Source organism: Zalophus californianus, chromosome 9 (genome assembly GCF_009762305.2).
Source record: "Zalophus californianus isolate mZalCal1 chromosome 9, mZalCal1.pri.v2, whole genome shotgun sequence".
Classification (NCBI taxonomy): domain Eukaryota; kingdom Metazoa; phylum Chordata; class Mammalia; order Carnivora; family Otariidae; genus Zalophus; species Zalophus californianus.
The window spans coordinates 41518586-41806943 of NC_045603.1; the positions used below are offsets into that span (position 1 = coordinate 41518586).

Consider the following 288358-nt stretch of genomic DNA (forward strand, 5'->3'; position numbering starts at 1 on the left):
GCAGATAGTTTTGCTATAACTTGCTTATCCTGAATTGCAATTCTCTGTTTTTCCCAAATAAATCCATTCTTGCCGATAAAATAACTTTTATTTTTCAGGTTAGCAACCTATATTTGGGGGTAGGAGCATTAATACTGGAAGACAGAGATCACTGGGAGTTACCTTAGGGCCTATCTGTTGCACACACATAATTTCTCAGGATTAATGATACAATCCTAAATGCAATGCTAAAACTTCATGGAAGAAAGCACACAAAAGGATTAGAAGATACAGTATCTCTCCTCTGGAAAGGCAGAACTTGCCCTGGGTACTAGATTGGATAGGCTGACAAGTGGAGCTCAATAAATTTCTGTTGTAGAGAGAGGATTTTATCAAGTATGAACCTCGCAGAGCTTGACAGCTCAGAAAGGTGACGGAAGTCTTTGAATATAAAGGAGAAAACTATTAAAGAACATTTATTACACACACAAAAAAAACACACTAGTTTCTTCAGTTATCTCTATTCCCATGGTGTCTGTCACTTCAAGTGATAACCACCACTCATTCTACTTTGGTAGAGTGACTATCATTCACTTTACTTCGGTCAAGTTATTTGTCAAATCATAAAAGGTGAAATGAGAGGACCGTCAGGTCATATGTTTGGTAGGGATGGAATTACAAAGAAAGGAAAACTATGACACTTGGGGAAGGAGTTATAGGAAGGAAAACCAATGGCATGCTTAAGAAAAGGACTTGAGTCAGAGTCATCTGGATACCATAGCTAGCACAGTGAATTACTCTCCCATAAAACTTCTAAAATGGTTACCTTAAGATTACACTGGCTACATGGTCAGGGTTCTCATTTCCTTTTCTTAAAACTGGATTGGTGCTCTTTGAAATGTCTAAATATATATAGCTACTGTTAGTTGAGTGTATTATATTACAGGCCCAGCACTGAGCTAATTGCTTTGCATACAATTTCCCAACATCTTTCTGGTGATAGATGATATTCTTATCCTTTCTCCAAAGTATAGGGAAACTGTTAACCTTAGTGTTAGGATGTTGAATAACTTGCCCAAAGTCACACAGCTAGTAAACATCATAGCCAAGACCCAAGCTCATATCTGCTGACTATAAAGTTAAAGCCTTCTTTTGTTTTAACTTTTTAAAAAAGATTTTATGTATTTATTTGACAGAGAGCGCGCGAAAGCAGGAGGAGCGGCAGGCAGAGAGAAAAGGAGAAACAGGCTCCCTGCTTAGCTGAGAGCCCGATGAGGGCTCAATCCTGGAACCCTGGGGTCATAACCTGAGCTGAAGGCAGACACTTAACTGACTGAGCCACCTGGGCACCCTCAAAATAAAGTTTTTAATATTTAAAAAGAATTTAAGTTTTTCCATACCTCATTTTAGTCTTTAAACTAGTGACCTTAAAATTTCTGTTTTTCTCTGGAAGATGCAAACTAATCTATAGTGACAGAAAGCTCATCAGTGGTTACTGGAGGATGGGAGAGGGCTGGGAGAGGCAGGAGGCATGAAGAAGGAAATATAAAGTACCACAAAAAAAACTTTTGGTAACGAGGTGCCTGGGTGGCTCTACTGAGTAGGTTAATCCTCCGGATCTTGATTTCAGCTCAGGTCATGATCTCGGGGTCGTGGTATCCAGTCCTTCATCAGGCTCCCCGCTTGGCAGGGAGTCTGCTTGGGATTCTTTCTCTCCCTCTGCCCCTCCACCTGTTTGCATGCACCCTCCCAATCTCTCTCTCTCAAAATAAGTAATTAAAAAAAAAAAACTTTTGGGAATGATAGATATGTTCACTATCTTGAGCTATCTTGAACTATGGTAGCAATAGTTCACAGTTGAATACATATGTCAAACTTATCAAATTATACTTTAAATATGGACAGTTGATTACATGTCAATTATTCTTCATATTACAGATGAGGAAATAGATATCAAGAAGTTAGAGTGCCTTGTCCAACATTAGCCAGAGAGGTGGTAGCAGAGACGGGATAAAAATAATAGTTTTTAAAATATTTGAACAAGTGCTGTTTTTCCCTCTCAATTTGATAATTTATCCCTACATGGTTTCAAAAGGGAGTTGAAGAGACATAAAGTATGAAATGCATATTATAGGAAGAAGATTGTATTTAAGAACTCTGGGTTAACTTACATATCTCATTTGAGCACTGGAAATCCATTGTGAACTCATTTGATGAAAAGGTTTAATGCATCTCAGAAGTTTGTCATCACATGCAATCTGAGAAATACCTATCTTCAGGAATTTTATAACTATGTGACCAGCAGGGGGCAACTAAATACTTCAGAAACAGCATCATGTACAGGAAAACACATTAAAATTGGAGAGACTATGAGCATTCTCAGTTGTACAGAACTAAATTCCTTCTAAAATGAAATTAACACCTAGTCAGACATTCTCACAATATTGAATTTGTGAAGATAGTTAGAACACTCTCCTAAGTAAAATCTATATACTAACTCAGTCAAATTTGAGTACCAGGTAACTTATTTATTTATTTATTTGAGAGAAAGAGAGAGAGAGAGAGGGCATGAGCAAGCAAGCACCACTCAAGTGGGGGGAGGGGCACAGGGAGAGAATCTTCAAGTACACTCCCTGCTGAGCTCCATAGCCTGACAAAGCAGGGCTCAATCTCAGGACCCATGAGATCACAACCTGAGCTAAACCCAAAAGTTGGATGCTTAGCCAATTAAGCCACCCAGGTGTCCCATGGAGTACCAGGTAACTTTTGTCTAAAATATTCTAACTCTTTAAACCTCTTGAAACAATGTCCAACACACAGTAGGCATTCAGGAATAAATGAACAAATTCCTATTTTGCTGATTCTCTGATAATTGCTATCATTTTATTCTGGGATCTTTTATTCCCTTGTTAGATTGGCAAGATTTCATTTTCCATTCCTTTTGTCATACCTAGGTTCTCATTAAACAACTACTTTTGGATAAAGTTGTCCTATCAATAATGGGGCTTAGGCAGTGACAGATGCTCATATGTCTTAACTCTTCTCTGAATTCAGAACCAATTAATAGGGAGCCAAATAGAGAAAGATGAAAAACCACCCTCTTAACTGATAAAGCTGTTTGGACAATAGGACTTCAATTTACAACCACAACCAGGTTTTTCAATACTTCTCCCCAAGTGCAAATGGGATATGGCATAATAAAAGGAAAATCTGGGTTTGTAGGACAGATAAACGGGCAGAATCACTGGTCTCCACACTCAGTGAGGTTAACAGTAGAAAACATGAGGCTTAGGACTCAGACCTGCCTCTAGAAGGCAAGCCTAGGCTCTGATCCATGTGTGTTTAGTTTATTACACAGAATGAGAAAGAGAATAGAACATAACCTGTGTGGGTAGGTACATTTGAAAAATATGGCAAGAAAGGGGCCGGGTCTTATTTTCTTCTTCTGAAATCACCAATTATGTAAAATAACTCTTTCTTCTCAGGGAAGATGGTAGAAATAAAAATGGAAGTTACTCTTCCCTAAAGTTCTGAAAGTAGCATATTCCTATTTTAAGAGCCAGGCAAAGGAGCACCTAAATATGTAAGTATATAAATTTATAAATATATAAATGTCTAATTAGAGAGTACAATAATTAGTGATTATCTATATGATTTTTTTGCTCAGGAGAGAGGCCTACGCTAGAGATACATATTAGATTAAAAAGAATGAGAACACAAAATCCATTTTCTCCTCTCTTTTCTAGGAAGAAGATGTAAAGTGAAAAGAGAAGAGGGCTGAGTTTGAAACTTTGGAGCAACACATAAATAACAGAGAAAGATAAACTTGTAGAGGAGAATGAGGAAGAGTCAGAAAGGAAGAAAACTAATATGACATGAGAACTGTAAGAAGTGAGTTTCTGTTCAAGGCCAACAGAGGCACACAAATAAGCTGCCAATTCGTGAAGACTGCTACAGTGGAAAGCCTACATGGTTCTAGTGCTGAGGCAGCCCTATGAACCATGGGTGAGATGCAAAGGCAAAGGAAAGAGAGGCTTTATTTTATTTTATTTTGAAGTGGAATGAAAGTTTATTAAATGAAAGTGAGAACAGAAAGGAAAGGAGTTCTTTAGAGAGGGGTCCTGAATGGGTTGCCCTGCAAGCAGAGAGGCTTTAAAGAAGTAATCAGCTAGGTTGGTGCCCTGGCAGTCCCTCAGGCTGGAATTTTTACAGTCTCATGTTGATGATGATTCAGAAACTATATGTAGGGCCAGTAGGAAATAGTGATTTTCTTAAAAAACAAAATTTCTGTTACTGTGAAAGTAGTACACATATGGTAGAAAGTTGGAAACCATATACAAGTAAAATAGAAAAATAAAAGAACCATACTTCCCATCTATTACCATTATTAACAGCTTATTGAATATCTTTCCATACCTTTATTTATCCCTATATATGCATATAAATGCATATATTTTTAAACAAAATGGTTTCATACCCAGTGTGCAGCTTTACAACCTATTTACTTTTTGAAAATTAACAACCTCTACCTTTCCAAGTCAATGAATTTTCATCTTATCTAAAACCCGAAATCAGATTTCCCCACTAGTCTCCAAATTATTGATATTCAGAAAATTACTAACTAAAAGTAAGGAATTTATTTTTCCTTTCCTGTATGAACCATATTTTAAGGTAACCAAATAGTTCTAGGTATAAAGGCAAGCTCTATTTTACTGAAAAAAAATGTCAGAATATAGAATGAATGATGGTATTAAAATTATTTTGCAATTTTTATTGAAATTATTGACACGTACAAGGGTTTTAAAGTGTTAAAACATGAGGTTTATGTTTGAAGAGGAACTAGGCATATGCATGGTATCAAAGTAATGCCATACAAATTACTTCCTAGTCATGAGTTTATAAAGTAGGGATGAGACTGCCATATCATTATTTCAATATCATTCTAAGTATCAATAATTGAGCATTAATCAAATAACATGAAAGATGCTATACAAAATATACTACATTACCTATAATTGTTCTAGCCCCAAATGTTTAACCTGAATCCAGCGAATCTTTACAACTAATATCTCTCAAAGATTTCAAAAGGCCATTTTTATATCTATTGACTATTATAAACAAGGTGTTCTAGATCACTAAGTGACAGTGCAAGGGCAGAAGAATAAGGAAATGTATGCATTACTGCATTGTGCTTAGAGATAAATTTTGTTTTACTATGATTCATTGTACTTAAGAAATAAGTTTGGCAAGAGAGGACTGGCTTAGAGTGTTGACTTCATATTGCAACACTCGAATGTCTGTTTGAATTCTTATTTGGGGAAAGTACAACTCTCAAATTGAGTCTATCTCCTGGTTGCTGAAGATATGGCTTTCATTCTCACATTACATGTGAGACCTGATATTTGAATTGTAGAGATTCTTAAATAAATCTGCTTCCATGGCCTGGGGTTATGCCCACCTACGTATCTTCTATAATTCTCAGAATTAGGCCAGTCGCTACAAAGTTTTGGTATCAATAGAAAGTTGGTATAGTCTGTGTGTAATTTTTTTACAACTGAGTAAGGTGAAAATACAGTTAGTAATATTGTGTATAATGTGTATAATATTGTGTATAATATTCCCCAAAGAGAGTAACCATAACAGCTTATGTTTCTTAAGTTCTTTCTTATCACAACACTGTAAAATTTAAAAAAAAAATTTAACTCCACTTTACGGATGAGGAAAGAGGTCTCACAGCTAGTAAATGACAGGGCTAGCATTATATATCTGATGTTAGAGTTGGAGCTCAACCCCACTACACTATACTACTTCAGTGAGTCAAATTTATATTGAACTTTGTAATATTGATTAAATTGATTTTTTAAAAAAGACTTATTTTATTAATTTATTTTTAAAGATTTTATTTATTTGTCAGAGAGAGAGAGAGAGAGAGAGCACAAGCAGGGGAAGCAGCAGGCAAGGGAGAATAGGATCCCCGCTGAGCAAGGAGCCTGATGTGGGACTTGATCCTGGGACCTTGGGATCATGACCTGAGCGGAAGGCAGATGCTTAACCAACAGAGCCACCCAGGCATCCCAAGACTTATTTATTTTAAAGAGAGAAAGAGTGTGTGTTTGAGAGAGGGGCAGAGGGAGAGAGAGAGAATCCTCAAGCAGACTCCCCTCTGAGCGCTGAGCCCAGGACCCTGAGATCATGACCTGAGCTGAAATCAAGAGTCAGCTGCTTAACTGACTAAGCCACTCAGGCGCCCCTTTGATTAAATTGATTTTAAGATTTTCTTTCAACTTAATAGAATACGAACTCATAACAGTTTCTGGATTATCACTGCTAACCTAATGGGAACATCTCTGCATAAAATCAAAGTACTTAGTTCTTGTCAAATATTAGCACTAAAGAAATAAAAACATTAACAGAATACTTTCAACTATTCTTTTTCCAGAAAATAGTGCTAATCAAGGCAAAGCCTAAACTTTCACTTGACTTTTTTTGCCACTTTTTATGAATTTGACAGTTGTGCATTTGGAATCTGTTCAAATTCTATTTGTAGCTGAATCATGTGAATGCCAAGGAGATCAGTACATCTGCTTCTTAGCATCTCTAGAGTAATTTGTATTTGCAGAATAATTTATATAAATTTGAACATGTTAATGTGCTTAATCAGATTTATTTACCATAGATCATATGATATTTGGCCTTTCACAGTGGTTTAATAGAGGTGTGAAGCAAATAACAGATAGCAGGAGTTGCTATTGATTTGAATACTTTTACCAAAAAATAATCATGGACATGGGGCACCTGGGTGGCTCAGCTGGTTAAGTGTTCACCTCAGGTTGTGATCTTGGGGTCCTAAGATTGAGCCCCGCACAGGGATTCCTGCTTGGTAGGGAGTTTGCTTCTCCCTCTCCCTGCTCATGATTTTTCTCTCTTTCCCTCTTAAATAAATAAGATCTTTAAAAAAAATAGACATGATAAAGAGGAAATGATTACTATCTTAAGGGTAGAAAATAACAAGTAGGGCACCTGGATGGCTCAGTTGGTTAAACGCCTGCCTTTGGCTCAGGTCATAATCCTGGAGTCCTGGGATTGAGTCCTGCATTGGGCTCCCTGCTCAGCAGGGAGTCTGCTTCTCCCTTGGACCCTCCCCCGTCTTGTGCTCTCTCTCTCTCTCTCTCAAATAAATAAAATCTTTAAAAAAAAAGAAAATAACAAGTAGTAATAGTAGAGTACATTCCCATGGATTTGACATACAGATAGAGAAAAGAAAGTGACATAATTTGAAGGTAGGTTTTTCTCCCCCTTAAGTATGGGCCAGATTATACAGTATGTGTCCTTAAGAAATGAGACATTTAAAAAAACATAATCACATATAATTATCATGCCTAAAATGATTAATAATAATTCCTTGATATCATGTAATATCCAACCAGTAGTAGTATTTCCCTGATTGTCTCATTAATGTCTTTTTATAAAAATGATTTGATACAGAATCTAAAAGAGGTCCATACATTGTATTTGGTTGCTATGTCTGATGAGTCTACTTTTTTTAGTAAACATTTGTAATTTTATTTAAAAAAATAAAACATCACAACCATGAACATTGTTACAGTTAGATGCCCTTTGGTTTTCCACAGTGATACTATGGAAAACAGTATCCCATTGTTTAGTCTTAGTTTATTTTTAATTTAATTTTATTTTTAAAGATTTTATTTATTTATTTGGGAGAGAGAGCAAGGGGAGGGGGGAGCAGAGGCAGAGGGAGAAGTGGACTCCCCGCTGAGCAGGGAGCCCAATGCAGCACTCCATCCCAGCATCCTGGGATCATGACCTGAGCTGAAGGCAGACGCTTAACCGACTGAGCCACCCAGGCGCCCCTGTTTAGTCTTAAACAACCAAAACAACCATCTTTAAAAGAAGGAAAAAAGTTCAGCACACTACCGTTTAACTTGTTTTAATGTCTCTTCACAAATGGTGAAAAATACTAAAGTACAGACAAGGAATAATCATCATGTTGTGGCCAACCTTATAAATATGGAATTATAAATTTAAAACATTTTCTGGTTTAAAAATAAATCTGGTAGTCAATGCAGCTGTACGGGGTCTCTGCGTCTAGTAGGGACAGTCTCTGCATTCCTGACAGTGCTCCCCTTTGTCCATTTTTCCAGGTCCTCCATGCCCACCTCTTTTTCCTCCCATCTGTTCCATCAAAGGTCCAAGAGGCCCACCAGGGCCACCCCATCTTCCTCCACTAAAGCAACCTCGGTCCATGCCCCATCCACCACGGAAGCCAACTCTTTCTCCACCATGACCACTTCTGAACATCCCATTGGGACTACTGCAGTCTATGAGGCTGCCTCTTCCTCCCCGCATGCCACCAGGGCCACCTCTGCCATGGTCACCACCCGGGGGTGGAAAGGGTGGTTGGAAGGAAGCCTTCAGGCTTTGAGACCTTGCACTGGTTGCATTCTATTCTCCAGGCGAAGTTCTGGTTTCTACACCCTTGATTGGGGCACTGCCAGTCTCCAGCTCAGTGCTGGACGTTTCCTCCTCCAGATGGGAACCCCTGGGCCCTCTTGGGAGAAAGCTACCTCTGTCTCCTCCATGGCCTCCCATGTGACCCATTGGGACCTCCGGGACCTCCTGGGCCCCCTGGGCCTCCACGGAGTGGCTGTGGCATCCCTCTGCCCTTACAGGGAGGCATACCACCCTGCATGCTGTACATCAGAGGCTTCTTCCTAGCAAGAGAAACCTTAAGTTTGCTCCATTGAAATTCTTTCCCATCAAACCACTCCATGGCAACCTTGGCAGTTGGTGGGTCTTCGTAGGACACTGTAGCATCACATTTGGGCTTTCTTGTTTCCTTGTCCAAGTAGATATGGATCATGGTTGTCCAGTTGTCTTGTTCATCTTAACAATCCCACACTGCTTAATGAAGTCCGCCAGATCATCTAGGATCACACTGTCATTTAAGCCTTGCACATAAATTGCACTGTTGTCAGAGTCTTCATCTGGATCTACAGGTGGGCCTAGATCAAGATCTGGTCCTTCGACCATGGGTCCACCAGGTTTATTGAAGCCACCTCGCTCTCCAACACCCATTCCACTATGTCCTCCTCCCTGCCCACCTCTGCTCATGCCTCCACGATCAAATCCCCCTCTTTCCCTGCCCCGGTTATCAGGCCCACCCATGTTCCCATTCTCTCCCGGTCTGGAAAATCCTCCAGACTCCTGCCCATAAACACCCATGCTGCTGGGGTGGTGGTCCTGTTGGAATGAACTCTGCTGCCCATAGCTGCTGCTCTGCTGGCTATACTGACTTGGAGCCTGGCTGTAGGATCCAGTTTGGGAGGGATGACTAGTGGACAGCTGCTGCCCAGAGCTGCTTTGTTGACCATAGGTACTTGCTGTCCATAGCTGCTGGGCTGCCCATAGGTGTTCTGCTGAGAGTAACTGCTCTGATCATAACTAGTTGGTGGTGCAGAAGAATAGCTGGTAGGAAGATAAAATGGTGGTGCCCTGACTGGCTGTAAGGGGTAGCTCCCACGTATCTGGAGATAACTATAGTTACTCTGTCCATATCCTAGGCTGTGCTGGTTGTAACCTCCTGTGCTAGACTGAGGTTGACTAGTCTCAGCAGATTTGTTATCATCCTGCGGTTTTGCAGGTTCAGTGGCTGCCGGCTGCTGCCCATAGGCTGGGTAAATAGGCTGAGTGCCATATGCAGACTGAGCTGCATAGGAGGCCTGTAGTGACCGTAGCAGTGGTATCATAAGCACCAGTGCCATACCCCTGAATAGGCAGACTGTATGCCTGGGGGGCAGTTGGAGTGGTGCAACCAGCGGGAGGCTGTTCCATAAGAAGTTGCCTAGGCGGCCTGCTCATAAGTTGCAGTTATCTGAGTCTGGGTATAGCTGACATCAGTGGGCTGTCCATAGGTTCCATAACTTTGCTGCCCGTATGCCTGGGTGGTCTGTGCATATCCTTGAGTGGGCTGTAGCTTGGCTGTAGGTACTATAATCCGTGGACACCATTTTAATGTTGATGAGTCTATTTTAATACGTAATAGTGCCCCATTTTTTCCCCTTGCCTTTATTTATTGCATAAAGGTCATTTTCTTCTAGAATTTTCCCTGTTCTTAGTTTAGATCATTGTATTCATATGGTGTACTGCTTTTCTAATAATTTCAGGAAGGGGGGCTGGGAGGCAAACGATGTTAGGTCCAAGACTATTGGCTGACAACAAAAGAAAGTCAAAATAATCAACACAATGTGGTACCACAAGGGGCAAAGTGTTTGGTCATCTCTGGAAAGGAGCTGATATTTAAAAAGAAAATAAAACATAGATGTATCCCAACTCTAGTCGATTCCTGGAGTATGTTATAGGGGTTAAGTGTTAAAGGAAACCAGTGGGGGAATGGGATTGGGAGTCTGGTCTCAGCTGTCTGTGTGTATAATACCAGCAAGTTAGGCTCCCATAGGAACTGACTGAAAACAACTAGGGGAAAATAGCAACAGGGCCTAGAACAGGGGGATGAACCTGACAATAATGCTTTGGACAGACATTACTGGAATATAGGGGGGTAGGTGCCTTCTTTCTTCACCCTGTCACTTCTGGGCACCAGTGTTCTGGTGAAATAAGAAAGATAATAAATACCTAGGAGATTTGACAGAAGTAATCTAGGCAGCACCTGTCCTTGTTGGGAGGGGTGGGTAGATGCTGCTATTTGATAATGTTGTCTGTATGGCACCTTCATTGCCAGTAGAGAAGAGTACAAATGGCAGTTTTGAAACACTGTTAGTTTACAGGGCGAGGCCTCTTGCTAGCTTCCCATTCATTTCAGAAAAGAGGTGGAGTAACCTACAGATACTTAATAATTTTTTTGTAAACAGGATGGGCCTTGGACCCAGTAAAAACTGATAACTTATTAAATTGAAAGAATTAATGTACAGTCTGGTTTATATGAATTGAATTACTTGTGAACTGTCAGAAAGTTTATAGGCGTATAAATACAGGTTGGACAAAGCTAACTGGAATAATCTATACTAATAATATGTAATCTCTTACATGTTAAAAAATATAAAGTAATGAAAGTCATTTAGACATTATGCAGTGAAATTATAGATTTGGTTTTCTCAGGAAAGTATTATAGAAGTAAATATGTTTTGAATAATCTCATATGGCTGAGGAAAAGAAAGGGTAAACCTTTGGTTAAAAAAAAAGTAAGGTATAATTTCTTTCCATTGTAGTTACTACAACTTCGGAAACTTAAGAAATTATGTGTTCTATGCTTTTCATGTTTACATAATTGTGTTAAATAGCTTTTTATACACTCTCTTGAAATTGAAATGAAAAACATATTTACAACTGGGAATGTGTAGTCTAGGTAGATATCAGAAAGAAATGGGTTCTTCTCCTCCCTTTATAAAAATTTATTTCGAGTTCAGGATGCCCTCTGAGCTGAATTAAAACTCAGGAGTCAATCTTTACAGCCTGAGCATAGATTTCTAACTATTTCCAGAGATGGTATTAAAAGTCATAGCATGCACCTAATTTTGAATAGGCAATGTGGGTGGAAAGAGTAGGCAGAGCTTTTCAGTAAGAGTTAATTGTTCTTAACCTGTGAATACATAATTATATAATTTGTTATGATGAACTTTCATTTTTAGACTTCCATGGTGGGACTCATTAATGCTTCATAGTTATGTGAAAAATAGTGTATAATTCTACTTTTTATTACTCTAAATCATGATTTCCTAAATATGTGTTAATTTCTTAGTCTGATTATTAATAAATCATCGTCACTTGTACATTATGCAAATTTGAAATAAAAATGTCATGAAGAAAAACATTTAAAATACTGTATCAGTAGAGTTATTTAAAAAGAGAATACCAATAAAACATTAATACAGTTTTGCCTAAATGGATCAGAAAAGAGGAAAAAAAATGGAAATATTTAGTATTTTTGCTTTTAAAGGCATATACCAGGTGGAAATAATACAAATGGATAGAATACTTAGTCTGATGAGGTCTGTTTAATAGTAGGTATAAAGTGAGAATCTGATTGGACTTATTCTGTTAGGAATATGAGTGATTGCTATTTTTTCTTTTAAAAATATTATTAAATAATTTTAACAATTCTGTTTTGCATAGTTAGTGGTTTTTAGATTCATGCAAATATTTAGCACTTTCAATGCTCTTCCTTTAGTCTTAACTTTCAGACCTTTTATTTGGGATCCTTTCATTTTTTTCTGAAGAAAGAAATTTCTTTAGACTTTCTATTAGTGAGAATCAATATTAGCAGCACACTCTGCTTTTGCTTGCCTGAAAATGCCTTCATTTTGGCTTCATTCTTAAAAGATCTCTTCAATGGGCATTGAATTCTAGGCTGATCGTCATTTTCTTTTAGGCCACTGAAGACATTATTCCACTGTCTTCTGATTCTATTGTTTGTTGCTGAGGAAAGCCAATTACCAGATATTTTGAGGATAATCTATTTTTTTTCTCTTCTACTTTTAAGGTTTTCTTTTTCTGTTTTGGTGTTTTGTAATTTTACTATAATGTATATAAGTGTAGATTTATTATTCTTTAACTTGCTGGGGATTTCCTAAGTCTGTGGGTTAGAGTCTTTCATTAGTTCTGGAAAGTTTTCAACCATTATCTTATCAAATACTGCTTCTGCCACATTTTCTCTTTCCTATTCTTTTGGAGTACTGATTTATTTTATACTTTCTCAGAATGTCTTCCTTGTCACTTAAAGCCTCTTTATATTTTTCATTTATTTTTCTTTTTTCTATTGCATTTGGGCAATTTCATCTCTATCTCCCAGTTCACTAAATTGTACTTCTGCTATGTCAAATAGACTATTAAACATGTCCACTGAGTTTTAAATTTTAATAATTTATATTTTTTATTCTTTAAATTCTATTTAAAAATATCTTTATTCTTTGTACTTTCTTGTTCTCTGTACATATTTTCAAGGTTGTCCTTTATTATATTTTATATAGTTATTTACAGTCTGTGTGTAATTTCAGTATCTGAAGTCCTTTTGAATATGTTTTTGCTATCTATATTCACTGTTTCTCACTAATGCTGTCTCATTTTCTTCTGTGCTTGTTATTTTTTAATATATGAACTGCTCGGGGCACCTGGGTGGCTCAGTTGGTTAAGCACCCAACTCTTGGTTTCAGCTCAAGTCATGATCTCAGGGTCCTGGGATCGAGCCCCACATTGATATATAAATATCTTGCAAGCAAATCTACAGATTTTATAAATAGACTACTTTTTAATAGAAATTTTTAGTTGGGTGCTTACCAAATATCTAGGTGACTATTTTGTAGGTGTCTATTATTTTATTTTACTAAATAGAAGAATATTATTGTTCTACAGTGCATTTAGCCTTTGAACCACTAATCTGTTGGTTTACATTCACTTAAGCTGATTTGTGAGATTATATTACATAATAATTTCAAAATCTCTGTGATTTAGGATAATACATATTTATGATTTACTCTTGTTTCATGTTAGTAGCTGCAGGTCAGCTGCTGCTGTATTGCTCCAGAGTAAAGGTCAGTTGCAGGTCTGCTCCATGTATTTTCTCATTCTGATAGCCTACTTGGAACATGCCTTTCTCATGGCAGGCAGCATAAGACTAAGAGATTGACCTGAATGTTGCACTCAAATTTAAAGCGGTTAGCATGTATTACATCTGTTTATAAACCACTGGTTAGAGCAAGTTACATGGCCAAGAGTAATAATATAATCTACCACAGTCTTATTGTGTTGAATACCTTATTCATGTTTAAGGTTGCTCTTAATCTTCTCTGAGAAAATGAGGATTTTAACCTAAAATCCTCATCAGCAATTTTTGGCAATATAAGTGTCTAAATGGAAAGGCTAAAGGTAAAACAAAAACAACTTCAAGCCAATCTCTCTCATTCTAGGTCAGGGTTGATACATATTCTGTGGGAAAAATTATCATGCCTGTCAGTGCTTTAACTGATTTGGAAAAAGAACTTCTCATTCTCAGAAATGCATAATTAATTAAACACTAGGCAATAAGAGATTAATTCTCATTGGAGTTAAAATTGGATAGTGATAATAAGAGTGGATAGTTTAAATAAAGTTTTGTTTAAAAATGTTATTCTTAAAATCATTTTAAGAGTAGAAAACTTGTAGGGTATCACAACATAGTAAATGGGAGTTACAGGATATTTCTCAATTACAGTGCAGGATCACATATTACAATTTGTTTATGTTGTGATTACAACACAAATGCTAGATTGAATGATAATTTCCTGGAATCATAGAATATTAGATTTGAAAGGATCTGAAGAGTATATATTTCTGAATTTGAATATGTTGATACATCATTTTGTTGCAATCAATTGTGAGGTATGTCAAAATCATCATTTATGGCAAGCAATTATTATTAGCAACAGTTAAAATACAGACAGTTGCAAAAGATATACTCACATTTGTTGTCCCATATCTTTACTTTCATGAACTTGCATTCTGATTTTTTTTGAGCGTGATTGATAGGAGTTATAACTAGTCTGACAAGAATTTGCACAATCCTGAGTGTACAATGCTTATTTATTTCAAATGTGAATATCATGACTGAAAAAAAAAGGTTGAATGACACTGGTTAAACAGCATACAGTCCAACTTCCTACTTTTATCAGAACTTGAAATGCAGGGAGTAAGTCATCTAGTCAACGTCTAATTAGCAAAGTCTATAACCTAGGCCACCTTGCTTCTAGAACAGTGCTTTCCGTTCCAATAAAAGACCATTTATTGTCAACAGCCAATGTAAGAAATTTGGGCTGAGGCAGGAGAGGATTGTCAAGGCAATTTGCCTTCTCTCTCTAATCTTTAGTTATAGTTCCCAAAGTAAAGGAAAAGCAACAGAGAAACAGAGCTCAGAGCGTATATTTTGCCTGTTATTTGTGCTCTAAGAACATTCTTTTTCAAATCTATTTGATTGCAACTCACAATAAGAAACAGTTTAAATCACAACATAGGACACACTCTCACCCTTTCCCACAAATGAAACAAAAATTTCACAAAGCAATTTCTTGTCCATGCCAGGTACTACTCTGATCTTTATATTCTATTCCATTCTAGCTTATTTCATTAAAAAAATATTTTTTGAGTCAGTATAAAAAAATACTGCTCTAGAAAATAGGTGACAGGTTTCAATCTGTTGACAAACTCCAAAGTTACTAGCTTTGCTGAAATAGTGTCATTCGCAGAATAATAAATGTCTCTCATATTTATTTGAACTACAATATCTCAGACTTCAGAACAGAACCTGTAGAATCTTTTCCTCATCGGAACACCAGCTCATTACCAATCCACAGATTCCAAGACTCATTGTTTTTCACATTTTAACATCTCTGAATTCAAGATGTGTCCTAAAAATATCAGTGGCATGGCATAGTTTAATTGGCAGTGTTTTTCTGTCTTGAGTAACATGAAATAATGGTGAGTCTTAAAATCCATGATTTCTTAGTGTGTCCATAAAATACATTGATCTTAATGATTACATAAACCAAACTCTATTGCTTATTCATTTCAAAGTATCCAGCTGATCAGAAAGCTTTCTGATGTCATATTAAGAAAATGTAATGAGAGCACAGGACTTGCTTAAGCAAAACCCTTAGTTCTGGGCTAGAAGGAAAAATGACTTACAAACTGAGAAAACGTTCTCGTGTGCTTTCATTGTTAGCAGGGTTTGATTATGATCTTTCTGCTTTTCTCCCTCCCTCATTTCTGTACTGTTGCTTTTCCTCTGGTGACCAGCATATTCTTTTCTTCTCCTCACCAGGGTTGGGGGGTGGGGGAGAGAGTTCCTCGGACCATGGTTTAAAAGGAAGGCAAAAGGTATGTCCAAAAGTTAAGGTACTTGGAAAAAAAAAAAAGGATTAGTCTTTATTTAAAAAATGGAACAAATTGCCAAAATCCTGTGTATCTGTTTAAACTGCCACCAACCTAACACATTGTAAGACTTAATCACTGTAAAACTGGCATGAAGGATGCTGAACCTGACTAGGAACAAAAATAAGTTTGCTAGGCTATTTTCATCCCAGCGTGATTGAAACGCACCATCCTTTTCTCAAAAATAAAAACCTCTAATGAGGAAAATAGTAAATTAAATTCACAATTAACGTGCTACTAGAAATCGTAACAATTCGTTACTGCTTTTTAAGCCAGACACCACGATGCCTTCTTTTTTCCTTTGTTTGGCTAAAACTTTAGCCAAAGCCAGGGCTGAGGAGGCGGGTGTCATGCTCGCGCCTCCGAGTGGGCGTGGGGTCCTGAGTCCTGACCAGTGAGCTGCATTGTGCAGTCTCCTCAGATTAGGCGGGGCCCTGTAAGACCGGTCCAGAAGGCCTCGCCTCAGCAGGTCACAGGCGTGGAGCGGGCGGCGGTGGGCTCGCATCCCGAAGCCGCCTTCGGGTGTGCGGAGGCAATTCGGCGGCGATAAGTCTCTGGCAGAACAAGGTGTTGACAGTTGCTCCCGCGCGACTCACGCCCGGCCCACAGGGGAGGTGTCTCCGCGACCGCCTCCGCGCGCGGTCATGTGACGGGAAAGGAGGGGTTGGCTGGAGCCCGCGAGTTGGGGGGGCGGGGCCTGGAGGGGGAGGGCGCTCGGATGCGAAGGAGCTTGGCGGCTCTAGGTGCTCAGAGAGGCGGCGACGCGGCCGATGACAACATTAGGCCGCGACGCGCTCCAGGCCGGGCGGTGGTGGGAGCAGTAGCTCGAGCCGCTGCAGCGTTAGTTTTGACCGCGGCAGTAGCCGCAGCCAGTATCCGGCAGGGGGGGGGAGGTGGAGCCGGCCCTGGCGGGAGGACCGCGGGCCCGGAGTTCCCGCCCCCCTCGCGTGCAGAGCCGGCAGCGCCTCCGCGGCGGCGAGCCAGCGCCCTCAGTCTGGGCTCGCGCCCTAGCTGCCGCCGGCGACAGCAGCCGAGAGAAGTTGGGGTCCACCCGGGCGCGTGCAGGGCCCCGGAGGAATAGGGCCCCTGCTCCTCGCCTCTCCGGGGGTTCCGCACCGGTGAGTGTCACGCCGGTTCCTGAGTCGGGGTGGGCGACGGGTCTGCACCCCTCCGGGGGACTGCACCCCCTTATCCCAACGTTCTGAGCTCGGGCCGGCAGCGGCTCCCCGCGCCGGAGAGTTCCTCTTTGGGTCCTTTGTCCCCTTGTGGAGTGGGGGATTCCAAAGGCTGGCGGGGGTGGAGTGTTTTGGGGCCCACAGTACGTGCGTGTGCAAACCTTACAAAGCCGCGTCAGGGGCGGGGGTGGTAAGAGAATTCTGACCGCCCTGAGTGCCTCCTCCCGAAGTTTGGGCTGACCGCGGGGGCTGACCGGAAGCCCCCGCGCGGGGGAGAGCTGGTGCCTTGTCACTTGGCGCGGTTAAGGCGAGGCTCCGGTTTTCCTATGACAGCCCCGGAGGAGGCTGTGCCGCGCACCGCAGACCGCACCCGCCCTTGCAGAACGACACCCTAGTGACATGGTGTCGTTCCTCTAAACTCAGTTCCTGTGGCCGACTTGTAACGTAGGAGGAAGACGAAGCCTTTGCTGTACTTTTGAATGTAATGTTTGTTTCTAAGTCCTTTCTCAAGAGTGAAATCAGGTTCTAAGAAGCTTCACATGAAGCACGCTTCTGGTTCATTGAGCCACCCACTCAAGACCAGCTGAGTGAAGCAACAGTATATGCAGATTTTCCATTCACAAAAGTCATTTAACCCTCGTCTTTATGAGAGACATCTGCGTTAGGGAACTTGCCTTGTTTCATTTTATCTAAATACTGCCTGAAATGATAGATAACTTGGGCTCCTCAAACAGATGGGAAAACTTATCTGATAATGGTATAAGCATATTTGCGTTAAATAATTATAATTAAGTTTTTGCCTTCCTAATGCTAGAGGACTTCAGTGACTTCTAATTAGTATGAGAATACTGTAGTAGGGTTATTAGTTTTAATTAACTTCTCCTGAAACTTAGCCTCAGATCAGTGACATTTTAAGTCTTTTCAGATAATCATTTAAAAGTTTTTGCCTCCCTTAGGATTCCAAGGAAAGCAAGGATTGTAGAGGGACCTAAGTGAATAGCTTGTTAGATTTTCTCTATTCCATCAGGTGTTGTCTAAAGTTGATCATGTTGAGAGACCATGGTCAGTTTTTATGCTTGCTAGAAACCCGTTTTACGGTGAAATTAAGGTCATGCTAGTTTTATAAAACAGGTTGGGAAAGGGAGAGTGAGGGTATGCAGTTTGTCCTTTATAAAAGTACAGCTAATTTCAAGTATTTGTTGCCCCTTTTTTGAGCAACTATGTATGGAATGACTACAATATACCTGTTCAAAGTACTGGGAAAGGGAATAGATGAAACGTAAGAACTACCTTTTAAGTCTTTAATTATGGAGATTAGGTTGTTGCGGTCAAATTCCATGTGAACCGTTTGAGCCACAATACCTTGTACACAGCTGCTTAGAATTGGTTGTTTCAAAAGGGTCATGGTTTATATCTTGTTGAATATTAATATGGTATCTGTGATCTGGAAAAGGTGCTGCTGTCCTTTTTCAGCTAGAGTATTATTACATTTTAGAGTCAATCAAATATGTTTCTTACAGCAGCACATTTATGGCACTTATAAATTGGGCAAGATCTAGTTTCTTGGTTCATTTTTTTAATTGAAAACCCTTATACTGTGGGGATAAATATACAATTCTGTGTAATGAAGTTATGTTTTACCTAAGAAGAAAATGACAAAATTATGATTTTACCAAATCTTCATTACAAAAGGATCTGTCTTGTTAAAAGACAAATTGCAGAATTTCTTTAGTGAGTACTTTTAGTACATTTAAACTTGTTTTGGTTTATAAATAATCTTTCAAGAGCAGGTTACTTAGAGCATGAGTGACAGAGTAAGGAATTGATACTTAGATGTAGTTTTCTGATTTTGTGGAAAAGTCTTATGCTAATAGCAATACCTGAAGTGTTATATTTGAATATATTTATAATATCCAAAGATGGACACATTTATAGCAATGATCTTGGAGTATCAGGAGATTCAAAAGTAGAAGGACATAGGTCCTTCCTTATTTTTACGAATATGATATACATGTAATCCATAAATACACCTTGAATTGAAAAGTCTGTGAGTACTGCATTAGTGAAGCTGCCTGGTGCAAGACTGATGGAGATGCTTGATTGGAGCAGTTGTAGCTAAGTATCATTTTCTTGTGGGTGAGACTCAGGATGGGATGTCTGCACTAATGTGTAGATGTAGATTTCACGTTCGTATGTTGGAAACCCTTGAAAGATTTTAGATCTGTCCTTCTTTCTACCTTGGTTCCTCACTTCCTCATATTTCTTTGAAGGCATGAAGTTGAAGGTCTCATCTGAAAGACATGTTAGAAAGAATTTTTCCTCCCTGAAAAATGTTATCAAGTATGCAAGGGAGAAAGTTTTCTTCAGAGACCTTGCAGGGGAGGAATCTTAGTCGTAGAACATCATACTCTTATACCCTATGTTATTTTTACCTTTTTAAAAGATGCAAACGATACAAGTCATCTATGATAGCAAGGGCCTGTCTTTTTTGTTCGCTATTGACTCTTCAAATGCGTAATAGTTACTGAATGAAAAAAAGGTAGTTCCATATATATGACAGGAGAATGAAGAGGAGTGTGTGATAATGTCCAAAATACAAGGAGTGAGATGGTAAGGATGTTGGATTGGGAGGAAGGGAGCAGGTCACAATTGGGAAGCTCTTTTAGGGGAAGTAATTCTTGAGTTAGGTTTTGCTTAAAACTGTGTATCTGAAGATAAGCAGGTGTTTTAAGAGGGTAGACACCATGAACAAAGCATTTACATTGGACTGGGTAGTCATGTGGGATTAATAAGCACAGTGAGGTTTTTTTGGTGACATTATGAATAATTTTTTTCTCCCCTTTGGTGGTGACATTATGAATAATTTTTCTTCTCCCTTTAAAACTGTTGCCTCTCCCAGATGGAAAGATTGGTACACTTTATAAGAACTGAGATTTAGAGTACTTGAATTGTGGAAGTGACAGTGATATAGTGAAAGCAAAAGCATCAACTCCCCCGGGGGGGGGGGGGGGGTCAGAAATTTGAATTGGATTTCTGATTAAATCTTATACAAGCAAGTGTAGACAAATCACTGGGTCTTAGTTTCCTCATTTGTAAAAGGAGGATAATAATCCTTATCCCATGTGGTTGTTGGGAGAGTAAAGTTACATAATGTATATGGAGGTGATCTAACACATAGGAGGACTTTATGTTAAATTGTTTAAAGATCTTTGTCAGGGGCACTGGGTGGCTCATTTGGTTGAGCGTCTGACTCTTGATTTTGGCTCAGGTCATGATCTCAGCGTTGTGAGATTGAGCCCAATAGCTCCACTGGGTGTGGAGCCTACTTGGGATTCTCTCTTTCCCTCTTCCCCTCCCCACCATGCTCACTTGCTCTCACTCTCAAAAAAAAATAGATTTTTTCTTTAGATTATTAAAAAAATATTTTGGTGTATTTATCATGAACTCTAATATCTACTTGACCTTTGAGTTGACCCTTTAAATTACCTTTAAATTTGTGAGTATCAAAATTTTAGATGCTTAGTTTTCTTGCAAGCACATTTTCTGATAGAAATGAAGCTTAACTTTTTTACTTTAATGTTACCACAAAAAATGCTAGATGCCTCAGATTTTTAAAGCTTTAAGTAAGGGATGTGTATGGCTGAAATCTGAGCCTTTAGGCATTTCTTCTCTACAGAATTTGTTTTTGAAGAAATTGCCCATGCCGATCATGCCATCTATTCATTGTTGTGAAGAAACGGGATTTTCCAGAAGTATCCTCTATATGTTTTTAGTGATTCGAGTGACTATAAACCATGAAGGATCTCTACCTGCTGTGCTTTATTTTAGAATTCAGTATTTTTTGAATGGGCTAACAGACTTCTGCATCATTTCTTATCTAAGGTTTTTGCTCTGGTAGCTGTTCTTTTGTGAATCTCAAAATTTCATTATTCTTTGTGAACTCTTTGTAGTGTTTATAATCCACGGAGCAATCTATCTTGTGTATAATATTTGGAAGGGAATTATTAAAAAACTAAAAAGAGTCTTGAGTCTTAAAATGAAAAAGAAGCCATTTAGCCACCATCTTCCATATTCACAAAAGCCTGAAAAAAAGATGAAATGGTTTTGAGCTTGACCCTTTTCAGATAAAAAGGAGAAACTTTTTTTTTTTTAAAGATTTTATTTATTTATTTGAGAGAGAGAGAATGAGAGATAGCACGAGAGAGGGTCAGAGGGAGAAGCAGACTCCCCGCCGAGCAGGGAGCCCGATGCGGGACTCGATCCCGGGACTCCAGGATCATGGCCTGAGCCGAAGGCAGTCACTTAACCAACTGAGCCACCCAGGCACCCAAGGAGAAACTTTTTGATTTAGGGTTATTAACATGATTGATTCAGAAGGAAATTGTTATAGCTCCTGAAGGTGTCTTAGTAGGCATTGTTGGTAATAATAATAATAATAGCTACTATGTGTTGATTACTATGTACCAGTTACTACTTTAGAAGTACTTGCTATGTTATCACATTTAATCTTCACAATGAACACCTCCCCCTCTGCATCAGATTATTTTTTTTCCTTTATTAAACCTCAGGCACTGAGAGATTAAGTGGTAGGTAGTGGAGCCCGATTTGGACTAAACCTAAGTCACTGGGAAGCTAAGTAGCAGGTGGTTGAGCCTACCAAAAGGATTTGAATTAGAAGTTTAACCTGAGCTTTGATTTAAGAGCCTGTCCTTTTAACCACCACATTATACTGCCTTGTATAGTTTATTTGCAGTTGCCCCTTGTGACAAATCTTGACCTTCACGATCTGAGTCTATTTCAACTGTATGATTTGATGAAAATACACTTTGTAATAAGATGCCGTATAGCCTCGATTTTTTTTTAATTTCACATGTATTTGACATTTTTTAAACCTTGAAAATATAGTAAAGCAAAAAATTCTTTATTGTTCGTTCAGTTGCCAATTTCTCACCGGGAAATTCCAAACTAAACCGGAAATATAACAACATAGTAAATATGATATTTTAAGGTGACTTAAAATGTTTAGAATTCATACTTTCTAAGAGTAAGACTGATGCATAGACATGGTGTGGATAGGCTTTATATAGTGATATTCGAGGGTCACAAATCTATGTAATTGAAATCTGTTGAAATTTCCACCATTAAAGTAACTTGTTTTTTGGCTGCCAGATGCCACATATTAGCAGGACTAGTTTATCAGATTACATAGTTTCTTACAAAGAATTCTTGGCTCCGGGCCCTGTGGAAATTATGCAGTCTGGGTATATAAGTTTTGATGGGGTGGGAGTGTGGTAGATCTGGGGAGAGAGCAGTCCACTCTAAGTAACATTATTACTGAGTAGGAGTAAGGAGGTGGAATGCCTTGGACATGAGGGCGCAGATAACATTTTTTTTTTTTAAGATTTTATTTGACAGAGAGACACAGCGAGAGAGGGAACACAAGCAGGGGGAGGGGGAAAGGGAGAAGCAGGCTTTGTGTTAAGCAGGGAGCCTGATGTGAGGCTGGATCCCAGGACCCTGGGATCATGACCTGAGCTGGAGGCAGACGCTTAACGACTGAGTCACCCAGGCGCCCCTGCACGGGTACATTTTTATTTTTATTTTTATTTTTTTATTTATTTTTATTTTTTTTCAAGATTTTATTTATTTATTCATGAGAGAGAGAGAGAGAGAGAGAAGCAGAGGGAGAAGCAGGCTCCCAAGGAGCAGGGAGCCCGATGCGGGACTCGATCCCAGGACCCTGGGATCATGACCTGAGCCGAAGGCAGACGCTTAACCATCTGAGCCACTCAGGCGCCCTGCACGGGTACATTTTTAAAGTACACAGTGGGGTGGGGGATTCTAGAGAGCAGCTTTGCTTACTGTATAATTTTGCCTGTTGTTTTGACTATAATATTTAAAATCAGCAATCCAGAAGTAAAGAAAAATAGTTCTGTGCATCATAGTGAGGAATTTGCAATAGTTCCTAGACTGTTTTGCAAGATGTGGATGCTTTATAAGTGATCCTGGAAGGACTCTCTTACTACCTCTTATTTTAGAAATCTAAAGAGGCAGAATAACACAGGCTCTGGAGCCAGACTGCTTAAGTTCACAACCTGTACAGCCACTTAATTAGCTTATTGCCCAGTACCTGGTCTGATGCAGACATATGTCAGTAGTGGAAGAAGATGGTGTATTGAGGCAGAGTAAGGCCCAGAGATGCACCTTGTGAGTTTCCCGTGGTGGTTAGGTGGTATGAAAAAGATCTAGAGGTTCTCACAAAATCCTAGTGAAAGAAATAGAAATTAACAGAGTGGGAGCCAACAAGCTTGTTATTAGGTTACTATTGTGAAGGGAGAGACGAAGCAGTAATGGTTGTGCGGGGAGGGCAGCTGCAGATTCATCTCAGTGCCCACCAAAATTTGTGTTTCCTCTTGCTGTAGTGCAGTTAAGACTGGGAAGTAGTTCCTTAGCCAGGCATGCATTTCTGTCATTCTCTCCTCTATCCTTGTCATCCCTCTCTGCATCTAGGTGGAGCCATGTATGTGACTGATTTTTACTAGTGGAATGTGAATGGAAATGATGTGTTTTCACTTGTGGGTAGGGGTGACAGAAAAGCAGGTGTTCTTTAACTTCTTTTTTCCAATCCAAGGAACTTGGGGCACTTAGAGGGTGAAAGGCTCTAGAGACTTTAAATTACCATGTAGAAGAAAATTGTGCACCAAAGAGGAGTACCCACAACAGATTGTAATTTTAATGAGAAATTTTAATTGTGTAAAATTACTATAAGCATGGGCTGCATAGAATGGGTAGTTGAGCTCCCAAGACTATCCATACCAACAGGAGCTGAGGTGGGGCCAAGTTAATAGATCCACTGGATGTTGTTCTAATATATTCATCAGAATGTGCCATTATGACTCTCCTAAATCTCTGAAGCCCATGAGGACACAGAGGGCAGTCCATGGATCTACACTCAGATCAATCATAAACACTTCCTGTACCCATGAAAACTTTCCTACTATGCCCAGATACCATTATAAGCTGTGAGAAACTATAAACATTTTTCTATAAAAGTCTGAAAAGTTCCTTTAAAGCGGGGTTTCTCCAACTTGGCATTATTGACATTTTGGGTTGGATAATTCTTTGCTGTGAGTGGCTGTCCTGTGCATTCTGGTATGTATAGCAGCATCCTGATCCTCTATCCATTAGGTATCAGTAGTATTTCCCCTTATTTATACAAACAAAAATGTCTCCAGACATTGTTAAATGTCCTTTGGGGGGCAGAATCGCCCCTGGTAGAGAACCACTGCCTTAAAAATTGAGTTAACCTGAAATAAATTATTTTAAGCTGAAAGACACTTATCTTCATTTAAAAAACTTTTTCTCCTCTTAGGAGATGGGTGGAGTTCATGGGGGAGGTTTGTTTGCAAATATGCAACAAAGGAAGCTCTGTTGTTTTTATAAAACACACTATTGAATGTTGATCTGCACCTCTTAATTTATCAATTTAAACATTATCTGAATTTTCAATTTTTTCTTTTCCTTCCAAACTTACTGCCTAAACACATTACACCCTTTACCCCCACCCCCATCTGTAACCCCAGTTGTCATGTCCACAGATTGTCTTTAAAGGATGAAAACCAATAAATAGTTTCAGTATTATGACTATGTAAATATTAATTAATGCTGGGCTGGGTAGTATGCCCAGATTATGATTTCTACAGATTATATTAAGCAGCCCTTGGGCCACCTGAAGAAACATGTCCATAATAACATCAAGGTCTAGTGGATTTTATTTTACTTATTTTATCAACTGCTCAAAATCTAGCCATTGAATTAAAAAAAAAATTGGATGTGACTTCCTGTTTTCTTGGTCTTTCTAACCACCCTTGTATGCCTTTATCATAGTTTCCCCTCCCCCTCAACTCTTCAGCATATTGCGTTTTATATTGTGTTCCCTATTTTTCTGGAGTTGCCTCTACTTCTGCCTCAGTTTGGACTTTTAAGTCTCTTCTGGGAACCTCCTTTTGCTGTACTCTTAAATTGAATCCATTTTATTTTAGATCTTTTTTTCCTAAATTTATTTGGTCTTTTTTCCTGGAGTTTTTGAGTAACTTCCTGAAAAAGTGTGTTTGAGTGGCAAACTTTCTGAATTATTCTATGTACAAGTTGTCGTCATTCTATTCTAATATTTGATAGCTTGGCTGGGCACAGTACTGTACATTGCGAGTAATTTTCCTTTAGAACTCAGAAAGCATTGCTTGGTTGTCTTCTAGCATCAAGGGATGCTGATTAGAAGCCATATGTCATCTAATTCACTGTGGGTTTTTTTTTTTTAAGATCTGTTTTTTTTTTTAAGATATTTATTTATTGAGGAGATAATGATAGAGCATGAGAGGGGGGAGAGTCAGATGGAGAAGCAGACTCCCTGCTGAGTAGGGAGCCAGCCCAATGTGGGACTTGATCCCGGGACTCCAGGATCATGACCTGAGCCGAAGGCAGTCGCTTAAACAGCTGAGCCACCCAGGCGCCCTAAGGTGATCTGTACTTTATTCTGTCTGAATAAAGTTTTTTTATTTTGTTTTGGTTATTTGTTCTAGGCACTCAGTTGTCCTTATTGTCTAAATGAGATTCTTCCAACTCGAGGAACTTCTCATCTATTATGTCTTTGATACCTTTCTTCCTTCACTTTGCCTATTTGCTCTTCAGTAAGTAGATATTCTCTCTTGGATTGATCCTTTTTGTCTCATTTTTACTTTCATATCTTGTGATTCTCTTTGCTCTGTGTTCAGGGGAATTTTTCCCCCCCTAGTTTTTTTTTGGCTGATTTTTTGGGGGCAGGTAATCTATGAATATTCTTGTTCTCTTTTTCTTTTCTTCCTATCATTCTCTTCTGTTTTAGTTGTAATACTGTCTTTAGTCTTAGAATATGTGAAATAGATTTTTGAAAGATACCTTGTGGGGATGCCTGAGTGGCTCAGTCGTTAAGCGTCTGCCTTCGGCTCAGGTCATGATCCCAGGGTCCTGGGATTGAGTCTCGCATCAGGCTCCCTGCTCAGCAGGAAGCCTGTTTCTCCCTCTGCCTGCTGCTCCCCCTGCTTGTGTGTGTGTGTATGTGTGCACGCACACGTGCTCGCTCTCTCTCTCTGACAGATAAATTCTTTAAAAAAAAAAAGGTATCTTGTGTTTCCTCAACTATTTTTCCACTCTGGTCACTTTCTGTGTTTGTTTTTGTAATTCTTACTTTTCATGATTAGTTTTCCTTATATGCCTCATGTTTCCTGGTTGTCCATTCATGTTTCAGAAAGAAGGACTAGGTCTCTGGTCTAGGTCTCCCCTCTCCCACCCTGTTCCTTGGACTGTTTTCCCTATTAGTTTTTCATTTGAATAGGAATTCTAGCCACAGCACTTAAGAGGCTAGACAGTAGGGCCTCTCTATTGGCAAACATTGTTTTAGGGTAAGAGCTAGCTTCCAGCTTGTGCGCCTTCTAAATGCCAGATGAAAAGGGTTTATTACTTTGCCAGCATCCCCACTTTAGTCTTCTAGTCTTTCATTTATCTTAGAAGCAGAGTATCTTTTTGGCTGGGGTTAAATGTCAGTTGTTTACAGGCTGCTTGGAGATGGAGATGGGGGATGGGCAATGTAGTTGTTCCTTACACAGTCAAGTAATATTTAATTCTATTTTTGGCCCTACTATTTTCACCCTTTGCTGTATCATTTAGTTTGCAATCATGCCTCTCAGGGGTCCTGCCAGACATATGGGTTCCCACCTTTTTGCATCTCTTATAGGGTATAACAAGGGTGGCGTTTTCTCTGCTTGTTATATCTATCTATCTATCTACACACATACACATACACACATTCTACCCCTATCTCCAGTTTTAAATTTATTTGCTCTTATGGTTTTTTTTTTTCCTGTATGAATTGTTTTTATTTCAGTGGGATAGTTGGAGTAACTGGAGGGAAATTTTATATTTAGTCCACCATTTTTTATTAGAGTCCTTTTCTAGCAGAAGGTATATAGAACTATTGAACTATTTTTTTTAATTTTTAATTTTTTTGAGCTTTTTTTTAAAGGTAGGTGTATTCAGAGGAATTATCATGATACTGTTAAAATACAGTGGTGTTCCTTAACTATTGATTTATATAGGTGTTTATATCTTTATGTCAGGTGGTCCTAAAACTTGTACTCTTTTTGAATTCTTGTTTGCCTCTCAGTTTTTCTGATTCCTTTTCTGTTGTCATCTACCCCAGTTTGCACATGTCATTATGAGTCTCTTGCCATTTCTGCTTTGCTACTTGGAAACTGAAAAGGACCATTTAGAATTGTGCACGAAATAGTGACTTTGCTGCAGAGAATGGTCTGTTAGCTTTATCACATGGCTGTTGTGATATTTTGATTATTGAGATAGCTTTACTTATTTTTGGTTTCTTGACCGTGTCCAGATGAGTGAGGTGTTATTCTTTATGTACTTCTCTGCCTTAATTGTTATAGCTACTTTGGTTCAGTAGTTATTGATATTTTTCTCTATTTTCCTTTTATTCTACCTTATAATCTCTGATACTTTGTGTTGAATTTAAATTGCCTAGCTAGTTCATCGAAGGCCTTAGTTTTCATCTCCTCCTTTCATTTTATATTCATAAAAATTTCCCAGCATTCTTACAAAATTTCTTTAACCTGTTCTCTTTTTTATTTCCCATTCTCCTTTTCTGAATCTTTAGGTACCACATTGATTGTAAATTATCCTGGGCAAATAAATTTAAATTCATCTGTTTCTTTCCCCTCTCCTCTGTGGTAATTGCTGCATTTCCCCATTAATCTTTTTAAGTCTTCTCTCATGAGACTTCGTAATTCTTTCTTCTATAGCTCTGGTTTCTACTGCTGGGACATGTGTCTATGATTAGAGTCATAACTGTACTGCAATCAGAAGTTTTTACAATCCAGATTTAAGAAATGCTGATTACTTTGCAGTTGAAATCCTGTCAGAAGGGTTGTGATTCGGAAGGCTTGTTAAACCCCCAGAGTTGGCCTGATTATATAAGATATTATAGGACTTTCATAGTAAATACTGAATTGAAATTCAAAGTAGCTTAGAAAAATAAATCAGCTCTTGTGTAGTTTCTTTATTTGCCTAATATAGAGGAATTCAGTGTTGCAAGTATTCCCTAATGAGGTGGGTATCTATTTACTGATTATTTTGTGAACTTCTTTTATATTCTGTGAAACTCTTTATTTTTAGAATTCAGAGATTAGATTAGGTAGCAGTTGCTTTACCTTAGGTCTCTTGCTTTACCTTTTTCACATATCCCTAACATTATTCCTTTCAGATATCTGTTGTCATGATTAATTTCCTTTTTTTTTTTAAGATTTTATTTATTTATTTGAGAGAGAGAGAAAGAGAGAGAGAGAGAGAGAGCACATGAGAGGGGGAAGAGTCAGAGGGAGAAGCAGAGTCCCCGCTGAGCAGGGAGCCTGATGCGGGACTCGATCCTGGGACTCCAGGATCATGACCTGAGCCGAAGGCGGTCTCTTAACCAACTGAGCCACCCAGGCGCCCTAATTAATTTCCTTCTTGATTGGCTCATTACAGTATCCTTTATAATTTTGATTATGTTTATAGTTTTGATATTTTTTCTTGCTCTTCCTGAAATTTTAAAGTATGATCTTTAGCATTATATAGATAATATTTGACTATTTTCAAAGGTTTGGTTGTTTGCGAAATTATGGTTTTTATATCTTCATTTTCCCAAGAATTTATTATTACGATGTAGGAATTAAAAAAAAATACTTTGTCGTTAGTGACAAAAAATTCCTCAGGAAAAATACTCATTTAAAAGGTTGATGACTTGGGCGCCTGGATGGCTCAGTTGGTTAAGCAACTGCCTTCGGCTCAGGTCATGGTCCTGGAGTCCCGGGATCGAGTCCCGCATCGGGCTCCCTGCTCAGCGGGGAGTCTCCTTCTCCCTCTGACTCTCTTCCCTCTCGTGCTCTCTATCTCTCATTCTCTTTCTCTCAAATAAATAATAAAATAAAATATTTTAAAAAATAAAATAAAAGGTTGATGACTTAACATATTTAGTATTTTAACGAGTAAGGTTTCATTTCTTTCGTTATCTTAATTCATGATAGTAGTAATTAGCCTCTTCAAACTCAAAAGTTGAAATTAGTGATACATTTTGTGGCTCTGAGGCAAATTATGATTTCAATTAAATTCAGAATACATGTTTTTTTTAGAATTCTCAACTTTTTCATTGTCATATTAATCAGTTTTTTTTTTGGAACAGGATTTCAATATGAGAGTTATCTCCATAGTTTTGCATTTTTGGTAGTCATTCTTAAAGTATTAAAAATTGTGTTGGTTCTCTTAGATCCTTTTTGAATTGGCATGCAGAAGTGTAATTATGTGTCTTGTTTACTTACATGATAAATTAAAGATGATGAGTACTTTGGTTGTGGTAATTTATACTTAGAATTAAAAACCCAGAAGCATCTAGGCCAGAGTTAGGCACTCAGATACTCATTTTTCTTTCATGTCCAAGATAGAAAGCCATTATTAGTCTGTATCAAAATATGAAGAAACTGTTTTTGAGATTGAATAAGAAAGTCAATAATAACATTTTTTGAGATTGTCTTGAATTAATTTTAGATCTTGCATTTTAAGCTTTGATCCTTGATAAAGAACTCTTAGCTTAAGTATGGGCATTAATTTTACTTTTAGGAAACTAGATAACTCTTTGGTTTATTATAAGCGGTTACCATACTTAAAAAATGAGAAACACATTTATTTTTTCCTGGTATCTTGATTTAAGACAAGGTTCATACTTTCCTTAGAAAAGAACCTTTCAAGAAAACTGACAATTTTTGCATATTCAGGTAGTTTTAGCTGTAATTTAAAATACCTAACTTTAAGAAAAAAGACTTAAAATCCAAGAGAGACATTTAATATATAGGACTAAATTATTAATATTTGATTGTCAGTATCGTATTTGTAAGCACTGCCCTTAAGTGGTCTTGATTTATTACTGTCTCAGAAACCATCTTTGAGACCCTCTGTCACAGGCTTGGGCAACATAACATTACAAACACCAACTGATGTAGTAAACAGATGCACTGGGAGAATAAGAAACCTGCCAAAAGTATTGTCTTTCCTACTAAGTAACTGTATGACCTTGGCAAACCACTTAGTCTTGTAGGTCTTCGTAAAATGGAGGGCTTGGAGCAGATAGCCTTTTAGGTTCTTATGAGGATTCTTTGAAGATGTCAGGGGATAGAATTCTAATCAGACAATATACTATGTAATATCCTTATAATAGCTCTGAAATAGATGGTATTATTACCATTTTACTGATGGTATTATTCATGTACAGACTCCATGTTCAAATAGCATGCTCAGTCACATAGCTACTAAGCGGCCAAGTAAGAAGTTGAACCTTGGCCTGTCTCATTTTATATTCATATTCTGTTTAGTATGCCATATTACCTCTGCAAGCCATGTTATAGTAGACCACCAGATTTTATTCCTAAAACTTGTTTCATTTCTTAATCTTTTAGTTTATAGTAAATGTGCTTATGCTTTACTGCATCTGTTTTTTAGGAAAGCCAGAAGTCATGGATCAGGCCTATCCATGAATTGTGCCCAAAGCGGAAATGGGACCAATTTTTAAGTAAATATAGTAGAACTTACTTGTCTAAGAGATGATCGGTGTGTTCAAAGTTATCTTGAATTTATTTCAACAATGTCACTGTTGTTCAAAAACACTTTTGGAACTATTCTTTCTGTATTTCCTTAGTTTCCTCAGCGTCATTCTTTTTTTTTTTTGAGAGGCCGGGCGGGGGGGAGGGAGAATCTGAAGCAGGCTCCATTCCCAGCGCAGAGCCCAGTATGGGGCTTGATCTCACAACCCTGAGATCATGACCGTAGTGGAAATCAAAGAGTTGGATGCTTAACTGACCAAGCCACCCAGGTGCTCCCTTATTCTTTTAACCTACATTCTGTGGTGGCAAATGACATCTTTTGAGAATGGATTTGATCTGTGGAAAAAATGGGAAGTTACTCTGAACCAAATCTCAAACATAAAATTAGGGTTCAAAATGAGGAATGCCATTTTTAGTTAAAAATAAGCAGACCAAAGGGGTGAAACCTATTATCCTAATGTCACTTGTAAGGTAGTTAAGGAAGTGATTAGAAAAGAGCAGTCCCAAAATTGTTTTATGTGGTGACAACTTGAAATACCCTATAAAAATGATTACTCTGAATGGAGTTTAACCTTTATTTCGTTATAAATTCTACCGTATTAAAGTTACATCTTAAGATGTATCTGTTCTGTTTGCCACTTAGGTTAGTGCTATGCTGACTTAGCATGCACTTTAGAGAAGAGGAGTTGATGAATGAATTACAGACAGCAGATACTCTTTCCATTTTAAAGGAGATGAGAATCTATAGAACATTTATTTGCACAGTAATTTAATTCTTGGTTATATTAGTATTATGTAATTTGTGGTTATCCACATACGGGATTAATTCTAGACAGATACCCCATCCCACTTCCTGGCATGAACTAACACTACTTCTTTTGCTAAGCCTGAATGTACTCTGATGCAAATTTACATGTAAATTAATTTTTATGCAAAAATTATCTTAGGCTGCCTTGTATACTTATATATTAGTGAATAGCTTTTAGATTTTAGTACTTTATTAGTGCAGTTAATAAACAGTAATCTATGTATCTGGCTGCACAGGAACTTGTGATAGGAAGATTTAATTTTACCTTTTGAAGGTATTATTTTTCTTGATTTTAAACTTCCAGATAGTGGAGTTTAATGAAGCTTTCTCATTTGTAGGTATTAGAGGATAGTAAAAAAAAAAATCTTCTAATCCCTTTTAAATAATACTTTTCCTTTTGGGGTTTCAAAATAATTTGATGTTATAAGACCATTAATTCAACAGATATTTGAGTGCAGGTCACTATGCAAGGGGCTAAAAATTCAGTGGGAACTAGATAGACCTGTGACCTCTTTGAGCATGTATGTGTGGGAAGGTGTGGAGGTATGTGTGGGAAGGTGTGGAATAGATAATAAACCACTAATTGCACAATTCACTGTGTAATTACCTTATGGAGGGTGCTAAGAGCAAGAAATAAGAATTTGCTGACCTAGTGGGGGAGGGGAGCCAAGGAAGGTGACTTGAGCTGAAGCAAAAAAGAATATTTCTGGCAGAACATCTTGTTTAAATATCCTGGAACAGCAAGGAACTTGGCTTTTGCTAGGAACTGAAAGAGTTCACTGTGGCTGGAGTGTTAAAAAAAAAAAATAGGAATGATAATAGTGTGGTGCAGTAGGCAGAGGTTGGGTCATGTAGGGTTTGATAGATCATATTAAGGATTTTGATTTTTGTCTCAAGATCCCTTGGAAACTATTAGAATATTTTATTTTATTTTTTTTATTTTTTTTTTAAAGATTTTATTTATTTATTTGAGAGAGAGAGAATGAGAGATAGAGAGCACGAGAGGGAAGAGGGTCAGAGGGAGAAGCAGACTCCCTGCTGAGCAGGGAGCCCGATGTGGGACTCGATCCCGGGACTCCAGGATCATGGCCTGAGCCGAAGGCAGTCGCCCAACCAACTGAGCCACCCAGGCGCCCTAGAATATTTTAAACAAAGATCATGAAATGATCAGGATTAGAATATCACTCTGGATGTGTGTAAAGAATGGTTTGGAGGCAGCCAGGGTAGATGCTGGGAGACCCATTAGGTTGTGTTGAAATTAAGGTATCTGTAATTTATCTGAGGGAGAATCATGTAGACCAGTGGTTCTCAAAGTGTGTCACCTGGGAACTAATTAGAAATGCAGATTCTTAGGTTTCTGCTCAGACTCACTGAATCAAAAATTTTGGAGGTGGGGCTCAGAAATCTGTTTTTTTGAGCAAGCCCTCTAGATGGTTCTGATGCATCCTAAAAGTGTTTGAACTTCTGCAGGTCATTAGATACGTGGCTTTGAATGTAGGAGAAAGTTTTAGGCTGGTAATACGGATAGGGAGCAACTGCATGGAAGTGGTAGTTGAAGGTGAGGGAGAAAGAAGAGGCTCCAGTAGAATGAAACCCTGAGACACTAGTCCCGGACAGAGTGAAGGGAGCTGGTGAAAACCAAAAAAGGATTGGTGAAGGGGACTAGAGGGTGAGGAGAGTCTTTGAATAAGGGTGTGGCAAATTAAGCATTAAATTTGTTAATAAATGATCTTTGTGTAATTGTAGTGGAATTACAAGGGTGGGCACCAGTGTCAACAGGTTGAAAAAGAAATGGGGCGCCTGGGTGGCTCCATGGTTAGGCATCTGCCTTCGGCTCAGGTCATGACCTCGGGGTCCTGGGATCGAGCCCCTCATCGGGCTCCCTGCTCCGCGGGGAGCCTGCTTCTCCCTCTCCCACTCCCCCTGCTTGTGTTCCCTCTCTCCCTGTGCCTCTCTGTCTGTCAAATAAATAAATTAAAAATCTTAAAAAAAAAACGGGGAGAGGAGTGAAGGAAATATAATTTACTCATTTAAGACATCCCTTACTCTTTGTTTTTTTTTTTTTTTTTTTTAAAGATTTTATTTATTTATTGGACAGAGAGAGAGGGAACAGAAGCAGCGGGAGGAGATGGAGAAGCAGGCTTCCCGCTGAGCAGGGAGCCCGATGTGGGGCTCGATCCCAGGACCCTGGGATCATGACCTGAGCCGAAGGCAGACACTTAACGACTGAGCCACCCAGGTGTCCCAACATCCCTTACTCTTTGGACAGATATTTAATATTCCATAATTATGGGAAATATAAATAACTTTGAGGGACACCATAAATAACCTTGAGGGACAGCATAAGAGTCTGTGGATAACTCTATAATAAAATATCATTGTTTGGACTTCCTGATTCTGAAACTCATAATTTACGTAGAGGAATGAGCTCAAGCTTATCATTGTGCTTACCATCTTGTGAGGAATACCATAGTAAAATAATAAACTATGTGGGGGGTGTGGGGGTAGGGGGGAGGATGTTTAGCCTATCAAGAATAATGTTTTTTAACATTAAAAACACTTTAGCAATATGCATTTATATAAAAATTTTTAAATTACAAATACTCTTACTCATTACAAATACATTTTTTATTACTACTGTGTATCTAAAGGAAAATGTCTTTACATGAATTTTATACTTCAGTCTTTTACTTAAATTACCTTAACTTGTTAGAATTATTCTAACATATTAATGTTATGCTATTCTTAAGGGAAGACCCCATTTATTTATTTACTTTTTAAAGATTTTATTTATTTGACAGAGAGAACACAAGCAGAGGGAGAGTGAGGGAGAAGCAGGCTCCCTGCTGAGCAAGGAGCCTGATGTGGGACTTGATCCCAGGACCCTGGGATCATGACCCGGGCCAAAGGCAGCCGCTTAACTGACTGAGCCACCCAGGCGTCCCTATTTTTTTTTGAAGATTTTATTTATTTGACAGAGACACAGCGAGAGAGGGAACACAAGCAGGGGGAAGTGGGAGAGGGAGAAGCAGACTTCCAGCGGAGCAGGGAGCCCGACGCAGGGCTTGATTCCAGGACCCTGGGATCATGACCTGAGCCAAAGGCAGACGCTTAATGACTGAGCCACCCAGGCGCCCCAAGGGAAGACCACATTTAATATGAAGACAAATTAAGATAATTTGAAGGTGAACCCCAATTGCATGGTAATATATGCACACACACTAACACACAGGAGTGGGGTGGAGGAGAGACAGGGAGAGAGGGAGATATTGAGACTTAAAGCATTTCAAGATGCATTTTCTTTTCAGGGTAAATTATGTATTTCTAAATTTTTTATTTTTAAAATTTTAGGTAGGCTCCATGCCCAACCCAACTCAAAATCCCAAGATCAGGAGTCGCATGCTCAACCAACTGAGCCCGCCAGGTGCTCTGAATTTTTTTTAAGTAAAAATTAGGTTATTGTGTCAACATGTGTTGACTGTAAAATTCAGCAGCTACAGAAACTCATAAAGTTAGTTTCTGCTGCTACTAGACCACACTTTATGTTCAAAATAGCCCATTTATTAGCAGTTTGGTATTATTCTTCTAGATAGTCTTCTTACTCCCTACTCCCTGTGCCCTGTCTGTATGGATACTTGTATGTTTAATTCTTCAAAAAAGAAAAAAGAACTAGTATTATACTGTTTTGCAGGTTTTTTTGTTTTGTTTTACCAATCAGTACATCTTTAAGAGGCTAAATCCTAATAATTCCTTCCATTGACTTTATATTTTGTTCTTAGAACATTAATCTGGGACTTACTAGCCCTTCTGTTTTTTAGTTTCTTCATCTGTAAAATTTAGAGATGGCGAGTGGTTGACTTGAAGGTTTCTAATAGCTCTAAAATTTGTTTAGGAATGCTAGGATTTCAAAGGGCAGACATTTCCTTCAATTTTATATGAAAAGTGATTATCTTAACCCACTTGGGAACACCTCATGGGAGAAGTTCTTGCCAAGTTAAAAATACAGTAGTTTGGGGAGGAAGCACATTAGAAACAAGATTCAAAAAAATAATGTCCCATCATTTACTAGTGTACTCACTTAGTAGGCATACCTAATGCTTTTAGGGTAGTGCTGACCAAAACAAAACAGAAACAAAAAGACTTTCTCAGAACTCATTAAGTTTTTGCACTAAAAATTTATATCACTTTTTTGGGGGTGTGGGATATAGGTGGGTCGGGGTTTGGTTGTACCTACTGAGTGCTAATGGCAGATGAGCCCATTGGGCCTGCTCAATGCTTTTTTCTCCACATCAGATGGGTGATGTGCCGAGGTGGTAACAAGGTTTGAGGGAGGCACATGTCACACAACGGAGTGAACACCCAATCATCATGCTTACTGCACAGCATTTTTTAAGGAATCGTGTCACCTTCTCACGTAAGTATCTTATAAAAGCCAGGGTACTAGGAGTAGGAGTCATTGGTATGAGGCTAGGAGCTGTATTAAGTTTTTAGGAAACCACTTGAGAAGGCAAAGAAGTCTTAGTTTAAAGAATTTTTTTTTTTTTTTTAAGATTTTCTTTGTCAGAGCACGCACAAGCAGGGGGAGCTGCAGGCAGAGGGAGAAGCAGGCTCGCTGCTGAGCAAAGAGCCCAATGTGGGACTTGATCCCAGGACCATGACCTGAGCCGAAGGCAGACGCTTAACTGACTGAGCCACCTAGGTGCCCCCCCCCCGCTTTTTTTTTTTAAGATTTATTTATTTTAAAGGGGGTGTGGAGGGGCAGAGGGAGAGAATCTCCTGCATACTCTCCGCTGAGCGCGGAGCTTGACATAGGGCTCCATTCCATGCCCTGAACCAAAACCAAGAGTTGGATGCTCAACCACCTGAGCCACCCAGGTGCCCCTTGGTTTAAAGAATTTTTGAGTGAAGATGTTCAGCTCTTCAATTAGCATTGTTACGTTCTTTTTATTAATATTATGTTGATTAAAGGATAGTTTTTGTTTTTCTGCTCTCAGTGTCTTAAGTTGCTGATTTTATTTCCTTTTAATTTTTACCTGTTTTTAGCTGTTTTCATCTTTTTTGTCCATAGTGTGTTTGTCCACTAACATTTTATGTACTCTTATTTCTAATCTTTAGTTTTTATTTTTCTAATATTTTCTGTTCACTTTTATGTATTTTAAATATCTCCGCCCTTTTCATTTGATTTTTTGCTTAAATTCTTTTTTAAAATTTAGGGTTTGTTTTTTTTTTTCTCAAATAGGATTTTAGTAAGTCAAAGCCACAAAAAGGTATGAAGAAGAATCATTGAGAAAACTAGTGACTCCAACAATAGCTTGTCCGGGGAGAGCTTTAATTTAAATTTACTTTTTATTGTGTGTATTCTTTTTTCTTTTTCTTTTTTTTTTTTTTTAAGATTTTATTTATTTGAGAGAGAGAGAATGAGAGACAGAGAGCACAAGAGGGAAGAGGGTCAGAGGGAGAAGCACACTCCCCGCTGAGCAGGGAGCGGATATGGGACTCGATCCCGGGACTCCAGGATCATGACCTGAGCCAAAGGCAGTCGCTTAACCAACTGAGCCACCCAGGCGCCCTGTGTGTATTCTTTTTTCTATGTAGCTGGCTGTTGGGTGGCATGTTTCTAAGCTGAATAACCAAAAAGATACTTACACCCTCAGCAAGAGAATCAGGCTACTTTTATTCCCCTTCCAATTACTTAATAGGAGCTCTTAGGGCTTTTTATAAGAGACTTTATTTTTTTAAATTTTGAACCTCTTCCTCAAATCTTTAATCTGAGTAATGCAGATGCACCATGGGCAAATTTCCCATCTCTACATAAAATGTTTATTTACAGTGATTTAGCCTTTGAAGTACACTTAAAGGGACTGTTCTCATGTTGATTGTTATCCCTTTAGTCATTTTGAAGGAGGTTGATTTAAAAAGTTTCACAATCCTCATTTTAAAAAATTTTTAGCAGTATCAGCCTCCTAAAATCTTTCAACAAAAAACAAAAACAGAAAAACAATGGCAGGTCTTTTTTTTTTTAATATTTTTATTTATTAGAGAGAATGAAAGAGAGAGCATGACAGCAGGGTGAGGGGCAGAGGGAGAAGCAGGCTTAACCAACTAAACTACCCAGGCATCCCAAACAGTGGCAGGTCTTAACTAATATTTTATTGCTAATCTTGCTGTTAAAAACTTTTTTTAAAATTTATGTTTCTTAAAATAGTAACTTCCTTTTTTTAGTGTATATAGACAGGAAATACTTTAAAAGGTATTTTACAGTATAAAAATACAATCATCAAAGGAGATTTTAAAGGGAAAATCATGATTCTGGATGGTATAGCACATTAATAATTTTTTATGCATTCATAATTATTTCAGGTATTACATTGATGTATATATCATGTGGGCCCAAGAAAGCAAAAGTAGGTAAGGTCATTCTTTAGTCTCTACATGTTCTACTTTGAGCCAAGGCCTCTAACTGGATATTGGTTTGTGTAAATGGTGCAGATGAAACCTTGTGTTAGCTGTCTGTCACTGGATTACGTCCTTTCTCAACAAGAGACTTGAGTTAATTTAGTCTTGTAGCTTTGTTGTCCTCACCATAACTATATTGCTGCTGCTCTATTTAAAGGTCAGTATTATTGCCCTTTAATATTTCCTTTTTCATTGTGCATCTCGTTCTGTCTACATGTCTGTACATTTCTCTCATTCTGGGAACTAAGTTAGCCTAAGTTCTTACTAGTGTTCTTAGCTGTCTCCTCCCAGAATTAAAACACTGAAATGACATTAACTGTTTTATGTATAAATTATAGAAAGGAGTTACTCTGCTGAATATGTAAAATCTTAGTAAGGATTTAAGTTAGTTTGAATGCTAACCCTGCATTCTTTTTATTAAACACGTTTAAATGCATACATGTAATAACATTTTGAAATTATATAAGTGCTCAAGAATCCTGATCTTGGTCACTTCAGGTCTCTTGGAATAGAACTCTAGCATTCTGACGTTGAGTAGCATGCCATGAGATAATTTTTGTTGTAGCTGGTTAGTTCTTTTGAGGAGATTTTTTATATCTTGTTTTTCAGAGTGATCACTTAAAGATTTTAGATTCTGGAAAGTGTAGCTTTCATAATTTTAGGAGTGCAATGACAGCTGCCCAGCAAGGCCATATGTTGCTTCGCTGTAATTATATTTTAATAATTATTTTTTCTTTAGGGAAAGAACTATGGCTAACTTCCAAGATACTGAAGCTGATGATTGTACCCATTCATATTTTTTCAACAGAAAGACAGAACTTTTTCTTTTTTCTTGCTTTAAATAGTTAAATTTATTTTTCTTGTGAAGTTGAGATTATGTTGTGTCATAGCATCAACTGGATGAAGTTACTATTCTGGATCCTACTGTAAAATTTAAATGAATATTTATGTCAGATGGGAAGACTGCCCTGCTGTTTTCGTTATTCCCGTATATGGACTCACTGCCACAGGCATGCTGATTTTTCCAGCTCCTGCATGCCACTTGCTCCTTGCCACCTCCCGTTTTTCTGCATATTACCGTTCCCTCCACCGGCAATGCCCTCCTTCCTTTTCATCCATTTCCTTTTCTCCTTTTAAAATTGGCATCTAAACTTATTTCCTCTAAAGGTTCTTTCATGATTTACTCCATGTAACTGTTACTTATTTTCTTGGTTTTGCTTTAACACTTAACATGGATAAATACAAAGTCAACCAATCTGAGCTGTGTTTCTGTGATGTACCAGGTACAGTGTTAACTATCTCATTTAATTTTCATAGCTATCCTGTGAGTTATGCTCACTTTACATTGAAATTAAATAAATTCTGTTACATTCCTCGTTTTAGCTGTGCTAGAATTTGAGCTTCTCCTATCATTTAAAAAATTGCTTTTTACAGTATCATTCTGCCTTATCTATTTGTGTAGTCTTTCCTTTCTTGCTCTCTATCACTTAACGTACCAACAGCACTTAAAAGAAAAAACCCAAACCAAACACTATTTTGATATAATTTGCACAGAATAAAATGCACCCATTTTATGTATATAATGTGATGCATTTTGACAAATGCATACGCCCATGTAACTGTCACTACCATCAAGATACAGAATGTTTTCATCAGTCCCCAAAATCCCTTGTGCCCTTTTCCCACTTAATAGTTCCCCTTCTCCACTCTCCCCACTTTCCCAGCTCTTCTTCAGGCAGCAACTGATTTGAGTTCTATCCACTACACATTGTTTTTTGTCTGTTCTAGAATTTCATGTAAATGAAATCATAGAATATGTACTTTTGTGAGGCTTCTTTTGCTTAGCATGTTTTTGAGATTGTTCCTTTTTATTGCTGGATAGTATTCCATTGTGTGAATGTACTACAGTTTGTTCATTCACCTATTGGTAGATATTTGACTTGGCTATTACAAATAAAAATGCTATGAGGGACACCTGGGTGGCTCAGTTGGTTAAGCGTCTGCCTTCAGCTCAGGTCATGATCCCAGAGTCCTGGGATTGAGTCCTGCATCAGGATTCCTGCTCAGTGGGGAGCCTGCTTCTCCTTAACCACCCTCCCCCCCACAGCCACCCCTCCGTTCCCCGGTTGTGCACTTGCTTGCTCTCTCACTGTCCCTCTCTATCTCTCTCAAATAAAATCTTTAAAAAAAAACTGCTATGAAAAATCCATGTGCAAGTCTTTGAGCAGACATATTTCCATTTCTCTTGGGTAAATACCTAGGAATGGTTCTACTGTTTTCCATTTCCACCAACAGTATATGAGAGTTCCAGTTGTTCCTCCTCCTTGTCAACAGTTTAAAACATTTTGGTGTTTCTAGTGGTTGTGTAGTAGTATCTCACTGTGGTTTTTCATTTTCATTTTACTGATGACCAGTAGGGTATTGAGCATCTTTTCACGGGTTTGTTGGTCATTTGTATTATTATTTATTGTTTAAATTTTTTTGTCTATTTAAAAACTTCTGCTTTTTCTTATTGACTTTTAAGAGTTCTTCATATGGTCTGGGTTCTAGTTCTTTGTCAAATGTATGTATTGTGTATGTTTTCTCCTAGTCTGTGGCTTACCTTTTCATTTTCTTAACTCTGTTTTTGAAGAGAAGCTTTTAATTTTCATGGAGTCTAGCATACCAGTTTTTTCTTTTATGGTTTGTGTTTTTTAGTCTCCTATGACACTTTTGCCTACCCCAAATTTGTGAAGATTTTCTCTATTTTATTCTAAAAGTTTTATATTGAAATACTAAAATTTTTTTTATAAAGATTTTATTTATTTGACGGAGATACACACAGCGAGAGAGGGAACACAAGCAGAGGGAGTGGGAGAGGGAGAAGCAGGCTTCTCACGGAGCAGGGAGCCTGATGCGGGGCATGATCCCAGGACCCTGGGATCATGACTTGAGCCGAAGGCAGACGCTTAACGACTGAGCCACCCAGGCGTCCCTATATTGAAATATTTATATTTACATTTATGTTAGCTTTTATATTTAGGTCTGTGATTTATTTTGAGTTAATTTTTGTGTTTAGTGTAAGTCAGGTTTTTTTTTTTCTCTCTTTTAATGAGGTTTTTATTTAAAATATTTTCCTTTTTATTGGGTTTCCTTGGCACTTCTGTTGCAAATTAATTGACCGTGGATGTGTGGTCCATTTCTGGACATTCTGTTCTCTTCCACTGGTATATTATGGTATGCCAATATCACACTCTTGCTTTATTTTTATAAATTTTGGAGGTAGTATAAATCCCTTACCCAAAATCATTTTGAAAATAGAAAAAAAGTCCTTGCATAATTTACTCTCTTGCCATCACTGCTTGTGTTTGTGTATATGGTGATTTTTGTTTTCATTTACTTGTTTTTGTTTATGTTTTCACAATGTTGCCACCAACAGGGTTTTGTGCTTGATATTTTCCAGGGCAGATATTGTTTGTATTAAGGAAGATGCTAAGTACTTTCAGCTGGTGAGAAGGAATTAGACAGCAGTTGATGTTCTTTCCCTCAAAATCATTGGTAGTAAGCAACACTAGGTTTCAATGGTATATCTATATGATTTTGGAAAAGATCAGTAAATAGGGTCTGCAGAAGCAGAAGTATGTGCCAGAAGCCAAGTGTTTAATTACCAAATCTGAAATTGGTTGGGAAATGAAATTGCAACACTTTTCAGTTACTTTAAAATCATGTTTCTTTTTTTCCCCTCTCCTGTCTCTCTTTAGAAGAAACATCTTAGCTTTGCTTAAAGCAGTCTTTCCCTGTGAATATTTGAGAAACACTAATGGCAATTGCCAAAACTAAAGGGTGTCTAAGTGGGAACATGTTGAAGAAAAATGTTAGATACAGATTGCATATAATTTAGTTTAACTACGTGTAAATGGAAGTAAAAAAATGAATACTATTTGTGGTTTCAAAATAGTGCCCAGATGCTTTCATTTTTCTTCTTAAACTGCCTTACTTTAGAATAAAAGTAATAGAAATGAGAAATGTAACATACTCAGTTTTGTATTGATTTTTATTTATTAGTGTTGTTTCCTTTCTCTCTCTCTTTTTTTTTTTTTTTGGTTCTTCCAGAGTTTTTTTTGCCCTCCTCCCTTTTTTTGTCCTTGGGGATTTTATCTTCTGTTTATTCTGTATCCTTTTTCTTTACTTCTCACATATTGGAAATGTTGATAAGTCTTGATTATGCATTTTAATTAACTTGTTCTTGTGAGTAATAACTCCTAGGCTATAGTAGAAATATGTGTGTATTTTTTTCTTCCTATGGAAATCACATTTATCATTTGAAAGATGTTTCTAAGCTTTGCACTTGACACAAACTTAGAATTTTAGAAACCAGGTAGGTGATGAGATAGAGGTGGAGTTATAGCTTCCCCCTTTTTTTAGTTGTTGGGATGGGTTGATTATGGTCTAGGGCCTTAGAAAGATTGGTCATACACTTTGTTCCTGTTATTTACTTAAGAAAGACTGCATAGATTATAAGATCAGTCAGACAAATGGAACTGTCAGCTGCTCAAATAGATATTTTTAGATATGTTTCTCCTCTTAATACTAATCATGCAGTTGACCACAAATCCTGCGTTCGATAGGGGATGATAAAATAAGATGTAAGAGCTCCACAGGAGGCATTTTGGATAGTAAGACCAAACTAAAATTGAGATAGAGGTCACATTTCTGATTAAACACAGTTTTTTTCTCCTTATCATTCTGGTCTTGATGATGTTTATATGATAGATTTTACTAATGGAATTAAAACACCTAGCTAGAAACAAATAAGTGAATATTATGCTATTGTTGCTTTTTTTTCCTTATAGCATATATGGTGTTTTATGTTTCAGGTCTCACATTTCACTTTTGTGGGTTCGTTTGAAGTTAACCTTGACTTTGTTATTCAAGGCTTGCTTATTTTAGTTGCACATGTCTGAAATATTTTCATTTAGGGTTCTTTGGTTCAAGCAGTAGGAAACTCTTGCTAACTTAATATACCAGAATGATAAGCTCATTTTCTTGAAGTAAAAGTTGAAAAACCAAGTTTTGGAAAGAACAGACAGGAGCTCCAGGGATCTAGAAAGCAGGAAGGATCTAGAGAGGGAAGCAGTGGATGGTCTTTGTGGAGCCTCCGTTAAGCTAGGTAGTTCTCTAATTGTTTTTCCATTCATGTGATCACTCTGCTCATGAGTCAGATGTCTCAGAGAGTGAGTCAGATAGGGACTGATTGATTTCGTTTGGGTTTATTGCTCACTCTTTGCTAGGAGAGAGCAGGGTACCAAGCAAGACTGCATATATTGGAGGAGGGTTGCTTTCTTTAAGAGAAGATCAAGGTACATGTTACTACAGGAAGGGAAAGTGAATGTGTACAGGTTAAAAAAATCCATTATTGCTATAGTTTCTAGGGTGACATAATATTTCTTTAATCTTACAATGCCGTATTAACATTTCTTGGCTGAACCCAAACCTTTCAGCCTTTATAGATTTGCCATGATCATTTATTAAATGCCCATGAAGACTGCTCTGCATTATACTTCAGTTGTTTTTTCTCTCTTTTGTTCATACCCTTAAGTGACTGAATGATTTAAACCATGTAGTCTTAATTACTTGTGAAGAAAGTTTTTCTTTGTTTCCATTACTCAATTAATGAATTTTTTTTTCGGTGCTTGCTATGTGCCAGGTACAAGAAGCTGAGGTTTCAAAAATAAATAAGAGCGGGCGCCTGGGTGGCTCAGTTGGTTAAGCGACTGCCTTCGGCTCGGGTCATGATCCTGGAGTCCCGGGATCGAGTCCTACATCGGGCTTCCTGCTCAGCGGGGAGTCTGCTTCTCCCTCTGACCCTCTTCCCTCTCGTGCTTTCTATCTCTCATTCTCTCTCTCTCTCTCAAATAATAAAATCTTTAAAAAAAAAATAAGAGCAAACATATCTTTTCCCCCCAGCCTTGAGATATAATTGACATACTACATTGTGTAAGTTTAAGGTATACAATATGATGATCTGATACCTGTATATGCTGCGGGATCTTTAACACAATTATGTGTTAAACACATCCCTAATCTCACGTAATTACCATTTTGTTGTGTTGTTGTAAGAACATTAAAGCTGTGCTGTCATAACGGCTTTCAAATATACAATACAGTATTGTCAATTTTAGTCACCATGCTGTACATTATATCCTTGGAATTTTTCATCTTATACCTGGAAGTTTGACACTTCAACCAACTTCTCATTTCCCCTACCCCTGAGGCCCCTGGCAACCACCGTTCTGCACTGTTTCTATGAGTTCAATGTTTTTAGTTTCCACATATAATTGAGGTCATATAGTTATTTGTCTTTCTCTGTCTGATTTAATTTCACTTAGCATAATGTCCTCAAGGTCCATCCATGTTGTTGCAAATGGCAGGATTTCCTTTTCTTAATGGCTGAATAATTTTATAAATAAAATTTCCATGTTTTGACTGTTGTGAATAATGCTGCATGAACATGGGAGCAATGCTGCAGTGAACATGGGATGTCTCTTCAAGATAATGATTTTGTTTCCTTCAGATAAATACTGAGTAATGGCATTGCTGCATCGTATGGTCGTCCTATTTTTAACTTTCTGAGGAATCTCCATACTGTTTTCCACAGTGGCTGTACCAATTTAAATTCCTGGCAACAGTGCACTGGGGTTCCCTTTTGTCCATATCCTCCCATCTCTTGTTATCTCTTGTTTTTTTGATAATAGTCATTCTGACAGGTGCAAGATGATACATCATTGTGGTTTTGATTTGCATTTCCTCTATGATTAGTGATGTTGAGCACCTTTACATGTAGTTGTTGGTCATTTGTATGTCTTTAGAAAAATGTCTATTCAAGTCCTCTGCCCATATTTAAATCAGATTTTTTTTTTTTTGCTATCAAGTTGTATGAGTTCCTTATGTATTTTGGATATTAATCCTTTATCAAACATATGGTTCACAAATACTTTCTCACATTTCGTAGACTGCCTTTTCATATTCATTGTTTCTTTTGCTGTGCAGGAGCTTTTTAGTTTCATATAGTCCAGCCTTATACCTATAAAAATCAGGTATACCAGGGATGCCTGGGTGGCTCAGTTGGTTAAGTGTCTGCCTTCAGCTCAGGTCATGATCCCAGGGTCCTGGGATCAAGTCCCGCATGGGGCTCCTTGCTCAGCAAGAAGCCTGCTGCTTCCCTGCCTGCTGTTCCCCCTGCTTGTGCATGCTCTCTCTCTCTGTCAAATAAATAAATAAAATCTTTAAAAAAAAAATAAGGTATACCAGTGTATACCTTACTTTTGCTTTTGTTGCTTGTGTATTTGATACATAGCCAAAAAAAATCAATGCCAAGACTGATGTCAAGGAACTTTCTCCCTTTGTTTTTTTCTAGGAGTTATTTGGTTTCAGGTCTTATGTTTAAGTCCTTAATCCATTTTGAGTTGATTTCTGTGTATGGTGTAAGATAGGGATCCAGTTTCATTCTTTTGCATGTGACTTTCCAGTTTTCCCAACATTATTTACTGAAGGGACTATTCTTTCCCCACTATTTTTGGCTCCCTTGTCAAATATTAGTTGACCATATATGTGTGAGTTTATTACTGAGTTCTCTATTCTGTTCCATTGGTCTGTGTCTATTTTTATGCCAGGACCATATTGTTTTGATTATTATAGCTTTGTAATATAATTTGAAAAGAGGAATTGTGATGCCTCCAATTTTGTTCTTACTTCTGAAGATTGCTTTGTCTATTGGGCTCTTATAGTTTGATATGAATTTTAGGATTGTTTTTCTATTTTTGTGAAATGTGCCTTTGAAATAATGGTAGGGATTGCACTGAATCAGTGATGACTTTGGATAGTATGGCCATAAGACAATACTCTTCTGATTCATGAACATGGGATGTCTACATTTTTTGTGTCTTGTTTGATTTCTTTCCTTGGTGTCTTAAAGTGTTCAGTATTTAGATCTTTCACTTCCTTGGTTAAATTTATTCCTAAGTGGGGTGCCTGGCTGGCTCAGTCAGTAGAGCATGTGGCTCTTGATTTTGGGGTCATGGTAGGTAGGTTGTAAGCACCACTTTGGGAGCTTACTTGAAAAAAATTAAAATAAAGCCTGGGCACCTGGGTGGTTCAGTTGTTAAGCATCCACATTGGGCTCCCTGCTCAGGGGGAAGCCTGCTTCTCCCTCTCCCACTCCCCCTGCTTGTCTTCCCTCTCTCACTGTGTCTCTCTCTGTCAAATAAATGAAGTCTTGAAAAAAATAAAACCAATTCTTTAAAAAAAAATTATTCCTGAGTATTTTATTCTTTTTGATGCTATTGTAAATGGGATTGACTTGTTTCTTTTTCAGATAGTTTATTGTACTATAGAAATGCAACTGATTTTTGTGTATTGATTTTTGTATTTTGCAATTTTACTCAATTTGTTTATTAGATCTATCAGTTTTTTTAACTAGAGTGTTTAGGGTTTTCTGTATACAAGAGTATATTATCAGCAAAGACACTTTTTTTTTTAAAGATTTTATTTATTTATTTGCAAGAGAGAGTGAGAAGAGAGCATGAGAGGGTTGAGGGGCAGAGGGAGAAGCAGACTCCCTACTGAGCAGGGAGCCTGACGTGGGGCTCGATCCCAGGACCTGGAGGTCATGGCCTGAGTCGAAGGCAGACGCTTAACTATCTGAGCCACCCAGGCGCCCTGAGACACTTTTGCTTTTTCCTTTCCAGTTTGGATGCCTTTTATTTCTTTTCCTTGCCTAATTACTCTGGCTGGGACTGGAAGTACTATGGCAAATAGAAGTCATGAGATTGGGCACCCTTGTATTGTTCCTGATCTTGAAAGGAAAGCTTTCAGCCTTTCACCACTGAATATGTTAGCTGTGGGTTTTTCATATATGATCTTTATGTTTAGATATGTTACCTTCTATATCCAGTTTGTTGAGCTTTTATTTTTTTTTCAGTTAATCATGAAAGGATGTTGAATTTTGTCAGATGCTTTTTCTGCAGCCATTGAGATGACCATATGATTTTTGTCCTTCATTTTAGTAATATAGCATATCACATTTATTGATTTGCATATGTTGAACTATCCTTGCATCCTAGGGATAAATCCTATTTGATCATTGTGTATGATCTGCTTAATGTGCTATTGAATTCTGTTTATAGTATTTTGTTGAGGATTTTTGTGTTTATAGTCATCAGTATATTGGCCTGTTTTCTTGTAGTATCTTTATCTTTGGTATCAGGATAATGCTGACCTCATTAAATGAGTTTGGGAGTGTTGCCTTCTCTTTAGTTTTTTTGGAAGGGTGTGAGAAGAATTGGTGTTAATTCTTTAAAATTTTGGTAGAATTTACTCATATAGGCATCTGGTCCTAGGCTTTTCTTTATTGAGGGGTTTTTGATTATTGCTTCAATCTCCTTGTTACTTGGTCTGCTCAGAATTTTTATTTCTTTATGATTTGGACTTGGTAGGTTGTATGCTTCTAGGAACTGATCCATTTCTTGTAGGTTGTTCAATTTGTTGGTGTATAATTGTTCATCGTAGTCTCTTATGGGCCTTTGTATTTCTGTGCTGTCTGTTGTAATGTCTCTTTTCATTTTTAATTTGTTTTTTCTTTATTTTTTCAAAAAAACAATTCTTAGTTTCATTGGTCTTTGTATTGTTTTTCTCTTCTCTGTTTCATTTATTTTACCTCTGATCTTTAGCTTCTTTCTTCCTTCTGCTAACTTTGGGCTTAGTTCTTGTTTTTTTCATTCTTTGAAGTGTAAAGTTAGGTTGCTTGAGAGCATTCCTTTTTCTTAATTTAGGCATTTGTCAGTATAAACTTCTCTTTTGCTGTATTCCATAAATTTTGCTATGTTGTATTTACATTTTCATTTATTTCAAGATATTTCTTTATTTCCCTGTTAATCTCCTCTTTGACTCATTGGTTGTTCAGGAGTGGATTATTTAAATTCCACATTATTTGTGAATTTTCCTCTTTTCTTCTTGTTACTGATTTCTAGTTTCAAACCTTTGTGGTTAGAAGAGATTCTAGCATGATTTCAGTGTTTTAAAATTTGTTAAGACTTCTTTTGTAACCTAACATATGATTTATCCTGGAGAATGTTGCATGTGCACTTGAGAAAAATGTGTATTCTGCTACTGTTGGGTGGAATGTTCTGGATATCTGTTAGGTACATTTGGTCTAAAGTATAGTTCAAGTCCAGTGTTTCCTTATTGATTTTCTGTCTGGATGATTTATCCATTTTTGAAAGTGGAGTATTGAAGTTCCCTCCTATTATTGTATTGCTATCTGTAACTTTCTTCAAATCTGTTAGTATTTGCTTAATATATTTAGTTGCTTCAATGTTGGGTAAATACATAGGCATGTATATTTACAATTGTTATATCCTCATGATGAATTGACCCCTTATTCATTACATAATGACCTTCTTTGTCTTGTTACAATTTTTGACTTCAAGTCTGTTTCCTCTGATATAATTAAAGTTACCCCTGCTCTTTTGGTTTCCACTTGCATGAAATGTTTTTCCATCCCTTCTCTTTGAGCCTATGTGTGTCCTTGAAGCTGAAGTGAGTCTCTTGTAGGCAGCAAATAGTTGGGTCATTTTTTTTTTTTTTAATCAATTCAACCACTCCATGCCTTCTCATTGGAGTGTTTAATCTATTTACATTTAAAGTAATTATTGCTAAGTAAGGACTTATTATTGCCATTTACTAATTGTTTCCTGGCTGTTTTATAGTTTCTTTGTTCCTTCCTCTCTTGTTCTCCTTTTTTGTAAATTGGTGATTTTCTGTAGTGGTACACTTTGATTACTGTCTCTTTGTGTGTGTACCGTCTTTAAGTTTTTGTTTTTGGTTACCCTGAGGCTTACTTGAAACATCTTATGGATATAACAGTCTATTTTAAGCTGATATCAACTTAACTTTGGTCTCATAAAAAAAACCCAACCAACCAACAAACAAAAAAACTGCTCTTTCAGTCCCCTCCCTCACATTTTGTGTTTCTGATGTCACACTTTACATCTTTTTATATTGTGTATTAATTTACAAGTTATTATAGCTGTAGCTATTTTTGTCTTTCAACCTTCATACTAGAATTAACACACCACCATATTACAGTATTAGAGTATTGTGAATTAGACTACTTACTTGCCTTTACCAATGGGCTACTTATTTTCCTAAGTTTCCATGTTCTGGCTAGTGTCCTTTAGCTTCAGCTTGAAGAACTCCTTTCAGTATTTCTTATAAGGCAGGTCTAGTGGTGAAGAACTCCCTCAGCTTTTGATTGTTTGGGAAGGTCTTTATCTTGCTTTCATTTCTGAAGGACAACCTTGCTGGGTAAAACATTCTTGCTTGGCAGTTTCTTTCTTTCCATGCTTTGAATATATTGCCCTGTTCTCTCCTGGCCTGCAGGGTCTCTGCTGAGAAATCCACTGATAGACATAGGGGTTCCCTTATATGCAAGAATTTTTTTTCTCTTGCTGCTTTTAAAGTTCTCTTTGATTTTGGGCCATTTTATTATAATGTGTTTGGAGAAGATTGTTTGGATTGAAAATATGGGTGACTTATTAGCTTCATGAACTGGGATTCCAGATAATCTCCCAAGTTTGAGAAGTTCTCAGCCTATATTTCTTTAAGTGAACTTTCTACTCTGTTTTCTCTTGTTTCTCTCTTGAGGACTCCCATAACATGTACCTTGATTCTTTTACTAATGTCTTACAAGACCCATAGATTTCTGCATACCTTTTCATGTTTTTTCTTTTTGCTTTTCTGACAGGATAATTTCAAAAGGTCCGTCTTCAAGCTCACTGATTATTTCTTTCGCTTGCTCCAGTCTGCTCTTGAACCTCTCTGTTGAATTCTTCAGTTTAGTTACCGTATTCTTCAGTTCCAAAATTTCTGTTTGTTCTTTTTTGTTTTGTATCTTTGCTGAACTTTTCATCTTCTTGTATTGTTTTCCTGATACTGTTAAATTGTTTTTCTGTGTTCTTTTGTAGGTCTCTGAGCATCCTCAGAATGCTCAGAATTATTTTGAATTCTTTGTTAGGCAATTCCTGGATCTCCATTTCTTTAGGGCAAGTTTGTTACTGGAGGTTTACTATATTACTCTGGTTGAGCTATGTTTTCTTGATATTTTGTAAGCTTTGTAGCTTTGTGTCTGTATATTTGAAGAATCAGTCACTTCTTCTTGACTTTATAGACTGATTTCAGTAAGGGAAGACTTTTATCGGCAGGTTGGGCATGCTAGAGCATGCTGTGTCCCTGAGTCTTGTGGTATAGGGTACCAAGTGCAGGGGCATGTTGCAGCACAGGGTTCTCAGTGGCCATTGTGGCTCATTGGCTAAAGCTATTGGGGTCCATAGCATCAACAAATTAGTGTGGTTTTTAGCTAGCACTGTGGGGGATCTGCAGAGTCATTGAGGACTGTTGAGGTCCTCAGTATCACCTCCAGGTTCAGCAGCTAGGGTCCAGGGCAAGCAGTGGTAGTGGCTGGAACTTGTGGTATTCACACACTCAGCTGCAAGGACTAGAGAGGGGTGCAGCTAGTGGCAGGTATGGTTGCAAACACACATGTAATGATAGGGCTCAGGGCAGGTAGATAGCTGCAGGGGCCTTGGCTGTAGGTGTGCACCATCATGCTTTCTGTGTCTTGCTATAGGTGCATGGCAGTGGAGGACAGTGATGGGTTTGGGCCAGGGTGTGCAGGTGCACAGCTCAAGGGGCTGACTGTAAGTGATTCAGTGGTACTGGCCAGTGACAGAAGATAGGGCCTGATCTGGACCCACAAGAAGCTATGATGGCCCTGGCTGTTGGTGTACTTTTTTTGGTTACAATCTCCAAAATGTGCATGTATATGCATGTGATAGTGGAAGCTGGTACCAGATGTCAGGCCAGTGGTGTGCAAGTACACAACTGGAGGGGCTAATCTCAGCACATGCATATCAGTAGAGGTCAGCTGTGGAAATCTAGGCTGGTGTCTTGAACTTAGCAGCCACAGATGCCTGGGCTGGCTGCTGGTATAATTCCCAGGCTCTAGAGGGGGCAGGTGAGAGGAAGGAGTGTGTGTGTATGTGGGGGACTCAGGCAGCTAGTGTCTGTGAACTCAAATACCTGTGGGGCAAAAGCTAGTGAAATCTATGTCTGTGCTGGCTATTGGTCTGGTCTTGTCTGGTTTGGTCTTTTTTCTTTTGTTTTTTTAAGTAGGCCTCATACCTAGTGTGGAGCCCAACGAGAGGCTTGAACTCATGACCCTGAGATAAAGACCTGAGCTGGGATCAAGATTTCAGACACTTAACTGACTGAGCCACCCAGGTGCCCTGGCTGTTGGTTTCTTCAGTGGAGAAAGTTTCTGGGGTCCTCTGCAGAGCAGGTCACCGCCAACTGTGGTTGATCACACCGTATGGCTGCTATTGGTAGCCCCTGTTTTTCTTCCTTGTTCCTAGCCATGCCTGTATGTTTCAGCTTTGCCAGTCCCTACTTGGGGTAAAATGGAAGCAGGTCCTTTGTGCAGTGCCCAGAAGGACTGGGGAAGCTGATAGTTCATTTTGCTCTCCCTTTCCTGGCAAGAGGAACTGTTTCTAACTAGGGAGTTCCCTCTTGGTACTGGGCAATGCTGAGCTAGTGGAATGGATGATGCAGGCAAAATGAAACTCTTTTCCATCCCTTTTTGTGCAGTTATTCTCCATTTTTCAGTTGTGCTGCTGAAATTTTTAAAATGAATCTTTCCTAAAGCTGTTTTTTGTTCATGGATAGCTAGATAGTACAAGGTGAAATGTTAACAGGGTATTGTATTGGATAGTAGTGAAGTAGACAGGGATGAACAAGTTTTAGAAGACAATTCTCTATTGATGTCTTGTATTTCTGCATATCTTGCAAGTAAAGCACTAACTGCACTGTGTTCTGGACTATCTTTTCAAGGATGTTTTTGTAGTGAATAGTCTTGGAAGACAGAGATAGTGTCTTCCTTCCAAGGAAAGGGCAGGCATACTTACTCCCATTATAAAAAATACGGATTTCCTAAGCTCAGAGTTGTGCATTGTAACTGACTGTTTCTATAGGCACCTATTGGACCTATGCATATGGCTTCCTTGGTACTTGGTATGGCTAAGGTAACTAGATAACTAGAAAAGATGAGAAAGGTAATCGCAAACATTTAGGAGGATTCTCTAAATTGATGGCTATACAAGTACTTTTAAGTTTTCCTTCACTTATAGAACAGTAGAGATCTCAGCTGATGTACCATAGCTGTGGTTTAAGCAAGAATGATGCTCAATTCTAATATGCAGATCTATACTCAATGAAAATGAATATAAAGACTAGAGGGGTGTGTGTGTATTTCAGTTGTAATAAGATATTTAAGATGTATAAATATTGCTTTGATTACCTACTTGAACTGATTTTTATTTTAATGTAGGGTAAAAAGGTTTTCACTGAATTTGAAAACAAACTTAGAAAACTGTAGTATGTTTCATTGATTTGTTGTGGTTATGGTAAGTTGCCTTGCATTCTTTTTTCATATATATGTGTTCACACACACACACACACACACACACTTATTTATTTATATATTCATATATATTACTCTGAAGACACTCCTAGTATGGACCTTAAAGTTGAGATGGTACCTTAGAACTGATATTCTTTACACTGCATTGCAGTGATTATGTCAGCAATGTTTAGACAAGGGTAAAACCACTGGCTGTCATGTTATATAATATTAGAGTTGTAAGGAATCTCAGTAATGGCCATTTTAGCTTCACAATCTTACAAGGGAATGGAGGTCCAGAGATAGATGTAAAATAGTTTGTCCAAAGATCCATAGCTAGTTCTCAAAGAAATGTGGACTTTACTAATATTCTTTCTGTCTCATCATGCTACATCAGGATAGGGAAAGTGAATGCCCTGAGAATGGACAAATAGATAAAACATTCTGTGGTAAGGTCTTATGATTTTTGGTATGATGATGTGAGAGGACTTTAGTACATTGATGAGCTTTTAAACTTTTAGAGTTATATATTATGTGTATTAGAAAAAATGGAACTTGTGACTCAAATCAGTAAATTTATGGATTTTATTAGATAAGGCTAATTAAATTTAAAATTAAAGATGAGTAAAAAACAGGTAACTGTATGTTGATAGTACTGACAAAAATTATGAACTTGCTGCACCAATGACTATTGAGAAACACTGATAGAAAGATAAGTTCATATCTGGCAGCATAATTATGTGACTGATGGAGAAATAAACGTAAAAAAAACTCAGTTAATACTTTTGTGTTATATATTAGGGAATCCAATGATTTAGTTATTTGCCTATTAATGGTAATTTTCTTTTTAATATAGATATCTGTTTTCTCCTGGGTTATTTAAAACTTCTGTCATCACAGTGAGACATATAGTACCCTTTGGCTATGCCAGAAATTTGTTGCAAGGTTCTTTGAATTAAAATTGAAGTAGTATGTATAAGAACAGCTAGCAATAATAGAGGGCAACACGAATGAACTTTCACAAAAAAATTGATATACAGCTTACACTAAAGTGCACAAATTGTATGTGTACAGCTCAGTGAACGTTTATATATGTGTAAACCCAGGTCACCACTACACAGGTTGAAGTATAGAACATTTCCAGCCCCCCAGTAGGTTTTCTTATGCCCCCTATGATCAGTAACTCCCCCTCCAAGAATAAACTTACTCTAATTCTTAAGTTTCCAGAACAGTGGTACATAGTAATTGCTCAAAAATATTAAATAAATGAATGAGGTCTTAAGATTTTATATGCTTGAAGGGATTTTTTTTTGTACATTATGATTTTTGAACTTATAATTTTTCTTTTTTTCCTTTATAATTTCTATAATTTTGTTTTAATGTTTAGGGTGTTACTATATCTGGCCATTTTCCTGTGCCTTTTTTTTTTCCCCTGTGCTTTTTACCTACCCCTTAAAGATAACCTATTTCTTCATTCTTCATGCATTAGGGAAATATTCATTCCATTTTCTTTCTTTCTTTTTTTTTTTTTTAAGATTTTATTTATTTATTTGACAGAGAGAGACACTGAGAGGGAACACAAGCAGGGGGAGTGGGAGAGGGAGAAGCAGGCTTCCCACAGAGCAGGGAGCCCGATGCGGGGCTCGATCCCAGCACCCTGGGATCATGACCTGAGCCGAAGGCAGATGCTTAACGACTGAGCCACCCAGGTGCCCTATTATTCCATTTTCAATCCCCTTCTCATAATTTGATCTAAAATATTCGTCTTACTTGATCTGCAATTAATTTTGTTATTTAAAAGTAGACATTTTAAAGTTAAATCAAATGTCACCTTAGGACCTTGTCCATGTACCTTAACCATATCATGTTTCTTTTCAGGTGTTATAGTTGTATTTTATTTAGGCAATTTTTTTCTCTTTTAAAACCCTGGAGTTTTAGGACTACTTAATTTATAGGCAGTCCTAAAAAGTGGCAAAGTTACAGTTCAGTTGACTTGAAAGATTTAAACTTTAACCTATTAATAAGAAGGGCAAGGTCATTTGCTCACAAATGAGACAAGAGATCATTAAGTTTAAATGATTCAGTGTGAATAACTGGTTTATCATGGAAAGGGATCACAGTGCCACCACAATTGATTTATTTCTAAACAGAACCAGACAAATCTGTCATCTTTGAGGAAAGTTGGTATGTCTTGAATCTGATCTCTAATTATGGTATTTCTGAACAGCTTCTAAATGGTTTTCTGTTGGTTTTATTTGGGTAGGTTTCCTTCTATTCATAGTTAGGTAAGAGTTTTTTTTGTCACGAATAGGTATAAATTGTCCCAATTCTTTTTCAGCATTACAACGAACATGTGATTTTTCTCATTTTATTATAATGTAGTGTGTCGTATAGATTGATTTTTTTTTTTTAAAGATTTTATTTTTGCGAGAGAGAGAGAGTATGTGAGTGCACACGTGTATTCTCATGCACAAGTCCGGGGGAAGGGCAGAGGGAGAAGCAGACTCCCCATTGAGTAGGGAGCCCGATTCGCGACTTGATCTCAGGACCCTGGGGTCATAACCCAAGCTGAAGGCAGATTTTTAACTGACCCAGGCTCCCTGATGGTTTTTTTTGTTTTTGTTTTTTAACAGATAAACCTAACTTGATTATAGTGGTGGTCCTTTTTATATATTACTAGATTTGGCTTTCAGTTACTTTTTTATAGGATTTTGACATCCATATTTTGAGTCATAATTTTCCTACCTTTAAATGTACTTGTCAAGTTTTATATGCTTTATAAAACTACTTGGGTAATGTTCTTTCGTTTTTGTGTTTCTGGAAAAATTTGTGTAAGATTACCGTCTCCTTCCATCATCCTGACTCCCCATTGTTGGGTAAAATTCACAAGTGAGGTAACTAATAATGAGAATTTTCTTTGTTGGAAAGTTATTTATTATGGATTCCGTAGGACTATTCTGATTTTGTTTCTTTTTGTGGAAGTTTCAGTAAGTTGGATTTTTCTAGGAATTTCTTTTTCTTACAAATTTTCAAATTTATTGGTATAGAGTTATTTATAATTTTCTTTCAGGATATCTTTAATATTTGGAGGATTTGTTATGATGTCTCCTTTATCAATCATAATATTGGTTATTTTTGTGGTCTCTTTTTTTTTTCCCTTGTTTTACTTAGCCTTCATCAATTTGAATCTTTTTAAAGAACTAACTTTGACTTTGTAGATTATCTCTTTGTATTTTAGTTTTCTGTGTCATATTTTTGCTCTTTGTTATTTCCTTCCTTTAACGTTTTTAGGTTTAATTTGCTCCTATTTCAAATTTTTTGAAATGATTAGCTCTTTGATTTTCAAACTGCATTTTATAGATATAATTTTCTCTATAAAGTGGTCCCATCTTTGGCTGTTGGGAGCCCTTTTGAGTTGGCTCTTGAGTCTTCATTATATAACTCCAGAAGTCTTTTATAGCATTTTTGTTTGGATATGCAAGATACTGGAATGTAAGATACTCTAGGTATACCTTGTACATTTGTTGTCTTAGACCTAGAATGTGCCATTTCTCCAAGAAGCCCTGGTGTCTTTCAGTGAGAAATGATAGAGATCACAGATTGGGTGCTGGGTCTGGTTGCTACTGGGTTGGTTATTGTCTCTATATCCTGTTTTTCTATTTCCCTTTAAACCCATAGAACTATATATTTCACTTTGGAATGATTTTTGTTTTGAAGTTTTAAAAGGGAAGTATGAAAGTATAGTAAGAGGGATCTTACACAGTTCTCTGCAGATTGGCTTGATACTTTTAAGGAAATGTATTACCTTGAGTTATATTCTATCATTCATACTTTCTTCTCTGTTTCCAACTCTGCAAAATGTCCAGTGAGATAGATACATATATGTGTGTTTGTGTGTGTGTGTATAAAATAGAATCTTGCTGTGAGTAAAATTTGTTTATTTTTAAACTAGGAAGTTACCTTTCTAATCTATTCCTTTTCCACATGTTTTTAGAAAAATTATAAACTATATAGTAATTCATTTGAGATTACTTCAGTTCCTTATTTTATTTTTTGTGGAATTAGGTATTTTTTGGGAGATAAGGTAAACTGGTTTTGTTACTAAGTCTAAAACCAAATAGATGAATCTCAAAAAAATGTAAAGCAAAGTTCAAAATAGACTGCATAAATTAAGCCATTAGATTATAAAGATTTTTTTTAAAGATTTTATTTATTTGACAGAGAGAGAGAGAGCACAAGCAGGGGGAGCGGCAGGCAGAGGGAGAGGGAGAAGCAGGCTCCCCACTGAGCAGGGAGCCCGATGTGGGGCTCGATTCCAGGACCCTGGGATCATGACCTGAGCCGAAGGCAGATGCTTAACCGACTGAGCCACCCAGGCGCCCCTAGATTATAAAGATTTATAAAAGATTCTGCATTAATTAATCCTATTTAGATTTATTTATTTATTCTGCTTCTGGTAGTTAATTTGTTTTATTTAATATAAAAAGGCTTTGCAAAGTTTTGTTTTTTGTGTTCTTACTCTACTACCTCCAGAAGGCTGAGTTTAGTATCCTTATGTGTTACTGGAGGTAATATCATGCATGTAGCTTTGTCATAAGGCTCATTACATTGTAGTATACTAGTCAGTTTATTTTGCCTTCTTTTGGCTAGGACAAGGAATGATGTTTATTGTTCCATATGTGTCCAGAATCTACAACAGTGTCTCCTACATGACAAGAAGCAAATAAATATTTGATGAATGTGTTTTGAGCCCATACAAAGGATATATAATTGATGGTGAAGCAACATAGGTATAAAGGCTTATTTTAAGCCTTAAAAGTTGTGAATTATGTATATTAATGGTTGGTCTAAAGAATGTGGGAAATGGAATTTGTTTTATACCTTACCAGAAATTTAGTAGTGATTTTCTGTTTTCCTTGAACTCAGTCTAACACTATTGGTTTTCCTCTGGACAAATTGCTAATGATATTGTTTGGGCTGAACTCTACATATTGTGTATTTTATCATCATCGTTGTTGTTGTTATTTTTAGAATGGAAGGAATTTTAACATAATTCATAGGTGCCAAAATATTATACTCTAAGGAACATATGTACTGCACTATTTTGCAATAATTGAGATGAAAGCCATTTGGATAGATGACTGTTTTAATCCAGCAATCCATTTACATATATATATATATATTTTTTTTTTTTTTTTGTCAAAGTGCTTATGAATAGGCTGTTGGTGCTGGCTTGCTTTTTGGGAACTGTTATATTTCATGTGATGGATTTCTCATACTAGGCTTTCATTTCCTTAAGATTTGATTTAGTGTAAATACTGTAGATTAGGTCAGACTAGCTAAAAGAAATTGTTTTTATTTGCAATTTATTTTTTGGGGGGTTCAGATTGGCAGTGAGTGAGATTAAGATTATTGAATCTAGTACTCCTTTCCAATATGTTATTCTTTAGAAGTATGATATGTTCACTGATAAGCATTCTTGCTTTTGAGAATTTTTGTTTTTGTTACATATTCATTTAACAAAACAGAACAAAAACTTCTGGGGCATCCTGTGAGAGAGGAGGAAATACTAATCATATACAACTTGTTGATGCCTTCAGAGGCAGCCATCATTCATTATAGCATCATAAAGTTGTTGAGATTAAAGAGGGGCACTTGGGTGGCTCAGCTGGTTAAGTGTCTGCCTTTGTCTAAGGTCATGATCCCAGGGTCCTGGGATGGAGCTCCTTGAGGCAGGGCTCCCTCCTCAGCGGGGAGTCTGCTTGTCCTTCTCCCTCTGCCCCTCCCCCTGCTTGTGCTCTCTCTGTCCATCTCAAATAAATAATTAAAAAAAAAAGATTAAATGACGTGTTAAAGATGTTAGCCTTGCTTAGTAGTTGCTCTTCCTTTTCTCTGTGACTGAAATAGCAATTTAAGCCCACAATAAAGAAGAATTATTATAAAAATTACTTTTTCTAGGAACTTTTTAAGTTTAAGTGTAGACAGTGAGGCACCAATTCCCTGAACAATGGCTAGAGTACTAATAACAAAAGGAACAAAAGAGGGAACAAAGTCTTCTTTAAACTTTGCATTTGACTAGTAATTATGTTTAAATTTGGATGCAGGCCTAGCTTTAGCTCTGCAATTTGGAGAAAGGAGTCTTTAGGATTATGACACATTGTACTCGTTTACAAAAATTTTATTACACTTTCTTTTTGATTGTATATGTAACATACACTGTTTAAAAATTTTTTTATTTTTTTTATTTTTTATTTTTTAAAGATTTTATTTATTTATTTATTCGAGAGAGAGAGAATGATAGAGAGAGAGAGAGAGAGAGCACATGAGAGGGGGAAGGGTCAGAGGGAGAAGCAGACTCCCTGCTCAGCAGGGAGCCCGATGTGGGACTCGATCCCGGGACTCCAGGATCATGACCTGAGCCGAAGGCAGTCGCTTAACCAACTGAGCCACCCAGGCGCCCTAAAAATTTTTTTAAATGGCAGGAAAGATTGCTTTTCTTCTCAAGTCTACTCCCTAGTGCCTACTGCCATTAAGATTGTGTTTAATTACCATTTTGACTTTAAGAAATAAACTTTTTAATTCTTAGATTATCATTTTGATGAGGGAGCAAAAGGCAAGCTGAGGACAAAGCACAAGCTGACATCCCCCCCAACCCCCCCACCCCCGGCTTCCTGGGTGGGATATGTGTGACATTCTTCCAGGAAACTTCCCAGCTATCTTAATGATAATGCTTTGTTAGAGGGAAAAACAACCTTAGTTTGACAATAGCCAGGCCTCCAGTATCCTGAGTCTTTTTAAGCATACCAGAGTCCTCTTGGACACTTCCCTTTTTTCCTTACCTCCCCCAACTCGCAAGTATATAATCATCCATTCCTCACAACCCTAGTGCCGCCGCAGCTCTTTGTGCCCACGGGTCCTATCTGCAAGCTTTAATAAAATCACCTTTTGCACCAAAGACTTCCGAAGAATTCCTGGCCATCTTCTCTGAACCTTACTGACATTCCAGAACTACATCAGTTTAAACATCTTTTGTCTTTAACCTCTGAAAGATGGGGAAATTGTGCTTATACTTTAAGCCTCTAATCAATCACCTTCTCTCTCTAGGATTTTTTGTTTTATGTGTTGCAGTCTTTGGCTTCAAAGAAAATACTAAAAACTTGTTTCTTGACATATTAACAGTGTCTCTTATCTCAACTTCCTATTATGAAAGGTAAGGAATTTAGGGCACTTATCCTTAATTTTATTTCTTTTCTGCTTACTGCTTCTTCTAAATCAGTCATGTTATGATTGGACTTTTGTGTGTGTATCTTCTTTGCCTTTTGTATTAGTTAATTCAGTCTTTACATAATGTAATTGATGTGACATGGGGTTTGAGAGCGAAGGGTCAAAAAAGAATTCTTCAGATGTCTTGGGTGCAAAAAAGGGTGATTTTATTAAAGCCCGGGGATAGGACCTGAGGGCAGAAAGAGCAGCACTGGGGTTGTGAGGAGTGGCTGATTCTATACTTTCAAGTTGGGAGGGGCTTAGGGATAGTGTAAGTCTCTAAGAAATTTGGAAGCAAGGTTTCCAGGACCTTGAGGGGCTAGCTGTTTGTTAGGAAAACGTCATTTAAACTGATAAGAACAGATACTACACTTGATCTTAGCCAAACTACTGACTAGTAAAACCTTCGTCATGAGATCCCTTCAGATGTATATCGGTGGGCCATATGTTTGGGGGATGATTGCTAACATATATTTGGGAGGGGGGGTTGGGTAGAGATAAAGGAAGTTTCCAAAGGGCTTTTTTTTTTTACAGAATCCTGGAGGTTTGACTAATGTCTAGCTAAGGTTGCCTTTTGCCTCGGGCAAAGTGTTAACTTTGAGGCAGCTAAGCTGCTTGAGAAAGGTCACTCTGCCTGGAAATGTCTATGGGCTGTCTACATGGAGTAATTTTGCAAATTGAAAAGCAAAAAATTGGTTCTATATAAAATTCATTCTATAAATATTGGTCCACTAATATCGAAGTACCCTAGGGATCTGAACTTGGTCCTTTTTTCTGGCTGCACAGGTAACCCAGGAGCTCTCATCCAGTCTCATGGTTTTACATTTTTTAAATGTGGGAGGGTAGGGCGGGGGTAAAAATGATAAGCTTTACCATGGGATCAAACTTAAGTTGTTATCAACTTAAAATACACTGCTATAGTTAGAAGTTGTTATATGTAAGCCTCATGACAACCACAAAATAAAAACCTATAGTGAATACACAAAAGATGAAGAGAAGGGAATGTAAGCATACCATTAAAGAAAGTCACCAAACCACAAAGGAAGAGAGTCAGAGAAGAAGAGAGGAACAGAGAGGAATTATGAAAATAGCCAGAAAGCAGTTAACAAAATGGCAATAAGCACATACTTATCAATAATTATTTTTAAAAAACAAATTATTTTATATCTGATTGGACTAAATTCTCCAATCAAGGATTGGACAGTGACTGAATAGATAAAACAACAATAACAACAACAACAAAAAAAAAACAAGACCCATTTGTATGCTGCCAGAAGAGCCTCACTTAGATGTTAGGACACACAAAAGTCTGAAAGGGGAGGGATGGAAAAAAGATACTCCATGGAAATGGAAACAGGAAGCTGGAGTAGCTGTGCTTATATCAAACAAAATACACTTTAAAACAAAAACTGTAATAAGACAAAGATGGGCATCATATAATGATAAAGGGATCAATCCAACAGGCTGATGTAACATTTGTAAATATTTATACACCAACATCAGAGCATTTACATATATAAAGCAAGTACTAACAAGACCTAAAGAGAAGTAGACAGCAACACAATAATAAGAGACGTTAATACCCCAATATCAGTGGATAGATGATCCAGATAGAAAAGCGATAGGAAAACACTGCCCTTAAATAACATGTTAGACCAGATGGAATTAATAAACATTAGAACATTCTGTCCAAAAGCAACAGAATGCATTCTTCTCAAGTATACATCGAACATTCTCCAGAGTAGATCATATGTTAAGCTACAAGTCTTTTTTTTAATTAAATTTAATTAAAAAATTTTTTTATTTTCAGTTAGCCAGCATATAGTACATCATTAGCAAAACAAGTCTTAATCTATTAAAGAGTATTGAAATCATATCAAGCATCATTTTTACCACAGTGGTTAAAAACTAGAAATTAATTACATGAAGAAAACTGGAAAATTTACAAATAATGTGGAGATTAATCAACATGCTACTGAACAACCATATCAGTCAAGAAGAAATCAAAAGAAAAAAATACCTCAAGACAAACAAAAATAGAGATATACCAAAATTTGTGGGATACATCAGAAGCCATCCTAAGAGAGAAGTTCACAGTGATAAATGCTGTAGCTCAAGAAACAAGAAAAGTCTTATAAACAACCTAACTTTACATCTTGAGGAGATACAAAAAGAACAAACTAGGAAGGAAATAACAAAGAGCAGAAATAATGAAATGGAGACTAAAAAGACAGTAGAAAAGATCAATGAAACCAAGAGCTGATTCTTTGAAAAGATAAACAAAATTGGCAAGCCTTTAGCTAAAACTCACTAAGGGAAAAAGAGGACTCAAATAAATAAAATCAGAAATGAAAGAGGAGATACTACAACTGATACCACAGAAATACAAAGGATCACAAGAACTAGTATGAACAATTATATGCCAACAAATTGGACAATCTAGAAGAAATGGACAAATTCCTAGAAATATACAAGCTATCCAGACTAAATTATGATGCAATAGAAACTGAACAGATCAGTTACTAGTAAGGAGATTGAATCAGCAATATAAAAACTTCCTACAAGGGAGAGTCCAAGGTCATGTGGCTTCACTTGTATATTCTACCAAACATTCAAAGAAGAATTAATATCAATCCTTCTCAAACTCTTCCTAGGTATAAAAGAGGAGAAAACTCTTCCTAATTCATTTTACAAGGCCAGCATTTCCCTGATACCAAATCAGACAAGGATGCCACAAAAAAAGAAAATTATAGGTCAATATCCCTGAGGAACATAGATGCAAAAATCCAGAAAAAAATATTAGCAAACTGAATTAAACAATACATCAAAAGGATCATACGCCATGATCAAGTGAGTTTATTCCAGGGCTGCAAGGATGGTTCAACATCCACAAATTAGTCAATGTGGTATACCATATTAATAAAGTACAGTATAAAAATCATCTGATCATTTCCATAGATGCAGAAAAAGCATTTGACAAAGTTCAACATCCATTTCATCTCACCAATGCAGAATATATCTCAGTATAATAAAAGCCATATATGACAAGCCCACAGGTAACATCATATTCAGTGGTGAAAAGCTGAAAACTTTACCCCTGAGATCAGGAACAAGACAAGGATTCCCACTCTTGCCCTTTTATTCCATATAGCATGGGAATGTTCAGTTAAGTGAAAATTATATTGGGAGGAAATCTACATTTCCAGACAATGATGGTTAAGGAAGGCATAGCATTTAATTTAATCATAAATTGGGATAAAGTCAGGAAAATATTAATAAGTCACCAAAAGCTACACATACAACAGACATACACATACATACACATCTGTGCTTCATATTAACCCAGGTATAGAACCAACATGATCTATGTAGGCATGAAAGCAGGGGGAAGAAATAGGAGAAATGAATGTGTGAACATTTATGAAATTTTCCAGTGGAGGTAAAAGAGACATAGGGTAGCTTTCAGGAAAGTAGAACTGAGAAAGGACTTTTTAACAATTGGGGAGGTTTGAGCATTATAGACAAATGGAAGGACTGACAGGACAAATTCTTATAGTAGAACCCTATGCTATCATTAGGTGCTAGAAGAGAGTAGGTCAAAAACATGGGTAGAAAGCTTAATCACAGAAAAATTGTGGCTGATAGAGAAGAAATCCAAAGTGGGAGCTTTTAAAATTGCTCTTCTTCAAAAGAAGTTGTTTATGTTACTGAATTTCTTTGTTTTAGAAAAGATTCTGTACAGGTAACTTTAAATCAGACAGAATGTAAGGATTTACAGAACCTAGGCAGTTGGCAAAAACGAGCAAAGCAGTGAAAGTACAGATAAAGATATGGTGTGAGAGGTGGGTGCAGTGAGAATGGTTCCCCTTGTAAAGACGATGGCTGCTGCTCAGAGTTCTAGGACGAGTCTTAAATCTACATTGTTATATGTATAAGTTTCCACTCTTAAAATACTGGTTGAAAAGAAGAACCAAAATCACAACCAGTTGCCTTACACTTTGTGACCTTTTTTACATAGTGAATTCCTTGTCATGTATGGTTTCATTACTATTTTGTTTACATAAAGCTTTCAAGAGCTGCTTATTGCTAAAGTATAAATATAAGCATAATGGAACCAAATCTCCTCTTATAAAATTACTGCAAAACCAAATACTGGTTGGCTAACAAATATTTATCACATGCCTGCTAAGAATACATTCATGTCTTTAAAAATTAAATGTGTTCAAACATTTTCCTTCTCATTTTGCTGTCTTAGACTTCACTGTGGTATATTATACCCAACTGCTTGCTCAGCATGCCCACTTGAATATCAAATAGACATCTCAAACTTAACATACCCCAAACTAAATGTGTTTACCACCCCCAAAGAAAAAAAAACCTTACCTGCCCCATCAGTCTTCCCCGTCTCATCTGATGGCCATCTTTTCAGTCATTCAGGCCAAAAATCTTTGTGAATTCCTTTCTCTTTCCCACTTCATAGTCAATCCTTCAGGAAATCCTGTTGCTTCTACTTTGTAAATATATATAGAATTCTACTACTTCTGAGTATCTTTATGGCTGTCATTAATCCTAGCATCATTGTTTCTCTCCTGGATTACTGCAATAGCCTCTTAACTGAATTCCTAATTTCTACCCTTCCCCCCCACTACAGTTATTGTCAACACAGAAACTTTAAAAATGTAAGTCCAATCATGTTGTTCTTTACTCTGAACCCTCCAGTGATTTCTCATATTACTTAGAATTAAAGGCCAAGATCTACAGTGGCCCACTGGACCTACTGGATCTACTGGATCTCCTTCTACTTTTGTTCCCTTACTTCTGTGATCATATATCTCCTACTACTCTTTCATCCCTTTGCTCACGTTGTTCTTGCCACTTTGCTTTTTTGCTATTCCTCAAGCTTACAAGTTAGGCACTTATGACTTTTGCACTGGCTATTCCCTCTGACCTGAAAACGCTTTTTCAGATATCTACATGGCTAATTTCCTCCCTACTTCAAATGTTTGATTAGATGTCATCTTTTCAGTGAGACCTATCATGAACATCCTATATAAAATTGTAATCCTTTCCTCCCTGGTTTTTCTTAGCCTGCCTTATTTTTTTCTCACAGCATCACCTTCTAACATATAACCTTTAAAAAAAATTTTTACTTAGTTAAAATATAATGCAATATTGGTTTCTAACATATGACTTTTAATTTATTGTATTTATTGTTTTTCTCTTTCTAGAATACAAGCTCCATGAAATTAGGGCTTTTTGTTTATTGATGTATTTTATTATTTTAAAGATCCAGTTGGTTTTATTAAATGATTCATGAATCAGGCAGCATCCCATCTAGCAAGTAGAGGGGAACTCCTTCACTGATGTATTTAGTGCCTAATGTTGAGGAATAAATAAACCCTTGAAATGGAATGGATAGGAGGAAAAAAATTGGTAAAATACTTTTGAAGTTGAAGCTTCCCATGGGTGTTTTATTATTTTGTTTTTAGTATTGCCAATTTCTAGAATAATGCCTATCAATATTCAAATATGAATTTTAGTGTGCATCTAAGACTTTAAAAATAACTATAAAAGTGGTAGATATTGATTGTAAAAATGGGAAAACACAGAAACACAGAGTATTTTATATATAATGTTCTATAATTCGCCTTTTCCACCTAATGTGGCCTTCTTTCTAGTTTATATAGTAAATATATAAAGAGTATGTAAAGACCTACCTAATTTTTAGAAGTTGCTGCATGATATTCCATTGTATATCTGTAGTATAATTTAAGCAAACTCCTAATGATTGACATTAAGGTTTTCCAGTTTTCTCATCATATTCTTACTCTTGGATGTGTTTATATATCTTTGTGCATTTGTATAAACAAGTAAGTGTGGCATAATTATTAGACTCAAAATTACTGGATTAAAGTCAATATATTTTAAATTGCCCTTCCAAAAATTCTTCTCACAAAAGTATATGAGAATACTTTTTCCTGCATTTTTCCTACATTCTTGCCAGTGTTGGCAATATTAGCACACTTTTTTAGTTTTTGCCAGTGTAATCATGAAAAAAAAACATTTATTTCCTTAATTGTAAGTAGATTTAAACATCTTTTTAAACTCTGAACAATCTCCTATCTGTAACCTTGCTCTTGCTATTCTTCACTTGGTATATTTTCTTTTTTTCCATTTATTTCTCTGAACCTTTACCATTCTTTTTTTTTTTTCTAAGATTTTATTTATTTTTGACAGAGAGTGTACAAGCAGGGGAAGCAGCAGGCGGAGGGAGAGGGAGAAGCAAGGCTCCCTGCTCAGCAGGGAGCCCGATGTGGGGCTTGATCCCAGGACCCTGTGATCATAACCTGAGCCAAAGGCAGACGCTTAACCATCTGAGCCACCCAGGTGCCCCAAACCTTTACCATTCTTTAAGGCCCATGTCAAAATCTGTTTTCTCCATGATTGGATTTCCCAATAACCTCATCCTGTAATGATTTCTCCCTCCTAATATACTTTCTGCTTTATTTTCCATTTATCACAGTTTTATACTAGTCCTAATACATACGATTTTTTTTTTTCTTCTAGGATTTTCAGATTTACAGGATGGCTAAACATTAACAGAAAGAGAAGCATAAACTTACCTTCTTTCACTATGGATGCAGGTTTAGCAGATGGAGAACCTGATCAAACTTTGGTGAGTAGTTCAAATATAGTGTAATAAAGTACTGTCCTCTATAGCTGTGAAGTGTTTGATGTAAGCCATCATTTTATTTTAAAAAATGTATTTAAAACAAACAATTTTAAAATAATTCTTTAACTCCTGCTGATATGAAGATGACAGATATTTTAAAGCTTGTTAAAGCAGAACCCAGTCAGTTTTCTGATATTTCTGTCCTATCTCCTCCTCTGCTTACTTGTATTAACTTGGTCCCAACCCTTAGGATGGTAAATTCTTTGGGATAATGCAGAGGCCAACTTTTCTATGTTTCATGTTGCTATGGAATTATATTGAGATGTTTGTATATTTTAATGTAGTGAAAGTCCTTTGTTCAGACTCAAATGTAGGAACAGTCTAATGATTGAAAGCAAAATGCAGTTTTGTTTACTTGGGTTAACTTGTTCCCAGCTTTTTTTGAATTTCTGGTTCAAACTTGTTTTAGTTTCTTAAAAGGTCAAAAAAAGTTAAACTTTAAAATAACTTGTTAATAGAAAATAAAATTGGCATGGAAGTAATTTGGTTTACGAAGCTTATTGTCACAGCGATTATAAAAGGAAAACTGATGGTAGGTTATTTTATTTTCACTATGATTTCAGCAAAAAGTTAAGATTAAAGCCTTGTCTTAGAACATGTATACTTTGCCATAAAGATCCTATTTAAAGTTAATGGACGTTCTTAACTCTTTTAGCTGAAATATTTTTAATCTCTTATTGATAATAAAAATGCCAGTAATAAAAACAATTGCTATTCTCTAAGTGTATACTTTGTCAGACTGCCCTCACAACAGCATTTTAAAGGTAGGTATTTGTTTATTCTTTTATAGATGGAGAAAAGGGCTCCGAGCCGGAGGTTAATTATCTTCTCTAAGAGCTCACAGCTTAAGGGGTGTTTCAGTACTTTGCCACTAATTTGTTGGCTCTGTGCCTGTCTTTCTGAATAGAATTGCTTAAAATTTACTGTTACCTTCTAAACTAATATCTAAACAGATAGTATTAAATTCTATAACAGAATACCTGTGCTATATTAATAAAATTTTATTCATTTTTTTATTCTAAATCCTGTTGATGCAAGATATTTAAAAAGCAATGAGAACAATTTTCTTTTTCTTGTTCATTAAGTTTCTTTTGTGAAATATTGTAGCTTATTTTAGAATAATACCAATAATTTCAGTTGCACTGCTGAGATACTCTGTATTTGAAACTAATCTTGAGATCTACTTTTGAGTTACCTATTTATAAAATATCACCTTTGAACTGCACTGCCTAAGCTGGTTACTGTTTAGATCTAGGAGAAGTGGATAAGAAAGTGGGCTTTGTAGCCATTTAGCTACATGTTAAAATCTAAGCTTTGTTGCTTAGTTGTATGACCTGGATAATGAATTAAATTCTCTAAGTTTTCAGTTTTCTCATCTATTATATAAAGATAATAGTAATATCCATCCACCTTCCAGAATTGTTTTGGGTTTTGTTTTTAAAGGCTTTATTTATTTATTTGTCAGAGAGAGGGAGAAGCAGGCTCCCCACTGAGCAGGGAGCCCGATGCGGGGCTCGATCCCAGGACCCTGGGATCATGACCTGAGCTGAAGGAAGATGCTTAACCACTGAGCCACCCAGGCATCCCTGTTTTGAGTTTTGATTAGATAATATATCTGTAAAGTGCCTATTACAAAGCCAGAGACATTCTAAACATCCAGTAAATAAAAGCTACTACTATTATTGTTGATATAATTAGCTGTATCAAGCCTTCACTCCAAAAAGATAAATAATTAGAAGGCAGGAGAGGCAGTAAAACACATTGAAAAAAACCCTAGGCTGTTCAATAATTTTGGCTTTATACTTTCTCAGAATCTCAGTTTTTCTTCCTAAAATATTGAGGCACATATTCTACTTCAGTAAAAAATGTGGGCAAGAATGCTCATTCTGAGTACTTGATAGAGACAGTATGATCTAGAGAAACCAGAAAGTTCTTTGAAAATATGAAGTAGTGTGTCAGTATGAGTTGGTAGTGTTTTAAAAAATGATTGCATGGGCGCCTGGGTGGCTCAGTTGGTTGGGCGACTGCCTTCGGCTCAGGTCATGATCCTGGAGTCCTGGGATCGAGTCCCATGTTGGGCTTCCTGCTGAGCAGGGAGTCTGCTTCTCCCTCTGAACCTCTTCCCTCTCATGCTCTCTATCTCTCATTCTCTCTCTCTCAAGTAAATAATTAAAATCTTTAAAAAAATAAAAAATAAATAAAAAATGATTGCATGCACTAGATTTTAAAATATTAGTAAACTTTTTTTAATTGCAGCCTTTGTACAAAGTACTATGCCTGGTGAAGGGGATGCCAAGAGATATACATTATAGTTTATCTGAGTTTTATTTTGGGAAGACTAGAGAGATGGATAGATAAGGCAATAACAGATTTACTCAGTATTAAATGATGGACATAAACAAGGCATAGTTTACAAGCTGTGAGGATTGGGTGGTGGTTATACACTGGGGTAGTTAGAAGAGTTTTCTTAAGAGAACATACACCAATTAGCACAGGTAAATAGTGAACGTAGGATTGAAAATGAGCAAGGAGAACATTCTAGGAAGGGAGGATAACAAGAGGCAGAGCTAAATGGGGGAAATTATTTGCTTATTGGGTTATTTTTTAGGGAGAAATGAATTAGAAAAATTAAGGTAGATTGGAAGGTAGTGTTACTTACATGAGGCAGATAGAGACCAAAATTGTAGAAGGTTTTGAGTGCCAGACCTGGGATTTTGAACTTGAATCTGAAAGCCATAGTATGTCATTGTATGTTTTTATGTAGGTAGATGAATGTAGAAGCAGGATATAAAACAATTAGGAAGAGTAAAAGATATTAAGAGACTATTATAGTAGTCTTGGTGTGAGGTTGCAAAAGCTTGGACTCAATATTACTGTTGGTGTCCATTAATTTAATATTCTTCTTCCATAGGAGATTACTTTTTCTCTCTCTCTCTCTTTTTTTTTTAAGTAGGCTCCACACCCAGCATGGAGCCCAACGTAGGGCTTCAACTCACAATCCTGAGGTTAAGACCTAAACTGAAATCAAGAGTCGGACACTTGGGGCGCCTGGGTGGCTCAGTCAGTTGGGCGACTGCCTTTGGCTCAGGTCATGATCCTGGAGTCCCGCGATCAAATCCCACATTGAGCTCCCTACTCACTGGGGAGTCTGCTTCTCCCTTTCACCCCTCCCTGTCTCATTCTCTCCCTCTCTCTGTCACTCTCTCTCTCTCAAGTAAGTAAATAAAATCTTAAAAAAAAAAAAAAAAGTCTGACACTTAACTGATTGAGCCACCAAGGTGACCCTACTTTCTTTTTTCTTAAAAAAATTATTTTGCCCACTCATTATTCCACTTGTGTATAGTTCAGTTTTTGTGGTAGTGTTGTCTTAAGTAGTAAATATTGAAAAATATGGATTGAATCTCTGTATATGGAACTACTATATTTCAGGACACAAGTATACATTTAATATATGTCTTATGATATTTTGTAAAAATCCAGAACTTAGATCACTTTAGCAATTAACCACTAAGAAATGCTTAAAGTGTAGGAGTTAAATTTTTATTACTAGGTTGAGGTAGACTATGTGAAACATTTTTTTTTCATTAAAAAAACTGAATATGTTTTTCACCTTAAGGACAGTCATTATATCTTTTGAATATTTTATATATTATTTCTGTTGCCAGAAGAAACCTTTCTTTAGAAGGTCTGTTAGAGGTAAAAAATCTTTTGTTGTATTGTAAATGGATTATATAAATGACTTTCAGAAGAGAATACAGTTTTTAAAATACATATGAATCTTTTGTATTATAAGGTGCTTTCAACTGAAGTAATCTTTCTTAAAATTCTAATGTAAATTGGGTAATTTGAATCAAAGGATGTCTGAAATGTAAGGAAATGCAAAGATTATTTAGTTCAGTAATTCTTAGAATGTAGTAAATGAGTGTCTTTGTAATGGGCCTACAGAGGATCCAACTTCCTGAAACTTTTATTTTTACGTACTTCCTAGGTGAGTTTTTCATGATTACTGTGATTTGGTGTTCATAAAGTAAAATTGGTATGTTACTAGACTTTACTGAGAGCTTTAAATCATATTCTAAGAAGTATGGCTACTGTATATAATATTTGGCAATATTATATAGCTTGTATATTTGGCCACGCCAGTTAATGGAATCGCCCCAGTGTTTGGTAACATCAAGTATTATTTTGAGTGGTCCTAAATTATATAAATTCTTAGGTTGCAGAGATCTTCTTATGTAAAATAATAAAACAACTAGAAATTTTAGTCACCAATTTGTTACCTACATACTCATTCTCATATTAAGAGTTCTCTCTTTCTAATAGTTGCTTGCTAACTGTAAGAATTTATATGTTAATCACATTTAAGAATGGTGCTATCTTTCTTGAACTTTTTATTATGGAAAATTTCATATATTTTTAAAAAGATGGACTAATGTAGTGAATCATCATGTACCTGTCACTTGTCTTCAGCAATTACCAATTCAGGTCAGTTTTATATCAGCTGTAGTCCCACCTTCCCATCCCATGTTTTTTTGGAGCAAATTCTGGATAAATCATTTTGTTTGTAAATATTTCAGTAAATATTTCTAAAATATAAAGATTTTTCTTTAACCATAAATACCATTAGTATCCTAAAAATGACTTATTCTTTAATCAAGTAACTAGTCAATGCTTAAATTTCCCTGATTGTCTCATAAATATTATTTTTTATAATCCTTATGTTGGCCTTGGTTGATAAGTTATTGAGGTCTTTTTTAATCTTTTAAGTCTATCTTGTATCTGTTTTTAATTTTTCCTTTTCAGTGTATTGAAATAAATAAGGTAGTTTGGTAGAATTTCCTGCAATCTGGATTTTCCCCCATGGTGATTATTTAATGTGTTCTTCAGTCACTTATATTTCTTGCAAGTTGGTCATTAGAGTTAGACTTGCTCAAACTCTTTTTTGACAAGTATACTTTATTGAGGGTGTTGTGTATTACCATCAGGAGGGATATAATGTCTGTCTCTCTTCTTGTGATAATAGCAGCCATTGGTGATCATTGTGTAGGTATGTTAGTTCACTAAGGGTATAAATTAATATCCTAACTGGCTTACAAAAATGGGGGCTGGAGAGAATAACTGTGACTAGTCCCTACCTTTCACACAAACCAACCCATCTATATTTTGTCCTCTAGACTATTAATCTTTTTGCCATTTTACAACTTTATTGAACCTTCTCCTAAAGGGAGACATTTTTTAAAAGGATAAAACAGTTTGACAAAATACTTTATGATTTATTATCTTCTTTAACTTATGAACATTACAGGTTAGTAGTAGCTAAATATTTGTAATGTTTGAACTTCCCAAGTGGGAAAATAATACTCAGTTATTTCTTATTATATGGATACTTCGATTCTATCTTACTATAACTTCATTTTTTTGGCTTGTTAAATGTTCTTATTAGAAGCTTGAATAATATGTAAAAAATTTGCAGATATATAATGGGACTCTAATAAACTCTAATGGGAATTGAAAAAAGCTTTTTTTTAAATTAAGATTTCATTTATTTATTAGCATAAGCTGGGGGAGGGGTGGAGGGAGAGGGAAAAGCAGCAGGGAGCCCAGTGCGGGACTCAATCCTAGGACCCTGATTTCACGACCTGAACCAAAGGCAGATGCTTAACCTACTGAGCCACCCAGGCGCCCAAGAGTTAGCTTTGAAAAAGAAAAATAGCCAGTGATCCATACAGTACATCAGCAGAATCCTAAGCCAGAAATCTTTTGTATTTCCATTATGCTTGGAGAGCTTCTCCATTTAATGGTATTTGGTGTTATTTGCCCCATTTGTCATTCTCTGAGTGTACAGTGCACTATTCCAGAGACTACATGAGGTGATGATGTCATCAATCTCCTGGCTAATTATAGCATTCCTATATACTTTGTACTCAATTTCCCCTATTATTAACACATTTATGGTACATTTGATATAATTAATGAATCAAGGTTGATACATTATTAACTAAAGTCCATACTTGATTCAGATTTCCTTAAGTTTTTGCCTGTTGTCCTTTTCTGTCCCAGGATCTCATCTGGAATAGCACATTACATTTAGCAGTCATATTTCCTTAGGGTCCTCTTGACTGTGATTTCCTTGTTTTTGATGACCTTGACAATTTTGAGGAGTACTGGTTAGATATTTTGCACAATGTCCTTCAATTGAGATTTGTCTGTTTTTCTCTGATTAGACTGGTCCTTACGGGTTTTGGGGAAGAGACCACAAAGGTAAAATGCCATTTTATCACATCGTTGCCAAGGGTATATACTGTCAACCTGACTTGTCATTTCTGATGTTGACTTCGATTACGTGGCTGAAATAGTTTCTCATTTTTAATTTATAATAGGGCAAATATCAGTAGGTATAATCCACATTAAACAGCAGCTCTTTGGAGGCTTCAGTAGTTTCTGGGATAGTGAAGGAATCTGGAGACCCAAAAGTTTGAAAATTCCTGAAGCCTTTAGCAATTAACACTTTAAGGAAGAATAATTTATAGCTACCTGATATGAAAAGAGGGATCCAGAAGGTGATGGGGGGGTGGGGACAGAGTAGAAAGAAGAATTGATAGGGCCTTCGGCAGTGAGGGAGTGATGATCAAGATAAAATTTGACTATTATAAAATTGTACCTGGCATTATGATCTATATTTTTCAAGGAGTTTTTGTTTTTGTTTTGTTTCTGTTTTCATTTTGACATTTACAGGTATTGGTTGAATGCTTACCTATTTTGTCTTTATGAGTTTTAATGTTTTGTCTGATTCGTATCATCTGCAAATAATAGTTTATTTCTTTCCAATCCTTATACAGTTAGGACTATGGTTTTGTGTATGTATGCCTGCAGGTGAAAGTTGGTGGAGTGTTTATAGTCTTTTATAGTTTTCCAGAAATGAATCTGTTGTGTGTAATTTTCAAAATCATTTAAGATTTACTATTTTGTTACTTTTTAGAATACATCATGTCCTCTTTAGGGGGTCTCCTGTTTGGGGAATGTGGCACTTTCACTTCTATCTTTTATCTCTCATGTTTTCCTTCTTTTCTTTGTGTTATGCCTTCTTGATGAATTCCTTCATCACTCTTCCTGCTCACTAATTTATTATTGTATTTTATTTGTTTTGCTGTTCAAACCTGCTGTATACTTTGTTTCATCATAATGTTTTTATACCCAGTATTACTAGCTGTTTTCTCTTTGAATGTTTGGTCATACTTCATTTTTACAATATCCTCTCAGATCTTTTTGAGCATATTTATTATGGTAAGTTTTTGATGAGTTTGGTTCACTAATTTTATCTCCAGCTGAGATTCTTCAGTTTGTTTTCTTTATAGCATTTGGACCCCTTAGGATATTAATTATTTGTTTATGAGGTTATACTTCCTTGGAAATAATATTCTCTTGGGAATATTAATTGCTTTGTCTGATTGATAACTGTCCTAGATAGAATAGAAAGAGCCTAGGGACTCTTTTGGTTGATCTAGGGAATGTATGTCATAGAGTAGAGAATCTCTTAAAATCATTGCTTCATCATTTCTCATTTGCCCTCCCACCAAAATATTGTTTCTTAGGGAACTTTTTTGTATATCTGCTCTGAGCATAGCTCATAGCCACAAGCTGCCTCCCTAGTTGTAATCACTTAGCTCATTTGGGGAAAAGGGCAGTGAGAGATAGTGGTCATCCTCTTTGCCTGTGATACTGCAGCTGGACATACACACTGTTCTATTCTATTCTATTCTATTCTATTCTATTCTATTCTATTCTATTCTATTCTATTCTATTCTTTCTGTTTATTTTTAAGTACTGGAGCCCAGTGTGGGACTTGAACTCACGACCCTGAGATCAAGGCCTGAACTGAGATGAAGAGTCGGATGCTTAACCGCCTGAGCCATCTACAGTTTAAAAACAAAGTGTTTAGAACCATGTTTAATGTTTCTAGTTGGTATTAAATCATGTTCTACCCTGGTAGTGAAGACAGGGTGGGCAATGATTGTCCAGTATCACTGAGAAAAAAAGGGCACAGAATGATGACTTCCAACCCTCCCTCCTACCCTCAGCCCTTTCCTCCATCTGTGGTACTGTACTCTCTTTCTGGTCTGAGGTTGCTTGCCGTCCACCCATCTTTAAAAATAGGTTCAGGGAGAGTATTAGTTATTTCACTAGTAAATAACTCAGTTCCCATTTTTAAAAGAAATTGGTTACTTTCTTTTTGGCTTTGTGTTCTCTCTCTGTAGAATGGCTGAGGTGGTGGCTGAAAGGGGACCAAAAAATCAAAAGAACAGCAGCACTGTTTAACAGTTCATTCCTATTAAAATCTTTGGCAGCTTGACATGCCCAATAGTATAAACATCAAAAGTAGAACTATTAAGGCCATTAACTCCCAAGTAAATAGTTTATGTCATTTATCCAATAGAAAGCTATTTGTTTTGCTAAACTAGACTTTGAAGCCAAAAACTGGCTTCAAAATTTTATTATTTCTTTTAATATCCATAAATACTGCAATCATTCGAGTTTTAAAAGTATGGATTGAAGATTTTTCATGAATGTTTTTACTTGCTGTTTCTCCTAAGTTTTAAGACATTCTTTTATAAGCAGAATATCATTAAAGCCACTGCTCTACATTTAACTTTATTTTTTAAGATTTTATTTATTTATTTGAGAGAGCATGTGTGAGTGCATGAGCAGTGGGAAGGGCAGAGGGAGGAGAAGCAGACTCCCCACTCAGCAGGGAGCCCCACGTGGGGCTCCATCCCAGGACCCCAGGATCATGACCTGAGCAGAAGGCAGTCTCTTAACAGACTAAGCCAACCCGGATGCCCCTCTACATTTAACTCTTAATTAAAATTATGTGCATTAAGAATCTTAAATTTCTTTGTTTTTTTAGAAAATAAAATGAGTCCTATCAAATCTCAGATTAGAATGTGAAGGATTAGAACTTTAGCATGTTAGAGATACATGAAGATAAAATTTGATTAAAAGTTCAAGAAAATCTCTACCTGTTCAGCTATTTTAGAGAATAGAGCAATTAAGAGATTTTTATCCAGACCTCAGATCACCTTAGTAGGTTTTCATTAACTTAAGTCTACTTCAGAAGTCACCTTAAGTTTAATATGGTGAAAACAACAGCAATGGTACGCAAAAAAAAAAAAAAAAAAATGGGAGGGGAAATGAATTTATGTGTATTGTGTACACATAAAATTTATTTTTTTTAAAGATTTTATTTATTTATTTATTTGACAGAGAGACGGTGAGAGAGGGAACACAAGCAGGGGGAGTGGGAGAGGAAGAAGCAGGCCTCCTGCTGAGCAGGGAGCCCGATGTGGGACTCGATCCCAGGACCCTCGGATCATGACCTGAGCCGAAGGCAGACGCTTAACGACTGAGCCACCCAGGCGCCCCCATAAAATTTAATTTTACTTTTGGTCAAACATTTATCGAGTTTAGAAAACTAACCTATCTTCATAGAGCTCATTTATGCGCATGGTACCTTAACTTGATTTTAGGTCTCACAGACAATATTGTTTGCTGCTTGTTTGGTAGAAAATAAAACGATAAGATGGGGCGCCTGGGTGGCTCAGTCAGTTAAGCATCTGCCTTCGGCTTAGGTCATGATCCCCGGGTCCTGGGATCAAGCCCCACATTGGGCTCCCTGCTCGGTGGGAAGCCTGCTTCTCCCTCTGCCTCTTCCCTCTGCTTGTGCTCCCTCTCTCAAATAAATAAATAAAAGGTCTTTTTTTTTTTTCAAGAAAATAAAACTATAAGAAATGAATAGCAACTAACATTTGTTAAATTTCTGTCATGTGCCAGAAGCTATTCTAAGTGCTTTTGAGGGAAACTCATGTAATTGTCTAATAATCTTATGAGATAGTAGTATTACCCTCATTTAATAGAACACAGAAATGATAAGTTGCTCAGGGTCATACAACTAGTAAGTGGCAGAACTGGGATACATTTTGGCTCCGTAGGCCAAGCTTTAATTATTTTCCTATACTACGTCTCAACCAAGTTAGAATCAGAATATACAGATCCTGGAATACTATTTTTACAGTTTGAAATTTTTGTTTTTAAGGTAATGTCAAACCATTGAATTTTTTGTTCTTGTTTTTTTTTTGGAGCCAAGAAACAACCTATTGAGAGTTGTGACTTGGGAAAATGATTTTGGCAGAATTATGGAATATTGTGGGGACAACCAGATGAACATTATAGAACTATCTCTGAGGTGTCTTGAAAAATCCCAGTGCCCAGGTTGCACCCCTATTCAATTGAATTAGAGTCTCAGAGGGTGAGATGCAGACATCATTAGTTTTTAAAAGTGTCCCAGGTGATTTTAATGCGTGGCCAAAGTTGAGAACTATAGAAATAGAGGCAATTAGCCCAGGGAACAAGTTAGCATGCGGTTGTGTAATCTAGGTAGAAGGCAGTTAAAACCTATAGGGTAGTAATAGCTGAATAGAAAATATGTCCCTTTTGGATTTTTTTTTCCCTAGATTTTTAGAATTTGCATTTTTCATATTTGGGTTAATTTATTAGTATGGAGAGAAAAAAACAAAAAAACTTGCACATTTACTATATGTCGTGATCTTGGCTCTGTGTCTCACATACTTTCCATTTAATCTCCATAATACTGTGGGGGTAGGTATTACTCTGTTTTTAGAGATGAAGAAACCAAGACTCTCAGAGAGTTAGTAATTTTTCTAAGATCACATAGCTAATCAGTGGGCCATGTTAGGATTTAAATATACGTACTCTAATTTTGTTATTCTTGTCATTGAATGTAAAGGCTAATGTTTTTATATTATAAATTGATCTATGTCATACCCAGCCTTTTAAAATTTTTATGTGCATTACCTAGTGTAATGTATACTTTGAAAAGTATGTGATACATGATCTATTTTATTTAACTCAAAGCTTTGTTCTCCTATAACTAATTTAGATTTTTCTATCTGGGGTGAATATTTTGGCGTTTAGGCAGTATGTAGTTGAACAGTTGTTAACTGCATTTTTATGTGTGGTAGATATTATGAGTCATGGAAGTTGATGTTTCCATAATATTAGCAGTCTTTCCTGTGGCTTGATACTGAACAACATGATATGCTAATCAGTGATTTGTTAATAAGAGAACTCTAGAAGGAAAGAAGGTATTTGTTATACAGTCCTTATGTCTTAATTTAGATCCTGGTCAGGATTCAGTATAGAATGTGGGCTTATGTATCTGTGTAAGGAATTGGCCAAAATCAAATTCCAAGTAACATAACTCTTATTTCAGACTGAATATCAGAGTTATTTAAGTAGATCATAAGATTAAGCATCATACACTGAAATATTTTTGTATATGAGCAGTCTCCTAGAATCAGTTGTCATATCTAACCTGGCATGATTGTGATGTGTTTACATGGTTTCTGTTGTGCTTATCAGGTGAGTAAAGATGGTTAGGTCAGATGTAGAGGAGAATGTTAATGAGGTCAAAGGCCAAGGTTTAATTCTTTTAATGGACAGGTCACTTTTTTCTTGTTTCATAACTACAGACTTCACCAGCAGTCTCACCAGATGCATGACATTAGTTACAACTGACAATTGATTTTGAACTTCCCTTGTATATGAAGTCCTTGATGAAGGAAGTTGCTTTCATCATGGCAAGAGACCACCATTACCAGAAGAAATATAACTTAGGCTCCCTTACCAAAACAGGTGGTGAATCTAACAGTGTTATTTATGAAGGACAGAATTATTTAAGAAAAATGATTGGGGAATTCCTAACAAAGGAATTTGGGCGTATGATAGCCAGAGACTAATAGTGGAAGAAAATATGAATATGCTTTACATTACAACTAAAGATGTTCTCAGGTATTGAGGTAATTTTCTATGTTGAATTGTTGTTATAACAGAATTTTAGGACTGTAACAGATCTTATGAGTAAATAAAAAAGCTAAATTCAGGATATTTATTCAGGTTTACCCAGGGAATACTGAGAGAGCTAGGCTTAGAACTCAGATTTCAGAATTCAAGTCCATATTAGTTCTTTGTGTATCTATGTTAAGCATTGCAGAATGTTAAGGTTTGGAAAATACAAAGATGGGTAAGACTTTTTTTTTTGCTGTTAGAGAATTTAAACCAATTCATTTCATAAACAGAGAAACTCAGCGAATTACACATAGGAAATTCTTTTCTAGGTATTAGAGTTATAATAATGACTAAACCTTTTTTTCATTCATGCATTTGTCATTCAGTATTTGTTGATTGCCTACTATGTGCCAGGCTCTGTTCTAGTCTTAAGGGATACAACAGTGACCAAAACAAACTAAGTTCCTACTTCAGTGGAGAACATTACAGTGGAGGAAGACAAAAAAAGTACATAAATATATACGTTAAGTGGTGATTGTTGTGATGAAAAATAAAGCAGGGTAAGATGTATAGAGAATCCGGAATAGGGGATGGATGTTGCTATTTCCTGGGAATACTATGGAAGTCTTCTGATGAAGTTACCTTTTTTTTTTTTAGAGTGGGGGGTGGGGCAGATGGAGAGAAAGAATTTTTTTTTTTTTAAAGATTTTATTTGTTAGTACACAAACAGGAATGTAGAGGGAGAAGGAGAAGCAGACTCCCTACTGCGTCGGGCTCAATCCCAGGACCCTGAGATCATGACCTGAGCCCAAGGCAGACACTGAAGCCAACTGAGCCACCCAGGCGCCCCAAGAGAGAGAATCTTAAGCAGTCTCCATGCCCAGCATAGAGCCCCATGTGGGGCTCCATCTCATCACCCTGAGATCATAACCTGAGCTGAAATCAAGAGTCCGATGCTTAACTGAGCTACACAGGCGCCCCTGATGAAATTACTTTTGAACAGAGTCTAAAGGATAAGAGCCAGTGTGGAGCTTGCAGGTCTATTAGGCAGACTGTGGTGGTTAGGCTGTAAGTGTTGAGGTTTGTGGGAAAGGTGAGTTAGGGGTCTTTCACCTCCTCAGTCAGGAAAACGGTGTGGTGCAGGGGCAATGTCCCTAGGAGTGCATTGAACTCTGTAGGCTCTCCCCTCAGTTCTGCCTGATAGAAGGATGCAGTGACAGCACAGATGTAGTATCCCTTTGTTTTACCTGGTGTGAGAGGTCAGGAAATCCCTCATCGAAGATGTGATATTTTATCTGAGATAAGAAGAATGAGTGCAGCAGGAGGGTGATTGGGAAACCTTTAGGGAGCTGGAGCTCAGGAGAGATTAAGGTGGGAAACTAATTTGGGGAGTTGTTAGTGAATAGAGCCCATTTAAAAATTAAGTCAATGGAATCATCTGGGGAAATCATGTTGAATGGGGACAAAAGAGATTCTAGGATTCAACCTGGGGTGCAGGGGCAGAAGGGGAAGGGAGCCAAGCAATGCGAGGGAAGGAGAGAAAATAACTTGTTAACTGGGGAAGGAGAGAGAGTTTTGAGAAAAGGAGTGATTAGTGGTGGCCAGTCCTAAAGAGTGGTCAGTGAGGTTTAGCTGGGAAAACTAAGGTTGGCTAGACTTGAAATATTTAATAGTATAGCCGCTTATGACTAATTTACATTTAAATAAATTAGCTTCTCAGTTTAGCCACATTTCAAGAATTTAACAGCTACATGTAGTTAGTAGCTACTCTATTGGATAGTGTAGATATAAACTATTTCTAGCATTGAAGAAGTTCTATTTGATAGCAGTGTACTAGATCATTATAATATTAGGGAAAAGTTAAATAAAGATTCATTTTTTATTTGTGATAGCAATAGAGAAAATACTTTGAGACAACTGATTATGTATTACCAAAGAACTGATGTTAGGAAGTCAGAGTTTTATCTTGAACTGTGGTAGCAGAATTGGCGATTTGAGTTGAGCCTTCAAGGTCAGGGAACTTTCAAGGTATTGAAGGGAAGCAAAAAGAAAGGGAGAAAATTGCAGATCACTCTGAGCGCAATCAATTTTACTAGACAGAGAATTTAGGTAAGTTTCAGAGCTATCTCATGGGGGATCAGAACACCTCTGTGGCATGAATAATTGGTCCATGCTGTAGACAATTTAAATATCAGGGTTTGAGGCTTATTTTCTAAAGAATGGGTACTATCAAATGTTTTTAAGTGGAGGAGTAACATGGCCAATGTGATAGTTTATGGAATTAATTTGGTAAATTAAGTTCTTGGTTTTTTTCTTCGTCTTTGTCATTTGTTGCATTCCTAAGTAATCCTGCCTTATGTCTACATACTGCTTTTAAAAAAAAAAATCTATAAAGTACACTCATGTAAACTGTACCATTCATGTAAACTATTATTTAAAAATTTTTTTTAAAGATTTTATTTATTTGAGAGAGAGAATGAGATAGAGCATGAGAGGGGGGAGGGTCAGAGGGAGAAGCAGACTCCCCGCTGAGCAGGGAGCCCGATGTGGGACTCGATCTCGGGACTCCAGGATCATGACCTGAGCCGAAGGCAGTCGCTTAACCAACTGATCCACCCAGGGGCCCCATGTAAACTATTATTAAGCCTCACAATGATTCTGGAAAGTTGTAACATTTATAATTACATATTCACAGAGAAGAAAATCTCAGAGTTCAATAACTTGCTAATGACGACACTAGCTTGAAGAATGACTAATACTGGGTAGACGAGATAACTTACCTCAATGTCACATAAATTACAGTACCTACAGTCTTTAATATATGGTCATTTTTTTTAAAGATTTTATTTATTTGACAGAGACACAGCGAGAGAGGGAACACAAGCAGGGGCAGTGGGAGAGGGAGAAGCAGGCTTCCCGCTGAGTAGGGAGCCTGATGGGCTCAATCCAGAACCCTGGGATCATGACTTGAGCCAAAGGCAAACGCTTAATGACTGAGCCACCCAGGCGCCCCTAATATATGGTCATCTTGTTGGCAGTAGGGACCGGGTCTTTATTGTGTTTTTGAATTCCAGTACCTAGCAGAGTGAATGAATGAGTGAGGTGAGACTTAATGCAGGGACATCTATTGAAAGGTAGATGAGAAATGAGGTGATGTGGGTCTGGCCTAGGTAATAGTATTAATGAGAATTGAAAGAAAGGACCAGATGTGAGGTAGACATTGTCTATGTAAAAATCATCAGAACTTAAGGACTTCATGAGATGTTGGGGGGAAAGAGTCTGAGATGACTCAAGGGTTTAGGTCTGAGTGAAAGAAAGAAGCTACCATTGAAAGACTTGGGCAAATTGCCATGGAACCTGATTTCTGAGAGAAGCTACTGAGTGCTGTTTTTGACTTAAAGATGCTTTCTAAAGCCAGCTTAGAGCCCTTCCTTTGTTTAGAGAATTTTAGAACCAGAAGTTAATTTGCAATAATGTCTGAACATACAGGTACCGATGTTTTGGAGTGAAGTTTTGGAGATAGGGTAGGACTTGGAAGTCGTCTGAATGAAGGTAATAAGTATGCCTTGAGCATGAATGCAATCTGCAGGAAAGGAGCAGATAGAGGAAAAAAACAAACAGCTGAGGACTGAGCGCTGGTTATGGCCACTCACTTAATGAGAAGACAGAGTGGAGCCAGGAAAACAGGAAGAAGGGAAGGCAGAGGAGTAGAGTACTTCAGAAACCAAGAGAGGAGAAAGTTTACATGGGGAAAAGGCTGATAGAATTAAATAAATGCAGGGAGGATAAGAACTGTGAAAAAGCCCCAGAGCATGCCAGAGAGGATGTCACAGATTGGCAGATTGACTGGAATTTCCCGAAGCCTCAGAGATTTTTGTTTTTTGTTTTTTTTTTTGGAAAGGATTTAGTTTCCAGTGTAAATGTATTATTGTACTTTTTTTTTTTTTTTTTGCTGCTGCTTAAAAGATTAATGCACCACTTAATTCATTTATACACTGGGTGCTCTCTAAATTCAGATTCAAGTATTTGACATTAAATCACTCCTGAGAAAATTTGTTTTTTTTTTAGATCTTGCCATATTCAGAAGTTGCTGAAGTTCAAGAGACAGTGAGTAATATATGGTGCTATGTTTGGAATGTTAACATTTTTGTATTTTTTGAGGATTTCGAGTTGGATTCTTAAAATATATTTTTCACTGTATTTTATCATAGATGATTATGCCATTATACTAAGTAACTCATGTAGATTGAAAAGATCACTTTAAAAATGTTTTCATTTTTTTCTAAAATGTGAATGTATTTTTTTTTTTACTGTAAAAATAATGCATACCAATGGCATATTTAAACAATACAGAGAATATAATAAATAAAATTCTACCTTCTAGGGGCAACCACTTTTAATATTCTGGTGGCCTCTTTACTAAGTTTCTTCATATGTATATGTCTTACATATGGAATTTTATAAAAATGGAGTCCATACAAACTTTTTATAGCCTATTTTTAAAAGTCAGTGTATAATGAATGATGTTCAGTCAGTGGGAAAAAAAACACTTCAATGGCTACATAGTATTTCATTGTATGAATGTATTTAATAATTACTGTTTTAGATTACTGTAAGTGATGTGATAAATATCTATGGACACATCTTTTTAAATATTTTGGATGATCACTTTAGTGTACATTCCTAGAAGTGCATTTGCTGAAACAAAAGTCTGATTAGGTTATTTTAAAATAACTGCCTGGCAGGCCAGTTAATATTCTCTAACAGTGATAAACTCTAGTTCCTAGAAAAATATTTCCATAAAATATCTCCTGTAAAACTGAGGGATAAAATGTACACAGTGTGTGTTTTGCATTTGATTGCAAAAATACGAAAAGTTCAGTTGAATGTAGAAAGAGGACTCCTATAGGAAGAACAAACAAATCTCAGATGTGTTTTAGATCTCTCACTGAAGACTCTTACTCTAAGGGCCAAAGATAACACTAAACAGAGCACTCTTGGGATGTTTTATATAATCCTCCTTCCAGATTGTGGCTTCTGAGAGCCAGCTGCAGAAGGATTGCTTCTATGAATACAACTTGATCAACTATGATGGGGGAAGAGGTGCAACTTGCTTGAAACTTTATTTTCAAGTTGTATCAAAGCTGTTTGTGCTTTGGCTTAAGCTCAAAAGATGGCTTAAGTCAAATTGATATGTATGTTAAGAGTGAGGTGCTGTGCTTAAGGCAATGGAATCAAGCTATAGCTCTTATGGGATTGTTTCTGTGTTACAAGGTGGTCATCTGTCCTGAATTGCTTATGACTAAGGGGTTTCCCAGGATGAAGGGTGGGATTATGAACTTCTACCTATTCCTTTACACTTCTGAAAGTTGGCGAGTTTTATGCTAATTATGGATGGCGTGACAAATATTTAGAAGTACATTAAATAAAATCCCATTTTTGCATAATGCTCTTTTCCTGAGATTTGTAGACTAAATTCAGTAAAGATTTAGGTAATGGCTATATTTCATACTTTTAGTTAAAATTGTTAATAGTATGCTAATAATAAATAGAAAAACTCTAGGCGTGTTGCTATTATTTTATCACTTGTTGAAATGACTGTGTGGACATTTTTGAAGGGATAATGATAAATATGTTGTTATTCAGTTAGGGAAAATGTTTCCATCATATCTTTAATGGTCTTTTTTTGAACAAGCTGAGGTAAAGTTCCTGGATTCTTTGAGTTTCTAAGAAAGTAGTATTTTGGTTCTCTAACAAAGGCCAAGAAGAGTTGGTTAGCTTTTTATTTTTTAAACTATCTTACAAGGTACTTGTGTAGACTGTTTCCACATCAATAATTTCACGTTGTCTTTATTTATGTGTTATACAACATAGAACTGTGCAGATTAGGCCCAGGTCCTAAAAAGCAGTAAAAGTAAGAAGTGTAGTATGCAATTTAGCCATGTACACAAGTGATATAAGTTACTTGGTAAAATTAATATATAATCTTCAATTACTTATATCCCATTTCCCATTGGCATTACTTACAGGCAACTCTGGGATGATAATTTCACTTGTATACCTGTTAAGTGCCTTTAATCCACAACGTTCTGGGGAAGGTGTCTGAAGTCTTGCTTCTTTTTTTTTTTTTTTATTGTATTTCCACTTTTATTTAGAGTGTTTCAGCTTAATTCTTAGTTCTGTTGTTCCATTATAATGTATGGTTTCTGGTCCCTGTTCTTTTTTCTGTTGCATTTTTTAGTCTCCTGTGATTAGCCACTCAGATCATATATCTTAACTGTCACATACCATAATTTATACTGTTTCTTACAAACCTGAACCTTTCTCTGTACAGTTTGCCTGTACAATTGCCTACTTGACGTTTTGACGTGGATGTCGAACAGACATTTCAGACCTAACCTATCTCAAATTTAGCACTTCTGTTTCTTTCTGTAAACTAAACCCTCTCATTGTCCTTTCCATCTCAGACAATGCAGTTTCATCCTTCCAGGTGCTCAGATCCCAACACTTATCATTTTGATTCCTCTTTTAAAAAAAAAAAACAAAACTTCATACTTGGTCTGTTTGGAAACCCTCTTGGCTCTACTTTTAAAATATATTCAGAACTCAGCTACTTCCTCTCAGCCTCACTGCCACCACCCGTGTCCAAGTCTTCCTCCCCCTAGATTACTGCAGTAACTCCCTAACAGAGTGCACCCCTGTCCCTCGAGTCCACTCTCCGTATAGCGGCCAGAACAGTCCTGTTAAAACATCATCGGATTATGTCACTCCTTTTCTCAGAAATCCAGTGGCTCTCCATCTCATTCAGAATAAAGCCAAAGTCCTGACGAGGTCCTACATAACCTGGCACCCATTTACTTCTTTGACTTCATTTCCTACTACTCTCCTAGTTGTATTGTATTCCAGCCTCTCTGGACTTTTTACTGTCCTCCAAGCCCTCCACACTTGCTCCCATCCCAGTCCTCCACCCCACACTTGTTCCTCCCTCCGCCTAGAGTACTCTTCCCCTTCATGTCCTTAGGGTAAACTTCCTCATTTTATTCAGTCAATTCTGTAGAGAAGTCTTCTTAGGCCACCCTGTCTTAAATTATAACTCCCTCTTCCTTAACCTTTTTTTTTTAAGATTTTATTTATTTATTTTGACAGAGAGAGACACAGCGAGAGAGGGAACACAAGCAGGGGGAGTGGGAGAGGCAGAAGCAGACTCCCTGCTGAGCAGGGAGCCCGACGCGGGGCTCGATCCCAGGACCCCGGGACCATGACCTGAGCCGAAGGCAGACGCTTAACGACTGAGCCACCCAGACGCCCCTTTCTTCCTTAACCTTTTATGTGTCCTCGTTCTTGGCTTATTTTTTCCTCAGTATTTATACTATATAATATGCAGCAAGTTTTTACTTGTTCAGTATGTTATTGTTCATCTCTCCCATTGAACATGACTGCCACAAAGGGCAAAATTTTTGTCTTTTTTGTTCTTTGTTCACTGCTATATCCCTTGGGTGCCTGAAATGATACCTGTCTATATAGTAGGTACTCATAAATATTTGGATGGATCAATCAGTGATATGAATAGTGTTTATTTTGATTCTTCAGTGTCTCAATATGAAAAAAATTAGATTAATAGGAACAGATTTATATGACAAACATGCTTGAAGTTATGTTGGAAGCATAATTTGAAACAAATATCAGAAGTTGCTGTATATGCTAGGGATTATTTTCTGGGAGCAAACACGCAAGGAGTACAGCTGCAAAGAAGTTGATATAATGCTGTTAATTAACAAAATTTGAGAATATGTATGATGAAAGTGAACTTAATCGTTTATCCTAAATAGAAGACCAACTAAAAAAACCTTCAAAAATGACTGGCCTCTGTGAAATTAAATAGTCCCAACTGTGCATATATGGTTAGAACTGTTGTTCTCCTTCAAGAAATTCAGATTTACTGGTAAATCTAGGGAAATGAGTAATTATTCATACCATTATAAAAAGATATTTTTAGAGAATGTCTATGAAATATTTGTCAAGTTTACCATGGTTGACTCTGTCATTTTCCTTCTTTCCATTTTCCAGTATCATATTAGTTATTTATTGGTACATAACAAATTATCCAAAAATTAAGTGGTATAAAACAAGAAGTATTTGTTATTTTATTATTTCTATGGATCAGGAATCCAAGAGCAGTTTATGAGATGTCTCTGGCTCAAAATCTCTCAAATGGTTGCAGTCAAGCTACTGGGGAGGGTGTGTGCTGCAATCTCATCTGAAAGCTTGACTGGGTGGATGGGAGGGCAAGGAGGATGAAGGCAGGAGATTTATTTACAAACTCAAGTAGTAGTTGTTGACACATCATTCCTTCAGCTCATGGGCCTACCTACAAGGCTGCCTCATGACTCTGCAGTTGGCTTTCCCTAGGGAAAGCAAGAGACTATAAATAAGATGGAGATCATAGTCTTTTTACTGTGTAATCTTGGAAGTGATATCCGTTCATTTCTGCCATATTCTATTTATTAGAAGTGATTCAGTGAGTCCAGAATACTCTCAAAGAGAGGGGATTCTACACAAAGACATGGGGATCACTGGAGCCTTTGTAGAGATCTCCTGCCACAAATACTTCAATCTTTTCCCACATGTTTGCTAGTTGTGGTAACATGGCCATCAGTAATAAGGATTTGAGCACAATTAGTTCATTGTCATTACAGCTGTATTTTTTTAGTTTGTGAAGCTGATAGCAGTTTATAGAATGGGCAACTACAGAAAAATGACTAGAGCAAATACCTTTAAAGGAATTAAAACACAATTTTGAGCATTAGGGAAGCAACAGGGCCAAGATTTTTCTGAAGGAGGCAAAACAAACAACTACCCTTCTTTTTGGTCACAGGTAATTAAGATTCCTTCATTCCCTTTAAATAAAAAGCAAGCAATAATGTAATCAGTGGGAATTTTTTATTTTTGTTGTAACTTTAGTTTTGATGTTACTATACTTGGTATTTGGAATGAAAGAAAGCTAAGGACTCTGTTTCTACCAAGGGAGACCAAAACACTTGTCTGTAGGCAACATTTAGCATAATATAAGTAGGCAACATTTAGCATAATGTTGTATGTTAAAATAGTTACCAGACAAAAGGTCAGTAGTCTTTTACCATTTCTTTTAGTTGATTGCAAGTTACTCATTTCAGAATTGGGTCTTTGTACTTCCAAATGACCAGTAGCTCCACGTGCTAACACTTCATATTTAGTGGGTCTTAAGAAAATTTGTCTGACAATAAAACTGATCAGTTTATCATTCTAATCAATATTAATCAATATTCCTCTTTTCTTTTTTGCCATTTGAGAAAAAATTTGTTCTACTTTGTTGATGTCTTTGTAAAAGCTCTGCGCACAATGCTTGGCATATAATAAGCACTCATTAAATGTTCTTTCTTTTTATAGAAGAAACAGACTGAATTTCTATGTAGTGTTAAGTGCTTTCATGGCATGCAGAACTAATATTTAATAGTGCATGGGTGTTATAGATTTTTAAACCATTTAAATTTAAAGAATGAACAACTTTGGGCTGTCCCTTACATTTCTAAATAATTTTACCACTCCTAACCCATACCTTGAGTTAAAATTGAAAGTAATTTTTGATTTGAATAATTTTCAAAACAAAATACTTAGTTGATTTCATTTTTGTCTTTCCACCTTTCTTTTCCAAAATTTAAACAAATATTTGATAATGCTTAAACCAAAATCTTTTTATGTGTGGCAAAGGAAATTCCTTGTGAATTATGATTATTAGGATTGATGTGCATGTGCTTTCTACTTATAAACTAATGCTTATTTTCCTTGTCCTTTTGTTTCACTGCTGCTTCAATCCTGATGCATTTTGCTTCTTCCTGGTTTGGATTGTATTTGTTTGCTGCTCAATTACCCTGCATTTAAAGCTTCTTGGTGATAGCAAAGATGTCCTTGGGCCATCAAGTAAGTAGCCAAAGTTTGAATGGCATATTTGGAGACAATATTTTGCTGTATACTTATAAAAGGCATACGGTATTTCTCTTTTGATTATTAAATCATCTACTTTTATTTCTAGGCACTGAAATTCTAAGCAAAGAATATAAATGGTCATTCAGTGCCCATCTGCTCTCAGTGCCCATCTGAGATTGATAGTGTTTGTATATTTACTTCTTGATTGTCTAAAGATGGATTATTTACTTAGCTAGTTATCTAATTCATAATTCAGGACCTCTTCTTCATAGTTTTCCTTTCTATGATCTTCATAAAGCATAGATCAGACTTCTTCGAGACTGGACATGGTACAAGAAATTCACTACCATTTGAAAATGAGAAACATTGTTTTGTTTTTTCATAATCTTTACATAATAGATAATTTGGTTATGAAACACATTTATTTGTACTTTGGGGATTTCATAAGTGAAACATGTTTCATCTTAGGGATTTAGAAGATGTACCCATTAAATTTATGTGTGAAAAAAAGTTTTTTTGACCAGACACTGTGCTGGCTTTGGGGCGGATATGATGAGTAAAACATGTGCCCTGCCCTTAAGGATCATGATAGTCTAGTAGGGGAGTTTTACCCATTAATAGATAATTTCAGAGCATTGTAACAGAGGCAACTTTTGTATTGAAAAATCAGAATTACTGAGGTGAAAGGAACCTCAGATATCATCTAATAAAGCATTAACTTTGTAGATAAAGAGCCTGAAGCTAAGGACTTAAAGGATCGAGTTAGAATTAGTTACTAGCCCAGTGTATTCTTTCCTGGTTTTAAGACATCATAAACCATCAGTTTGCTGAATTCAAATCTAACCAAATAATTTAAATATTACTGTGTCATAAATCAGATAAAGATTTAAACTTTATTGAAGGGAAATGTAGAAATTTTATTGATTTAGAAAGTTTTAGTGTTTATTCCTAAACAGTTATCTGACCACTGCAAGTCAGTTTACTGCTCTGGGGCTCATTTTTTTTTTTTTTTTCATTGGCTAAAGAAGGGGCTGAGCAAGATAATGTGAAGCATTTTTCTAGTTGTAAAATTCTTTGGTATGGATTGGTTGCTATTTGTCTCTAATACTGATTATAGTATGTATGTAATTTTTTTCTAAAAAGAGACAATTTAAAGTAATATGCTAAAATTCCTTTTTAGGGGTGCCTAGGTGGCTCAGTCGTTAAGCGTCTGCCTTCGGCTCCCAGGGTCCTGGGATGGAGCCCCACATCAGGTTCCCTGCTCAGTGGGAAGCCTGCTTCTCCCTTTCCCACTCCCCTTGCTTATGTTCCCTCTCTCACTGTGTCTCTGTCAAATAAATAAAATCTTTAAAAAATAAAATAAAATTCCTTTTTAAAGGGGCTAGGCATAGCTGGCTCAGTCCATAGAGCATGTAACTCTTGATTTTTGGGTTATAAGTTCGAGCCCCATGTTGGGTGTAGAGATTACTTTTTTTAAAAAATTTATTATTTTTTAAGATTTTATTTATTTCAAAGAGAGCATAAGCAGGGGTAAGTGGCAGGCAGAGAGCGAAGCAGGCTTCTCACTGAGCAAGGAGCCCGATGTGGGACTCAGTCCCAGCACCCTGGGATCATGACCTGAGCCGAAGGGTGCTTAACTGACTGAGCCACCGCAGCATCCCGAGTATAGATATTACTTAAAAGTAAAAATAAAATCTTTAAAAAAAAAATCCTTTTTAAAATTCTTAGTTGCAATAATTCATAGTATTTTAAATATATTATTATATACCCAGCATTATTAGAATAGTAGAAATTTTAAAAGTTGAAAAAGTATACAGATATCAAAACATTTTTATGTTTTCTTGGCAGGCTTACTTGTGATACCTGGCAGATATTTTCAATGGATTTTCCAATTACTTTAGTTACTTCATTTTTTAGATGTTGGCTCAGGTGAACTGATCAGCAGTGCTGAACTGAAAAATAGAATTGAATTTTTAATACAAGTTACAACGGTTCTATTTTAGGAATTAGATTTTATAAATGGAGGTCTTTAATTTCTACTTCTAATAGAAGAGATTTATTGTGGTTACATATTTTCTGCATACGCAAATAAGAATATACAGTATATATTAGAGATGAGTTTCTATTCTACTCTGTCAACTATTAAAAGGCTGAAGCTATATAATTATTTACTGGAGATCACATATCTTTGAGTGAAAAGTAATTTCATTAATATTAGGATCAATACTGAATGAAAAAACTAGAATGATATATACAAACATACTTCGATTCTTTAAGTATTTGAGAAAAGGTACACCATCTGTAAGGGGAGTCTTATGATTTACATAGAGATTATTTATGACTTTAATTACTTAACTTTATCTTAGCTTCCTTAGATTAAGGGCAAACTCCAGACTATGAAGTTTGGAAAATTCTTCAGATTTTATATTGAGGAGTTGACTTAATGAAGTAAAGATGGTAGTTATAGAATCATATTCTCCTTAGAAGTTACAGCTGGTATGTTAATTATGTTACTATTAATTATTTCAGTGTGGTTAGTTTCTACTATACTTAAGGTAATAATGCAATATGAATAGCAAAGTAGGTTACTTTATTTCCACTATAAAGTAGAACCGTAAGAGGGCACTGTTATGCTATCTTTAGTAGGTGAGGCAGTTGTGGCAGAAAGTATTCTGGAATCATGCAGTGATTCATTTGTCAAATATCATTTGCATTTAGCAAGTATTTATTGTCAGTTTTAGGCTAAGGGGTACAGATAAAAAAGTGAATGCCCTTCTGGAGCTTTCATTCAAATAGTCTTAAGATTATACAAATGATGTAGGACATCAAAATGATTTTTATATTTTGCAAATCCTATTGTCTGTATAGTTGTTAATGTTTGCAAATGGGGTAAGAAGAATAAGAGAAAAAAAATCCTAAATTTTTTCTAAATATACAGTATACTCTGTATATTGCTATTTCTATAATCAACATCATAAATAGTAATACCTCTACTAGTAAGAAGGAGATGGATACAACAAATTTGCACTTCTTAGACTATTTCCTTCTTTATATAGTGAAGTTATTCAAGATATACATACTTGTATCTTATGGAATACTGAAGCATAGTTTAATTCTGTTAGTTGTTCTTCTCATAATGTATTTTAAATTAGCCTAAAATGTACTGATGTCTGATACCACAGAAGAATATATGTAGCATATATAAATTATGTATGATACTACAAAAGAAGATACATAGTATATATAAATTATAAAGCGTAATCATCCAGTGAATATGTGTTGAACATATGAACCTACCACAAGACCTTGAATCTTTAAAATCCCTCATGTTCAACTATGTGCTTCTTCTCTCCTCTATCCCTGTTTGCCTGCCCCCAAGAAATGATGACTAGTTTTTATTTTTTATCATTTGCTTTTTTAAAAAATGTATTTTTTGATATTTTTAAATTCCATATGTGTCACTGAGTTTTGCTTGGTTAATTTTATGAGTGGTATCATGCTTTATGTCATATTCTAGAACTTGTTTTTTGTGTTAATATTTTCAAGATACAACCATGTTTGGGGGTATAGATACAGAGCATTCTTTTTCACTGCTGGATGCTATTCCATTATATGCATATAGTGCAGTCTATTAATCCATTTTATTTTCAGTTGATGACTAAGTTGTTTTGACTTTTGCTCTTATGAAAATTCTTGTTGTCTCTTGGTAAATGCATATAAGAATACTATTTCTAGGTATAAAGCTAAAAGTAGAACTGTTGGACCCATAGAGTATGCTGAAATTCAGTTTTATAAGGTAGTTCTATATTGTTTTCCAAAGTGCTTATATCAGTTTATTCTCCAGCATCAGTACTTAAAATGTCTCATTGATTCTCATCCCTCTCAGCATTTCGTGTTATCAGGCTTACTAATTTTTGTCAGTTTTACTAAGTTTAAAATATTTATTTCATTGTGATCTTAGTTTGTCTTTTTCTGGTTACTAAAGAGGATGAACATCTTTTTGTATATTTATTGGCCGTTTAATTTCTTCTTTCATGAACTCACTGTTCAAGTCCACCCCTCCCTCATTTTTCTTTTTCTTTAATTAAATTTTTTTTTTTGTATGGAGATACAATTGACAAATTTATATTAGTTTCAGGTGTACAGTGATGATTCAGTATTTGTATATTTTGCAAATGGTCACCACAGTAAGTCTAGTTAACATCCATCACCATACATAGTTACAGATTTTTTTTTCTTATGAGAACTTTTAAGATTTTTTTTTTTAAAGATTTTATTTATTTGACAGAGAGAGAGAGCTAATGAGAGCATGAACACAAGCAGGGGGAGTGGGAGAGGGAGAAGCAGGCTTTCTGCCAAGCAGGGAGCCCGATGCGGGGCTTGATCCCAGGACCCTGGGATCATGACCTGAGCCAAAGGCAGACGCGTAACTCACTGAGCCACCCAGGTGCCTGAGAACTTTTAAGATTTATTCTCTTAGCAACGTTCAAATATGCAGTATTAGTATTAACTATAATCATCATCCTGTACATTTCATTCACATGACTTATTTATTCTATAACTGAAAGTTTATACCCTTTGATTCCCTTCACCCATTTTGCCCACTCGTTACCCCCCTGCCTGTGTCTTTTCTCTGTATCTATGAACTTGGTTTTTGAACTTGGATCATACCATATTTGTCTTTCTCTGTCAGACTTATTTTACTTAGCATAGTTCCCTCAAGGTCCATCCATGTTATAAATGGCAAAATTTCATTCTTCTTTATGGCTGAGTAGTAGTCCATTCATTTGTCAATGGGCACTTAGATTATTTCCATGTCTTGATTATGGTAAATAATACCATGCTATGGTGAACATAGGGGTGCATATATCTTTTTGAATTTGTGTTTTCATTTTCTTCAGAAAAATATACATAAGTTGAATTGCTAGATTATATGGTAGTTTTTGTAACTAACTTCTTGAGGACCTTTCATGCTGTTTTCCATAGTGGCTATAACAATTTACATTCCCACCAGTTGTGCATAGGCAGTCAGGTCTCTCCATATCCTTGCCAACGCTTGTTATTTACTTTTTTTTGAGAAAAGCCATTCTGATAGTTGTGAGAGGATAGCTCATTGAAGTTTTGATTTGCATTTCCCTAATGATTAGTGATGTTTAGCATCTATTCATGTACCTGTTGGCCATTATTTCCTTTGGAAGAGTGTTCAGACATTCTGCCCATTTTTAAGTCAAATTTTTTGTCTTTTGCTGATGAGTTGTATAAGTTCTTGATGCATTTTGGACATTAACCCCTTACCAGATATATGACTTGCGAGTACTTTCTCCCATTCAGTAGCTTGTCTTTTCATTTTGTTGATGGCTTCCTTTGTGCTGCAGAAGCTTTTTTGAGGGAGTCCTATTGTTTATTTTTGCTTTTGTTGCCTCTGCTTTTGGTGTCAGATCCAAAAAAACATCACCAGTTCTGATGTCAAGGAGCTTACTGCCTGTGTTTTCTTTTAGGGAGTTTTAGGGTTTCAGGTCTTATATTCAAGTCTTTGATCCATTTTGAGTTAATTTTTGAATATGATGTATGATAGTGGTCCAGTTTCATTCTTCTGCATGTGGCTGTCCAGTTTCCCCAGTATGACTTATTGAAGAGACTTCCCTTTCTCCATTATGTATTCTTGGCTCCTTTCATGAATTAATTTGACCATATATGCATAGGTATATTTTTGGGCTATTCTATTCTATTCTGTCTTTTTTTATGCCAGTATCATACTGTTTTGATTATTTTGATTATTGTTTTGCTTAGTTCTGTTTTATAGTTTGAAACCAGAGAGCATGATGCCTTCAGCTTTGTTCTTCTGTTTCAAGATTATTTTGATTATTCAGGGTCTTTTGTGGCTCCATACAAATTTTAGGATTTTTTGTTCTATTTCTGTGAAAAACGCCATTGGAATTAAAAACATTTTTTTAAAGATTTTATTTATTTATTTTAGAGAGGGCATGCACAAGCTAGGGGAGCAGGAGAGGGACAGGGAGTGGGGAAAGAATCCCAAGCTCAGCGTCCCGATGTGGGGCTCAATCTCATGACCTGAACTGAAACCAAGAATTGGACACTTAACTGACTGAGCCACCCAGGCACCCTGCCATTGGAATTTTGATAGGGGTTGCATTGAATCTGTAGGTTGCTTTAGGTAGTATGGACATTTTAACAATATTAATTATTCCAATCCATGAGCATGGAATGTCTTTCCATTTGTGTCGTCTTCAGTTTCTTTTATCACTGTCTTACAGTTTTCAGTGTACAGGTTTTTAATCTCCTTGGTTAAATGTATTCCTAGGCATTTAATCTTTTTGATATGTCCCTAAATTTTCCTATTGAATTGTTGGTCTTTTTCCACTTGATTTATAGGGTTATTATTAATTTTTTAACATATTCTGGATACCAACCCTTTGTTAATTGTATAGGTTGCATGTATCCTGTTTTTCTTTTTAACTTTTAATGGTACCTTTTGATTAAAATCTTAATACAGCAGAATTTATTTATACCTTCTCTATGCCAGAACCATACCAGGACTTGAGGATTAATGGAAATATAAGGCAGACAAAACTCCTTTCTCTTGTGGAACTTATGGTCTAGCGGGAGAAGGCAGACAATAAACAAATGATTTCAGACAGTGATAAGTGATAATTTCAGACAGTGATAAGAGCTACAATGAAAATCATGTTTGATAAAGTGATAGATTATAATTGTGGCAGGGTGCACAGTAACCAAAAAAAATTTATAAATTGTATTAAAATTAAGAACTTATCACAGGTACCATGAAGAGCTTTTCTGAAGAGATGACATTTGAACGCACACAACAAATGATGAGGGGGTCAATAGTGTGACTGTCTGGGGTAGGAGTTTTCCAGGTAGAGGGAACCAGAGATTTAAAGGCCCAGAGACTGGGGCAAAATGGCATGTTTTGAGGAATACCAAGAAGGCTATTATAGCTAGAGCCAAGTGACTACAGAGGAGAGTAGTAGAGAATGAGGTTGGAAAGGTAAGGGGTGGGGGGGGCAGCCACTTTTGAGTTCTTATGCCATGGAGTTTATTGCAAGTATAATGGAAAGCCATTGAGGATATTTCTGCATGGTGCAAATCTGATTCATGATTTACAAAGATTGTTCAGGCTTCTATGTAGAGAATGAATTCTACAAAAGCAAGGAGCGAGACAGTAAGTCTGGAGACTAGGTAAAAATCTGTTGCTATGATCCAGTGGAAAAGCAGTGGTTGGCTTAGAACAGGGTGGTAGTTGTGGAAGTGGGGAGAAGTAAAAGGATTCTTGATGAATTTTGAACATAGACTATAAAGATCTCACAGATGAATTGGATGTGAAGCATGAAAGAAAGGAAGAATAGAAGAATATATCTAAGGTTTTTGGCTTGAGAAAGTGGGGGAGGAGAGTAGTAATTCCACTGAGATGCAGGAGAAGCAGGTTTGCAGAATAAGCAGAATCAAGAATTATGCTCTGGATAAATTTGAGATGCTTATTAAGTAATAGAGGTTATTATAAGGCAGGTAATTGGACATGTGAGTTCAAGGAGGGATATAAATTCAGGAGTCTATAGATTCTTTTTTTATGGACTTGATGGGAACATAAATTTTTATATCTTGGGTGTTAAGTGAAAGTTTTTTGAATTTTTACATTGAAATTTATAGAGCTAAAATAGAATTCTTAAACTTTAGCACAATGGGAAACAATTTGAACTTAAAGCAATCGATTTAAAAGATGTGATAAAAATATGAATGTGAAATTCTGGTTAAGTTAAAAATTAAATCTGTGGTGAGGACAGAATCATTCTCCCTCAAGATAAAGCTAAAGTTTTTGTAGGCAGAAAGCACAGAAACATAAATTGAAAGGACCTGGAGACCCTGGGGCACTGTGGATTTGGTCACAGTTTGCCCTATTTCTTCATTGAGTGTGTTTCTCTTTTCTGTCCTCTCTGCAACTGGACATTGCTCATCTTTATTAGTAGCTTGGTCAAATAGGTGAATAACAACTTTAAACACTATTTAAATTGATTATTGGGACAGCAAGCTTTTAAGAGATTAGACTTTGGAACCAAATGCTCCTAAGTTAGACCTCTTACCTCTATTAGTCTTAGGCATGACAGTCTCTGAATGAACCTCAAGTTTTCCTGTCTCTAAAATCATCTCTAGAAATCATACCTACTTTTCATGCAAATTAGAAATTAAAGTATAAATTCTAGTGAATGCAAATATTTTATGCTGCTACTAATTTGTATTTTTTCTGATCACTAATGAAGGTTGACTATCTTCATATGTTTATTGACCATTTGTATTTCATTTATGAAATGAATTTGTCTCGTTTATTGCTTTATTGGCAAATATAAAGAGTTAATAGAACAGTGAAAAATCCATAGTAACCTTGGAGTACCTTTCATTATCAGTTGACTATGTGTTTTCATTTTTATAATGTCTGTATTTTGTGTAATTTGACTCATGCATATACCTATCAGTTTCTCTTGGATTGATGGAAAACTACAATTAAAAGAAAACAAAGCAATTATGCAAATTAAAGTATGGAGTTGGTAAAATGAACATAACCATTGAGACTATTTCAGTCTTAGTTCTATTCCATGTTGTTAACCATGCCATTTTGTAAATCTGTAACATAAGTACTAATTCTTTTTGCCTTCTTTCCTTGAGCTGTGGTAGCAAACAGTGACGAATCTCAACTTCTGACACCAGGAAAGATGAGTCAGCGCCAAGGGAAAGAAGCTTATCCAACGCCAACCAAAGATTTGTACCAGCCATCTTTTAGTCCAGCAAGTCCTCATAGTCAGGGTAAGAAATTGTGCTTTTAATTTTGTTGTGGTTTTAAGGGGAGAATGACATTTTAGGTCTACCATAACTTTTTTCTTTGTAACTATTTGGTTTTATAGTGTTTTTTTATTTGTTTTGGTCATTCATTATACTCTTGAAATGAGTTTATTTTCCCTTAGAGTCCTTTTAATTTCTCTTATATTCTCTAGTGTACTTGATTACTTATACTTTTCTTCTAATTGAGTGATTCTCAAACTTTGTGGTCTCAAGATTCCTTTACTATGTTAAAAATTGTTGAGGACCTCAAAGAACTCTTACATAGGTTAACCTATTGATATTTATTATAAATTAGAATGAAGACATTTTAAAAATGTTTATAATTCATTTAAAATTATAATAAACCCATTACAGTTAATATGAATAACATTTTTATTAAAAAACAACTATGTTCCTCCTTCCCTTTTCCTCAAAAAAAAAAAAATTGAAAAGAGTGGTATTCTTTTCCCTCATAGTCGCTCAGATTTGGCTCTTTTGACATTTTGGGCTGGATAATTCTTTGTTGTGGGGGGCCATCATGTGCATTGTGGGATATTTAGCAGCATCTTTGGCCTCTACCCACTGGATGATAATAGCACTTTCTCGAGTTGTATACAACGAGCAATAGCTCTAGACTTTGGCAAATGTCCCAAATTGTCTTTGGTTGAGAACTACTGTCATACAATTTTTGGAAATCTCTGTGATATCTAGCTTAAGAAAAGACACCTGCATGTTCATATCTGCTTCTGCAGTTCATCTGTTAGGATGTGATGATTTGATTGAAGTATATGAATAAAATCTGGCCTCAGACATATATGTAGTCAGAAAACAGAGGATTACATTAATAGCTTTATACATAATTACAGATAGTCTTCTTTGATACTACACCAAAATTTGACAAGTGGTAGTTTCTTAAATATTGGTTGCAAAATGGAATCTGAAACATATCAATAATCTTTTCATACTCTCTTAAGTTAAAGTCCATTGCTCTATCTTGAACTTTGAATGGCTCTTTACTCATGCATGATTTTTTAACATCATGCATTAATCATTTGGGAAGTAGTTGCTTACTGAATTATGCAGATCTATTAAGTGTTGACACATTTTAAAATACAATACAAAGATGTGCTTTATGCATACTTCTCTTGTCATACAGAATATTAAAAACATGTGTACTCAAGGTTTAAGATTAATAATTTTTACTGTTTCATCAAGAACATCTATAAGTGAAACTGGCCTTTTACTTTAAGTGCATGGCAATGAAGAAATCAGTGACTACTAGTTTGTTGCCTGTGCCTTGATTTGTGCTAAGGTGTCAGCGGTTTTACCCAACATTGCTTTTGTACCATCAGTGCAAATGTCAGCACAATGAAAATGTATTATGGAACTAGTTTTGACCTTGCAGACTCTCTAAAAGAGTCTTGGGGACTCCCGGGGATTATGGATCTCACTTCCTAATTCATAATTGATAAATTTTGTGTATTGAATTCTGCTTCTTAGTAAAGTTTATTTAATCAGATGCTTTGAAGTCTTGTGGTACTACAATGGCTATGGTGGAAAGACTTCTGCTTTTAAAACTGAGCACTTAAATTTGGTGTTTGAAAGCTAGTATGTACTTTTTTTATGGCAATACCATACTGTTTTGATTATCATAGCTCTGTGTTATAGTTTGAAACCAAGGAGCATGATGCCTTCAGCTTTGTTCTTTTTTTCAGGAAATTTTGATTATTCAGGGTCTTTTGTGGTTCCATTCAAATTTTAGAATTTTTTTGTTCTATTTCTGTGAAAAATGCCATTGGAATTTTTTTAAAAAGATTTTATTTAAGCAAATGTGCACGATTGGTGGGGAGGAGTAGAAGGTGAGGGAGAGAGGGGGCAAAGAGAGTGCCAAGCAGGCTGCACTCAGCAAAGTTATCAAATACTTTAAAAAATTTAATTTGGAGTCTTAACTATCACAATATCTCTGTATAATTAGTCAGGTTTTGGTGTTGTGATTTTATAATATTATTTTTTTAAAGATTTTATTTATTAGAGAGAGAGAGAGAGCTCACACACAAGCTGGGGGAGAGGCATAGGGAGAGGGAGAAGCAGACTCCCCCTGAGCAGGGAGCCTGATGCGGGGCTCGATCCCAGGACCCTGGGTTCATGACCTGAGCTGAAGGCAGCTGCTTAACTGACTGAGCCACCCAGGTGCCCCAGTAATGTTGTGACTTTATGAATTATTCTTTGAAAGGAGGATTTAGTTACTTTTTAGATGAATATTAATTGGTAAATAGTAAGTTACATGATCATTTTCTACTTTATTTCAGTGGAAAATTTTTTCTAGTCAGGTGTTTGTTGGAAAATTTTTATTTACCATTGTTGGAACTGGAAGAACTTTATATAAAAACAAAAATAATTACCATGTTAACATTTACTGTATAGTTGTTGAATATATTTTGGAAAGTTAACATTTTTGTTGCCAAAATGCTTTTTTTTTATTTTTTATTTATTTATTCATGAGAGACAGAGGGAGAGAGAGAGGGAGAAGCAGGCTCCCAAGGAGCAGGGAGCCCGATGCGGGACTTGATCCCAGGATCCTGGGATCATGACCTGAGCCAAAGGCAGATGCTTAACCATCTGAGCCACCCTACACACTGGTATAAATAACCTTCATTAAGATAAAATTCTGGATGGATGTAGTTTATGTGGTTTTTCCATTCTGTGCACCCCAATTTTGACTGTAATAGATTCATCTAATTCACATATCCGTGTACTAGAATATTTAGAGAAATTCTTTAACTTGGGACTTAATGAAGAAAAAGGTTAGTTACTAATAATTAAAACTACCCTCATTTATATTTATCATGAACATTTTCAGACAAACGGAATTTGAGAGAATAGTACAGTGAACACTAATATACCCATTAGGTAGATTTAAGAAATTAATAACTTTTTCTCATTTGTTTCATTTATTTGAGGGTGAGGCTGGAATATTTAGAATAAGTTACAGACCTCATGATATTGTATCTCAAAATACTTAATGCAATTAAAAACATTTTCTTACATAACCATTAAGGCCTCTAACAGAATTAGTGATAATTACTTAACACAGGCTAATACCTAGTCCATTTTCAAATTTCCCCAATTGTTCCCACATCTCTTTACAGTAGGCTTATTACCGTAGGCTGATCCAAGAAAGGTTCTTAGATTGTATTTTGTTGTTATGTCATTATATTTGCTTCAATCCCAAAGAGTCTTCTTGTTTACTTCTATTTTCTCTTGTTGCTTTTGGCTTTTTTTTATAAAACTGGATCAGTGTTCCTATGGAATATTTGACCTTTTACATTGGATCACCTTCTTGCAGGATTATTTAATTTGTTTTTCTATCTTCTGTATATTGTGTAAACTGGAAGTTAAATGCAACATTGCATTCAGGTTGAACATTTATGGCGAGATTATTTTGTACCAGATGTGTACTGTGAAGGGGGAAATGTATCTGCAACACATGAGAATTCACTTAATGTTTGATTGTCCCACTGTTAGTGACTTAAGATTGATCAGTAGGTTCAGGTGGTGACAGCCCTAGCCTCTTCATTGAAAGTTGCATCCTTTTTCCCCTTCTGACCTGAAAGTGAAATAGATCCAGCTGGCACCTGCTAACTAGTCTTTTCCCCCATCAACTTTTTTAAGGGTGTAAGCACCCTTTGATGACCATTTAATCAGTTAAAATATTAGGGGTTGAAAAATGGTGATTTTCTAATTCTGTCATTCTTTTTACATTTGTTACTAAAATTTTTCTGTAAAGAAGAAATCTTAATTGTCGTAGAGTTACTTGGTAAACATTAAAATATAGTTCCTATAGGAAAGGCAGGATAAATGGTTGTTTCCGCCTGAGAACCCATATTTAGATTAAAGAGATGATGTAAAGTCTGTTTCCAGTGGTTACACATAATTTTTTTTGCCTTTAAAATTTTTTTAATATGATAAAGAACTCATACATTCTAATATATTCTTTGTATTTCAATCATTGGTAAAATGAAGATGATAATAGTACCCAGCACATAAGATTTTTATAAGGCTTAAAATGTTAGTACATATAAAAAGCCTAGAACATAGCTTGGTAAATAATAACCATTCATGACAGCTGATTAATAAATAACATTTATTATTTTAAATGATTCTGTTTGGGTTAAAAGCTGATATTTCAGTTGTTGCTGTACTTAAGCATCTTACAGAGGCTCATTTAGAAATTCTTTTTAGCATGGATGGCCCATGTAAACCTCTAATTTTTGCATTTAAAGCAGCTGCAGTGTCAGTTATATCTTGATTTGCACCTAAGTGTTCCTGCATTAGTTACAGGTAAATTAATATTTGTGGAGTGAATTACATACTGAATGTTCTTATTTATTAAAGTCAACCTGTTTTCTTTGTGTAATGCAAGGTATCTCCCTCTGGTTTAACTACTGAAATTCTGTATCATAGTTTCCAGGTGTCAAATTTGCTTAAAATAAGATATATCAATTAACTTTAAAAAAAAAAAAGATTTACTTATTTTAGAGCGAGAAAGAGTGTGTGTCCATGGGTAGGGGGGAAGAGCAGAGAGAGAGGGAGAGAAGTAATCTCAAGCAGACTCCCTGCTGAGTGAGGAGCCCTATACAGGGCTCCATCTCACAACCCTGAGATCGTGACCGGAGCTGAAACCAAGAGTCAGACGGTCAGCAGGCTGAGCCACTCAGGTGCCCCTATATCCATCAACTCTTGATTATGATGAGGATAAACTGCTGGAGGAGATTAACAAATGTCCTGTGAACCTCTTTGAATTGTCTACCATGTCTCAAATACTCTTGCTTAGTATTATCAGCTTCTGAATGGAAAGAGAGTTCCAAAAACTGTTGACAGTAATAATGACTAACATTTAATGCTCTTTATTTCTCTAAGTGCTTTTTACACGCATTAGTTCCTGGAATTCTTGCAAGAACCTTATGGTGTATAAATCATTCTTCCTGTTTCACAAGTGAGGAAATTGAGCAGTTGGTAAGGCTAATTTCCTTGCCCCAATTCACAGAAATAATACATGATAGAGTGTGAATTTGAACCTAGATATGATTCCAGAACTTGGTTTTGTTTGTTTGTTTTTTAGTTTCAGTGAATTAGTCATTCAGTTTTTTGATGCTCAAATTTTCTAAACTTTCAACTTTGGCTCCTGTGTCTTTTGATAGAACTCCATTATATGTAGAATGCTTTCTGTGGAGATTTTGAGTTTTCTTTTTCATTTTTGTTTTTGTTTTTGAGTAATATATAACAGTGCAATTACAGAGTCAGGTGGTGAGTATATGTTTTACTTTATAAGAAATTGGCCAAACTAATTCCAAAGTAGTTGTACCATTTTATATTTCTGTTAGCAGCATATGAGCATTTCAGTTGCTGTGTATTCTCAACCTTTTTTATTTAGCCATTCTAGTGAGCATGTAGTGGTATCACATTGTGGTTTTAATTTGCATTCTCTTATAACTAATGATGTTTATCTTTTCACATACTCATTGGCCACAGGTATATTTGAAGTGTAAGTTCAGAGTTTTTACCCATTTAAACAACTGGTGTGTTTATCTTATTGAATTTTAAGAGTTCTTTGTGTATTTCAGTATTGTGCTTTGCTAGCTGTGTTTATTGTATTTGCTTCAAGTTTTGGCATACCTTTTCATTGTACAAATGATTTCTTTCAAAGAGTAGATGCTTTTTAATTTTGATGAAGCCCACTTTATCATTTTTTACCCTATGATTCAAGCTTTTTTCCCCCCCATCTCTACTGAAGAAATCTTTGTGTACCCTAAGGTTGCAGAGAACATTTTCTGTGATCTCTTCTAAAAGTGTTACAGCATTAAAACTCTGATCTCTGTTTTCATTCTTACTATTATATCTGAAGCCAGGTCTTTATTATTTCATACCTATGTACCACACCCTTCTAATTCTATTAGGACCTTGCCCTCCAGTATACTAGGCTCATCTTTCTTTTTCTTTTTTTAAAGATTTATTTATTTTAGAGAAGGAGTGTGCACGTGTGGGCAAGTGGGGCGAGGGGCAGAGGGAAAGAATCTTCAAGCAGACTCCCTGCTGAACGAGGACCCTGACGCAGGGCTCAATCCTATGACTCATGAGATCATGGCCTGAGCTGAAACCAAGATGTTGAACTGACTGAGCCACCCAGGCTCCCCTCAGGCTCATCTTTCTTAACAAAACAATCTTGTGTTAAGGTGAGATTATTATGAGAATGGGGCTTTTGTAGATGTATACAGGCAGAGAGTACATAGATCCTCTGAAGTAGGTCTCTGAGGGAAATAATATGAATAAAGAGAAATAGAAAATTACAAATGAAAATACAGCTTTTATTATTCAAGCTTGTAACCAAAAAGTTCACTAGATGCCTACAATTCTGTTGCTCCCATTCTCAAAAAGTTGACAGTTGATTGTTGCTTAAAGCAGTGGCTGCTGAGTCTGGCTGTGTCTGAGAATCACCTGGGAGCTTTGCTTAGATACAGATTTCTACTCCAGCCTCATGAAATCTCTAGGACTTTTTTTTTTTCTTCCTCTAGGGCGAGACCGTGTATTTATAAAGCTCTCCAAGTGTCTCTGATATAGTAACATTTGGACAAATAGTCGAGAGCAAAAATTCCAGATTCCATAATCTGGTAGTCAGGACTCTTAGTTTGTCTGATTTTACGGTACCTTTCCAATCTCATTTTGTTTCCCGTCATCATGAACCCAGCAAGATGGCTTTCTTCCCTGTTCCCCAGTTTGTCTATGCTTTTATTTACCCTGGTCCTCCATAATGGAATGTCCTCTCCCTTTCCTTTGCTTATCTGAATACTTCTACTTACTAGGATGCCATTAGTAAAAAATGGCCTCAGAGTAAGGATCAGATTAAGAGTGCTTCTGTAAGATTTTATGTTGCAACTTCAGAAGAATTTAAGGCAATGTCTCTTAGATCCTTTCAGCTGGACAAAGGGCTTCAAAGGGTCTTAAAGGTGTACCTTTTAGAATGTCTCAGCTAGCCAAAAGAGCTAAGGCTCTTAAGTCTGCTCTCGAATAGCACCGTGACATAGCCCAAAGTAGTGAATAGTCTATCTCAAAGAAATTTGTGGTTGTGGCATCTGTTTCATTGAGGTTATTCTAATAAAATTCATAAGAAACTCAAAAAGTTTTTACAAGAATGGTGCTAAAGGAAGCACCACCAGCTTAGATGGAAAAGGATAGACATAGTTCAATGAAGTAGAGCCTTTGAGGGGGAGGGGGGACTCCTAATCTTGTGTGGGCATGAAGAAAGTTGAGAAAGCTCCACTGTTGTAAACATGGACCATTTCTTAAGAAAGAGGAAGACTGACTCAGAGAATGGAGCCAGGAGCCCAGAGGGCAGAGTCAAGATCCACAAAGGACTATTTTCAAAGAACATGACTGTTCTAATCAAACTGCTGATGACGTGCCCAGCAGATTTCACAGTTGCTATGGCACTGTTGTGCCTTCTGTGTAATTCATTATCCTCTGCATCTTTTGAACTCAAGTGTCCATTGCAGTCCTGTCCCTGGCTTACTGCAGTGCGACAAATAAGTTATTTTTTGAGGTGATAGGATTTTGGTTTAAGAGGAGCTGTATCTGAGGAGTTATATGTGAGGAACTAAACCGAAGGAGTACCATTTGCACTTGAACCTGATTTAAATAACTAGATCCTGGCCTTAGAGCCAGTGCTATAATAGGATGACATTTTGGTTGGGGGGAGATGATGAGTATATTTTACATGTGGAAGGAATATGAATTAGGTGCACTCTGGTGTATTTCATTTTCAAAGATGACAGCAGTAATGTCTTCATCTTACATGACTTTTTTTTTTTTTTTACTCTGTCCTGCAACTTGCCCATCAAGAAATGGACTTTATTCTTTTTTTTTCAGATCTAATTTATTTTTTTTTTGACAGAGAGATAGCACAAGTAGGCAGAGAGGCAGACACACGGTAGCTAGAGAAAGACATGGGGCAAGAAGGAGGTGTAAGAAAGGAGATATTTGAGCATGTCCAGACATTTAAAGGATAAAGGCAGTAGAGAGAAATACAAAGCATGTGAGAAAGATGGGGGAGTTAATAGGGTAGGTCTCAGAGGAGGCAGCAGGGATGGGATCTAGTGTGCAGGTGAAGGGATTGAGAGGGCTAGGAATACAGCTGGAAAGTAGAGGAACCATGTTAGTGGGGATGCCAAGTAGCGTTCAGTCCTCAGTTGAGGTTGGTATTAATCTGCCTCAGTGTGAAATTTTCATCTGTAAGGTTAGGTTTTACTAGGTATGTGCAATAAAAGTAATCATGGCAGAGTAGGTGTAGGATGCTGGCGGGGGAGTGGAGGTTTAATGGGTGAGTTTGGTGAATGCTTTGGTGGGAGGGGGTGGATCTGTAGGAGGAAATGTCTGAATTAGGGGACAGCTTGAAGGCATTGTAAGCAGTTGTGGGGGCTAAGGCAAGGGTTCTCCAACAGATGAATACTGAAATGATAAAATAATTGAGGATTAATGTAAAAGGAAGAAAGGTGTAGAGAGTAAATGTCATTGTCATTAAACTTCTCATGACAACTTGTCCTTTTTTTTTTCCTTTTTCTTTTTTAATATTCGTCTATTCCTAGCACGCATAGTACCTGGAACACATTAGGTACTTTTAAGTTGAGTAAATGAATGAATGTCTTTACTGAGCACCTTTTATGTGCTAGTCCCTGCCCTTGTGAAGCTTTAGTCTCATTTTTTAATGAATAGATGCAAGTTTGGAGGTGATACTCATGGCCTAAAACCTGTACATGAATACGACATGAACCTCACATACAATATTGTTCCTGTATTTGCTAAAGAGAGAGGCCTACAAGAGAGTGGGGAAAAATGGCATATATATTGATCCTATATCCTGGACTAATGCTACTAGCTACCATTTATCAAGTTTAGCTAATACACTAAAAGTGGTATTGCAAAACTATATTGAACTGTTGAAATAATCCCATAAGACAAGGCACAGTTACTATATCAGTTTTATAAGTGAGAAAACTAAGGATTTAGGGATGTTAAGAAATTTGTTCAAATTCACAAAACTTGTAAATGTCTGAGGCAGTTTTCAATCTCAGGACTGTCAAAGCCCGAAGTCTTACTGCACTCTACTGGAGTGAATTACAGTGCCAGCTATTTTCTTTTTGTTTTATACATGCTATTGTGTTAGAAGTTTGTTTTGCCAGTGCTTTAGGATGGCGAAGATTCTGATTTGTTCCTGTTTTCTAGCTGAGTCTCCTTCATGTATATTGATTCATACCAATTTAATGTAGGTCATTATCCCTTAAAAAACAGTTGTTAGATTTTTTTGTTTTTGATTTTTTGCAGTGTGGTTTCCTTCCATTGTTTTAGGGTTTTCTTTTCTTTTTTTGAAGGAAGTAGGGAGACTGATTCTCCTCACTAGAGCCCACACACATCAAGGTAGTCTTTTGTCATATCTTTAGGTTATGGTAATGAATCAGATTATTCCAGAAATTATGTGTCAGATTTTTTACCTTATTCAAAGTTAAGTATACCAGTTTACTTAAAAATACTTTTTAGTATGATTACACTCTCTTAAATAGGATGGTATTTGTTTTATGCTCCTTTGACCTTTATTTTGGCTTTTTTTCAAGAAAGAAAGACATGTATATTAATTAGGCTTGTTGTCTGCCTTTCCTCCCCTCTTTTTTTAAAAATTTTTTATTGTTATGTTAATCACCATACATTACATCATTAGTTTTTGATGTAGTGTTCCATGACTCATTGTTTGTGCATAACACCCAGTGCTCCAGGCAGAATGTGCCCTCTTTAATACCCATCACCAGGCTAACCCATCCTCCTACCCCCTCCCCTCTAGAACCCTCAGTTTGTTTTTCAGAGTCCATCCTCTCTCATGGTTCGTCTCCCCCTCTGACTTACTCCCCTTCATTCTTTCCTTCCTGCTATCTTCTTTTTCTTTTTTCTTAACATATGTTGCATTATTTGTTTCAGAAGTACAGATCTGTGATTCAACAGTCTTGCACAATTCACAGCGCTCACCATGGCACATACCCTACCCACTGTCTATCACCCAGCCACCCCATCCCTCCCACCCCCGACCACTCCAGCAACCCTCAGTTTGTTTCCTGAGATTAAGAATTCCTCATATCAGTGAGGTCATATGATACATGTCTTTCTCTGATCGACTTATTTCACTCAGCATAACACTCTCCAGTTCTATCCACGTCATTGCAAATGGCAAGATCTCATTCCTTTTGATGGCTGCATAATATTCCATTGTGTATATATACATCTTCTTTATCCATTCATCTGTCGATAGACATCTTGGCTCTTTCCACAGTTTGGCTATTGTGGACATTGCTGCTATAAACATTGGGGTGCACGTACCCCTTCGGATCCCTACATTTGTATCTTTGTGGTAAATACCCAGTAGTGCAATTGCTGGATCGTATGGTAGCTCTGTTTTCAACTGTTTGAGGAACCTCCATACTGTTCTCCAGAGTGGCTGCACCAGCTTGCATTCCCACCAACACTGTAGGAGGGTTCCCCTTTCTCCACATCCCCGCCGACATTTGTCATTTCCTGACTTGTTAATTTTAGCCATTCTGACTGGTGTGAGGTGGTATCTCATTGAGGTTTTGATTTGGATTTCCCTGATGCTGAGCGATGTTGAGCACTTTTTCATGTGTCTGTTGGCTATTTGGATATCTTCTTTGGAAAAATGTCTGTTCATATCTTCTGCCCATTTTGTGATTGGATTATTTGTTCTTTGGGTGTTGAGTTTGATAAGTTCTTTATAGATTTTGGATACTAGCCCTTTATCTGATATGTCATTTGCAAATATTTTCTCCCATTCTGTCGGTTGTCTTTTGATTTTGTGGACTGTTTCTTTTGCTGTGCAAAAGCTTTTTATCTTGATGAAATCCCAATAGTTCATTTTTGCCCTTGCTTGCCTTGCCTTTGGCGATGTTTCTAGGAAGAAGTTGCTGCGGCTGAGGTCGAAGAGGTTGCTACCTGTGTTCTCCTTTAGGATTTTGATGGACTCCTGTCTCACATTGAGGTCTTTCAACCATTTGGAGTCTATTTTTGTGTGTGGTGTAAGGAAATGGTCCAGTTTCATTCTTCTGCATGTGGCTGTCCAATTTTCCCAACACCATTTGTTGAAGAGACTTTCTTTTTGCCATTGGACATTCTTTCCTACTTTGTCAAAAATTAGTTGACCATAGAGTTGAGGGTCCATTTCTGGGCTCTCTCTTCTGTTCCACTGATCGATGTGTCTGTTTCTGTGCCAGTACCATACTGTCCTGATGATGACAGCTTTGTAATAGAGCTGGAAGTCCGGAATTGTGATGCCGCCAGCTTTGCTTTTCTTTTTCAGTATTCCTCTGGCTATTCGGGGTCTCTTCTGGTTCCATGCAAATTTTAGGATTCTTTGTTCCATTTCTTTGAAAAAAGTGGATGGTATTTTGATGGGGATTGCATTGAATGTGTAGATTGCTCTAGGTAGCATTGACATCTTCACAATGTTTGTTCTTCCAATCCATGAGCATGGAACGTTTTTCCATTTCTTTATGTCTTCTTCAGTTTCTTTCATGAGTATTTTATAGTTTTCTGAGTACAGATCCTTTGCCTCTTTGGTTAAATTCATTCCTAGGAATCTTATGGTTTTGGGTGCAATTGTAAATGGGATCGACTCCTTGATTTGTCTCTCTTCTGTCTTGTTGTTGGTGTATAGGGATGCCACTGATTTCTGTGCATTGATTTTATATCCTGCTACTTTACTGAATTCCTGTATGAGTTCTAGCAGTTTTGGGGTGGAGTCTTTTGGGTTTTCCACATACAGTATCATATCATCTGCAAAGAGTGAGAGTTTGGCTTCCTCTTTGCCGATTTGGATGCCTTTGATTTCTTTTTGTTGTCTGATTGCTGTGGCTAGGACTTCTAATACGGTGTTGAATAGCAGTGGTGAGAGTGGACATCCCTGCCGTGTTCCTGACCTTAGGGGAAAAGCTCTCAGCTTTTCCCCATTGAGAGTGATATTCGCTGTAGGTTTTTCATAGATGGCTTTTATGATATTGAGGTATGTACCCTCTATCCCTATACTCTGAAGAGTTTTGATCAAGAAAGGATGCTGTACTTTGTCAAATGCTTTTTCTGCATCTATTGAGAGGATCATATGATTCTTGTTCTTTCTTTTGTTAATGTATTGTATCACGTTGTTTGATTTGCGGATGTTGAACCAACCTTGCAGTCCAGGGATAAATCCCACTTGGTCATGGTGAATAATCCTTTTAATGTACTGTCGGATCCTATTGGCTAGTATTTTGGTGAGAATTTTTGCATCCATGTTCATCAAGGATATTGGTCTGTAATTCTCCTTTTTGATGGGGTCTTTGTCTGGTTTGGGGATCAAGGTAATGGTGGCCTCATAAAATGAGTTTGTAAGTTTTCCTTCCATTTCTATTTTTTGGAACAGTTTCAGGAGAATAGGTACTAATTCTTCTTGAAATGTCTGATAGAATTCCCCTGGGAAGCCATCTGGCCCTGGGCTTTTGTTTGTTGGGAGATTTTGGATGACTGCTTCAATTTCCTTAGTGGCTATAGGTCTGTTCAGGTTTTCTATTTCTTCCTGGTTCAATTTTGGTCGTTGATACATCTCTAGGAATACACCCATTTCTTCCAGGTTATCTAATTTGCTGGCGTAGAGTTGCTCATAATATGTTCTTATAATTGTTTGTATTTCTTTGGTGTTGGTTGTGATCTCTCCTCTTTCATTCATGATTTTGTTGATTTGGGTCATTTCTCTTTTCTTTTTGATAAGTCTGGCCAGGGGTTTATCAATCTTGTTCATTCTTTAAAGAACCGGCTCCTAGTTTCGTGGATCTGTTCTGTTCTTTTGGTTTCTAGTTCATTGATTTCTGCTCTGATCTTTAATTTCTCTTCTCCTGCTGGGTTTAGGCTTTCTTTGCTGTTCTTTCTCCAGCTCCTTTAGGTGTAGGGTTAGGTTGTGTATTTGAGACCTTTCTTGTTTCTTGAGAAAGGCTTGTATTGCTATATACTTTCCTCTCAGGACTACCTTTCCTGTATCCCAAAGATTTTGAACAGTTGTGTTTTCATTTTCATTGGTTTCCATGAATTTTTTTAATTCTTCTTTAATTTCCTGATTGACCCATTCATTCTTTAGTAGGATGCTCTTTAGCCTCCATGTATTTGAGTTATTTCCAACTTTCCTCTTGTGATTGAGTTCTAGTTTCAAAGCATTGTGGTCTGAAAATATGCAGGGAATAATCCCAATCTTTTGGTACTGGTTGAGACCTGATTTGTGACCTAGGTTGTGATCAGTTCTGGAGAATGTTCCATGGGTACTAGAGAAGAATGTGTATTCCGTTGCTTTGGGATGGAATGTTCTGAATATGTCTGTGAAGTCCATTTGGTCCATTGTGTCATTTAAAGTCTTTATTTCCTTGTTGATCTTTTGCTTAGATGATCTGTCCATTTCAGTGAGGGGGGTGTTAAAGTCCTCCGCTATTATTGTATTGTTGTCAATGTGTTTCTTTGCTTTTGTTATTAATTGCCTTATAAAATTGGCTGCTCCCACGTTAGGGGCATAGATATTTACAATTGTTAGATCTTCTTGTTGGATAGACCCTTTAAGTAGGATATAGTGTCCTCCTTCATCTCTTATTACAGTCTTTGTTTTAAAATCTAACTTGTCTAATATAAGGATTGCCACCCCAGCTTTCTTTTGGTGTCCATTAACATGGTAAATTGTTTTCCACCCCCTCACTTTCAATCTGGGGGTGTCTTTGAGTCTAAAATGAGTCTCTTGCAGACAGCATATGGATGGGTCTTGTTTTTGAATCCAATCTGATAGCCTGTGTCTTTTGATTGGGGCATTTAGCCCATTTACATTCAGGGTAACTATTGAAAGGTATGAATTTAGTGCCATTGTATTGCCTGTAGGTGACTGTTACTATATATTATCTGTGTTCCTTTCTGATTTATGCTGCTTTTAGGCTCCCCTTTCAATATTTCTTGTAGGGCTGGCTTCGTGTTTGCAAATTCCTTTAGTTTTTGTTTGTCCTGGAAGCTTTTTATCTCTCCTTCTATTTTCAATGACAGCCTAGCTGGATATAGTATTCTTGCTGCATACTTTTCTCGTTTAGTGCTCTGAAGATCTCATGCCAGTCCTTTCTGGTCTACCAGGTCTCTGTGGATAGGTCTGTTGCCAATCTAATGTTTCTACCATTGTAGGTTACATATCTCTTCTCCCGAGCTGCTTTCAGGATTTTCTCTTTGTCTCTGAGACTCGTAAGTTTTACTAATAGATGTCGGGGTGTTGACCTATTTTTATTGATTTTGAGAGGGGTTCTCTGTGCCTCCTGGATTTTGATGCCTGTTTCCTTCCTCCCATTAGGGAAGTTCTCTGCTATTATTTGCTCCAATATACCTTCTGCCCCTCTCTCTTTCTTCTTCTTCTTCTGGGATCCCAGTTATTCTAATGTTGTTTTGTCTTACCATATCGCTTATCTCTCGAATTCTGCCCTCCTGATCCTGTAGTTGTTTCTTTCTCAGCCTCTTTATTTTCCATCATTTGGTCTTCTATCTTGCTGATTCTCTCTTCTGCCTCATTTATCCTAGCAGTTAGTGCCCCCATTTTTGATTGCACCTCATTAATAGTCTTTTTGATTTCGACTTGGTTAGATTTTAGTTCTTTTATTTCTCCAGAAAGGGTTTCTCTAATAACTTCCACACTTTTTTCAAGCCCAGCTAGTATCTTTAAAGTCATGATTCTGAACTCTAGATCCGACATCGTACTAATGTCCGTATTGGGTAGGTCCCTGGCTGACGGTACTACCTCTTGTTCTGTTTGCTGAGGTGATTTTTTTCGTCTTGTCATTTTGCCCAGAGGAGAATAGATGAATGAGAGGAGAAAATGCTAACAGATTAACAACGTCCCCAGCAAATATACTCTATACAAATCAGAAAAGACCTGAAACCAGGGGAAAAGAGAGGGAAAGAAAGAAAAAAGAAAGAGAAAAAAAACAAAAAACAAAAAGAAAAAAATAAAAGCAAAAACAGAACAATACAAAAAAATCAGAATATGATCAAATATGATCAGGCTAGTGCATAGATCAGTGCCACACACTAGATTTTGGGCATATTTTGGTCTGTTAGAAAAAACTGCCTCCTAAAATTTTAAAGGAAGAAAGACATATATGTACAAAATAAGGGTTGATATAATGAAGGGATGGAAGATGCCTGTAAAGATAAAAATTATAAAAGAGTTTATAAAAGGAATTGAAAAGTAAGTTGTTTGAAAAAAGAAAGATTTAAAAAAAAAAGAAAAAAAAGGGAGAGAATGTGATCAGGCAGGAGACTAGAACAAAGCCATACAGTAGTGATTTAGGGTATATTTTGATCTGTTAGAAGAAACTATCTTAAAATTTTAAAGAGAGAACAACTTATTTATATATGCCAAAAATAAGTGTAACTACTATGAAGGGATAAAATATGACTCTAAAAATGAAAAATAAAAAATATTTTTTTAAAAAAGTGATTGATAAGATGTTTGTTGAAAAAAGGAAAAAGAAAAATTAAAAACAGTTAAAAAATTAACTTTGAAAAACTAATGAATCATAGTAAAAAAAAAAGCCATGAATTCTATGTGCTGTATTCCTCTAGCGCTGGAGTTCTCCCGTTCTCCTGGATCCGTAAACTTGGTCTTGGCTTGCTGGCCGTTCGTGCTGATCTTTTCGGGGGCGGGGGCCTGTTGCCATGGTTCCCAAATGTCTTTGCTGGAGGCGGAATTTCCCCGCCCTTGTCGGTCCGGGCTAAGCAAGCTGCTCAGGTTTGCTCTCAGGAGCTTTTGTTCCCTGCAAGCTCTCGGTACAGCTTTGGAGGACCAGGGTGAAAATGGTGGCGTCCCAATCTCCACCCGGAGGAGCTGAGAACTCGGGGCCCCGCTCCTCAGTGCGGTCCCAGAGAAAAGCAGTCACTCCCGTCTCCCCGTCTCTCCGGCTGCACTCCGTGCTCACCCGGCCTGTGACCGAGCGTTTGTATCTCTGGCACCTGACCCCCTGTGGAGCCTCCAAACCCAACAGATCCCTGCGGTGCCCTCCCGCGCCACTCCTCCCAGGAGAGGAAGGGGAGTCTCCCTGGCTCTGCCGCTTGTTGGGTCCCTGCTGGAGAAGCAGTGGCCCGACTGGGCCGTGGATCACGGTTTATGGCAACCCCGAGCTGAGAGCCCGCGCCTCGGCTCCGTCTCTGTAGCCGGCTTCCCCGTTCCGATACCTGGGAGCTCTGCTGCACTCAGGCACCCCCAGTTTTTCTGTGACCCCAAGGGTCCTGAGACCACACTGTCCCGCGAGGGTTCCACCCCACGCTTAGCCACTGGAGCGACGTCCCTCAGCGGAGCCGACTTCTAAAAGTTCCGATTTTGTGCTCCGAGGCTCTTATCACTTGCCAGAAGCGGCCGACGGAGGCCCCCTCCCCCACCGTCTATCCTCCCGAATATCGCCTCGGATTCACTTCTCCACCCGTCCTACCTTCCAGTAAGTGGCCGCTTTTCTGTTCAGAGAGTTGTTGCTACTCACTTCTTCCAGCTCCTGTTGAGTTCGTAGGTGTTCAGAATGGTTTGATCCCTATTCAGCTGAATTGCTGAGACCAGACGAAATCCAGGTCTCCTACTCCTCTGCCATCTTGCTCCGCCCCCCTCCTCCCCTCTACATTTGAAAGTGCAGTGCCAAGGGATCCTAGAGAATAAATTAAAGCTCATTTCATGTATAGATACTTTGTTCTAACTACATGACATTTGAGATTGTTATCAAAGCTTGATGAGTTCCTATATCTTGTAATTCTTCGGTCATAAAAAGCTATTTTGCATGCTTTTAGCTTTACAAAACCATCTTTCAGTTGTAGTGCTTTATAAGAGAATATAAAATATTGCTTTGCCAAAACTTAAAGGAGTCTGTTGCAAACTAATTTTTAAATGTTTAAAATTTAAAAACTTTTAAAACTGAAAGTTACCTAATCAGTTACCTGCTTAACCAGTTTTATCAAAATTAATTTAGACCATGCTTGCTTTATCTAGACTTGAATTAAAATGTATATACTTAGTATTGTGTTTCTCTTATCCTTCAGCAAATTCTCTTAACCCTGCCAAGTCCCTTCACTTTGAATTCCCTGGTAGCATTAAACATGACATGATGGATCTGTATCTACAACTTAATAGAAAACTTTAAAGGGGGATTTTCTTTGCAGAGTTTGCTAGTGTGAAGATGTTGTACCAGATTCCCCAGGGTGACAGTTTTAGACCTCGCTGGTATAATCTCAGGTGGCACCTTCATTAAAATGGTTTATAGACAAAAGGAGACAAAGAAGTCAGTTTCCTCCATGAATCGAAGCAATTCTTCCTTCCTTGGTAAGATATTTCTAGGATCAATTCTTGAGCATTTATGAGACTACACACACATAACAAATATGTCTTGAATATATGTGTTCTATTTCATGAAAATTGTTTTACCTGAAAGAGTACTTGAATTTATCCGCACTACCTCTAATTTTTTTTTCTAATTGCTGTGCTTTGGTTTGTAGCCATAGTTCTTTTTCATTACAGATAGTATACGTTAAAGGTTATGTTAATTTTCTTCTGAGTTATTGAATCCTCACTGTTAGAGTTTTGAAGTTATTTCTTTTTTTTCTTTTCTTTTTTTTTTTTTTAATTGACAGAGAGAGACAGAGAGAGAGGGAACACAAGCAGGGGGAGTGGGAGAGGGAGAAGCAGGCTTCCTGCCGAGCAGGGAGCCCGATGCGGGGCTCGATCCCAGGACCCTGGGACCATGACCGGAGCTGAAGGCAGTTGCTTAACCAACTGAGCCACCCAGGCGCCCCTGAAGTTATTTCTTAAGACACAGTTGTTTTCTGTTTGAAATTCCTTGTGTTCGGATAGTTGCTTCTTAGAGAGGTATGAAAGTATTAAATAATGAAAAAATTATAATATTTGGCAAATTAAAAAAATGAGAATGAAATATTTTTCTAAATCTCTCTTGTGAAACGTTGCAATATCTGTGTTTTTCAAATGTTCTGCGCTCCTGTAGGGGAAACTGAAATACTTTGAAAACATTTATTGAAAAGTGAGAATGAATAATTTAGCGCTGTTTTAAACATCTTTACAAAGATGAGAGGGTTCTGTCTCATCCTTGCCAGGCCTTATTAATTGCTTTTTATCAAAGCAGTTAAGAGGAACATAAAGAATACTAAAAGACACTTTTCCCTCTATAAATATTCTGTGTGTGTGTATCTAAAATATATATGTGTGTGTACATATATATATTTACTTAAGATGTGTGTGTGTGCTTACTTAAGATAACATTAAAGGATTATCAAGTACTACTTGCACTAGTCTCTCAGCTCTTTTCTGTTGGGATTTCCTCCCATTTGTTTCCAAAGTCTGAGAGGTTGAGACTACCTTCTTAGCAAGAGTGGTAAAATAGTTTCACCTATAGAGTTAACTGCTACGATTTTCCTTTCCTTGAGGCATGGAAATGCAAGTTTTCTGTATTGTTAGTAAATGTGTAGCAAGATAGTAACAACTTAATTTACCAATATTTGCATAATTTCTGAGAGAAGTAGTTTCATAGAAATTTTTCTGTTTTCATTTTGGTTGTTGTAATTTTGAACATACGTAGGTTTTATTTAAGAATGAACACAGTGAAGTTTAGCAAACTCCTATTTTCCAGGTAAAGGCAGAGTTTGTGAAAGATGAACAAATTCCCCCTGGGGACTATAGGATTTTCCAAGGGTCTCTTCCATCAAGCTGGCCTTTATTCTGTTTGGTGTACAGAATTCTGTACTAGAAAGCAAGAACAAACCAAAAATTCTCATTCCCAATTTGTAATTGGGAAATTTAGGGACAGGAAGTAGGGAAACATAAGGAAACATGTAAGTGAACTTAACATGTTACAGTTCCAGTAATAGAGCAAACTAGACATTCAGAAAAAACCTTCCTAGTAAGAACATCAAAATGTTGGATATGGTGGGGGTTTTTTGTTTTATATTTTTGTTTCTGTTTTTTATACCACTTTATTTCAACTTGAGCACTTAAATGTAAAACTACACACTGGTGAACTGTTTTCCTTACTAATTCTGAATTGCTGTAAGTGTACAAGTTCTGCTAGCAGTTCAACGCTTAGATTCAATCATCTCTGACACATGGTAGATTTCATATAATGAAAATACCTAAAATAGTTAGTGCAGTATACTGAATTGATCAAAATAAAATGAACACACTGCAATACTTATTTATGTTATAAATTGATACATTGTTTATTATGATTCTAGCCATGTAGGAACAACTAGACCCCCTTCCTTTCAAAGGGATAAAAAAGGAAAAATTAGCTGTTTTAGTAACTGTACATTTTGTATACTTTTAAGCAACTCTAAAATATTACAGGAAAGTAATAAACATATATGGAGACTGCAGTGCAGTACCTTATTTATAGTACCACTGAAGATCAAATTTAAAATAACCAAGTTTGAATGTACATAATTGTTAGTGCCTTGACTATAATATGTCCAAAGAGAACAAAAGCCTGCTCCCTGCCACAAACAACAAAACATATGTAATGGCCAGCTATGATTAAATAGAAATCACAGGCACCTGATTTGTTTCATTTCTGTTGAAGAGCTCACGTGTTTGAAGGGAACACTATCCATTAAGGTGCACTTACCAGTTTTCATATATCTAAAATAAAATGAGGATACATTTGACTTTTTCTTACCCCACAAAAAATACTAAGACTAGCTATAATTTTGATGCCATTAATGTTTGTATTTTTCCCCCTGAAGATGTGGGACTATTTTCTTGTGGTTAATTTGTTAAAATGTGGAATGTTCATCTTAAGTATACATACTAAGAGAAATTACCAGTAACCTGAATACTGTAGCTAAGCATAAATATCTTTAGAATCTCCTTCTAAAAAAAGAATGTTTTTGAAAAGCTTAAATTAATAAGTTCCAGATCTTTTTCATAGAACTGGCTGGTTAACTGTGGGTTTACATCATCGTTTGTCTCTATCCCTGATGGTGAGAAATGATTCCCCCTAACCATCCAAGGAAACAAGCATACACACACAGCTCTCATTCCCCACTTCTACTTCTGAAACATTAGTCAGAAGGTCACATACATGTTATTAAAAATTAAGCTCAAAACACTTAAAATAATTCAGTATTAGAAATTGACTCTGTCACAAGTCTCTTCTTTTTAGAAGTCATATTGGGCCAGTTAAATGTTCCAGTTACACTCTCATTAATATTTATGAAGCAGAAGAATATTCCAGCAAGTTCAAACTGGAGGTTTAGGTATCACAACACTGACTCCTAGTTCACTCTTTGGGTTCAGTAGATTTACTCCTCTACCTCTGGCAGAATTTGCTCCTGGATTCAGTTGTTCCTTCTTTGGCAACGTTTTAGCTGTTGCCATGAATATTTCATTTACATTCATTGGTGTTTTAGCTGATGTCTCCTTGAGTAGTACGCTGTTGTCATCTACATAGGACTGTGCTTCCTGGAAATTGATAGCTCTTTTATTTGCAAGATCAGCCTTGTTTCCCAGTAAAGCTATTTACAGCATTAGGATTGGCTTGCTTCTTAAGTTCTTTAATCCATTTTTTGGCTTTGGCAAAGGACTCGTCATTTGTGATATCATCCACAACTATGGCTGCTTTGGTCCTCTCTAGTACATTGGGCTAGACTGTGGTATTGTTCTTGACCAGCTGCATCCCGTATTTCAAACTTTACTGTTGTGTCATCAAAATAACACAGTTTGGGGGGGCGCCTGGGTGGCTCAGTCAGTTAAGCATCTGCCTTCGGCTCAGGTCCTGATGATCCCAAGGTCCTGAGATCGAGTCCCGCATCGGGCTCCCTGCTCAGTGGGGACTCTGCTTCTCCCTCTGACCCTCTCCCATCTCGTGTTCTCTCTCTCTCTCTCTGAAATAAATAAGTAAATTTATTTTTATTTTTAAAGTGCGGTTGAGGGGTGTCTGAGTGCCTCAGTTATTTGGGCATCTGACTCTTGATTTCGGCTTAGGTTATGATCTCGGGGTCATAACATCAAGGCCCACGTCACTCTGCACTCAGTTGGTAGTCTGCTTGAGATCCTTTCCCTCTCCCCCCCCCCCCCCGCTCATTCTCACCCTCTTTCTCAAATAAATATTTTTTTAAAAAACTCTTAATAAAGTATGGTTGGTTGAACTGTCAACAAAATAAGGGAATTGGTAGGTGGGGCAGAATTACGGAGAGTGGGAATCCAGAGAGGTGATGAGTTCTGAAGGCAGCATTTGTCCTGACTAGCACTTGTTACTTTCTGAAGTTCTACAGCTTGAGTTTAATGAGAAAAAGGGAGAAAAGTCCTGTGGCCCATTCATGATGGAAATTTGGATTGGAGATCTCTCCATGTGAAATTAGGAGTCCTTCTTAGTTAAAAAAGAAAACAAACACACCTGAAAAACATAGCCATAGAGGAAGATGCTGGTGTTAATGCCTATCTTGGTTGTGACTCCAGGTAGAATGGGGAGAGAGGGACTCTTCTTTGAGAAGCAAAAACATATACTCCTGTGTAGGCTTGGGGACAGAACTCATCCTATCTCTGTGGTAAAAACAAAAACACCCCTCAGTTTAGTTTAAAATGATCTTTTCCCAAGTGTCTGGAAGAATTGACACAGATACTTGTTAGAGGAGAGGTTTAAACATATGCCTCCAAAAATTGATTTTTAGTTATGAGCTCATACATAAACAAAACAACAAGTTAGCATTATGATGTGGAAAAATCAGTAAAGACATGAAGTAACAAGCCACCATCAGAGAGAATCTGCATAAACTACCTACCATCCAGACCAACATCTGTACCAATTAGAATTATAAATGCCAGAATGTGATTTAATGGGTTAAAGGCAATATTGAAAGATAATGCTGGGAACCTTTCAGAAGGATGAAAGAGAACCTGGGTGACTCATTCACTTAAGTGTCTGACTCTGGATTTTGGCTCAGGTCATGATCTCAGGGTCATGAGATCGAGCCCCACATTGGGCTCCATGCTCAGCACAGAGTCTGCTTGGGAGTCTCTTGCTTCTTCTTCCTCTGCCCCTCCCCTTGTGTGTGCATGCTCTCTCTCTCTCTTAATAAATAAATAAAATCTTTAAAATAAAAAAAAAGGATGAAAGACAACAACTCTCTGATTAAGGAGGACTCACAGTTCCCAAGCAGGAATTCTAAACAGTAATAGTTTTATTTTTTTTAAGATTCTATTTATTTATTTGAGAGAGAGGGAGAGCGCAGAGGGAGAGTGAGAGGGAGAAGCAAACCCCACTGAGCAGAGAGCCTGATGCAGGACTTGATCCCAGGACCCTGAGATCATGACCTGAGCCGAAAGCAGATGCTTAACCAACTGAGCCACCCAGGAGCCCTAAACAGTAATAGTTTTAATGCTGATACTTGACAAGAAGGAGGGCTGAAAAGTAATGAATTAAGTAAGCATTTATTTTTTTTTAAAGATTTTATTTATTCATTTGAGAGAGAGAGAGAATGAGAGAGAGCCCATGAGAGGGGTTAGGGTCAGAGGGAGAAGCAGACCCCTTGCCGAGCAGGAAGCCCGATGCAGGACTCGATCCACGGACTCCAGGATCATGACCTGAGCCAAAGGCAGTCGCTAAACCAACTGAGCCACCCAGGCGCCCTTAAGTAAGCATTTAACTTAGTGTTAGAAAAGTAATAGAATAAACCCAAAGTAAATAGAAAGAAGGAAATAATAAAGATATGAGAATAGATATAGGTGAGAGCAAGAAAGACAAAGTTGGTTGTTTGAAAAGGCCAATAAAAATTATCAAAACTTGAGCAAGACTAAGGGAAATAAACATTAGGAATAAAAAGACAACTAAAAATATAGGCAGATGTTTGAAAGATAATATAAACTCTAGCCAATAAATTTGAAAAATTAGATGAACAAATTTTTAGAATGATCGTACTTCCCAAAATTTATTCAGTAATAGGAAATTCTAGTGATTTTTGTACTCTAATTAGTAGTATAGATTATCTTTACAGAGACATCATAGGCCAAGATAGATTTACAAACAAGTTCTGCTGAACATTTAGGGAAAAATATAACTCCAATCTCACCCTAGAACTGTATTTCATTAATTCTGAAAAAGTACCCCTGCTCCTACTTTAACATCTCTGAAATTGGGTTAGATCTTTCTTTTTTTTTTCCTGTGGGGGAGGGGAAAGTGATGGGGGGCAGAGGCAGAGGGAGAGAGAGACTCTTAAACAGACTCCATGCTGGGGCAGGGGGGCTCGGTTTCTTGGTTTTGGCTCAGGTCATGATCTCGTGGTTGTGGGATTGAGTCCCGAGGTGGGCTTTGTGCCCAGCTGAATCAGCTTCAGATTCTCTCTCCCTCTTCCTCTCTCTCTCTCTCTCTCTCTCTCTCTCTCTCAAATAAAAATCTTTTTAAAATCTATGATGTCATTTAACACACAGATTAAAGAAGAAAAACTATGTTATCCCATTAATAAAATGTATTTGAAAATGTTAACATCCGTTCATGATACAAAATTTTTTAGCAAATTAGAAATAGAAGGGAACTCTTTCTTAACCTTGTAAAGTTAGAATTAGGAACAAAGGTGTGTACCATCTACACTTCATTTCAGCATCGTACTTGAAATTTAGTGAATAAGGGTAAAAAGAAATAAAAAGTAAAGGAGCAAAAAATTTTATTTGTAGTTAGTATAGTTGTTTATACAGAAGCTCTCCCAAATACACAGATAAATTATTAAAGTTATTAAGAAATTACTGGATACGTGTTAACTATGGTTGTATGTACCAGTAACAAGTGATTAGAAAAATGCAGTTCAAAAAATACCACTTAAAGTAACAGAAAGTAAGGTACATAGCAATAAGTCTAATAAATCTAACATAGTATCTTTATGTAGAAAAGTGTAACACTAAGATGGTGTATTCTCAATAAATGGAGAGACATACCATGTTTCCAGTAGGAAAAATCAATATTATTAGTGTGTCAGTTCTCAAATTGATTTTATCTGTTGAAGGTATTTTGAATCCATATCTCAACAGGGTTTTTTCATGGTACTTCATAAGATTATCCTTAGTCTAGGGAGAACGAAGGGCAAAGAAGAGTCAAAACCCTCCTGAAGAAGCAGAGCCAGGCAAGGGTTAGGGGCTATTTAATACTTACCGTAATGCTCCAGTGAGTAAGACAGGAGGTGTTGGTGCTGAAATAGAGACAAATGAAACACCAACAACAGAGACTTAGAAATAATGTTACTCATTAGAGTTCTACATGACACTGTAGCAAAAGCAAAAGTACGGAAAAACAGTAAAAAAGGTCAGTCCTTTCCAGGGAGGCAGCAGTGACTAAGCAGAGCACAGGTTTTTATGGCAGTGAAGATGCTCTGTATGATACTCTAATGATAGCTACATGTCATTATGCATTTGTCCAAACCCATGGCATGTACAACATTAAAAAGTGAGCCCTAAGATAAACTATGGAATTTGAGTGATTATGATATGTCAACATAGGTTCACAATTAGAACAAATGTACTGGTCTGGTCAGGAGAATTGATAATAGGGGAGGCCATGCATATATGGAGGCGGGGGTATATGGGAGATCTCTGTACCTTCCTCTCAATTTTGCTGTGAACCTGAAACTGCTCTAAAAAATAAAATCTTTCTTTTTTTTAAAGATTTTGTTTATAATTTGACAGCGAGAGAGGGAACACAAGCAGGGGGAGTGGGAGAGGGAGAAGCAGGCTTCCCGCGGGGCAGGGAGCCCAATGCGGGGCTCGATCCCAGGACCCTGGGACCATGACCTGAGCCGAAGGCAGACGCTTAATGACTGAACCACCCAGGTGCCCCAGAAATAAAATCTTAAAAAAAAAAAAAAAAAAGGTAGAACATTTCAGTGTACTGGAAGTGTACTCACCTTATGCAAACATCATGGCATGGGGAAACAGAGAAGAAACTTCATCAGCATGCTGTCAAGACAAGCCAAAGTCAGAAAAAATTGGGCAGAGTTCACCCAGTTTGTCCTTGGTTTACAAAGAGATGGTACAGTGGTAGGGGACATTTTGGGTGATGGCAGCTCTTTTATATTGATTATCCTGTTTCCTGTATCCCATGCATTCTTACTGCTGCTGTCACTTTTTGGTAGAATACAATTCTAGTACAGCCATTCCCAAGTGGGGTCGTATGAGGGAAGTAAGGCCTGTAGAAAATAATTTAAGTGAGTATTTTCTCAGTTCTCCCAAGGATTATGGTGCATGGGTAGAGCCATTATAGATGTATGCGAGAAAAGGTTAATTCATTTTGAAAAGTGGATGTTTCAATGCAGTGAGCCTAATGAATCCCAGGTGAGAAGGACTGCTCTAGTAAATTATTTGAAAATACTCATGGAAAGTAAGTTTTAGACCTTACATGTCTAAAAATACCTTTATTTTACCCTAATATGTAATTGATAGTTTGGCTGGGTATGGAATTTTAAGTTGGAAGTCATTTTCCTTCTAATTTTGAAAGCACTGCTTATATTTTGGTCCTGATTCTGGAATTACTGGTGATGTCAATAGCTTATCTGATTCCTGATCTAGAGGAAATTGGTGTAATGAATTATCTGCAAAAGGATTCTTTGGTATAAATAGGGCTGGTTCTCAGTTTTTGCCATTGCTGGTTTGTGATTCAGCTTTCTGGGATAATGCAAGACAGTGACTACTTGTTAATCTCATGTTTTCCAATGTCAAATATGTGTTGTTGTTATGTCCTATCCTGGATCCATACTTGTGGAATACGTACCCATACTTTATATTTTTAAGGAATTACCCCTTTCTTATAATTTTAGTTTTAGAAGAGAACACATTAGGTTAGTGTCTTCCTTCTGCCATTTTAACCTGAAACCTTTCTAAATTTTACATATATTATCCAGTTTCATCCTAATAACAATCTGATAATATAGGTAATATTATTAGCATTTTATAGATGAGGAAACAGAAACCCACAGAAATTAACATAATTGCTAAAGTGCATCCAGCTGGGATTTGAACCCAGGCAGTTTAATTTCAAATCCTGCGTAACCATTAACACAACAATGCCTTGAGAGTCAAGCACCACTGCATGAATTATAATTATTTCTCTCTTGTTTATAATTAATGGTCATTTATATTTCATGACATGGAGAAAAGCAAAACAAACAAAACAACCCAAATCCCTGTTGTAGTTATTATCAACTGTAAACTTATTTTTACCATTATTTGATTTTTGAAATGCCTTTGCCCATAAAGAACGTTACATAAAGGAAATTAATTTGTTAAGTGTACTTTCTAGTAAAGAGAAACAGACTTAGATTATATAGGATGTTATTGTATAGGAGTGGAGAAATAGCCTTGAAATGTATGCAGAATAGTGGGAAGGAAACTGAGATCGTATAGTAAGGTTCCTATAAAAATGAACCACTGTCAGTTGAAATTTTAATGGTAGTTATAAAGAGATAGCATAGAGTATAAATTTGGCTATTGGCACTTTACTGTTAGATTTAGTAATGTGAGATCATACCAGTAACTTAGTTTTAACCTAGTAAAGAAAGATATTCTATTTGTTATTGTGATAATAAAGCTGCATTTTTCTTTAAATAGAGTTTTAAGTGGAAAATCCTTATTGGTAGATGATATATTTTGAAAAGTTTAAATGCATTGAACAGGAACTACAGTAGCTCCTATCTGTTTCAAGATAACATGTGTTAGAGCACTCAGCATTATTGTGGTGTCTTTTCAGTCATCCTTCTGGACTGGTTTGCATTAACATTGTCTTAATGACTCATATATCTTTGCTAGAGGTAAAACTTAAATATTTATTTTCCACTTTAGCTGTTAGAATCCATAAAAATTGTACTTGAAAGAATATCTTTCCTTATGAATTCTTAAACATGGCTGAGGCACGCAGTGGAGTAGATATAGATCTAGAGGCTTCAGGAAAGATAAACAGTGTTATATTTATATCCATTTATGAGGTAAGCAAAAACTGGAAAGAATCGGAAGAGGTGGGAAGTGTGGCAGATACTACAAAAACATAACGGATGTGAGAAGGGGTTGCATTTTACTTCATCCTGAATCTCTAAGTATTGATCTTGCTTTGTTTTTACTAAAGCAGCAACTTAGTTCAGGGCATTGCTGGTTTGATAAAAAGGTAAAACATTAGTAGAATTGCCTTTCTTATTTATCAGTTCATTAAAAAAAAAAAAACCCAACAACCCACTAGCAAGGCTTAATGCCTTTTCTGTTTATTGCTGATGTGACAGTCTCTGGTCCTTCTCCTTTGCTGTTAAATGTGTGTGTCCTTTGTTTGTGCTGGTGGGTTTCACTACATTTGGACGTGAGAGAAAAGCCTCTCATTGCCATACTGATCTAATTAGCCTTCTGGGCGAACATATACGTTAAATAGACCTTCTAAGCCATGAAAGAAGAGAGCTCACAACAACGTAGATTTTCTTCCTGTACTGTGGTTTCGCCTGTTTTATTTCCTCCACGAATTGATGGCCGAAAGCTTGTCCGGAATGCTTCATTTGGAGGATACAATGAACTTTCTCCTTCGTTGCCAGGTTTGTTTGTTTAATCTTGCATTCTTTTCTTAATTTCTTGCAGGCTTTTCATTAAACTAGATATTCCAACATCTTAAAACTGCTTTCATTTAAATGAAACAGATTCTGTAGTGAAAGGTCCAGTTTTAGTGACTACTGCTATATGGCTTGGCTTTTCCATGTTTTCTCTTAAATTCTCTTAAGCCCAAACTTGAGAACTAGTGATTCAGTGAATTACAAATCTTGCATTGCTGATAGCATGAATTTTTGCTTTAATTATAGAAATAAATATTATAACCCTTGGATAAAATTAAAACCTTTTCTGGACTTGAGATAAATGTAAAATTCTGTAAATAAGCAGATTAATCTGAGGTTTTTGCAGATGAAACCCAGATATTTAATATTGATAGTAACTATGTTAAAATTGCTGTTTAGTTTAAGCTTTAATAGTTCAAGTCCTGACTAAAGTGAAGTTTTCTGTCCAAGTATAATTTTTGAAATAGCCTTCTTGTTGTTAGATGTGTCTTCGTATAATTAGTTTGTGCTAGGAAATTGTTATTTTTAAGGTAACAATTTTAAAATGAAATTAGGCATTTGACAGCTATGATTCAGACATTAAATAATCAGTTAATGAAATAGGTCTTTAATTGTATGAAAAAGATTTATTATAGCAAATATTTGGATATATATTTTAAAATATTTTAAAATCTCTATTTTCCATTCAAAATTTAAATTGCAACATAATTTTGTCTAGTTTTGAGGCTATATTTTTCTTTTAAAATGAAAATATTCTTTCAATACTCATGGCAAAGAAATCACTGAAACTGGTGCTTGCTTTAACCATCTCTAGATTTTTCTGACACTTATGTTTTGTTAAATTTGAATTATGTTTTCTGCTTTCACACTAACATTTATTCTTGGCTTTTAATGAATATTCATGCTGATAGGTGGTATATGCACTATTTTGAGATAGTGAAACACCGAATAGATGGTGCTACCTGGAAAATTAAATAAATTGTTATAAATATATTGATTTCATTTTCTTTTCTGACAATGTTTTCACAGAAGAATTGGGAACCATAGTCCTGAACTGTTGCCTAAGTAGCATAAGCTATAAACAGCATTCATAATCTGTATTTCATCTTCTCAGTATAGCATGGTTACTATCATGCTTCTTATGTTCTCAAAATGGTGTACATTTTAGTATTTGTCTTTGTTCAGAAGTGTCTTTGAAAATACAACATGCTGAAAAATTTTAAAGTTGTTAAATACTCTATTTGCTTTTACAATGTGACTTAGTTCCATTTCTGTGTGTGTTTCTGTATTTTATTTTTTAAGTTAGCAAGCTTGTAGCAGATGTTTGCTGACATTCATGCAGTGATTCTACTTAATATTAAAGAATAATCATGTGACTCTACTAAACAACAGAAAACTTCACTTTTATTAAAAGTTTGCTATTTACTTAATTAGGTAACTAAAGGCAGAATTGTCAGTTTCTCTTGTCAAAGAATATATTGAAGGTCACCCTGGATTGATTTATTTGAATGGAAAAGTAAATGGTTGGCTTTGTTTTCTAATTCTTGAAATAAAATCATATTCATAGGGATGCTTCCATATCCCCGTTTTTACAACCAACAGTTGTACTGCAACCAGCCATGATAGAAAGCTCTTTATGTTGCATTTTATAAGCTAAGAAATAGAATGGAATTAGGTACTTCAGAGAAGTGGCTTTTATGTTGTTGTTTTTCCAGTTAAAAAATAAAACATATTTCTTCTGGGACCTTTCATTGTACTGAAAAAAATTTTAGATGCATTTGTTTTTACCTGACATTATTAGAGGAGATGTTCTACGTTAGTGATATTGAAAGATCATTTTGCCTTACTACTTTGAACATAACCTTCTTTTCATTTTAGTTTCCTTAGGAAAAAATTACTTTTTTGTCCTTCTACCTGAAGAAATATATTGGTTTGGCCTTTTTCTTTATGATGATCTATAATATAGAAATGGTACCACCTGCCCATGTATTTCCAATAACACCATAGTGCTTTTTTTTTTTTTTTTTTTTTTAAGTTCATGTCTGCTTATCTGTTTCTTTCCGCCATCTCCGGTATAACTTCTAGATATGCTTATTGCACCGATCTCTAGAATAGTACCAGAAAATTGGAGTAAATAAACTTTGAGCAAATGAATCACTTATGGGCAAACTGTGTGAGCTTTAGTGCACAGATAGGTTTCTTTTTTAGTATATTTTGACTCTCAGAGTTTTTTTTTTTTAGTACAATTTCTTGATTCTTGGCTATGTTCATTATAGTTAATATTAATGTAGCTATATTTGTAAATACATTTTAGCAAGACTGAAGCAGCATAAAGCTTGCTTTATTATATCTAAACATTATTGAATCAAATTTACTGCGGAAGTATATGAAAAGGTTATACCTTGTCAATTATGATAGCACTTGTATTCTGTTAACAAATTAGAACTTAGGGACACGGTGTTAATTTATTTAGGGATAATATTCCATTGGGTTAGTAGGAGGAAGTAAACTGTGTATTACTACACTACTTAAAAATATTTTTGTGACCACACATTTAGGGAACACTTTCTTAAGACCAAAAAGCACTAACCATTAAAGAATGAGATGGCTAAATTTGACTACCTTAAAATTGAGTGGTTTATAAAAAAAAAATGCAGGTAATAAAAAGACAAGAATAGGGAGTTATTTGTAACATATAGCTGGCAAAGGACCGGTATCTGGAATACATCAAGAATTCCTATATAAATCAATAAGAAAAAGATAGACTATGTGCATATATATACTATATGTATATTTTAATGCACAAAAGATTAGGGTTCCTGGGTGGCTCAGTCAGTTAAGCATCTGACTCCTGGTTTTGGCTCAGGTCATGATCTCATGGGTTGTGGGATTGAGCCCCTTGTCAGGCTCCATGCTCTGCAGGGAGCCTGCTTAAAGATTCTCTCTCTCTGCTCCTCCCCCTGGGTGTGCGAGCGCATGCATGTGTGCACTCTGTCAAATCTTTAAAAAAAAATAAATGCACAAAGGATCTGAGGAGGTGCTTCACAAAGAGAAAGTTAAAATGGCTAATTAACATGAGAAAGTGCTCAACATCATTAATAGTCAGGGACATGCAAACTAGAAGCTCATTATACCATTGATATACACATCCCAGAGATTAGCAGAAATATTAAAAGTTTGTCAATATTGATGTTACCATGATATGGAAAAAGGAGAACTCTTACTATTAGTAGAAAAATAAACAATTTGGTATCCTTAAAGTTGAAGAACACATATACTATAACCCAGGAATTCTAGAATTTAAAGAAACTCACAGGTAGGTGTGTGTATGTGTGTGTATGTGTGTATATATATATATATATATATATATATATATATATATATATATATATATATATATATATGTCTACCAGGATATACTTCCAAGAATATTTGTGGCACCATTGTTTATAAGAGGGACAAATTAGGAACAACCCAAATGTTTATCTACAATAGATGGATAAATAGTGGTATAGTTATGCAGTGGGATTCTAATCTGCAATAAAAATGAGTGAAATACCGGCTTGACATGCTGGTAAAGAATGTTTGCAAAAGTCAATATAAATTGCCCTTGAGAAGATTAGATTGTGATCAAGAATGGTGCTGAAGTGGGGAGGATCTTATGGGATTTTGACATTTTTTTTTTTTATTTGGGTGGTGGTTATGCCAGTATTCACTGTATACATTAAATTATACATATTTTATGCATTTTCTGAAGCTGTTCTATATTTTATGTATTTAATAAAATAATTACAAATAACAGTGGAGTCCAGTTTTGTTAATTTTTGGATCAAAATACCAAATTTTTATGTTTGAAAGGGTGAATAAGGATTAGACCTTTCTTTTCAGGAATTCACAGTCAAGTATGGAATATGAACATGAAAACAAATAATTGAAGTATATTGTGATAAATGGGGTAGTACAAATATGTATGAAATGCTATATATGTCAGAGAAGGGAGCTATGCCTACACAGAGCAAGGCCACCCTAGAAGAGGTGGCCTTTGGTCTTGAGAGGCACCTAGCATTCTAAAAATAGCATGAATTTTAAAGTTAGACCTAAGTTTGAATTAGCTCTGATACTTACTGACATTAGTCAAATTACTTAATTTCTGTGAACCTTGGCTTTTTCAGTTATATAAAATACAGTTAATATGTGGGGTTTTTTTGTGGTGTTTTAAAAAAACTAGTAGGTAAAGCATCTAGCATAGTGTCGTAATCACACATGTTCTTACAAATGGATATTGGTTCCTTTATTGTTTTCATTAATATGTTAATTATTATTATTGATGAATTAATAAGGATTAGGTGCAAAATAAGTTAAAGGGATATAGACTTAGTGAGGAAAGATGCCAAAGCAGGAAAGGTCTAATAAACTGGAAGAATAGAGAAGGCTATCTGAGTTTTTATTTATTTTTTTATTGAGGCATAACTTACATATAGTTAAATGCCCAACCTCTTGAATTTTAAGTTACATATAGACCCATGTAACCACTTCCCAGATCCACAGAAGAGTGCCTCTTGGCCCCTCCCAGTCAGTTCCTTTTACCAACAAAGGTAAACTGTAACAACCTCTATCCCTATAGATCAGGTTTGCCAGTTCCTGAACTGTATATAAATGGAGTCATACAGTATGTGCTTTTTTTTTTTAAATGGAAAGACATGACTTTTTTCGCTCAGTATTGTGTCTGTTGTTTTCTGTAGTAGTAATTGGTTCTTTTAATTAGTACTACATTGCTGTGTAACATTCCATTGTGCAAATATATTCATTTATTCAACCTTAATAACCATCTGAGTTGGCTTCAGACTTTGGCTATTATGAATAAAGCTGCTGTGAACATTTTTGTATCTTTGATGAATATACACAACCATTTCTGTTGGGTATATCTAGGATTAGAATTGCTTTGTGTTAGAATATCCATAAATTCCGCTTTAGTATGTACTTTCAAATAGTTTTCCAAAATGGGTTATGCCGCATTATACTCTCATCAGTGGTGAATAGAGTTCCAGTTGCTCCACATTCTAATCTGTACTTGAAAGGTAGTATCCCTTTAATTTTAGACATTTTGATGAGGATATAGGTTTCTGTATCATTGAGGCAGTTGGGAGGATAGTAGGAAGAGAATTTACTACCTAAAATCACTACCAAGCAAACTTGGTAAAAGCCCGCTCAGCGGGGAGTCTGCTTCTCCCTCTGACCCTCTTCCCTCTTGAGGTCTCTGTCTCTCATTCTCTCTCTCTCAAATAAATAAATAAAATTAAAAGTCATGATCTGAAATTGCTCTGCATTATTAATAATGGTCAATAATGTGTTATAGGCTTCAGAATTTTGTCTACAAATACCACTTTTTTAAAAAATAGAGGAGTAATTTTAAAGTAATTTTGAATCTCCACACATGGTAGAAAATAATAATTCATTAATATTAAGAATTATTATAGGGGCTGCGCCTGGGTCACTCAGTTGGTTAGGCGTCTGCCTTTGGCTCAGATCATGATCCCTGGGTCCTGGATTGAGCCCCACATCAGTCTCCCTGCTTGGTGGGGAGCCTGTTCCTCATTCTCCCTCTGCCACTCCCCCTGCTTGTGCTTGCTCTCTCTCTGTCAAATAAATAAAATCTTAAAAAAAAAAAAAATTCTCCCTTGCCCTCTGTCCCTCCCCCCCATGCTCATGTGCTCTCTAAAATAAATAAATCTTAAAAAAGAATTACTTATTATAAAATGTTACTACTGTAAATAAATATTTTAGAATTTTTAAACTGAATTAAGTAACTTTGGTTTGCTTTAAAGTCTAAAATTTTGGTAAGTTATTTAAAATTTCATGCTGCATTTATGAAATAGTTTTGTTTCCCCCTAGTAGTGGGATTGAGTGATCCTCCTTACCAGAGTTGGGGGGTGGGAAGATACCTTTTTCATATTACAGAAAACAATTCAATAAAATCTCTGGATTAGGAAATTGGAATGGATTTGTTTTTAGCTAATAAAAGTCAAATAGAGAAAAACGGTATTAATATGTTAGAAATGATTTTTAAATGCTTCAGGCACTGGTGCTACTGATGATTTTTTAAGTGCTGCTTTATGAATAATTATGTATGTATTTTTAATATAGGCTTTTATTGGACTTAGAACAAATTATTATAGGGAAGAGTTAATAATACTTGCCCTCAAAAGTAGAAGGAACATCTTTAAATGGAGTACTGCTCCTTTTTTTAAAAAAATTTTTATTGTTATGTTAATCACCATACATTACATCATTAGTTTGAGTACTGCTCCTTTTATACCTGCCACACAAATTTCAGTATTAACATTTCTCTAATTGTACTCTTTTTTTTTAAGATTTTATTTATTTATTTGACAGATAGCAAGAGCAGGAACACAAGCAGGGGTAGTCAGAGTGGGAGAAGCAGGCTTCCCACTGAGCAGGGATCCCAATGCGGGGCTTGATCCCAGGACCCTGGGATCATGACCCAAGCCGAAGGCAGATGCTCAACCAACTGAGCCACCCAGGCACTCCTCTCTAATTGTACTCTTAATAACATTAATCTGTTAATTGCTTTTGGCATAGTGTTATGTTAATGTGTTACATGACTGCAGGGATCTGTGCATGTTCATCCCAGTACATTCATGTATTTTAGATTCATTCTTTTAGAATTTGTATACAATAGTCAGTGCCGATGATCATCTTAAGAGTCAACGTGAATTGAATGTATACTATGTGGAAAATACGATGCTAAATACTTTCTAATGGATCCTCATTTAATTCTCACAAAAAGCACATTGTTAGGTTTTTCTTAAGTCTGTCCCTCAGTCTAGATTTTTCTCTAGTCCTTTATCACCAATTCTAGAATTGTTTCTGATTTGGCAAGAGATGTTAAAAATATGCTGGGTTGGTTCTTTCATTTAGGATTCTTCATTAGAAAAGAGTTCACTGGAGGGGCGCTTGGGTGGCTCAGTCAGTGGAGCAACCGACTCTTGGTTTCAGCTCAGGTCTTGATCTCAGGGTCCTGAGATCAAGCCCTGTCCACATTGGGCTCTGTACTCCGGGGGGGGGGGGGGAGTCTGCTTCTCTTTCTCTCTGTCTCTCTCTCAAAATAAATAAATAAATCTTTTTTTTTTTAAAGATTTTTTAAAAAAAATTTTATTCATTTGAGGCACAGAGAGAGCAGAGAGCATGAGCAGGGGGAGAGGCAGAGGGAGAAGGAGAAGCAGGCTCCCTGCTGAGCCAGTAGCCCAACGTGGGGCTCGATCCCAGGACCCTGGGATCATGACCTGAGCTGAAGGCAGATGCTTAACCTACTGAGCCACCCAGGTGTCCCATAAATAACTAAATCTTAAAAGAAAAAAAAAGTCACTAGAATAAAAGCTCCATGAGGCCTGAGTTCATGAAAAGTGCTCTAGGAGCACATAAGAGAGGTATTTAGCTTGATGTTGATGGGTTCAGGAAAAGACTTCATTGCCTTTGTAAGCCTTAATTTATTCTAAAGAGTTATTGTACTACATATGATCCCTTAGAAGGGTTTTAAACTATAATAGTTTAACACTGTATGTTTAGTCTAGGCTTTTGTACCAATATACATCAAATATAATGTATATTTGAAATTGGATGACTTACATGCATTTGCTTCTTAATGCCTGTATGCTATATAATAATACTAAAATAATAACAATGTTTTTTAAAGGTTTTGAAAGAGGAAAGGAAGACATTTCTCAAAATAAAGATGAATCTTCACTTTCTATGTCAAAGAGCAAGGTAAGCATGTGTTGTCCCCAAATCCATGATTATGGCATTTTTCTAATATTTAAGAAGAAGAACAATAAAATTCTATCAGATTTTTATGGGATGTTTTTATGTTGGTATATCTAAATCATGCAGTATATATGAAAAAAGGAAAGTTCCACTGGGGTTGATGTCGGTCCTGTTGGTTACTTAGAAATACAGCCTATTGGTAACCAGTGTGTTCTCTCCAGAGTTATATTGCTTCTGATATGTCTGTTACCGTAGTACTTCTCAGACTGAGAGTTCCATTCGGAGAAGTTCTCAGGATTCCTTGTGTTTTGTTTTGTTTTGTTTTTTAACTCAAGTGTTTTGAGTTTATTTGAATGACAGTCAAAATACATACATTTTGGGGCACCTGGGGGGCTCAGGCGTTAAATGTCTGCCTTCAGCTCAGGTCATGATCCCGGGGTCCTGGGATCGAGCCCCGCATCGGGCTCCCTGCTCCGCGGGAAGCCTGCTTCTCCCTCTCTCCTCCCCCTGCTTGTGTTCCCTCTCTCACTGTGTCTCTCTCTGTCAAATAAATAAATAAAATCTTAAAAAAAAATACATTTTACCAGTTAAAGGCCAAAGGTCTCTTGCAGTAATGGCCTGCAATTGAAAGACATTTTCTTAGAATGAGATACAGTTTCCTAAATTAGTAATTCTCAAACTGGGATACTTGTACATATTTTTACTGTTGAGAACTTTTTCTTTAAGAGTATATATTCAAATTTGAGAAACACTATGTAATACATTGGTTTTCCTATGGGTTTGTAATTCACTATATTTGCTATAATTTGTTAAACAATTTGACTTCTGACTGTTATTTCAGGTCAGGTTCAATAGAAGAAGCTTTTGTTTGTGGAATCAAACTTCAGTGACTATCAGAAAATCTATTTCTTAAGCTAGTAAATTCTCTGCTGTTCTCAACTACTGAGTGCTGCTACCCATTATTTTTCTGCCACAGCTCCTACTCTCTAGCTGTCCTTATGGTAGCAGTTATGGCATTCCACTGTGGGAAAGAAACTTACATGATTAAACACCTCTTCCTTAAGAAAATAGAAGTGGACATATGTATGACGAACAGAACATGAAAAAAACCTACATTTTTGTTTCCATTCATGGCAATGGTTGAGAAGAGTTGATTTTTTTAATGTATAATTTTATACACATTTTATCCACACTTTTCAAGTATTCATTACTTAAATATCTATCATATGTGTAAAAGTACTTAGGATAGAAGTTTAATAGTACCGTGTATATATATATATATATATATAAAACATTCAAGTAAGAAATCCCTTGATCATTTTATGAGATGTGTAAAGAAAAAATAATTTATTTTGAGTCTTCAATAGCTAGAAATATAATGAAATCTATAGAACTTTTTAAAACCTGTTTTCAAGCAGTTAATACCAGAATTGGTGAATATGTGGTAGAACAGTATTCCTTCTCAGAAGTCTAAATACTTAAACTCCACACTTATATATCACAGCCACCTATATATAGTCTCTAAATTGGGGAGAGGGGAAGAGGGAGGGCAGGGAGCCTGAAAAGAAAATTTACATACCTTAATGAAGCAGGGTGGATTAATGAAAAAAAAAAAAAAAGGCTTTGGAACTGTACTTTTAATAGCACCAATCATATTGGACTCTTTAAATTTAAATTAACTAAAATCAAATGAAATTAGAAGTTCCTCAGTTACACCAGCCATATCTCAAGTGTTCAGTAGCCACATATAGTATTTCTGTCATTCAGAAAGTTCTGCTGGACAGCACTGTTTTAAAGTCAAAAAAGCAAGTTTGAGTCTTGATTCATATACATTACCTGTGACTTCTTAGATACTAATTACAGTGATATTAACAGCTATTTGGTATTAAGAGCTTACTGTGTGTCACCTTAACTCTCATAGCAATACTAGAAGGTGGTAGGTATTATTGGCCCCATGTTCTAAGTGAACAAACTGAAGCTTAGAGAAATTAAATAAGGGTCAGAGTGGTAAAGCTGGGATTCAAAATGGCTTCAGTTTTCTTATCTGTACAAAGGAGATAAGATCCACATCCCAGATTGTGATACTGCAAGTGCCTGACAGAGTACCTGGTTAATAGTAGGTATTTGAGAATTCATCTTCATTTTTTGAATAAGAATTAACAATGAAGGACACCTGGCTGGCTCAAGTGGTAGAGCATGCGACTCTTGATCTTGGGGTTGTGAGTTCAGGCCCCACGTTGGACATAGAGCTTATTTAAAAAGGGAGGGGGAATTACAGTGAATGAATGGGATTCTTAACATGGTAACTAGTGTAAGTAAAATTGTTCTTAAAGTCTGATATTTTCCAGCAGTTGAAACTTATTGATTCTATCTTAACTTAGATTTAATCCTTGTTTATTCTGTTAGCTGAAGAGATGCATAATCACCAGTTTGTCCTTAAATACTCTAACACATAACCCAGTCTTGTTTTTCACAACAATCCTAAAATTTATACATTTATCATTAAACCACATTCTCATGGAATTCTGAACATTTTAACCTTACTTAAGTAACTTCAGGAAACAAAGTTTTGTTATTCCTTCTGTAATCAGTGTGCATAACTGAGACCATCATAATTTTAACTTTATATTTTTCTGAATTTGATGCAAAAAGTATTACTGCCATTTTGGTCATAGGATTTGGGATTATTTCTTAAAATACATGATTAAGACCAGTAAGCACAATGGAATACACTTTTTCCCCCCCCATTTAAAAAAAAAATACAGTTTCTATTTCTCATGCATCCTATAAATGAGTGGATTGGAAAAGTCAGTTAATCAAATCCATCTCATCTTGCTGTTAGCATTTTTAAATGAATTTTTAGTAGTCCATCTCAACAAAAGGAATTTCCAGCATGGGTACTGTGTCTAGTGGTATAAAAGTAATCCTACTACAAGGATAGTGGTTTTTGAGTCCAGATCTATTTATTGACTTGATTCTCCAGGCATACATATATCTGCTTATTTATAGGGATGCTACATGTCTATCACTTGATGTAAAAAATATATTTACCTGGACATTTAAAAAACTCTTCCAAATCAGGACATCTGATCTAGTCATATTAACATTACCATTATCCCTTATATCTGTAGTATTTTGTAGTTTTCAAAGCAAGAGGAAAGTATTCTCATATGTAAATGTTCCATTTATTTAAAGGTCAGATTTTTGATAGCACTTACACTCTAGAGGATAGTCACAAATCTGAAACACAATAAAAACCAAGTAGTATGTTAAACACATCATGCACACTACCTCATTTAACTCTCAGAGCAACCCTACAAGTTAATAAGAGTATCCTCACTCTACAAACAAGGAAGCTAAGACTGAAAGAGATTGAATAACCTCCTGAAATCACACAGCCCGTAAGAGGATAATAGTTATGGGGGGAAATGAAAAGAAGGAAGGAAAAAGAAAATGTAAAATACTGAGCATTCTAAGGCCATTTAATGAAGAAGCAAACAGTACTATACATTAAACCCTGTGGTCATCATTAAGATAGGGTTCAGTAAGGTTGTAAAAGAAGGACTAAGTTTAGTAAAATATTTCCAACAAAAATAGTTTGAGTTTTGGTATTTAAAAGGAAGCCTGTTGATACAGAAAACTTTGGTACAGTGTATGTAAAAAGCTTGTAGAATTTGGTCAGTGGATCTTTTTTCCCCCCAGAACTGGCTACACAGAATGGCAAGGATTCCTTGAAATATCTGTTCTCTAAAATTTACCAAGCTCAGGTGACCCCCTTCTGGCCTGCAGGTGCCTTATATTCTAGAATCTTTTAGGAATCACCAAGCCAGATCTTGTCATGTCAGGGAAACATATTTCCTGTTATTCATGAAGATAAATCTTAAATTTGAGTCTGGCTAAAATTCTGTGTGAGTAGTTTTAAAAGGTGAGAAATCATTACAGTGAAATGGCTAAGAGCATGAGACTGGGAATTAGGTAGACCGGGGTGCAAATCCCAGCTCATCTCCTTACTGGCTCTGTGACTTTGGGAAGTTATTTTTAATTGGTTAGTCTTGGTTTTCTTATTAGCAAAAGGGAGATACTATCTCATAGGGTTGCTTTGAGGATTAAATGAGGTAGTGCACATGAAGTGTTTAGGAAAGTACTTGGTAAAGAATAAGCAGCCATTTCTATTAGCATTTATTCTTCATTTACTAGTGTCTAAGAAGTACATTATAATATACATTTTCCTATTAAGCTGTGAGAAATAGAAATCATCCTATTTTTCTGACAGTAGCTGTGCCATCTTTAGGTTCTTGGGGGCAAGGAGAAGACAGAGACCGTTTGGCTTGAGCAACTTTGTAAAATTGTTTTGGTATCACAGTCAGTGTGCCATTGCCATGAGAGTAAGTAGTATGATGTTTCAAGTTCAGTTCTCAAAGGAGTGACTTTAACAAAAATTTAATTGGGTTAATTCCCATCTTCTGCATTGTACATAGTTTGTAGTTCCCTTCTATCTAGTGCAGCCAGTTATTGTCATCATCACCATAATAACCCATATTTCGTACCAAGTAGCAGAGGTGTTTTTTCAGAGAGGTAAAAGAAATGAGTTGCAAATGCTAGTTTAATTTTCATTTTATTCATCAGATATTTAGTGAGCCCTTTCTTTTCCCCAGGTGATAGCTGGGTATCATTGGTGAATAAGTATGGTCCCTGCCTTCATGGTTCCTCAAATTGAGTGAGGGAGTTTATACCCAAAATTTTGTTATCTGTAATCATACCTAGTGCTTTGCAGGTCTAGCCATTCAACATTTGAAAGCCACCATTTGGATCAAGCCCCATATACTTTCTTGTTACCAGGAGTCATGCTAAGTACTTTAAATACCTTCTCCTGTGTCTAACAATAGATAAAACAATAGATAAAAATGAAAATCATAGGACACAGGACACTAAATGTGCCAGCCAGGCACCCCAGATTAGTGTTTATTTTTTGCTTTAGTTTAAAAGCTAATCCATGTTAAACCCACAAAAATGGACACCTGAAAATTTATTTTTGCCTAAATCACAGCAATAAATGGGAAGAGTTCACAAACATAGCTTTAACATTAATTTTTTATATGCTGTATATGTAGAATAAGTGAAGGTTTTAATTATGATTTCTCTTTTGTTCATTTCTGTGTGATTTCAGTCTGAATCTAAACTTTATAATGGCTCAGAGAAGGATAGTTCTGCTTCAAGCAAGCTCACAAAGAAAGAATCTCTCAAGGTTAGTTTCCATTTATTTCATAAATAACATTGTGCTTTGCATGTGCTTTTGAAAGTAGGCTAACAAGATAAATATGTGTCTTCTAAAGGAAGAAAAATAATATCCAGACAGGCACACACAAAGAATGTTAATATTTGTATGGCACACTGGAGTCAACTGAAGAGGCTACTTGATGACTGTTCACCTCTGTCTCCGGCCTCACCTGGCCATTCCTTTGGCTGAGGACTGGACAGCTCTGCACACTTGGACCTAGTTGGGCACATCACTGTGTTGTAGAACCTTTTATGGGAAGCTCTGGTGCTTTTTGAAATTCAGGTTTATGAACTTGCAGGGTGGTGGGCTGAATTTGGCCCACAGGTAGATATATTTGTTTGTTGTATACAATGTTTTAAAAATTTGAGGTAACAAATACAAGTTCAGCTTTCCAACTTCTCTTTAAGAAATATGCACTTGGGCTCGCCTTCCAGAATGGCCTGCGGATCCTGGATCTTAAGAAACACATGCTTTCTAATTGACTCTTATCCCTATGTGGTCTATTTTACCCCTTTTTTTCTTATATCTGATCCTGTATGCATTTGCATTTGCAATCCCATATTAAATCTACTGTTACTCAGATATGCATATTAGTCAAGACCAAAAGTCTGAAGTTTTTTGGCTGTAGAATTATTTAAATTTTGTTAGGTGTATATAGTCTTTTTGTCATTAAGTGTAAAACAGGAAGGTTTTATAGCTAAAAGAAATGTATCACTGATAGTTTATCACCACTCTTCCATCCATTTAATAACAACAAAGTAATAATAAGATTATATTAATCCACTGCAGCCTTCCCAAATTATCTCAGAGGTAACTTATGAAGATAAAACTTTGATATTTTGAATGAATCAATACCATTTTATGATAATATCTTAGTATCAGGAAAGAGCAAAATTGCCAGTTGCAAACAAATGCAGCATTGTCTGCAATATGAAAAAACTGATAACAGAGTGGATTTCCATCAGTAAGAGAACTTAAGAAAAATTACAGAAGCAGTAATAGCATGGTGGTTAAGAGCATGTCTTTTAGAGCCAGTCTGCCTTTGATGAATCGTGCCTCCATGACTTACTAGCTGTGTGATCCTGGGCAAGTTACTCTTTGTCCTTCAGTTTTCTCATCTGTAAAATAAGGGTAATGATTGTCTTACTTTCTGGGGTTAATGTGAAGATAATGAGATAGTACTTGTAAAGTGCTTAGAACAGTAACTAGTATGCAGAATGTGTCCAGTAAACCTTAGAACAGTAACTGGTATGCAGAATGTGTCCAGTAAACCTTAGAACAGTAACTGGTATGCAGAATGTGCCCAGTAAACCTTAGAACAGTAACTGGTATGCAGAATGTGTCCAGTAAACCTCCATGTTTTATTCATACTACGAAGCTTATGTAGCAATTAAATGAATGAGGTAGGCACGGAAATGCTCCCAAAAATATTCAGTGGGAGAACCTTTTTTAAAAAAATGTTTAAAAAACAAAGCCTCAAAAGCTATGTATTTCTATAGGTTGTATACATAGAAAAAGCCTGAAAGGGAAGTGTTTTCCGAAAGTGTTAATAGTGGTCACTTCTGGGGACTGGGAATAGGATAGGGTCTAATAAAGCTTTTAGCTTTATTTGTGTTGTTTGAAATTCTTACGATGAGATTGGATACATGTAGTATTGTGTAATTAAAAAAAGGTAAAATTCTTCAAAAAGATACAGAGAACTAGTGATCAGAAAAACTAGATTCTAACCTCTAAAAATTCCTACCAGCTCTTTAAAAAAAAGTTCTTTTATCCTAAAATGCTAGAATTCTAAAAGACGTTTAGAATCTTACACTCTACATGTTATAGACCTAAAATTTTAGAAAGAAATTGCCCATTTCTAATGAATTTTTAATTTTTCTATTATTTTTGTAAAATAGGTGCAAAAGAAAAATTACCGAGAAGAAAAGAAAAGAGCCACAAAGGAGTTACTCAGTACAATCACAGATCCTTCTGTTATTGTTATGGCTGATTGGTTGAAGGTCAGTTTGTATTGAAGCTTTAATTCAGATTGCTGGATGTTTACCTACTGGAATAGGAAAGCCCAGAGTGCACCTAAAGCCTTCAAGACAAAAACAACTCCTGGGATGATTGTTTTTCACTGGGAACCTATTAATTGTATCCCAGAGGTTCTATGTTCCAGCCTTAATGGGGAGAAGGAAACTTTTAACATTGTCTGTCTTGAAATAACATCAAATATGGATAGCAGTTCTTTTTAAAAGGCTTTTTGGTTTGTGTGACATTATATAGTCTAAAGAAATATTTTGCTGTTCAAACTATCATTTAGTATTGTAGACTTGTATGCATTATTGAGAAGATATTAAGCAAAATTAATATAAAAGTTATTTGGAAAGGATTAATTTTCAGAAAAACATGCATATTGCTGTTTCCATACCTTATTTTGGCCTCTGGTTATTTTCACTATCTTTCATTTCCTTTTTTTTTTTTTTATCATCCCCCACTATCCTCTTTCTCATTCTTATCTGAAGGTTATTTAGTTGGAATCTTTCAGACTAATGCTAAGTTTAAGAATGATCTTGTTGAGACTCTTGACTCCCAGGAAATTTTAGTACCTGACATTAATCTAAAAACCACCCCAGCCCTGAAAGTTTTCCACTCCCAAAAAGTTGGTACAACCTCCAATGTAAAATCCTTAGGAGATCTTTTGTTGAAATTCTCTCACTAAAATGGGAGCCTAATGATAGTTTCCTTGTTCAGGTAGTACTAGGGTCTTCTTCAGTGTTGTGCTGGAAACACATTCGACTTACTTTGACTGTCTTTAAGCTCTGCGTCTCACTTGGGTTTTTCAGAGCTAAACTTCTTCCTCTTGTCTTCTGACATTGGATTCCTGCAGCTTATCCCCTAAAAGTCCCCAACACATCCCCTGGCTGACTTTTCTAAATCATACCTTCATTCTGATATTTGCCATCCATGTTCTATTATCATATGTCCCAGATCCAGAATGTTATCTTAGGATAACTCTTCCTTTTGCTTTTCTTGTCTTTCCATTTCTTTTACATAAACACATATTTTTCTCAAAGATTTTCTCTTCATTCCTGGCTCCAAACTCCCCCTTACTAATTTTTTCTTATTTACAGTTACTGTGGTATGCCTATTTCAGGGGTTAGGGAGTCCTATATTTATTTCATAATTCATAAAAGTGCTTTGAGAGAGCAGATGTTTTACAGTAAATAAAAGGATAATTCCTAGTTTTTATTCTAAATATATTAGCATTCTTTTCAGTATTGTGAATTCAGTGACTTGCATAGAAACATTCTTAATGGATGACAGAAATAGAAATTGATAGGAAAAAAGTTATAGACTTGTTATTACCATAACATTAAATCCTGGGATGAGGAACATTTTGAGATTAGAGAGAGAGAGAGAGTCAGGTAACTGTGTTTTAAAATTCCCCCAAGAACTTAAATGGCACACTTTATGTAATTCCTAAGAACAAAGTAATTTAGAGAAGGTAATTTTAGGGGTTGGGAGAGAGTTCTTCCCTCTTTTCTACCACTCAGTGAATATTTAGGGAATGCCTGGTGTTTGTACTAGCAGTGATTTCATCACTGTTGATGTAGTGGTAGGGGGGAAACAATCTTAAAAGGTGGAATAATCTTGGGCTGCCTGGGTGGCTCAGTTGGTTAAGTTGGCTGCCTTGGGCTCAGCGGGGAGCCTGCTTCTCCCCTTTGCCTGCAGCTCCCCCTGCTTGTGCTCTCTCTCTCTCTCTCTCTCTGTGACAAATAAATAAATAAAAATCTTTTAAAAGGGTGGAATTTTCTTATACTCCCACAAACAAAATTATGATAGTTGCTAAGAAGGGGAGAATCTTGGACTAGGAAAGTATATTTTAATGGGTCCTGAGCTGGCCTGGAGGGTTAGGAAGACCATTCTACTTGGCGCATTATTTTGAAACTGTTGACCTCATCTCTGGCCAAACTTTAAGTTTCTCGGAGGCAGGAGCCATGCTATTTTTAGCTTCGTGTGCCGTTTTTACCATCTAGTAGCTTAAAAAAAAAATCTGAATCTAAAGTGTATATTTTATGGAAATTTTAGATTAAAACATCCTATTTGCCGTTACTGAGTTTTTATATTGTGGAGCAAAAAGAGAAAAAGAGCTTTATTTCCTAAATAAACTTATCTTTCTGTAGATTCGTGGTACTCTAAAGAGCTGGACCAAGTTGTGGTGTGTTTTGAAACCCGGGGTGCTACTGATTTATAAAACCCAAAAAAATGGTCAGTGGGTAGGAACAGTCCTTCTGAATGCCTGTGAAATCATTGAACGTCCATCAAAAAAGGATGGCTTTTGTTTCAAACTTTTTCATCCTTTGGAGCAGTCTATTTGGGCAGTGAAGGTAAGTAAGCACTTGTTATGTAGGTAAAAGATAAAGATGACAATCTGTGAGTTTCAGAATGGAGATAAATCAGTTAATCTAATGATTTCTGACCTCTGCCAGGACTTCTAAATTTGCTTCTCTTTTCAAGTGCATTATTCCTGTTTTTGTTTCTACCCACATCGAACTGTGTACCAAAAGGCTTTGTTTAGCTTTAAGATCTGTCTTAAAAATTTTTGCAGAAAATGTTTCCCAAATTTTCATCATACTTTATAATGTACTCTCCGTGGCGATTAAGTTTGTACTGTTCTTTTTATTGCAATTACTAACTTTGCTTTGTAATATTGTATCATATTTATAGTGTTTTTGTTTCTATCAAAATTATAAGGTCCCCTAGAACAGAGCTGCCATTTATTTGTGTGGTCTTTCCTATAGTGATTGTAAATATGTGACTAGAAGCAGTCCTATGTACTCTTGTACTCTTGAGGTTCAGCTTTCTTTGAAGATAGAGCTCTGTTTTAAAACTAAAAAGTATTACTGTGGTCACTCCTGTGTGTAAAAGCAGAAACTTAATCAGGAAAATAGGAATTCAGGGCACCTGGGTGGCTCAGTTGGCTAAGCATCTGCCTTTGGCTCAGGTCATTATCCCAGGGTCCTGGGATGGAGCCCCACATCGGGCTCCTTGCTCAGCATGCACTACACACTAATGGAATAAATGGATTTAGTTTAAATTTTTACAAAGCAATCATTGTTTTAGTTTCTAAGAAGGTCAGTTATACATGAATAAAGGGTTTAGAGGTTCTTCTTTAAGGGAAGCCACCTAATTGAGGCTTAGGGTTAAAAGTAACTTCAGCTTTTAAATACTTTTTGGTATTGCTTAATTAGGCAATATACATATATACACCTATAAAACACCTGAACTTTTAACCTTTATTTCAGTAGCCTATAGTCATAGCAGGACTAAATTTAGGATTAGAGAGTTAGTTCCATTCTGGGATTAGGCACTTCCTATAGGGAAAGAATTTAACCCAGAGTCATGTGATTCTCAAGTGAAAAAACAAACAACTTTCAGAACCCTTTATGTATAGTATTTATTCTTTACTACTACTCTTAGGAATTGAAAGAATTATAATGAATTTTTAAATTATTAAAAAAGATTTTTAATGTCAAATTTATTGAATTCTCAATATTGTTGGGAGGGAAGGAAATTTGTCCAATTAGATGATCATCAGAACATTCTCCACAAGCAAAATATGCTTAAGACATTGTTTAAACAGCTTTAAAGTCATTATCTATGATAAGGTAGAAGTAATACTTATCAGTTCTTACTTTGTATCCGGGACTCTTGAGCACTTTATGTGGACCCCTTTTAAAAATTCTCATACCTTTAAGGAGGTTGTAATTTTCCCTATTACCCAGATAAAGAGATTGAGGCCTAAAGGGGTTACTTAAGTAATTTTTCTAGCGTGGAATCAAGCTCGAAACCCAAGCAGTCTGACTAGATGGTGGTTCTAGGAGTTGGCCCATAAGCTATTTGAAAATACCCAAGTGATACTACAGGATTTGTTAAAATTATATTGACTTTTTCTTCCTTTTCATTTTGAATCTATATCTTCTTTATGCTTCTCAAATTCATTTTATTCTCTGATCTTACAACTTAAAATTACGCTTTGTCTATTAAAATTATACTGTTAGTTCTATCCTCAGATTTTCTTTCCAGGGAAGAACTGGGTTCACCTGAAGAATTCCTCTTTCTGGAAGAATAAAATTAGCTTTTTTCATTGGTATTTTATAACTAGTATTTTATAACAATTATATCAATGGTTGTAAAATAGAGATTTTTCCCTAGACCTAGTCAAAATTCATTTTTCTTTTTCTTGTAAATTATAACTATATTTCCAGCTTTTTTTTTTAGGTCTCTAGAAATTTAATGTTATTTATCTTAGTAGTATCTGTGGGATGGAAATTTCTCTATTAAATTAAAATTTGGTCTACTATAATAAATTGCAGGTTTCTCTTTACTATGTGAACAATAAGTAGAGATAATTAACTAATGATAGCTATAAGTTCAGTTTTCTGGTAAGGGGGTATATTTGTTGGAAGAGGAAAACTTTTCTTAATACTTACCATCTGCTTTCATAAGAAGCATGAGGTTAAAGGTTGTTTGCTTTTAGACTATAACCCATGCCTAACTTAGATTTTTACGGGTAATAATGGACAATATGAAGTTGAGATTTCATGATACCTGCTGTATACCACTTATTTTATTTTATTTATTTTATTTTATTTTAAGGGTCCAAAAGGTGAAGCAGTTGGATCTATAACTCAGCCCTTACCTAGCAGTTATCTGATCATCCGAGCTACTTCAGAGTCAGATGGTAAATATAGATTGTTGATGGATTTGATTTTGGTCCTCATTTTTAAGGATTTATTTTATATGCCACTGTGTATTTATTTTCCTTTGGAGAAAATCTCTTTAGTATGGTATTTACAGCAGAGGTATTGTAATCATAAATTGCTTTTGATAGTAAAATGTCATTAACTTTGTAGACAAACAGGGAAATCTGATAGGAAGAAAGCATTGTGAAGTCAAGTGACAAATTGGCAGCCTTGTTTTCTTCTTCATCCTCCATTGACATATTAACACCTTTTGACTTGGTTAGTGTTCTTTGTGGTAACTCATTAAGTTTTATAATTTTAGAGATACATTTAATATGCTATTTGAATTTTATTATAAAAATTAATATTTATGGGGTGCCTGGGTGGCTCAGTTGGTTGAGCGTCCAACTATTTGTTTCAGCTTGACTGGGAGATCAAGCCCCATGTCAGGCTCCCCACTCAGCAGGGAGTCTTTTTCCCCTTTGCACCTCCTTCCTGCTCTTGTACACGAGCTCTGTCAAATAAATAAATCTTTAAAAAAAAAAAAATTTAGGGGCGCCTGGGTGGCTCAGTTGGTTGAGCGTCTGCCTTCGGCTCAGGTCATGATCTCAGGGTCCTGGGATTGAGCCCCACATCAGGCTCCCTGCTCGGTGGGGAGCCTGCTTCTCCCTCTCCTTCTGCCTGTCGCTCCCCGTACTTGTACTCTCTCTCTCTGTCAAATAAATATTTTTTAAATTAACATAACACATATACACTGTTTTGAGTTTTTTTTATGTAAGAGATTCAAGTACAAACTTTGTTCTATACCTAGTAACTCAATATTTAATTCTTGAAGCAATATGGAGAGAGCAAAACTTACTTTTGTGAAAGCAAAGCTAACTTTAAAACCTTAATAATTGATAATGGATTCCTTCCTCACTTTTATGTTTTATAATTTAGCTTAGCCTAACGAATCTTGTAACCTTTCAGTTTACTTTTACCTGATGATTATTTTTAAGATTAAAATACCATAGGCACAAGCTTACATTATGAAAGTGTTTTACTTGACTGATATTTCCAGCAGATATTGAAACATATATATATATTTTTAAGAGCAACTAACGGGTTTTTTTCGTTTTGTTTTGCTAATACAGTTCTAAATTTTAATTTAAAATATTAGTGTTTCTGCTAATATGGCAGTTCATGACAATATTGTACAGGCATTTCCATGACTCAGAAATTTTCATACATATAAGTAGAATGGATGGTAAACCTGGGGATAGACCTTTTATCAACAACAAAACATCATTTTGATAAGTTTGTTTATAGTAGAAACATAATGTCTTCAGTATATTTTATGTACTTTCTTTGGTAGTTGCAAATCATACTACCTGTTACTGTTCTAAGATTTTAAAAATAAAGTACATTAATTTTAGATTAGGTGTACTTTCTAATTCATCCCATATGCTGTTCATTTACCAGTGGTTTCTAGATGCTTTGTCTGTAAAAAGCACTTGCTAAACTGAAAAATTGCATTAAAATCCTTGCAAGATTTTATATTCAAATTAACTTTGCCAGTTTATGTTTCTCAAAGAAATAATAGTATGCTTAAAGGTTAACGGCGTTAAATTAAGATGGCTGCTGGTTTTTATAGTTTCTTGAACTACACTACTTACGAATCTGTGTTCTTCTAGGAAGGTGCTGGATGGATGCTTTGGAGTTGGCTTTGAAATGTTCTAGTCTTCTTAAACGTACAATGATCAGGGAAGGAAAGGAACATGACCTGAGCATTTCATCAGAGAGCACACATGTGACTTTGTATGGCTTATTACGTGCTAACAATCTCCACAGTGGTGACAACTTTCAGTGAGTAGTTATTGTCACTAATTTTTATAAGGGACTATGTTGTTGACTAGGTTAGTTGGTGGGCCTAGAATTTTTTGTAATGTATCTAAAATTGAACTTGGCTGTTTTCTTCCCATTATATGGCCTCAGGCCTGGTTTGAGATCTGTTTAGTTGCTGTTATAAGGTATAGAAAGTTATTTCCTTGGTTTCAGCTAATGTGAATTAATTGTTCTTTCCCAAATATATACCTTGTCTTTGTACATGGTATTCCCTCCATTAAAAGTGTTTCCTAGTCCTCCTTGCTCTTTTCTCCTGTTATACTGCTGTTCTTTAAGACCAATCCCAAATATTACATAAAATGCAAAGCCTTTCCTGCTTCATGACAGTAAGATGTAATCTGTTCTTCTGTTGCTGTTCTATAACACTTTTTAATTTTTTTGGTAATGGTGCTTATTCTACCTGGTATTTGTGGAATTCTCCTATTGTGTTTCAAGTTGGAACTGTATCCTGTTTGTGGTTTTATCTTCTGAGATATTCATTGTTGTTAATAGTAAAAAAATATTTCCCTAGGGAAACTAACAAATACTTTGTTTGAGGTTCACATCACTTGTTGTTTTGTAGGAAAAATATAAGATTTCCCTTATCCTCCCTTGTCCTAATACTCAACTTCTGCTCTGAAACTACTTATTCCCATCAGCATTGAGGTTACTTTCCTGAAAGTTAGGAATGAATGTTTGTTGGGGCCTCTTCCCAAGATTCTTCCCTCGAAGCTCTTCAGCTGTAAATAGTCCATTGTTTTTACCAAATCCCAGGCAATTTTTAAGTGCTATTATTTTGGAATCTTAAAACTTCATCTGCTTCACATATTTATTCATTTAAGTTTTTTGAGCCTCTTTTCTGTATAAGACATTATACATACTTTTCTGTATTATTCACTGCATTATAAGTAGGGAGATCAGATACGATCCTAAATTTGAATCCAGTACAACAGTTTACTAGCTCTGTGATCCTGAAGAGACATTTTGTCTTGTTTTGTTTGAAACCTATAAAATGCCAGGCAACTATAAATAATAGGAAGATAAGACTGACATAAACAACCAAAGGGGAGGGATGCTTTAGTTTAATACAGGACCAGGAGAATTTAGAGGATGGAAAGATAACATTCAGCTAGGGAATCATTCCTGATTTTTTTTTTACATATTTTTACGAAGGTAGAATCAACATAGCAATGTGTTCATTTGCCTATGTGACAGAACATGAGCTAAGAGCTGATGATGCAGAGATGAGGGGAACAGAGACCTACCTTTGAGATGTATAGTCTGCTTGGATGTAAGGGACAGGGAGTGGGTGAAGTTAAAGATTACAAGTTTTAAGCCTGAGTGACTGGTAAGGTGATGGTAAAATTTAAAAAAAAGGACCATGTTGGGAGATGATGATTTATTAAATATTGGACATGTTGAGGATGCATTGGTCCCAGGACAGATAGATGATATCAGCCAAGCATTTAAAAGCATGGGCCTGAAGCTTATTTATGCATGCATGGGTTTGAAAATCAAATAGAAATGATGGTGAAGGCTTGAAATTGGCAAGCTTGCCGAAGGAGAGAAAGGATAGAGAAAATAAGAAGGCCAAGGAAGATTAAAATATCTTAAGGTGGAAGGAAGTAAGAGGGATCAGAGAGCTCCAAGAGTCAAACCATAGTCACATGCAACCTGAGCACTGAGTTTCAAGGAAAATAATCATCATAATCGCAGAGAAATCACAGAAGGTGAAGAGTAGACAAGGATTTGTCAACTAAGCCATCATTAGTGACCTTTAAGGGAACAGATTCAGTGGATTCAGGGGAGTGAAAACCAGATCATAAGAGGTTAAGGAGAGAGTTGATGGTAAGAAAACAGGGACAGAATTTGAGACTACATTTTTAAAATACATGATTATAAAGGGAAAGAAAGAAAATAAGTACTATAAAAATGAATTTCTATTAGAAATTCTTTGGTTAGGAAAGCCTGGGTGGCTCAGTCGATTAATCTTGCAACTCTTGATTTCGGCTCAGGTGGTGATCTCAGGGTTGTGGGATCCAGCCCTACGTCTGGCTCTGTGCTCAGAACAGAGTCAGCTTGAGATTCTCTCTCTCTCCCTCTGCCCCTGCCCCGACTCACTCTCTCTCTGTCTAATAAATAAAACCTTAAAAAAGATCTTTGGTTAAAATCCAAACAAATATTTTGGGGACAAAATTTTTACATTTTTTTTTTATTCTGGAAGTGAGGTGTTTTTTTTTTTAATTCCTTTTTGTACAAATTATTAACCCTAATCACTGTAAGTAAGAATAGGATTGGGGTATAGCAACCTAATCCATTTTAGGCTATAGGTTTATTTCCATAAATTTCCATTAGCAATTCTTCTTGAACTTTTTTCTCAAGATTAAGCCTATTAGTCAAGTATTAGAGAGGATTACTTTTATATTTTCACTTACGTTGAGTGACTTTGGAGAGACCTTTACAGGGGAAAAGTCATAATTCATTTGAGCTCACTTGAGAATATGATCATCTTGACTTGAAGTTTTTCTTTAGACCAGAAGCAATAGCGAGGTTGATTCAAGTGATGATATTTATAAAACTAAGAAGAAAATCTAACAGGGGAAAGTCTAAAATTTTGCTTTTGGAAGCTCTTATCCCTAAGTGGTAAAGAGGCAAAGAACTCAGAGTGTCCTCTTTTAATATTTGCCAGGTTTTTATTTAATTTCTCTGTGCCTTTATTTACTAATCTGTAAAGTGAGAATAATAGTATTATTTACAGGGTTAACTGAGTAAAACTGTATAAATCACAGAACAGTGCCTGACACTTAAAGTCTCAATAAATGTTACATATGATTCCTATTTATAAATTAAATATTCTTAATCTCTTTTATTCTTCCTCCTAATCTTTCCCTCAAGGTTAAATGACAGTGAAATTGAACGACAGCATTTTAAGGACCAAGATATGTATTCTGATAAATCCGATAAAGAAAATGATCAAGAGCATGATGAGTCTGATAATGAGGTACTGGGGAAAAGTGAAGAAAGTGACACAGATACATCAGAAAGGCAAGATGACTCTTATATCGAACCTGAGCCCATTGAGCCTTTAAAGGAGACTACCTACACTGAACAGAGCCATGAAGAACTCGGAGAGGTAAAAGTGTGATTTTCAGAGATTTTGATTTTCTAATTCTTGGGAATTTCCAAGTGAAATTGAAGACATTTCTTTGACCTATTGCTTATTTTTCTGAAAGAAAATATTTGAATGATACCTGTTTTGTTTGTAAAATCACATACCTATGAAATGTATCAGAATTTATAACAAATATGTATACTCACACGAGTACTGATTCTTCAGGTTTGTTTTTGAAATAGGATAGTACTGCTTGATGTCATTGCTAGGTACAATGTAAATTGCAAGGATACATGAGTTTATAACTTTCTTGCTATTGTTAGTGCATAGAAGTAAGTTTAGTATAAAATAATAGCATGTAATGTTTTTTGTAATGAATTCTTTGTATATATCCTTCACTTTGATGTCTATTAACTCCTCTTTTTACCTAAGTTTTATAGCTATAGACTTACTACCTTATGAGTTATTTCCACTCATATTAAGAATGCTTGAAATAGTTCTATAGCATATTCGGATTTCAACATCAGCTGTCTTATCTACATATCTAATATGTCTGAAGTATGATATTTCAGTATTTTTTGTTAATTGCTAAAGGCAGGTGAGGCTTCTCAAACAGAAACTGTGTCTGAAGAAAACAAAAGCCTTATCTGGACACTGCTGAAACAAGTCCGTCCTGGCATGGACCTGTCCAGGGTGGTTCTGCCTACATTTATTTTGGAACCTCGTTCTTTCCTGGATAAACTTTCAGATTACTACTATCATGCAGATTTCCTATCTGAGTAAGTAGATTCTCATTTTTTAAAATGAAAGACACTTCATGGTTTTAAGAGATTTTTCAGAGGTCTAAGTACAGTGGTTATGCCTTACCAAAATCAGGCTCTAATGACATATCACTCTTCACTCTCTTCACCATTTCTACAGGTGACCGAAATAAGAATATTTAATACTTTGCTATAATGTTTCCATTTATGAAGTTGAGTGATGAGATCACAAGCTTGAGGGAGACAAGGAGTCTACCCCTTACAGCACTGCTTTCTCAGGCTCTCTGAGCTGTTCACTGACCTAACATAGGGAGAGGTGGTTGGCATTCCTTGTGTTCCTCTCCACCTCTCCCCACTTCCCCCCGCCCCCACCTCCCAACCCAGTCAACTAAGCTCTTGTTCAGGTCCCATCCTGGGGCTTGGGCTTTTGTTTATACGTACCCTCTCTGTGTGCTCTTGAGGCATGTGCAGCTTACCACAACCAGGCCAGTTGCTGGCTCATGATATAAATCCCCACTTCCATCTTTGCTTTTCTTCCTGCCAGCTGATCCTGGGTATAATTCTGAGGAAGGCAGGCATAAAGGAGGTGGGGGGAGTTGCTGCCCATCTCTTTCCCAGCAGTTTCTTGGAGAACCAGTAAAAGACATCAACTTTATGCATACCTTTCCAAGTTTTGCATGCTGCCCCCATTCCAGCTATTCAAGACAATGTGTTTTCTAGGATACTGAGTTCTGGTATAATGACCTGATTTTTAGATTCTGCATCAATATTTGTATTCAGTTTAGTAATTATTAGTCTATTAGTTGCAATAATGAACATTGCAAAAAACAAGCTGAATCAAAAGATAATTGAGAAACTGGGAGATTTTTGCAAATTAAGGCATACCCAAAGTGCTAATCTCTCTAAAATAAAAAGGGCTCTTAGAAATTTAATGAAATGATCATCAATCTAATAGAAAAAGGAGTGGTGGAAATGACCAGGGTTCAAAAATGAATAGAAACAGTCCTTAAACATCTCAAAATAAGAAAACTGCAGATTCAAATTATGAGCTATTATTTTTTTTCCATCACAGTGACCAAAATCCAAAAGCTTTTATACACCAGTTCTGCTTTACATCTTATTATAGTTCTTTTATCTGTCTAGAAATTCATTTCTTTCAGAATATGAGACAGGTTCCTATGAATCACAGTAAGATCTTCTTGAGAGATGCCCATTTTCCCAAATTGTTCTGGCTACACGCACTGTTGCCAAGGTTTTGTGGGGCAACAGGCGCTTGTACGATATTGCTGGAAGATACAAACGAGCACAGTGCTTTTGAAGGGAATCTGGCAATATTTACCAGAATTAGATGCATTCACTCCTTTGATCCAGTAATCCTACTTCTGGTAATAACTCCTACAGATATACCTCTGCATATTCAAAATGACATATATGCAAGATTGTTGCAGCAAGGCTTATAATAGTAAAAGATTAGATAACTCAGGTATTCAGCCATAGTTGACTGGTGGTTAAATAATATATGATACATTTACACATAAGGAAGAAGTCTATAACCTGATTTGGAGGGATCTTTAGGATTATGTGTGTGTGGAAAAAGCAAGGTCCAAAAAAATGTGTGTGGTTTGCTACCTTTTCTTTCTTATAAAGTGTTCTGGCTGCATAACTTTATTTGCTTCTTTTTGCTTAAAGAAAACTGTTTATTAAATAAAACAACTAAAAAAAAATTGCCTATATGGAGAGATGGGACAATAACAAGACGTGTACTTCTTCATATTGCTTTGAGTTTTGAACTACATATATGTAAAATATAAAATAAAATTGCATATTAAGAGAATTTAAACCAAGATAGGAGGAGTGGAATCAGACAGTTGTTACTCCCAATAAGGGCAAGTTTTCGACTCAGCACAATGGTCAGTAAGCCTAAGCCTGGTCTCTTCCATTTTACACTTTTTCAAAAATCACTAGGGGTGCCTGGGTAGCTCAGTTGGTTAAGCATCTGACAGGTCATGATGTCAGGATTATGAGATTGAGCCCCACAAGATGGAGCCCGAGTAGGGCTGGGCCTGGAGCCTGCTTAAGATTCTTTCTCTTCCTCTCCCCCCGACCCCCCGCATGCATGCACGCACTCTCTCAGAAAAAAATCACTACACTGAGCTTTCAGACATGCTTGAGGGAAGTAATAGTTAAATTATAATTATTGTTCATGTATATTATGTTATATATGTATGAAAACTCAGTAGAATTCACTTCTGGCATACACAGTGTTTTGCAGTGTTTACAGCAACAGCACAAGGGCAAGGAGGTAGCTGAGTCATGGCTTCTAAAAATTTGTTCTTTAAAATGAAGATTGTTCTTTGATTATCTGCTACATTGATAGATTTTATTCACTGGAAAATCACTTGGTAGCACATAGGATTAAAGGCTAAGAATAGGTTAAATCCTTTTTGATTGACTTAAATTATCTCAAAACTTCCATATTTGTGATTTGAAATACCTGTATTTTGTACTAGGAACTAAAAAAAGTATACAATCCTATTCTTAATGGAGCATTTTTCATAGGAGAGGTTAATATTAGCCTATTGTCCTCCCCTCATGTAGGATGGCCCTCACCAGTTATTGTTGATCTCCTCTAATTAACATCAGTGCCTGAGAATAGAGTAAATCAAGTGGACATGATCCTTCTCTGATAAAAGGATCTGAAGACCTCTAATGAAATTGTTACTGAGGCTGCTTGGCCCCATCATTGCAAATGCTAGGCATCATGCAATCCTTGAATCTCAAAATATGTTTATTTTTATTTTTTTCAATCATAATTTCTCACAGAACTCCTAGCAACATCTAGGGCCCTAAGAACCCCACTTGAAAAACCTTGGTTTGGAGAGTTTCCAAAAACTACTTGAGCAAAGATCTGGGCGGTATATCAAACAATAGGAAAAATGGAGAGAAAAGCAACCAGATTATGAAAAGTTATTCTTACAAATTTACATGGTTGTTTTTGCCATCTATTTTAAATATAACTTAGGTTTTGCAGTCATATCTCATACTCAGTTGTTTAGTTGATAAATACAAGGGAGAATTTGTGATATATTTTGTGAAAGTTTTGTGTATACCATTTTGTTTTTTTAGGGCTGCTCTTGAAGAAAATCCTTATTTCCGTTTGAAGAAAGTAGTGAAATGGTATTTGTCAGGATTCTATAAAAAGCCAAAGGTAATGTTTATATTTTACTTTCTTTAACCTTATATGAGTTATTTTTTATGTTATCTTTAGTTTATTTATTGATAAGCACTACAAGGCCTCTTTGAGTTAGCAAAATTGCAAACTACTTAATCATTTAGACCTATATTGTGGATTGAAGGGTTTCATTTTATTTCATTTACTGTGAAATTTTATAAGGATAGCTCCCAGATGACACAGCTAAATCCATTTTGACTGGTTTAAACTATTTTGAATCTTCCAGATTTGTATTTTGAAACTTGTAATTTTTTTTTACCAGGGACTGAAGAAACCTTACAATCCTATACTTGGTGAGACTTTCCGTTGTTTGTGGATTCATCCCAGAACAAACAGCAAAACTTTTTATATTGCTGAACAGGTATTAGAAGTGCATGTTACAGAAACAAAACTGGTTCGGAAGTTATTGGAATATTTTAATAAAAAATATTAACTCAGTAAATTCACTGTTGATTAACCTTTCTTATTAGTGAGCATTTGGTAAGCATTTAACCTTTTAGTACTGAATACTACTAAATATCATATTTATAAGTATTACAATTACCTGGTATTGCACTCTTTTGCCTCTTATTTTATAATTTAATTCTCCCATTCCAATATTTCTTCTCAGCTATTCTCCATCTAAACCAACCCTGACCTCCTATTTCATGATCCAAGTGACTGCATCTTCCAGTGATTTCTCCCTTCTCAAACTTCTGTATTATTTTTTGTGATTATCCATTAAACTGTTATTTTAACACACACTGTTTAACTTTTTACAGAATATTTATTTCCTAATTGAATTGTCAGCTTCTTGAAAGAATGCCCTCCCTATAAACCTCTCTTTTTGTTGTACAGATAATAGGCAGTCAAAAATATTTCTTAGTTTTACTCTTTCATTAATTTAGACTTATATACATTTATATTCGTGATTCTCAATATTTTCCCCTCATCCTCCCCTTTCCCCCTGGTCCTGAGGAATAGGACATTTTTTTCTCAATAACAATGACTCCTTACTATAATAATTCTCACCTAGAGTGTAAGAAGGATGAGGAGACTGTGTCATTTGAAAAACCTTCCTCTTCCCTAGAGATTTTGTATACCTCTCAAATGGAGATGACTTATCCATGTATTAATTTTTTAAAAATTATTGATTATACCACCTTGCATTTTAGTTCACTATAATTCCTCACTAAATTGAGAAGCTTGAGAAGAGTTTGATTTTTAGCTTTGATTCATTTCAGAAAACATAAGGTGTGTGTGTGTATATATATATATATATATATATATATATATAGAAAGTGTTAGATTACTAAAGTAACATATTTGTCAAAGGTTTTGTTTCCTATTGCCTATTTAGTAATCCATATGAAGAATAGCTACTGTATTAGTTATCTATTGCTATATAATCAATGACTGCCAGAACTTAATGGCATAAAACAACAAACATTTATTAGCTCCTACAATGAAGTTTAGGGATCTGAGAGCTGCTTAGCTGGATGGTTCTGGCTCAGGGTCTCTCATGAGAGTGCAGTTAAGATGTCAGCCAGCTTTGCAATCATCTGAAGACTTGGCTGAAAGATTTCACTTCTAAGCTCATCACATGGCTTTTAAGCAGAGCACTCATTTCCTTTCCACATGGGTTTCTCCATAGGGTTGTTCACAACATGGAAGCTGGCTTCTCAGAGCTGATGATCTGTGAGAGAGAGAGAGAGAGAGAGAGAGAGAGACCAAAATGGATAGTGCATTATAACTTAATTTCAGAAGTGACATATACGTCACTTCTACACAGAGTAACTTTGGTACAATGTAAGAGGAGCCCACCTAATGGTGTGAATACCAGGAGGTGGTTTCCTTGGGATATATCTTGGAGGCTGGTTACTATAGCCACCAATGTTTAATTTTACCACTTACCAGACATTGCTTCTTATTATTAGAGTATACATTTGAGACTTGACCTTTTGATAATAGCACAATAATATGCTTATGTTATTATATTTTACATTTTTTCCTGTGTTCAATAGGTGTCTCATCATCCACCAATATCTGCCTTTTATGTTAGTAACCGAAAGGATGGATTTTGCCTTAGTGGTAGTATCCTGGCTAAGTCCAAGTTCTATGGTGAGTTTCTCCTTGTCTCAGTCTGCACCCTTTTCTGAAAGGTAGTATTTAAAAAAAACAACAACAAACAACATATACTCCAATTTCAGATGTCTTGAGTTCTTCTAAATAGTTAAAGAAGAAATAATACCAAAAAAAACACCAAAAAACAAAACCACCGAACCAATTCGGTACAACATTTTACAGTAAGGAGAAGAGGAGGAAACATTTCTCAACTCATTTTATGAGGCCTACATTACCCTAATCCCAAGACAAGACAGTACAAGGAAAGTATAGATCATTATCTCTAATGAATATACACGCCAAAATCCTTACCAAATTAGTAACAAATCAGAATATAAAAGAGTAATACACACACACATAGGAGGATATATTAAAAGCATATATATCATGATCAATTTATCAAGGGGAGTTTATTTTGGAGATACAAGGTTGGTATATCATTGAAAATCAATGTAGTTCATATTAATTGAAGGAAAACCATATTTTAATAAATGCAGAAAAAGCATTTGACAGTTTTCAACACCCATTTATGATAAAAGCTCTTAACAAACTGGGACTAGATTAAAGGTATCTGTGAAAAATATATGGCCAATTTCATACTCCTAAGGTGAAAATTATTTTTACTTAAAATCAGGAACAAGGCAAAAATGTTCACTCTCACTACTTCTGTACAAAACTGTTATTAGAAGTCATAGCCAATGCAGCAGGCAAGTTAAAGAAAAAGCATACAATTCGAAAGGAGGTAGTTAAAAAACGTATACATACCTGATCTACAGAGAAAATTCTCAAGAATATACAAAAAACTACTAGAACTGATAAATGAATTTAGTAAGGTTGCTGGATACAAGGTCAAAATACAAAAGCCAGTTGTATTTCTATATACTAAAAATGAACACTTGCAGAATGAAATTTAAAAAACATCTCCAATTATAGTATGTGAAAAATAAAATATTTAGGAATAAAATAAAAGATGTGTAAATCTTGTAAACACTGAAAAACTACAAAGCATTGCTGAGGAAAATTGAAGATTTAAGTAAATAGATATACTATGTTCATATATTAGATTTTAAAAATTGTTACAATGGCATGAAATGATAACAATGGCATGGATGAATGTGAAAAACATTTTGCTAAGTAAAAGAAGTAAAACAATAAACTGCATATTCTATGATGCCATCTGTACAAATTCTAGAATAGGTAAAACTACAGTGACAAAAACCAGACTAGTGGTTTTCTGGGGTTGGTGGAAAGGATTGACTGTCAAGCAAAGGGGGAGCTTTTTGGGGTGATGCAAAGTTTTATATCTTAATTGTGTGATGATGGTTACATGATTGTATACAATTGCCAAGACTGTCGGAATACATTTAACGTGGGTCACATATTGTATGTAAATTATGCCTCAATAAAACTGGTGATGGAGGGGGCGGGGGAGAAAAATACACATGGGAGAAAAGCTAGAAGAAAATACCATGGAATTTTATCAACTATTGCGTTTTGATGGGTTATGCTTATGTTTTCTTTTTTCAAAATATCTATAGTAGTATTATGTCAATTTTAAGTACTAAAAGCTTGGTACTTAACTATGTAACTTACAGATAAGAAATGTTTTTATTCAAACACAGATATGTTATTAAGCCATATCGTAAAACAGTGTTTTATTGCATTTTTAAGAGCCTCATATAAAATAACATAACAAGCATATAACTGTGCCTTTTAAAAGTACTCATTTTGTAAGACTAGGAATGTGGATCATATGTTTTGGATATAAGATATATATACATTTGGGCACGTTGAGATTGAGACATTTTTAAGACATTCCACTGTAGATGTATGAGAGGTGTCCTGAGTATATTTTGTTTATTTTGAATTGGTTGCATTAGTTTTGTGAAATTTAATAAATGATATTTATTCTAGGAAACTCATTATCTGCAATATTAGAAGGAGAAGCACGATTAACTTTCTTGAATAGAGGTGAAGATTATGTCATGACAATGCCATATGCTCATTGTAAAGGTAAGTATTTTCCATACTTGAGTTAGATATTCCATAAAACCTTTTTAAGTATATGTATATGGCTGTAATTTGTTGTGTTTTGTGATTGATGGAGTCAGCCTTTTGTTTGAAAGTGTCCTTGGTTTATAGATATTTAAGATTATTGCTGTCATCTACTGAATATTTCTATGGTTAATTAATTCACCTACAACAGACTTATGACACTTCAGTTGGAAAAGGCTGATTTATAATAATGGAATTTCGTTTACCTAATGTACAGGTTTTAAAATTGATGGTACTGCCCATTATTTCAAAATCTTTTTAAAAATGATTTTCATTTTCGTGCACCTCCACCCTTTTTTAAAATGTTAATTTGCTGCTTTTCGGTATACTAAGTCCTTTAAAAATTTTTCTTATTCTCATTTGGCAATTTCTTAAAAACTAATGTATTATACTTTTCCCCATTATTTAAGATACAGATAAGGATACTGTATTTACAGCAGACCAGGGACCCAGCCATTCTGTGCACCTTACATTTATAAACTCATTTAATCACTTCAGCAGCCCTGTAATATTGGTAATATTGTCTGTTTTATTGATGTGGAAAATGAGGCACACAGAGGTTAATTTGCCTGAGATCACACAGCTAGGATGTTGCAGAGTCAAGATCTCTGTGACCTGTACTATTAAGCTATATGGCGTCAGCTTCAACACTGTTTGGTCATTATCTGTATAATCCTTTGCAACCCATTTTTTAAAAATAAATTTTTTGGGTAATTATCCTCTTTTAGGAACTGATTCATGAAAACATGGAAATTATTTAATGTGGCTTCATTTCACAGATGTAGAAACTGAGAGGGTTAAGAATCTTATCTGAGGCCAAACCAGTGAGAACATGGAGACTAAACTCTAGGCTTGTTGACTCCAATCCACTGTAACATGGACCTACCTTGTTTGAAGTACAAGAGTGGCCACCTTGTGGCTTCAGGCTAGATAATTCTTAGAGCTTCATGTGTGGTTCTTGAAATAGGCATGAAGTGAAATATCTGAAATTATGAACTAAATTTTTTTTTTAAAGATTTTATTTATTTATTTGAGAGAGAGAGAATGAGAGAGAGAGAGCACATCAGAGGGGATAGGGTCAGAGGGAGAAGCAGACTCCCTGCCGAGCAGGGAGCCCGATGCGGGACTCGATCCTGGGACTCCAGGATCATGACCTGAGCCGAAGGCAGTCGCTTAACCAACTGAGCCACCCAGGCGCCCCTATGAACTAAATTTGATAAGAAATATATTTTTTAAAATCTTATATCATTTAGAATAAAGAAAATGATATTTTATGTAGATACCCAGGGCCAATGTCTTTTTGCATGGAAAAAACAAGAGATTATAATAACCCCTTGTGAATGAACATCGGAAATAATGATTGTTTTTTACCCTTGTGTATTTTCTATGATGTATTCCTCAAATCGTTAATCTCACAAATTGTTTTACAAAGTGAGTTCCATAGCCAAATAAGTATGAGACACATTGCGTAGTCTCTTCCCACTGGAAATTAACATTGTGCATTTGCATATTAAAAGCTCCCTTAACAGTTTAGTCCAAGAACAGATCATGCACACATGCACACTTAAACTTTAACAAATTTAAAAGAATTTTCTCCACTTTTAGTCACAGAACCTATCTTGAGGGATTTTTTTTTTTTACATGTTTGTCTTACTTATACAGTTGATTCTTGTGATTAGCAGTAGTTATGTTCCATAAAGTCACCACAAACACATTTTAATGAATAGTAAACCATTGCTTCTAGGGGAAACACAAGATTAGGTTAATGAGTCACCTTTTCATCAACCAATTAATACATAACCTTGTTTGTATTTAAAGACACCTTACTGTATATTATTGATTCAATAACATTGAACTAACAGCCAACAGCACTATAACTCATGACTGAACCAAGCTTTAATACACCTTTTATAATACCTTATAATAATACCTTTTCTCCATAAGGTACATTATAGCCTTCTTTGCTTAGGAATGCTAGACAGCACTTTAGCACTACATTTGGAGGTCATTTTGAACCATAAAATTACCAACAAAAATCACCAAACTGTGAAAAATGTGGCTCTTAAAAATACTGCAGAAAAAGCACTTGTTTACCAAATGAGGGATGAAACCAGAAGGCAATGTTAACCTTGTTCAACCTCAGCTGGCAATTTGCACATGGGACAACTCAAATTTTTCACCACTCTGTGCGTGAAGGACTGCAAAAGTGCTGTGGGTATTTATTTTGGGATTGCTAACATGTTTTAGTGAGAATGTGAATTCGCAAATAATTGGATCTACAAATGGAATGGAATCTGCAAATAATTGTATCCTCTGTTATCTATTTAAGTCCTACAGAAACAACTCTGTGTATGTTATAGATTGTTATTGGGTGGGACTGAAAACCCTTGAATTATTGGTTTCTCCTAGAGGGAGAGTAGATTGTAAAGTTCTGCTTGTTATTATTAGCCAGCATTTCTCTTCAACCTTTTGTCAAAGTTGTTTTTTTTTTCTTTAGGAATTCTTTATGGCACAATGACACTGGAGCTTGGTGGCATAGTCAATATTACATGTCAAAAAACTGGATACAGTGCAATACTTGAATTCAAGCTAAAGGTTAGTACAGATAAAAGGTGTCACCTAATTAAAGAGAATCTGTGCTATAAATATTGAGCAAAGAGCACAGCTTAGCTCCTTATTAAAAAATAAATTTAAGAACACAGAATTCATCAGAGGGCAGCCTTGGCAGATCCAAATCAACAGAAAGCCTTCATTTTTTGTTTGTTGATTTTAATCAATAAAACTGTTGGTATTTTATGGGAGATGAGATATATGAAGTGAATGGATAGAAATTTCTCAGTAAATTAAAGCATTTCTTTACAAAATACCACAAAGTATGTATTAACTTGAGCTAAGTTGTGTACCCTAAGAGTTGTATTGGTTACTATTTCTGCCTAACAATTTACTCAAACTCACAGCCTTACAAACAACCTTGCTCTGATCTATAGGGCTTCTATCAGTCGGGAACTTGACCAGAGCATATTGGGGATGGCTTATATCTGCCACATAATGTTTGGGGCCTCAGGAAGACTTGCAGGTTGTGAGTGACTCAGCAGTTGGGGCTGGAATTATCTGAAGGCTCATCACTTAACGTGTCTGGTGCATGGGTTGGGACAACTTAAAGACTAGGACTGCTGATCTGAGCGCCTGTATATATATGGCCCTTCTGTGTGGCTTGGCTTCCTCACAGCACAGTGGCTTCAAGGTAGTCCAGCTTCTTACGTGGTAGCTCATGGTTCCAAGTGCAAGTTCTTGTGAGCAAGGTGGAAGCCTCATTGCCATCCATGACCTGGTGGCAGAAGAGTCACATTACATCACTTCCACCATTTTCTGTTGAAGAGTTATAAGCCCACCCAAATTCAGGGGGAAAGGATATAGACCCCACTTCTCAATGGGAAGTTGGCTATATTTGGAAAATTTTGTCTGCCTCTCAGTGAAAGGGAAATTTAAGACCTTTTCATTGTGGCAGTTATTGGTTTAGGACAATATATATGTTCAGATAAGAATATTTCTATGAACTATTTAATATTTGTTACCAAATTTCTCCTGTGTTGATATCCAGCTGATCAGCAACTAATCAGCAACTTTGTTCTGATAAAAAGTATCTCTTCAGTATTATTTGGTGCAGTGCCCCCTTTTATTTCAATCTTAGCAAATTTTTTGCTTGTGTGGTGATAATGGTATCTGAAAATCAGACTAAAGATGTTTTAAGTAATTTCTGACACCTTTAAGGGCTAGATTGGAACATCAGAATTTTGTCACTGACTAGAGACATCAGTAAGGCAATGTAGTAACTCAAAGTATATTCTGATTTAATTTTTGGAGGATTTTTTTGGTTAAGTATTGTTTTACTGTTGTTTTGAAGGAAGGGATATTCTAAAAGATGAATTAAGTCCCTCCAGTCCACTGAATTACTATTGCTTTTAGACTACAACATTGATGGACCACAGTTGAGTCAGAAGAGAGCACAGGGCCTGAGTCATCATTTGTGATCTTTCTCAGTATGTTTATTTGGACTTCACACACACTGTTTTTACCTTTTTTCCCCACAAATTCCAATTTCTTTTCATTGAACATTTCTGACTAAAATTTCACCCTTTTTGCCTTCAGTAGCACTGTAACTATACAATTACGTCTTTCGTTCCTTTTTGTCTACTTTATATGTAAATATAAGTTAAAAGCAAAATATTTCTGTAACATTTTCTCTTTTAAAAGCCATTTCTAGGTAGTAGTGACTGTGTTAATCAAATATCAGGGAAACTTAAATTGGGAAAAGAAGTCCTAGCTACTTTGGAAGGCCATTGGGTAAGTGTTTTTGTATTTTAGCTTTACAAAGAGAATTTTATTCTATGAAAAAAATTAAAAATGACATTTTAAAAGTTCACTTATTCCATTGCTAAAAGTATCATCACTATTCAACATAAGCTTCAGCTGAACAAATATTTTGGCATTGAGCTATTATCAACAATCTTTAGTTTCATGTAGTACTTTATCTTTCCAAAACTTTTTTTTTTAGATTTATTTATTTATTTATTTGAGAGAGAGAATGAGAGAGAGTGAGCACATGAGAGGGGGGAGGGTCAGAGGGAGAAGCAGACTCTGCTGAGCGGGGAGCCCGATGTGGGACTCGATCCTGGGACTCCAGGATCATGACCTGAGCTGAAGGCAGTCGTTTAACCAACTGAGCCACCCAGGCACCCTCCAAAACTTTAATTCAATAAAAATAGCTAACTTACCACTTACAATGTATTGCACTGTTTAAAAATGTTACTCATATTAATTCATTTAATACTAAGTGACTGTATGAGGTGGGTACTGTTAACTGTTTCTGTTTTACCGAGGAGGACACTGAGGCACAGAGGGTTTAATTTGCTCAAAGTGATGGAGCAGTATTCCAGCCCATGCTCTCTGGCTCCAGGGCTGTGCTTCTACTCAGAGCAGTATACTGCCTCTCACCTCGAAGAAAGAGGCATTTCCAGTTAGAGTTACATTTCCTTTTGAGGAACATTGAAAGGATACAGTGGTATTTGAGAGCAATGGCTTTTATTTCTTTCTCTACTGACATAAATTCACATTTATATAATTTTGTTAAGAGGAGCTTAAATGAATAAGAAGGATATATCATGGTACTGTCTAGATGCACTCTCACTGTGAACACTGAGTATATGCTGTTTTCTGCATTATAATCAGAAAATAATGAGAAATGTGATGAGAAAATGACACGATCTAGAGACTCAACCAAGAGGCCACAAATGCTCTGTAATTTTAAAAATTTACCTCAATCCAAAAATCGTTTGGAAAAAAGATAAAACTATGTTTTTTTAAAAAAATGAAATTTCTAAGATTGTGCTCAAATTTTTAATGCTAAGAAAAGCTTGTTGAAGTGTTGTGTGTGTGTGTGTGTGTGTGTGTGTGTGTGTGTGTATTGAGTACATAGGTAGGTAGTCAACAGAATCTCATTGTAGTTCTAGCAAATACTGTGCTCTGCTTTGACAGTTCAGAAATGGTTGTTGAGGTTTTTGCAAGTAATTGTTTGAAATTTGTTTATTAAGTAAAACTTGTGCTCTTCATGAACTTTTTGTGTGTTCAAATTTTTTAAATGACTAGTATTACATATTTAATAGTTTTATAAAATGACAAGAGATTTGGGACTTTTAGAAAAGTGCTAGTTGTATTTGTTTTAAAAATGTGTTTAACTGTGGGATTAAGTATCAAGAAGAAAGTATTATTATATTGTTATACTAAATAATCCTCTTTAAATAATGACAATTCTCTACATTAATTTTTAATTTCTTTAAATATAGGATAGTGAAGTTTTTATTAATGACAAAAAGACTGATAATTCAGAGGTTTTCTGGAATCCAACACCAGACATTAAGCAGTGGAGATTAATAAGGCACACTGTAAAATTTGAAGAGCAGGGGGATTTTGAATCAGAGAAGTAAGTATACCATTTTTCAGCTAACGTCATGAATATCGAAGAGTGATTTTTAATCCCTCAAGAGTATGGACACTTTTCTCTGTCACTTTTCAGTCACATTTTAATTCAAAATAACATTTGTGGGATGTGACAGGATTTTTTTTTTTTCGGTATATGTGAATGTCAAATAAATATACAAATCATACTGGTTAAAAAAATCATACTGGTTTTCTGCAGTTCTAAACTAAAGCTTCCCATTTTTTCCTTTCTCTTCTTATCTGCTCCAGGGCCTATTAAAAACAAAAAACAAAACAAAAAAACCAAAAACTTCTGTTTTGTTTGTATAAAATCATGGGACTAATTACTCTTGGCTTACAAAATATACGAATTATGTCATGAGATATGCAGGCTTCTAGAGGACTTACATTAGTTGGGTAATAATTATGACTATCGTTTCTGTTCTTAAGTCATGAAATTCTTGCTGGATCTCTTACTTTTGAACCAAAAATACTATTTAAATATTGCCCAGTTCTATTCTTATTATATTTCTCTGTGTTAGAAGGTTTCTATGCAAAAGACCCTCTACCAGGTACTTTATATACGTTATACAGTTTAGCTCTCGCTACATGTTCTCATATGCATATCATTCTCATGTCTCATTGTCATGAGGACTCATGTCTGTGTACTTCTACATCCAAAATTGAGGTTGTCAAAAATGGAATAATATGTATGTACCAGTTCTAAAAATTGTTTCAGCTATAACCACATGATGCTCTCCATCAAGAGTGAAGCTTTGCCAAGGCATACAACAATTTTTGAGGTGTGAATATAATTTAACATATTTTAAAGATGAGGAAATGAGTCTTAGGATAAGTAACTTTTAGTTCATCAGCCGAGAATTCATCCCAACTCTGATTCCAAAGCTTGTGTTCTTTCAGTCACAACATGCTGTCTTCCTAGGTAGATGGAATATAGATAGTATATTTTTATTTGATAAAAAACTAAACTTTAGTAGGGGAAAAAATTTTACCTCAGTCTTTTCTGTTATATCATTGGTTCTCAACACTGGCTACACATTAAAATCACCTGGAAAACATTTAAAAAACCAATACTTGGGCCTATCCCCAAGATTTTCATTTTAAAAGTTCCTGATGATTCCTGCATCCAAGGTTGAGAAGCATGGCATTAGAGTATTGGATCTTTGAGGCTAGTGAATCTTAAACAGTGATAAGAATCATCCAGGGAGCTTAAAAATATAGATTCTCAAGCCTTCATTACATTCTTATCATCTTGGGTCAGCACCATTCATTGCCATATGTTTAAGAATCCAAGTAATACCTCTCTCTTGGCAAGAAAAAAATTCGTTTCCACTGTGATTTCTCTTCTTTAGGCACCACTTTTTATATCTTGACACATTTCGAAGCCTATGAGCATAAGCTTTGTCAAAGCCAAAAACCCACATGGGCACCATTTTCTCTCAAGGGGATTCAAATCTATTCTATGTAGATTTGATTTTCTCTTGCTTTTTTAATGCTGTTTTTAAACATGTATTAGACTCTGGCAGCGGGTAACTCGAGCCATAAATGCCAAAGACCAAACGGAAGCTACCCAAGAGAAGTATGTTTTAGAAGAAGCTCAAAGACAAGCTGCCAGAGATCGGAAAACAAAAAGTGAAGAGTGGACATGCAAGTTATTTGAGCTTGATCCACTCACAGGAGAATGGCATTACAAGTTTGCAGAGTAAGTAATTAAAAAGAGTATGTTACAAACAATATACCAACGTAGGTTTTTGCCTTTATTTCTGTAATTTTTAATGTTAGTTGGAGTAGTTTTTCATTAAGCCATACATATAAATTAGATTGAGATTTTAAACTTGATGTTCCATTCATTATAAATTTGACTCCATGAGAGTAGTTTACAAAATAAGCTGAGGATCAGAAGATTAGATATGATAAATATTAATCTTACAGCTAGGTTCATAATTGCTAATGTAAATCTATTTATAGAATACATTTTTGGAAAAGTGTTTTCATTTATGAAACGGGTTTTTTTTTTCATTTATACAGTACTAGACCATGGGACCCACTTAATGATATGATACAGTTCGAAAAAGATGGTGTTATCCAGACCAAAGTGAAACATCGTACTCCAATGGTATGTAATAAAAAAGTAACAAGACCTGCTAGGCATACAAATTTTTCTTTTAAATATTTATTTATTTTTTAGAAAAAGTGAGCGGGGGGAGGGGCAGAGGGAGAGGGAGAGAGAATTTCAAGTAGACTCCGCCCTGGGCACGGTACCTGACTCAGGGTTTGGTCCCACAGCCCATGAGATCATGATCTGAGCCAAAACCAGGAGTTGGACACTTACCCAAGTGTGCCACCCAGGCACCCCTAGGCATACAAATCTTTTAAACCCTTAGTATCTTTGGCCACCAGTGTTTAAAATTTGGCTTCAAAATTTAAAATTTGGGGTCAGCAAAATGCAGAGTAGGCAGCTCCAAGCTCTTGTCCCTTCAAAGAAACAAAAAAGCAAGCAAAAATGATCAGAACCAAATTTGCCAGAACTATGGAAAACAGTCAGAGGTTTGCAGCAACAAAATGAATGCTAAATCAAGACAGAGATGACTTCAAAGCCATAGGAAAGCTTTATGGCATTTTTACTTGTCCTTACCCCAACTCTTCACGGGTGGACTGGTAGTCTTGAAGGGTCCCCAGATTCCCAGTGTGAGTCCTGGTTCCAGAGGGAGCAGAGCAGACCTTATTCACAAATTGTGTATGTCTATTGTAACGAAGGATGCATGTTGTCGCTAACTCAGCTCAACCAGAAAGCCTGCAGGTATTGCTTGGAAGTACTGAGCCATACTGACAGCCTGCACAATCCTGGGGCAAAAGATTACCATTGAAACAAAACAGTAGACTGTGGAAGGCCAGAAACAAAAGCTGGGGAGAGAATCTTTGGGAAACTAGGGAGTCACGGATTTTAGAAAACCATGGAAATGTTCAAGGCAAAATGCTTATGCTCAAAAAAGACCTGTGCAAGCCTGGCTTAGTGTTGAAAAAGGGCTGCTACATGGATCCAGTCTGCTAAGGCTGGGAGAGTATTGTTTTGTTTTTGTTTTTTGTTTTTATTTGTTTAGCTACTGGTGTTCAAGGAAGCTTCTGTCAAAATGCTAGCTGAACACAGGCTAAGGAGCAGAGATTTCAGTAACCATGAACAAGGAATACAGTCTTTGCAAAAACAATTTAGAGACTTGACTGAACAAATGGAGTACTGTAGCTTTCATCAGTCCAGAAGACAGCAAGCCCTGGGGAGAAGATGGAGAATCTGATTTCCTGAATTACCACATTATAACAGTCAGATGTCCAGTTTTCCATAAAGAATAACAGGGCATACAAAGAAGCATGAAAGCATGACCCATTCATTAAAAGGAACAGGATAAATTGACAGAAACCATCCCTAATGAAATCTAGACACCAGACTCAGAAGACAGTTTTTAGAACAGTTGTCTCAAATGTGCCCACAGAGTTGAACAGGAACAAAGAACTAAAGAAAACCAAGAAAAAGATATATAAACAAAATTAAAATATCAATAAAGAGAAACTATACAAAAGAACCAAACAAATTCTGGAGCTCAAAAGTAGAATAAAGTGAAAAAGAGGCTACTAGGGACTGAGGGGAAGAGAGAATGGGAAGTCATTGCTTAATTATTATAGTCTCTCTTTGGGATGATGAAAATGTTTTAGAAGTAGCTGTGACATTTGCACAATATTGTGAATCTACTTAATACTACTGAATTGTACACTTAAAAATGGCTAAGATGGCAAAACTTATTATATATATCTGTACACATACATGGTATCACTATTTAGAAATTGTAAAACATTTTAGGGGTGCCTGCGTGCCTCGGTCATTTAAGCATTTGACTCTTGATTTTGGCTCAGGTCATGATCTCAGGGTTGTGAGATCAAGCCCTGTGTTCGGCTCCATGCTAGGCATGGATCTGCCTAAGATTTCTCTCTCTCTCTCTCTCTCTCTCTCTCCCCCTCCCTCCCCCCATCCCTCTCTCTCCCCCCGCCCCTCCCCCCTCTTTTTCCCTCCCTCCCTCTCTTAAAAAGAAATTTTAAAACATTTTAAAATTTTGTTTCTTCCTTTAACCACACTAACATGATAAATAGAGACAGGGCATCTGTATTTCCTCCTAAAGGTAGAGTTTACTGAGAGATAGATTGCTGACTCCCTTTATCATTTTGAATACTTCTCACCAGTCTTCATAATGTCCAATTTGAACCTACTCTAAGAATGTGGATTTGGATTCTAATGCTATAATGTTTAGTTTCTATGACTTGAAGTAGGAGGGCATAGTGTAGGCTGGATCTAGAACCTACTTGCTCATTGCTTATTTTCTGTTAATAAAATTACAGAAATTTTATTTGAATTTCAGTCTTTTGAATAAGATTTTGCAAGAGAATAGGTAATTGGTGGATAATTCCTCTTTATAATAGTATGAATGGAATCCAGGAGTTAGGATGACTGGTTCCCTGTTTTTCTAAGCATATAAATTACCTTACCCTTTTAATTCTAGTTTCTTCTCTTGAATTTGAGTTTTTAACCTTAAGATTGACCTCCAAAATTGCAAGCCTATTAATAGAGTCTAAAGTTCATTATTCTAAGGAAAATTTAGTCTTAGTTGATCATTTGATATACTTCTGAATCTTGTGCATGCATTCAAATACTTTCTGTAAGTATAAATCATGCTCTGCAACAGGGCGCCTGGGTGACTCAGTTAGTTAAGCATCTGTCTTCGACTCAGGTCATGATCTCAGGGTCCTGAGATTGACCCCCATGTCAGGCTTCCTGCTCAGCAGGGAGTCTGCTTCTCCCTCTGCCGCTCCCCCCTTCCGCCACCTCCCCACTGCTCTGTCTCTCAAATAAATAAATCTTTTTTAAAAAAATCATGCTCTGCAAAATAATAATACTTTCATTTATTATAAGATGCTTTCTAGGGGCAACTGGGTGGCTCAGTCGGTTAAGCATCTGCCTTTGGCTCAGGTCATGAGCCCTGCATTGGGCTCCCTGCTCAATAGGGTGTCTGCTTCTCCCTCTCCCTCTGCCCATCCCCCTGCTCATGCTTGCTCACGCTCTCTCTCTCAAATAAATAAATAAAATCTTTAAAAAAAAAAAGATGCTTTCTACATTATCCAGATATTATTAAAAGTAAATAATTTTATGAGAAACCCAACATCATTCAATGGGAATGTTTCTAATGTTGAGAACAAGATAAATATGATTGAAAAAGAACACTACTATTTATGACATTGAACTAGAGATACTGGTACAGTTAGAAGTATGGGGGGTCTATATTCATATTTGTGTGTACATAAAAATGTCTCTTGCAGGATATACAAAGTAATAGTGTGAGTAATTTGTGGCAAAGAAAATGGGTTGATAAGAGTTCAGGAGTAAAGAGAAACTCTTCATTGCATAGTTTTAAAATATTTTTTGTTGTTTGTGCCAAATTAATGTTTCCTATTACAATTTAATAATTCGATTATATAAGTGTATCACATCTTGTTTAAGTTTTAATTAGACTATTTCATCTTTGTTTTTATTTCAGTGTACTGCACCCATGAACGGATAGTTTTGACAGTTGTACAACATTGGTCTTTAATTTAAAAATTGACTGCAAATTCACATAGCATGGCTTTTTTTTCAGGTTAGTGTCCCAAAAATGAAACATAAGCCAACCAGGCAACAGAAGAAAGTGGCAAAAGGCTATTCCTCCCCAGAACCTGATATCCAGGACTCATCTGGAAGTGAAGGTAAAAATATTTACTGCAGACAATTCACTACAAGCACCTAAACTTTTAAAAGGATATTACTGTTTTATGTTTAATATGTGAAAAGTGGTTTTCATATTAACTCTAGAAGATAATATAGGAGTTTGGGTGAAAACAGAAATGGTATGCAAAAAAAAGCTATTTTAGATTATAGGTAAGTTTTAAGACCAGGCCACAAGGGAAAGGCAAGAGAGACCATGTAAATCAAGAACCACACTGTAGTACTAGTTCTTACGTCTTGTTAGCTTCTGAAAAATTGTTGATGATTTTGTAGATTCAATGCAGGAAGCATTTTTTGAGCTTTGAACTCATTTCCATGCTTCAAAAAAATTTTCCATTTTTAGAATAAATTCTTATAGTGTTTAGAAGTCACAGACAAGTAAAAATATAACTATATCAAAATTGTGGTCTGAATTAACTAGTATGCCATTCTTGTTCAATTCAGATAATGTGTAAAATGTCTTGAATTACAGTGAGATATAATGAAGAAAGGATTAAGGTAATGTCTGAGAAAATTGTTTTTTAAAAGCCACAGTTCTCTACTAAGCTCACACTAAGCTGGGGAGCTTATTTTTATAGAGATAACGCTAGAGGTGAATAAATGATAAATGACAGGAAATTAGTAGACAACAAATAACAGTTTAAAGGAAAGGGAGCTGAATTCAGTTTGAGGTAGGTTCTTAGAGGAACCCGAATGAATTATTAGGATTTTTAATGGATTAGAGCAATCTTGGCTTGAGGGATGTGGATGGGGGCAAGATTACCTGTGTAAAAGAGGAATAAAATCAATAAAAGTTTAAAAGTATGAGTCACAGGGTACTGGTGTGCTGGAGTGGGGAGTATTAGTTATACTGTTTTGTTCCCATTTTACAGAAAAGGAAATTGAGACACAGGTTAACCTGTTCAAGGTCACATGTCCCATAAGGCAGTATGTATATGTATTATGTGCAGATATTTTGGTTCCTTAATTCACTCTCTTATCCACTCCACTATTTACCTGTAACTTATCAGCTGACATTCACTGAGTACTTAATGTATGCCAAGCTAGATGTTTAACACACTGTACTACCACCATGTGAAGTTTGAATGGTGTTATTATTATTCCTGTTTTACAAATGAGAAAGCTGAGACCTGGAGAGAGGTTAAGATCTGAACAAAAACAGAAAGGAAGGAATGGATATGAGAGGTTTGAAGGGGAAAAAAATACAGTATACTAGTTGACAGTAAAAATTTATAGAAAAGGTAGCAAAACCAACTGAAAAGATAGAAAATTTAGGTGACCAGGGAAATAAAGGTAACATTAACAGTAAAACACTGAAAAGGGGGCCCAAAAAGCTGACTTCTTCAGATGTAGGCAAATAGACAAGAGATAGAAGAGAGTAATACCTTCACCCAAATTAGTATATGTATTTTTAATGAATTATTTTTGTCTACTTTAATGAATTTTAAAAAACTGATGCCATCCAAATTTGTGGTTACTTTAAATATATTTGTAGTATTCTAGTTTTGAAGTGATATGATTAAAACTTAAAAAATGCAGAGTATTAGTATTATTACGTTACTCTCTAAGCCATAAAAATAATGCCTAGGAAAATTTTGTAACACAAGAATCATTAAGCTGAAATGTAAATTGTTTATAATTAAATGTGTTTGCTATTTTCACCAACTTCATTCCAAATGTCTTTTCAGCTCAGTCAGTAAAACCAAATACAAGAAGAAAGAAAGGGATAGAACTGGGAGACATTCAAAATTCCATCGAATCTATAAAACAAACACAGGAAGAAATTAAAAGGTAATATATATGGATAGTGGCTATTCATTTAAGTCTAGAGGGATAGTTAAGAATCCTGTTATGTAGGAAATTATATGCGAACTTTACAGTTTCATAACATTGTTGGGCTAAAATAGACCTTGGCTTCTGCTGCCTGATGCCTAAAACTTATGAACTTCCTTCACCACTAAAATATTGGGGGAGAGTGGTGGTTTTTCCTCATCTGTGAGGGCAGAATTAGAATCTTACTGCTGTTGCATACTAGAAATATAGCTGGGTTAGGTGTGGAAGTGGGGTGGTTTCTGAGAAAGTCAGCTAACAAAGGCTTCTGCTGTCCCTTTTGTACGTAGCTAATTTTTAATTGGAGTACATCAGTTGTTGAAATACTGAAATACTTCATAGCAGTGGTTAAATAGCCTGAGACCTTTGAGTGCTCTTTTTGTAGTCCCAGACCCTTCCTCACACACACCTCTTCATGAACCAGCGGCACAGTCATTAACACCTGGGAAGGGTCCTGATCTGTCCTGCTCCATTGCTAAGCTAGCATGAGTGCAGATTGGTTGCCTCCCATTGCTGTATCAGGGGATTTTTTTTTTAAAGATGATTTTTCTCTTCTTAGTGATTTTAGAGCTTACATTTAGTTGCTGTTTTCATTTATAGCCTCATCTCCTGCCATTCCCTACACCTGTCCCATGTTCTCGTTCTGTGAAACTCCTCACATCTCCAGGATACACTGTGCTGCTGTGTCATCTCTGGAGCTTTGCCAACACTGAATTGCTCTTCCTCCCACCCTGCCCATTAAGAAAATCCTTGTTTTCCTTCAGAATATAATTCAAATACCACCCTTTTAGTACCATTTCTAATTACTCACCCTGCCCTGTAGAGTTACTAATCTCTCCACTTTCCTTGTACAGTTCTCTATACATAACTGCTTTTGAGCAGTTACTAGACTACAGAGTTGTTATTTTAAGTGTCTACTTACCTCACCCCTGCTGCCCCCACTGGACCGTGAGCTCCTTTAGAGGAGGGAGCATGTCTTCTGCATCTTGATGTCATCAGCCCTTATATAAAATTTTCGTTTTCTAGTTTAATTAGATTTTATAAATCAATGAACCTGTTCATTTGTTTCTTTATACTAGTAAAACACTTTAATAGAAGAAGTTGGGGTGGGGGCGGGGTCGGATGTCTTCACTAATCAGTTTTTCTTGTTTTTAGCCAAAAGCATTTAGGATGGCATGAGGATAGTGTAAGCTCATTTCATGACTAAGTTAACATTTTGTTAGCATATGAAGTGCCTATGTAGCATTTTTCAAGTTAGGAATGTCATGAAATCCGTTGTATTATTTTTTCCTGGAAAATTTTGGATTTTTCTCCACTTCTGCTATCTTCCCTAAAGTAAAGCTAGAAGAACCTTAATAGGCCAACTTAAAAAGCACCATTTTTGTTTTAAAACCACTGTTATAGAAAGGTGATATATTTTTATATCATCAGATTTTAATAATTATGTTTAATGCACATCATTGAGTAATATATTTGTATAACGTGGAATGTAGATTTAGACAAGGCCTAATAATGGCTTCACAGAGGATAATCAGCTTCCTATTCAGGTAGTCGTAATTGATTGAACTAGTTACTTTAGATAATGTAATTAAGTGTTCTGTTAATTAAGACTTTACTAATAAGCCCCATATATCAAATTGTGAGTTCTATGCTGACATTTTTGACATATAATTATAAAATTTATTTTTTCTTATTTTTGTAGAAATATTATGGCTCTTCGAAATCATTTAGTTTCAAGCACACCTGCCACGGATTATTTTCTGCAACAAAAAGACTACTTCATCATTTTCCTCCTGATTTTGCTTCAAGTCATAATAAATTTCATGTTCAAGTAGAAGTTCCTTACTGTTGAATCAATGAACTGGAATGATCAGATTTGACCTGGGACCAAATGTTCAAATTGCTTTGGTCTTTATTAAAACGTCACAATATTTCTAAAACAAAAATCTTAGAGACAAATGTAGAGGTGTTGACCTTTCATACCTTTTATCCTTAACCTGAAATAAGAACTATTGGTTATTAAAGTGAGCTTTGTGTTAAGTACCAGAACATTTCTAGCTTTTGTGACAATGTGTTTACATGTGAGTGTGATAAATCCACATGTATACACAATTGTGTCTTATGTATACCTGACAGTAGTCTTTGTATTCTATAGTATGTTCTGAGATATAGCATTAACATTCTTATGAAATATATATAGCAATCTATTTTCTTCATAAAACAGGCACAAGACTTTTATCAATAAGGAATTACAGAATGGGAAATGATGGCATAATAGACATGAATAGTTCAAATCACTGTCCTGTTTAAAAAAAATCATTTCCAAAGCACCCAGATCAATTGTCTTCGTAGAAACAGCAAGAAAAAAGTGTAGTCAAAATGGATGTACTGAGAGAGACAAGATGGCAAATTGCTTTTTTAAAAGTTTCACATGATTTCTTTTTAACCCCTAGAATTTAATATTTATAGATACAGGTATAAATGTATGTGTGTGTATATCAACATAAAAACTGGTATGCAGCTATTTGGATCTGTTCATTATATCTTTCTTATATCTATATAATACCACCTTAAGCACTTGCTTAAAATGTGTGGTCAAAATTTATTGCTGTCCTTTTTTCTTATTTCTGTTTTTTGTAACTCCATTGGTCCAATAGCATAGGCCAAATTCTAGAGATGTTTATAGAGCATATGAAATTCTGATAATTTATGTTTTTTTCATTATGAAAAATGTATTTTAGCTTTTGTTTAGACCCTAGTGTGTTCAGTGAACAAAGAGAATAGAAAAAATTATAACCAATATTTTATTTCAAAAGCCAAATAAGAGAAAGGTGATAAGAAAAGACACTTTGGTAGCATTTATGTGTACATTAAAATTGGTTTCTTTAAAATGTGCAATAAGTTGAGCATTTAAGAAGAGAATCAAGTTCTGAAGTTCAATTCCTTATTCTCCTCTGTTCTGAGCAACTTCATTCTGTGATAAAATCATAATTTGTCAAGATTTTTTTTGTTCAGGCTCAGGCAAACTTTTTCCTAATTTTTTGGGGGGTTAATATTTTTACTTTTTGTCATAAATATTTACAATCCTCAAAGCAATTTTTGCAAATGTAGTTAAGCTGTTGTCCTAAGATATATCTCAGAATCCTGAAAGTGTAGATTTCAAAATGGCTATTAATGAAAATAAAAGTCAGAATAACTATTCTGGCTACATTTGCCTTTGATTAAGAAGAGACTGTGAGATACCAGCAAGGTTACAATCAGTTGTTTATGCCATGATAAATATCAAATCAAGGAATGATTGCTAAATTACAAAAATTGAAAGTGATGAAAAAGAGCCTGCTTTTTTTCCCCCTAATATAGCTATCTTAAGTAGCCTTACATTTTAAGAAGAGCCATTTCCCATGTAGTTTTGGCAAAATAATGCTGTATTCCATATGTACATGTGCAAACATTTTTTTATTGACTGAAATATAAGTAAGATGTACCTATACCTGGTGTAAATGTAGGTGTAATAATGACTACACAGAACAGGTGGGATCTGTTTGTTTGTTTTCATACTTGTCAATATAATTTTTGTCCTCACTTTGTTACCAATGCTTTATGCTCAACTGCCTATTCATTGATAGATGATACTTTGTAAATATTGTACAATTTGATCCTCTTTATGGTTTAAATTAGTATTTATATCATATAAATTGGCTGATCACAAAAATCATTTCATCATTAAACCCTGAAAACTTAAAATTTTTTGTTGGTAAAACCCCATTTGGGGTTTTAGTCTTACCCACTTGTGTGTTATTTTCATTTGGTCTAAATAGTGTTTTATTTGTATAGGTATCTTCCAAGACTGGAAAGGTAATATTTTCTTTTTTTTAAGGCAGATGTTTTGCGTTCTTTACTCGAGTTAAAAACTAGTTCATGAAAAAGAGCAGGGTTACTCATGACTGTTTCTTATACACTGAAAGCATATATCTAATCTGATAGTCTTCTTATGCTTTTAGTTGTATGAGTTCCTTCCTGTGAACTGAACACAAAACTCAGGAATTGATGGCTTAGTTTTAGATCAGTGTTTATACTAGGCTTAGTATGTGAATCCTTTAAAACACATAATTAACTTTGTATGTAGCCATATATGTAATTGACTTTGAATGTTCTCTACCTGAGATTAATATTCCTTCAGACATGGATTCATAAAAATTGTGATTACAGTTCCCAGTTGTCTGAGAACCTCATGATAGTTTCTAGGATTTAAGATCTTATGACCACTTTTTTTCATTTGATCAAAAATTTTATTTTTTCACACAAAACTTTAGATGAGTAATAATTATTGACATGTGCATTTGTTTTAGTTATTAAATGTACTATGCCTTCAATTATCCACCATTTAGTGAGATGTAGCTGGCCCAGGAATAGATAATAAATAGGGCATGTGAAACAAGTAAGTTTCAGCAATAGATATTTTACTTGTATTTCATGTTAGTACTCTTTTGTATCAGTTATAAAGGTACAGTGTAATCTTTGTTACCATTCCATTGAAAAAGTTGGCCTTGTAAAATACAACACTCATTTAGTATTCATGCTTTTGTGCCTTTAAGAAAATACTTTTTGTTATTTTTGTGTTACAGGACTCTCCCAATATGATTCAAAGTGTTTATAGGCTTGTCATAAAGGGTCATTTCTCTATGTCATTTTATTTCCTTTTATATAGCTATAGTATATTTAAACAGTAATGCTGTACTTTTATAAGGGTTTGTCTATTTAACTATTTCAAATATATTCACTCTCAGACATCATTGAAGTAGACTAGTCAGATTATTCTGAGTATTGTAAACAGTGCCTTTTTGATGGAATTCACACTGTTTTGGGTGTCAACTTGTGCCATTTACACATAAAATTCTGTAGAAGGCAGTTTTAACTTTTTGAAGAATATCTTAGTCAAATATTTAAGAAAACAAATGTATAAAATTTCATTTTTTCCAGTGTTTAGCATTTCTAATGAGTAATGAATATATTTTTGGGTTTTTTTGGTTGATACACAGTGATGATGGCAATATCGATGAGCCATACATGATGCTGTAGATTATTTTGAATTATGTTAAATGTACAGAAATAAAATACTAATATTAGCATTTATACCAAATTTTCCAATTTGAACCAATAAGGGGTAACACCATACAAATCACTAAGTTTACATTTTAACTTCTATCTCATTTGACTACATGGATAAAGAAATTCTTTAAAATGTATAACCTGCCACTATTATGTAATTTGGTTTCATTTTGTTTACATACAGTGTGTGAATTTGGTATATTTAAGTTAGTTTTTGTTACTCTTTAACATACTGTTTGTTTTGTTACAGTTTTTAATTGAAGATGGACTGTTAAAATTGTATAGGACCAGTGTCTCTTTAATATGATTAACATATTTAGAAGAAACACAAGAAACCCATGACAAAATGAATGTGAATATACTTTCTAAAATGTTTAGAAAATTTTATCTTTTTGCATTTTTCATGTAAAATTATTTTAGTATTACAATAATGAAATTTATTTAAAAATATGCCATGAAACATTTGAGCCACAGAACTTCAGTTGAAAATTTTTTCACTTTTTAGCATGCTAAATATACATCTAAGTTAAATATCCTGTTGAATGGCCATTTATAAATTCAAACACTACCACTGGTCAGTTTTGTATAATAGAATAAAAGTATGTTATCTGCAATGTAAGTACAGCACACTGTCAAATCCTTTCTCTAAGGTGCATAGTAGATGTACAGATATCTAGTCATAGGCAACTGTTTTGTAATGTATTACATTTCTAATCTATTATTCCTAACCTACTATAAATGTTTGCAGAGACAAAAGAATCGAATTTTTCTAATCTGTAAAATTATGCTAACTTCTACAGGTAGGCATTCTGAATAAAATTCTTAAAAAGAGCAAACTGTGATCAAATGACTTTGAATATAACATGTGACTAACTTCATCCTAGTGTTTAAATTAAAAAAAAAATCTTTTTTGTAGGGGTAGTTGTGAAGGATGGTGAAGGGCTGGGAAGGATTTAATAGTTAGAAACCCTAATGTATGCTTTCCTTGGTGCTTTATATTCATTGTTCTTAAATACTCATCATAACCTTACGGTAAGTGGAAGTTAACCCACCTTTATAAATGAAGAATCTGAGACTTAGAGAAGTTAAATGATTCCAGAAGCTATGCAGTAAGAGTGATGGCAAGCAAAAGTTTAAATCCATGTCTGACTTCCATGTCGATTCTCCTTCCACAGTACACTTAAATGGTAAACCCTGATGGTAGCACTTTACTTTTTAAAAGTTTGGAGTAATCCACTGCTCCAATTGGTGTACCATAGCTATATCCACCACTGTTTTGTGATGGGTAGAACCAGAAAAAAACTTATTATTAAGCAATTATATATACAGAACCTATATAAAAAGATTTTCCTCTCAAATCACTTAGTCCATACTGAGTCAACATCAGGTGAGTTTCAAATCATTCCTGTCTGGTTTTCTCTTTTCCTTCATCCTCCTCCTCTTCCATTCTTGCTCTGTCCTCAGGGTCTACTTGCTTCTGCCTAATAGTCCGTTGGTTCTGTCTTATTAATTGGGTGGGGCAGGGTGGAGGGAGGGAAAGGAGGGCTTACAGGTTTCCCCTGTCCTATGCGTAGGAATAAGGTAAGGAGAACAGCCCCTCATTGTTGAACCTCAATGACAAATCTACAAGGTAAGTAATTTTCTTAACTAATATTGACTGCATTCTCATAGGTGTCCCGTGTTGTGCTATCATCCTAATTGGCTTTTCTGCACTTTTACAAAATAATCCTTTTCTTGTAGAGAGAGTGGGTCCATACACTAGTGAATATCACAGTAATTTGGGGGGTGTACTGTAAATATTTGACTGTTGAGTGCTTAGTATATATGCCAGGCACCATGCAAAAAAAGTTCTTTGCAAACATTCTCACTCTGCAAAACCTTGAGATTTTTCCTTTATATATTATCTCCATTTTTTAAGGTAAGAAAAGTGGAGATGAAAGAGTTTATGTCACAAGTGTCAGAGGAAACCGAGGTCTAAATCTTAAGCCGTACTGTTAACCATTTCATCCTTGAGAGAAAATGTGTTTTAATATATGAAACAGTATGGTTTTTTTGCCTGTTTTCTTATGCACTTGTATCCAACAATATTAGGCCACTGTTTTTAAAGCATACTAGTGATCGCCAATGTAGCTAAGTTTTCACATCTGTCCCCTCTGCTAAAGAAAATGTAAACTGTGGTGGCTGGGGGTTTCATAGTGATATCCGTGCCCGGGAAATGTGGCGAAGTCTCCTGCGGAAAGCATAAAGCTTGCTGCTGTCCCGCATCCCGACGCTGTTTTTGTGATGGTTAGAGCAACCTATGATACTGTGGACAGAATACTCCTGAGTCCAACGCAGAGGTTTTGTCAGGTGGGGCACGAACCCGGTTCCACCCGCGGGACCCACTCCCTCCTACGCATAGGCCTCCCTAAGCGTGCGGACTTCTCTAGAGGAAGGACGTTTCCTGGGCGACAGATTTGGTGGCAGCGGAAGCCACTGCTGGGAATAAATTCACCCAGGGAGCTGGGGAAGGGCTGGCAGTTTCCGGTCCAGGAACAGATCCTGAGAAGTCCTGACCTCTTTCCCAGCTTCGCGGACTACCGGAACGCCAGTCCCAGGTGGCACGGTACCGGACTACCCCGTTAGTGGGCGCTGGGGAACGAAGCCCCGCTGCTCCGTCGCGCGGCCTCCTCCCCGCCCCTTCCGCTTCCGGCCGCTTCGCCTCACTCCTTCCTGGCCGTGCTGGTGCTCGCCCGTCCGTGGCCGGAAGACTCGCGAACTTTACATGGTATGGCTGCCGTGGGGTCTGCAAAGGTGGCGTTGCAGGTGGCAGAAGTGCTGGAGACCATCGTGAGCTGCTGCGTGGGGCCCGAGGGGCGGCAAGTTCTGTGTACGAAGCCCACCGGGGAGGTGCTGATCAGCCGGGATGGAGGCTGCCTCCTGGAGGCGCTGCACTTAGAGCATCCCATAGCCAGGTACCGGCGTCCCACGTTCCAGCTCGTTAGAGCGTCCCATGGCCAGGTACTATTGTCCCACTCTCCTACCCAGAGCTAGGCACCCCGGGCCATCTCCCTGAACCCTTACCTTGTGCTCCTGGGAAGACTCACCTTGGACGAAACCAGTATGCGTAGGATTCGAGCGCCGTCCAGTGGAATGTTCTTTTGGAAATCAAATCTTACCAAACACCCAAGAACATTTGTTTCCCTACTCCTCGCTCCACCCAACCCCAGAATCTTGAAATAAAACAAAGTAAAACTTTGTAAAAACTAAAACTAAAAACATCAGTCATAAAAGTCTTTTATGACTTTGGTTGTGAAACCATGGTTTCAACTTGATTTACATGTGTGAAGGCAGTCTTCTGAAAATCTGAGTTGCTTTATTTCTTTTTTTGTACAGGATGGTGGTGGCGTGTGTTTCCAGTCATCTAAGAAAAACAGGAGATGGTGCTAAAACGTTTATTATCTTTCTTTGTCATTTACTCAGAGGACTTCATACAATAACAGACAAAGAACAGGATTCTTTGATTTCCAAAAATATTCAAACCCATAGAAGGCATTGGAAAAATTGTTGTCAGTGGAAATTTATTTCTCAAGCTCTTCTAACGTTTCAGACACAAATATTAGATTATATTATGGACCACTACTTAAGTAAACACTTTTTGTCCGTCTTTTCTTCATCCACTAAAGAGAGAACACTGTGCAGGAGCTCTTTAGAGCTGCTCTTAGAAGCATACTTTTGTGGAAGAGTGGGGAGAAATAATCACAGCTTTATTTCACAACTGATGTGTAACTACTTTTTCAAGAGTATGGCTTGTGAAAGTGGGTTTGAAGAAGTATTTGACTTAGTGGATGACTATTTTGTAGAGTTGAATGTTGGTGTCACTGGCCTTCCTGTCTCAGATTCCAGGATCATAGCTGGGCTTGTGCTTCACAGAGACTTTTCTGTATACTGTCCAGCAGATGGTGACATAAGAATAGTGATAGTAACAGAAACCATTCAGCCTCTTTTTTCAACTTCTGGATCAGAGTTTATTCTAAATTCAGAAGCACAGTTTCACACCTCTCAGTTTTGGATTATGGAAAAGACAAAAGCAATAATGAAACATTTACAGAGTCAGAATGTAAAATTGCTCCTGTCTAGTGTGAAACAACCGGACTTAGTTATTTATTATGCAGGACTGAATGGCATATCAGTGGTAGAGTGTTTATCACCTGAAGAAGTTTCTCTTATCCAGAGGATCATCGGTCTTTCTCCTTTTGTACTAGCACAGGCCTCTTCACAGTATGAAATCTGTAACACTGCTTTGGTGAAATTTTGTAAGCCCCTTATCTTGAGATCCAAAAGGTATGTTCATCTTGGCTTGATTAGCACATGTTCATTTATACCACACTGTATAGTTCTTTGTGGACCAGTGCAGGGTCTTGTTGAACAACATCAAGATGCTTTACATGGAGCATTTAAAATGCTTCGACAGTTATTTAAAGATCTTGATCTAAATTACATGACACGAACCAGTGATCAAAATCATACATCAAGTCCTCCTACTTATAAGACTAGCAGAGAAAGTAATCCATTGCCAGAAATTGTTAGTGGCTTAATACAAAGGCCATATCAGGGCACAGTTGTAAAGAACAAAGGTAAACTGGCAAAAACTCAAACATATTTAAAAGTGTATTCAAATTTGGTAGTTCCAAATGTAGAATTAGAAACCTGTATTCCATATTCAACACCAAAAGTGACACCAACAGATACATACCAGACAGATGAAACACTGAGATGTTTACCTCCAACCAAAACCAGGATAATTGATGACAGTGAACCATTTATAGAGAGTAATTCTGCTAATTCAATAGCAGAAAACACTGGAATAGAAATTTCTTATGAAAATTTACAAGTCACAAAAATTGCTAGAAAGGGAAGCATGTTGCCAGTGAGAGAGAAGTCCCTGGAGATGTGTACTTCCCAGAGTTACTGCTGCTCCACTCTACCAGCAGGTTGTGTTTTGCCAGTGGGTGGTAATTTTGAGATCCTGTTACATTACTATCTTCTTAACCATGCCAGAAAATGTCAGCAATCAGAAGAAACCATAGTTAGCATGATAATAGCTAATGCTCTTTTAGGCGTTCCCAAAATCCTGTATAAGTCTAAGAAGGGAAAGTATAGCTTTCCACAAATATATGTAAGAACGCTCCATGCACTGCAAACCAGTCAACCCATGGTGAGCAGTCAGACGGGTTTGGAATCAGTAGCTGGTAAATACCAGTTACTAACTTCAGTTCTTCAGTGTTTAACAAAAATTTTAACCATTGATTTGGTAATCAATATTAAGAGACAGCCTCAGGAAATGTATGATCAAGATTCAGAAGAGGAAGTATAAAATTGGAAGTTTTTTATTAACCAAAATTTTAATTCAACTCAAGCAATGAAGGATGTGACAACTGATTCTCAAATCAATTCAGTCTAGTTAGGAAAACATCAAAACTTAAAAAGTGTTTAGAAGTACACTAAGAGGCTAGCAGACGTTCAGACACAAATACTAGAAAACATTACGGAACAATTCTGGGGAGGGAGTCTTCCACATAGGGGAAGCCAAGATCTGACTATGTGTTTTCCCCTTCCGGGTGCCTGTCTGCGCTCTGTTAGTTCATGTGTCTGTGGAAGGGTGTTTCTTTATAGCTCCTTTTTACCTTACCCTTTTTTTACTCTCTTCATCTGTCCTCACCTTTCTGTATTTATTTAGTTCATAGAATCATTTAATCTGAGATTTGGATGGGGTCTTCAGATGTCATCCTATTTTAATGGTTTAAAATATAAAATACAGTATTTGCTTCATTTAAAATTATTTTCTCTACACATAATTTCTAAAGCAATGAATAGAAGTCTTGACTTTTTTTCCCTCAAGCATATAAAATAGTTTTTACTTTTATATGTCCCCTTATTTATATCTGTTTTAGGTGGAAAAGCCTGGATATATTTTTTCACTATCCATACACCACTGACTCTGTAACCGGAAATGTGACTTTGTGCACTGTAAACTTATTTTCATTTCTGTAGTTAAAAGTTAGTTTCAGAAAGGTTATGAAATGCATACTATCATTTTCTCCTGTCCCCTAAGAGCTTGTAAAAATCATTCATGTATGTGCTTGCTTTTCTTGTATTTGGTGCATACAGTTCAGAGTTCAATAGTAATAAATAGTTTGAAAATTCTTTTTTTTTTTAGTGCTTCAGCCAATTGGTTTATAAAAAAAAATCAAAGATGGGTAATAATAGTACCTCGCTACATCATTATGCAACAAGATAAACTATTTTTTTGGCCTTCATGAAAGTTCCTGTTTTACTTAACTTTTTATACCGAGTTGTTTTATCTTCTGTTGTGACAAATACTAAGTTAACATTACTATGCTTATACCTTCTTGGAATACTTAAAAAAAATAGAACTTTCTACTGAAAAAAGTTTGAGACTTTTACATTCATTTCTGTACAACATGTAAATAAAGAATTGATTATGCAGTGCTAAGCTTCCACCTATACTTTTAGAAAAGGGGTCTAACACCAAACTCTCACTTAAGTTTTGAGTGCTCAGAAATTAATCATACCGTGAATTTCCCCTGAAGATGGTGACAGCTTTGCAGAGGGTGGTTTCAACGCTACACCCTAAATCAAAGTTATAATGATTAACATATACTTTGCTTTCCCAACTTTTCAAACATTGCATAGATTCAAGAACAGCTTCATTCCAGTAACCTTCAATTGGAACAATGCAATCATGAATCTATTCCAGGGAAACAATTATAACGTAGTTTAGGGTTAATTCAGAGTTTCTTAGGGTAAAAGGATGTAATTACTCCTTTATATATAGTTGCAAAACACAACACAACACACAGCATTATGTTCTCAGAGAACACAAGTCTTGTATCCTTGCACACAGGATTCCCTGCACCCTGGCTTGAGAACTTTTATCAGCAAAAACCTACACATTCCCTTTCTCGGGCCTCAACCGTGGCTTTGAGGTTACCGTCAAGAGTAATAAGCACAAGTATGCAAGGAACCGGCAAGCACTAACCATGATGTACACAGCGCAAGACTGCATTTCCTTTGCAAGCTAGACTTACTAGTATTTTCAGTCTTCTTAAGTCTTTCACGTTCTGCAGCACAATGAATGTGGCACGTTATATTCCGGTAAAAAACCAGTATGACCATATCTTTTTTTTCTACCCAGGCCAGAAAACAAAAATCGGTCGCTGCTATTATTATAAAATTTAAATAGGAAAATAGAAGATTTCTACGTTTCAGTCAAGTATGACATCTGACTGAGACTTTCACAGTCACGATCTTAGTCACTGACAGCGTCACAAGACCTTAGAGTTTCTGGGGATGGCTTTTCATTAGGAAAAAAGTCACCTGTCGAGTAGCGCTGCAGCAGTTCCCAGACACCGCGGTCTCCCTCAGTTTGGAGCCTACCTTTCTTGCCTTTTTTTGGCGTCGTGTCCACTTTTGCAGGAGCAGGTTTAGCTGACAACCTCGCCCACCTCCTCTGGGGCTCCTCCTTCGCCGCCCTGTGGGCGGAGCTGACCTTCCTCGTGGGCACCGTGGCGGCGGCGGGGCGGGCGCGGGCCGGGTGCGAGCGGGCGGGGGCGCCCCGGAGCTTTCGCGAAGCCGGGCTGACGGGCCGCTGCCGCTCCTCCCGCCGCCCGAGACGCTGCGACGCGCCAAAAATTCTTTATTTCTAATGTGAATTTTACAATATTTATACTTTATTTTAAAGGTTTATAAGTGCATGTATCACTGTGCATCTAGCTGTAGAGAAGGACAGTGTCTTATGCTTTTAGTAATTCTCTGCAACACCCAAACACGGCTCTGTTTGTACCAAGTATTCAGACGCCCCTGTTGTAGAAAACTGCTGCCTTTAATCCGTTCTCTTAAATACATGTTTCCAGTTTACAAATTCTTTGTTTTGTTGTTGTTGTTTAGATTTACTTATTTATTTTAGAGAGAGAGCGCGGGGTAAAGGAGCAGAGGGAAAGGGAGTGAGTCTGAAGCCGACTCCACCCTGAGCTTGGGGCTTGTCACTGGGCTGGATCTCAGGAGCCTGACATCACAACCTGAGCTGAAACCGGAGTCCAGGCTTAACCAACTGCACCACCCAGGTGCCCCACAAATTCAACAAATTCTAAATGAGTGCCTGCTATGTGCCAGATGAAGACACAGTGGTAAAGAGCTGTGGTTCCTGGCTTCATGCCCCTTTCCTGAAAAGTTAATGGATGTGACACTACTTGGATTGAGATTAAATTTAGGAAACCAGATTTGAAAATTCTAATTACAGTAAAACTTGAAAAAATGGTGACTAAGAATGTCATTAAGAATGACGGGGCACCTGTGTGGCTCAGTCGTTAAGCGTCTGCCTTCGGCTCAGGTCATGATCCCAGGGTCCTGGGATGGAGCCCCGCTTTGGGCTCCTTGCTCCGCGGGAAGCCTGCTTCTCCCTCTCCCACTGCCCCTGCTTGTGTTCCCTCTGTCACTGTGTCTTTCTCTGTCAAATAAATAAATAAATAAAATCTTTAAAAAAAAAAAGAATGACATTAAGAAACTGTAACATCTTAAAAAAAACTAACATATTATCATGTGGTATCTCATGATCTTTTACATTAACTGTAATTTCATTTTTAAGGTTAATATAATAATATTATTTCATTTCTGTGATTATGGGGAGAATAAATTAGCTCTGGGTTTTTGTTTTGTTTTGGTTTGGTTTTAAGGAGGCACCACACCCAGCATGGAGCCCAACATGGGGCTTGAACTCACAACCCCTAGATCAAGAGCTGAGATCAAGAGTCAGCCGCTTAACTGACTGAGCCATGCAGGTGCCCCAATTAGCTGTTTCTTAGACCAAATTCGTAGATGTATGAACCTACTGTAAATTGCTGTACAATTTTTTCCATTCACCTTTTAAACTTCCTGCCAGATCATTTGATAGTTTTGCTTTATTTTGTTGTTGTTATTTTAAATACTTCTCCATCACTGAAGGCATTCAAAGACTTCCAGACATGCCCAGACATATGACCTTGCATATGATATGCATTTTATTAACTATAAGTAATCAGGAGCCCAGAAGTCCCTTTGTAAACTGGGCCTGGGTCTTTGTATGTTTGGCACCTGGTCTAATATCTAGCACATAATAGCCAGTAAATGTCAATTGAAGAACTATTTGTTGACTGAATTAGTCATTTGATGCTCATAGATGAGGTCATAATTATTTCCATCAAAGTTTCATGGGAAAGAATATGTTTTGGGGGAGAAAGAGCAGAAAATGTAGAATAGGTCCACCCAAAGCAATTTTTTCTCTTTTAAATTTCTTCTAATCTCTTTTTTAAAAAAAATCCCTTAGAAGTGGTGATAGAGCTTTCATGGGTTATCTTTATCATTTACAGAATAACACCAGGGAGTTTACATCACCAAGTTAGACAAAAGAGCACTTTATTTTTTTTAAAGATTTTATTTATTTATTTGACAGCAAGAGCACAAGCAGGGGGAGCAGCAGAGGGAGAGGGAGAAGCAGGCTTCCCGCAGAGCAGGGAGCCCGATGCGGGGCTCCATCCCAGGACCCTGAGATCATGACCTGAGCCAAAGGCAGACGCTTAACCAACTGAGCCAGTCAGGTGCCCCTAGAAGAGCACTTTAAAAAATTTGATTACATTGTACTTAAACCCACTTCCACAAAGGAATTAAAGTGACTTGCCACAAGAACAGACAAAATTACTGTAAAATCTGAATACCAAAGAAAATGTAAAGATGATTAAAAGTCAAAACCATGTTCCTGTTTTTGTTGCTGCATAATGAATAACCTCAAAACTTAACAGATTTGAACTACTCTATTATTACCTCTTACGGGCGTGGGAGTTGCCCAGCCTTAGCGGACAGCATCCACTATATTCTGTTGGTTCAGGCAGTCACAAAGGTCAGCTGAAGTTCAAGGAGAGGGAACATAGGCCCCACGACTCAATGGGAAGAGTGTCAATGTCACATTATTAAAAGAGCATGTGGGATGAGATATATTGAGGCAGCTATTTTGCTATAACCGACCACACCATGGAAGGGGGAAAGGGACAAATATGCATTAATTTTTCAACTGAGTTTTTTATTGTTGTGTTCCGAGGTTACATGACTACCTCCCACAAATACATTTCACCAATAACTTTTATGAATCTCCTGATTTTTTTTTTCCATTGGGACAGCACAAGCTATTTTTATTCTCCAAACAATAGGTATTAGATTGTTGACTAGCCCTGACTACTTTAGCCAGGGGAGCTATTTAATTGTATTAGACCGGAAGTGGAGTGCGTAGTATCCATGTTTCAGACGAAGGGAGAGGAAAGAGGAATGCAATTTGAGCCTCAACTTTTATCAGATATTGTTTACCCCCTCTCAAAAGGAATAGACTATGTCTTTCCTGTTATCAGGGCCAGCAGAGAAAAAAACCCTACAGCTTAGGAACCACCTCTCTCTATCACGTTGTAGTTATTCAATGCAGCTTTGTAATAAATTGGTAGCAACCTAAACTCTAAGTGAATGCACAAACTAAGAGGGGTAGGGGCAGTAATTTGGGGTAGGGGCACAACATGCATTGGGAAGAGGTAGAGAGGGGATTTCTCAGTATACCACTACATGCTGATTTTATACCACTACATCCAAATTTTATTCTTCCAGCCAACTTCTTCTCTGAAGCCCCAGCTCACTCACTGAACTGCCAACCCAGTGTCTACTCAGACACTCACCCTTAACTTGTCCAGAAAAGAACTGTTATTTCCCATCCCCTAAAGCTGGCTCTCCCCTGTTGTCCCATCTCAGTAAATGGCATCTCTCCCACACGCTCAGGACAAAAACCTAAAGAGACACATTGACTCTAAACTTTACTTTGCATCCCATAGCCAATCTATTAACAAGTCCTTCTGGCCCCACGTATAAATTAGATTTCAGATCCACCCATTTCTCAGAATTGTTGTTCCAGCCCAAATCACCTCATCTCTTATCTGCAGCAGCCCTCCTATGGCCTTTGCTTCTATCCCATCTTGTACTTCTCTAGAGTGATTTAAAAAAAATTTTTTAAAGATTTTATTTATTTATTGGAAAGAGAGAGACACAGCGAGAGAGGGAACACAAGCAGGGGGAGTAGCAGAGGGAGAAGCAGGCTTCCTGCCGAGCAGGGAGCCCAATGCGGGGCTTGATCCCAGGACCCTGGGACCATGACCTGAGCTGAAGGCAGACGCTTGACGACTGAGCCACCCAGGTGCCCCTAAAAATATTTTTTTTAAGATTTATTTATTTGAGAGAGAGAGAAAGAGAGAGAGTGCATAGCTGAGAAGGGGCAGACAAGAGGTAGAGAGAATCTGAAGCAGACTCCCTGCTGAGGCCAGAACCCCACGCGGGGCTCCATCCCAGAACCCCCAGATCATGACCTGAGCTAAAGTCAAGAGTCAGACGCTCAACCAACTGAGCCACCCAAGGTCCCCTATTTAAAAATTTTTAAACCCACAAAAAAGTTGAAGAAGCCTGCAATGAACACCCACATACCCTTCATCTAGATTTACCAATTACCATTTTACCCCTTGTTCATGTGCACACAGCCTCACACACAAACACATTTTTACTGAACCATTAACTGAAAATGAGTTGAGGACATTATACTTTATCCCTAAATATCTCACTATGTATTTCCCACGAATAAGGACTTCCCCTACATGACTGAATGATTCTTTTTAAATGCAAATCATCATGTCATTCCCCTGCTCGAAAGTCTCTGGAGTTTTTCTCTCACACAGAATGAAACCCAAATGTATCCTAACCTACAAGGCTCTGCACGATCTGTCCACTGCTTATCCTTTAGATGACATCTCCTCCCTCCCTCCCTCTAGCTTTCTCCTCACCAGTTACACTGACTGTGTTGGTCAGGACACGTGATGCCATACTGAGGTGACAACTCCAAATCTCAGAAGCTTGACACAATACAAATTTATTTCTTGTTCACATTTATGTCTTTTAAGGGTCAGCCAGGGACCTTGGCCACCTTGTCTTCCTCGCTCTTAGATTGTGGTTGATGGAGCAGTCCTCTCTGTTGTATTACCAATCATCATGGCAGAGTGAGAAAAAAAGAGCTCTGGACAGCCTGCTGGCTCTGCCCTTGAATGGCACATGTCATTTCGGCTCATGCCTCACTGTCCAAAATATGTCACATAGTCCTACCCATCCACAGGAGAACCAATTAATGCAATCTTACCTTGTGCCTGAAAGGAGAGAGAACCAGAACATTTGGCAAAGGCGCTAATGAGTCCCCAAACTGGCCTTTCTGTTCCTTGAACATACAGGTTCACTCGGACCTCTGAGCTTTCTACTTGCTGTTCTGTTTACTTAGAGCTCTCTTCCCCGCTAATCTTCATATGGTTCACCTCAATTCATTTGAATATCTCTGCCTTAATGTCACCTCCTCAGATAGGCCTTTCGTGACCTTTCCATATAAAATAATACCATATTCCTTTCCCATCACCTCCCTCATTCACTGTCTTCCTACCCTGTGAAGCTTTTTTTGAAGCACAGACCTCGTGTTATTAGTATGTGTGTTTATTTTTTTGTATTGACTGCCTTCCCCATTAGAATGTAAACTTCATGAGGATTTTGACTTATTCACTTCCATATTCCCGGCATGTAGGATAATGCCTGGCCAGGTAGGCACTTGAGAAAGTTCAGTGAATGAATGAATAGGACCATGCCGTCTAAAATGGTCCATAGTGTTCATACCACTAAGGCTTCCTTCTCCTGGGCAATGAATGATCAGATAGGCCCAACCAACATTTGCCTCAGTGACTCCATTTTTGTTTGTTTTCAATGCTACCTAAATTCTGATGGATGCAGTGTTTTCTTAAAATACTAAATCACTGCAGAGCCCTACTGGCCTGGAAGCCATTCTGTTTCCTTCAGGTGACTTAGCATGTTTCTATTCTACACAATCATTTGTTCATTTCAAAGAGTAGGCCTCAGTAAGAAATTGCATTTCCAAGTCAGTGTCAAAAGCTTCTCAGTAGCCCCATATATTGATGACATATTGTGTTTGGTTGAATTGCATCTATGCTTAGGTTAACAATATGGTAAAATATGTATCATCCTTTCAGTCTCTGTCTTTCAGTACTCCTTTGGGTATTTGCATTTGCACCAGGTAAAAGAGGGGCATTCTTATCCCCTCCACCACCTATGCCAGATCTTATTATAAACAGGTATCTCAGTGAAAACCTCCCTAATCATTGCAGCAGGGATCCTTATGCCCAGATTAAACATGGCTGGTTAATGACTGGGGATTTCTAATTATGATGAACTCCATTATCTGTGCCCCACTATAGAGAAATCCCTGCTGCAATGACAGAAATGTACATTTTCTTTAAACAGGGAGTCCCATGGTATATTTAATAATCATACGTATTCCAGAGGTGCCTGGGTGGCTCAGTCAGTTGTGCGTCTGACTCTTAATTTCAGCTCAGGTCATGATCTCAGGGTTGTGGGATCCAGGCCTGCAGCAGGCTCCATGCTTAGTGCGGAGTCTGCTTCTCTCCTTCTCCCTCTCCCTCTGCCCTTCCCCCCAACCCCAGGTGCAAATGTTTTCTGTCTCTCTCTCTCAAATTAAATAAATCCTTAAAAAATATATTAATACATATTCCAAAAGTACATTTATGCAAAACTTCATGGGACTTCACTTGTATCACGACGTACCCATCATTTTGTACTTAATAAACTCCCATGCTGAATTCCGCTATATGTCTTAACATTTACATTACCTTATAATATAATTAGCTTAATAAGCAGTAAGGGTTTCTTATACAATCCCCCAGCTAGTAATTTCTACCTTCCTACATGGACAAATGATTGCTCAGGCATTAATTGAAAAGGAAGTTACCTAATGTGCTCCTTGAGAAGACTTTGTCAGCTATTTGGAAAAACAAGAAGCCCATTTATACATTTCTACTATTTGCCATTTACCCTTCTGAGAGGTAAAAGGAGATCTTTTATATATGCAGAAGAAGAAACAAAATGAACTGCATAGCGACATTTTACAGAATGTATTTATGTCCTACACTCTGAGGCACAGTATAGTGGCAAGAACATGGTCCTTGAAGTCGAGCGGCCCAGTATGACCATCCTGGCTATCGGTTACTGGCTGTGTAGCTGGACAAGTTGCTAAATACCTCTTCTGTGAAGTGGTAATGATAGTACCTACCTCACACAGCTGTGGGGAAGATTAACAAAGATCTTGAAATCTTGAAATTAAAATAAAGATCTATGAGAAGCACCTAGCACAATGCCTGCCACGTTAAGTAGGAGCTCCACAAATATTTGCTTTATTTCTTCCTTTGGTTGCCTATACATTTTTAACTTTTCCCTTCTTCCTCCAGTCTTTCAGTAATGCTAGCTAATCTGTGGAGAAGAGACCTTTGGAACCCAGGCCAGCATGGACTATAGATGTCACAGACACAGCAGAAGTGTGTTGTGGCATATTGTATTTCCTCCCATGTTTTCCTTGCCATATGCTCTTCTTAGAGTACGACCTTGACACCCCTCCCCAGGAGGGGTGGAGTGTAAGTCCCCTCCCCTAAAAACTGGGTGAGCCCTTGGGACTGCTCTGCCCAATAGACTATAATGAAGGGACACTGTGTGACTTCTTCGATTATAAAAGGCCACCTCCTGGTTCTCTTGGAACCCAACCACCATGCTGTAAGGAAGCTCAAGCAGCTTAAGGAGAGGCCCAGATGGAGAAGAACCAAGACCCTCATCCACAGCCCTGATGAAGTTTCCAGCCAACAGCCAAGCCTCAACTTTCCAGTCATTTGAGTGAGGCTTTGAAGTGGATCCCCCAGCCCCCAGAATTGAGGTTTTCTTCATATGAGCTTTGCCTATTCCTAGGTGAATTAGATAACATAGCATAGGAAGAAAATTTTCCTGTTATGTTTTAAGAATTTTGATTTTAACTTATGAGTAAGTCAACAAATATGTTATTCAAGTAGAATGCACTGATAGAGCTGGACATGTTGTCAAAACATTGATGTGCTTGTGAATTGGTTTAGTAAGTAGCTACTGTCTTGAACCTCCCTCTCAAGTGCTACCACCCTCCCCCCCAAAATCCCATCCTATCACCCTGGCCTCCCAGTCTCTCTACCAGAACCCCTTGGGCCACTCTCCACTCCAGATAATGCCTGGTTCAGTGAGGGAATTTTCAGGGATCCTGCCCCAGTTATTTGGTATCTACTTTAACTGGTGGAGTATTAGCCATGCTATACAGGCTGAAGTAGTTTGAATATCCCTTCTTAGTGCAATTATATATATATAGTGATCACACCATACATACTGTTTTTTGGTGATTTTTTTTTCCTGTTTGACTTATCTCTGTACTCTCTTCCCCTCCTCCTTTCACATTGTATCCCACCCCCACCCCCCAAACTGGGCAATCCTGTGAGCCACCTACCAGGTATCCTTCCATATCTTTCACTATGCTGCTTATAAAATTAAATAAAAATGTGCATGCATTTTCATACATGTGCATTCTGATTGGTTTTGACCTATTTGGCTGAGACTTCTCTCAGCCTCTGGTTTCACCCACTGCCCGCCCATCCCAGGAGGCAGAGGGACTTGCCCGATGGGTGAGTTGAGGTGGAGGAACTGTACGTGTTTGCTCAGCACTCTCTTTCTTCCTCTTGGTTATGAGAAAGGAAGCATGGTCAGCTTTACCCCTGCAGGCCCATAAGAAGAACTGGCAATGTTGGGAACCATGACTGGGTCCATGTGTCTGCTGCAGAGATGGAGCATTGACCTGCCTGCTCTTTTGAGCTCCATAAGCCCTGCAGGCCAGGATAAGCATTATCAGGAGGTGCCTCGGTGTTCCTATCTCCCTCAGTCTAACTCCCATGTCTGCCTCCCAGTGGAAGGGGAGTTATTTATTCAGTCCCCAAAAGTCTCATCCCTGACACAGACACCACAAGCTTTTTATAGCCAGTGGTAGGTAAAGTAGCCACAAGGAACTACTGGACCTGCTCAGTGTCCCCATGGTCACCCCCAGGGTACCGGCGCTCACATGCTCACGTGCCTGAACACTTTCCTCAGACTCCACTCATCCCACCAACTGGGAAGCAGGCCCCGAGAGAAGAATGGAGAAGAGAGGCCAAGCACCATGTTACAGACAGCTGAACTGCCACTGGGATGAGCTGTGAACTGGACAGGGGGCTGAGATTTTAGTAGTCTGCTCTAAAGACGACCACTGGAATGGCCTTAATTTAGCCAAGGAGACCCAGGTGCCGTTACTTGGCATTATTAAATTTTTTTCCAGCTCCAGGGTAAGTTGAGATTCTTAAAAAGCAAAGTTATGGGGAAAACCAAAGTGTTCCGTGTTCTTTGCCAGTGAATAGCAATTCTTAAATCTCCACAGACATGAAGATGGGATCACCGATGAGAGATGGAGAGACATCTCTCCGGTTCACACTTGCAGAACTTTCCATGGCCCAGCAACGTTCCTCCGTGCTGGTGCCAGGAGACCTTAACATAAATTAGCTAAAAGAGTCGAATACTTGTGAGGAGGGAACTAGTGACAATGCTTTAATAAAGAAAGACAATAAAGGTGAATGATGTGATTAGATGAAAGGAATCTTTTATTAATTTGGGAAAAGGGAAGGAATAGAAGGAGAAAGCGTCCATCATTCTAGAGTGATGGGATGAAGATATTCGGTCTAATCAGCGTAGACAGCAATACCACTGGGCAACATGCAGATAAACAGCTTGCGATGGCTAATTAACTTGTATGTTGAGATTTGTGCTTTTGTGTCCTATTTAAGAAATCTTTGCCTACTGCAAGGTATGAGCCCTTGGGATGGTAACTAGGCAATCTGAGCAAAATACAGAATTTCAGTAATTCCTTCATATATATATATATTAAACAAATATTTACAGTATTAAAGATGTATAATTTGTAAAATATTAAACACATAAATATAATGAATATATAAAAAGTGAGCATTATAGGATAATGCATTCACACTGTGTGAAAATGAGTTACAATACCATAATAATGAACTAAAGGAAAAAAAGCTACTTTCAAGTTATTTCTGTTTTAATTTATAACAAACTTGCCTCAGTCTACTCTTCCAACAAATTGGCTTTGCAGAGATTCTTGAAATAGTTCAGTCCACTAAAACTTCTTCATTAGAATTGCCTTTTTACTTACCATTCTCCTAGAAACTCCTCCAGTCAGCAGCTTCTTTGGGAATCCAGAAAGCAACCTCCCGAAACTGTAACATGAACCAACCTGCAAAGATTTTTATAGTAGCAACCAGATGATTTTGCCTTTGCCATGCTAAGCATCTTTAGGAGGCAGAGTGGTGTGGGACAGAGAATGTGCACTTTAGGAGCCACATGACCTGTGTGGGGATCCTGCACCTGCCATCGACTGGTTGTGTGACCTTAAACAAGTCATTTACACTTGCTATTCTTTATTTCCCCTACCAGTTCTTTCAGCTACTACTGTGTAACAAATGATCCTCCCACTTCACAGTGTGAAACAGCAAACGTCTGTCCTCTCACCCAGGGTCCCTGGGGTAGGAATCTGGGAGGGGCTTAGCTGGATTGTTCTGGCTCAGAGTCTTTCATGAGGGGCCAGTGAAGACCTTGGCCAGGACTGCGATCCTGGAGGCTTGACATGGGCTGAAGGATCCAGTTTCCTCACCGACATGGCTGTGGGCAGAAGTCCTCAGTAACTCACTATGCTGGCTTTTTCATAAGGCTGCTCATGTGTCTGCATGACATGGCAGCTGGCTTCCCCACCCCTGACTGAGTGACCCCAGGGGAAGCAAGGAGAAAGGGCAATGCCTTCTATGATACTGTCACTTGGGTCACATTCTTTTTTTTTTTTAAGATTTGTATTTATTCATTTGAGACACAGAGATAGAGAGAGAGCCTGAGCAGGGGTAGAGGCAGAGGGAAAGGGAGAAGCAGGCTCCCCGCTGAGCCAGGAGCCTGATGTGGGGCTTGATCCCAGGACTCTGGGATCATGACCTGAGCCGAAGGCAGATGCTTAACCATCTGAGCCACCCAGGCACCCCTTGGGCCACATTCTATTCATTAGAAGGGCGTCACTGAGTCAGTGGGAGGGGAATTAGAGTCCACCTTTTGGACGGAGGAATGTCAAAGAGTTTATGGTTTAAGATCATCACATCAGGGGCGCCTGGGTGGCTCAGTCATTAAGCGTCTGCCTTCAGCTCAGGTCATGGTCCCAGGGTCCTGGGATCGAGCCCCGCATCGGGCTCCCTGCTCAGTGGGAAGCCTGCTTCTCCCTCTCCCACTCCCCCTGCTTGTGTTCCCTCTCTCGCTGTCTCTCTCTCTGTCAAATAAATAAATAAAATCTTTAAAAAGAAAAAAAGTTCATCACATCAGAAAAAAAAATCATTACATCAGTAAAACAGCAATAATAATATTGATTTTGCTGAACCCTTTACAGAATGAAAAGCAAACATCTAGAACATTGCTGATTTCAAAGGATATATTCATTTACTTAGTCTTTATCGAGTACCAACTACCGTACTATACACTCAGCATAAGATCATGGTCCCTGCCCTAGTGAAGCTCATAGTTTAAGGGGAAGATAGATATTAATCAAAGAATACACAAACAAATGTAAAATTGCTGTGCTCGATGCAATGTAGAGGGATTGGAACTACTCAGGAAAGGCTCCTTTGAGCAAAAGATGTCAAAGCTGAGATCTCAAGAATGAGTAGGGGTTGCCTAGGTGCAGAAGAAGAGAGGAGTGTTCTAGCCAAAAGGGATAACAGGGGTAGACCTTGTGGGTGGGAACACGCAGAGGACAAGGAACCGCTCAGGCTGGTGTGGCCATGGCCCAGGAAGCACCATGTGGAGGGTGGGAGTGGTAACCAGGGACCAGGCCCCGCTCTGCTTATCTGTGTCCGCCATGAGAGTGCTGGTGGCCAGGGAGTAGAGATGACCGCAAAGGGGTGTGAAAGAACTTTTTGGGATGATGGACTGTTCTGTATCTTGATCGCAGTGGTGGTGGTAAGACTATGCATTTGTTTGAACTCAGAACAGTAGACTAAAGAGAGGGTAAGTTTTACTCTATGTCAATTATATCTAATAAACCTTGAGTTAAAAAAGGTATGCTTTTATGTAAGCACTTTGATAGAGGTGTACCATAACATTGAATTTTTCTATAATATGGGTTTGGATTTCTTCCAAACCAGTTTAATGCCCGCAATATCAACAGAAGGGTGTCCCACTGAAGTCTGACCTGTCTGTCTAGTGGTGCGGTAGCCAATCGGAGCACGCAGTCCATGAGATTGAGTTCTGTGTGAGGGTGTGTGTGTGTTCTGGTGCGGGAATAAACACACAGCAAAGTAAACTAAATATAGTATAGTTTTTGGCACTAAAGGGAACATGTTTTCACAACTGTGTCAAGTATGAAGGGAGGGAAAATTTCAGAGGTAATAAATTAAGTGCTTCAATGTAAATGCTGACTTTTTGGCTGCTCTATTTTTGTTTTGAAAAGATGCTGCTGTGTGAATGCAGTTCTAAGACCAACCGTAATGCTTAACAATGGAATTTAAGGGACTGTTGTTTTGTTGCAAAACCAGTAACAGGTATGAAGCCAAACAGGTTTCCCTGTTTCGACTCCCCTCATCCCATGAGACTTTGCGGAGTTTGCTGTAGCTGCTTGTCACAAAGTACGTCCAACTGGGCGGTTGTGCCACAGACAGAAATGTATTCTCTCACAGTTCTGGAAGTCAGAAGTCTGAAGTCAAGGAGTCAGTAGGGCTGTGCTCCCTTGCCCCTTCCAGCTTCGGGGGGCACAGCGCTTCCCTAGTTTGTGGCCACAGCACTCCAGTCTTTGCCTCCATGGTCACGTTGCCGCCGCCTCTTCCGCCTCATTCATATAAGGACACTTGCCACTGGATTATTTAGAGCCCACGTGGATAATCCTGGATAAGCACCTTCTTTAAGAATCCTTAATGTAATCACCTCGTTTGCCATAAAGGGTAACACCTCTTTTTTTTTGCCATACAAGGTAATATTCAGAGATTTGGGGGATTAGAATGTGGACAGATTTTTTTTTTTTTAAGATTTTATTTATTTATTTGAGAGAGAGTGAGCACAAGCAGGGTAGGGGCAGAAGGAGAGGGAGAAGCAGGCTCCCCGCTGAGCAGGGAGCCCGACCGGGCCTCGATCCCGGGACTCTGAGACCATGACAGGAGCTGAAGGCAGATGCTTAACCACTGAGCCACCCAGGCGCCCCTGAATGTGGACAGATCTTTTTGGCTCAGTCTACAACAATCACCAAGTTCTCTAAAGGTTCTAGCATAGTCATTTTTACAGTCATTTTTACATTGTTACAGTAATAAGTTGAACGGAGGAGTTCTCTGCACAGCAGTAATGGCGGAAGCTGTGAACATGTAGGTGGGGCACAGTTATGCCAGATTCAAATGCAGCCTGTAGGACTCCAAAGTTCATGCTTTTAACCACTAACCAGTATCGTTACCTTCTTGCCCTTTTTTTGTGTTAGCTGTCAATATGTTCAAAAGTCCGCAGTTACAGAAAGGAAGCGTGGGCTACAGTTGCACCAGTATCCCCTGGAGCTTGGTTTGGCAAGGGTTCCATGGACCCGAGAAGCCCTTTTCACAACCACCACCACCACCAGAAAAGATGCCCCCCTACAGAAAAGATTCTCCCTACTGTGCACAAGATGACCTGAAATTGAGTAACCAGGAAGCTGAATTCTTTCTTTCCAGTTCCTTTCGATTTGCCCCTCAAAGCTCAGAGTTTCAGTCTGGCAAGTAAAAATGACCCTGACAATCATCCGCCTTCCCAGTGAGTTCTTGGAGGGGGTTGGCGCAATCTAGTGAGAAACAGCCTTGATCGGGGGCATTCATAATCAGCTTCTCATTTCGAAGCAGAGAATCTCTGCCCTGCAGGCCTCATAAGAACACAGGAGCATAAATCCTGAAGACTTATGAGGCACTTTGTATTTCATATGCACTTAGCTAAAATTAATTACCCAATTAATCTCCAAGGATGATAACCAAATGAGTTCTTCTACAAGTTATCATTATTTATTAACAGATCAGAAAGCTGATGAAGATATCTTGCATTCGTTTCCACAGGGGAAATGAGTCCCTGAGAAACCAAATTCCAGTCCCTTCAAGGTCTCCCAGTGGAAGAGCAACAGAACCCAAAGTCACTGTGGAAGGTAGGACCCACGGAGGCAGGATGCTGGGATCTGCCCCTCTCACTGTGTGAAAATCATGAAGTGACAAGACCCCTGGAGACTTCTATTTCTCTGTCAGCCACAACACTAGAATTCTGCCCCTGCTTCTCTTGCTGAGTTGACAAGGAAGTCTTCATGGAAATGAAGTCTTCATGTTATAGTCTAGAAACGTTGATTGACTTGCATATTAAGTTAATTTAAAAGAAATTATAATTAAGCAAGAATATATTTATTTGTATTTTTTTAAAGATTTTATTTTTAAGTAATCTCTATCCCCAGTGTGGGGCTGGAACCCACAACCCCAAGATCGAGAGTCGCATGCTCTACTCAGTGAACCAGCCAGGGGCCCCAAACAAGAATGTTTTAAAATCATGGATCCCTTAACAATTGTTTATTACATAACTGGTTTTGCTGGTGCTATGTCATGCCTGAGAACACAGGATCTACAGCGAGATGGCAGGATTTGAATCTCATAGCTAAGCCAAATTTCATTTCCCCTTTCTACACTGCTAATTCTCCGGTATCTGTAATCAGTGTCAGTGTTGATAATTTCTTGATGTCACATTCCATTTAATCATCACATCCCATCAACATACACAGATTCAGACACACAGACATACATGGATACATACACCACACACACACACACACACACACACACACACACACACACACACACACACCCCTTCCTAGCCCTGGAGCAACTGAGTCTCTTTAGAGAGGCTTAACTCCTGGCTGAGGTCATCTGTGAATTCCCTTCTAATCCTGAAATTCTGTTTTAAAAATAGTAATGTGGGGTGAAAACATATAGATGAGTAGGGTTTAGTGCCTTCATAATTATCACCATCATCATCATCACAAAAAAATGACAGTAATTGGATTGTAATATATTCCATATTGTCTTTCCATGCATAATCCCTTTAAATTTTGAGGTAGGCATTATTCCTCATTTCCCAAATGAGAAAACTGGAACTTATTGAGGTTAAGTATTTGTCCACAGTCATGGAGCAAGTAAGTGGGCAGTCAAGATTCAAATTCTGGGGATTTGGACTTTGAAGTCCATGATATGTCACCAACTTGTTCTTCTAGCAAAATAAAAATGGTAAGGACAGATATTTCCTTCACTGAATCTTAATTATTTTAACTATGTTCATAGGGCAGATCTGTCTTATTTTTAGTGTCAGGAAGGAAGATTTTCCTCTGCCCTACAAGGTCCTTCTAGCTGGACTTAGATTCAAATTGACATGAGACAGATTAACAGGAGAAAATCAAATTTAATAGGCATATGTATGGGGAATCCACTCAAACACAAAATTCCAAAGACAATGAGGCAAAATGGAGTTTCTATGAGCTAAAGAGGGGTAGGTTCTGAGGATACAAAAGGAAGAAAGGTGAAAGGGGTGTTCAGAAAAGCGAGGTTGCTCTATTATGCAGATAAGTTTTTTAGGTAAAGGGGAATCTCTGTTAATAGCTCTCTTCCTGGTCCAGGCTCTCCTTTCCGATGTAAATTTAGGCAGCTGAGGGAGAGGCAGAGAGTTTTCCTGCATCTCTTGGGTTTTGATTACTTTTAACTCAAAATAATCTTTTTGCCACAATGGCCCATCTCGGGGCAGCCTGCCCTGGGCTCTACAATAGGAAAAAAGGGGCCATGGGCACTGGATACCTGAAAGGGGAAAGAGAAAAGAATGTAGAGGCAGGAAGCATTGCCAAGGTTGGGATGTTTATTCAAAACAAACTTGTTTATTTTCCGTAAGTGACCATGGTGATCATTTAGAAAGTTTTGAGGCTTTCAGAAGAAATCTGGGCATCAGGGCTGTGTCCATAGAAAGTTTTGAGGCTTTCAGAAGAAATCTGGGCATCAGGGCTGTGTCCAGCCTTTTGCACTAGGTTGTTCTCAGAAGAGGCTTTCATCTCCCCTGGGTTTGCTCGCCATACTCGGGCAAAAAATTCTTAGTGGTCCTCCCGTAAGCAGTGTCCCCTAAAGGCAAAATTGAGCTGTTTACCTGGGAGGAAAGAAAGGAGGCTTTTGTGAACATAAATGAAGATGGGGGGGCGTGTCCTACTCACTGTGATGACCCCTCTGGGCTCTTCCCTCCTTTTAAGACCTGCTCCTTCCCTGCTCTAGCCTTTGGATCTGCCTAGGAACAGCCTCTTCATTCTTGACTAGACTCCCTGAGCACAGTAAGTGGTCCAGAGATAGGCACTATCAATCAAAATCCTTTTCTAGGATTTAACCAACTACATGTGGGAAAAAGGGTCTCTATGATCAGAGGACTGTAAGGTGTAAGAGACACTGAAGAACTATGAAGTTTCTACTGTGGCCCTCCATGTCCTTGTCACTATAGATTGCATACCCTCTTGCACATGACCTCAGCCCCTCACTGTTCCTTCCACTTCTCAGTAAAATCCAAATTTTCCAAACAATGGCTGCTAATTAATCAGAATAACTCCTCCCTTCCCTGAGTACCATCTTTGAACAAATATTCTTGAAACTAGCTGAACTTCAGCTGACCCTGCCTGCTGAAGCCCCATAAAAAAATTCCACCTTCTTCCCAAGTTAGAACGCTCCTTCTCACGCAGACAGTTTTGAAAAAAGACTTATGCTAATGGTGCTCTTGTTTTTTTCCACAGAGGATATGAGTAAGAGATGCTGAGATGCTAGAAGCCGGACTACAACTGGTGAGAAGCCAGCCTGGGAGAGTGAAATTAACATGGGAACAGGTGCTGGAGAGACAGGTGGGGGGCGGGAAATTGAGGCAAAGACAGAGCGATAGCCAATGGTGTTCAAGTTTCCATCCTATTTCTTAAGCCTAGCACATCTGTTATTACCATTTTTTTGTTATGTAAATGAAAAAGTTAAAATGGTAGGATTAAAAAAAAAGGAGAATCACAGCAGTCCTCAAATTTGGCTGTGCAGACATAAAATGCTTTTTATAACTTTATTCTGAAATCAATCCAAATCTAGAACCTGTATATCCAGGAATAAGGGTAAACATTATCTTGTTTTTTCAAGTAGCTCATTCAACTAGTCACCTCTGGATAAATGTTCAGTCAGAAATTCAGGGTTCTCCCCTCACTCCTTGTCAACACACTTTTGGGGATGAACTAAGTCGCTGGAGAATCAGGGTACTAAAAGGTAATTTTTAAAGATGTGACCCATACCAATATAAAATGAATTTGTGTCAAAGATTTTATTTTACTCATTATTTAATGAGGAAACTAATGAGAAGTAAAAACTAGTTCAAAGGAGATTCCAAGGGAAAACACATCTATAGGCAATCCGGAATAGTGAATTGAATTTGTTGATAGAGGCAAAACTGGCCTCTTCTGCTAAGTAGAAATTGATGCATCCTCATTGGACAAAATTCATTTGCATTTCTAAGAATGGGAATTATTTGCATCATCATCAGCCTTTTACAAATTAACTTCAGTTTCTGTAGACTTACAAAATAGTCAAGGACAATGAAAGACAAGACCCCTATAGAATCCAGATAATCCTGGAAGTTTCCAGAGATTTTGCCGAGAATTCTGTCTGTACAGTCTGATCCTCTACACAGGCTCTACAAACTGGCTTAAACAGAAGTGAATTTGAATAACTGAATTTGAGACATTTCCTGCCAAATGGCACTATCAATTACTGCCAAATAAAATATTCTATTTTCATACAGTCCCCCAATCCAATTCATGGGCATTGTGACAACACAATAACCACCTGAATTTCTAGTTTTCCCCATTGATTTTAACTGTGGCAGGTTAGCCAGGTACATTGGAAACCCCGTCACAGCCTTTGGCTCCCCACCTTGAAATGCATGTGCAGATGGAGTGCTAGCTCAGAAACTAGGGTTTCTCTCGTAGGAGGGAATAGGTTTAAGATTTCAAAATCAGACACAACAGACATCTGATTATGGACTTACAGCCCCAAGTAGGAAAGCCTGCAAACTATGAAAAAAGCACACCCTTAAAAACCAGCACCCCTGTTACCTGGTCCCCACCTGCCTCTTGGACACCTTGTGCTTCCATTTGGATATTTCATCCCAACTTTTTGTATTAGGAATCATGCTGCATCACTTTGGGTTCAGTAAAGATCAAGAAATAAAAATATTCATGATCTGGTAGGATTGGTCCTGAGAGCTCATGGTGGATTTATTTACTCCCAGCTAGGAGAAAAATTGGTCAAATAAGCCAAAGTAAACATTTCACACGCAGGTGGAAGATCAACCTCTTAAACAGCTCCCCACCTCCTGGCTGTGGCAGAGGTGGAGACAGAAGCTGAAGGTCAGTAATTGCAAAGCCAAAGCCAAATGAAGGTTTACTGCAGATCCAGGTGAAGGAGCACCAGATAAAATTCTAGATTACAGATGTTGTATAGGCGTGCCCTGTTTATTTTGCTTTTCTCTTGTTCTGGGATGGCCTTCTGGGCTTAAATACCAAAGTTGGTATGGTGCTCAGAAGTACAGTACTAGGTCCACTCTGTCATCCATCTCTTCATCAGTGTATATGCTAAACACATGCTGGCTGTCATCTTGGTATCCCTAAGTCCTCTAGTCTGTGTAGTTGCTTATGTATTTAATGTTTAAACAGAAGTGGCTTGAGTTTCTATCCTACCCTGTGGAAAGTTCAGTGCCTTTCCCAAGATTTCTGCAAACCCCAAGCTGCATCCATTGCTGTGCTTGCTCCTTGCTCAGATTTCCTGGTCCCACTAAACTCTCAATCCACCTCACATTCCACTCCTATGGTTCTTCTCTTCTCTCTATCCTTTGTTACCTCATAAGGGAAAAACAGCACACATTTCTCTGATTTCATCACCAATGAAAGAAGTTCATACGTAGCACACGTTTATCAAAGTTTAAGATAACCAATAGTTGTACAATGCCAAACAGCATAGCAGATGATTTAAAATAAAACACGCCTCTTCTTAAAAATCCTAGGAGGGGAGCCAGAGTGGCTCAGTTGGTTAAGTGTCTGACTCTTGATTTTGGCTCAGGTTGTGATCTCAGGGTTGTGAGATGGAGCCCGGATTCAGGCTCTGTGCTCAGCCAGCGTCTGCTTGAGATTCTCTCTCCCTTCCTTACTGCCCCTCCTCCCACTCATTGCTCCCACTCTCTCTTTCTCTCTCTTAAATAAATAAATAAATAAAATCTTAAAAAAAAACCCTTTGGAAAAAATAGGTGGAGTAAATGTGGTGAAAAGTTAATAAAGTCTAAAACCAGATGGTTACATAGGGTTAATTATACCATTTTCCTGATTTTTAAGTTCCATAGTTTTCACAAGAGTTTAAAAATACACACTAATCCTGAGATCATGAAGATATTTTGGTTTCTTTGTTAGTTAGGGTGACAGCAAGACTGCCATAATAACAGTCTCCAAAACACAGGGACTAATGATGTACAAGTTTATTACACTCTCACATAATAGTCTTGAGGGTCCACCCTCTTAAACTTTTGTGTATATTACAGTATTGTTAACCACAGACACTGTATTGTACAGCAGATCTCTAGAACTTACTCATCTTGCATGACTGAAAGTTGATACCCATTGAGGAACAACTCCCCATTTCCTCCTCCCTCCCACCCTGGTAATCACCATTCTACTCTGCTTCTATGAATTTGACTATTTTAGACACTTTATATAACGGGATCATAATGAGATATCACCTCCCACCTGTTAGGTTGGCTATTACCAAAAAAAACATAAAACAAAAAAAAAAAGGTAACAAGTGTTGGTGAGGATGTGGAGAAACTGGAACCCTTGTATGGTGTTGGTGGGAATGTAAAACTGATGCAGCTGTTATGGAAAATAGTATGGGAGTTCCTCAACAAAATTAAAAATAGAACTATCATATAATTCAGCAATCCCACTTTTGGGTATTTACCCAAAAGAACTGGCATCAGGATCTCACGGAGATATCTGCACTCTCATGTTCATTACAGCACTATTTATAATAGCCCAAATACAGGAACAACTGAAGTGCCCATTGGTAGATGAATGGATAAAGAAAATGTGGTATATGCTGTTGATTTGCAAGCTCCTTGAGAACTACCCTGGTGTAATGTGAAACTGCCCCCCCTCCCCCCCCCAGTGAAGGACGGGAGAGAGGGAAGGAAGAGGCAGGCCACTTTGGACTGGTAGGTGGCAGAGTTTAATAAGCACAGGAACTTACACACAGGCTTTTCTTGAGTGGCTGCAAGATGAGTAGATTTCCACATCTGCCTGCCAAATCCTTCAAGTTTATATAGAGGCTTAATTAGGTTCAGTCATATATACCATCCAGATGGTCTCAATACTACATCATTATCACCAGGTTCTGTCCTTGGGGAAACCTCTGAGAGCAGGGAAGGCAAGCAGAACCCACATTCCAAGGACGGGGGAGGGCTGTGAGATGCTCAGGCCAAGCTCATGGGTCAACTGGCAGTCATGTCCTCTTGATGACCTCCTCCAACATAAGTGTGCAATGGAATATGATTCAGCCTTTAAAAAGGAAGGCTATGCTACCATATGCAACAACCAAATCCAGGTTCGAATGGATGAACCTGGAGGATGTCCTGCTAAGTGAAATAAGCCAGTGACAGAAGGAGATAGGGTCTTTAAAGAGGCAATTAAGTTAAAATGAGGTCACAAAAGTGGGTCCTAATTCAATATGACTGGTGTCCTTACAAGAAGAGGAAGTTAGGACAGGGGCACACCCAAAGGAAAGACAATGAGAAGACGGACGAAGAAGATGGCCGTCTACAAGGCAGTGGGAGGCCTCAGATGAGGCCAACCCTGCTGACACACTGACCTGGGACTTCTCATCTCCAGAACTGCGAGAAAAGAAATTTCTGTTGTTGAATCCCCCCGATCTGTTTTACTTTGTTATAGCAGCCCTAGCCAAGTTGTACACTGCTCATTTTGCTGTAGAACGATTTTCTTCTCCAGTTCACTATTCTGAACTCATGAAAGCCTCCCTTGGTAAATCCTTAACCTCTTTTCTAAACAAAGGACCAATTCTTTCAGGATATCTGCCCTTTAGGAGCACAGAGTCCCCATAGAAGCTGAGAAGTTGGTCTTTCCTCCAATGAGATCAAACTGTTGGGCACGTCAGTCTCCTTAAGTCCGAAGGGAGCCGTGTAAAAGTCTACTCTTCCTTAATAAAGAATATGCCACCTCTTAAGAAGCTGGCAGCATCTCCCACCAGAGTTTCTTTTGTTTGCTTCAAACAGCGGTTTCCCCCTTCCCGCCCGGTTCACAGGCATGCCTTCATCCTTCCATCATGCGGGTCACGAAGAGCCTCCTGCGCGCAAGTCGCTGGGTCAAAGACAAGCCTGTGAGGTTCTGCTCAGAGGGGATCCCAGAAATGAACGGTAGCTGACGGCAGATGTGGAGGGAAGGGAGCAGTTCCTTCCTTGTTTCTTTCCTTCCTTCCTTCCTTCCTTCCTTCCTTCCTTCCTTCCTTCCTTCCTTCCTTCCTTCCTTCCTTCCCTTCTTTCTCTTTTCTCTTTTCAAAAGAGATGGGGAGAGACAAAGTGCTGACAGGAATAACCCGACAGGAAGGAGCCCAGGACACGCGCAGGCTCTCAGCTGCCGGAGCAGGCAACGCGCAGGCATCCACTTGGCCGGACGGGTGAGTGGGGGCGGTGGGGGTGGGGGAGAGACACCAAGGCAGGGAGGGAGCCAGGTGTGAGCATGGCACCGGTTTCTCAGGGGCCCTGGGCGGGGGAGCCCAGGAAAGTTCTCAGATTTTCTTAGTGAACTGAGAATCTAAGAGGTTGTGAGTGTGCTGGAGGGAGGGGCTTATCTGAGGTTGGAGGAGAAAGTGTAAAATCCTCTCAGAAAGTGGGCGAGTACGTGGCAGATGGAAGCGGCTCTGCAATTTTAGGGCACATCAGATTCACCTGTCTTGCCTGGTGTTTCTCAGTAGGTCTGGGATGGGGCCAGAGAATGCGCATTTCTAACAAGTTGATACTGATGCTGCTGGCCCAGGGGTCTCGCCGTGAGAACCACTGGACAGGACTAAACCCTAGTTCTTGCACTTTGTCTACAACAAGACTGTGACACGGAGATGTACACTACTCAGGGGCATTTGGGCGGAGGGCTGTGCAGAAAAGGTGTTGGAATTCTGACAACAGAAGAAAGTTCCAAATGGGGATCCAAAGCGACTTTCTTGCCAGCACAGGAAAGAACTATGGGCATGAGGACGCTATGAAGGTGCACACATGAGCTGTGTCTTTCCACAGTGTCAGCTTTATTCAACCAGAAAGCAAAGTTAAATCACAATGATAAAGCAGGTTCAGGATTCTAAACTCATGACAATTCACCATGTGATTCAACTTGGCTTCTTACACAGCACACAGAGCAGGACAGAAGACAAGCCACACAACAAACAAGATGATAGAAAGGTGCGGGAAGTGAACGAACCAAACGCAAAGTCAGTCTATGGGCGCACACTTAAGGCCTAGGTCTGGCCCAGGTCAGCTCTCAGCACCTACTACTTCTGATGTTCAAGCAGGGAAGGCTCTCAGTTCTGTTCGGAGATCGATCGGGCAGAGCCTTCGGCGGCAGCTGCCTTTTTTTTTTTTGTTTAAAGATTTTATTTATTTATTATACAGAGAGAGAGACACAGCGAGAGAGGGAACACAAGCAGGGGGAGTGGGAGAGGGAGAAGCAGGCTTCCTGCTGAGCAGGGAGCCCGATGCGGGGCTCGATCCCAGGACCCCGGGATCATGACCTGAGCCGAAGGCAGACACTTAACGACTAAGGCACCCAGGGGCCCCAGTAGTTGCCTTTGTTAAGTGGTCAGATATAGAGGGCTCAGGTCTGAAGAGTCTGACCACGTCCTGCCAAAATCCTTCCCTTTTTAAAGGGATTGAATCAGTTTTGGGTCTCTGTAGACCTCGTCCTGTTCTGCTCGTTACCAGTTCTGGGGTGTCAGCTGACGTTGGTCCTGGTGACATCACCTAGCTGCACTACCTTAACAGCTTCGTCATTGCTTGATACAGGCTCCTGCTTGACATGAGAGACTCCAATTTGCTCTCTACAGCTATAGAGAGAAAAGAGGATGATGTTAACACACACAGAGAAAGGGAGCTAACCTACTTCTTGCCCTTATTTAGAAGTCTGAAAAGTTTGAGAAGCAGATTACAAAATGACTCCAGTAGCCAAGCACACAGGGAAGATTCTCCCACAAATGATGGTCATTTAAGAAGAAGGGCTTATAAGATGGTGTCCACAATAGTGGGTGGAGAGATATGGAAGATAAAGACCGCCCAAGGGAACATCCTGCCCATTCAGCATGTGAGTGAAATGAATGATCACATTTTGGAATTCAGGTGAATATTACATTTTAGAATTCAAGCAATTTTGGCTTCCATCTGGAAACGTTGACTTGATGGTTGTTACATGCTACTTCCAAAGGTTGATTGACTTCTTCTTCAGGTAGCTTCAGTAATGGTGTCTATTCCACAGTTCACATATTTTCAGAAGCCCTGGAAAAAGAGAAATAGGTGAACAACAGTCGTATTCCAGGTAATAAATGGCAGCGGAATTGGTGAAACCTATGCCCAGAAACCAGAGTATTATCTGTTTGTTCCTCCTTTCAGATTTGATCTTTAGATGCTGTCATTACATCTACTTCCCTAAGTTACCTCCTCAGACTTTGGTATCTCCCACTTGGCTATTCTGGAAGTCATGTTGCTAATCTCTTCAAGCATACCCAGTTTTAAGTTCATCTCTGACCTCTCCACTCTGTTTCATCACCCCACTGCTATTCATTTCTGGCCCAGTTCTGCATTAAGAGCTCATACCAGCACCCGTCAGTAACATGGCAGGGTGGAGAATTCTCACCTCCCTATTTTTTATTCACTTATTCGCTCACTCATCCATTCATTTAACATTTATTGAATGCCTAGTATGGCTCAAAAACTAGGTGCCATAGGAGGATGCTAGAGCCCGGGGATTGAGAGATGAATGTGACACAGATTCTGTTTTTAAGGAGCTCACAGTCTAGTAGGGGAGATAGAAACATTAACAAGTAATTGCCACGTAGTGTAATGTGCTCACCGGTGGAATGGTAAAACAGAATGAGGAGTGAAGAGCTGTGCTTGGGGAAGAACACAGAGAAGACATCCCAGAGGAGGTAATATTCGATCTGTGTCCTAAAGGTTTCACTCCAAGGAAAAAATGAGAGCATTTCATACAGAAAGAATGGGGAAGACTTTGAAGGCTCAAGGGAGTATGGCATGTTTCAGAGATGGCAATTGGTCTGATATGACAAAAGAGGCAGTTTTGCGCTGTGCTTAATTGTGCAGGCTGCAAAGCCAACCTATGTGGATGCAAATTTGGCTCTACAGCCCTTACTCCCTGTGTGATTTTAGAAAAATTATTTGACTTCTCTGTGCCTCTGTTTTCCTACATATAAAATGTGGATAAAATAGCTTCTATCTCATAGGATTGATTTGGAGATTTAATGAGTTAACACATATCACCTTCAGAACAATGCTTCGCGTATGGTAAGTACACAGAAAATGTCGGTTATTGTTGCCAACATTGCTGGTTGTAGTCCTTGTCATCGTCCTTGTCATCATCATCATCATCCTAGCTTTACCTTTTTCCTTTTATCCTTGAATCTAACTAGTTATTAAATCGTCTCTGTTCTACCCTTCATTCTAAATATTTTTCAAATCCATATTCTCATCACCATCCCTGTTACTATTGCATTACTTTACGCTCTCATCATCTCTTCTAATAGCTAGAAAATGTGCTACTTGCAGAGGTTTAGCCCTCAGCCCTTATGTCTTTCCCAGCATCTTCCAAGCTTCCTATCCCATAGACTTTTTCATGGAGCAAAGAGATCAATGGAGATAATGTTAGAAAGGTAATCAGGGGCTAGATTATGAACAGTCTGTATACCGGAATAAGAGGATTTGACTTATTCTGTAGCTGATGGAGAGCCACTAAATATTTTAAGCAGAGAAATGACTTAACCAGGTTTGCATTGTATAAAGATGAGGTGGAAATTCTAGAAATGGAATCTATAGGTCTCTCTGGAAGATTGATTGGGGAGGAGAGGAGAGGGCAAGGGAGGAATCAAGATGATCCTTAGGGGTTTTGGCTGGAGATACTTGGCGGATGGGGTACTATCCTCTGACATGGCTAGAGCATGGAGTTTGGGAAGAAAGGGGCTAGAAATGAAGATGGAGAGATAAGAATGACTTTAATCACAAAACATTTTGGACTTTTTCCTCTGAATCCAGAACTAAGGGTAGAGAGGTAGGTGTTTTTTTTTCCTCGGGAGAATGAGAACAACCCTTCTCTCTCATTGGCCTCTCTTTTCTCTGCATCCTATGATGATATTCTTCTCTTCCCCAATCTTTGAATGCTCCCCTTTCCTTTTCAGGCTACTTAAAATCCAACCATCATTAAAGAACCAGAGAAAACTCTACCTCCTGTAAACATCTATTATATGTGACTACTCTAGCCCACGTTAATATCTGTTCTGATTGCCCATCATACTGAAGGTTTGGATGCTTGGACTAGGCTTAAAGTGTCTCTTAGTTTTAGCTTCCTTACTACATTGAATTATTGCCCTTAAGGGCAAAACAAACGATTGAGTCCTCCAAAAGACACTTAGTTGGAACCCTAAACTACTTTATGGATTCAGAGAGCGTTAGAGGGAAATTTTGAGATCACCTTGCCTAGTGGTGTCCACCTAGAATCTAACATTCCAAGACATTGTCATCAATGTCCATATTGCCATTTTTCTTGTCTTAAAACCATAAGAGCTATTGTACAATGTCTTATGTCAAGTCTCTCCAGACTGCTTTAGGCCATAGCTCTATCAATCCAGTTTAGTAACTCTGGTGCTCGCATAAGAAATGAATCAATGATTTAAAAAACTGCAGGTGGGTAGAAAAACATTTCAAAAAATGGAGGGCATGGAAAGAGGACAAAACATTCCTTGGTGGTAGAAATTAGCAAACACTGATCTCATCCAACACTCATGTTAATGAGGGCCCTAGTTGAGAAGCTAGCCCAGGGGCACAACCTACTAAATAGCTCCCCTGGTGCTAGGATGCAGGTTTTCATGCATCCTGTTGCATGGAATCCAGTGCTCCTCCATTGAAGGGTCCTCATCAGTACCAGGAATTACTACTCACATGGCAGGACAGAAGAGAAGGAGCTACGATTTGTTGAGAGTTTAATATTTAGTAGTCACTCTATTGGCTGTTTTGTTATGCATTATTGCATTTCTTCTCCATAAAAACCTAGTGATTTCATTTTGTTGTAATAAAAAATTTTTTTTTAGGTAATCAAACTGAGACCAAGTGGGGTTAAGAAATGCTCCCCAGGGGGCGCCTGGGTGGCTCAGTCATTAAGCATCTGCCTTCGCCTCAGGTCATCGTCCCAGGGTCCTGGGATCGAGCCCCGCATCGGGCTCCCTGCTCGGCGGGAAGCCTGCTTCTCGCTCTCCCACTCCCCCTGCTTGTGTTCCCTCTCTTGCTGTGTCTCTCTCTGTCAAATAAATAAAATCTTTAAAAAATAAATAAATAAATAAATACTAAGAACAAATAATGCATTTAAAAAAAAAAAAAAGAAAGAAAGAAAAGAAATGCTCCCCAGGTCCACCAAGTCAAAAGTGGCAGAGCCTTTCCAAACTCAGGTAGTCTCTGGCTCTTAGGTGTCTATTCACCCCATTTTTGAGAAAAGTCTATGATACAGGAAGCTTGAAAGGTGCTGGGAAAGATAGGGGCCCAGGGCTCATGAGAGCACTGGGCAAAATGAGAGAAAGTCCCAAGTAAACTAGAAAATTCTTTAAAGCCCGTTCTTTTCAGGATCATTATCTGGACTGAGCCTCGTCCTTTGCCCAGCTCTGTCCTTCAGTTCTCTAAGTTTCTGTTGCCATAGCCCAACCCCTCCCTCCTTCTCCCCAGATCATTCTGGGACATCCACCCCCTAAGGGACAGCTATGGAGATAGGCAACTTTGCTATGAAAGTACTGCTAACTCCATCCTTAGGCTCTTCTTCTTCCCTGAAATCGCTACCCAGTTGTAAATTCAGATATCACGTTGGACTTCAGATTTAGAATATGTTCATTGTAAATGAGCTCCTTTTCCACTATTTCCCATTTCTACGATGGCATTATGATTTTTTTCATCAGCTGGGCTCAACACTTCGAAGTCCCTCTTGTCTTGCTCCCATGCAGTTCTAAGATCTACCTCCCTGATGTCTTCCACAGCTTTCTCTACAATCCAAGGTCACTACCACTGCTCTTTCATGGCCTCCATGACCTCTTGTCTAGATTACAGCAATAACCTCCCGTTTCCCATCCCATCTCATTTTCTCTTTCCAACCATCCCATATATCTTGACAGATTAATTTTTCTAAAGCTCTGTTCTGGTCATGTCCTGTTACTCCTTTAAAGCCAATGATATTTTCCTGTTGCTGCCAAAATAAATACCAATGCTCAGACTCATTTCATTTCTCAACCCTGATCTCCCTATGTAGCATCTTCTATGGATGAGTATAGCAAAGGGCTTCCATACACTGTTTTCCTCTGGCTTTTACATCTCTGTGCATTTGCTGACACGGGGATGCCTTACACTCATCCCTCCACCCCTGCTGTCATTTGGAATCCAATGTATCAACCTTGGATCCTCCATAAAGTAATTTTCTGGTGCCCCCAGTTAAAAGGTTCTCTTGTTTTTAGCCTCTTAACATATGCCTCTCTCTGGCATTTATCAAGACGGTTATAGTTTGGTTCTTTCTTTTCTTATGTAGTGGGTATAAATGTACAACTAAAATTCAGAAACTCAATAAATGTCAGTTCAAAACCATATTATATCTGACTCCGAGTCCCAGTGCCCCTAGATGAGTGGAAAAATCAATCTTCCCCAGGAACAAATGAGAATCTAAGAAGCCATGGTATCCACAGAGTCCAGGTGGTGAAGTTATTAAGCCTTTAGTTTCTAGCCCATCATTTGGTCCCATCATCTGAATCTTCACAGTTTTTTGAAAGAAGCACATTAGCTGGGACATGCCCTCTTTCCACCACCCACTCTTCCCCCGCTAAACTCTGTCCTCCTGTTTGTGGTACTGGTGGAAGGAGGGACAGGCTCCTGCCACCCATGGATCCAGCTGAATTCTATTCCCTTTCTGTTTGGGAGAAATTCCTCCCCTCTCTTGGCCTTCACAATCCTTTTTCTCTGCCTCTCCTTACTGGATACCTAATATTTTCACAAAAATCATAAAGTCTTTCGCAACAGATTGAAGGAAAGATTGTCTTCCCATATTTCTGTTTTCTGCCCTGAAATCCAAACCTCCCTGAGGCAAAGAAGCTAGTGAGCTCAGTGGTCTTCTTAGCCTGGGGGGATCCAGAATCCTGCCACATTTGTCTAAATTACCCGACGACAGCAATAGCCTTACTCATGTTTCTATCCTTTGCAGCCTGGGCACATTGCAAAAATATCTGGCTTAGAAAATGGACAGGACTCAGGAGGATTCACTCAGGAAATGTCCAGTTTTTGTTTCATTTTGTTTTTCCTCTACCATCACACATCCTGTTGGTTCTCCTTTCTCTGCTCTTGGACAATATCTCGGGCAGATCTCTTGGCTTTCTCATCTCTCACTTCCAAGTATTAAAACACTTTTGTTTTCAGCAATTAGGAAATTCGGACCAATGGTAGACTTTTGCTCTCTCATGTGATTCACAGCACCTTCCTTTTCCACTGCTCACACCTAACCTGCACTCAGAACCCCGGATTCAGGAGGGGGCCTGTTGTGCATTGTGATTCTGCAAACTCTCTCATACCCTGAGATGCTACTAACACCTCCACATTCAGAGCAAGGAGCGGAGAAGAGAATGGATGGTAGGAAACCAGGCAAAATGTGATTATTTAGCTAGTGCTGTTTGAACAGCTCTCTTGGATGTTGAATGCCTTCTCTGTTGTGGAAGAAGCCTGAGTACTGGCTTGTTTTTCTTGCAAAGAACATTTGTGCGTTCTTTGGAGGACACTCTCCATGCCCATGTCCAGACTTCCACTCTGCTGTATTCTCCACTGTATGTAATACACACTTTGGGTAATTCCCACACAGCTCTTTCCCTTTTGCCCAGCTTCTCTTCCTGGTGTCCACTAGGCCCCTGGAACACTCTGTGCAGGCTTGCCTCCCTTGTTCCCTGCCCCCACTGAAACCTGGCAAGATCAGGCCACTCACCTTGCCCTGCCACCAGGGGCCATGTGGGGCAGCCTCTGTCTTCATCAGGTACATGCCTCACAGCTCCCTGGGTCCATATAGATTCCCCACCCTGGTGGGAGGACTGGCACACCTCAGTGAGGACTAGGTGAGCGGTCTCTCTCCCCTGGCAGATCTGAAAGTTTCTCTTGCTGTTTCCTTCATTTGGCTTAGGATAGAGGGACATTCCAGTGTCTGCTCTCCTAACCAACAACTCTCTTTAAAGAGAGTCTCTTTCCACCACTAAATCCCTACCCTTCTCTTAGACAAGCTGGAGGTAGTGACAGGCGAAGGGCCATATGATCCCATTTGGCCACCCTTAACAAGTCCTGAGTAGATGTGCCCAACATCTCTCTTTTTAGAACTTGTAGTACTCCTTAGCTATTTTTCTCAGCTTTGGATTTCAGCTGAAATTCTGAGACAACAGAAATACCTGTTGAATTAAATAACTTGCAAACCCATTCGTTTCTTTGGGTACATGAACACGATATAGTAAGTAAAACAACTTATGACCAAAAATAAAGAACTTCATCCTTATGAACATATTCTGAGCACCAACTGGATTAGGCAGGCTGTCTGTCTCCCACCCCCTAAGTGTTGGAAAGAGGCCTGTCAAATAGCCTTTCTTTATCACCTATGGTAGATCTTTCCTTGATCATTTTAATTTATTACATGGCAAATGTTGGTTTAAGTAATTACATTTCAGCTGCTTAGGAGAAATATTTTTTTAAATATCTGTCAAACATTTACTTGTAAAATTTGAGGGGCATTTGCAAAAATTAACCTTCTTCTCAAGTGCCGGTTCCTTCTTGAACCCAGAAAAGAACTAAACATTCACCTATTTCTTATCAAACCATGGAAAAATCCAGTTACACAGTGTTCTAGAAGAACTGTTTGCATAAGAGAAAATAGCTTTTAGATTCAGGCAGAACCTTCCTTACCATCCAAGCAGCTTGTGGAATTGGAGAGCCCATAAAAGGATGGGGTCAGTAACTCAGATTGCAGGCACTGGCAGACAGTTGGGGATGGAACCCAAAGGCAGGCTCTGCAGGGGCCTGGAATTTAACCTTGTGATCTGGAGGAAGTGCTTGTGTTCGTATGTGTAACATGCTTTTCTTTTAATCATTAAAAATCATTAATCCTGACTTTATTTGTGTTTCCCAGAATATGTCCCAGGGACCATCTGTATCAGAATCAACTAGAGAGCATGTTTAAATGTAGATGCCTGGGCCCCAAGTAAGACTACAAATCAGGACCATGGTGTTGGGATCCTGGAATTTACATTTTCAACAAGCCACCAACCTCTCAAGCTTGAGAATCCCTGTAAGCTTTGCTCTTCTTGTGGGCACAGGCCCTCTAGAGAGGTCTCAGGTCCAGGGCTGTTTATCTTAATAAAACCACCGAAGCCACCGGTTTCAACTTCCGGTTCTTTTTGGTGCCCTGCTCTCCTGAAATAGTGTCATGTATGGTCCCCTACTAATCTGTGATTCTTTGTCTCTTTTTTCTCCATTTTCTGTCTTCTGCTCTTCCCACTTCCAACTCATTGAGATCATAGTTTTGTTGAGTCAACCAGAGTCCTTAAGTTTCCATTTTTAGGGAAATTTTACAGTTTGTTTCTTATGTCTCTCTCTGAATCAGTTGCACTCTGGCCAAGACTTTTTTTTTTTTTTAAGATTTTATGTATTTATTTGAGAGATAGAGAGCACAAGCAGGGAGAGGGGCAGAGAGAGAGAGGGAGAAGAAGTCTCCCCTGCTGAGCAGGGAGCCTGCCATGGGGGTCGATCCCAGGACCCTGGGATCATGACCTCAGCTGAAGGCAGACTCTTAAATGACTGAGCCACCCAGGTGCCCCTGACCAAGATTGTTCTAAGAGGTACTCCATGACTGGGATATTTTCTCTACAAAATTCCTGAATACTTTTTGCCCCAAACTTGAGATATACTTCTCAAGTTCTACAACTTGGTTTAATGCACAACTGTGAAAACTTGCCTGGCCTAATACAAACCTTTAGAAACGTTCAGAGTCAAAGGCCCCACCTACACATCCAAATCCAGGCCACAAAGTCACAGGTCATGGCATTGCCAAAATGGTCCCTGCAGGTATATTGTTCTCAGCCAAAATCCCACTGTTTTAATTTCTCAACATTCCCAGTCAAGGACCAAACACTGGAGTCTCTGAGAGGTCAGGCCCCTTCTCATCTGAGTTCCTAACCAATTGAGGAAAAAAACAAAGGATGGCAGATGGAAGCCAAAATATTGTTGTTAATAATAATAATAATAGTAATAATAAATTCTAAGGTTGAAATAAGGATCATGAGTAAATTAGGCAAAGGTCCAAGGCCTAAGAAGGCAGAGCACCAGCTGCTTCCCAAGAGCAAAATGTATAGAGCCGGGTGGACAATGCCCAGTTTATTTTTGCCAAGTGTACCAATCAGATTAATTACTGCCCAGCACCCCCCAGGCCCCATATCCATGGCTGAGTACAGGGCCATAGGGAGAGAGGCCAAGAGTGTAACTAACAGAACACCATTCATTTGAAAGGAAATATAAAATGCAAGATTTGTTTCCCCTGCAGAGTTATTTTATGACCCCAAATCTGTGATTTCAAAGTCAAAAAAGCTCTGAAACAAAACGTTTTCTTGTCAGGTTGTAGAAAACTCATGTGGTGGCAAAATCAGACCTATGAGGTTACCTATGGTCTTTATACCATTTGGTTGAATATTCATATGTTTTGATACTAAAATATAAATGTATTTGATTATGGGATGCTTCCCCAGACCCAGTTGGATGTGTTATTTAAAATATAGTGTATGTACCATGTTACCTTTCTAAAGTCCAGACAATTCTGAATTATGAAACCTATTGGATCTCAAAAGTTTTAGGGGAGGAAGTGTGTTCAGTGTGGGAGACAATGATTGGCTGAAGATAAAGTAATAGGGTATCTTGGGGATGTGAGGAAAGCAAGTGTAGGGGAGGAAAAATATCTGTTTCCCTTGTCCTTCTAAGTTCTTGGTTGGGGCCCCTGTAACAAAAGACAGGTTAACAAAAGAAAGTCATATACATTGATTTAGCATAAGTTTTACATGACATGGGAAACTTCGTAAAGAAATGAAGACCCGAAGAAGCAGTCAAACCTGAGTATGTTTTTACACTAGGTTTGATGAAGAGTGGAAAGTCGGGGGAAACTGATAGAATGAGAAGGGGTGTGAGCTGAGTGTGGTAAACATGGGGATCCAGCAAGGGCTGTTGGTTCAGATTCCTCTTGGTGTCTCAGAGATAAGGATGTTCCTTTCCTCTGGCTGTAAAAAGGGCACTTCTTGCATGAGGGTTTTGTGTCCTGCTGCAGGGGAAGGTCAGAAAATCTCTTCTGCTCAGGCCATTTCTTAAATTCCTTCAACGTAAAATATTCAGTACACCAAGGTGTCATAGTTTGGGGAATGTATCCTGAACACTGTCACAAGGGAGGAGAGAAATTGCCTAGGTTCTTTGCTTGGGCTATGAAAAACAAGGTGAAAGTTTATAGTAATTAGAATTTGATATGGGATTATATGTCATTTATTTATTCTTGGACAATTATATAAAAAAGGGCCTCTAAATAAGAGACCGTTGTTCCATTGGGAGATGTGGATGCCACTATAAGAACAGTGCTGGCAGCAGTCCATGGGAGTCATGGCGGTGGGGATGTTAATAATCACATGGAGTGAGTTGGAGGCCAAGGAAGATCATTCCACTTTTCTATAGAAGGAACCAAAATGGAGTATGCACATTATAACGCTATGCAAAGAAGGATTTGAATTCTCTTTTTACTGGCTGAACATTTCCGGATTCAAGGCTGCAGACATAGTTTATCAGCTAGATAATTCCATACAGATAGCCAAAACCATCTGGACATAATCAGGATATCCCTGAACATGCCCTCTTGGAGAACAGACAATATTCAATAAGTTTTCTAACGGCCAACCCTGCTTAAGTGTGCAAAGGCATGTGAAATTATCCCATTAGCAGTGGAAAAGCCGACGTTACAATCCTCAGAGAGTATTTTCTCCTGGAGGGAATCTTGGATAGCACAACAGTTTCTGATATCAGAGGCATAGAAACATGTCTGCCATAGATTGCCATACCGTTGCAGAATTTTTGAGTTAGTAGATAGAAGTCATTTGTTTTCACCTCTGAAACAGTGAAGAATTTTTTCTAGATAATTTCATTTTCTATTATTTTTGAAATAATTTCTATTTTCTAAATAGTAATGAGGTGATGATACCTCATCTTTATGGGGCACTAACTCTATGCACACTGCTAAGTGCCTTGCAAGGAGTATCTCATTTAATAATGGTAATTGCTATTGTTTCTTGAGAACCTTCTCTATGCCAGACACTTAACTTACACTCTCATTTAATCCTCACATCATGTCAGCAAACTAGGTGGTATTTTTACCCCTCATTCCACTGAGAAGGAAACTGAGGCCAGTAAGTTAAGCAATTGATCTTCGAACCAATGTAGTGGGCGAGTGGGAGAGCCAGGGTTGAAATTAGAATATTTAATCACAAGTGTGGCCAAGGCACCAGCCAATCAGACATTGGCTCCTGAGGTCCCCCACTATGCCAGGCATTAACTCTAGTAACTGGACCTTGGGGAGCTAAGGCTGGCAGACAATTCCTGAGACCAATTGGAGTAAAGCAGCTTGCCTTCTTTAATGGGAATGGGCTGCATCCAATCACTTGAAGACTTTCATAGAACAGAAAGGTTTACCCTACCCTTTGGTAAGAGAGAATTCTTCCTGCCTGATGGCCTTTGAACTGAGATATTGGCTTTTTCTTGACTTCAGAGTAGAACTGAAACATTAGCTCTTCCTGGATCTCAACCCTGCTAGCCTTTGGATTGTACCTAAACCATTGGCTTCTCTGGGTCTCCAGCTTGCTGATTCACCCTGCAGATCATGAGCTTGTCAGCCTCCATAACCATGCAAGCCAATTTCTTATGATAAATATATATACACATACATCCTACTGGTTCTGTTCTTCTGGAGAGCCCTGACTAGTGCAGAGGATAATAATAATAATTGCTTTGTCAGCCTGTTGTGAGATTAAAGTCCATGTATGGTATTTACTACATATAGTAATTGTTAGCTTAAAAAAATATTCCCTGATTTTACATTCTTTTTTTTTAAGATTTTATTTATTTATTTGAGAGAGAGAGAGGGAATGAGAGATCATGAGCAGGGGGGAGGGGCAGAGGGAGAGGGAGAAGCAGACTGCTCACTGAGCAGGGAACCTGATGTGGGACTTGATCCCAGGACCCTGGGATCATGACCTGAGCCGCAGGCAAACACTTAACCCACTGAGCCACCTAGGAGCCCTTACATTCTTGATATTAGCAAACATAATTCCCATAAAAGGTCAAAGCAAAAAGTCAGAAAAACTTCACTTTTTCTCCTAAACAGAATTCATAACCTCAAATACATCAGAAAAAAAAAAAAACATTTTCAAATAAATGGTGGGATAGGTTGGGGTGATTCATTATCACCTGGCCCAAGAACTTCATGATAACCAGAATCCTAGGAAGGAGTGAAAAGAAGAAGGAGGAAAACGAACTAACATTTAATTCTTATTTACCCTGCATCAATCCTGAAAACTAGTCATTACTCTTCCCATTTAACAGAGAATGGAAGGCCTGAGAAGATGGGCAAACTGATGCACTGATGCAGGGCTTGGATGTAGGCCCCAGGTCAGTTTAGTCAGTTAGTCTGAATCCCCTTTTCTCTGACCACCCCCCTAGAGATGGTCAATCCCATCATGTTCAGATGCAGAAACTCAAGACCAGAGAGCTGAAGAGCCAAGCATCTTGCCCTGGAGCTAGAACCCTGGTGTGTTCCTGGCTATGAATTGCCTTCTCACAAAATAGAATCTCCCACCACTACTTTTACCCCAACTGAACAGAATTATTTCTATTTCCTTGCTTCCACTGCTTGAATATATATACCTACTTTCTAGCAATTGAATTTGATTTGTATTTGTGTGTTTATATGTCCATCTTCTCCTATGACATTGTTGCTCAAAGGAGAAGACCAGATCTTTCTGTCCTTGTATACCTCAGAGCCTAGCATAATTCTCTGCATAGAGTAGGTGCTCACTAACTAAACAGAGCAAACAAATGGATGAACAGTTTGAAGTCTCTGCTTCTGTAACTGATTCAGGCCACCTGGAGTAACTCCTCTCTCACTCCCACCTTTTCCTCATCCTACAGACCTCCAGAGACCACACTGACTCTCATTGACAGAACAGACGGACATGCTCCAAAGCAAAACCAGCAAGACACATGCATCACAGAAGACTTGAGAACACGTTCCTCTGATATGTAAATGGTTCTAACTTGAGTACTCTGTGTTTCAAGCCTCCCTTTGACCAGTTCCTTTTGACCAAGTAAGAGAGAACGAGACTGAGAGACAGATAGACAAACAGATAGAGGAGAGAGACAGAGAGAAAGAAAAACAGGAAAGGTGGAAAGAAAGGAGACATTAATTCTGCATACACTTTCATATTTTTACAGGCAGCAGGAACTATTAAAAACTGCTTCCAGAACAGGAGGTCCTGTTTCCTAGTGCATCAGAAGGGAGAGGAATGTTGATTTAAAAATCAGGTATTAGTGGAGCCCAGAGAGCAGGAGAATATTTGCATTTATTCTAAATGTCTCGGGAGATTGATAGGATGGAAAAATGATTCTGGCAAGAAGTCCCATCTCATTCCCTGTTCATATCTGCTAGAGGGACGGTTCTTAATTTTTTTGAGTCTGAAGATCTGAGATCCTTTCAAGAATATAATGAAAGGAATAGACTCTTTCTAGAAAATACATGTTTGTGTGCACACATATGTATGAAATACACGTGAAACATAATTTTGAATTCAAAGACCCCTGGAATTAAGAATCAACCATTCCCATGGGTGCACCCATATACAGACCCATGTATATACATAACTCTCCTTGTGGTTCCCCATTCTGCCCAGCCTGGAACAGCCTCAAGCCTATGTGACATAAACACTGAGGTCTGTTCTTCCTATTCCAGGTTGAAATACTGAACATAGTTTTCCATAGAAGGATGCTTCTACCCGTTGATGACATTTTAGATTATCATTAGGTTCATATTTCTGGTACCTTGTGGGTGAACAGGCTGTGAGCTCACCTGGGGACAGCTCATCTTGTTTCTTTGGGGAAACGTGTTTAATCTGTTCCAACCAAACAACTCCTGATTGAAGATTTGGAATTTAGTAAGTTGGGTACTTAGTAAGTTGGGGACAGCCTGTGCTCCGTTTGTAAAAGAGGAGAAATTATTCTATTAGACAACCGTGGAATTGGGCTATAAGTCCAAAGACTGAAAAGGATGCCTGTTATGGGAAAACACAATTTTCAATTAAAAAATTGAACCATATACCCCACCACCTGAGGCCTCTATACCTTTAAGCCGCTTGTGCTCTCTGTGATCTAACGCATCACCTCTGTAGTGTTGGTAAGTGTAGGGAATGCTAGACTTCTTCCAGCTGGTAAGAATTTTTACATGAACATAGATAAAAATTTTTTTTTTCTGCAAGGCTGAATAACCAGCTCTTTTAATGATCTGAAACCACCTAAGATTTCAGTAGTTTGAATTTGATTTTGATGCATAGTCTTCTATAGAAAGCACAAGAAAAAAAATGAATAATTCATGAATGATGTGGTACATTCATGATTTATTTACAGCCCAGCACTCATGGTAACTCAGAGAACATCAAACATCCTACACACTGGCCTGCCATTTAAAGAAGCATTTGGAGGGTGGGGGAAGGGACAAGCAGAACACAGGAGATGTACTGTTAACTTTATATAAGGGCAATGAATAAGAAACCTAAATATTTGCTGAGAAATAAATTGAACGATGATGAAAATAAAAGTTGAAGAAGTATCAAGAAATTGACTTTTGAAGCCATGAGAGAACATTGTATATGCTGTTATTTTTATGGCCTTCTTTCTATGCTTTTTTGTAATTAATTCTTGATGCTACTTTGAGATTTTGTTCAGTCTTTCTGAATATTCCTATTTCCTCATAAAATGTTAACTATGAAAAACCACCTAAAATCCTCACAGTCATGAGAGGGATATACTTTTGTCAGTTTCCCAACATACTTCCTAGTCTATTGTTTTGCAAACATCTTGTTAAATAGCAGAAATCCCCTTTCTAGCCTTTGTCATCACTCTTCGCCCACAGAGCCTTAGCTGGTAGGCCTTTTCAGGCATGACTCCATACTGGGTGGTGCAATGCCAGGACCTGGAGTCACCCTCTCAGCAATCACATAGTTGGGGGTGGGTAGGTGAGAGTAAGGATGACATAGTATCTTTCTTTTTTAACACTATATTTTCTTCTCCACAGGAAAAGTGATCGTATCGATTAAATTGGGAAAAGTAGTTAAGAAAAACTAAATTTTTTATTTTATATTAAGATTTTATTATTTATTTGTCAGAGAGCGAGAGAGAGAGAGCACAAGCAGGGGGAGCGGCAGGCAGAGGGAGAAGCAGGCTCCCTGCTGAGCAGGGAGCCCGATGCAGGGCTTGATCCCAGGACCCTGGGATCATGACCTGAGCCGAAGGCAGACGCTTAACCGATTGAGCCACCCAGGCATCCCCAAGATAAATATTTTAAAATCCTTCATGATGGGGCGCCTGGGTGACTCAGTCGGTTAAACATCTGCCTTTGGCTCAGGTCATGATCCCAAGGTCCAGGGATCGAGTCCCGCATCGGGCTCCCTGCTCAGCCGGGAGCCTGCTTCTCCCTTTGCCTGCCTCTCCCCCTGCTTGTGCTCTCTCTCACTCTCTCTCTCTGTCAAATAAATAAATAAAATCTTAAAAAAATAAAAAAAATAAAATCCTTCATGAGTTTTCATAAAATGCAACTCCATGTGCACCAGGGACCTCAAGGCTAAAGCATGTACTTTCCCTGGACTTCAGGCCCAGGGAATGGTGTGTGTTCCCCGAGGCGGGCCAGGGATCAGAGAGGAGGCCTAGCCACCCAGCCTGAGCTTATCCTGCCATCTCAGTTGAGGTGAATCCCAATGATGAACAAGCTTTTGGTGAAAATAGGTGGTTCTTGAGGGTTCATTTCCCCAGGGGCCATCAAATCCTGCCATTTTCATGAAACCACCTCAGCTACAAACACAGTCTCACTGGTGTCTTTGTCTTTACTATAGAGAAAAACCCAACTTTAACATATTCCTATCCTGCTGGGGCGATCCTCCCCATATAATGCCTTCTTTTACCTTTTGTACAGACAGGATAGATGGAATTAATTACCCTCCCTGGGAGACACTTTGGCAAGTGGCCCTCAGCATGGATTTTGCTTCTAACTAATTCTTGTGGGGTTTTTTCTTACTCCGCTCAGTCTGCTATTAACAAATTACCATAGACTGAGTGGCTTAAAAACAGCAAATATTTATTTCTCATGGTTCTGGAGGCTGGGAGGTCCAAGATAAAGGTGCGAGCAGATTCCGTGTCTGGTGAGGGCCCTCTTCCTAGCTTGCAGACGGTCGTCTTCTTGCTGTGTCCTCACATGGCAGACAGAAAGGTGATCTCTCTCATGTTTCTACTTACAGGAGCATGAATCCCATTCATGAGGGCTCCACCCTCATGACCTCGTTACCTCCCAAAGGTCCTACCTCAATGCTGTCACCCTGAGAGTTAGGGCTTCAACATATGAATTTGGGGGGACACAAGCATTCAGTCCATAGCCGTGTTTATTCCTGAGTTAGGAAAAATCAACACAAGACAAAACAAAACAAAACAAACCCAGAATTCTGAACAGATAAAAGACTCTCAGTGGGCTAAAGCCATGAGGCATGGAGGTCCATGAGGTCCTTGCTCCCAGCTGTGATGTGCATTTGACTTTCTGCCCTGTTCACTTTCAGACCTGCTTCGTCACTGTCTGTGGTTGCCCCAGAGACCCAATCATCTGAAGGCTTTGTGGGAGCCATGTTAAACCATACAGGAAGTTAGAGCAACATTTTGGGTGACAGGTGAAGCAGGACTCCCTTTTCATGTGAAATTTTGTTATATCCACACCTGTTGTCAGGGCATAGCCACACAGAGCAGGTATGATGTCCACACAGCCGGTCTCAGGTTAAAAACCTCTCAGGAGGATCATAAATGAAGACAAACTGGCTCTATTAAGTTTTTTTTTTTTTTTTTTTTTTTTTAGTAAGTGGTTCTTCTCCTACTTCCTTGGGCTTTTGAATTAGTTTGTGTGATATTATTAGCATCTGTCTTACTTTCTCCTTTAGGACAAAGAATAAAGTCAGTTGCTTTAGAAGAACATATAAACATCTTGCAAAACAAAGAAGAAAACTGGGTTTTTTTTTAGAATGTGTAGGACCCAATTAAATGGGAAAAAGTGAAGCTGACCCCAAGTCATAGAAACAATAGTTATACTATAGGGGTGCCTGGGTGGCTCAGTCAGTTAAGCATTTGCCTTCAGCTTGGGCCATGATCTCAGGGTCCTGGGATCGAGCCCTGTGTCCCATCTGGCTCTCTGCTCAGTGGAGAGACTGCTTCTCCCTCTCCCTCTGCCTGCCGCTCCCCCTGCTTGTACTCTCTCTCTCTGTGTCAAATAAATAAGTAAAAAAAAAAAAAGTTATAGAATGGAATAAGCTCTTCAACAAGAGAAATCTTAGACTCTGTTTGGTGTGGGCATCATAGCGTAAACATCTCCCACAAACCACACACACACCACTGAGCCAAATTCAACTAAGATTATGATACTTCTAGGGACCTTGAATCTATGTACACAACATTAACAAATGACCTACAAACAGACAGAATACTGTGGACTAGCTGTGTTGTGAGTAAGTTTCTCTAAAACAACAATATCATAGGGGTAGGGTCTGAGATTATTTGCCATTGCAAGGCTGTTGGTGGAGCACTAAGATGGAAGACTTTCCAAGAAATCTGCTTTTACTGAGAGGGGTCCTCCTCTGCCATGACCTGTGGTGACTGGTGGGGCAAATCACCTAAAATGGGATTGAGCCTAGAGCATAGCAGCCTAGGAGGTAACACAGAGTGTGGGGGAGAGAAAAACAGCTACACCAGGCTGTTTATTTCAAAATGCTGAAATTTTCTGGTCTGCCTGATAAGCACAGGACAGTAAACCCAGGGGATTTGGCCTGGGCTGGAATTGATCAGACATGAGTTGCACACAATGGCAAATAGGTTTTAACTGGCACTCTAAGCCTACCCAGCTCATAAGTGCTCTCTGGAGTATTGTGTTGAGGAGGATCCAGAGGCTGTATGGAGCCCAACAGGAAAGAGAGCTATGAACAGTGGCATTACCTACCATGGGCCAGGGGTGGAAGAGCAATGGCCAGGTGCCATATACGTACCACAATTTCTGAACCACACGCTGACATTGAAAGCTTTGGGTCTAGAAAAGTAGGTTAGAATCAAGTCATGGGGAGCTTTGAATATTAGACCAAAGAGTATGGCCTTTATTTTGTGAAATTTAGTGGTTCATTTGGTCAGAACAGTAGTTCTAAAAATAGGGAATGTAAATGCCTTGAGCAAGATTCATTCTCCCCACTTGTCAGCAGGCCTACATTGCTCCCTGTTGTCCTAAACATTCAGTCACATCTTACACTTAAATCACCTGAAGGTATTTGAGTTTGCAGCCATGTTGCCGGAATTATCGAACCGTTGATGGATTGTGAGCTGGAAAATGACATGCTCAGAACATGCTTTAGGACGATTATTCTTGCAGAGATGTGAAAGATGGATTGGAGGGGAGAAAAAGAGTAGAAGCTTCCAGACTAGTTAATGAAGTCTCTGGAACCTTCCATGTAAGCGTTATACATACTTAAACTGGAACTATGGGAATAAAAAGTGAGCTAAGAGGCACTGTAGACGTGACATCAAGGCATAGATTGGGTGTAGGGGATGGAGAGAAGTGGGACTTCAAAATGATGTTAAAGTTAAGCCTGGGACTAGATGGCGACTGGTGATCCCATTAAGAAATAGGGAATTCAACCAGAAGAACAAATTTAGGCTGAATGTGGAGAGGTAGGAGATGAGCAGATGAATTTTAGAACTCAGTTATTTTTCTGATGCTGCCACTGTTATAGATGGTCTCACTAACAACACAACATTTCCCTGAGAAAAGCTGTGGGTTGGACATTGTATCTTGTTTTATCTTTTCCAAGACAAATAGAGGGAATGCAATTTGGACAGCTGGCTGTGGTTAAAGGTTTAGTCTGTGGTCATGGAATGAAGCCAAATTAACTGGGATGAAATCTGTGCCCTTGTCCAGAAAAACAAGACTAACTGGTAATCACCTTCAGCCATTTCTGTTACAACATCTGATCAGGTATTGGCTTCCTGTCCTCAACACCTTGCCAGCTGGATGGTCGCCTTGCCTTACTGCCTGGCCCAGGTATGGATAGATGTCCCAATGTTGCACTTGTTTGATGCCTCATCTCTCTTGATCAAGTGTGAGATTGATGAGGTGAGCATGATGGAGAGTGGAGGAGTATGCTAGGTTGACAACAAGTGTGGGTACATACAGCCTTGCTGGATACCTAGTATTGCACCCTGCCTGCCCATCCAGTCTTTGAGCCCTGCTTCAGGATGCCAACTGAGGGGTTTGCTAATGGTACTTGCTGCCCATCCCTCACCCAGCATCTATGCTCACCTGTTGAGTCCTGGTTCAAGTATGAGCTAACATAGTGGCTTGGTATGACCTTTTTATTGTTTTTCATAATTCCATAGGTTGACTGGGATACAGGTAGATGGCTCACAGGACACTCACAAAGCTGTGGATTGGGCTGCAATATCCAAGAGGCTTCATTCATATTCCTTTGACAAGGATAACTGGAAGCTGGAGCCTATGAGCTGGGCTGCTATGGCTGGGTCTCCTACTCTCACCATGTAGTGTCAGGTCTCTCCCTTGCCCCGTGTCTCCTCACATGGTCGCTCCAGCAGCAGGGTGGCTGAACTTCTTAAATGGTGCCGAGATATTCCAAAAGCACAATTCATCAGCTGCCTTGATTTCTGATGACTTAGGCCCAGAACTGGCACAGTATCCTTTCTGCTTTGGTCAAACCGCATCCTACAACCAACCTAGATTTAGAGTGGAAGGGACTACACAAGGATGTGAATATTAGGAGCTGCAATTCATAGGGTATATTGGATGTCCCCACTTCTCTCTCAGAATAAAATCCTGAGAACTTCTGTGTACTATCTCCCACACCCTCCAATCTCCACTCCCTCCTCCCTCCTTCCCCCACTTCTCTCTAGCTACTCTGGCCCCCTTCAGCCTGAGAAAGGTGGGGTGGAAGGAAGAATTCCAGGAGGTGGTGGTGGGAGCCTGAGTGAGTCTTGCCAGACACGTAGGAATCCTTTAGGTAGACAAGTAATGGTAAGAGAATCCCAAGACAGGGTAGAACATTTAAGAGCACCGAGGGCTTTGAACATTACCAATCATGTGGTTAGAACATAGAGTAGGTAATGGGGTATTTATTGTAAAAAGTGAGGCTAAAAGAGACAAGGAGAGGCCGGCTGACGGGAAGGATTGTAAGCAGGAAACACTTGATTGGATTTGAATTTTAGAAAGAGCACTCTTTGGCAGTTTGGAAGATGCAATAGAAACTGTGGAGATTTAAAAAATAGAGATACCAATTGGGAGGTTATTACAAACTATCAGATAAGACGTGGTGAGGGGCTCAGCAGGTCTATCTCTAGAGTGTGTGAGTCCCTGGGCAAAATTTTTGGGGGAAGCTTATCTATATAAAAAAATTGATTGAAAGTGTGTTACCAAGTTTTTGAGCCCATAAAATGTGATTAACGGACGGTTTAAGAAATGGGTGGAGTAGAGATTCTCATAATTGTTTTCTATGCAATGAGTGCACGAAAAGATTCTTTGTAGGATCCAGGGCCCTGTCTGTTCCTGTTCAGGTCCAGGAACTATCTCTTCATGCTCTTTCATGTTGGATACGCGGTTCCTGGCTAATTTATGTCTCCCACTGCAAGAAAAAGGTAACAAAGCAGTTATTACTCACAATGTCATGGCTCTTTGTGAGTTATTGGTATAGAAGTAATACAGATCTTTTTGCTCCTGTAACTTGCTAACATCCGTTATTTCATGCTGGTTACATCATCACTCCAGATGTGGCATCATCTATTGTGCTGCCTCTGAACACCCCTTCCGATGCTTCTCTCGGGCGTTGTTACGGTGTGTTATTGAGAATGACAACAAATGCAAGTCTTGCCCAGGGTATGCAGGAAAACGTGAGCCATAATTCGTTTTCTGCTCGTGTGACATTTATTGATCAGAATTTTATATCTTAAATGTAAAATAGCACACATTCCAGCCATGCCTTCTCTTGAACTCTTTAGGCTGTAATCCCTGCATTTCTAGAATGTCATCTCTTTTGGTGTTGATCCCACTGGTGCCTTCCACACCACCACCTGCAAAGAGGATAGGAGAGGAGCCTGTGGGCCTGCTGGGAAGAGCAGGGTCCCACTAGTCAAGCAATGTCCATCCTCTGTCGCGCAGGCCTTTAGAACCACCTGGGAGGGGCGCCTGGGTGGCTCAGTCAGTTAAGCGGCTGCCTTCAGCTCAGGTCATGATCCCAGGGTTCTGGGATGGAGTCCCATGTCTGGTTCCCAGCTCAGTGGGGAGTCTGCTTCTCCCTCTCCCTCTGCCTCTCCTCCTGCTTGTGCTCTCTCTCTCTCCTCTCAAATAATAATAAAAAAAAGAACAACCTGGGAGAGCACAATGCCACCGTATCAATCACAAGGAGAGAAGGACATTGATCTGAGGGCCCGTTGCTATTGCACAGCAATAATTTCAAAAGCCCTCAGAGGAGACAGGCCTGGTCACTCCTAGGAGACTCCCTGGCATGTGACGCATAGCCTAAAAAAGAAACGGGGTGGCTGCCGTGGGTGCCAGAAGCAAGAGGTTGGAGGTAATGGATTCCTGCTACCCCTGCCAATAACCTGAGCTGCTGGGACCAGGGTGGGACTGCGATCGGAGCATAGACATTTGAGAGCCAAAGCACAAACTCACACAGGCAGCTCAAGTCCAAGGAAGGCAATGGACTGTCAGGAGCCGAAAGCCCTGAATTCTTATGTCTGTTGCGAGTGTCACTAACCCCAAATCAGAGCGTCTGCACTCTGTGGGCAACACAGTCTGAAGGATCATGTGAAAGAAATATTGCGCTGCACTGGCCAGTAAGAGCGCTCTGCCTGTTAGGACCTCTTGGACCTGGGGCGCCGCCATGCGACCCCAGAACAATCCCACAGCGGCCAGCTCCAAAGTTCTTTGAGACAATTGGCCAACCCCACACACCAGTAGAGTTTCAGAGAGCTCTCTGAAGAGGAGACACAGGGGCCGGGAACCATGTGGGCTCGTGGCACCAGTCCAGGCACTGGCGGAGACTCAGAAAGCTTGGAGGAAGGCACTCTAACACATACTGCCCCCTTTGTCACAGAGCCTTAGACAGGTGGTCTTCTTGCCCATGTCTAAGGGTGGTGCTTGCAGTTTTAAGGGGCACCAGATTAAAGAGCTGGGGTTCCTTTAAGAGATTCCTAGAAGATGAGAAGGGAGAGGACAATAATAATGATTGCCAAACTCAAAAAAATATTTTTTCAAACAAATCTTCCATGGAATATCAATGTGTAAAACAGATATAAGCTCAGATGTGGTGGATGACGTGGGACATGAGGGCTCAGAATCTAGCTGACGGCCCAAGTTCAGTATCCCCACCCCTGAGACAGCTCTGTCTCCCTGGAGCTATCCATTAATATTTCCCCTGTGGTGACTTCTAATCTGCTTTGAAAGTTTGTTGAAGAACTTAAGCCACTTTTCAAATCTTTTTCAGTTTCCCTTTTCCTCAGGAATCCAATTAAGATCTTTACTAAAGTCTCATTGTTCTCCCCTGCTTGCAACCCTTCCTAAATAAGACCATAAGCAAGGTCAGGGAAGGCAGTTGCTATTTACAGGTAATTTATTATGACTCCAAAAAAAGGAAGGAAACACCAAAAGAAAGTAGTGGACCCAAATCCTTACACCCCAGATGGACTGGAGCAAAACATGCCAGCGAGCATCATGCACCTGTGCTCGTTCTTCGTTCGGGAGGCTGTCCTTGCGATCCCGTTGAAGACTCACTTAGAAATGATTTATTTTTGCTGGAAAGTCATGTAATTATTTCTTCTTCTTCTTCTTCTTCTTCTTCTTCTTCTTCTTCTTCTTCTTCTTCTTCTTCTTCTTCTTCTTCTTCTTCTTCTTCTTCTTCTTCTTCTTCTTCTTCTTCTTCTTCTTCTTCTTCTTCTTCTTCTTCTTCTTCTTCTTCTTCTTCTTCTTCTTCTTCTTCTTCTTCTTCTTCTTCTTCTTCTTCTTCTTCTTCTTCTTCTTCTTCTTCTTCTTCTTCTTCTTCTTCTTCTTCTTTCTTCTTCTTTAAAAAATCCCTTTACCAAATGGCTCCAGGAGCATTTCCCTGTCTTCTGGAGAACAGTAAGGCTATTGTGCCTAAAACTGGAAAGACGAACAGCAAAGGAGGCCGACCTGACTGTCCCGACCCAGAGACAAAGGGGCTGTTTTGAGATTCTTGCCTACCAGCTGACAGTATTTTCATTATTTCTGTGAAGCCGAACACTGGAAACCTTTTAGAGGAGCAGCACTTTGTGTCTTACACCCAGGGCAAGTTAGCTAACAGGGCATATTCTCCCTGTCCCAAAGCTTCCAGAGACTACTGGCTGACAACCTATATAACAGTGACTTCACTCAAGACACAGAGACAAAACCCAAACTGGTTGTAATGATGTTAGATCAAAACTGAGCTCTGAAAAAAACATGGAACAACCAAGAGGAATCTATTTCAGTGGCCTGCAAGCAGACGCCTGTTTAAAAATTGAGAGGAAGAATGCAGAGAGTAAGGAAGAACAGAAGCCAGGTCTAGTCCACTGGTAGACGGAGTGAGTTCACACAGGAGGAACTGCCTTTGGATCACTTCTCTTTTCGAGTCCTTGCACAGTGACCCCTGGTGTGTTGAGTCCCGTGTCTTACCGGTTCTTGAAAAGATTCCACTACTGGAGAATTGTGCAGACTTGTTCCTATTATTCTCCCTTCCCTCCCACCACCCCCTGCAAGGCACCTTCAAGTGGGGAGGTGCTCATTATCTACTCATGCATTTCACCATCCATCAGGACACAGCTCAGTCTCACCTCCTCTGAAACCTGCTTGTTCCTTTTACTCAGGATTAAGCTGTTACCACCAGGAGCTTTAAACCTTATCTTTACACAGTGTACCTTGTGCTTTATTGTGCTGTGTATTTTAATGAGATGATCCTCGCAGGCGCGGATTCTGTCTTAGGAATGCTTGATCCCTTAAGAGCATCGGCACAGCACTTGACTTTTCTGGATTTTCTGATCCTTGGACATTAATTTAGAAGGCCACAGGCTTGGTAGATTTCAAAACAGAGACATATGCTTATTGGCCATTTTGATGATCTCTTTTGTGAAGTACCTGTCTATGTCTTTTGCCTACTCTTCTCTTAGGTCACTTGGCTTTTTCTTATTAGTTTATAGGATTCTTTATATATTCCAGATAAGAATTCTGTATGGTTATAAGTATTTCAAATACCTTCTTTTACTCTGTGGCTTTACTTTTCATTCTCTTAATGGTGTCTTTCACTGAAAAGACATTCTTAATTTTACATAGTCCAATTTATCATTTATAGCTAGTGTTCTTTATGTCTTAAGAAATCATTGCCTGGGGTGCCTGGGTGGCTCAGTTGGTTAAGGGTCTGATTCCTGGTTTTGGCTCAAGTCATGGTCTCAGGGTTGTGAGATCGAGCCCCACATCATGCTCCGTGCTCAGTGGGGAGTCTGCTTGAGATTCTCTCCCTCTGCCACTCCCACCACTTGTGCACACACACATGCTCTCTCTCTAAAATAAATAAATAAATCTTTAAAAAGAAAAAAGATGGGGTGCCCGAGTGGCTCACTCAGTTGAACATCCGAGTCAGTTGAACATTCGTGGGATTGGGCCCGCTGGGCAGGGAGTCTGCTTGGGATTCTCTCCCTTTGCCCCTCCCTCTGCTTTCGCGTAACCGATCTCTCTCTCTCTCAAATAAATGGTTAAATCTTTAAAAAATAATGATCAAATTTTAAAGAAAGAAAAAAAAGATAAATCATTGCCTAGCCCAAATTATAAAGATAGTCTTCTAGAAACATTATTTATTTCACATTTAGATAACAATCAAATGTGATCAACTTTTTCTAGACAGACATGTAAATATCCATGGCTTGCAAGTCCACCACTGTTCAGCCTAGTTCTATTTACAAATATGTAATAATGCCTCGTGTAAGTTCTCAAACATTTACCTTTACTATCTTAAAAGAGAATACTAGCCAAGTTGGTACAGTTTCCTACACTATATTTACTTCTCTGGAAGCCCTTTGAACACAAAGCTAGACTAGGAAAGGCAGAAAAGATGTTAAGCCAAAAAAATCTTTGGTGTTCAATAGTGCCAGGTTTAAATCCCAATGCTACTTTTTAGTTGTTTGTGACCTTGGACAAGTTACTTAATTGCTTTCAGCCCTGGTTTTCTGATCTGGAAGATGGGGGTAATAATAGCTAAGATTTGGAATGTTTGCTATGTGCCAATGTTTGACTCTGTGTCAAGTGTTTCAATGCATGAGCTCATGTAAGCCTCAAAGCAACTCTATTAGTTATGTACAGTTAATATCATATCATGTCCTCTTTGCAGATAATAAACAAAGCCACATAGTGCGTCAGTTGGTGGATTCGGGTTTTTAATCTGGGCAGGCTGACCCCGGGGCTCATATATGTAAACACTCCCTATTGAAAAATCAAAAGCCATGTTCTGGACATAAAATGAGATAAACCATGTAGAGTGCTTAACTCAGTGCTTGGACCCTATAAAGAGCTTCATAAATTAGGGTTTGTGAATACAATAGTAATTAAAGAACTAATTTGTATTATCCCCATCCTTAGGCACTTTGAAAGTTAGAGCTACCTACATTCCTTATCCACTTCAGGAAATGACATAAGGAAACCTTTCGAGTTACACATGAGAAAATTATGGATGTCATGTGTTGGTGTGATTGGGGTTAGAAATCCTTACTGACTGCACAACCAGTATCATAATTTCAAAGAATTGCTTAATCTTGCTCACTCCATTCTACCAATTCTTCCTTCCTTCTTCCACACAACCAATATTTATTGAGGGCTTAGTATGTGCAAGACCTGTTCTAGGAGCCAGTGATACAGCAGTAATACAAGAGTCAAATTCTTGGCCCCGTGGAGCTTACCTTCTGGTTGGAGAAGATAGATAATAAATAAATAAATTGGTAACTGTGTAATATTAATAAGTGCTATGAAGAGAAATAATGCATGTTAAAATAATAGAGAGTGAAGAGGCGGGGGCAAAGGAATTCATTTATGGATAGAGAGGTCAGAAAGGCTGCTTTGTTGAGGTGACATTTGAATAGACACCAAAAGAAGTGAGGAGGAGAGTCATGAGGATACTTGGGGGTAGAGGTTTGCAAGTAGAGAGAAAAGTAGTTTTGGGGCCTGAGGTGGGAGTGTATTAGAAATATCCAAGGAATAGCAAGAAGGCCAGTGTGCCTGGAATAGAATGAGCATGGCAATAAATGAGACCAGAGCAGTACGTGGGGTCAGATCATAGAAGGCTTTAGACCTTGGTAAGGGAGGGTATTAGTGAAAGGTAGTTTTACATAATGATTAAGAATATAGTTTCTGTCGGCAAATTCTCCAAGTTCAAAGGCTAATTTTCTTATTTATGTGACCTTGAGCATTATGGTACCTCTTTGTGCCTCATGTGTACAATGGGTACACTTTCTACCTTATCTGTACAGTTTCCTCATCTGTAAAATAGTATTAATAATATCAAATTAGGCCTGAGCAAATTCCAGATTTTTTTTTTTTTTTTTTTTTTTTGGCTTCCAGGCAAAATGCTAAAATTAAAGCATTTTTCTTTTGGAGTTGTGATTCATGGAAGGTAGTAAGATTTCACTTGTATAAATACCCAAATTGGATTTTTTTAAACATTTATTTATTTATTTGACAGAAAGAGAGTGAGTGGAGGGAGGGGCAGAGGGAGAGGGAATGAGAGAATCCGAAGAAGACTCCCCACCGAGCACTGAGCCTGATGTGGGGCTCAGTCTCACAACCCTGAGATCATGACCTGAGCTGAAACCAAGAGTCTGACACTTAACCGACTGAACTACCCAGGTACCCCAGATTTTTTATTAATTGTATAGTGGGTGGTATTTCAGAATTCTGTCGTGACACAATTGACAAAAGAGTATCAGTGATAGTATTTCACTAATCAGTGATGGTATTGATCAATAAGAGTACTAATAACTAATTACAATGGCTAATCAGTGATAGTATTTCAATCAGCAAAGGACTCTCATGTTACCAGTGAGTTTCCAATGAGACTTAAAGATGGGTCTGGATCTGAACACAGACCACATATCAGACCACATATCAGAATGAATTTCTTCCTGACTAATTTGGAGCATTTTGTCAGGATGGCTCAAGTACAATGAATGAAGAGAAATCTAGGCCATAAGGATATAGCCTATAAAGGAAAACAGGCCTTGATGGAATCACATCAGTGTTAGTGTTCTAATTATGCAGTATAATTAGATTTCAAGTCTAGACTCTTCTGAAAACAACACAAGCAGACAAGTACATTAGGCCAAGATTTTAATTCAGAGGGTAGAATGAGAATACATATTTTGCAGGGTTGTTCTTTCTTATGAAAGGGCGACCTCTATACAGTCTGTTTTTCAGGTTGATATACATTTGGCAGTGCCAGCATCTTCAGTGGCTTTGATTTGCTTCCCAAAGTGGAGAAAGAAATACAAGTGAAGAGAAAATTGGGGTTTACTTGGATTCCTTGTTTCCAAATGGAGCATATTCTGCATTTATGTCTCTAAACTGCCTTAGTTTGCCATTAGCCAAAGACTGAAGAGATCATTTTTTTCTCCAGGGTGGTAAGTAAGCAAATGGTTTGAACAGCACCCTCTGTGCTACATTCTGAGGTAAGGGATGGTTGCCAGTGTAAGAAGTCTTGCTCCATTTTTCTTTATTTAACCATCCTTTGTTAAACATCCATGAGAATCTCAGAGTTCCACCCTCCCTGGTTTCTTTGCTCTTTCCTCAACAACATGTTCAAGGGCAGGAAGAGTCCCTGTGACAGGTTTCTGGTGAGTACAATGTTATTGGAAGTGTTTAAATTAATCTGTTTTGGGGAAAGCATCTGCTGACACTGACTGTGGGTACTTTTCATCCCAAAGGGCCAGTTAAGATGAGCCTAGAAGTTAAGTCTACAGAACAATGGGTCAAAGAATAAAAATCAGAGATGCTCTTGCCTAGGAGGTACACAGCAACTCCCACACCCCCCATAGACCCTCATTTCACTCCCAGCAGGGAAGAGTGTGGCCATACTGGAGGCTCTGGATGCCTTTTCCTTGGTAGGGCCAAAACCTAAAACAAAAGGCCTAAGAGCTCAGGCTAGTCTGGGTAAAATACATTCGCCAAGTTGCATGTGGTCTACACTAGGTCTCAAGAGTATGTGCTTGGGCTTGGGCCAGAGCCCAGCTAAATATAACGTGCTTCATTGCCAGTGTCATTTTCTGTCTATGTATTTCACTCTAGAACAGAATTCAGGTGCACAGGGTTCCTTGGCATCAATCCCGCCATTGCCCTATATTTCTAACAGGTGGTATAAATTTGGTGGGCCAAGAAAGCATTTTCACTGGCAAGCAGAGCATCTGGTGAATAGAGGTCCTCAGAGAGTGAGGGAAGCTTTTATAGTATTTGGTATTAGCAGAAAAAGGGATTCCTTTTGGATGCCAACTTGTCCAGGACTTAAAATGCCAGGCCAACAAAGAGCTGTGAGAGCCAAGACCAGTGGATCGGTCAGTCTGCTTGCTGGATCTGGAGGCTCTGACTGGCACCGCTCTGGAAGCTCAGTGAAGGAAGCCAAGCTAGGAGGATGAGCTCACCATTGCCTTATTAATGTCCCATGTGTAATAAAAGGGGTGGCAGGGAGAGTTCTCTTTCCAGAGAACACTATGTCTTATTGCTTAGTCAAATAAGGACAAGTACATTTCAAAATGTGTGACCTTTCAGCAGGAGGCAGACACAGGTCCACAATCCTTTCTCTGCAAATATAAAAATCCCCAAAGCTCTGAGAAACAGAAGGCTTTTTGTAAGTGCAGGGACAAAGCTCATTTGGGGGTCAAAACCAGTTCTGACCGTTACTTGCGTCTCAGAGCGCCTACCCATCACTATCACATCTGCTGTGTGCATTTTTGTTAGTTTGCAATTTGGGTTTAATTTCACTCTTGAAAATATCTAGATGGCAGATTTTTATTAGGGGTCACACAGAACTTTTTTTTTTTTTTAAAGATTTTATTTATTTATTTGAGAGAGAATGAGAGATAGAGAGCACGAGAGGGAAGAGGGTCAGAGGGAGAAGCAGACTCCCTGCTGAGCAGGGAGCCCGATGCGGGACTCGATCGCGGGACTCCAGGATCATGACCTGAGCCGAAGGCAGTCGCTTAACCAACTGAGCCACCCAGGCGCCCCACACAGAACTTTCACCACTATTTTCCTAGAGCTCTGGACATTTCTCTTCTTATTTATTATAGGATTGATCTATGCAATGTCAGCTCTGTAAAAATACAGGCCACATACATCTGCTCTGTGTTACAGAACTCTCTGATTTAGGGGTCAGGAGAACAGCCACAGAGCTTGTTGAGAACTGCCTGGAAGGGTCTCTGCCATGACTTCAAAGCTCGGTTGAGTTACTTCCTGTAGCACAGCATCAATTATCTAGCCCAGCGTCACTTATTACCTATCCTAGGGTTTGCTGTTATGTCCTTCATACCCATTAGTGAATATTATGTGAGATTTTAAGCTGGATTAAATAGAAGGGGCTGTAGTAAGGCAATGCATATTGGAATTAACTTCACTGGTTTCTTTTTACTTAATGGGGTAACTAGAAACTTTGAAATTATATATGTGGCTTGTACTTCTATACTTTTATTTGACAGACTGCCTTAGAGAGTTCTAGTTACTTTTTAAAATGAGACATATATGTACATTTAAAGAACACTTAAATTTGAGGGGTTACTAACACCCTCCATGCTTTCCCCTCAGCCTCAAGGCCTCTCAGGAAGCAGCTTAAATGGCCTCTTCATTTACTAATGACAAAAACCTCAAATGTTTGGAGGATTAAGAAGGGAGTCAGAGAAAAAGAGATGGTCTCTGCCGGCAATGTCCTTGTCATATGCTGTGAAGTGAGTTGGCCAAACGGTACTTCCCATTTGACATGTGAAAGGGAAGAAAACAAGCCAGTGTTTAATCCTGATGTTGTAGTCCAACCTCTAATCTCTATCCTGCCTCTGTTTTCCAGGAGAGTGTGAGGCTCTGGGTTGGGAAGTTGAGCGGCCTTCAGCATTACTAGGATAGGGTGCGGGGAAGCTGGCCCCTCAGAAAAAAAACAGGTAAAGACAAAAAACAAAAACAAAAACAGAGAGTAAGCATTTGTTTATACTCAATGGTCCGCATTCATGGGAACCAGTAATCTCAGTCTGAGACCGTGGGATCCAGGGAAAGTCAAGGCAGTAAGAAGGAAATTCTAGAAGCCCCCGTCCACAGGGGACAGGGAGTAAATAGCTGAGTGCAGCAGTCTTCCAATGGATGTTGAACAGGCTGCTCTCCAATGGGTCTTATCCCTGGAGGCAAAATGGCAACACCAACGTTACCTTTCTTGAATCAAAGAGTCTTCAGTTTTCTTTCTTGCTGTTCACAAAATTGTCATTTTGCCATTACAAAGTTGAATGATGGGGACACCTGGGTGGCTCAGTCAGACTCTTAGTTTCAGCTCAGGTCATGATCTCAGGGGTGTGGGATCAAGACCCGGGTGGGCTCTGCACTCAGCACACGGTCTGCTTGAGATTCTCTCTCTCTTTCCCTCTGCCCCTCCCCCCCACACCCACTTTTGCTCTCTCTCTCTAAAAAAAAGAAAGAAAAAGAAGAAGTGGAATGATGTGTGAAGTGGAAACTACAGAAACTCCCCATGTCCTCCCACAGATAATATATGGATAGCAACATCTACAAATGTGTCACTCGTTTATTTCTACAGGTGCAATGTTCTGAGTATTATTACTAACTGCCTTACACATAATGTCTTGGAACATTTTAGGGGAGGTGGAAATTTTTTAAATATCTTGCTTTGAATATGGTACTACAGAAATATCTGTACTTTACAACTGATTTTTCTAAGAACCATATAAATATGGAATCAGAAATTAGAAAATTTCTAGAATATTTTAACGTATTGAAGGTATCATTGAAAGTTAAGGTATTAAGATTTTAAGATGCTCTTACTATCTTGGTATCTGATTTACTCTCTCTTTCCATGGTTTCTTTGTTACTTTAAGGTAAGATCATTGTGTAGTTTTTTCCTAACACCAAATACATCATTCCAACACCAAGCAAATTTCTAATTCTCTGACAGCAAGCGGGTGTACACCAATCCAATTAAATTCTGACACCAAGTACCCAGAGTTAGCATAGACTCCACAGGTTAAGCGCTCAGTCCCACAAGGCTGCCCCCACTTCAGACTCAGCTGCAAAGGGTCCCCAGCCTACTCACACTTTTACCTGGCTGACTACTAATTCAGGGGTTCCCACAATCCCCTTTCAGATTCAAGAATTCACAAGAATGTCTACAGAGCTCAGGGAAGGGATTTATTTACTATTGTTAATTATAAAGGACATAACTCAGGAACAACTAAATGGACGAGATACACAGGGCAAGTATGGGGAGGAGGGTGGTACACTCTCCTGGCATTCTGCCCTCCCAACACCTGGATGTGGTCACCAACCAGGAAACTCTCTGAACCCAATCATTTTGGGGTTTTTTGGAGGTTTCATTATGTAGGCATGATTGATTAAATCAATAGCCATTGGTGATTGATTTCAGTCTCTAGCCCCTTTCCCTCCCTGGAGGTAGAGGTGGAGGTGGGGCTAAAAGTTCCAACCTTTTAATCACACAGCTGGTTTTCATGGCAACCAGCCTCCATGCTGAAGCAATCTAGATCTAGGGCCCCTCCATGAGTCACCTTATTAGCATAAAAAAAGAGTAAATTTTAAGAATTTTAGAAGCTCTGGGGGCAGCTGGGTGTCTCAGTCAGTTGAGTGTCTGACTCTTGATTTTGGCTCAGGTCATCAGGGTCGTGAAATCGAGCTTTGTGTCAGGCTCTGTGCTGAGCATGAGGTCCTTGAGATTCTCTCTCTTCCTCTCGCTCTGCCCTCACCCCCCTGACAGATGCTCTCTCTCTTTTTCAAAATAATAATAATAATAATAATAATAATAATTTTAGAGTTCTGTGCCAGGAATGAGGGACAAAGATCACATATTTATTTTTTTATTATGTCCCCAAAATGATCATGATAACTAATATCAATCATTGCCATTTGAGGATGTCACACAGTGATCTGGGTGTATGCAAGTATTTGCTCATTGCTGTGTGGTAGGGGCTGACGGGTGAAAGTGGAGAGAATGTGTAATCCTCAGAGATTCTCTTGTAGTAGCTAGACAGGAGAAGGGAGGCATAGGAATCAGCATTTTTAATAAATACTCTAGGTGATTCTAAGTCAGGTGGTCCACAGATTACTCCTTGGAGAGACAAAATATACTCTTTGTTTTTTCATTAAAGATTTTTTAAAAATTTATTTATTTGACAGAGAGAGAGAGAGAGCACAAATAGGCAGAGCGTCAGGCAGAGGGAGAGGGAGAAGCAGGCTCTTTGCTGAGCAGGGAGCCCAATGCGGGAGTTGATCCCAGGGTGATCATGACCTGAGCTGAAGGCAAATGCTTAACCGACTGAGCCACCCAAGTGCCAGAGACAAAATATACTCTTAAAGCAATTTTGACACCGTCCTACTTTGTTTAGCCCAAAACTGCAATAAGATCAAATGGTATGTTTTTATTCAGATTGAGAAATATCTAATTCATATTCTTTAAAACATTTTTTTAAGATTTTATTTATTTATTGGACAGAGAGTGAGTGAGAGAGAGAGAGAGAGAGTGAGTGAGCACAAGCAGGGGGAGCAGCGGAGGGAGAGGGAGAAGCAGACTTCCTGCCAAGCAGAGAGCCCGATGGAGGGCTCGATCCCAGGATCCTGGGATCGTGACCTGAGCTGAGGGCAGATGCTTGACTGACTGAGCCACCCAGGTGCCCTAATTCATATTCTCTAAAGCTAATATAGCTAATGTTTTCAAAGATTTTATTCTAATGCTAATTTCATGTCATAGAACTCAAGAGGCACTCAGGCCAATTTGGTTTCTGAAAGGGAAAGCAAAGAAGTACTTGAAAATCTCTAGTGTCCCCATAGACTTCATCAAGAGTTACACCTTAGCAATAAATCTAAAATTTGAAAGCAGAGCCTCTCAGCCTCATCACTACTGACATTTGGGACCAGAGAATTCTTTCTGGGGATCTCTCCTGTGCATGATAGAATGTTTAGCAGCATCTCTGGCCTCTATTCACGAGATGCCAGGAGCGTGCACCCCTTTCCTGCCTCCAGTTGTGACAATCTGTAATATCTCCAGACATTGTTCCATGTTCTCTGGGAAGCAGAATCTACTCCAGTTGAGAACCACTGCTTTAAAGGAAATCAGTAAAGCCTCCTGTGATTACCTCCCCTCATCATGCTTCTCCCCTTTGGTTAAAATGTTTTATGTTATGGGGGGACTATGCAAATAAGAGAGCTAGTTAAAGGCAACAATGAGCTCAAGGTCAATAAGAACAAACCAATGGATCTTCTTCTGGCCCACCAGGTGCCTTCTGGAACTCAAGTACGAGTCCCTAGTGGGATGGGATGGCATCAGAGAACTTTGTGCCTGTACTTTCCTCCCAGCATTTAATGTGATCCTGAAATGTAGACCGAATCATTCTCGCCCATTTTTGTCACAACTAAAAGTTCCCAAATTAGACCATTAAAAGCATTACTTTGTCCACAGGAACATTTCCAGGAGCAGTTCTTAGGTGTTGGGTGTGTGCTTCTACGTAGGCCTGTCACTATTACCGTCAGAAGTAGGACCTGGGATTTCTGGGCCTCAGGGGATCCAAGATTCGAGAAATGACAGTGCAGGAAATGTTGCCCACATTACTAATAGTTTGCCTCAGGTTGTTGAGACTGGTCCAGGCAATTCCATCCTTGCAGGATACATCCAGGTGGCCAGGCCTTGTGGAGAGACGTCAAGTGATCACTGATCTCCCCATAGATTCAGGACCTTTATGTGTAGCAAGGAAGAAGAAAACAGAGATAAAATCTTCTCCTTATCTTTGCTATCCAGAAAATGAAGTATGTCTTCTTAGAGTCTGTTTGGATGATTCAGTTTCCACAGGATGATTCAATTTTGACAGGATGATTCAACTGTGGAAACCATTTTTAGGTTTTTAATATGAAATGAAAAGGAGCTTTCTGAAATTGTCCTCGTAAGGGGCCTCTTGCATGACTGGGCCTGGGCATGTGTAGTTGGACTCACTGGTCTGTGATGGGTCCAAGAATGAGGGCTATCAGAAAGACTTCTTTCCCTAAACCCACTCCCCCAGTCATCCGACTCTTGTCTGAAACTAGGAAAGCATTCAGGTGAATGAAGTTACAGCCCTTTAAGAAATTCAAATATCCCTGGGCAGAGTAACAGTTAAGTTGACATCAATCATTCACACTTCAGTGTGAATTAGTTTACTATCTGGCACAAAAATGAGGAATTTGTATAGACATTGAGAATTTGAGGGACATTTTTGAAGGAGCTGGGAAGGGAGGGATTGTTTGCGACATGCTATTTTAACATTGATCATCTAGAATGAAGAGTCTGAAGCAAAAATTAAGTGCTAACAATTTCCTCTTTTTATTTAATGCTTTATTACCATTGCTGTTTCAAACTATCAAATAACACATGAAATCAAACAATACAGAAGCATATAAAATAAAAATGTAGTTTCCTCCTCCCCTGTCCAGTTCCACTAACATGTGAATCAGTAGTAACACTTTGTTTATTAGGTATCTATTCATTGAGTTTATTGGGTATGTTTTTCCATGTTTATACAAACTCACATATGCATGTGTAGTATATAGAGTTTTAAAAATTTTTTGTCTTTTGTCTTTTTATTTTTTACAAAAATGAGATTATTCTATATGCCTAATAATTTATCGTGGACATCTTTCAAAGTTAATGCCTTTCTCTCATTCTTTATAAGAGTTGCATATATTCTATGATATAGATATTCCATTATTTATTCAACAATTTTTCCATTTGCAGCTTTGCCTTTTATTTCCAGTTATTTCCTGTTAAAGGCAATGCTTCATAATGTGGGAATCAATCAATAAATTGTGATGTAGTCATCTAATGGAATATCATGGTCAAAAGGAATGGACCAGATGTAATACCATGTTTAAATCTTGGTGGGAATGCAAGCTGGTGCAGCCACTCTGAAAATAGAGCTACCATATGACCCAGCAATTGCACTACTTGGTATTTACCCCAAAGATACAAATGTAGTGATCCCAAGGGGTATGTGCACCCCGATGTTTATAGCAGCAATGTCCACAATAGCCAAGAACCAAGATGTCCATCAACAGATGAATGGATAAAGAAGATGTGGTGTATATACACAATGGAATATTATGCAGCCATCAAAAGGAATGAGATCTTGCCATTTGCAACGATGTGGATGGAACTGAAGGCTATTATGCTGAGCAAAGTAAGTCAATCAGAGAAAGACATGTATCATATGATCTCACTGATATGAGGAATTCTTAATCTCAGGAAACAAACTGAGGGTTGCTGGAGTGGTGGGGGGGTGGGAGGGATGGGGTGGCTGGGTGATGGACACTGGGGAGGGTATGTGCTATGGTGAGTGCTGTGAATTGTGCAAGACTGTTGAATCACAGACCTGTACCCCTGAAACAAATAATACATTATATGTTTAAAAAAAAAAAAGAAGAAGATAGTAGGAATGGAAAAATGAAGGGGGGGAAACCAGAGGGGGAGACAAACCATGAGAGACTATGGACTCTGAGAAACAAACTGAGGGTTCTAGACGGGAGGGGTCTGGGGGGATGGGTTAGCCTGGTGATGGATAATTAAAGAGGGCATGTATTGAATGGAGAGCACTGGGGGTTATATGCAAACAATGAATCATGGAACACTACATCAAAAACTAATGATGTAATGTATGGTGATTAACATAACATAATAAAAATAAATAAATAAATAAATAAATTTCCCACATTAAAAAAAAAAAAGAGGCAGAGCTGAGATGTGGAAAGAAACTGTTTGAGTCCTTAAATTCAGCTCTGTCTGAAACTATAACTGGATGGTTCTGTTAAAAAAAAAAATCTTAAGTGAAAAAAATGCAGAATAAAATTACCTATTACATAAAATGTTAATCATATAAAATAAAACCATATATTGATTATGGAAATGTATAGATGTAATAAAACTTTTTACAGAAGAAAAGTATTTCAAAAAATATCCAGTAGATATATCTGCATGTGTTGTTGCTTTTACTTCTGTAAGACAAATATTTAGGGCATGCCACCCAGGATAAAGACAGTGAATTTCTGTTCCTTTTTCATATGACATGGTTTAGGGTGAATTCACTATTCTGTTTACCAGTTTTAAATATGTTTCAGCTTGTCTAATTATGTAAATCCTATTTGGAGAAGTAGAGACATAGGAAAAATAATAATAATATAAAATTCTTCTTCAAGTGTTTCACTTGAACTAAACACAAAATTCCTAGGGGAGTTTACACAGGACATATTTAAGCTGACAATTCACTCTCTTTGTTCTCAAGCCTATATCCAGGGATAGCAAAGAATTGTGTTCACTCTTGAGGGCATCTATCTTAATAGTTTGATCCTGACTCTTGAAATAATAAATATTCTAAAAGGGATCTGAGAAAATATTTTCTTAATGGTACAAATACAAAGCTTGAACAATTTGTCTACCCCAAAGAGATACAGAATAAAACAATGAGGACTAAGCAAGTCTGTACCCTTGAATTTCAGGTTCAAGGGCTTATTCAATTTTTATATGGTATAGATATCAAGGATGAAATGTGGGATGCAGGAGACCGTGAGTATACAGACACATGATCCAGCCCTGCCTCCATGTCCGACACTGTTCCTTTGGAGGTGTTGTTCTATCTGTGTGTCGATGTGCTTCAGCAGCCCAGCAGGTCCAGGGTTGGTGGCCTGGCATGTGGTCACTCTGGGAAAGAGCCTCAGGTGCATTTTGCAGCTCTGGCACCTGCCCTGATTTAGGCCCTCCATCCACCTGCAACTGCAGGAAGCCTGTCTCCTGGTGCTCTTGAGTGGCGGTGCTCTTCTGCTCTCCCGCATCCTTTGCCAGGCAATTTGGCAAGGGCAACCAAGGGGAAGTAAAACTGTCCTTCAGCAAAGTGGAGCAGAGGAGCTCTCTTTCTCTCCTTTCTCTCTTTCTCTCCTCTTTCTTTTTCTTTTTCTTTCTTTCTTTCTTTCTTTCTTTCTTTCTTTCTTTCTTTCTTTCTTTCTTTCTTTCTTTCTTTCTTTCTCTCTCTCTCTTTCTTTCTTTCTTTTTCTTTCTTTCTTTTTCTTTCTCTCCCCTTTCTTTCTTTCTCTCCTTCTTTCTTCCTTTCCTTTCCTTTCCTTTCCTTTCCTTTCCTTTCCTTTCCTTTCCTTTCCTTTCCTTTCCTTTCTTTTCCTTCTTCCTACTGAGATAGAGTTGACATATAATGTTGCATAAGTTTAATGTGTACAACCCATTGATTTGCTATATTTATATATTGTAATATGATTACCACTGTAGCTTAGCTAACACCTCCATGGTCACATAATTAACATAGTGTGTTATGATCAAGATATTTAAGATCTAGTTTCTTAGCAACTTTGAAGCACATAATATAGTATTGTTGACTATAATCTCAATGCTGTGCATTAGATCTCCAGAACTTATTAATCTTCTAGGTGCCAGTTTGTATACCATTAAACAACATCTCCCTACTTACTCAAGCATCTGATAGCCACCATTCTACTCTGTTTCTATGAGTTCTGCTTTTTTTAGGTTCTACATACAAGTGGTATCATACAGCATTTGTCTTTCTCTCTCTGACTTATCTCACTTAGCATAATGCCCTCAACTTTCATCCATGTCGTTGAAAATGGCAGGATTTCCTTCTTTCTCGTAGTCCAATAATATTTCATTGTATGTATATATACCACATCTTCTTTATCCATTCATACATTCACAGACTCTTAGATTGTTTCCATATCTTGGCTATTGTGAATAATGCTGCAATAAACATTGGAGTGCGATATCCTGTTTTCATTTCCTTTGGATATGTACTTAGAAATGGGATCGCTTGATCATATGGTAGTTCTATCTTTAATTTTTTGAGGAACCCCCATATTGTTTTCCATAGTGGCTGAACGAATTTATATTCACAACAACAGTACTTAAGAGTTCCCTTTTCTTCATATCTTTGTTATTTCTTGTTTTCTTTCTTTTGAAGATTTTATTTGTTTGTCAGAGAAAGAGAAAGAAAGAGAGCACAAGCAGGGGGAGCGGCAGGCAGAGGGAGAAGCAGGCTCCCTACTAAGCAAGGAGACCAATGCAAGTCTTGATCCCAGGATCCTGGGATCATGACCTGAGCCGAAGGCAGACACTTAACCAACTGAGCCACCCAGGCGTCCCTACTTCTTGTCTTCTTGATAATAACATTCTAACAGATGTGAGGTGAGATCTCATACATAACTGTATGTATTCCTAACCCAGCATTGTGACAGAACACACACAGATCAGCCTCAGCTACTAGATTATTAGCTTCTAGAATTCAGAGACTTATTTTTATTTAGATTCTTTTTATTTTTAACTCCCAGTACAGTGCCTTGCACATACTAGACACTCAACAAATGTTTGTCAAATACTTGTTAAATGAAAGAAATGGAGCAAGGAAAGAACCCAACATATACTGAGCTCCTGCCGCATACCAGGCTCTGGACTAAATGCTTTACAAGTTATTGCATTATTTGGTATTTGTTAGTGTTCTGTATGCTGGATAGCTCCAGGAATTGCACTAGGACTAGTGGAGATAATAGGAAGATACATTTCTGTTCATTATCAAGAAGTTTGTAATGTTCAGAGATGACTAACTATGGAGTGGGCTGTCTTGGGGAGGGTGAGTTCCCTGTGACTCCACATAGACTGAAGATGGTACATAGGGACTCGAGCATCAAGTGGGATGGGGCTTGTCAACCAGACCAGGGCCCTCACTCAGATGCCCACGGGGGCCAGGCAAGGAGCATAAATGAGAGAAGAGGCCAAGTGTAAGAAGTACTTCACTTCTCCCTTAACTCCATGTAAAAAAGTTGCAGCAACATGATAAACAGTGGCTGACTCTCAGCCTCTAAATTGGAGATATAATAGGGAGTAATGGGGTCTGGGTATATTCTTTCTAAAGAGCACAATTATTATTCAGTACTGATAGTGTTCATGAAGGAACATGGGTCCTGTTTTAAGAAATCTTTCTATTTTTAAAGAGAAGCCAGGAACTCTACTTTTTATAGAAAAGCTTCTAATTCTTAAATGTGCTATCAAATTCCACTGGGGGAGAAAACCCCACTATGGGCCACATAACACATATGTACATTTGGCCCATGGTCAATTTATTATCTCTGCAACTAATAATGTTTAAGGTAACTTTAAACCTGAGATTCTTGGAATATTTCCTTTATAGAATGGTTTAATCCAGTGGTGGGTTGTAACTGATAAATCCTGACATGGACTGACAGTGTCCTAGGTTTGCAAACTTTCTAAATTTAACTTTTATGCAAGGGGATTGATTGGTGTTGGCTCTATTTTATTTCACTGCTTTTTTTGTCATTATCATCATTGCATCAGAGGCTTATCTGATTATTTTATGTAACTTCATCAACCACAGTGTTGATTGATAGCACAGGGACAGAGAAAGCCAGGTAATCTTATTATGACTTTCTGGCACAGGGCTCAGCTCTCAGGGGGCACGGACCGACTACGATGAATTAAAACCTTGTCCAAGTTGATGCACACATCAGTAGGCATATTTTGACGCTTCCAGTTTTGAGTGATCTTTCCAGTGTTCTCTTAGCAATTAGAAAAACCCCATTTCTACTGAAGCTCTTTTGACCAGAAGGTCAAAAAGGACTTCGAATAGAAGCTTTTATCCTCTGTATCTTTATCTTTCTATAAAAGTGACATCTTCCCTTCTTAATTTGGGTTGATAGAAGCTGTTTCCTATTATCTGGAATTCAGGAAAAATGGTGCAGGAACCACTCCTGTCTTCTCAAGAGAGGATATATAATATCCTAGAAAGTTGTAATTGTTGATTTCTAGAATGATCAGGATCAACTCTGCTTTAGGCTATAGAAGAAGCCCAAGTGCAGCCCTTTCCTTTCCTTTCTTTCTTGAGTTAGCCTGTTTGCTTGTTTATTTGTTTTGCCACTGGAACGATCCTATTTGCCACCCCTACAATTTTGGTGTGGTCCTAAAGTAATGGTGCCTAGGAGGCTATTTGGCCAACTTGTAGGGTTGTAAGACTTAAAGAGTTGCCTTCTTTAGAAAAAGGAGACCCTGGAGTCCCATGTGGTGTATCCTCTTCACCAGGAAACAGGATTAAGGATAAGCCTGTGGTAAGGAACATGATGTGGGAAACAAAGGCAGAAGAAAAATTATTGAATTTCCTTACTACCTATAGCCCATTGACAAGTCCTTGAAACAGGCAGAGTGACATTCCTCTAGGGACTCAACTGCCTCAATGTTAATACTTTGCTAGGGGCAGAAGGCAATCCTAGCCTGACTGCGCCCCGCCCCCCAGGATCCTGTAAGTCTACTTTAACATATTTTTTTTGGAAACTTCCTTTATCTCTAAACGGCCCCCCAAGATCCATGTTGGCAATCACCCCCAAGCATATGGCACACCGATATACATCTGAAGGGTCTCATGACTAAGGTTTTATTAGATGGTAATAAATGACCTTTTCTCAACAATAACTAGCCCCCTCAAGGTCCTGGAAACCTTGCTTCCAAAATTCCTTAGAGACTTAGGCTCTCCCTAACCTCCTCCCAACTTGAAAGCCTATAATGGGCCATTCCTCATGACCCCGGCGCAGCTCTTCCTGCCCACGGGTCCTGTCCCCATGCTTTAATAAAATCACTTTTTTGCACCAAACATGTCTCAAGAATTCTTTCTTGGCGGTCAGCTTCGAACCCTAATACCTAATAATGTCTTTCCTACATCAGAACAGAGAGAATTTTCCTGGGGCATGCCTACTATCTATCTTTCCTAACATAACATGACATGAGCAGTGTTGGGAGAAAATCCTCCAACAGGCTCTAGGTTTCAGGTATTACAAGTTGGGTTCTGACTTCGAGATTCTGACAGCCCCAACTTCCCTTTTGCTTCCCCCAGCCTTAGGATGGTGGCTGTTTCCTGCATTCGCTGTGTCACCTTGCTGTGCCTCCTTTTGCCCTTTGGTCCCTCCAACAACTTGTGTAACCAGTTTCTCATATGAACTTGTCTGTTGTTGCAATTTCTGTCTTCCTGACTGGACCCTGACAGATACAACTTGCTTTAACATAAATTCTTTACTTATATTGCCATTGGAGAATTATGTTGTCGGTAAATATTAGGGGTCCTTAAGATGGCCAATTTGACTTTTCTAAAAACCTTGCTTGAGGCGAGAATTCGGATGGAGGAAAGCAGTTAAAATCATGAGCAAGTGTGGATTTTGAGATAACTTACTATCCCATTTCCTTTTTGTCATTGTGTGTCAGGTGTTTGTTGGAAACGACATTTAGGGTGGTTTATTCTTTTTAAGCTCACTCAATTTCTAACTTTAATGGGCAAATTCAGTCCATTCATAATTAGTGTAAGAACAGGTATACTTGATTTTAATTCTTTCATTTTACTCTGATTTTTAAAAATGAACTTTACAGTCGTTTCCTTTTTTCTTTCCCCTGTTTTTCCTGGTTTGGTCATCCTAACTTTTATCGCCGTGTCCCTGAATAATCAAAAGTTAACTATATGACTATAGAAAAGTGGTTTGTATGTTTTTAATTTGAAAAAAAAAAAAACAGAGGTTTAAAATGACCTTTTTCTAATGGTCATGCTCTCATCCACATGGTTTTGCCAGGGAATCTTAGGGAAACGCGGTCAGCAGCAGAGATTCAGATGTCATCCTGAGTGCTTTCGACTCCACAATGGTGAGATTGCTTTGGCGCCCCGCTATGTATTTCCACAGAGACACACTTTCTCTAAAATGTAAAGAAAAGCAAATCAAAAGAGAAAACCTTGAAATAAAAAAAGTTCTGCCATGAAAACAGCTTTAGTAACCAAATTGATGTGAAAGTTGGAGCATGCCTTTCTGCTCTGACAAGCTTTGCTATGCTTTTCCTCTCTTAGGAAAGTGCTGCTTATACTGGCAAACTCCTGTTCATCCTCTGAGATGCATCCCAAGGGTCTTTTCAGTAAGTTTTTCCCTAACCGTCCTCTCCAGACTTGCTTCCTTCTCTGTGCCCCGCCACGACTTATGCATGCCTCCCTTACAGCCCTTATGACACTGTTTTGTAATTATTTTCCTCTGCCTTAGTCTATGTGCTGTTTGAGGGCAGAAACTTTCATTCATCTTCCTATCTCCAGTACTTACTGCCAGTACTTAATAAACGCTTGTTGAGTAAATGATTAATTGTTTTGCCAATAGTAGTAGTTTATTTACAGCAACACATTTCTGGCATCTCTTTTGTTTTTGCCTTTTTCCTAAAGCGACGGGAAAAAAATTTTTTTCACAGTTAATGTTTCCTCTAAGGAACACAAATAGTATCCTCACTACTCCTATTGTGTTCCCCTAATATTTTGAGAATTTGGGTTGAGGCCGTCTGCACCCATGTGTCTCTCTGCTCCTCAAAGATTCTTTGGCAGATTCCTGTGTGTGTGTATTGATGACTAACCATCTGAAGTCAATTTTCAACCTTCTTGCTCATGGGCAAACACTGCCAACTAGCCTGACTGGTAGGCCTACTAGCTAAAATCATTTCCAATAAGACTTCCTTAGGACTTATCCAGTTTTGGGTAATTTGGAGCTTTCTTTTGGAGATGCTCAAATGAACCCCTATTCTTTAACTTAAAATGATCTTTTTAATCTCCTTTTCCCCAGATTAAAGCCTTTATTTAGCATGACAGCAACTGAATTCCCCAACTCTGCCAGACATTCAACTTGATTATAAGTTCAGTCAGTACCTAAAATCAATGTAAAGAAAGTAAAGTCAGAAGGTTTGAAATATAAATCCATTAAGGCCTGACATTTTCTCAAAATTTTAGTGAATAAGCACACAGTCACTCTCTGCTCCAGTTATAAAAATAACACTATGAGTTTAAACTAAAATAAGTAACTTGGGCCTCCTTTATAAGAAATGCATCATTTTAAAAAATTGCAGAGAGACCATTGGGAAGCAATTTCCACAAATGCAAGGACTCCTCATTTAGAGTGAATACAGTCTACACACTAGAGTGAATACAGTGAATATCACCACCAAACTGGCTCAAACACAAGGGCTAACAGAACCGTTGTCATGGAGTCCATTTGAAAGGGATTGTTGGCAAGACAAATTCCTCCTGAGGGTTTCCAATCTCAAGTATTCATGGAGGCTGGAGACCGAAGGGGGATCCTATGAGATCCATGGCAGAGTAGAGAGGTTCATGGACTCCTCCAGGAAATGAAAAAAACAAAACAAAACAAAACAAAACCCTAGAGGCCTCTTGCTTACGTCCACTGACAGGCTGAAACCGTAAATGACCTGTACAACCTGCAGATGTATACTCTCTTAGTAGACAGAAGAGTTTGGATGGGTTGAGTCACATTATTTCCCTCTCCTTCTGGGCTTTCAGACTGCCTTTTCCAGCTCTCCTACAAGTCTGACATGGCCACATGCCTGAGTTCTGTAAATGGGAAATTCCCACTAGACACTGACCAGGTGGCCTACAATTCAACTCAGTTCTGACACTACTTATCTAGAAAATAGCCTCAGATCCCACAGATTAAGGACTGAGTTGTATAAGAGTGTGCCTCCACCTCCTTGAGAAGTCAATGTCAGTGCAGGTCTGTCACGTGTGCTTCTGACCAGGTGGCTATAGATGGGAGGTTCCTACAAACTCCTCCTTAGATTCAATTAATTTGCTAGAACATCTCACAGAACTCAGAGAAACATACACCAGTTTATTATAAAAGGATATGTTATAAAACAGTACATGTGGGAAGGGGCTCAGAGCTTTCACACTCTCTGAGCATACCACTATCCTCAAATTTCCATGCATTCACCCACCCAGAAAGCTCTCTGAATCTAGTCCTTTTGGTTTTTTATGGAAGCTTCATTACGGAAGCACGAATGATTAAATCAATGGCCATTGGTGATTAAACTCTATCTCCAGCCCCTCTCCCCCTCAAAAATCAAGAGGTGGGATTGAAAATTCCAGCCCTCTAAACACCTGGCTGTTTCCCCTGGCAACAAGGAGCTCTCATCCCTCCCAGCGATCCACCAGTCACCTCATTAACATGACAAAAGACACCTTGTCCCACTGTCAACACCTAGGCAATTCCAGGGGTTTTAGGAGCTCTGTGCCAGGAACAGTCATAAAGACCAAATATGTATTTCCTTTATTATAAATCACAATATCACAAATCACATATAATGAATATTAAAAATAATGTTTGCAAAGAGGTTTTAATCATGTAAATAATTATTGCTAAGGGTAGCAGAATGTGCCATCTCAAAATATGAGTGTAGGAGTTCAGGACATGCCACCTCAAAATATGCTGTTTTGGCATATTAATTATTTTGAGTTGCAGGCATTTGAAAAATATTAAATGCAAGGAGGGGCTTTCTCTGAACATATCATATCTGCCCCAAGACAGAACAACAAAAGGAACTCAGTTATCCCCTCCCTGGGAGCTTTACCAACCAAGAATCACTGACACCACACCCAAACTTCATCACAGACTGTCATGTCTCCCATCTATTTTTTCCAAGAATCCATTCATCTTCCCTAAAACTCACTTTCTACCCTCTAAGAGGCCTATACCCCCCTTCCCTTCCCAATTAAGATGGTATTTAATAGCCTGCTTGGGGGGATGGGTTAGCCTGGTGATGGGTATTGAGGAGGGCACGTTCTGCATGGAGCACTGGGTGTTGTGAACAAACAATGAATCATGGAACACTGCACCAAAAACTAATGATGTAATATATGGTGATTAACATAACAATAAAAAATTAAAAAAAAAAAAAAAAAAGATGGTATTTAATGAAGCCTGAACTCTAAGCCACCTCTGAGTTACTCATTTTTCCCTGGGCATCTCCCAAATATACATGAAGTATACATGTTAATAAACTTCTTTTACTACAGAGGTCTTTGCTAAGAACTCCTAGGGTAGAAGGAAGATTAATTTTCCTCCCTCTGCAGTTGTTAGAATGATATGTGAAAAGAACAGGATATAAAACATTTTTTTTCCAAATCGTCTCCAATGCATTTTTGGAAAGTGGGAAAAAGTACACCAAAATGTTCAAGTTAAAAATTGAAAGAATAATTTCATTGGAAATCCATATCCCTTCACCTAGATCCAATGCTACCCATCCTTTGGAGGGCCCTTTTCTCCTCCAGCATTGGTCCTCCCCAGGAGATGAGAAGTATTCTGAGCCAAGAGGCATGCCCCTCTGGAACTTAGCTCCTACCACAACCCCTCACTTTTATTCCATGCTGCAGGTATTGTAGACCCTGGAATCCCTGCTACTTTCATCTTTTTGGGGTCTGTTTTCCTAAGGTTAGACCACATCCATTATCCTTTGGCCCAAAGGTGGCCAAGAAACAGCCATTTGTGGGAGCGGTTATGGATGATATGGATGAGGTGATACGGATGGGTAGGGGAGGAAAAGTAATTTCCCTCTACCCTTTTAAGTTCTTGGCTGGATTCCCTATAACCAAAGACAGATTAATAAGAGAAAAACAAATAAAAGTTTATTAACATGTACACCTCATATACCCGGGGAAAAATGAGTAACTCAAAGGTTTATTTAGACCCTGAGTTTACATAGTGTCTTAGCAAAGGAACAATACATTTTTATAGAAGTGACAAGACAAAGGAAAAAGACTTTGAGTCCCTGGGGCAGCAAATAATAGGGAGGCAGATATATAGGAAACTAATGGTAGACAAAACCTGGATAGTAAAGTATGTTGTAGAGATTCTTCCAGTGCCATATCCAGGCTGATAGGATCTAAAGTTATCTCTGGTGATTGGTTTTGTCCTTCTTGATAGAGAGTAGAGGGATACCCTTGAAAATTTATGTCCTGGTTTTAGGCAAATAGAGGGAGGGCACGGAGCTTTTTTATATCTGCTTCTTCTCAGTTGCCTTTAGCTCAAAATAATCCTTATGCCAAAGGGTCATGTTTTGGGGTTTCATATTCTGCTACCCCACAGATGGCACTTGAACGCATGAACTGAGGTCCACACAAATGTGCATAGAGCCCCTTATGATATGGATGGACTTAGGGATGGGGAGAGAAATGGAAATGGCTGCAGGCCAGGAGACCAGGGCTGGCTTTCCTTGAATTACTATGTTCTAACATAAAACTTGCAGGAGTTTGTGAATTCTAAATTTAAACTTGGTTTCCAGATCATTATGAAGATGTATTCATCAAAATAAAGGCTAGAAGGTATTATATTATTTTATGAGTTTGCTTTATAACTGTAAGTATTTAGGCATAGTATATGAGTCTCCATTTGTACTTTTGACCCAGGGTTAGGAACAGCCTTGCTTAAATATACCAGTTATCAACACTTTGCCACATTGGCTTGCTCTATCTATTTATCTATCTATCTATCTATCTATCTATCTATCTATCATCTATTCTATCTATCTATCTATCTACCTACTTATCTCCATGTGCCTTTTTTTAATGTTGAGCCATTTGAAAGTATATTGTAGACATCATGACACTTTCCCTCTAAATAGTTTACCATGTGTTTTCTAAGAACAAGGACACTCTCCTATATAACCATAATACCATATCACACCAAAGAAATTTAACGTTGATATAATAAAATTATCTAATATATTGCCTATATTCAAATTTTCTCCATTGTCTTAATAATGCCTGTCAAAGGTTTTTTGTTTTTGGGGTTTTTTCCAATCTAGGATCCAATCAAGGATCACCCATAACAATTGTTTTTCATGTTGTATAGTAATAAACTTGCAAGAAGACCAAGAAACCTTTCTCTTAAATGGAGGTTAAATTAGATTGCTCAGCATAATTGGTAGAAATGTTAAAATACTAATCACATTTTTTGGAAATAGAATGCAAAGTCTCCAAAATTTTAAGGGAGTGAAGGGAAAATAAATGCCAACAGCATTTGAGCTTGAATTTCAGTTTTTTCTGAGGCTGTTATTCCTAAGTGATAGGCACTTGCTTTTTTTCCTGTAGGCTTCTGTTATGATTTTATGTTTGTCCTAAAATTTAAGAGGAATAAAGGCAGTGTTCGATGAAGGAATTTTTAAAGTATATAAAACTTTAAGCCAGTTGTTTTTAATAAACAAATTTGTCCTTTGCACATTTGCAAATCCTTGCAGTGCTAAACACTATTTCCTCGCCTCTCTCTTGGCCAGACTTCTTCCATTTCCTCACACAGCAGTACGACATTGATGTTTGTGAAAACTCAGTCATTTTCTGATAGATCACTCTTTTTTTGTGGCAATAAACTGTAATGTTATGAGCAACTGTCTTGTAAGATTTCATTTACAAATAAAAATGTTCTTAACAAGAAACACATTAAACAGACAAACATAAAGTATTAGAGATCAATACCCATAGATATTCATTTGGGGTGTCCAACATATTTTTATTTGAACAGAAGAATCCGTTGGAAAACTGACATTTCTTTTTGATATTTACGAGTGCAAGAAAATAAGCCAAGAACTAAAGAGGACTTCTCAGAAAAAACTTGATTCCTTAAAGATTATGAACTTCAAATGATTTGCTTTATTTTAAAGGCATAAATAGGGGCACCTGGGTGGCTCAGTTGGTTAAGCATCTGCCTTTGGCTCAAGTCATGATCTCAGGGTTCTGGGATCGAGCCTCACATTGGGCTCCCTGCTTAGTGGGGAGTCTGCTTCTTCCTCTGTCCCTCTCCTGGCTCGTGCTCCCTCTCTCTCACTCTGTCTCAAATAAATAAGTAAAATCTTTTTTTAAAAAGGCATAAATAGTTGAACATCAGAAAGATAATATTGTTTATGCAGTCTGTTATGTATATATAGAAATAATAATTTCTATTTATTATACAACATTCTACATAGACAAATCATCACACATCTAAGTCAATGCTATTGAAAGTATGATGCATGGGCAGGTGCCAAATAGCAAATTATTTGTTACCAGTTTTTGAAATAAATCTCTAGTTAGAAGATGGAACTGCTCCTTCCCTGGGTGCCACATCAGCAAACTGAAACTCACATAACTTTCATGTCCCTGTAAATTCTCAGCTTCACCAGAAACAGAATATCCAGTTAGCCAGTCCCCAGTTACCGCCAACTCTGGACTCTATGTTTATTTCCTTCTTCCTTCTCACCCCAAGCAAGTTTGACTATGTTGCCCCAGCCAATCTGATATTTTCTATTTCTCTCTTCCTTGTTCTTATTCTTTGTCCTGTAAAAGCTTTCAGGCTTCCTCCCCACTTTACGGTTCTCGGAATGGAGGCTGTCCCCTTTGTGAGGTGTATCACCTAATTTGTCTTCTTTAATCATTTTTAACACAGTCCATAAGGAAATAAGTAATAAATTGAGGGTAAACATTTAGAAACTTTTAAAGCAATATGTCAGAGTACTTTATATATGTTGAATTTAAGAGCAGAAAAGTTGGCTTGTATTTTGTATGTCTTTTTATTCCATTTTTCTAGTTTTGTTCTTTTTTTGCTGTATTTTATAAAAGTTTGAGTTCATGATGGATTGGGAAAAGAGAAAAAACGGGTTCTTCACCTCAGATAGTTTGAGAAGCACTGTTCTGAACATGGTGTTGGGCAGGAGTGTGAGGTGTGTGTGCATGTTTATAGGGTTGAAGGAAAAGAGAGGTTAGTGGAAAGTCATTAGATTAAATATAAAATCATTTGCAAAAGAGCTGGAGATTATGTTTAATAATAAAAGACCATATGTATTTCCCAATATGATGCAAACAAAGGGGTTCAGAACAAGACCACCCTCACCCTCCCTTTCAAAAAAAAAAAAAATGGCACTCCTGCATGAGGATTACTTTGAGCTGAAGGCAATCAAGACCCAGAAGGCTCAGGAAAAGTTCTTAACCTCCCCCTTAACTGCCTAAAAGAAATATAAATTTCTCCATTTGAGGGGGAAATCTACAATTATAAAGGAAATTTACATTGGAAAGGGGGCCTATGTCAGGAAGAGAGCTACTACCAGAGATAAACCATTTTTACTTAAGAAACTGATCTGCATAACCTGTGTTTGTCAAACATTGCCTCCTCTCCCCTTCCTGTAAATTGCCTTCCCCACTTTGAAGCCCCAGGCCCCTTTCCTTTCCTTAGCTCAGGATGTTATATAAACCTCAATTGCCTGGCTGCCTTTTGGGTCTCCTGTACATGTACATAATTAAATTTGTTTTTCTTCTGTTAATCTGTCCTATGTCATTTTAATTATTAGACCAGCCACAGAATTTAGAAGGGTGGATTAAAAATTTCCTCTCCTACACAAATTCAGAAACCAGCAAATGAGTTAGCTAATCTTCTGTTAATATTTGAAACCATTTTTAGGAAATAAATGAAACAACAAAAGATGTGCCAGGTCACAGCACTCCAACATTTTTAGGGTTTAGTTTTGTTTTGCTTTTCTCTCTGGTTTACTTTCTTCCTCTCCACTTGTTTTCCTCTTGCAGTGTCCACACTATCCCATAATGTCTTCCCATGTTGCTAATGTAGGTCCTTCTACCCTTCTAAGTTCTCAGCTGGAGCCCTTTAAAAAAGACAGATTAGGGGTGCCTGCATGGCTCAGTCGGTTAAGTATCTGCCTTCGGCTCATGTCATGATCCCAGGGTCCTGGGTTTGAGCCCCGCATCGGGCTCCCTGTTCAGCAGGGAGTCTGCTTGAAATTCTCTCTCTCCCTCTTCCTCGGCCCCTCCCCCCGCTCGTGCGCGTGCTCTCTCTCTCTCTCAATTACTCTCTCTCAAATAAATAAATAAAATCTTTAAAAAAATGAAAAAGACATATTAATAAGAGAAATACAAACAGAAATTTATAACGTATATCTGATGTATACATGGGATGTACTCAGAAAGCTGAGTAACTCTCAGAGGTGGTGTAGAATTCAGGCTTGAAACCATCTTTAGTTAAGGATGAAAGAAGGGTGTGGGGGAAGTTAGTTATGGGGAGAGGAGCAGGACAAGTATAGTAAACAAGAGTAAGATTTACCGATAAGATTTAAGTTGGTGACTTCTGCATTGTTGAGTTTCTTGTGACTTAGTCAACCTTCTCTTCCTGGTACAGAGAGGGAGACACTTTATAAATGGAAATTTCCTAATAATATAAATTTATCTTACAAAAGGATGACTTCTGTTCTGTTTTCAGAGCTTCTCCTGTGTTTGCTGTTTCTTGAAATACTCCTTATGCCAAAAAGGTATTCTTGGGCTGGCGTATGGTGCCACCCTTCACTAGTCAGGGTCAATATCCACATTCACTTCAGATTTGCCTCAAAGTCTCTCAGCAGCTAGGTGTGAATCACTTACTTCTCTCCCATTTCCTGTTCTTCAGGGGTCCATCCCTTTCACTCCTCCAAATGGTCCTTTTTCTTTTACTTGCCTCTGCTCTTCCTTCCTCCATCATAGTAGTTCCTGAAATCCCATTTTCCCTGAATGCTTTCTTTCAACTAACCTCATCCCGCACTGATAGCTTCATTAGATGATCTCAGTGTTTAGATGTATTTGGTATAATTTTGAATTTTATACAATAGTTTGTACTTGTTCTCAAGCCATGCCTCCTGCCGGCCACCCACTTCTACAACAACATCCCTCTGGATTCTAAATTCCTGCAAAATAAGAGTAGCTACTCTGGTTTTAGAGCTGCACTGCCAAAGATAATAGCTATTAAAGTCAAACATTTTGATTTTTAAAAGTTAACATTGGGGTGCCTGGGTGGCTCAGTCAGTTAAACATCTGCCTTTGGCTCAGGTCATGATTCTGGGGTCCTGGGATCAAGCCCTGCATCAGGCTCCCTGCTCAGCAGGGGGTCTGCTTCTCCCTCTGCCTGTCCTCCCTGCTCATACTCTCTCTCTAAAATAAATAAATAAATAATCTTTTAAAAAAATTAACATTACGTTAAAATAAGTTAACATAATCTACTTGAAAATAAGTGTATATATTACCTAACTCCTAGTACAGGACTGATTCAACAAGTATCAGGCAAGTTTTACAATGTTAATATTTTGGCTTTCTTTAATTCATCTTAATTACAGCTATGTATGGTACTCTTATTTAATATAACCTCTATTGTATTGATCTCTTTTGTATTTTCCTTTTGTATTTGTAAAACAGAAGTTTAAGACCACAAGTTGGAAGGAAGGTCACATTCTTCAAAGAAAAATAGATGGGGCTCTGAAAGATTTGTATCTCTGTGCTTGAACTTGAATGGCCTTAGACCTGTTTCAGCTTTAACAATAGAATTTTACTTGGGCAATATTTGCCCATTCTGGTTTAACTTATGTGACTCTAGTGCTTAACAGCTGCTGTTGAAGCTAGTATTCTTATTCAGTTCTAGTACTCTTATTCAGTTCTATAGTGTTAGAATATCTTTTGTTGAAGATGTGAATGAAGTGTGCATGAGCATCGACTGTTGAATTCACTTTTGTGCCATTTTTGTAAATACAATAGTTTTGCACAATCTCTCAAAACAAAAACAAAAACAAAAACAACTAAACGCTCAATTCCTCAGTTGTATTAGCCAGATTTCCAATCCTCAATGGCCACATGAGGTTAGTTGCTAACATAATGGACACAGTACCTTTGAAAATGCTTAGAAGCATAAAGTTGGACAAAAATCAAAATGGATGCACTAATGCTTCAGCCAAGCTCAATTTTAAAGTAACATTTTTCCTTTCTTCTTCAAACCTCCCCTCCTCCCTTCTTAGCCTTTTGTTTCAGGAACCCAGTACCACCCTGAAGACATGATGAACAAAGCTGGCAGCACATATACAATTCCTGTCAAAACTGGCTAGATCCTATATTTCCGTTCCAGCCCCTTCCTTCAGGCGGGCTTGCAGTTTTTGAAGGCCTTAGCCTGCTGCAGCCTCTGTTGCCGGCAAAGCAATCAAGCTATTGTTCTTTATCCCACATTCTGTCCTCACATTATATTTTGGCTCCATAGCACAGAGGTCAGTTTTCAACAACATGTTTAGAATATTTTCATCATTGCAGAAAGTTCTACTGGACAGAAATGGTCTCGTATTCCCCATAACACCTCACTGTTTACAGAAGATAGTCAACAAATGAATATCTAACAAATAATACAGAACACATAGTATTACTAATAAGATTACTATTACAAAGATCAATAAAAGGCATATTTATAATATATCATAAAAAGCACTGAAGGGTTGGAACGGGAAGAGATAAGATATTGTGAGAACTTAAAAAACAAACAAACAAAACACCAACAATAAAAATAAAAGAGAATACCTGCCCTATTTATTTTCACAGGTGCACGCGTGTGTGTGAGTGCACGCACATGAGATCCTTGTGAGAATAAAACGAAAGGCTCCATGAATTATAAAGCCTTAGACAAGTGTAAGGGATTGTTAGCAGTAATTACAACAACGTGAACAACAATTTGGCGATTATTCCTTGTTATTAGACAAAAGGAGATGGGATGGAGAGGTGAGATGGTTTGAGACGCACTGGACTGTTTCCTTCATTATTTTTTCTCACTCCGTTTTACCATAGCATTCGCGGATTCCGGCTCTCCAGGGGAGCGGAACACCCCGGAAACACTGACAAATAAATGTTGCTGCTTTCCGAAGCATCACGACGTACCTCCCAAGCAAAGCTTTGAGCCCTGCGAGTGGCTGAGCTGGTGGACAGGAGGCCCTCTTCATGCAGTGAGCCGCATTCTTGGGTTCTGCATCCATCTCTAGAGAACCAGTTGTCCCCGTCACAGAAGCCGTGGACTCTCCAGGGACACCCAGTAGATGGAGGGCTCTCCAGCACTGACACTGGAACTGTCAGTGGCTTTTTCTCCATTCCTTTTTCTTTTAAATCGAGTCCAGTGGGAGGTCACAACACAACAGCTTCTGGGAGGATAGACAAAATAAGCTTGCTGAACAGAATGTAAACTTTTTCCAGGAAAATGTTGCTATGTCATGTATGATTGGATAAAAACACAACGAATGTCTTCATTAGTGTAACTGTAAGCAGAGAGACTCTCAGAGTTGGAAGAGGCATGAAGAGCCATGTAGCCCCACAGATGGGGAAATTCCTGTTGAGAAATGGTCAGCCGGTCTCCGCTTAGGAACTACATGTATATTAGTGAGTGTCCTGGCAGGAAAGAGAGGGCACTCTGACAGCCTCAGCAGAAGGTGCCTATTGACTAACTCGTGGGCAGGCTTTAGGGAAATCAGAAAGGAATAGTGCAGGGCTTTGCGACTGGTGGTGTCAGGGAGCCCCATCTTCCCTGTGCCTGAAGGGGCAGTGGAGGGCAGCCGTCCTGGAACTCTGAGAGGGTAGCTGTCTTAGGGTGCGGGACTGCTCTAACAAAATATAATAGCCTGGGCAGCTTGAACAGCTGACATTTGTTTCTGGCAGTTCTGGAAGCTGGGAAGCTCCAGCTCCAGGTGCTGGCAGACTCGGTTCCTGGTGAGAGCTGATTCCCTGGCTTGCAGACTGCAGCCTTCCCACATGTCCTCACATGGCAGAGAAAGAGCAAGCTCTGGTCTCTCTTCCTCTTCCTAGAAGAAAGCTAATCTCGTCTTGGGGGGTTGCCTTCATGATGTCATCTAAACCTAATCACCTCCCAAAGGCCCTGCTTCCAAATATCATCACTTTGGGGGTTAGGGCTTTAACATATGAATTTGGGGGAGGGGGACACAAACATTCAGTCCTTAACAGTAGCAATGGAGAGGGCTGCCTGATAGGAGCCATCACCTTCAATGGAGGGATGAAGACAAGCCAAGGCAATATGACATAAAGAGAGCGAGGCGAGTAAGTACCTGAATCTCCCTCCCCACCAGTCCTACCATTAGCCAATCCCCATAAGAAGCAGGAGGATAAGGTGGCTGGTGGTTGTGGTTCATATCAGTGAGCCTCTTTTGGCACAGAGCAAAGTAGATAAGGCTCTGGAGCAGCAAATAGAAAATACCTAGCCAGCCCTTCAGACCACTTTTTCCCCTGGATTGACTAAATGTGATAATGCGTATAAGGCTCTTAGCCTAGTGCCTATAGTACTTTGGAAGCTCAATAAATGCTAGTATGCTGGGTATGAATTTTATAGTCCCAGCCCTTGTTACTCAGGTGTACACATATTCAGTTTTTAAAACACTGCTTAAGGGTTGTCTGGGTGGCTCAGTCGGTTAAGCATCTGCCTTTGGCTCAGGTCTTGATCCCAGGGTCCTGGGACTGAGCCCTGTGTATAGGGCTCCCTGCTCAGCGGGGAGTCTGCTTCTCCCTCTCCCTCAGTGGTGGTGCTCTCTCTCTCTCTCAAATAAATAAATAAAATATTTTTTTAAAAAACTGCTTTAAAAAGGAGTTTGGATCTCAAGTCCCCAATTTCTGTTTAGTAAATTGCAGAAAATGTAATCTTGTCAAGTCATTATAACTGTCATTTTTGAAAAATTCATTTTCTTTAGATAAATTGCCACATTCAAGGGTTTTCTCTTCTACCTTCTTTTCCCTTTCTCCCCTTCTCTCCAGGCCTGATCTAAATTTCTGGAAGGGTCTTATGAATTATCTAGGCATTGGTAGTATATAACTCACTACCATCCTCTGTCCTCCTCTATAATATTATCACCTATTCTTTCCAGCTCTATGGTTTATGACATGTACTCTATGCTCTGAGTCTTCCAGGTTTTATCCCTAATATTCACAATCAAGCTTTGGAATTAAAAATAAAAAACCAAAAATCTTTCAGCCTTCTTGCCCCCTTAGCTAGATATCCCTGTCCAATGAATGATAGGTACAACCACACACTGCTGTTTTCAAACTTGGTGTTAAAGTGTTTTATTCAGAGTCAAATGTCATAGAATTCTGTCTGAAGTAATTGAATTAAATAGCAAAGGTGATATTTAATCAGAGACAAGCAGCCAGCTATTATCCTATTTATTATAAAATTGATTTTTTTGGTGCTTCATATTTACTAGGGAGTGAGTAAGACTGACCATCCAATAGCCACACATCGGTGATATTTGACCTACTTTGCCAGGACAGACTTTAATTTTCATAGATGTGTAAGTTTGAAGTTTGGCTCTCCACTGAGTTTCGGTTTCCAGATAATAACCCTTTGGCGTCACTGTATGGAAATGGAAATAAGTTTGCTGGAATCTCTGGGATTTGGTTTGGTATATGCTGCAAGGGGACGGAGGAATAAAATCAATGATAACACTTTGATTTTTTAATGTATTCTAGAAGGATATTTGCGTAGCTTCAAATGCTCTGAATATTGGAATTTTGACATTTTGAAATAAGATTAATATGGTCTGCGGTTTGTGCCAATATTCAAACTGGGAAAGACTAGTGCCGATTTTAGACGGGAAGGTCATCAGCTAAATCCAAAAATGACAAAGGAATGTGGAAGTACAGCAGTCGTGAGGATTTAGCTCATCTGTCTGCCCTTTGTGGTTAGTTCTGAACAGGTGAGAGACTTTATAAAGTTCAGGTTCCTTTGTCCGTGTTAACATGTGTGCGTCCAAAAGAAAAATAAGAACAATGAACATTCTATCCTCAACATACACACCCAGAGAGTCCAATAGCAATTACTGCAAGATCCTTACTTGCTGAGGACTTGTTAAATTATATAAAATAGCAAGTATTTACATATATCTTCATTGCTAGGACACAGTGTATTTTCAACATATTACTATTGTTCCTCTTGAGAGGTGTTGCTTGGTGCTTATTGAGTAACAAGAGAAGAATCAATATAAAAATGGTAGAGAGATTATAAGTGCAAATATCTTTTTAATGCTTTCTTTGCGCCAGGCTCTGTGATAACACTTTACATATATTAACTTATTAAATTCTCCCAACAACTCTATGGTGTATTCTTATTCTATTGTTATTATTCTATACTATTCTTATTATTCCCATTTTACTGATGAAAAAACTGATAATAGAACTGGGGCGCCTGGGTGGCTCAGTCGTTAAGGGTCTGCCTTCAGCTCAGGTCATGATCCCAGGGTCCTGGATCGAGCCCTGCAATCGGGCTCCCTGCTCAGCGGGAAGCCTGCTTCTCCCTCTCCCACTCCCCCTGCTTGTGTTCCCTCTCTCACTGTGTCTCTCTCTCTCTGTCAAATAAATAAATAAAATCTTAAGAAAAAAGAAAAAACTGGTATAGAATCATTACTTGTCTAATATTAACCAATTGTCTACTATGTACCTGATACTGGCCTAAGAATTAGGAATACCTCAAGGCATCCCTGCTTCATGAAATTTACTATTTAGTGGTAAGAGAAAAAAAAAAACCTATAAAATGTAAATTATATGGTAAGTTGGAATGTGATAAATGCTACTGGAAAAAGTAAAGCATTGAGGAAGGAAAGGTTTCTATGTGCGTGTTTCTGTGCATGTGCATGCAATTAAAGGCTGATGTGAGAAGAGGTTCAACATCACTAGTCGTTAGGGAAATGCAAATTGAAATTACAATGAGCTATCATCTTACACCTGTCAGAATGGCTAGACTCCAAACAACATGAGACAACAAGTGTTGGCAAGGATGTGAAGAAAAAGGAATCCTTGTGCACTGCACTGTTGTTGAGATGTATATTGGTGCAGCCACTGTGGAAAACAGTATGGAGGTTCTTCAAATAGAAATAGATATAACATATGATCCAGTAATTCCACTACTGAGTATTTACCCCAAGAAAACAAAAACACTAATTTGAGAAGATATATGCACCCATATGTTTATAGCAGCATTATTTACAATAGCTCAGATATGGAAGCCGCCCAAGTGTCCATTAATAGATGAATGGGTAGGAGAGGGGGGTGGGGGGATGGGCTAGCCTGGTGATGGGTATTAAGGAGGGTACATACTGCATGGAGCACTGGGTGTTATATGCAAACAATGAATCATGGAACACTACATCAAAAACTAATGATGTAATGTATGGTGGCTAACATAATAAAATGAATCTCTACTGCAAAAAAAAAATAGATGAATGGGTAAAGAAGATGTGGTATGTATATACAAAGGAGTATTATTTGGCCATAAAAAAGGATGAACTCTTGCCCCTTGCAACAATGTGGAGAGGCCTACAGGGTATTATGCTAAGTAAAATAAGTCAGACAGAGGAAAATGAAAATCATAGGGATTTCGCTTATATGTGGAATCTGAAAAAACAAATGAATGAACAAAAAGCAGAAACAGACTCATAAATACAGAGGACAAACTGATGGTTGCCAAAGGGGAAGGGGCTGGGGGGAATAAACAAAGTGGGTGAAGGGGAGTGGGAAGTATAGGCTTCCAGTTCTGGAATGAATAAGTCACAGTGATAAAAAGTATGCAGAGGGAATACGGCAATGGTATTATGATAGTGCAGCATGGTGACAGACAGTAGCCACACCTGCAGTGAGCAGAGCATAACAAGTACATTTGTCACATCACTACCTTGTACTCCTGAAACTAATGTAACATTGTGTGTCAACTAAACTTCAATACAAGAAAAAGGGGAAAAATCAAAAATAAAGGATGATGAATAAGCCTCACTGAGAATGTGACTTTGAGCAAAGATTGAAGGAGATGAAGAGAGACCCATAGAGTAAACCTCTGGGAGAAGAGTGTGTCCCAAATAGTGAAGTGCCAAGTACAAAAGCCCTGAGGAGGTGCCTGGACTGTTAGAAACAAAGCAGGGAGGCCCCGGTGGGTGGAATGAAGAAAGTATGTTGGGGAGGAACAGAGGTTGGAGAAGTAGGAGGAATGGCCAGATCCTGTGGACCTTGCACACATTAGTTTTTACAGAGCTGAGAAGGGTTGACTGTCTTCTGACTTCTGTTGTAAACATATCATCTGGATGGGGTGGGTGGGTTGCTCCATTGGTTAAGTGTCTGCCTTCGGCTCAGGTCATGATCCCAGGGACCTGGGCTGGAGTCTCACATTGGGCTCCTTGCTCAGAGGGGAGCCGGCTGCTCCCTCTGCCTGCTGCTCCCCCTGCTTATGCTCCCTCTCTTGTGCTCTCTCTCTCTCTGTCAAATATCTTTAAAAAAAATATCATCTGGATGTTATATTGAGAATAGACTATGTGGGGGCAGGCAGGAGACAGGTGACTGTAGGCTAGGGTAGAAACCCACAGAGATGGGTTGGGAGGCTATTAGGATACTCTGGGAGATCTAGAGACCATTAACAACAACCCGGGAGAGTAATGGAGGGGAATGAACCCATGTAGTTGCACAGGGGGTGGTGAGAATCATCAGACGCTAAGTATATTCTGAAGGTGGAGTCCACAGGATTTGCTCACAGATTGGATATGAGCTAGAAAGAGAAAAGAGGAAAAAGTTGACTCTAAACTTTCTGCTCTAATCAACTGGAAAGAGGAGGTTGGCATGGACTGAAGTTGAAGAAGACCTAGAGAGGAGCAGGCTTGGTAAGATCAGGAGGTCAGCCTGGATATGCTAGGTTTGACATGACTATAAGACATCTGTGGAAGGCAGGGTAATGACATCCCAACAGGGACCATCCAGTTCCTAATCCCTGGAACCTGTGAATAAGTTTGGTTACATGGCAAAGGGGAATTAAAGTGGTGGATAGAATTAAGGTTGCTAATTAGCTGACCTTACTATAGGGAGGGTATCCTGCACTATCCAGGTGGATGTAATATAATCATAAGTCTTTAAATGTGGGAGAGGGAGACTAAGAAGACAGTGTCAGAGTGATGCAATGTGGGAAAGACTTGACTGGCCATTGCTGGCTTTGAACATGGAAGGGGGCCATGTTCAAGCAAAGAAAGGCCAGCAGTCTCTAAAAGCTGGAAAGTCTAAGAAAATGGATTCTCCCCTAGAGCCTTTAGAAGGAATGCAGCCCTGCTGACACTTTGACTTTACCCCAGTGAGACCCATTTTGGACTTCTGACCTCCACAACAGTAAGATAATAAATTCATATTTTTTTTTTAAGATTTTATTTATTTAATTGAGAGAGAGAGAGACAGAGTGCATGACTGGGGGGAGGGGCAGAGGGAGAGGAAGAAGCAGAGTCCCTGCTGAGCAGGGAGCCTGATGTGGGGCTCAATCCCAGGACTCCGAGATCATGACCTGAGCCAAAGGCAGACACCCAAATGATTGAGCCACCCAGGAGCCCCATTAAATTCATGTTGTTTTAACACTCAGTTTGTTGCAGCAGAAATAGGAAAATCTAACATCCAAGTGGAGATAACTTGTAAGCAGCTGGATATTTATGTCTGGACTTGGGATAGAGGATGGGGATATAAATTTGGAGTTATCAACGTACTGATGATACTTAAAACCGGGAGACTGGATGAGATCACCAGGAAGTGAATAAAATCAGGGAAGAGAAGAGAAAAGTCCAAGGACTGAGCTTGGAAGAACTCTGACGTTGAGAGATCAGGAATGTGAGAAGGAGCCAGCCAAGGAGACCTGGAAGGAGAAGCTAGTGAGGGAGGAGGACAGCCAGGTGGGGGTGCTGCCCAGAAGGCAAGGGAAGGAAGTGTTTTGAGGGGACGGGTGATGACACATGTCCAATGCTGACAGGTCACGTACAGTGAGGAGTGGGAACGGATCGTTGGATTGAGCAACATAAAGGTTATTGGTGACCTTGACAAGAGCCGTTTGGGCAGAATGGTGTGGGCTGAAACCTTTTGGAGTAGGTTTTAAGCAAAAATGGGAAGAACAGAATTGGAGACAGTGAGTACGGACACCTTTTCAAGAGTTTTGCTATAAGAATGAGCAGAGAGATAGGGTATTAGCTGGAGATGAAAGTGGATTTTCTGGGTGTGAGTTGGAGAAATAACAGCATATTTGTATGTTGATGAGAGTGAGCCAGCAGAGAGGACTGGAGAGGCCAGGAAATTGCCTCAAGGTCATAGGCCTGTGTGGAACAGAGATGACCTGTCCCGGCTGAGGTCATCCTAGACAAGCCCTCCCTCAGAACCAGAGCCCCTTAGCCAACCAGCAGCTAGCCATTCACTCGTAGGTTAGCCCAGCCAAGACCAGAAGAATGGCTCAGCTGAGCCCAAGTCAAATTGCTAACCCAGAGAATTGTGAGCTTAATAAGTGGTCGCTGTGTTAGGCTGATAAGTTTATGGGTGGTTGCTATGTAGAAAAAGGTAACTTGGTATTGGGTCAAATTAGTTACATGTGTTTGGGGTATAAGTGACCAAATAACTTCAAGATCATAACTGATTAATATGCAAGAGGTGTTAATCATTTCATTGTAATGAGGTTATAAGAAAACTTTTGCTCCTATAGGCCTGCCCAAGTATAATAATGTATATTTTATGCGGAATTTTCAATTTCCTTTTTCTCTGGGGAAAGAAGGGGGAATGTAATCACCTTCAGGGATTTATTTATGACATGAAAATTGATATTCTTTCTCTCAATAGGTGGCAAAAAAATAAAAATAAGTAACACTATCACTGCTCTCTGAATGCCTGTCTAGACAAGACCCAGAGACGGTTTTCTCTTGCTCTAAGATTCTGTCATTTAATTTTTTTACAGTTTGTCTTCATTTCCTTTGTAAAATTGTGAGGGAATCATCCGCAACTCAAATTTTTTAAATTTAGAAACATCATTTTTTCATGTTAATTAGCTTGATTGTGACAAAAATACATATATAATTGTGACAATTATATATGTATATTATGTCAAAACATCAAATTATGTACCTTAAGTATGTACAGTTTTATTTGTCACTTACACCACAATAAAGATGGGGGAAAAAGAAAATAAATTTTGGTTCTTCAAAGTAAATTCATCAAAGGAAGGAAGGAAGGAAGGAAGGAAGGAAGGAAGGAGGGAAGCAAGCATCATTTTTCCAAAGCTTTAATTGCCCTTAGTTCTGACCCACAAGTAATTGTACAAATCCACTTTGAGGGAATTATAACAGCCTATAACTTTGCAGATCAGGTAAAACGTATACATGGTTTCCTAAAGGTGTGAGGCAGTAATTTGCTAGCTTAAATCTAAGAAACTTGTTTGCCCAAAGGCACAGTGATGTGTTAATAATCATTCCTGTCTGCAGAAGTTTTTGAGTCATTTTGTGCTCGATCATTATATGATGACCTGTCAGGAAGCATTTGAGAGACTAGCTTTGTTAACAGCTCTATATGACGGATGATGGAGAAATCATAGAAACCATGCTATGGGGGTGTTCTTGATTAGAATTATGAGAGCTATTTTGAACTTGACATCCACTGTAGAGTCCAGGCTGTGTTAGCAGACAGCTCTTCCCCACTTTGGTCTCTAGGTATTAAGCACACTAAGCATTTCCTTATCTATATAATAGGGAGTCAATTTGTACTGCTATATAAATAATAATTTTATTGTACATACATGCTATGAAATGTTCAGAGACCTTCATATACATTACCTCCAAGGTGAAACATTGAATGGCCAAAGCAGTTGAATTCCACGTTTTAACTTAATTATTGAGAGAGAGAGAGAGCAGGGGGCGGGGAGGGGCAAGGAGGGGAGAGAGAATTTTAAGTGGGTTCCACACGCAGCACAGAGCCTGATGTGGAGCTCCATCTTACAATCCTGAGCTCATGACCTGAGCTAAAATCAAGATTCTGATACTTAACCGACTGAGCCACTCTCAGGAACCCCACTTAACTTTTTAAAATTCTTAGACCTAAAAACAGTCTTCAAAGATCTTCAAAGGGGGCGCCTGGGTGGCTCAGTTGGTTAAGCGACCCTTCGGCTCAGGTCATGATCCTGGAGTCCCGGGATCGAGTCCCACATCGGGCTCCCTGCTCAGCAGGGAGTCTGCTTCTCCCTCTGACCCTCCCCCCTCTCATGTGCTCTCTCTCTCTCTCTCTCATTCTCGCTCTCTCAAATAAATAAATAAAAAAATCTTAAAAAAAAAAAGATCTTCAAAGGTCATTTTGTCATGAACTGAAGAGCAAATGTATGAATTAAAGAAGTATTGAAAGAGAACCAAGACCTATAACTGTGTTTCTTTCACAGCAATCAGTGGATTCATAGGAAGACCAAGTAAGAAAGTATGGCGGAGAGTAATGTGCCTATTGGACAGCCACGAAAGAAGGGAAAGTTTGGCAAGGGTAACATGTAATCTTGAAATACTAGAGATGGAAATCCCAGGGAGACCCCTACTACATGCAATAAGGTCGTTTTTCTTCCTTTTTAAAGTTCTGGCTTGAGTGAAGCTGATTTTAAAACCAGGTAGCTAAGAAAATGCTGGTACTAACTTGTGTCTTTTCTTATGAAATATATGTTGCCAAACAAAGTACGTACGTTCCAGGAATGGTGAAATAGACATTGCTCATATGCCCCAGGAGAGGGGAAGACTTTGGGATGAAAAAATGTCCTACTGACTTATTGCTGCATAACAAATTACCCCAAAATTTAGCAACTTAAAACAACAACAGTGCATGACCTCACCTAGTTTCTCAGGATCAGAAATCCAGGAGCAGCTCGGCCAAGGGGATCTGGTTCATGAGGTTGCAGTCAATCTGTCAGCAGGGACAGCTGTTTTCTGAAAGCTTGAATGAAGCTTTGAGGAGAACCCACTTGCAGATGTGTTCACATGGCTGTTGGCAGGAGGTTTCAATTCCTCACCTTTTATTTTTATAACCTAATCTAGGAAGTGACATACCACTAGTTCTGCTGTATGCTGAACTGATGCTGATGGTCAAACAGACCAATGCTAGCATGATGTGGGAGGGAACTACACAAGGGTGGAGATCTCAGGAGGGGGGACTGTTGGAGGCTGTCTTGGAGCTGGCTTTGTTTATGATTTATTCACTTATAAAAAGTTATTTGGCCCTGCCAGTTAATGGGCCAGCATCTGCAAATAACCTATATCCTTTTTTTTAAAGATTTTTATTTATTTATTTGAGAGAGAAAGACAGACACAGAGCATGAGCAGGGGGGAGGGGCAGAGGCAGAGGGAGAAGCAGACTTCCCCGCTGAGCAGGGAGCCTGACATGGGGCTCCATCCCAGGACCCTGAGATTATGACCTGAGCCAAAGGCAGATGCTTAACTGTCAGAGCCACCCAGGCACCCCTACCTATATCCTTTTGGATTATACAAATCATAGTCCCAGAACTTGGACCTGAAATGGACCATAGAGATAACCCTCTAACCCAAACCTCATTCTCTTCTAAGATTCATCAGAATAGAATAGGGAAATAAAGCCCAGGATTTATCAGTGATGCTCCAAACCACCCTCTCCCCAAAAGCTGATTCAAAATTTTATCTTTAGACCTGTCAATACCTCTTATACCCAGTTTCATTGAGAAATAATTGATATACATCACTATATAAGTTTAAGGCGTAAAAAGAAAAAAAATAGTTTCTTCTTGTGATGGGAACTCTTAGGATTTACTACCTTAACAACTTTCCTATATATCATACATCAGTGTTAGCTAGGGGCATCATGTTGTACATTACATCCCTAGTATTTATCCTATAACTAGAAGTTAGTATCTTTTAACCACATTCCTCCCCTTACCACTTCCCCATCCTAATGTCTTTTTACAGAATATTTGAATCCAGGATCTTTTGTTTATAGCTTATTTTACCGACAAATCACAATTACCCAAATGTTGAATCAAATTTAATTTTCATAGGTCAGTATTCATTCAAGTCAATGTTCATTTTTAACAATTTCTTTCCTCTCTCTCTCTCTTTTTTAATGGGGTGGAGCCTTTGACTTACATTTTGCAAGCCTAGGTATGAGGGTTTTTTTAATATTTTATTTTTAAGTAATCTCTATACCCAATGTGGGACTCAAACACGCAACCCTGAGACCAGGAGTCCTCCACCAACTGAGCCAGACAGGCACTCCCTTTTTCTTTTTTTTTTTTAACTTCTAAAAAAAAATATTTATTGATGTTCTTTCGTGCCAAATGCATAGTAGATACTGGATATACTGTTTAACATAACATTCAGTCCTAATGAATGCTAGTGTATTGGAGGGAGAGGATATATTTATGGAGCATTGAAACAGGTGCTGTGTGAGAAATGAGGAAAATATTATTGTTGCTCTAAAGGAGCTTAAAATCTAGTACAATTAATTTTGGAATTATGCATGTAAAGTGCTAATTGGCATAATTTACTTTTCATACAACTGGCCTCATAGCATTTGTGTGTGGCCAAAAGGCTCTAAAACTATGCTGGTGGTGGCTCCATGTTACTTTAATGTGCTTATATTTTTAATACTTTTATAATACTGTCTTGTTTATACACACTTGGAGTATATGCATAAAACAGAAGAGTAATAAACAGAGTGGATGCAGTTAAAAATCCCCAGTTTACCGTAGGATGCTTAAAGAATGCTAAATGATGACAGTTGTCCCCATCATCAGCAGCTTATAGGAGCATCACGCATCATTAGTAAATTAGTTTTAAAAAAGAGTTGGTGTTGGGCCCAAGATCTGCATGGCACCATGAAAAATGGGTTCTTCCCAAGGACAGGGGATGCCACAAGTTGTTCTTCCAGCATTATGGTTATTGTGGCTTCCTCAGTCAAATGTTTGCAGCCAGGAACCAAACCATGAACTTGTAAAGGAAGCTCACTGTGTAGGAGATAAACTGCTTCTCAGCAATAGCCCCCCAAATCCAAACAAATTTTGGATGGAAAAGCTCTCTTTGGATGATTTCTGGAAACCCCATCCTGTCTAATAATGAAACTCCCATGGATTTGCTCTCCGATTGCCTGACCTGTAAACATTGGCTCCCAACACCTGTCATTCTGGTCTGGGTTGTACGTGCTATGTGTACTCCATTTGTTTATCGGGACCCGTGCTGGCTCTCCCAGTAACCAGCCAAATGCAGGGGGAGATGGAGCCAGAGATAAACATTCTGGTTTAATATTTTCTGCATAGTACCTAGCAGAGCATTACATACAAGAAGGCACATAATAAATGTTCTTTGATAAAGCCAAAATCTGCTGCCAGCCCAGTTTCCAGGCCCAGGATAGGTTGAACTTGCTTCTTCTTTTCCTTGACAATACTGAATGTAGGCATTTATTTTTAAAAAAAGTTCCTTAGCATTATTAAGTAGCCTAGAGGCAAAAAGAAGATACGATTGACACAAAGGATCTGAGAATATCGTGGTGAAAAGGGTATAGGCTTTGTAGTTAGATATTTATTCATCCATTCTTTCAACAAATATTTCTCAAAAAATGTACACATCTAGTGACCAAAATTGACAAAAATTCTGTCTTGGAACTTGCATTCTAGTAACTAAAATGTGTGGTGTCAGAGAGTGATAAGTGCTATGGAGAAAAATAAAGTGGGGAAGAGGTGAGGGACAGCCATGAGTGAGGGTGTGGCTCTAATACAAGGAGGCGGGAAATCCTCACTGAAAGGTGACATTTGAACAAATATGTGGAGGAGGTGAGAAAGGGAGGTGTGTGGATATGGGGGAAGAGCACTGAAGCAAAGTAACAATCAGGACAGTGTTCCTGAAGTGGGTCTGGCAAGCAGGCCGGTGTGGCTAGAGAGGATACTGGAGTTTAAACATTGGCCCGCTTCAGAAGTCACCTACCCTCTTTGAGCCTCAGTGTTCCCCCGCCCCCAACTCCAAAAAAAGAGTAGCGATGAGAATGCCTGGACAGCTTGCAGGGCTGTTGGGAAGATCAGACGAGGTAGTAAATGTAGAGAACACAGGACAGTGCCAGGTGTCCAGGTAAGAGCTTTAATTAAAATATGAAGGATGTTTCCCAGTACTAATGCTTCTTCTGTTTCTTCTTCCTGGAAAATGAAGGGAATAAAAGTACCTGGCTGGTGTGTCATGAGGAGTGAAGGGTGATAAGATGTGCTTGTGCTACCCCAAAATATACCTCTTTGGCATAAGAGTTATTTTGAGAAACAGCAAAGGAGAAGCTCTGAAAACAGATTAGAAGTTACCCTTTTGTAAGGGAACTTTACATTTATAAGGAAATCTCCATTTGTAAGGGCGGCTCCCTCTCTGCCCCAGGGGGAGAAGAATGACTAAATCACAAGGAACTCAACCCATCAATGGAGAAGGCGCTTAAGTCTGCATAGCAAAACTTATTCTTGTTTACCTTTCCTGCTCATCTCCCCATAACTGACTTATCCCGTACCCTTCTCTCTTTTGTCTTTAGCTGAAAATAATATTTAAGCCTGAACTCGAAACTACCTCTGAGAGTTACTGAGTGTCTCCCATTCATATATGAGGTATACATGTTAATTAATTTCTGCTTCTATTTCTTTTGTTAATCTGTTATTTGTTACAGAGTTCCCAGCAGAAAACTTAGAAGAGTAGAGGGAAAATTATTTTTCCTCCCCTACAGGAGTAAATGCAATAATACATAAATGTTTAGCTCAGAGGTAGACACATGGTAGACCCATAACTAGTGGCAGTTCTCATAATTATCAGATGCTTCAATAAGGCATTCATTAGTATGGACATAGACAAAATTGGAAGAGCAACTTCATGCCACTAACCAACAGGACTAGGCAGAAAACAGGAGCTAGGTTCAGGGCCCAAGAGAACCAGGAAATGTAAGAGCCATGGATCTGAAAATCAGGGCAAAGTGATGATGAATTCCATCCAAGTTTTACCAAAGCCCAGGGCAGGCTTTGTGGGTAGTATGATTTCTTTGAAGGGGCTGGAGTGGGAGAGACAGCAAAGCAGGGGCAAAAACTAGGTGAACTTGAGGCTTCAATATAAGGCAGGAAATACACCTAATAGGCATCATAAAGTTGAATGAGTAGAATCAGCATAAATAGACTTGGCCACAAATGGGCATGACTTGAGATATCCACGCATGTGGAAACCCATAACTGCTAGGTAGGAATACAGTGGGGGAACATTTGGATGAGAATAAAAGTAGAGAGAAAGCAAAAATGATATAGATGTGGGAAGATACTGAAATCCGTTCCATCAGAAGGAGGAACTAGAAGTGGTATCCCTGAATGAGACAACAGATGCTGGCCAAGCTATCTAGACAATTTTTAGATCCCAGGTTCAATTAAGAACAATGCACCAAATAACTTCTTGAAAGTCTGCGTATTTTGGTGGTTAACTTAAGGGATTATGAAGGTGACTAGATCTAGTTTCAGATGTGTTAGGTGAATTTGGATAAATTAACCTCTCTTAACCCTGAATCTCTAATAAGTAAAATAAGGATGGTAAATAAAGACAATATATGAAAAGTCTTTTGAAGATGGTTAAACATTTTCCTAGGATTTTATCTTTCACTTAATATAGAAATAAAAAAAGAGTTGCTATTTTGGATTTAATTTTGACCAACAAGGAAGAACCTGTGAGCCGAATTGGGAACTTAAAATAAAGGGGAGAAAAAAACAAAGATTATTTACATTAGAGCGTGGATAGAGAGAACAGCACTCAAGGCATAAGCCTTAAATCAGAATGTTCCATTCCATTCCTCCAAGACTTTTCCAAAGCACAACCTGAGAAGAATTTTGTTTTTCCTTTTTCAACCAGACCACCCAGACTGCCACACATTTCACACTTCTTTGGAACGTTCCCTTTCCCTTTGTCTTTCTGTTTGACATTTTTGTGCAAACATTAATTATTTTCTTCCCCTAAATGGTGGAAAAAGTTCTGAAGTTAGAGTCAGGAGCACTCAAGGCCTGTCTTTCATTTCACACCCAAGTACATAACTGCTGCCTTTTTTCTCCATCCCTCCTTTCCTTCCCTTTTCCCTTCTCTCTCTCCCTTTCTCTTCCCCATCCAGGCTTGTTCCAAACTCAAATTCCAAATATATGGATTGAAAGTGTGAGGATGGTGAGAGCTCAAGCTTAGTGAGTGGGCCCAGGGTCAGGGCAGGGTGCAAGAGCTGGTGGCAGCCTTTGCAATCTCTCTGTTACTTATCTACTCCCCTCTTGGAACAAATGCTGTATGTATTCCTGCCTTCACCCCGGACAATAGTATCCTGATTGTGTTCAGGGCTGCAGTGTGCCCAGACCTAGGTACTGAATCATGATCAGGTAAAACAAATCATTACAAACCTGCTCGGCTTCCCCAGCCTCCCTTGTTGCTAGAGGTGGGGTGGTAGATATCACTCATGAACTTTCTTTCCTGGACATAACTTCCCTGAAGTTAAGTATGGTTGTATGACTTGCTTTAGCTAATAAAATAGGAAGGGAAATTTAACCTGTCATTTCTGGATGGAGGCATGTAAGAGCCGACGCACAATACACCACAGTCTCTTTCCCTGCTGCCACCTTGGCCGTACCCCACTGTTCCACTTGTCAATTGCGGCATAACAAATCACCCCAAAACTTAGTGGCTTAAAGCAACCACTATCTCATGCTTCTGTGAATTGACTGGGATCGGCTAAGATGTTCTTCTGTTGGTCTTTTCTGGAGGTTTCTCATGTTGGTACAATCAGGCCATGGCCAGGGCTGCAGTATTCAATGGCTCACTCACATGTCTGGCATCTTGGAAAGGATGGCTGGAAGACTGAGCTTGGCCGGGTCTCTCCTTTTCCAGGTCATCCCAGGCCTTGTCAGTCTCCATCTGATCTTTTCATGTGGTTTCTCTATGAGATCTTTCTAGACCTAGTGAAGAGCAGATGAATATGCCACCCCAAAATATGCCACTTCAGCATAAGGATTATTTTGAGCTAAAGGCAATTGAGAAGAGTAGATACAAGAAAAACGCTCTTTTTTCCCCCTATTTGTCTAAAAACAGGACATAAATTTCTAAAGGTGTCCCCCCTCCCCTCTCTACCAGGAAGGACAGAAGTTAATTACCAGAGACAAGTCTAGACCCTTATCAGCCCATAGACTACACCAGAGGAATCTATTTAGCAAATCTTGCTAGATCTAGCCCTTATCTATCATTTTTCCCATATAATTTACCTTCCCCAGTCTGCTGCCCTACAAACAAAGTCTCTTTCCTTTGTCTTGTCATTTCTCTAAAATTTTATTGTTCCTCTGCTAAGATACTATATAAGCTAAAGTTCTAATCACCTCTTTGAGTGACTCATTGCTGAATGATTTTGTGTGTGTGTGTGTGTGTGTGTGTGTGTGTTGCATATGTTAATAAACTTCTGTTTGCTTTTCTTGTGTTAATCTAACTTTTGTCAGACAAGGTGCTTCCAACTGGGGTAAGGTTCCTAGGAGGATTTTCCTTCTCTACAAGAGCTATGTAGTGATACAGAGTTTTGAAAATCATGAACTGCCAGGTTTTTAAAGACTTAGGTTCAGGATCAGCACAGCATAGCTATCGCCACATTCTCTTGGTTCAAGCAATGACAAGGCCAAACCAAATGCAAGATGGTGGGAAATAAGTACCACTCCTCTATGTGGGAAGTAACCAAGAATTGCTGGCCATTTTTAATCTACTACATTAGCATTTACCATTAGAAAACTTGATCCCTGGGGCACCTGGGTGGCTCAGTTGGTCAAGCATCTGCCTTCGGTCGGATCATGGTCCCAGGGTCCTGGGATCGAGTCCCAAGGTGGGCTCCTGGCTCGGTGAAAGCTTGGTTCTCCCTCTCCCCCTGCTCATGCTCTCTCTCTCTCTCTCTCTCTCTCTCAAATAAATAAAATCTTAAAAAAAAGAAAAAGAAAAAAGAAGACTCGATCTCCTTCACATAGAGCTGGGAGTGCTCAGATTTGGGACGGAGCTGGGGAAGATACCTGTCCTAGTAGTGGCCTGTCAGCTCTGACCCCAAACTCCTGCTCCCAGGGTCTTCTCAGTTACTTCTGGTCATTTTATTACCAAATCTCCTTTTCTTTCTGGTTTTATTTCTTCCCTGGATAGGACCATAGCCGCACTTCCATTCTCCAAGGTAGTGCTAATGACAAGCGTGACAATGGGAGCAGATGGAGAGGAAATCAGACGTCAGACACCCCTATTTCTACTGTCTGCAGCCTCACAGGGAGTGTCCTGTTGGTAGCCACCCTTCTCCCTCAGGCCTGCTTTCCTCAAGTTTTTGAGGATTGCCCTAACTCTCTAGGTTTCCTTTTCCCATTTCCTCTCTTACACGAGTTCTACTTTTTATATCTATCCAGATACGCCCAGAAGTCATTCTGCACTAGAAAAACCTCCGTAGCCCCATGAGAAGCACTTTGACTTTATCCTGCTGAGCCTTATCTCCGCCTCTCCACTCCACAGGACTGGCCCTGGGCCTTGTCTCCCACACCTAAAACACCCCATCAACGTGTGAAATGGAAATAACAAGGATTTATCTTGTGCTTTTTCTTATTAATGACTTACACTTTTATCTTTTATAATTTTTATGCGCGGCCAGTTCCCGGTTCTGCCAGAGCTGCCTGCTGGCTTTGGGGAGGATTAGAACCGTAGCAGTAGGAATGCAAAGAGGAGGGGAAATCGATACCCAGCTTGTGACTTCCAGAGCACTCGGGAGACTACATAATTGTCTTAAAAGACAGTGTTTTTCAAGAGATGAGATGATTTTCTCAATTTCTTGAGCCATCATTAACATATCAAGAACAGAGTCCGGTGGGCTAAAATGGAAGCATTATTCCAGAGAGAGAGAGAACTCAGAGTGAGACTAGTCCCTGCTACAAAGGTATAGGGGGATTGGGAAGTGAAGGTGTGGACAGCCCACCACTTGCCCTGAGGGATTATGGGAAGAAGAAGGGAGACACAGGGGGTAGAACAGGTAGTAAGGCTGGGAGAGATTTGTGTCATTCTTATTTTCTCCAAGGTTCATGTCTGGAAGGAGGGAGGTAATCAAATCAATAAGAGGAGGGCAGACAGCATAGGGGCTTTTGTTTTTTCCTTGTTTATGGCATTATCACAATTAAATTAAGTAACACATTCGTATAGTTTTATGTTTCGCGACTTTCTTTTGCACTTGTCCGTAAACTCTGCACAAGCTGTCTTGTTATTGCTTCGCAGTGCCACACACGGGGTCGATATCAAAAAAGAGAGGGAGATGTGCAAAGAGACATCTGAGGTAGAGCTCCTGACTCCTTAGGGTCTGAATGGCATGTGAGGAATCGAGAAGTTCTCAAATACCCTTTGGGGCTGCTGAAAATAGATGAGATTCAGGCTGAGAAACTGGCTACAAGATATCACTATGTGGGGTAAGGCCAAGAAGCTCTGTTGCTGGAAACTCAAGGTGGGATGGGGAACATCTGGGATTAGTAGCTGGACTTCCAGCGGTTGCCAGCCACCAGCAAGTGGAGGGGGAGCTAGGACCGAGTCCCCAGGGTGACCCTAACCAAACTCAGAGAACAGACCAAGATGAGTTCCTCAGTTGCAGACTTTAGCAGCTACCACCTGCAGGATACTCTGAAGGAGAGCAGACCCAGCCCACCTTAGTGGGCACCAGCTGGTACCTACCTGAGGACAGGACCAGGTGGACTGCTGTAGAGACAGCAGAAGGACAGGCACCAGGCCAGCCTTGGCCCCATCTCCCTAGTGCCAGCAGGATGCAATCTTCCTCTTCACCCGGATGCCTCGTTGAGGAAGGGAAGGGAAAGGAGAAATCCCGATCCCACAGGAAGTTTAACTTTCAATCAGTAGAATGTTTCGTCAACATAGAATATTTAAAGCAAGTACACCATTCATTAGAGAAGTTTATGTGTTCTCCCCACCCCGCCCCCAAACTGGCTGCTATCCAATGGGATGGGACTCATGAGGATTAGGCCTATTACAGAAAATAAAAAGTATGCGGTCTTTGTACATTTCAGTTTTAGTTTGTGTCTGTTTGCAACTTCATTCTTTGTACATTCCTTAACAATGAGCAATGAACTCTGCAGTGCCCCAGGATACAGGAATAGCTGCATTAATTTTTAAAGCAAAAGTATTTCTTCCCATTTCATCAGAAACCATTATCCCTTCCAAACTCCCCCTTTCTCTCATGCTTTATTTAGAAAGATCCAGAACTGAGAAAACAGGACACTTGGATGACTAAGCAAATTTCTAGCACCTACCCTCTAAAGAACTTGACTCCTGGTCATTCCAGGCACCTTTCCGTGTGGTTTGCTGCTTGTTTGAAGGAAGCTGTCCGAAGCCATCACCGAGCAGCTGAGCAGAGCCGCCCAGGTGTGTCGGGAGCTGCATTCCAGCTGCCCCAATTCTGTAATCTTTTCTCGGTTCCCATCTGTCCCAGCCTCAGGGAACTGTCCTGCTGAATCACACACAAAAAATTAAGTTCCTCTTCTTAGTTCAACAGAAATAAAGTTGGAATTGTTCAAGAGATGTTTTCAGCAAGCAATTAAGAAATAATAACATCAAAGTATAAAAACCAAGGATTTTTTGGTGTACAGATTTATTATAGTAAATGAAAAAAAAAAACAAAACAAAAAACAAAACTGCCTCTGCAGGGAGAGCCTCAGATGCATAGCTTTTCTGGCCTTCAACCACAGCTTGGTTTTCCTCCTCTTCATCCTACCTGCCGACTCTTGTCCCAGATTCAGAAACACCTCCTACGATTCTCTTCTTTCTTGGAGCATTGTTTTTCAATTTGGCAAAATCTGGAGATACTTTTGGTTGTCACAACTTGAGGAGGGTGGTGCTCATGGCATCTAGCAGGTAGAGGCCAGGGTTGCTGTTAAACCGCATACAGCACAGGACAGCCCCCCCCCCAAACAAAGAACCATCCTGCCAAGAACGGCAACGGTGCTGAGGTTGAGAAACCCCGCTCTAAGGAGAGGCATGCGAACCACCGCACTTTGAGAATTCTATCCAATGTGACAAGTAACTGCTCTGGTCAAAGGACAGTTCTCTCTGGGGAAGAGAAACAATCACAATTCTATATTAATTCATTAATCCATCTATTTGTGTATCAAATATTTTTTGGTATCGACCAAAATCGGCACTGTTAAGCACTAACAAGATGGACAGCTTCTGCTCTTGCAGAGCTATGGACAAGTGCAAAAGAAAGTCATTAAACATAAAATTATACAGATGTAATTGTGCTAATGCCACAAACAAAATATATGGGCTGATATAAGAACAGATTGTGAAGGGAAAACTGGTCCCTCTAGAATCAGTAGAACTTAAAATTTTCTAAATATTACAAATTTAGTGAAAATAATTCTTAATGTTTTATTCCCCTGAAACTTCATCATGACTATTTTCAATGACATAGTCTTTTTGGTCTTCTTTGTTTTCTAAAGGAGTATTGTGACTGTCCTTGTTTTCAAAATGTCCATATGACTCTCTTTTCTGATACAATGGCCTATTGAAGTCATTCAGTAGATGCTGAGCACCAGCCCTACCTTTCCTGTGGATACCAAAGTGATTCCAGAGAAGGATGGGGTTGGAGGGAAATTTTGGGTTGCTTCAAGAGTTAAGACCAGAGGGACAGTCTCCAGTTTCTAGTTCGTGGTCAATTTCCTTACTTTCATATAGATATTCAGTAAGCAACAAGACCTGTATTTCAAAACTTGGGTCTATGATCTTTTCCCAGGAGTGTTGACTGGGGAAAGAAATATTTAAGCTGAGACCTGAGGATGAATTAGGTGAAGTTGGAGGATGTGGAGGCAAGCATTCCAAGAATGTGAAAGTCTATTTGGTATGTATGTGTTGGCATGTCAAAATAATCCTTAGACACAGAAAAGGTATTCATCATGGTCCCTTGCTTCCTTGTTCTTAAGAGCAAAATCCATTTCTTCAGAGAGAAGATCTTGATCTTGGACTTGTAGCCCTACCCCTAGAGGGAAGGGAATGGTGCCAAAATTTGTTTTACTGTGACTCCCAGCCAGCTATCCTGCAAATTTATGATGACAATGCATGCAAAAACAAAGCAGTGGGCATTCTCTATTGCAAATGCATGAGGTTATGCAGCAGTGTTTCTGTAGATCTGACTGAGTGCCCTGCCAGGGCTGACTTTTCTTTCCCTTTTGAAGTCAAAGATTTTATGGAGAATCTGATGAAGGCTATTGATTTCTCGCCTGGAAAAGTCACCAATGCACATATACAAAAATGTTTGCATATAGTTCATGGGGTTTCCAATTCTAAAGCTCATGGATCTCAAATTAACACAGCTGCTTTCAGGCTGCAACAATGAATAAGGAAGAAGAACATGCTGGTGGTGGGAGGTATTGTGTCCTGTTTTACACGTAGTGAATTTGAGATGCATGTGGCAGGATATTCAGGTGGAAAGCAGTTTAAAATGTTTCCTGGGTTTGTATGATTTTATAGGCATGTTGAAATTAAGAGGAAGTGGGTGGGTAAGTATCAGTACAATGGGCCCCATCCCTAGAGTCCAGGTTCTCCTGTGTCCATATTTAGAAATATTTTTTTTTCTTAGAAAAATGTTCATTGTAGAAAATTTTCCTGGGTTTCTGCCTATTTAAAATATCACCCACCCTTTATATTTTTTAAGTCTTTCCATAATCACTCCCTACTGCAGAGCCTAATTAAAGAGAAGGCAGCCATGTGGATATGTGGGGAGTCAGTCGATGAAGAGGGGCTGAAATGTATTGTGCTTGAAAGAAATATTTGACAAACTGAGCCAACCTTCTGCTCCCACTCCCTTATCCTGTTCAAAATTCTTGCTAAAATGCTCTTGGAGGAAACGGAACACTGCTTTTCACTGTTGTTGGGTTTAAAGGTTGGGGGTTGTAGTAGGCTGAAAATGTCGCCCTAAAAGATATCCACATCCTAGTGCCTGGAACCTATGAACGTTACCTTCTGTGGCCAAAAAAAGGATCTTTGCAAATGTGATTAAATGAAAGGTTTTGAGATGGGGAGTTATCCTGGGTTATCTGGGTGGGCCATAAAGGCTATCACCTGTTCCCTTATGAGGGGGAGGCAGAGGGAGATTTGACACAGAGAGAAAAGGGGGAGGCCATGTGACCACGGAGGCTGAGGCTGCAGTGATGGGACCACAAGTCAAGGAAGACCCCAGTGACCAGAGCTCAAAGAGGCAAGGAACAGCTTCTCCCCTAGAGCCTGCAGAGGGAGCACAGCCCTGGTGATGCCTGTGATATTTGTTTCATAATTCTGGCCCCCAGAACTGGGAGGGCATAAATTTCCGTTGTTTTAAATAAGCAAGTTTGTGGTAATTCATTACAGCAACCATAGAAAACTAACTAAGGGCTAATCTGGACAAAAGAAGAGAGGATGAACTATCTAGATCAGAGCCTAACTATTTGTCTCAGATTTTTGAGGAAGGTTTCTGACTTCCTTTTCCTTTTCAACCCCAAATATTTCTTTCTGAATCCAAGTAAACCTTCCTCTCTCACCTTGACACTTGTATTTTAAATCTCCGCTGTTCTATACAGACTGATTTTGATTTTCTAGTATAAAATCCCATTATGTTTGTTTTGCCTCCTTCCCCCTCAGCTTATATTCCCTGCCTCCAAATAATCATTTATTGTTTTGGAAGTCTCTCTGTCTCCCTCTCCTCCCCTCCCAACTCCCCTCCTATTGGGCTTGCTCTTAAAATAAAAGTTACTTACAATAAACAGCCTCTTGTTCTTTTCTTGTTATTTCCTCCACTCAGCAGTGCAGAGCTGTCGAGCTGCTTGCCCCCAAGTGTTTGAAGCCACCCACACACTTTGAAGCACAGTCCCCAGCCGCTGACGACTCAACACTGTCAAATGACAGTCACAACGCCTTCATCATTAGTATGTCAAACGCACTATGGAAATGGGGCTGTAGGATGTAAGGAGAAAAGGAAAATGTATTTTATGACAGAAATATCTTAAATCCGAGGAACAGGAGATAAGTTGGGCCAGGTGATTATTTTAAAAGAACCAGTGGTTGAGAGTGAGAACTAAAGGCAAATCCCTATCAGAGAATTTGGAAAAACCCAAACAAGCCATGTCAAGCCTTCTTGCATGAAGACCTCCTAGTGCTTCAGTGAGAAATGGTATGAAGAAGACTCTAGGAAGACGCCAAGAGATGGGGCACCAGGATCACAGGTGAATGTCCTAACACCGGGCTCAGCAAACTATGACCCATAGGCCAAACCTGGCCCACCACCTGCTCTTGTGAATAAAGTTTTATTGAAATGCCATCGTGTCCATTTATTTACATATTGTCTGTGGCTACTTTTGCACAGCGCGAGCAGAGCGGAGTAGTTTTGACAGAGACTATGTGACACGTAAGCCTAAAATATTTAGTATTTTTTCCTTTATGTTAAAAAAAAAATGCCAACCCCTGTTATGATGAAACTGTAGCAGTAGGACTGGGTATAGAAAGTAAACTCTAGCAATGAGAAATAACAAAGTGTATTTGTTTCTTAGGGCTGCCATAACAAATTATTATAATCTGGGTGGCTTCAACAATAGAACTTTATTCTCTGGGAGTTCGGGAGGCCACACATCCAAAGCCAAGGTATCTGGAAGACTGATTCCTCTGGAAGTTCTGAAGGAGAATCGATTTCCACAGTGGTGGCCAGTGTCCTTGCCATTCCTTTGCTTGTAGACTCATAGTTTCAATTTCTGCCTGTCTTCACATTGTCTTCCATCTGCTGCATTTCTGTCACTTACAGGGACACACCATTGAATTTGGGGCCCATTCTAAATCTACAATGATCCAATCTTGAGGTTTATAACTTCATTAATTACATCCGCAGAGACCCTTTTTCCAGATAAAGTCACACATTCACAGGTACTGGGGGTTAGGTTTGGACATAACTTTTGGGGGGACACAATTCAACTTACTGCACCACCACCCATAAAAAAATGTTAGCCACTGGGGCGCCTGGGTGGCTCAGATGGTTAAGCCTCTGCCTTCGGCTCAAGTCATGATCCCAGGGTCATGGGATCGAACCCCACATCGGGATCCTGGCTCAGTGAGGAGCCTGCTTCTCCCTCTGCCTCTCTCCCAGCTCATGCTTTCTCTCTCTGTATCTCTGTGTCTCAAATGAATAAATAAAATCTTAAAAAAAAATGTTAACCACCTTGGGGAAAAAGGAAGCAGCTTGGGGGGCTTGAAGATGGCTGGGAATGTCACCCACCCACTCTTGAACGTGGCCTCGGGAGACAGTGATTACATACATATTTAATTTTGACATAGTTTTTTACATTTTATGAAATATATTAATTCCAAAGACAACTCCGACTCTGTCCGATGATCTACATGTAGAAAATATGGGGGGATTCGTGCCACTATGGCCTAAAAGCTGCAAAGTGAACAAAAGGTGATGAGGAGGAGTAGTAGGAGGGGAAGCTCAGGACCACAAAAACGGGTTCCTGTAACCTCCGTGGTTGATTCTGACAAGAAAAGCAGCATCTTGTGAAGCTGTTAGATAGCAACGTGGAGTGAATTCAATGAGGTCCTTTCAAGTCTGCAAAAGTCTCTTTTGTCAGACAGCTTTATTTTTTCATCACGACTTGAGAACAAGGGGGTGTTGCTGCACTCTGTGTGTCTCATCTTGTCCTTTGTTTCATTCTCTCCACCAGATTCCAGGTTAACATTTAGACAGAACGGGGGAGAGGGGGGTGCAGCTCATATTTCTGCTAGAATTCTTTCCCTTTTTCTCAATATGTACCATTCTGACTGGAATTTACAAGCCAGGGTGGGGGGAGGTGGGAACCACAGTCAAGTCAGCACACTTTGGGGGAAAAGTCGAGTAGAAGTGACAACTTTCTTAGAGGAAGTGTCCCTGATTGACACTAAAACCAAGCTAGAGAGAGTGAGTTAGGAAATCAGGAGGACTCTTCTCCCAAGAATGGGCAATGAAGTTACCTTGAGGATATGTCAATGGAGCCCCAGGGCATGAGAGATGAGACAGTCACAATAGGTGTCAAACCAGGAATTTCCTGTGTTGATGTCTTTTTGCTTGGTATACCTAGAATAAGTTTGGTTTTCCTGTGTGAACCTCACTATTGCCTCTAGGACCTGGGACAAATCAAAGCTCCATGACCTCTTTGTAATTTTAAGATATTTTCTAAGGATTCACACCCATGTCACACTGGTTTCTTTATTCATTCCTCATTCATGACAAGGTTTCCTGCATTCATTAAATATAACTTGCATTTCCCAAGTGCCTAAGCCTAGTTAAAAAGAGACCCCTGGGGGCACCTGGGTGGCTCAGATGGTTAAGCATCTGCCTTCAGCTCAGGTCATGACCCCAGGGTCCTGGGATCGAGCCGGCATTGGGCTCCCTGCTTGGTGGGGAGCCTGCCTCTCCCCCTCCCTCTCCCTCTCCCTCTACAGTTTCCCCTGCTTGTGCTCTCCCACTCTCTGTCAAATAAATAAATAAAATCTTAAAAAAAAAAAAAAAGAGGCCCATGGGGGCACCTGTGTGGCTCAGTTGGTTAAGCATCTGACTCCTGATTTTGGCTCAGGTGATGATCTCCGGGTTGTGAGATCAAGCCCTGGTAGGGCTCTTCACTGGGTGTGGAGGCTGCTTAAGGTTCTCTCTCTCCATTTCCCTCTGCTTCTCCCTCCCCCGCACCCGCCGCCAGAAAGGAGGTCCATAAAAGATTAAGTCATAGGAATAAAAGGCACAGCATGAAGAATGCAGTCAATGATATTATAATAGGGATGTAATGGGACAGATGGTAGCTACACTTGTGGTGGACATAGCATAACATATAAACTTGTCAAATCACTAAGTTGTAGGGCGCCTGGGTGGCTCAGTTGGTTAGGCGACTGCCTTCGGCTCAGGTCATGATCCTGGAGTCCTGGGATCGAGTCCCGCATCAGGCTCCCTGCTCGGCGGGGAGTCTGCTTCTGCCTCTGACCCTATCCCCTCTCATGTGCTCTCTCTCATTCTCTCTCTCAAATAAATAAATAAATAAATCTTAAAAAAATCACTAAGTTGTACACCTTATGCTAATGTAACATTTTGTCAACTACACTCAATTTTTTAAAAGGGTCCATAAAAACAATTTTCTTAATAAGAAAAAAGCACTTCTTTCTTGAATGTACCTTAGGGAAGGGAAAATTTTTCCTCTACCTTTTTTTTTAAGATTTATTTATTTATTTGAGAGAGAGAGAGAGAGAGAGAGATAGCAGGAGCAAGCCAGGGGGAGGGGCAGAGGAAGAAGGAGAGGGAGAATCGAGTAGATGCCACGCTAAGCCAGAGCCCAATGCTGGTCTTGATGTGGAACTCGATCCCATGACCCCAAGATCACAACCCTAGCCAAAACCAAGAGTTGGATGCCTAACCAACTACATCACCCAGGCACCCCTGTGTAACTTCCTTTTTCTTTTTTTTCTTTACATAAAAATCAATTTGTTTCCTTAGGATACATCTCTAGAAGTGGAGTACTAGGTCAGAGGGAAACTTTTTTTAAAATTTAAATTCAATTAATTAACATAATATATTATTGGTTTCAGAGGTAGAGGTCATTGATTCAGCAGTCTTATATAACACCCACTGCTTATATAATACCCAGTGCTCATTATATCATGTGCCTTCCAGTTACCCCATCCCCCACCCTCTCCCCTCCAGCAACCCTCAGTTTGTTTCCTATGATTAAGAGTCTCTTATGGTTTGTCTTCCTCTCTGATTTCATCTTATTTTATTTATTCCTCTCTTCCTCTATGATCCCCCTATGTTTTGTTTCTTATATTCCAAATATGAGTGAGATCATATAATTGTCTTTCTCTGATTGACTTATTACACTTAGCATAATACCCTCTAGTTCCATCCATGTCATTGCAAATGACAAGATTTCACTTTTTTTGATGGTTGAGTAGTATTCCATTGTGTGTGTGTGTGTGTGTGTGTGTGTGTGTGTGTGTGTATCTCACATCTTCTTTATCCATTCTTCTGTCAATGGACATCTGGGCTCTTTCCTCTACCCTTTTAAGGTTTCTGGCGGGGCCTGACATAACATGGATTTAACAAGAGGGGTACCTGGGTGGCTTGATTGGTTAAGTGTCTGCCTTATGCTCAGTTCATGATCTCAGGGTCCTGGGATCCAGCCCTGCTCAGTGGGGAGCCTGCTTCTCCCTCTCCCTCTGCCCCTCCCCACACCCATGCTTGCATTCTCTCTCTTTCTCAAATAAAATCTTTAAAAAGAGAGAGAGAGTTTTAACAGTATAAAAGCATACACATTTTATTTACATGTACCTGAAAGTCCTCATGGAAAAAATGTATACCCAAAGAAGTGAGGAGGCCTAAGTGCTTACATACTAGATTGAACAAAGAGTAGCAAATGTGGAAAAGTAACTAAAACATATGGAGACTAAAGGAAGCTAAGTTATTTTAACAGACTAGACACCCTTCTCTGGTGATTAAGAATGTTTCTTCCTTCTGGCACAAGGAGGGCACCTTTTTTGTGGGAATTAAATCTCAAGCTTTCAAGGGAAAAAAAAGGTCAGAGTGCCCTTCTTGTACCTGCTATTTTCAAGTGCCTTTAACTCAAAATAATTGATATGCCAAAGCAGCATATTTTGGGGTGGCATGTCCTGAACTTTTTCAGTACCCCCCTTGTTCTGCTGGAACTGTGGTCCCTTTCAAATTTCATTCATACAATTCCAGCATACTGTGATTCCAGAGTAATACACAGGCTTGGGAGTCAGAGATCTGAGTTTGTATTTCAATTCCATCACTTACAAGTTAAGTAGTTGGCTTTTCTAAGCTTCCTTTTCTTCACTGATAAAGGGGGAGGGCGTAAAAACATACCTACTGCATGGAAGAATTCTAGGAAGCCTGAGACTGCCATCATCAGAAAGGCCTGACTGCAATGTTGGCTCTTGCCTGGTGTCTGGAAACTTGTCTGGTATTTGGGAGGGTTCCCACTGTTCCCTAAATGAGAATCATAGTTCGTTGAGCCTAAACTGTTCATAAAATAATGTGGTTTATGCTGAATGTTTGCTTTTCTTTTGGGAGTCTGAAATTCCAGTACATGCCAGGCAGAGAGTGCCTACATGACCAGCCCCCAATAAAGACCCTGAGACCCAGTCTCTAATGAGGTTCCCTCACGCTTCACATGTGTCCTCACAATTCAGTGCTGGGGGAATTAAGCACATCCTGTGTGACTTAGGACTTTTGGAAGCTTGCACCTGGTTTTCTCCACGTTTACCCCATGTGTCTTTTCTCTTTACTGATTTTGCCTTGTATCCTTTTACTGTAATAAATCTAAGACTTGAGTAAGATTGTATGCTGAGTCCTATTTTCCTCCTAGTCACTGAAACAGGGTGTGTGTTGGGGGCTGGGGATGTGGATTTGAAGACTTCTGTCTTTGTTCAGGCTGCTATAAGAAAATACCACAGAGTGGGTGGCTTATAAACAACAGGAATTTATTTCACACAGTGCAGGAGGCTTGGCTACCCAAGATCAGTTTTGCTCGGGTAGAGGTGCTCTTCTGGGTTCATAGCTTGTCCCTTCTCTCTGTGTGCTCACATGGGGGAATGGGTTAGGGATCTCTTTGGGTCTCTTTTATAAGGCACTATCCATAGGCCCTAACTAACCAATGGGCTACTTACAACCAGGCACAGTTACCGAAAAAGGGAAAAGTCCATACCTACCTCAAAATATCCATAAGCTCTTTTATAAGGCCCTAATCTCATTCCTGAAGGTTCCTTCATGACTTAAGCACCTCTCAAAGGCCCCACCTGCTAATACTATGACCTTCAGGGGTTAGGACTTCATTTTAGAAAACTCCTCTCTTCTCTGCTCTCCCCTTCTCTTTCTGTTATCAGCAAGGTCCAGGACCCACCTCGGGGGAGGGTCAGGAAGCCAAACCAATCAAGTCAGAATTCTCTGTGGCACATGCAGGAAAAGGAAGTGACAGGGATCCTCCAGACATTATTTTGTTTTGACACACATCCTCATTTGTGTTGTCCATTTCAAAGTTGTCGCCTTGAGAGTCTCTCTCCTTTATTACAAATGCCCCAAACGCTTTGGGATTTTCACCTTCGGAACTGGCTTACAAACCACTGAAATGGAAGTCTGCATCCCTTTGTGGTCACAT

General features: G+C 38.3%; 2 protein-coding genes, 1 long non-coding RNA gene, 2 other non-coding genes and 2 pseudogenes across 12 annotated transcripts; 3 read left to right on the forward strand and 4 right to left on the reverse strand.

Annotated features, from left to right (window-relative positions):
- Positions 1-8085: 8085 nt before the first annotated feature.
- LOC113922391 lies at positions 8086-16417 on the reverse strand (annotated as a pseudogene).
- On the forward strand, positions 15426-177380 carry OSBPL8 (oxysterol binding protein like 8). Of its 6 annotated transcripts, none has more exons than XM_027591882.2 (25): positions 15426-15459; positions 66349-66457; positions 82445-82483; positions 88297-88333; positions 97037-97174; positions 132603-132673; positions 137838-137915; positions 139847-139948; positions 142118-142321; positions 144594-144678; positions 146353-146524; positions 149438-149675; positions 150249-150433; positions 153542-153623; positions 153910-154008; positions 155651-155747; positions 157665-157763; positions 160303-160400; positions 162060-162149; positions 163649-163785; positions 165319-165504; positions 165831-165918; positions 169481-169586; positions 171294-171396; positions 173138-173270. In XM_027591882.2, the coding sequence occupies exons 2-25, from the start codon at positions 66416-66418 to the stop codon at positions 173268-173270; spliced, it is 2709 nt and encodes a 902-aa protein (XP_027447683.1). In that variant the 5' UTR covers positions 15426-15459; positions 66349-66415. The 6 variants fall into 6 exon arrangements, with proteins under 6 accessions (XP_027447683.1, XP_027447684.1, XP_027447685.1 ...); XM_027591883.2 differs by lacking the exon at positions 15426-15459 and adding an exon at positions 16731-17030 and having other exon boundaries at positions 173138-177380; XM_027591884.2 differs by lacking the exons at positions 15426-15459; positions 82445-82483 and adding an exon at positions 16731-17030.
- On the reverse strand, positions 35859-35957 carry LOC113923284. The gene has a single exon (XR_003520282.1). It is a non-coding gene; the product is annotated as a small nucleolar RNA U13 (small nucleolar RNA).
- LOC113921623 lies at positions 117577-118033 on the reverse strand (annotated as a pseudogene).
- Positions 133639-133768, forward strand: LOC113923264. The gene has a single exon (XR_003520262.1). It is a non-coding gene; the product is annotated as a small nucleolar RNA SNORA41 (small nucleolar RNA).
- A 1273-nt stretch (positions 177381-178653) lies between the features above and the next one.
- On the forward strand, positions 178654-183030 carry BBS10 (Bardet-Biedl syndrome 10). 2 transcript variants are annotated; one of them, XM_027591889.2, is made up of 2 exons: positions 178654-179498; positions 179920-183030. In XM_027591889.2, exons 1-2 carry the CDS (start codon positions 179314-179316, stop codon positions 181898-181900), a joined length of 2166 nt encoding a protein of 721 aa, XP_027447690.1. In that variant the 5' UTR covers positions 178654-179313; the 3' UTR covers positions 181901-183030. The 2 variants fall into 2 exon arrangements, with proteins under 2 accessions (XP_027447690.1, XP_027447691.1); XM_027591890.2 differs by having other exon boundaries at positions 179356-179544.
- Positions 183031-248236: 65206 nt separating this feature from the next.
- Positions 248237-282009, reverse strand: LOC113922194. Of its 2 annotated transcripts, none has more exons than XR_003519926.2 (4): positions 281939-282009; positions 278462-278655; positions 259249-259505; positions 248237-248432 (listed from the first exon to the last, which is right to left on the reverse strand). It is a non-coding gene; the product is annotated as an uncharacterized LOC113922194 (long non-coding RNA). The 2 variants fall into 2 exon arrangements; XR_003519927.2 differs by having other exon boundaries at positions 278462-278658; positions 281939-281968.
- Between the last annotated feature and the right edge of the window lie 6349 nt (positions 282010-288358).

Bases quoted from the DNA above. Each gene is read 5' to 3' on its own strand.
- OSBPL8 (XM_027591882.2), top strand. From the start codon at position 66,416: ATGGATGCAGGTTTAGCAGATGGAGAACCTGATCAAACTTTG. The intron at 144,679-146,352 runs GTAAATATAGAT...GTGTTCTTCTAG, and splicing joins AGCTACTTCAGAGTCAGATG to GAAGGTGCTGGATGGATGCT. The intron at 171,397-173,137 runs GTAATATATATG...TTATTTTTGTAG, and splicing joins ACACAGGAAGAAATTAAAAG to AAATATTATGGCTCTTCGAA.
- BBS10 (XM_027591889.2), top strand. From the start codon at position 179,314: ATGGCTGCCGTGGGGTCTGCAAAGGTGGCGTTGCAGGTGGCAGAAGTG. The intron at 179,499-179,919 runs GTACCGGCGTCC...TTTTTTGTACAG, and splicing joins TTAGAGCATCCCATAGCCAG to GATGGTGGTGGCGTGTGTTT.